Here is a 288,358-nt window from a genome sequence, read left to right on the forward strand (position 1 = left end):
AAAGTGACATGATTTGGTAAATGATTGGATATGAGGGGTGAAGGACAGGGCAGAATCAAGGATAAACCCAAGGCACCGGGCCTGGGAAGATGGGGTGATGGTAGAATTGTTAACCATTATAGATACCCCGGGAACAATGTGGGCGTTGGATGGGGGAAAGAAAACTAGTTCAGTCTTAGAGAGTGTTAATTTAAGGTTATCACTGGGCGCATGCATGTTCAGTAGCCAGACAGATCTTCAGTGGAAATATTGTGCTTTATTTTTATCAAATGCAGAAAAAACAGTATTTGCAAAAGTGCAATACAGACTTTTACCAGCAGGGGTCATCCATAACCCTGCAAGCACACTCCTGGCGCTCTATAACTGCCTCTTACAAAGGTTTAACACAGACTCCCAAAAGAAACCAGTCTGCAGCTTTTATAGCCTCCAAACTGCTCTATGCTGCCCCCGGTGGTCAGCATCTACTCTATAAATATTCATTCAGGGAGGCTACCCTCCCCTTTAGGAAGTGGCTTCTCTGAGAGCTCCAGGTAAGTGCTTTATTCAACTTTACTTTATACAAGCAATTGCAATGTTCTGTATAGAAACAAAGTAGTTTTATGTACACACTTTTCTATACATTTGTGCAAACATAGCTTTCTATAAGCAGTTGTTTCAGCACCATTTAAAACCTACTTCCAGCACAGCTGAGGCACATGCTTCAAACAAAGTAGGCCTCAGTTAGTTACCCAAAGCTAATGCTGTTGCACAGTTTGCACTTTTCACACATATATACCACATATATATACAGATTATACACATAGCTATTTACACAAATAATAAATGAATGAATTACTGAATTACTGAATTAATTACTGGCCAGTAGAATTAACATTTAAAGACAATTGAAAATTTTTAGCTAAATTCACTCCTTCACAAAGGTAATGTTGGGACATCCAAGTGGAGATAGCGGACAGGCAGGAAGACACGCCAGTTAGAAGCTCTGGGTTGAGATCAGGAGAGGAAAGATAGATGTGAGTATCGTCAGCATAGAGGTGGTACTGACAGCCAAAAGAACTGATTATTTTGCCAAGTGAGGATGTCCATCCCGTTCAACCATAATGGAGTCGGGAAGGAATTTTTTCACCTCTGTGGCAAATTAGAGAGGCTTCAGATGGGGTTTTTGCCTTCCTCTGGATCAACTAGTAGTTAGGCAGGTTATATATAGGCATTATGGTTGAACGTGATGGACGTATGTCTTTTTTCAACCTAACTTACTATACTGGTATTAAAGAATTAGAATTGTAGATGACAGATGGAGGACAGAAGCTTGAAGAATTGTGACCATTCTCTGAAATCCAGAGCAGATAAAAGCTTTCTGATGTGTACCCTTGCATGGGGAAGGTTGCTGAATATATAGGGGCTACATGCAGGACATTACCATCATGTGCTAATCCAGCTAGAAATTTGAGAAAGGCAGATTTTAAATATTAGGGAATAACCAGTATCTGTAGTTTAGCCCAAGAAAGCAGATTTTTTGTGTAGACAGTGAAAGAGGTGCCTACTGTGCATGCTTGCTGCCTCTGCGCCAACGGAAATCAATCAGGCACAGTAGGCAGGTATGGTGTTCTGGGATCTGTATAGAGTCTTTGATGAAAAAAGTAATACTTAATCTTGAAAAAAAATATATCATTATAAAAATGTTAGATGAGGACTGAAAGTAGCAGACGCTATTATATGATATGTAAGTTTAAAAAAATATTATGTAGAAAAATATAATTGAGCCTCATTCTTCCACATGTCCGAATGGCACAGTTGATACCTGACTTCTGGCCTAAGCAAGGTTAACTGCCAGCTCAAGGACATGCTTAAGAGTCAGACATTGAATGGCTTTATTAGTCATGTCACACAGGTACACATGAATCGCATGCAATGAGGAATGGTACAGTGAAGAGTATTAAAAAGGGCTGCTTGTTGGCTGGAAAAATCAAGATTAATTAGCATTCCCCTTTAGGTGGCCATTAACTGGCAGATTTAAGCTGCTGATTCTAGTCCCTTAGACCGATTTGGCAGCTTATCTGTATATATATATATATTGCACCCTTGCCCTTGTACATTGAGCCCCCATTTTGTCACCTGTCTGTTTCCTCAGTCAGGTGGTCTCTTAGGAAAAAAAGTTGGGGGTAATATGGGTTCCATCAGCCAATTAAAGGACCGCACTAGCATGTATGTATGAGACAGGGGGGCGGTCCTTCCCTTTAGGATTATCCAATGGCAGATACTGCAAGAAAAGCACGTACTTGGGCAAATTGCTTATTCGGAAGAAGCCTTGTCTTACTTACATACATACTTACGGTTTTATACACTGAACATTACAGGTCTCTAGTATTCCCTTTAATACAGTAAAATCTCATTGGCTGGAATGTTCTTGGCACTGCCATGTCATGTGACTTCTCTGGCCCTTCCCTCATCGCTGTTGCTCCCAACAGGCCATCCCGGCGCATGTCTAGGAAGCATCGGCAGAAGCTCCTTGTGAAAATGCCCGCCACGCAAGAAACTAAAGGGGTACGTGTGGCATTCGGTTAATGAGCCCCAGTGACTAGCCATATTCCTTCCTGCTGACAGATCTCGATCGTGCAGGTTTGATTTTTCCGTGGGATTGGGGACCGCATCGGCTCGTTTATGCAGCCCCCAGACAGTCTGTGCCTGTACCCCCCGTTCTAATTCAATTGACCAACCTACCCTGATGTTGCCCACCTGTAAATGGGGATATTGGGTTATGATCCATTTCCGTGGCGACCTCGTACCCTGTATGTCCACCTTAAGACTTTTCTGCCACCAGGAGGCGCCAGCGTCCCAATTGCAATCTGAACAAATCTACAAAGCACTTATATTGAGGCCCATAACACCATGTCTCCCCTTTAACTGGGTTCTATGGGAAAAGGCCCTTGGGCTGGTAACCTGAGGGTGCCTGGCACTTATTCCTTCTCATTCATTCCCTCCTTCTGTCTCTTGCAGGTCCAGCACTAAAGGCACACGTATCCCAGTATTCCGGGGCCAACCCAGAAGCAGCCATGGCAGCAACACCCCGTTCAGACCAAAAGCTCCACTGACCCTGCCCTCGACTCCGACTGTACTGAAGTATGTCTGCTTTAGTTTCATGATCGCTTGGGGCCAGAACTCTTGGCATAGCCACACGTGCCCCTGATTGGCTAGGGGAATAGATATACGTTGGGGGTAATTGCATCTATGTGCCAGTTCTGTTTCTGTATGGGCCAAGCCATATCCCAGCTGTGCCTTTAGCTCAGCACTGCTCCTGCCTCCATGGTTCTTCCTCTAACTTAACCACAGAGCTGTACAGCGCCAGAGCCTGATCTGTTCCCAGTGTCTGGGAGTTGGTGCTTATTCCCATAAGTCATACGGGTTTCTTTTCAGGAGAAAGAACATGATGGTGAAGTCTAAAAGCTCTGAAGAACAAGAGCTTGAGAGAATGCAAGAACTTCAGAAGGAAATGCTGGAGAATCTAAAGAAAAAATGGCAGTTTTCATGGAGGCCTCTTGCCTCTTCCTCCTGGTGCTTCCAGGTTTCCTCTTCCAAAAGGCTCTTGTGAGTCTCCATCTCTGCCAAGCAATTCTGAAACTCCTGGCGCTCCTTGGCCCGTTTCTCTGTGGCCAGTTCAAAGCCTTCCGTAACTATGGAACCAGAAAGGCTCGCTGAGTTTAGCAACAAGGGACCCTGGCAGCCAGAGTATGGGCAAGCACTCATTGGGCACAGCGGGAACCCCCATACCGATCACAGTGCCAGGACTGCTCCCAATAAATTACAGGAGTAATGGCTATTTAGCCACATGGCACAGCACCAATCACACTGCTCCCCAATGGAGCCCTATTCATTGCACAGGGGGACATACTTCCCATTAAGAAGCTATACTCTTACAGTACTGCTGCCTTGAGAAGCCAGGGGGGCCAGACCAAGAATCTCAAGTCTGATTATAACCGGTCAGTGAATTCCCCTCCCCCAGGCACAGACCCCTCACCTGTGAGGCACCAGGATTCCTTCTTGGGAAGGAAGGGTTCTTGGTGGACAACAGTGTTGGGCCTTGCCTTGAACACGCCCATTTCTTTCTCCTGCTTATGTCCCTCTTTGACCTGACCAATGGAAAGAGTCAGGAGGGCGATGGCACCCCACAACCCCAAGTCCTACCCAGATGAATAAAGGGCAATTGTACTCACCTGCTGCTGCCAGTGCTGCAACCTGGGCGTCTCTCGTTTGTCAATCTCCAGCGCAAAGGGCTCCTGCCGGGTTGGCATCTTTACCCTCTTCTCTGGCAGAGAGACATGCCCAAACTCTGGCAGCGGCCGAGCCTTGAACTTGGGGACCTCAAGGGAAAGATCCAGATTTGAGCTTTGCAAATAAAAGTACCCAGGCTGGGTGATGCCCATTATTGCCCTGTGCCTCACTGCCCCCCAAACAGCTGTACCCATGCCCCCCCATTATTGCCCTGTGCCCGGTACCCACACCCTCCATTCCTGCCCTAGCCTGGCACCAGCTGTACCCATGCCCCCATTACTACCCTGTGCCCAGTACCCACAACGCTCAGCTGTACCCATGCCCCCCCATTACTGCCCTGAGCTCAGCAGACCCCACCCTTATACCTCGCTCAGCTCCTCTTTGCGAAGTTCCTCCAATCGCTTCTCTTTTCGCAGAAGCCTCTTTGTCCTGCTCATAGAAGGAAAATGGACAGACTTTAAAGGCCCCCATACACGGGCCGATAATAGCTGCCGATATTCGTCCCTTGGACCGACTCGGCAGCTTATCTCCCCGTGTAGGGGCAGAAACGAGCAGACTGGCCGACCGATATTTGGCCTGAAATTGGGCAGATATCGATCGGCCAGGTTAAAAGATTCAGTCGGTTCGGGGGCCGCATCGGCTCGTTGATGCGGTCCCAGAACCGACTGATACATTGCCGCCTATATAATCCGGATTTCTTTTTTTTTTAACTTCGAGCTCCCCGATATCACCGACCCGTAGGTGGGGATATCGGAGGAAGATCCGCTCGCTTGGCGATCTTGCAAAATGAGCGGATCTTACCGTGTATGGGGACCTTAACTTGTCTTTGTACAAGTTTTGGCCTGAAAGGGATGCCGTAGTGAGGCATTGGTGTGGCTTTAATAACTGGCATCTCCTCTTCCTGCCAGGAACAGAAATGCACAAAGTCAGTACAGACACCAGGCTTTCCGTCTCCCCCCCCCCATACCCACAGATGCCAGTCCCAGCAATAGCACCCCCAGTACAGAGCTGTAGGCTCCCCTAATAGTGGCCAATGGGGCCCAGTGTCCCGGCTCCTCACCTTCTCTTCCTGCGCTGGAAGGCGCACTCTGTTCTTCAGAGCAAAAGCAGGAGAATGAGGCACCATCACTGGGAGAAGTGGGGTCTTTGGGTTTCTTAGTTTGGGTCGGACCATCTTCACTGGGGTGGGGCCTATGAGGGAAGGACAACAGTCAGTATGTACGTTATACAGGGATTACTACAATACCCACACCCTTGATGTGCCACATACCCTCCAGCTCCCTCTGGCGGCTGCGCAGGTGGTACCGTGCTGGAGTTTTCTTAGAGAAGGAAATAACCTGCTCGGCGGTGCAGACATACTCCGAAGCCTCCTCGTGCTTGCGCTTGTCTGTTCCTCAGATCAGTCAGCTGAGGAAGGGGCTGGTGAGTGGCTGTACATGCACCATGGAGGGGTAACCAGGGGGTGAGGGTGCCTGTTGCCCGTTTATGCCCTGGATCATACAGTCTATTGCACAAACCATATCCAGTACATAATGGCGGGTATGCAGGGGTGTGTCTGGGCAATGAGGGGGCAGAGTATGTCAATTCTAAATATTGGATGCCTATATTGGAGGGGGTCTGTTTTTAGGTCTCCCTGTATGTAAATATGTAAGCTTTATATTTTAAAAAATAAATAATATGTAATAAACTCTAAGTTGTCATTTGTCTAATTGATTCTGGCTCCTCCCATCAGCCAATAGGGCATGTAGCCAGGGGGCTTGTGTGTCCCACTGCAGCAGGAAACTCAGCCATTTGCACCACTGTGGTCTTGGGCCGATGGGCGGAGTTGCACCCAGTAAGTCGGTGCAGCGTGGGGTTCTACTTTGGCTCTATTTGCGTAATGGTCTTCTAACGGCCAATGGGATTAGTGCTATGTGCCTGGTAGCTCTAATTGCCTCAGTGGAACATTGCAATGCCCTGACTCATTCATTGGCTGTAAGCATCACGCACACTCTCTTAAAGGAGCCGCTCTTTGCCAACTGCCCATTGGAAATAGGGGCCCCATGGGGCAGTTCTTAAGATGAAATATCCCCTTACTGCAAGTGCCCCCAGATCATGTAATTGCTGGAGTATATATCTGTATCAGTATGAGACACCCCCATACCCTGCACCCAAATAGAACAATCATCAGTTCACAAAACGTTGCACCATTTCTCTTTAGGCCGGTCACTTTAGCCGAGCAGCCTATGGCTTCCTTTATATCTGTTCCCCTCTCCAATCAACTTTTTAAAAACTTTTTATATTTTTTCATTAGTTCAGTAACTGTTGGTCCATAAATACTTGTCACATGGTATGTGGGGGTAACCGGAAAGGAAAAACAGTAGAACAAAATGGCGCTCTAACCCACTTTGGGTGCTTACATATTGCTGAAGGAGGAGATATTAAAGCCATTGAGTGACCCCATATTGTACCCTATGATAGCCCGAGGTGAGGGGGCCCTACCCATAGACTTGTGCCCGAGAGAGATGCTCTCTGGTTAGTACCCAGGTGCCCCATATCTCCAGATAGAATTCTATCTTGTTATCCAGTTGGTATTTGAGGACTTTGTTGCCAATCAACGTTTTAATGAAAGTAGTTGTTCTTCAGAGCCCCATAACCCGCCGGCACAGCTCTTGCTGTAAATAGGGGCCAGAATTGATGCCTGTTTTCCCCCCACAGAATGAATGACCCCGCTAACTGAACCCCAAAACACTTTCTCCAGATTCACAAACAGAAATCCGCCTAAATTCCGACTCAACCACCACTTTTCTGTTTTTGGTGAAAGAAAGACAGTTTACAGACACTTTTGTGAATTTGTCGTTTAAACGACATTTATACAACGTTTTGACGACATTTTTCCCGACATTTTTCCTCGACATTTTCAAAATGGAGTAAAGCTCAGTGTAACTCTGTCAGACCAATTCTAAGCTCTTCTATTTTGTTTGGTTTCCCCCAGTCTCCATCTCACAGCTCTGGTAGGAGCCCCATTGTGGGATCAGTAACATATTAATGGGGATTAGCAGCCTATTGTTAGGGGGCAAGTTTCTGTCTCACCCTAGAACAATAGGGGCAAAAAGCCTCATTAACATTTTATAAACAAGTAAACCACTGATTAAAAAAAGTTGAATTTATATCTTATATATAAAAAGTTTTTACCTCACATTTGCATGATTATGGGAGTTTCAGCTTAATCAATGAGGCAATAATAACATTTTGTGTGAATATATTGTATACATTTTTATTTAAAGGAAAAGTAAAGCCTCCCAGGCAAATGTTTAGTTTTAGCAGCAGTGCCTCCTCTTTAATCACTTCACTGACATTTGCCCCAACTTATCTGTGCCCCCATAGCATGCCCAGAACTACAGAGCTGCCTGACAGCATTGGCCCCCACCTGTTCCCAGCCGCCATCTTGGTGGCACATACACACTGGCCCCCAAACTGGGATATTGGGGTGCAGGGCTGGACTGGCCCAACAGGGCGCTGGATAGATACCCAGTGGGCCCTAGTCCTGTTGGGCCCCTATTCAGTGGCCATGTTGGTGTGGGGCCGGATTGCTGCTGCCCAGTTATGAGTAGGGGCTAGAGAAGACGGTATTTAGACCCTTAAATCTTGTTACAAAAGGGGAATTACACAGACATATAGAAACCATTAGAAAGCCCAGCTTGGCCTGAAATAAATGCTGTATAGTTTCCCTGGGCAAACTGAAATTACCCCTCAGGAAATGCCCCAAAGTGAAATGGCAAAGCCTGCGGGTAAAAGGCTCCTGTCGCTGTGGGACTGGGTTTGATGGCACAGACAGATTTACTAACAGCTAAAGGCAAATTCATTAAAAAAATGTCGGGAAAATGACAAAATCTGAAAACTGTCTGTTTAAAAGACATTCACAAAAATGGAGATTCACTTTTGTGAATTCCCCGCTAGGTGGCGCTGCACAGGAGTAGCCGGACACACAGCAGAGCAATAGTCCCAGCACTACTAGACTTTCTCCACAAGAGGCCCCGCCTATGCTCCCAGCGTCATGCCGATCGTTGCATAGGAGGCGGGGTGGTGGAGACGTCATTTGGAGGCGGGGCTGTGACGCCAGCGCGGGGGATTGTGGGAAGGGGGCAGGCTCAGTGGGGGTTGCTGCATTGCAGCCTTCATTTGGTAGCGAATATATTAACAATGGCGACTTCCAACCCCAGTAACAGCGGCAGCAGCGGTACCAGTGCGGGCCTCGGGCTCCAAGGGCAGTCTCAGCAACACAGCACCGTCAACAGCATGCAGGGTAAGCGGCCCCCCAGCCCCAGCCCTCTGTATCTCTCATTGTCTCCCAGCACCCCCAGCCTGTCTCCCACTGTCACCCAGCACCCCCAGCCTGTCTCCCACTGTCACCCAGCACCCCCAGCCTGTCTCCCACTGTCACCCAGCACCCCCAGCCTGTCTCCCACTGTCACCCAGCACCCCCAGCCTGTCCTCTCCTCTGTCTCCCACTGTCACCCAGCACCCCCAGCCTGTCTCCCACTGTCTCCCACTGTCACCCAGCACCCCAGCCTGTCTCCCACTGTCACCCACTGTCTCCCAGCACCCCCAGCCTGTCTCCCACTGTCTCCCACTGTCACCCAGCACCCCCAGCCTGTCTCCCACTGTCAACGGCCCAGGCTGGGGGTGCTTCGAAGAACCAGTGGGTACGGATTGGAGACAGGCAGCAACCACCCCATTGCCTGTGGCGTCCCAGCTGTCAGCCGGTGCTTGGGTGCGACGTTGGGTTGCAGTGGAGGCCTGGGGGTGCTTGAGGTGGCGTGGTCAGTGGGAGACAGGCTGGCAAGGCGTGTGGCTCCTCGGGGAAAGCCAGCATGGGCTGACAAGTTCGGGAGACCCAGAGCGCTCTGTCTGCGTGCTCGCGTGACAGTGGAGACAGGCCCTACGTGGGCTGGGGGTGCTCGGCGTGGTGACAGTTTGGGAGAGCAGTGGCTGCACACGACACTGTCACCACGCACCCAGCCCTGTCTCCACTGTCACCACTGGGGCAGCACATCCTCAGCGTGTCTCGCCTGTCACCCACTCTCCGGCACCCCAGCTGTCTCCAATGCCCACTGTTTCCCACTGTCACCCAGCACCCGCCGCCTGTCTCCACTGTCACCCACTGTCACCCCAAGCACCCCCAGACCTGATCTCCCAACTGTCCACCCACTGTGGCGCCGTCAGCTAGAGCGGCGCGCAGAGACCTCGTCATTGCTCTCGACTCGTGTACTCCCCACTGATGCACGGGAGACAGCTGGTGCTGGGTTGCAGTGGGCGACAGGCCTCGGGGGTGCTGGGTTGAAGTGGGCAGACCAGTGGGGAGACCCAGCAACCACCCAAGACCTGTGCTCGCACTGTCCACCCAGCACCCCCAGCCTGTCTCCCACTGTCCCGGCACTGTCACCCCACGCACCCCAGCCGGGTGCGCGTCTAGCCTGGGTTGGACCACGTCTGGTGTCTACCCACTGTCACCGCAGCACGAGCCCCCAGCCCTGTCTTCGCGCGACTGTCTGACACTGTCTCGGTCGCAGCGTCACCCAGCACCTGGCAGCACAAATAGAAGAAGATACAGAGGACTAGAGCTTTAGGGCCGCCCTTATCCCTGCATGCTGGTTATGACGCAGTGCGTTTTGCGAGAACCTGCACCTTGGCAGAAACACGAAGGCCACGCAAACTGTGACCGACCTGCTGACCAGCCATGTATACTGGGGTTGAAGTCCGACCAATTGTTAATAATATTCAACTACCAAAAATGAAAGCGCTGACATATGCAGAAACGCACCCACTGAGACCAAGCACCACACTTCCCACAATCCCACCGCGCTGGGCGTCACAGCCCCCGCCTCCAATGAACGAATCGCTCCACACCCCGCCTCCTATGCAACGAATCGGCATAGAACGTTTGGGAGCATAGGCGGGGCCTCTTGTGGAAGAGCTCTCAGTTAAGTGCTGGGACTAATTGCTCCCTGCTGTGTTGTCCGGCTAAGCTCCTGAGCACGCCAACCTAGCGGGGAATTCACAAAAGTGAAATCATCCATTTATTGTGAATGTTTTTAAACAGACAGTTTCAGAATTTTGATCATTTTCCGACCCATTTATTATAATGAATTTGAGCCCTTTAAGCTGGTTAGTAAAGTTGTCTGTGCCATCATAACACCGAGTCCACATAGCGACAGGACCTTTTTACCCGCAGGGTTTAGCCAATTTCACTTTTCGGGGGCATTTCCTGAGGGGTAAATTTCAGTTTCCCAGGGAATACTAATACAGCATTTATTTCAGGCCAAGACTGGCTTTTCTAATGGGTTTCTATAATGTTGTGTATTCCACCCTCCTGTAACAAGATATTAAGGGTCTAAATACGTCTATCTCTAGTCCCCACTACCACAATAACTGGGCAGCAGCAATCACGGCCCACACACCTAACATAGGCCCACTTGAAACCTCCAAGGCCTGTGCTCGCACTGTCCCCAACTACCCACATAGTCATACCGGGCAGCACCCGACAGCCTGCGCCTCGGTTGTCTCTTACTGTCTCCCACTGATCACCGCAGCAGAACCTGTGGGCCAGTCCAGCGCAGCATCAGCTGCACCCTCATCACTCTGATCCCTCCCACTGATCATGTTCCGGGGCCCAGCTAGTGATACTGGCTCTCGCGCACCTCTATCACTCGCCACTAGATGTCGCGGCTGGGAATCCCACGCGATGCGACCCGCCGACCTCAGACCTCCCTACTCTCGCGGTTCTCGCACCAGCCCCTCTCGTAGTATGCCCTGGGAATCATCGCTCTCATCAGCGGCTCTACCCACCAGCGGGACCATTTAAATATGCCCATTGCCTGCGCCTCGCAATACCTGCATGTGCACTGCCTCGACTGTACAATCATATCGAGCAGGCACCTGCGCTCAGGCCTGATAACCTAACTAAACATTTCGCGCCCTTGGAGTGCTACTTTACTCTTTTACCTTTGTACACATCACAAAATGTAGTACACAGCAATTATCTCAACCTCCACACCACATAGATCTCTTGTACTTCATTGCTCATTGATTAAGCTTGAACTCGCCTAATCATCGCAAATGTAGGTAAAAACTCATCTTGTTTATATACTACACAGCATACTGACCCAACAGCTCTCGATCATCTTTTTCCTCTTAATCTCCAGCGCACTGGTCTCACCAAGTCATCCCAGCCTGATCTACCCACTAGCTCTCCCTACTGTCTATTTCTCTCAGCATTCACTCACGACATAGTCGCTGTCTACCTCGACGTCGTCCGAGCTTTCTTGCAGCCTACTCCCTAGCGCTGTCTCTCCACTTGTCACTAGCGTGACAGACTGCGAGTACATCCCAAGCACCTAACTCGCCACGCCTGTACTACCAACTGTATGGTCCTGACATCTAGATCACCCATTAAAATGTTACTGATCGCAACAATGGGGCTCCCAGCACGTCAATCGCCAGCCCAGTGTCATGGCCCCTACTGTCGACGGTGGAGACTGGGCACTGTAATCACCCCACAAACAGACAAGAAAGACAGAAGCCCCTTCCAGCACACTTTTGGTCTCCCAGGCTGTCCTGACACAGGCAGGTTCTATTTCTGAGCATCTGTAGCCTCCTAGACTCCACCCAATTTTTTTGAAATGTCGAGGGAAACACAATGCGAACCGTGTGGATACACCAACATGTCGCCTTTCCAAACTGTACCACCACCGCTTTGTAATAATGATTGCCGTACCTTAACACCGGACCAGAACTCTGTTCACTCCACTACCATAAATGTCTGTTAACCTAGTCCTTCTCTTTCAAACCACAGAGCACCCCAGAAAAGTGCGTGCGGCCAGTCTGACTGTTCCCGGTAATCTTGCCACGGTCACTCCACTGTCTCATCTTCTGGTTCCTGTGCATCTAGCAGCACCCAGCACTGTCTCCCAACTGTCTCCCACAAGTCACACGTTTCATGCAACCTGCCCAGCGGCTGCGCTCTCCCTAGTTATCTCGTGCTCGCCACTGTCTTAATGTTCCCCCAGCACCCGCCAGTCCTTGTCTCGGCCACTGTCTGCGCCACTGTCTCCCACGGTCTCGCGCACTGTCTCACACTGTCAACAACCAGGCCATGTCTATATCACCCAGCACCCAGCCAGCTGTTCAATTCCCATGTTCTCCCACCAGTAAGCACGGCTGTGCCGGCCGGGGTCAGCTATCCCCAGACTCGTGGGCCTTCTCCTCCTTGTCTCCCACTGATAGCGAAACCCAACTACAGCTACCCCACTCCTGCCGCTCTCCATCTTGAATCTACAACACTGTCACCTGCACAGCATCTCGCCCAGCTGTCCTCGCACTGTCTCCCCAAGCCACACCCACCTGCCCCTCTCCGGTACTGTCTCGCACCACACCCCAGGCCTGTCTCCCACTTGTCTCCCCAATACCACACAATGACGGACCCCATGCGCCTGCAATCCATCACCGTATCATGTCTCGGGCCAATTTCCTGATCTGAGATCATCTTACGCCATCCGGCCACCAGCCCCTGGGTACTGCTGATACCTACCGCTCAGAGAGGCATCTCAGTCATCTCGGCTCACCAAGTCTCATGGTAGGGGCGCGTGTCTCCCCTCCCACTGTCAACCCTGACAGGCCAGCAGCCCCCAGCCTGTCTCCCAATTGTCACTCATACTGCAACCCCCAGCCTGTCTGCCGCACTGTCGAGCTCACACAAGCACCCCCAAGCCTAGTCCTCTTCCTCTGTCTACCCACTTGTCCAGCCCAGCACCCCCAGCGCTGTCCTCGTCACGCACTGTCCACCGCAGCACACCAGCCTGTCCTCCTCCTGCTGGGTTCTCCCACTGTCCCAGCCCAGCTACCTACACCTCAGCCTGTCACCTCTCTCCTCTCCCTTCTTTGTCCTCCCCACATGGCTCCACATACAGCACCATGGCCCAGCCTGTCCTCTATCCTCTGTCCTCACCACTGTCACCACACAGCACCCCCAGCCTGTCCACCTCATCCATGCTGTTGCTCGCGGCACTTGTCAGCAGCGTACACAGCACCCCAGCCGTCCTCTTGGCCTCCTGTCGGGGTCCACTGTCATCCGCACGCACCCTCCAAGACCATGTCAGTCCCACTGCTCACCCACTTTTGGTTCTAACTGCAGCACTGCTCATCCAGCCCTCGCCCCTTCTCTGTCCCCTGGGTTACCCCCACATACCATGCTTTTCGTGACAACTCGCCACTGTTCACCTATTATGGACAGACAGTTTCTAGCACCGCCCAGCCCTGTCTCCACCACTAACATGTCACTGACAGCCACCAATAAATCCCGAGTAACCATGTCCTTCTCACTCAGTTGTTTAAAAAAAGTGTGTACATTGGAGAGAGATTTATAAAGGGAGGCATAGGGCTCTACGGCCTAAAGTGACCGGCCCTAAGAGAAAATGGGCAACCTTTTGTGAACTGAATTCCCGATTTGTCTACGCTCTATTTGGGGTGCAGGGTTGGGTGTCTCATACTGATAACAGAGTATATACCTCCAGCAATTACATGATTCTGGGGGCCCACTTGCAAGTAAGGGGGATATTTCATTCTTAAAGATGCCCCATCTGGGGCCCCTATTCCTAATGGCCAGTTGGCAAAAGAGACGGCTCCTTTAAGAGAGTGTGCGTGACTGCTTACAGCCAATGAATGGTCAGGGCATTGCAATGTTCCACAGCACCCTGAGGAACACACACACCAGCCACTAGTCCTCAATCACTTCTCATGTGTCCTGCCCCATCACCTGAGTGCCACCCAGATTAAGCCCACCGCTCAGACATCTGCTCCTCCATCTCTGCTGTCCTGCGCTCACTATTAGAAGACCATTACCGCAAATGAGCCCAAGTAGAGATCACCACCGCTGCACCGGACTTACCTGGGTGCACCTACCGGCCCATCGGCAAGACACACAGTGGCTGCAAATGGCTGAGTTTCCTGCTGCGTGGGACACACAGCCCCCGGCTACATGCCCTTTGGCTGATGGAGGAGCAGAATCAATTAGACAAATGACAACTTACAGAGTTTTAATTACATATTTATTTTTAAATAAATATAAAGCTTACATATTACATAACGGAGACCTAAAAACAAACCCCTTCCAATTATAGGCATCGCCAATATTTAGAATTGACAATACTCCGCCCCTCATTGACAAGTACACGCCCCTGCATACCCGCCAATTATGTACTGATATGGTTTGTGCATAGACACTATGGCACCAACAGCTCTGGTATACCCCCTGGTGCTCCACAATAGAGCTCAGCGCAACAAGGCCAACCCCCAGCTCGCTCTCTCACTCCCTCTCTTCCGAGCTTATGTCACCCAGCACCCCTACGCCTGCGCTCTATGTGTCATCGTGTGTCCTACGCCCCACTCATCCGATAGCCCCAGTTCCCACCCCAGCAGCCTCGTTGACTCCTCGAATCCTGGTATGCCCGAACTGTCACCCTAGACCAACGCAAGCGCACCACGAGCAGCATGGCACTCCCCGAGAGCCTTATCGCTTTCATCCTCTGTCTCACCCCCCACTTGTCACCCGAGCTGTTACAGTCACCTTCTGGTACCTTCTCGCCTCTACCCACATAAACTGCGCTCCACGCCGGTACTACCACCCGCACCCTCAGCCTGTTCGCTCACCTCTGTCGTCCACCACTGCCAGCCTCAGGCAAACCGGAGCTGGGAGGGGTAAGGCCTGTCCTCGGCTCCTCCACATGTCTCCTCCACACGGGTGTCACCTCTAGGCGAGCGCTACTCCTGCGTTCAACGTACTCCTCTGTCATCATGTTACCGTACACTACTTGCATCTCGAGCACCCTCCAGGCCTTGTTCCTCCTCCTCTGTCTCCACTCGCTCACCTCACTAGCAGGCCCCAGCACCTGCTCCTCTCCTCTGGTACTCCCACTGATGTACTGGTCAGGATACCCAAATCTAAAACACCCAAAGACCCCACTTCTCCCAGTGGATGGGCCTCATTCTCCCTGCTTTTGCTCTGAAGAACAGAGTGCGCCATTCCAGCGCAGAAAGAGACAGGTGAGACGGCACCGAGCGCAGACCCCAGCCGCCTCTCGGCTCTGTACTCACCCACGTCACCGGGCCCCCATCAACACCCTCGCGACCGACCTGACCCTTCCCTCTGTTCTCCCGACTGTCGACCGCAGCACGGCCACGCAGCCTGCCCTCCTCCTCTGTCCTCCCACTGATCACCCAGCTCTGTACTGGGGGCAGTCACCCCAGGCTAGTCTTCTCTCTTCTCTCTGGTTCCACTGTCAGGGACTGCGCATTCCAGCGATCGCGGACGCACAGGCTGTCCGTGCGGGTGCCTCGTGTGGCCGCCGCACGTGTGTCACCAGACGGAACGCAGCCCACCCTGCGCGAGCTCTGGTCCTCTCGTTCATGTCTCTCCGGACCTGTCTCACCTTGTGCATTTCCTGTCAAGCAACCCCCAGCCTGTCTCTCCATCTGTCTTCCGCGCGATGTCAACGCGAAGAGGAGAATACGCACCCCGCAGCTGTCCTCTCTCCCTCTTTGTCTCCCACTGGACACCGCCACAGCACACACCACACCTGTTCCTCGCCTCGCTCTGTCTCCCACTGTCACCTCAGTCACTACGGCCCCCAGTCTGCTCTCTCTCTCACGCGCCGTAAAATCTTCTGTACCACACTGTCACCCAGCAGCCCGCGCGCAAGCCTGTCCAGCTTCATAGGTCCATAACACGGTAAAGGATCCGGCTCATCTCTGTTCTCCCGACTGTCACCCCAGCACACACCCATGCTGTGGATTTCCTCTCAACATCGTCACTAAGAACCCTCCTTTCTAAAGCATCTTTCCTCTTTCCAAAATCCACTCCATCCATAGAAATAGCCGCATGTTGTGCCATCTTTTCCAATTAGCTGCTGTATTCTCACCCCACCCCCCGTGAATTACGGGATAGCCCTGCCGAGTAGACCGAATCCACTCTTCTCGCACGTGGGCCGACTGTGTCCCACGCACTCGAAGTTTAAAAAACAAAAAACACACACAACAATCCACAGCTGTAGGCTCCTTACCACTGACCAGCCCGGCAATTAATCGTACCTAAAGCAGTGCCTAGTTCTCACGTGGATATCCCCGTAGCGAGCATTGAGAGCGAGTAAGTCCCGATTGGGTGCTCCTCGAACTCGAATCCAGAAGTTCTTTAACGCCTCTGGTTGTCACGACTCGCCATAGTCGTTCGGCAATTTCAGGCCAGTTATCTGTCGGCCCCAATCCAGGGTCCTGCCTCGTTCTCTGCCGGAGCGCCGCCACCTATTACAAGACACCAGGAAGCCGTACTTACACCCTGACTCCGACTGGCTCGCTATTTCGTGTTGCATCCGCGCATCTAATCGGCAGCTATTTCGGCCCGTGCACGGGGGCCTTAAAGTCTAGTCCCATTTTCCTTCCTACCGACAGGAACAAAGACGGCTGCCGCGAAACAGGAAGCGATCTGAGGACCTTCGGGCCAAAGAAGGCAGCTGAGGCGAGGGTTATACACGGTCACTTCAGGCCAGTAAATGGGGGCAATGCTAACACTAGGCGTTGCCTGGTACTGCGGCACCACCGCGTACTGCGGGCCATGATACCAGCCAGAGCCTAGGGAGGAAGAGGGTGTGGGTCGGAAGGGCAATAAGGGCGCAATGGTCAGCCTGTGTTGGGGGGCAGTGACGGCCTAAAAGCGCGCAATAATGGGCCATCCACCAGCCTGGGTACTTTTACCCTTTCTACTCAACTCTGGATTTTCCCCCGCTCCCATTCAACTCGCTTCGCAGAGTTGGCGCAGTCTCTCCGCAGAGACTAAAGGCCAACCCGGCGGAGGCCTCTTAATGCGCTGCCCACTACAGCGGTCTCTATCCAGAGATACCCGTATAATTCTGATGTCCCTAGTACAATTATGACACAGCTGCAGGTGGTCTCGCATTGCTCCCATTGCGTGTGCATAGGCGACCGATCGGTGTGCAGATCCACTGCCTTGTCTTGGCACCATTCACTGTTTACTTCCCAGTCGGTTTCCAATATATATGGATTACTTTGTTTAGGTGTTTTATTTCTTTTCTGGTTCGTCTGCATACCAGTCTCTTGTCCCCAGGCTAACCCCTCTTATTGTCCGGATAGCTTATGAAAGAGGTGTAGTTGGAACCTCAAGTGAATATGGGTTCTCCGCAGTGATGGCCTCTTCAGCGGTAGCCTGTGGTGGGTTCTCCAGTATCCCTTTAATCCCTTGGCCTGTGTGGGTAGTCTCGCCAGTAAGCTACACATTAATCTTCTGCTTCGGCCGGTAGTGGGTTCTCACCAGCGGTCCCTATCCCCTTGGCCGTGTGGGTTCGATCCCCAGTCCTCCCCTCAGATACATTGCGCTGTGCCTGTGCGTTTCAGCTGCAATCCCTGAATTCCCTTGGCCTGCCTCGAGTTTCTCGTCTGCCAGGTGCATGTGAATCTGCACTACCTAGTTTTCTTACTCCTATGGCGCTAGTGTGTTGTGTTACAATCCTAGGCTCTCCTGCGCTGATTCCTCTGTCGCGCCTCGTTGTGTCGGGCTTCCTACCAGGCCTCACCCTGGATACCTGTCCAGGTAATGGGCCCTGTGTAGAGGTTATCTTTCCCACCGTTTTTGCTCACACTTCAAAGTCTCCTCTTTGCCTGATGTGGGTATCTCTCGGTCCTATGCCCTTGACTCCCTATTGGCCTGATGTGGGTTTCTCCCGAGTCCTCCCGTTTTTTGGCCGTGTGTGGCGTTTCCTCCCAGTTCCCCATTATCACTTTGGCCTGTGTGGGTTTCCAGTATAGCTTTTATCACACCTAGGTCGCCTTGCCTGATGTGGGTTCCTCACAGTTCTTCGCCACTTTATCGACTTTGAGCTCTGTGATTGTGTTTTCCAGGTGTTCAATCATATGCTTTCTCCCTCTCAGTGAGCCCTGTGCTTGGGGTTCGCATGCAGGCGCCCAGCTTGGCTTCCCTTAGGTCCCTTCCGTGCCCTGATGATCGCTGCGTTCATGCCAGCCTGGCTCCCGTCTACTCTCTTTTGGCCGCGGTGTTTTTCCGGTTACTAGTTACGGGAAGCTTTTGACACTCGGCCAGCTACCGAATGAGGAAACCGGGCCATTATGCACGCGTTGGCACTGTAGATAGGGAGTTCTTCCAGATACCCAGTGGCTTTCCACATAGAATTGTCGACGCATTCGGCCCTGTTGCCACTGAGAAGTGCAGGCCCCAGTTCCTCCTTCGGTGGATAACCGATTGGGGCATGATCGTGGGAAGCAGATCTCAGCCTACGGAGGAAGAGCGAGCAATGGCTCCATGGGTCACTCTCCATTTGGCCGTAGTGAAATGGGTGTCTCAGTAGTCTTCCTCCTTATCTTTCTCTTCTCTACATTTGACTCCGTCCGTGGGTCTAGTCATTTTCATGTTTGCCTCTACCCTAATCCCTATGTTTGCCTTGTTGTGTGTTGCGTTCTCTTCTCCAGAATACGCTCTTCGCCTTCTTTCAGAGTCTTCTCTAGATGGCCCTTTGCTAGAGTGTGTCATGTTCTCTTCTCCCAAAAGGAAATCGCTGTATGGAACTTCCACGGAATAACGGTCCACCAATCTCGCCTTGGCCTACGACTGGGTACTATCGATTCATGGCGCTCTGGCAACTGGTCTCAGCTCCTGTGAGTGGCTTTAAGTCTACTGATCCCATGGCGACTGAATTCCATGGGGAGGGGCCGCTCTCTCAGGGACCGAGATGGTGCTGAGTCCCTACCTCTTCCTTATGACCCTAGTGTGCGCACCGTTGCCTCCGAGATTGCTCCCCGTTATGGTCCCCCTTGGTGTGATTTTGGTTTCCACAGGAAGAACTTCTCTTTGGGAAACTTGCTGGGTAGATGACTTATTAGATTGTCCAGTCTCACACTTTTAATGTGGTATTGTTTATTTATGAGCCCATGGTACATAGAGAGTATAGCCGACACCTTTGCATGGGCGCCAGACATCGTGATATAGGCTACGGCTTGGGGCCTACATGCTCAGGATTTCGGCAGGCCCTCCAGAGAACGGAGTCATGTTAACGATAACTAGGCAGAGGAATCTTTATTCGGCACGTTCATTCGGGGAGAAAACAGGGATGCCGTTCGGTATACTGGTCTTGCAACGTGCGGCTGGCTTTTACGCGGTTCTGGCTAGGTCGACTTGTACGTATTATCTAAGGTCGGCGAAACCGAGGTATTGCTGATGGTGCTCAGCTGGTCATGGGAGTTCTTTGGCCTGAGTCGCTCGCGGGCCAGAAGCCCCGTATGTGTACGTGTATATGAAGAACGCCTTGCGGAGGAGGAGAAACGTAACAAATTAGACTCAGAGATGGAATATGGCGAGAGAGAACATGAGATAAGTATGAGATATAGTAGCTATGTCTTCGTCATTTGACAGAGCCACGTCTAGGGGACAGTTTGGGAGCCGAGCCCAGAAGGGTGCCTTAGTTACTCCTCGCACTATCTTGGATATACTGTACCAGTTGTATTTAAAAGACATAAGTTGAGGTGTGTTTATGGCCTCGCTTCACATATATATAATCTAATTTAGGGTCTATATTATGTATAAAACGAATCTATGTTCCTATGTCACGATTCTTTAGGGCATACATTTGCGAAACTTGCTTTGTATCGCTCTTCTGCTATGGCACCTGCTTCCTTATATCAGATGATTATGGTTGAAACGTTCAGTATACGACTCGCTATTATCTGGTAAGCAGAGTCCTGCCCTGTCTATAGGATGGATTACTGGACTAGTCTGTATATGACGACATTTACTGTCACCAGCTGGCATTCCATGATTCACTCATGGCTGTGAGTGGCCCCAATACTTGTGAGAGCAGTAGGTCTTAGCGTCCTCTGCCCACTGCTTTAATGGCTTAAGATTCTAGCTAATCTGTATAACAGAGCAATCTGTCACAGTGAGTTCTACAGATGGCGCTAATCTGATCCCCCATAATCGTAAGCAGCAGTGGTGCGCGCTTAGCTTAATGGCTGCACGAGTTCTAGACTATCTGTCTATGATCTGCACAGTTCAGTTACATACGAATGCTCGTCCATCAGTGGCCGACAGCACCCTCCATTCCACTCTGGAATCCATCACAAATCCTGTACAGCAGCTTTGAGCTCATGCCGGACTGCTTTCATGGCTGACAAGGAATTCTTATTGGCTATTCCTGTGGGATCCAAGCAGAGCGATAATCATTAGTTAGTCTAACAACTGGTCTGGCATCTAAACACACCGAAGATCCTCTGTCATCATGCATACCGCGCCCCACCCTTAGGTTTCCTTTGGTTAAGCAGCCGGAGTTCGTGCGCGCGGGCCTCTTAATGGCTGAGTTATTTTCCTAAGCGAACTATGCTGTAGCATTCATGACCAGAGCATATCAATTGCTTCATCCTAGAGCTGAGCACAGAGTCCACTGCCGAGGTGCGACTAGTATTGCGCCCCTGATCAATCAGCGTGAATTTGAGGGAGAAGGCCACAGAGGAAAGTTCACATTGACATGGCATTCCAAAGCAAAGAATTCCAGTCCAATCGCAGAATTTGACAATTTGGTATTTAAAGGGAATCACTAGATGAGCCCTGCTTAATTGTATCAGTGTATGAACGGGTAAGTATGTAGTGTGACAGTTAGAGGATACCAAGTGCGCTTTCTTCCGAAATAAGCCAATTATTCTGTTGAGCTCCACAATACGCAGGACCTTTGCTCATTTGCCACTTGTCTTGCGCACAGGTGAGCTAAAAGCTCTTAAGAGGAGGGGAATACCGGCCCCCTAAGTCTCATCACAACATCTTGCTAGTAGCGGTCCTTTAATCCGGACCTCGGGCCCCACTGGCGAACCCACTCCATTTACCCGATCTTATTTATTGTTCACATAGTGCAAGACATCCCTTGCCTAGACTTGGTATGGGGCGAAAAAGAAACAGTGTTATCCAAAAAATGGGGTGGAGGCATTATGGATATTAAAGATCATGAAGGTTAAACACCACTGTGGTGTCATAATATATAAACAATTTTCATCATATAACAGCAGGATAAGCTCTATGCACAAGAAATCCTGAGGATAGGAGGACAGCGGAACATGCAGCACTTGATTATGACGACTCTGCAACATCCTTAAGCCCATATATAGGTCGCAGACCTTGATAGGGAATAGCCTTCATTTCCTATTAAAAGATTCCTTTTCACCAGTCGCGCCAGCAGCTACTGAGAACTTGGCTATGGCTATTCCCGGTTATTTATTAATGCACCCTTTACCCCCTGCTACCAAGACCTTAAGGTCAGCCCATGTTATTACACAACTCATTGTGAGAGGCATGGGAGTTTAAAGATTTCCACTTATAGTTAGTGGTTACGTGACCCTGTTATGCTTAATTAAAAGACTTACAAGGAAAGGATGGTTTTCATGTTGTTGTGCTGGGCAATCTCTATAGGGCCATGTCGGCTGGTGTAGGTCGAGGTTCCAAGAGTGCATCCTAGCGCTATTAAGGACACCAAGATTTCTAGTGATTGTGTCTCAGCAGTCGAGTATTGAAGTGAGCACGCTATATCGTAAGTAGCTTTGGCCATTGTAGTTTTCTCAGTATATCTCAGGAAGTGTTATACTCAGACAATTACTTACCCCTCCCCCCATGCTTCTGGTTTAATAATTAAAATGATAATATTACTTGTCCTCTATTAGTTTAATCAATGCTATGCTTATGTTTGTAGACGACATTGGTTTTATGTCTTTTGGTGATTGACTGATTTGTGTCGTTTATTTTTTGTCTTTCAGCCTTCACCAATAACCTCTTTGTGAGAATTAGCACTACAGTAAGCATGACTGATTTAATTCCATTAGTTATGCGCTGGCATTGTATCCTAAGATATTCTTCCTTCTTCTCGGCTACGTGGATGTATCAGCACACTTTCAGTTCTCCACTCAGGCACATCCCAGGCGCCATGTCCTTGTCGTTTCACTGAGTGGAGGGGGATGTATATACCTATGCTGCCCAAATTGCTCCAAATAACGCACGGCGGGTACGGTTAATGTTCTGGGCTTCTGTACCAGCCCAGGGCCCCCACAGGCCTTTAGCAGGGAAGATCTGTGCCCATGGAGATACCGCCAGCACATGCTCTGGCCCCTGGCACTTACCTGCACTTAGGGACCCACTTAAAATATACTGTATATATAAAACACACAATACAAAGCTGAGTAGAAATTCATTTATATTCTCTTTACATGGCCGCATAGAAACAAATGCAGTCTGCATCAGAATGTAATAATTAGCCCTGTAGTATCAGCTTCTATGACAGATTTAACATCACATCTATTGTTATCGCAATCAGATATTTCTCCTATATCCCAGTCTCGTGTTCTACTCACAGCATGCAGCCGGCAAGAGCCCCATCTGCATGCATTGTGCATGTAGTCCACTCACCTTATAGTTATTTCAATCTGCCTTCTATACACTACCGAATGGTCCTCTAACCAATCACCTCAGGTATGGTGAATTTAGCGCCATCTGTGGGAATGGGTAATTTGCTGCCTTTGCATGAACGCCCCTATAAATAGTTTACGGGTCTTGAACTGCAGCCTACCCTTTGGCGCCTGTGCTATCGGTAAGGCGACACTATAGGATAACCATACACGCAATTCCATGTAAATTGCTCTTTATCAGGCCTGTACGTCTTTGCGCCTTTTAAGCATCATTGGTCGCTATAGTATGACACGCTTGGGTACTATGGCGTAAACAATATGCCTACCTAATGACCTGCACAAGAGGACTCACACATCTTCAGACTCTTTCCTAATAATTTGCAGTCTGGAATTGCAGTGATTCTGAGACTCTCATAGGCATCAGCACGTTTGCTCATTTTCATTTTCTAGCCAAATCAGGCATGTAGCTTGTTATGTCGCACAGAATTGCTTTTAAGAGTTTGTACAGCAACCGACCGTTATTAAACGTCAAGCCATGTGATCATGCTCAACGTACTGCACATTGCTAATGATCGCTCTTTATCTAGCTATTTGTGAGGCAGCTGGGGCCCCGTCGTAACTCAGTGGTTACGTTTTGATGCCATCACGGAAAGTCGAGAGAAGGATCCCCATTCTTGGGTTAGGCTTCTTTGTTCACCATTTAGCCGGGACTAGAAGTTGGCAGCAACAATACCTCCTTCCTCAGCGCGGTCACTTCCATTTTATGGTTGAAACGGTCCACACTTTGGACACTCCATCTGAGCACTTATCTTCCGGAGGCAAAATAACTAATGGTTGACAACAGTACTGGTTTAGGATAGGTCCTCACGGACAGGCACAAGCTCTCTAATGCTGGTACGATTAGGTCACTGAGACCTCAATCTTCTAGGGGCCTGCTCTCCTGGATCTAAACCCAGGAAGGCTTCTAACTGGGCGTCTCTTCCTGCCTGGCCGCTATCTCCACTGGTGTCCGGCTGAGCGCACTTTAAGCGTTCAGAGTGGCAGGATTGTTGATAATGTGAGGGCAGAGACAAATTTTTCCAAGAGTATCGGGCGGTCTCTTTTAAATATGTTTTTTCACAACATTGGTCTAACCTGGCGCCTAGTCAGTCTCACACATGGCTAAGGGTGCAGTGGGAGAAGTGAGGATCATTTAATTTTTATTAGCCCTTCACAATAGTCCGGTCAAAATAATTTAATGATTGGACCGGCCCTTAAATCCTGTTCGGTTAAACCGCGGGTTCCGACCTTATCACCAGATCACCTTATCACTCTTATGGAGGCAGCCATATGCAATAAAATAAATACATACGGCAGAGCAATGGCTTGGGATTTATGTCAAAAATCACTTTTAAATGCGTTGGGTGCATTTGTGCCGGAATGCAGTAAATTTGGAATTTCTTTTGGTGAGGGCAATGCTGCATTCTGGGTAAAAAAAACTGGTAAATTGTATCCAAAAGGGGCAGAATGATGGGCATGGATCCGCTCTATTGGTACAGTTTTAGTGGCCCTAAAGGGGGTGGTACATTGTTTTTATTCAGGAATCCTTACCGTATAACAGCGGGGCTGCAGTTTATATTCCGTCGTTTGCCAGCATTTTAATTATTAACTTGGGAAGGAGCCTTTAATTAAAAGTCCGATGTTAATTCCTTTTTATGAGCCTCCCGGCGGAGTAAGACTGAGTCGCTGCCTCACTAGTCATTTGCTCGGATAAAAACCACCATTGTTTTCCATTCTCGTTAGCTGGTAATAAAAGCAAGGAAAAGATTGGGTTATGGGGTGTGATTGGCCGAGAAGCCGTCCCCCCATCATCCCTTCCCTATGTTTGATTTGTTAATCCGCTCTGAATTACTGCATGTTACATTGCGTGGGTTTTGGTGCATAGGTTTGTTTGTTCCCCTCTAGGTTGCCTTCTGCCCCTCTCCTAGTTAACTCTGGCACCGGCACCTCCACACAGCAGTGCTGTCATTGGGAATGAGCCTTTCAGATAAAGGGTAACTGATCCATCAGCGGTGGCTTGTACCTCTATAGATCCCTGCAATAACGTACTGTTCCCCCACAGCTCCCTGCATTCTTATACATATAACCAAGAGGCAAAGCATGCTGGGAGATGTAGTCCGCCAACAGCTGGAGCCCCAAAGTTGAAATCAATTATCCATTTTAAGGTGTTTTTAATACTTTGAATCGCTTTGTGTCATATGGAGGCCACAAACTAAATTTGGGTCAACAAAAGCTGCCTACTTATTGCCCCCACACAGTGTCAGCAGTTTATTGGCCAGTGTATGGTGCCCACCGATTGGCCTACCTGGCCAAAAATTGACTAGATATCTATTAGTCAGATTTGAAAATCTTGCCGGCATATTAATGCGTTTCTTGGCCGACAGGACTGTACAGACCGGTCGTTGGCCTATTGTGTTAGTATTGTGTTGGTAGCCAAACAAACTTGTTACTACAGCCCCCAGCAGCCCAGGGACAGCCATAATCTCATCTTGCCTCCGACTATGCAAAGGCAGGCCTTTCAAACAATGGAAACATAGGCAAGACTGAATATGCAACCGTATATCGTACCGTATCGGCTTCAGCTGCCTGTTTGTCTGAAAGGCTTATTGATGTTTACAGCACTGCTGCCTGGGCATGCCATTGACGGACTTAGCCAAGAGAGCAGAATAGATTGAATCAGTAGAAACTACTGGGCTACAGAATTGTTAAGGCCAACTTATTATTAACTTTGTATTAAATAGAATCAGCCTGTTGCTTCCCTCTGCAGAATAATGTGGGGGTCCCCCTGTGCTGGGAGTAGGCCCCCCCCCTGTATGTAGGCCCAGGTGCACGGCCGGGGTTCCAGCGCTTATTTATAGCAGCCGGCAGAAAATAGTCTGTAGGAAGTGGCACGGAACGGCCTCTGGAAATATGCGGAAGGCAAAGCTTCCACCTGCTGCAGCCCACGGACCTCGATTTAGCACTGGCATACGCGACTGTTGCACTGAAACTGATCCAGCGGGATTAGAACTACAACTCCCAGCAGGGTTTTCCTCTTAACATTGTCTTTTATAGCAATTTTTAGCTTTCTGCACTAAAGCTTAATCTGACTTATTCATATCTCTGTGCAGACCATGAGCAGTGCTGCTCCTGCTGAATTGTGCTTAGTACAGGGGAATCCCTATGTGCTATAGTTTTATGGTATCTCTCTGTACAGGCTATGGGCAAACTTAGGGGGCTGTTCCTGCTGAATTGTGCTTAGTACAGGGGAATCCCTATGTGCCATAGTTTTATGGGATCTTTCTGTACAGGCTATGGGCAAACTTAGGGGGCTGTTCCTGCTGAATTGTGCTTAGTACAGGGGAATCCCTATGTGCCATAGTTTTATGGTATCTCTCTGTACAGGCTATGGGCAAACTTAGGGGGCTGTTCCTGCTGAATTGTGCTTAGTACAGGGGAATCCCTATGCTGCCATAGTTTTATGGTATCTCTCTGTACAGGCTATGAGCAAACTTAGGGGGCTGTTCCTGCTGAATTGTGCTTAGTACAGGGGAATCCCTATGTGCCATAGTTTTATGGTATCTCTCTGTACAGGCTATGAGCAAACTTAGGGGGCTGTTCCTGCTGAATTGTGCTTAGTACAGGGGAATCCCTATGTGCCATAGTTTTATGGTATATCTCTGTACAGGCTATGAGCAAACTTAGGGGGCTGTTCCTGCTGAATTGTGCTTAGTACAGGGGAATCCCTATGTGCCATAGTTTTATGGTATCTCTCTGTACAGGCTATGGGCAAACTTAGGGGGCTGTTCCTGCTGAATTGTGCTTAGTACAGGGGAATCCCTATGCTGCCATAGTTTTATGGTATCTCTCTGTACAGGCTATGAGCAAACTTAGGGGGCTGTTCCTGCTGAATTGTGCATAGTACAGGGGAATCCCTATGTGCCATAGTTTTATGGTATCTCTCTGTACAGGCTATGGGCAAACTTAGGGGGCTGTTCCTGCTGAATTGTGCATAGTACAGGGGAATCCCTATGTGCCATAGTTTTATGGTATCTCTCTGTACAGGCTATGGGCAAACTTAGGGGGCTGTTCCTGCTGAATTGTGCTTAGTACAGTGAAATACTTATGTGTTAAATGAACAGTAACACCAAAAAATGAAAGTGTTTTAAAGTAATTGAAATATAACGTACTTTTGCCCTGCACTGGTAAAACTCGGGTGTTTGCTACAGTAACACTACTATAATTTATATAATAAGCTGCTGTGTAGCCCCGGGGGCAGCCATTCAAGCTGGAAAAAAGGAGTAAAGGCACAGGTTACATAGCAGATAACAGATAAGACACCATTGTATGCTACAGAGTTTATCTGTTAGCTGCTATATAACCTGTGCCTTTTCTTCTTTTGAGTGGCTGCCCCCATGGCTACACACCAGGGTTTATATAAACACAATTTTTACCAGTGCAGGGCAGCAGTACATTATAATTTCATTTCTTTAAAATATATACATTTTTTGGTGTTACTGTTCCTTTAATGTGGTAGTGTGTACCCTAGATATGTCTCCTTTGCCACAGTGTGTATAGTGTGTGTATATATATATATATATATATATAACATAAGTACAAGAGAAGGCCTGGCTATATCCTCATACTAATGCACTTTATCTTGTTGTCCCTATTAAATCATTAATGTACAATAATTAATAAATAATGTATTTTCCCTTAATCATCTGGCTGCATGCAGAAGAAGCTATGGGGGGGGGTCACGCTGGTTCCCTCTTCCTTTGATACCCCCGTTGCTTTATGGGGGGGCTCAGAAGCCAGGCAGTCCCAGCCCTGAGAGCAGATAAGTCATAGATACATGGGGTAGGGGCACGGTGCCCGGTGTATTTACCAGCCCAGGAGTGAGTCACCCTGTAAATGAGTGACTCGTGTGACTGCCCAGCGAGACTGTGCCCTGTGGCCTCACCGTATTGGTGGTGCAGAGCCTGGGCGCTGGCCTGGGCACTGACCCCTCCGCTTGGGGCACCAACGTGCAGTGCCTGAGTTTGGGGCAGGCGGATTCCTGGCATTCTTCATTCCTGGAGATGTCGGCACATGAACGCTGCCTCCTTGTAAATAGCTCCGGGCAGTCGCCTTTATTTCCCCATTGTTGTGTTGCTGCTGGAGACTGGCAAATAGGATTCTTGCTGTAGCACGTGATATAGAGTGCCGTTATTGGCCGTATTCCCTGCCTGTACGGGGTTAAGTACCCCTGTGTGATCTGGTGTTGCGTTTATTAAATCTTCACTGTATATTTATTAACATTGTATGCAGGGGTATAAATAACTGACAGTCTGCAGGTACGAGTGGAAATGGATTCTGCAAATAAAGGGACAAAATATTCCTGCAAATTTCAGAATTGTTTTGACAACTTGAACCGACTGTGAGCTAAATTAGGGGGCTGTTCCTGCTGAATTGTGCTTAGTACAGGGGAATCCCTATGTGCCATAGTTTTATGGTATCTCTCTGTACAGGCTATGAGCAAACTTAGGGGGCTGTTCCTGCTGAATTGTGCTTAGTACAGGGGAATCCCTATGTGCCATAGTTTTATGGTATCTCTCTGTACAGGCTATGGGCAAACTGAGGGGGCTGTTCCTGCTGAATTGTGCTTAGTACAGGGGAATCCCTATGTGCCATAGTTTTATGGTATCTCTCTGTACAGGCTATGAGCAAACTTAGGGGGCTGTTCCTGCTGAATTGTGCTTAGTACAGAGGAATCCCTATGTGCCATAGTTTTATGGTATCTCTCTGTACAGGCTATGGGCAAACTTAGGGGGCTGTTCCTGCTGAATTGTGCTTAGTACAGGGGAATCCCTATGTGCCATAGTTTTATGGTATCTCTCTGTAAGGCTATGAGCAAACTTAGGGGGCTGTTCCTGCTGAATTGTGCTTAGTACAGGGGAATCCCTATGTGCCATAGTTTTATGGTATTTCTCTGTACAGGCTATGAGCAAACTTAGGGGGCTGTTCCTGCTGAATTGTGCTTAGTACAGAGGAATCCCTATGTGCCATAGTTTTATGGTATCTCTCTGTACAGGCTATGGGCAAACTTAGGGGGCTGTTCCTGCTGAATTGTGCTTAGTACAGGGGAAATCCCTATGTGCCATAGTTTTATGGTATCTCTCTGTACAGGGCTATGAGCAACTTAGGGGGCTGTTCCTGCTGAATTGTGGCTTAAGTACAGGGGAATCCCTATGTGCCATAGTTTTATGTTATCTCTCTGTACAGGCTATGGCAAACTTAGGGGCTGTTCCTGGCTGGAATGTGCTTAGTACAGGGGAATTCCCTATGCTGCCATATTTTATGTTATCTCTCTGTACAGGCTATGGGCAAACTTAGGGGGCTGTTCCTGCTGAATTGTGCTTAGTACAGGGGAATCCCTATGTGCCATAGTTTTATGGTATCTCTCTGTACAGGCTATGAGCAAACTTAGGGGGCTGTTCCTGCTGAATTGTGCTTAGTACAGGGGAATCCCTATGTGCCATAGTTTTATGGTATCTCTCTGTACAGACCATAAACAAACAGCCGTTGCACCTTGGCATTACCCTGGATTGCTAGGCCACTCCCCCTACTGACTTATTGTAATAAGATTATGAAACAATAGGAGACCTATGGGAAGTGGTGAGGGGGTTGTTGCCAGGCTGATACACAGTCAGTATGGGGTTTCCTACATGAGTCTTGGCTAAACCATTCCCTGCAGGCTAGTGCATCTGTAAAACATGTTGTGATATTTTGAATGTGGGATTATAAGGGCCATTAACAGTAGCCAATGAAAATGCCTTACAAGCATGTATATATTATGGCCAGTCCATCTGCTCTGTTTAAAACGTGGTGCCGTTTTTAGAAAGTGGGATGCGGCTCATGAATATATGCAGTGTGGGGCTCCATTTTGGGTGTGGCTCATGAATATATGCAGTGTGGGGCTCCATTGTAGGTATGGAAGTGGGTGTGGCTTCAGAGAAAAGATAAAAGCACAGTTGATAGCAAACCCATTGTAAAGGTGGCCACACACGTGGCGATCTGACGCACGAAACATCGTCAGATCCGCCACTCACCGTTCAGGGCTGAAATGGCAGATAAGGAGGTAGAAACAATAGGATTTCTACCTCCTTCTGACGGCAGATTTTGGTCAGGCGCTTTCTATGGCGCCCGATCAAAATTTTCTAACCTGGCCGATCAGCGAGTCGACCGATATCAGCAGCCTCCTGCGATATCGGTTGACTCGCCGACATGCCATACACGCACCGAATAACGTACGAAACGAGGTTTAATACAATATTATCGGTGTGTGTATGGCCAGCTTTACAGTAACCAGGACTTGTGCTTCAAATGAAATCTGTATACAAGTACAGTATAGGGGTAAATAGTCCAATGAGCCATTTCCATTTTTGGTTTAAGTTGTCCTTTAATGTACTTTTCTGTAAAACTAATTAACATCCCCCCTTTTTTCTAATCCAGGTAAACGTAAAGCACTGAAGTTGAATTTTGCCAACCCGGCCTTCAAATCGACAGCAAAATTCACCCTGAACCCCACTATTCCAAGTACCCACATGTGAGTATTTGCGCGGGGGGTTTCACCCCCGTATGGACAGGCTGATCGTCTCTCTAAGCATGGCTGCCCCCCTGCACGGTCACTGGCTGTTATTAAAGGATAAGTGCTTAAAGCTGTAAGGAGCTTCTCCCCCAGAGTGGGAATAAGCTCAAGAGCACAGGGGGCGGGTTAGTGATAGGAGTTACAAGCTGATTATCCAGAGATTATTGTCACTTTATTCTTACACTGTGAGCTGGAGTTTAACTGAGAACTAAACCTTAGGACCCTCCAAAGGCCTCTTACCCTACTCCTAAACTGCCCCCCCAAGTCTCAATACTGTACCTCTGTACCTGACCAAAACATGTCTGGTCAACCGGTGCCATGTTGTGCCTCTGTGGATCCTCTTCCCTGCAAGGGCACCATAGGAGCAGGCTCAGCTGAGTCTGATCAGCACATCAGGCCTCCACTTTACATGCTCAGGGTTGTAAAAATGGCTTCTTTATCCTCTTTCCCTCTACTTCATAGTCAACCATGAGGCCTGGGCAGCTGTGCTGGTCATGATTGGCTGGTGATAATAGCTTTACATCGGTGCCCCCCTATCCACAGCTCAGCGTATATGGGAGGGGAAGGGAGCCTGATCATTCTCCAGCACCTACTGGGAAGGGGTGTGGGGCAGAAGTGGGAATGTGTTTGGGGGATGATGTAGAAAAACCCCCCAATGGGGAAAGTGGCCTTAAGAACACTTTGCCTTTTGGGAAACACTGGTCTGGCTACCATTGGACAGTTGCAGAAGAGACGCATTATAATTGGATGGTAAGCCAACCTACACGTTAGTAAGTTAGGAATAAGTGCAATGGCCATATATCTTTAGTTCTTCCTTTTGGGAGAGGCTCTTCTATTAGAGTACATTTATTGTTTTTGTCTTTATTCCATGGCTACGTTCTGTAGCTTTCTGGGAATGTTATGCACTCTTCCAGCTATCACTGAACCAGTGTGGTTTAAGAACAAATGCCACCCAGCGATAGGTCCTGACTAGGAGACAAGCTAATCATACACTGACTGACTTGTTTCTCACTTAAGTTACATTTTTTTGTACATGTGTTGCTGTATGCCTACCATGGAGTTTGTATTGTGTTCCAAAGGCCAAATAGGAATGACATTCTAGCTGCAGTAATTCTGTGAATGTTACAACATGCTGCTTCATACAGCAGTAACGGGTATTTTACCACCATAGCTTGGGTGCTTTTCATCATTCTTCTATCATTAGACTGGTGGGGACCTTTTTGAGGGAGGTTAATCAGTGTGGTCCTATCTCTTGTTTTTTTGAACCCCAACTGAGTTTCTTCCAATGCCACTGGACTGGGAAGAAGATTTATTCATGATTGGAAGAAGTTCAACATCTTCTAGACCTTCCAAGGTCCACATGTGGGATACCAGAGTAGCCTCTCCATTCCAAGAGTCTGACATCTACTATGAAGGCTTAATATATGATTTGTCACCAGATCTTGTAGATAAAAAAAAACGTTTTGCCTAGAACACCAGCCAGCAGTTTAGCCACCACCCAAGCCCCATTTCCAGCAACTAAAATATTGGTGAAGAATGAAACTGCTATACAGTTTGTGATCTGCTGCAGCAAGGCTAAAGGCCAAGAAAGCTCATCTTCTAGGATTGTGTCTGTGAAGAGTAACGTTGTAGATGTCCCGCATGTGGTCTAATGATCTAAGATAACTTTGTTGGCCAGCTTACTTAAGACCTTTGTGCCCCAGATAGTCTGCCAACCTGGACTAGGTGTTGCCATATAAACAGAGCTCAATGAGACAGCAGGAAATTGCAAGGATCTGGGTTTACTTACTGTTTGTTGGATCCTGGTTCCACAGCAACGTACCAAGTGGCTTGGTTCACAGAAGACCATGAGGGGTCGGATCATGGACACCAAAGCAAAACTAGTAGGAAGTTCTCTGAATTGGGGAATCCAATGCAGAATGTGTGTATTTAACCAAACCGTTCCATTTAACCTCATTTTCACCATCATTTACTGCATTTTTAAAATATCATAACTGTTCTGATGTTGATGGGACTGACCCACGTTAATCCAAATGTTCTAAGTCCCTGTAACTTCTATTGAACCATTTCATTATAGTACTGATTTTTTTTTTTTTTATTCCTCTATTTAATCCTCTCCCTTTGTCTCTCTTGATTATTTGTCTTCCAAGGATGCACAAACTGGACGCTATCAGAAATCTTGAGACGACGTACCCAAAACAGGATTTGCGGACATCTGGCGGGAAGGCGTTAAGCACAAATGAACAGGCAACAAAAAACCGGCTGTACGTGCCCCCCCCCCATCCCTGGGTCTGAATTGGGCGGAGGGGAGAGAAATCTAAATGAATAATGTCCATACCCTGTTGAGCACGGCCCAATACTAAGCATGTTGTAACAGTCACATAACTTATACAGTTATACAAAATGACTTTACTACTTTCCAACGTGCCAGCGAGGGCGGTTCCTCCATGCATGCTACTTCCTGCTTGGGCCGCTAGAGCCACAGGAAATGAGGAGGATACGAGATGTGGGTTGGTGCATGGACAACGGGAACAGGAGGAGAGACTAGATAATTGGTTGCTGCCGTTCAGTATCTAGTAGGGATAATTCTTAAGCAACAAGTCTTGAAAACTTTTCTGCACTCATTCATTTGGCTTCTTTAGTTTAGATAATTGGTGGGAATTTCCCGAGCAGTCACCAGATCACCATAATCCAGTTGCAATGGTTCCATCCTTCCGGCAGGTATTAAGGTGGCCTTTTACATTGGCCTGTAGATGCAGCCATCCTGACTGCTCTGGGACAGCAGCTTATTGGCCTGAGTATGGGGCTTCTGGAGACCAATCTGGCTGGTTAGACAATCCCATTGATAGAGGATGAAATGAGGTTTCACAATAAGCCCCACCTCCAGTCACTAAAAAACACCTGCCCGGGTGCGTTTCATGTGACTGGGTCATGCCGTGTTAGCTAAACCCTGCTTTACGTTCAACAGAACCATTGTGATTGGATTATGGTAGTACCATTGATGCAGAGGTTGTCCAACCTTTTCATTGGGTCTCAAGCTGTTGAGCTGCCCTGTCCTGCCCTGAAGGTGTGGCAGTGGGCTTAGCCTGGATTTATTGGGGAATGCCTTCTTACTCTCCTAGATACCCCTGAAAGTCCAGCCTGAAGTTAGGGGGAGATTTAGGGTGAATGCTTATTTGTGGCCTAGGTACCCCTGGAACTATAGCAGGGTGACTGTTACCCCAATGTTTCTATATATCTGTAACCTTGTTATGGGCTAAGGGGGCCCAGCCTGAAGGCCAGTTAGGGGGGGATTTGGGGTGAGTGCTTATTTGTGCCCTGGGTACCCCTGGAACTATAGCGGGGTGACTGTTACCCCAATGTTTCTATATATCTGTAACCTTGTTATGGGCTAAGGGGGCCCAGCCTGAAGGCCAGTTAGGGGGGGATTTGGGGTGAGTGCTTATTTGTGCCCTGGGTACCCCTGGAACTATAGCAGGGTGACTGTTACCCCCAATGTTTCTATATATCTGTAACCTTGTTATGGGCTAAGGGGGCCCAGCCTGAAGGCCAGTTAGGGGGGGATTTGGGGTGAGTGCTTATTTGTGCCCTGGGTACCCCTGGAACTATAGCAGGGTGACTGTTACCCCAATGTTTCTATATATCTGTAACCTTGTTATGGGCTAAGGGGGCCCAGCCTGAAGGCCAGTTAGGGGGGGATTTGGGGTGAGTGCTTATTTGTGCCCTGGGTACCCCTGGAACTATAGCAGGGTGACTGTTACCCCAATGTTTCTATATATCTGTAACCTTGTTATGGGCTAAGGGGACCCAGGCTGAAGGCCAGTTAGGGGGGATTTGGGGTGAGTGCTTATTTGTGCCCTGGGTACCCCTGGAACTATAGCAGGGTGACTGTTACCCCAATGTTTCTATATATCTGTAACCTTGTTATGGGCTAAGGGGGCCCAGCCTGAAGGCCAGTTAGGGGGGGGTTTGGGATGAGTGCTTATTTGTGCCCTGGGTACCCCTGGAACTATAGCGGGGTGACTGTTACCCCAATGTCTCTATATATCTGTAACCTTGTTATGGGCTAAGGGGGCCCAGCCTGAAGGCCAGTTAGGGGGGGGATTTGGGGTGAGTGCTTATTTGTGCCCTGGGTACCCCTGGAACTTTAGCAGGGTGACTGTTACCCCAATGTTTCTATATATCTGTAACCTTGTTATGGGCTAAGGGGGCCCAGCCTGAAGGCCAGTTAGGGGGGATTTGGGGTGAGTGCTTATTTGTGCCCTGGGTACCCCTGGAACTATAGCGGGGTGACTGTTACCCCAATGTCTCTATATATCTGTAACCTTGTTATGGGCTAAGGGGGCCCAGCCTGAAGGCCAGTTAGGGGGGGATTTGGGGTGAGTGCTTATTTGTGCCCTGGGTACCCCTGGAACTATAGCGGGGTGACTGTTACCCCAATGTTTCTATATATCTGTAACCTTGTTATGGGCTAAGGGGGCCCAGCCTGAAGGCCAGTTAGGGGGGATTTGGGGTGAGTGCTTATTTGTGCCCTGGGTACCCCTGGAACTATAGCGGGGTGACTGTTACCCCAATGTCTCTATATATCTGTAACCTTGTTATGGGCTAAGGACTCTGACCCAAGGGTATATGGGAGGACCAATAACTGTTGATGAGTAATCACCTGCCTTGGCCAAGTCCTTTTTTCTTCCAGTCATCTACAAAATGCTCATAAACATGTTCCTTTCAGAGTATAATGTTAATCTCTGCTCAAGGTTAATGCTGCAGAGCTTACACAGCATTTCAGATACATGCGGTGCCATATTGGAAGGGAAAAAGCAGCCATTCTGTACAAGGCTTGACATTCCGCTGATCCCGGTGCTCACAGACCTGTGATATTTAAAACCAACTCTGTTCGAGCAGTAAATTATATTAAATCTTGTTTAAATTCACAAGATATATCTACTTTGTTCCTGGCTTTGAAATTGCATTAATGGAAATCTGTTCATTGGCATTTAGATAGTTCTTCTCCTAATGCCAACGAGGCTCCTGGGAATATTGGATCTTAATGAGTTCAGCTTGTTTAATTGATGATGCCAATTAGGATTTTAATTCAGGTTGTTACATGGTAAAATTGCAGTCTGTCACCTTTATTTGTATTTATACATATGGGTAGGAGGTGCCATAGTGTTTCCCTTAGACAGTACAGTATGGGGGTACAGCTTATTGTGTGCCCAGAACATTCCTTCTCTGTATATTTGTATTTATACAGATGGGTAGGGGGTGCCATAGTGTTTCCCTTAGACAGTACAGTATGGGGGTACAGCTTATTGTGTGCCCAGAACATTCCTTCTCTGTATATTTGTATTTATACATATGGGTAGGGGGTGCCATAGTGTTTCTCTTAGACAGTACAGTATGGGGGTACAGCTTATTGTGTGCCCAGAACATTCCTTCTCTGTATATTTGTATTTATACATATGGGTAGGGGGTGCCATAGTGTTTCTCTTAGACAGTACAGTATGGGGGTACAGCTTATTGTGTGCCCAGAACATTCCTTCTCTGTATATTTGTATTTATACATATGGGTAGGGGGTGCCATAGTGTTTCCCTTAGACAGTACAGTATGGGGGTACAGCTTATTGTGTGCCCAGAACATTCCTTCTCTGTATATTTGTATTTATACATATGGGTAGGGGGTGCCATAGTGTTTCCCTTAGACAGTACAGTATGGGGGTACAGCTTATTGTGTGCCCAGAACATTCCTTCTCTGTATATTTGTATTTATACATATGGGTAGGGGGTGCCATAGTGTTTCCCTTAGACAGTACAGTATGGGGGTACAGCTTATTGTGTGCCCAGAACATTCCTTCTCTGTATATTTGTATTTATACATATGGGTAGGAGGTGCCATAGTGTTTCCCTTAGACAGTACAGTATGGGGGTACAGCTTATTGTGTGCCCAGAACATTCCTTCTCTGTATATTTGTATTTATACATATGGGTAGGGGGTGCTATAGTGTTTCCCTTAGACAGTACAGTATGGGGGTACAGCTTATTGTGTGCCCAGAACATTCCTTCTCTGTATATTTGTATTTATACATATGGGTAGGAGGCGCCATAGTGTTTCCCTTAGACAGTACAGAAACTGAATGTTGTTGCACTGACAAAGCATCGTTTGTGCTTATAGTAGGATTTATAGCCACAATTCTAACGCAGCCTTGTTTTTCCCACCAGAGAGAGACTGAGGACGCACAGTATTGAATCATCTGGAAAATTAAAGCTCTCTCCAGAACAACATTGGGACTTCACAGCAGAAGACTTAAAGGACCTGGGGGAGATTGGCCGCGGTGCTTACGGCTCTGTCAATAAAATGAGCCATACCCCTAGCGGGCAGATTATGGCTGTTAAGGTGAGTTCCTCCCTGTTTAGTGATACTTATTAGAACTCTAACTATCAGTGTACTGCCCTGGTAACTGAAGTGACTGTGTAACCCCCTCTCCCCCTGCACAGGAAGTACCTCCCCCAGATACCCAGGGAACCCACTGTACCTACTGCCCTGGGAGGGACTGACTGTGTAACCCCGCCCCTCTCCCCCCTGCACAGGAAGTACCTCCCCCAGATACCCAGGGAACCCACTGTACCTACTGCCCTGGGAGGGACTGACTGTGTAACCCCGCCCCTCTCCCCCTGCACAGGAAGTACCTCCCCCAGATACCCAGGGAACCCACTGTACCTACTGCACTGGGGGGGACTGACTGTGTAACCCCGCCCCTCTCCCCCCTGCACAGGAAGTACCTCCCCCAGATACCCAGGGAACCCACTGTACCTACTGCACTGGGAGGGACTGACTGTGTAACCCCGCCCCTCTCCCCCTGCACAGGAAGTACCTCCCCCAGATACCCAGGGAACCCACTGTACCTACTGCCCTGGGAGGGACTGACTGTGTAACCCCGCCCCTCTCCCCCTGCACAGGAAGTACCTCCCCCAGATACCCAGGGAACCCACTGTACCTACTGCACTGGGGGGACTGACTGTGTAACCCCGCCCCTCTCCCCCCTGCACAGGAAGTACCTCCCCCAGATACCCAGGGAACCCACTGTACCTACTGCCCTGGGAGGGACTGACTGTGTAACCCCGCCCCTCTCCCCCTGCACAGGAAGTACCTCCCCCAGATACCCAGGGAACCCACTGTACCTACTGCCCTGGGAGGGACTGACTGTGTAACCCTGCCCCTCTCCCCCTGCACAGGAAGCACCTCCCCCAGATACCCAGGGAACCCACTGTACCTACTGCACTGGGAGGGACTGACTGTGTATCCCCCCCTCCCCCCAGCACAGGAAGTACCTCCCCCAGATACCCAGGGAACCCACTGTACCTACTGCACTGGGAGGGACTGACTGTGTAACCCCGCCCCTCTCCCCCCTGCACAGGAAGCACCTCCCCCAGATACCCAGGAAACCCACTGTACCTACTGCACTGGGGGGGACTGACTGTGTAACCCTGCCCCTCTCCCCCCTGCACAGGAAGTACCTCCCCCAGATACCCAGGGAACCGACTGTACCTACTGCACTGGGAGGTACTGCCCCTGTAACCCCGCCCCTCTCCCACCTGAACAGGAAGTACCTCCCCCAGATACCCCGGGAACCCACTGTACCTACTGCACTGGGAGGGACTGACTGTGTAACCCCGCCCCTCTCCCCCTGCACAGGAAGTACCTCCCCCAGATACCCAGGGAACCCACTGTACCTACTGCACTGGGGGGGACTGACTGTGTAACCCTGCCCCTCTCCCCCCTGCACAGGAAGTACCTCCCCCAGATACCCAGGGAACCGACTGTACCTACTGCACTGGGAGGGACTGCCCCTGTAACCCCGCCCCTCTCCCCCCTGATACCCCAGGGAACCCACTGTAGCTACTGCACTGGTAACTCAAGTGACTGTGTAACCCCGCCCCTCTCCCCCCTGCACAGGAAGCACCTCCCCCGGATTGTCAGGGTTCTAGAGTTGGTTCCAGACATGTAGCAGAAGTGCAGGTTAATATGAGTGTCGGTTGCTGTTTTGCAGAGGATTCGCTCCACAGTGGATGAGAAAGAGCAGAAGCAGCTCCTCATGGATCTGGATGTGGTGATGAGGAGTAGCGACTGCCCGTACATAGTCCAGTTCTACGGAGCGCTATTCAGAGAGGTTGGTGCTGTGCCCCTGCCTATAATGATCCAGTTGTGGGTTCCTGACCTCTCCCTATTGGTTCTCCTAGCACTTTATCTACTTCTTTCCTCCCTGTATTGAATATCCTTTTGGCTTCTCATGAGCACTATACTTATAAAGGAGAAGTAAAGCCATTGTTAAACCATAGGGCCCCTGTACAGGCTTGACTCCCCAACTGCACCAATCAAACTCCCCGGCACGCCCCCCCCCATTTCTGACGCGTGTCGTGGGCCAATCATGACGCAGCTTTGCTTGCCTTGCAGGGTGACTGCTGGATCTGCATGGAGCTCATGGCTACCTCGTTCGACAAGTTTTACAAATATGTATATAGCTCTTTAGATGACGTTATTCCAGAGGAGATCTTAGGCAAAATCACTTTAGCGGTGAGTATCGCCCCCTGCCCAAAGGGGAGTTCTGCCATTCTTAAGTGCGCACTTTTAAGATGGAACCAAGCAGCAAAATTTTAATTCAATTCAAATTAAACAACAATTTTCTTTAATGTGTAATGTGGGTTTGTGTGTTAAAGAGACGATGATGGGTTTTTACAGGAACATGTCGGTACCACTTTAAATTAAAGTTAGCTTTCTTACCCCTCCCACACTTGTTATTTCTCTATGTGAGACATCTCTTTTCATTGGCTGTAATCTGGCCTATCAGGTCTTTGTTTTGACCCATATGGGAAGAGAATGTGGGACCCCAACACAGACCTGTGACCCGGAACTCCAGGGCCCATTAGACCTGTGGGCGGGGCTTGGTTTTTGTGTTTCCTGACTGTCTCTTTCCCTCCGTTCATGTCTCTCCTCTCTCCCTCATCCCACAGACTGTGAAAGCCTTAAATCATTTAAAAGAAAACTTGAAAATCATTCACAGAGGTGAGTGTAACTGAATCTTCAGCAACCTGGTACCAGCCCAGGCACTGATCCGACCAGCCTTTGGAACCGAACTGGCCTTAAAGGGGATGTTAATCCAAAAAATAATCACATTTTTGACTAATTAGGAAAGCGACATTCTAAGCGGTTCTGAGGCAGTGAAGGTTGCAGGAGAGACTGTGTTTTCTATAGAAAATACTTAGATCGGTGACTGTAAATGATTTATGGATGTATATTGGGAATTGGCTTTCTTTCATTAGGCATTTTATTATGGCTTACTTCCCCTTTAATCTTATTACTGGTGTGTGAAACTGCTGAAAAAAGGGGCATTTGATATTAAAATTTAGACAGTAATAGTAGTAGAAGATTTGGAATGCTAGGGATGTGCCAAATCCAAGGATTGGGGTGTAGTCTTTATGCCAGGAATTTACCCCAAAATTATACACTTCACTGATATATAAGCTGCGACCTTATTGTTGGCTTATTGGCTCTTGCTGGCCCTACCCAACTGATTGGCCTGAATTATAAGGTACATTTATAACACTCTCCTATTGGCTCAGTAGTCCCCACTGGTAGCCACACACTCCCTATGGACGAGTGACTCCCATTGGTCAGCGGTTCATACGATTACAGAGGATTTGGCATATACGGCGCATAACCTGTTGGCGTTTATTTCTCCCCTTCCTACAGACATCAAACCTTCCAATATTCTCCTGGATACAAACGGAAACATCAAACTGTGTGACTTTGGCATTAGCGGGCAGCTGGTGGATTCCATTGCCAAGACCAGAGATGCCGGCTGCAGACCTTACATGGCAGTAAGTGATTCCCTCTCTCGTGGCACAGTTCTAGGCCGGCAATATGGGGCAGCCAACTTGTCTCTATAGGGCTAGGGTAGCGCTGCCCCCCCCATTCCCCCCGAGCCCCTCCCTCTGTCTGTATTGTATTCCTCATTGGGACTGAGCTGGAAGGCAGATCGAGGCTAAATCCCATTCCGTTTCAAATGTTAACTTTGCTCATTCACTGCTGCCTTGCAGCGCTTGTGTCCTGGGTTCAATTCCAGCCCAAGAATGAATTACCTTGACTGCACTTCCCCGCGGTACCCCAGTTCCCTCCCACACCCCAAAAACATACAGGCAGGTGATTGAGAGTTTGGATGTGTTTGACTTAGATTGTAAGCTCACTGGGGCAGGGACTGATGGGAATGTGATAGGGACCTTAGATTGTAAGCTCACTGGGGCAGGGGCTGATGGGAATGTGATAGGGACCTTAGATTGTAAGCTCCACTGGGGCAGGGACTGATGGGAATGGGATAGGGACCTTAGATTGTAAGCTCACAGGGGCAGGGGCTGATGGGAATGGGATAGGGACCTTAGATTGTAAGCTCACTGGGGCAGGGACTGATGGGAATGTGATAGGGGCCTTAGATTGTAAGCTCACTGGGGCAGGGACTGATGGGAATGGGATAGGGACCTTAGATTGTAAGCTCACTGGGGCAGGGACTGATGGGAATGGGATAGGGACCTTAGATTGTAAGCTCACTGGGGCAGTGGGAATGATGTATAATCTCAGTACAGGGCTGCAGGTATGTCGGCTCTAGTGGCTCCTATTGGATACATGTTCCTAGTAGCCCTTAGGGCACTGTGTGTACACAAATGACTAAATGTAGTCATGAGTCGGATGTGGCAGTGCATATCAGTCGTTATTCCTGGCCAGGGTCCCACTATATTGGGGGGGGGGGGGAGGTGGCTAATTGCCCCATCCCGGCCCAGAGAATCGGCCCATGTGTTCCATTTCAGGCTGTGCCGCTGCCACTTTCCGAGCCAAGTTTGGGAGTCAGGTTGGGAGCGCTGGGGGCCCGGCACAGCCCCACGTCACTGGGAACACGTTGGGTCATTCCCAGCATGAGTTCAGGGGACAGGAATGCGCCACCAGGACTTCCTATCGCTGTAAAAATAACCGCTGACATCTGGCGCTCCCTGCGAGGGTTCAGTAAGGAGACGTTAACCCTTCGCTGGCACCATCCAGGCAGGGGGCAAACATGGGCAAAATGGCGTTGACCAGGCTATAGGTAATGCCTATCTTTATATCTTATAAGGCATGCTGGGAGTTGTAGTCCAACAGTGTCCAGCATCAGTGCTTTTAAATCTACACTATGACGTCATAGCAATCGCCCAATAAGCTAAAGGGGAAATGTTTTAATATACTGGGGAAGTAACCAATTGACTGTGGGGGTCGATGTTCTAAAACAGGGGCTAAATTGCACCATTGCAGATACAGAGCAGCAAATCAGAGCTTTGCTTTCATCCTCTGCTCATGGTGCCCAGTCTGGGGGGGGGGGACCAAGTCAGCATCTTCTTATCTAAAACCTTATTGGTTAATATCGGCTGCAAGGCAGGGTAATAGGGATGTCATGTAATCATCTTGACTCTGATTGGATGATCACTGCCATAGGTGGGAGAATATGAACTTCAGCCGCTTATTACAGTTTGTGGCACTGATTGGTCCATCAGCCAGGTGGCATAAACAGGCCAATAAGATGCCTAGTTGGTCTAGAGGGCTGCAATTAGCAGATTATATATCTGGCCACTAATCTATTGACCCATATTGTGATTCTGGCCATACGATTGGATCGGCCCAATTTGGCCCAGCAAGTGGGTGGCAAATCTTGGTTCTGTTAAACACTTTGAGCCAAATTATAAAGCCTCGGCAATGGGGCAATGTGATTGGTGGGAGCGGAAGGTGGCATAGTGGGAGTGGCCAGCAGCGAGCAATGTTATGTTATGGTAGAAGCCACATGGGGTTACGCAAGCGGAGACATGAGCTCAGCCTTGGGAGCGATTAGCATGGGCACCGGCCCAAGTGATGTCAGGGGCTAAATATAACCGGGCCAAGTCCCACGCTGCTCTAGCATCATACCCCCCCCCCCCCCGCTCATTATTCTCAGTGAGGAAGCCGACGTATTTTCTCAGCCCAAAGCAGCGCACAGTTTGGCTGACGACATGGTACGATCCGTTTGATAGAAGCGCTTAGTCAGGAGCTGAGCATCCCATGAATTACTGTGTCACAGCCCCCCCCCCACCTCCGCTGGAATTCTCCTTACAAGTAGCGCTGCCGGGCCCTCGGGGGCCGCCGTTCCACTGGCACAGGCTCCCGCAGCTATTTATGTCCCCTCAGCCTCACACTCTGTCTCACTGACTATGGTCAAATAGATGTTTATTTTGCCTTTAAATAGTAGGTTAGGAGCAGTTTCCCTTTGTGCTTCTGAGAGAGCGCCGCCCTGCTGGGAGTTACAGTAGCCTTACAGTAGGAGGCCAGGAGCAGTTTCCCTTTGTGCTTCTGAGAGAGCGCCGCCCTGCTGGGAGTTACAGTAGCCTTACAGTAGGAGGCCAGGAGCAGTTTCCCTTTGTGCTTCTGAGAGAGCGCCGCCCTGCTGGGAGTTACAGTAGCCTTACAGCAGGAGGCCGGGAGCAGTTTCCCTTTGTGCTTCTGAGAGAGCGCTGCCTGCTGGGAGTTACAGTAGCCTTACAGTAGGAGGCCGGGAGCAGTTTCCCTTTGTGCTTCTGAGAGAGCGCCGCCCTGCTGGGAGTTACAGTAGCCTTACAGTAAGAGGCCGGGAGCAGTTTCCCTTTGTGCTTCTGAGAGAGCGCTGCCTGCTGGGAGTTACAGTAGCCTTACAGTAGGAGGCGGGAGCAGTTTCCCTTTGTGCTTCTGAGAGCGCCGCCCTGCTGGGAGTTACAGTAGCCTTACAGTAAGAGGCCGGGAGCAGTTTCCCTTTGTGCTTCTGAGAGAGCGCTTCCTGCTGGGAGTTACAGTAGCCTTACAGTAGGAGGCCGGGAGCAGTTTCCCTTTGTGCTTCTGAGAGAGCGCCGCCCTGCTGGGAGTTACAGTAGCCTTACAGTAGGAGGCCGGGAGCAGTTTCCCTTTGTGCTTCTGAGAGAGCGCTGCCTGCTGGGAGTTACAGTAGCCTTACAGTAGGAGGCCGGGAGCAGTTTCCCTTTGTGCTTCTGAGAGAGCGCCGCCCTGCTGGTAGTTACAGTAGCCTTACAGTAGGAGGCCGGGAGCAGTTTCCCTTTGTGCTTCTGAGAGAGCGCTGCCTGCTGGGAGTTACAGTAGCCTTACAGTAGGAGGCCGGGAGCAGTTTCCCTTTGTGCTTCTGAGAGCGCCGCCCTGCTGGGAGTTACAGTAGCCTTACAGTAAGAGGCCGGGAGCAGTTTCCCTTTGTGCTTCTGAGAGAGCGCCGCCCTGCTGGGAGTTACAGTAGCCTTACAGTAAGAGGCCGGGAGCAGTTTCCCTTTGTGCTTCTGAGAGCGCCGCCCTGCTGGGAGTTACAGTAGCCTTACAGTAAGAGGCCGGGAGCAGTTTCCCTTTGTGCTTCTGAGAGAGCGCCGCCCTGCTGGGAGTTACAGTAGCCTTACAGTAGGAGGCCGGGAGCAGTTTCCCTTTGTGCTTCTGAGAGAGCGCCGCCCTGCAGGGAGTTACAGTAGCCTTACAGTAGGAGGCCGGGAGCAGTTTCCCTTTGTGCTTCTGAGAGAGCGCCGCCCTGCTGGGAGTTACAGTAGCCTTACAGTAGGAGGCCGGGAGCAGTTTCCCTTTGTGCTTCTGAGAGCGCCGCCCTGCTGGGAGTTACAGTAGCCTTACAGTAGGAGGCCGGGAGCAGTTTCCCTTTGTGCTTCTGAGAGAGCGCCGCCCTGCTGGGAGTTACAGTAGCCGTACAGTAGGAGGCCGGGAGCAGTTTCCCTTTGTGCTTCTGAGAGAGCGCCGCCCTGCTGGAAGTTACAGTAGCCTTACAGTAGGAGGCCGGGAGCAGTTTCCCTTTGTGCTTCTGAGAGAGCGCCGCCCTGCTGGGAGTTACAGTAGCCTTACAGTAGGAGGCCGGGAGAAGTTTCCCTTTGTGCTTCTGAGAGAGCGCCACCCTGCTGGGAGTTACAGTAGCCTTACAGTAGGAGGCCGGGAGAAGTTTCCCTTTGTGCTTCTGAGAGAGCGCCACCCTGCTGGGAGTTACAGTAGCCTTACAGTAGGAGGCCGGGAGCAGTTTCCCTTTGTGCTTCTGAGAGAGCGCCGCCCTGCTGGGAGTTACAGTAGCCTTACAGTAGGAGGCCGGGAGCAGTTTCCCTTTGTGCCTTCTGAGAGAGCGCCGCCCTGCTGGGAGTTACAGTAGCCTTACAGTAGGAGGCCGGGAGCAGTTTCCCTTTGTGCTTCTGAGAGAGCGCCGCCCTGCTGGGAGTTACAGTAGCCTTACAGTAGGAGGCCGGGAGCAGTTTCCCTTTGTGCTTCTGAGAGAGCGCCGCCCTGCTGGGAGTTACAGTAGCCTTACAGTAGGAGGCCGGGAGCAGTTTCCCTTTGTGCTTCTGAGAGCGCCGCCCTGCTGGGAGTTACAGTAGCCTTACAGTAAGAGGCCGGGAGAAGTTTCCCTTTGTGCTTCTGAGAGAGCGCCGCCCTGTTGGGAGTTACAGTAGCCTTACAGTAGGAGGCCGGGAGCAGTTTCCCTTTGTGCTTCTGAGAGCGCTGCCTGCTGGGAGTTTACAGTAGCCTTACAGTAGGAGGCCGGGAGCAGTTTCCCTTTGTGCTTCTGAGAGCGCTGCCTGCTGGGAGTTACAGTAGCCTTACAGTAGGAGGCCGGGAGCAGTTTCCCTTTGTGCTTCTGAGAGAGCGCCGCCCTGCTGGGAGTTACAGTAGCCTTACAGTAGGAGGCCGGGAGCAGTTTCCCTTTGTGCTTCTGAGAGAGCGCCGCCCTGCTGGGAGTTACAGTAGCCTTACAGTAGGAGGCCAGGAGCAGTTTCCCTTTGTGCTTCTGAGAGAGCGCCGCCCTGCTGGGAGTTACAGTAGCCTTACAGCAGGAGGCTGGGAGCAGTTTCCCTTTGTGCTTCTGAGAGAGCGCCGCCCTGCTGGGAGTTACAGTAGCCTTACAGCAGGAGGCTGGGAGCAGTTTCCCTTTGTGCTTCTGAGAGAGCGCCGCCCTGCTGGGAGTTACAGTAGCCTTACAGCAGGAGGCTGGGAGCAGTTTCCCTTTGTGCTTCTGAGAGAGCGCCGCCCTGCTGGGAGTTACAGTAGCCTTACAGCAGGAGGCCGGGAGCAGTTTCCCTTTGTGCTTCTGAGAGCGCCGCCCTGCTGGTAGTTACAGTAGCCTTACAGTAGGAGGCCGGGAGCAGTTTCCCTTTGTGCTTCTGAGAGAGCGCCGCCCTGCTGGAGTTACAGTAGCCTTACAGTAGGAGGCCGGGAGCAGTTTCCCTTTGTGCTTCTGAGAGCGCCGCCCTGCTGGGAGTTACAGTAGCCTTACAGTAGGAGGCCGGGAGCAGTTTCCCTTTGTGCTTCTGAGAGAGCGCCGCCCTGCTGGGAGTTACAGTAGCCTTACAGTAGGAGGCCGGGAGCAGTTTCCCTTTGTGCTTCTGAGAGCGCCGCCCTGCTGGGAGTTACAGTAGCCTTACAGTAGGAGGCCGGGAGCAGTTTCCCTTTGTGCTTCTGAGAGAGCGCTGCCTGCTGGGAGTTACAGTAGCCTTACAGTAGGAGGCCGGGAGCAGTTTCCCTTTGTGCTTCTGAGAGAGCGCCGCCCTGCTGGGAGTTACAGTAGCCTTACAGTAGGAGGCCGGGACCAGTTTCCCTTTGTGCTTCTGAGAGAGCGCCGCCCTGCTGGGAGTTACAGTAGCCTTACAGCAGGAGGCCGGGAGCAGTTTCCCTTTGTGCTTCTGAGAGCGCCGCCTGCTGGGAGTTACAGTAGCCTTACAGTAGGAGGCCGGGAGCAGTTTCCCTTTGTGCTTCTGAGAGCGCCGCCCTGCTGGTAGTTACAGTAGCCTTACAGTAGGAGGCCGGGAGCAGTTTCCCTTTGTGCTTCTGAGAGAGCGCTGCCTGCTGGGAGTTACAGTAGCCTTACAGTAGGAGGCCGGGAGCAGTTTCCCTTTGTGCTTCTGAGAGCGCCGCCCTGCTGGGAGTTACAGTAGCCTTACAGTAAGAGGCCGGGAGCAGTTTCCCTTTGTGCTTCTGAGAGAGCGCCGCCCTGCTGGGAGTTACAGTAGCCTTACAGTAAGAGGCCGGGAGCAGTTTCCCTTTGTGCTTCTGAGAGAGCGCCGCCCTGCTGGGAGTTACAGTAGCCTTACAGCAGGAGGCCGGGAGCAGTTTCCCTTTGTGCTTCTGAGAGAGCGCTGCCTGCTGGGAGTTACAGTAGCCTTACAGTAGGAGGCCGGGAGCAGTTTCCTTTTGTGCTTCTGAGAGAGCGCCGCCCTGCAGGGAGTTACAGTAGCCTTACAGTAGGAGGCCGGGAGCAGTTTCCCTTTGTGCTTCTGAGAGAGCGCCGCCCTGCTGGGAGTTACAGTAGCCTTACAGTAGGAGGCCGGGAGCAGTTTCCCTTTGTGCTTCTGAGAGCGCCGCCCTGCTGGGAGTTACAGTAGCCTTACAGTAGGAGGCCGGGAGCAGTTTCCCTTTGTGCTTCTGAGAGAGCGCCGCCCTGCTGGGAGTTACAGTAGCCTTACAGTAGGAGGCCGGGAGCAGTTTCCCTTTGTGCTTCTGAGAGCGCCGCCTGCTGGGAGTTACAGTAGCCTTACAGTAGGAGGCCGGGAGCAGTTTCCCTTTGTGCTTCTGAGAGAGCGCCGCCCTGTTGGGAGTTACAGTAGCCTTACAGCAGGAGGCCGGGAGCAGTTTCCCTTTGTGCTTCCGAGAGAGCGCTGCCTGCTGGGAGTTTACAGTAGCCTTACAGTAGGAGGCCGGGAGCAGTTTCCCTTTGTGCTTCTGAGAGCGCTGCCTGCTGGGAGTTACAGTAGCCTTACAGTAGGAGGCCGGGACCAGTTTCCCTTTGTGCTTCTGAGAGAGCGCCGCCCTGCTGGGAGTTACAGTAACCTTACAGTAGGAGGCCGGGACCAGTTTCCCTTTGTGCTTCTGAGAGAGCGCCGCCCTGCTGGGAGTTACAGTAGCCTTACAGTAGGAGGCCGGGACCAGTTTCCCTTTGTGCTTCTGAGAGAGCGCCGAACTGCTGGGAGTTACAGTAACCTTACAGTAGGAGGCCGGGAGCAGTTTCCCTTTGTGCTTCTGAGAGAGCGCCGCCCTGCTGGGGAGTTACAGTAGCCTTACAGTAGGAGGCCGGGAGCAGTTTCCCTTTGTGCTTCTGAGAGAGCGCCGCCCTGCTGGGAGTTACAGTAGCCTTACAGTAGGAGGCCGGGAGCAGTTTCCCTTTGTGCTTCTGAGAGAGCGCCGCCCTGCTGGGAGTTACAGTAGCCTTACAGTAGGAGGCCGGGAGCAGTTTCCCTTTGTGCTTCTGAGAGAGCGCCGCCCTGCTGGGAGTTACAGTAGCCTTACAGTAGGAGGCCGGGAGCAGTTTCCCTTTGTGCTTCTGAGAGCGCCGCCTGCTGGGAGTTACAGTAGCCTTACAGTAGGAGGCCGGGAGCAGTTTCCCTTTGTGCTTCTGAGAGAGCGCCGCCCTGTTGGGAGTTACAGTAGCCTTACAGTAGGAGGCCGGGACCAGTTTCCCTTTGTGCTTCTGAGAGAGCGCCGCCCTGCTGGGAGTTACAGTAGCCTTACAGTAGGAGGCCGGGACCAGTTTCCCTTTGTGCTTCTGAGAGAGCGCCGCCCTGCTGGGAGTTACAGTAGCCTTACAGTAGGAGGCCGGGACCAGTTTCCCTTTGTGCTTCTGAGAGAGCGCCGAACTGCTGGGAGTTACAGTAACCTTACAGTAGGAGGCCGGGAGCAGTTTCCCTTTGTGCTTCTGAGAGAGCGCCGCCCTGCTGGGAGTTACAGTAGCCTTACAGTAGGAGGCCGGGAGCAGTTTCCCTTTGTGCTTCTGAGAGAGCGCCGCCCTGCTGGGAGTTACAGTAGCCTTACAGTAGGAGGCCGGAGCAGTTTCCCTTTGTGCTTCTGAGAGAGCGCCGCCCTGCTGGGAGTTACAGTAGCCTTACAGTAGGAGGCCGGGAGCAGTTTCCCTTTGTGCTTCTGAGAGAGCGCCGCCCTGCTGGGAGTTACAGTAGCCTTACAGTAGGAGGCCGGGAGCAGTTTCCCTTTGTGCTTCTGAGAGCGCCGCCTGCTGGGAGTTACAGTAGCCTTACAGTAGGAGGCCGGGAGCAGTTTCCCTTTGTGCTTCTGAGAGAGCGCCGCCCTGTTGGGAGTTACAGTAGCCTTACAGCAGGAGGCCGGGAGCAGTTTCCCTTTGTGCTTCCGAGAGAGCGCTGCCTGCTGGGAGTTACAGTAGCCTTACAGTAGGAGGCCGGGAGCAGTTTCCCTTTGTGCTTCTGAGAGCGCTGCCTGCTGGGAGTTACAGTAGCCTTACAGTAGGAGGCCGGGACCAGTTTCCCTTTGTGCTTCTGAGAGAGCGCCGCCCTGCTGGGAGTTACAGTAGCCTTACAGTAGGAGGCCGGGAGCAGTTTCCCTTTGTGCTTCTGAGAGAGCGCCGAACTGCTGGGAGTTACAGTAACCTTACAGTAGGAGGCCGGGAGCAGTTTCCCTTTGTGCTTCTGAGAGAGCGCCGCCCTGCTGGGAGTTACAGTAGCCTTACAGTAGGAGGCCGGGGAGCAGTTTCCCTTTGTGCTTCTGAGAGAGCGCCGCCCTGCTGGGAGTTACAGTAGCCTTACAGTAGGAGGCCGGGAGCAGTTTCCCTTTGTGCTTCTGAGAGCGCCGCCTGCTGGGAGTTACAGTAGCCTTACAGTAGGAGGCCGGGAGCAGTTTCCCTTTGTGCTTCTGAGAGAGCGCCGCCCTGTTGGGAGTTACAGTAGCCTTACAGCAGGAGGCCGGGAGCAGTTTCCCTTTGTGCTTCCGAGAGAGCGCTGCCTGCTGGGAGTTACAGTAGCCTTACAGTAGGAGGCCGGGAGCAGTTTCCCTTTGTGCTTCTGAGAGCGCTGCCTGCTGGGAGTTACAGTAACCTTACAGTAGGAGGCCGGGAGCAGTTTCCCTTTGTGCTTCTGAGAGAGCGCCGCCCTGTTGGGAGTTACAGTAGCCTTACAGCAGGAGGCCGGGAGCAGTTTCCCTTTGTGCTTCCGAGAGAGCGCTGCCTGCTGGGAGTTACAGTAGCCTTACAGTAGGAGGCCGGGAGCAGTTTCCCTTTGTGCTTCTGAGAGCGCTGCCTGCTGGGAGTTACAGTAGCCTTACAGTAGGAGGCCGGGACCAGTTTCCCTTTGTGCTTCTGAGAGAGCGCCGCCCTGCTGGGAGTTACAGTAGCCTTACAGTAGGAGGCCGGGAGCAGTTTCCCTTTGTGCTTCTGAGAGAGCGCCGAACTGCTGGGAGTTACAGTAGCCTTACAGTAGGAGGCCGGGAGCAGTTTCCCTTTGTGCTTCTGAGAGAGCGCCGCCCTGCTGGGAGTTACAGTAGCCTTACAGTAGGAGGCCGGGAGCAGTTTCCCTTTGTGCTTCTGAGAGAGCGCCGCCCTGCTGGGAGTTACAGTAGCCTTACAGTAGGAGGCCGGGAGCAGTTTCCCTTTGTGCTTCTGAGAGAGCGCCGCCCTGCTGGGAGTTACAGTAGCCTTACAGTAGGAGGCCGGGAGCAGTTTCCCCTTTGTGCTTCTGAGAGCGCCGCCTGCTGGGAGTTACAGTAGCCTTACAGTAGGAGGCCGGGAGCAGTTTCCCTTTGTGCTTCTGAGAGAGCGCCGCCCTGTTGGGAGTTACAGTAGCCTTACAGTAGGAGGCCGGGAGCAGTTTCCCTTTGTGCTTCCGAGAGAGCGCTGCCTGCTGGGAGTTACAGTAGCCTTACAGTAGGAGGCCGGGAGCAGTTTCCCTTTGTGCTTCTGAGAGCGCTGCCTGCTGGGAGTTACAGTAGCCTTACAGTAGGAGGCCGGGACCAGTTTCCCTTTGTGCTTCTGAGAGAGCGCCGCCCTGCTGGGAGTTACAGTAGCCTTACAGTAGGAGGCCGGGAGCAGTTTCCCTTTGTGCTTCTGAGAGAGCGCCGAACTGCTGGGAGTTACAGTAACCTTACAGTAGGAGGCCGGGAGCAGTTTCCCTTTGTGCTTCTGAGAGAGCGCCGCCCTGCTGGGAGTTACAGTAGCCTTACAGTAGGAGGCCGGGAGCAGTTTCCCTTTGTGCTTCCGAGAGAGCGCTGCCTGCTGGGAGTTACAGTAGCCTTACAGTAGGAGGCCGGGAGCAGTTTCCCTTTGTGCTTCTGAGAGCGCCGCCTGCTGGGAGTTACAGTAGCCTTACAGTAGGAGGCCGGGAGCAGTTTCCCTTTGTGCTTCTGAGAGAGCGCCGCCCTGTTGGGAGTTACAGTAGCCTTACAGCAGGAGGCCGGGAGCAGTTTCCCTTTGTGCTTCCGAGAGAGCGCTGCCTGCTGGGAGTTACAGTAGCCTTACAGTAGGAGGCCGGGAGCAGTTTCCCTTTGTGCTTCTGAGAGCGCTGCCTGCTGGGAGTTACAGTAGCCTTACAGTAGGAGGCCGGGACCAGTTTCCCTTTGTGCTTCTGAGAGAGCGCCGCCCTGCTGGGAGTTACAGTAGCCTTACAGTAGGAGGCCGGGAGCAGTTTCCCTTTGTGCTTCTGAGAGAGCGCCGCCCTGCTGGGAGTTACAGTAGCCTTACAGTAGGAGGCCGGGAGCAGTTTCCCTTTGTGCTTCTGAGAGAGCGCCGCCCTGCTGGGAGTTACAGTAGCCTTACAGTAGGAGGCCGGGAGCAGTTTCCCTTTGTGCTTCTGAGAGAGCGCCGCCCTGCTGGGGATTCCAGTAGCCTTACAGTAGGAGGCCGGGAGCAGTTTCCCTTTGTGCTTCTGAGAGAGCGCCGCCCTGCTGGGGATTCCAGTAGCCTTACAGCAGGAGGCCGGGAGCGGTTTCCCTTTGTGCTTCTGAGAGCGCTGCCTGCTGGGAGTTACAGTAGCCTTACAGTAGGAGGCCAGGAGCAGCCGTGCCCATAGAGAGTATATGCAGGCTGGAAGGGCTAGGTGGCACGGTTGGCATAGCAGAGAGAGTCCGTCACGCATATTTCTGCGGCCAATTACCCCCCCCCCCCAGCTCTGCGCGCTGCACTTTAAGGAAATACGGAGCATGCGGAATGTTCTGCGGCTACTTTTTGGCTGCCGGCCAAGCCTGACTCAGTGGCGCAGCGGCCTGTGCATATTTCTGTGCCCCAACGTCACCGAGGATTGTACTACAGGATTACTCACCCCCGGGTATGGGCTGGCCTTATGTACTAACATGGGCAGAGTTGGCCACGGCCTATTAACCCATTACAGAGCTGCACCGCTGCAGGTAGAATAATGAAAGCTGCCTGCTGATTGGCTGATCCTGTGCTGTATCTGTGTGGGTCACATGGTATAACTCAATCGGCGAAGGCAAAGAAGGGTCCCTGAAATGCCTGGCCCTTTGCCCCTGGTCACATGACAGAAGTGATCTAAACCCACGAAACTGCCCCCCCACTGAGCCCCCAGGTTCAGCTGCGTTTAGAGGTTCCGGCTGCAGTTACAGGAACCCAGAACGTGGATCTAGACTAGATCAGCAGGGCCACTATCAGTTGTCACATGACCATCACCCCAGGGGACCCCGAATATTAGCCCCTTGGTCTCCTAGGCCCCCTGGCTGTTGGGCACTGCCAACCAGTAAAATGCGGCCCCACTAAAAAATAGGCCACTTGTGCCCCAGCCACGCCCCAATTATGCCCAAACTCCACCCACAATCCACTCTCAAGCTCCACCCACAAACCACTCTCAAGCTCCACCCACAATCCACTCTCAAGCTCCACCCACAATCCACTCTCAAGCTCCACCCACAATCCACTCTCAAGCTCCACCCACAATCCACTCTCAAGCTCCACCCACAATCCACTCTCAAGCTCCACCCACAATCCACTCTCAAGCTCCACCCACAAACCACTCTCTTTCCACCCACAAACCACTCTCAAGCTCCACCCACAATCCACTCTCAAGCTCCACCCACAAACCACTCTCAAGCTCCACCCACAATCCACTCTCAAGCTCCACCCACAAACCACTCTCTTTCCACCCACAATCCACTCTCAAGCTCCACCCACAATCCACTCTCAAGCTCCACCCACAATCCACTCTCAAGCTCCACCCACAATCCACTCTCAAGCTCCACCCACAATCCACTCTCAAGCTCCACCCACAATCCACTCTCAAGCTCCACCCACAATCCACTCTCAAGCTCCACCCACAATCCACTCTCAAGCTCCACCCACAAACCACTCTTTCCACCCACAAACCACTCTCAAGCTCCACCCACAAACCACTCTTTCCACCCACAAACCACTCTCAAGCTCCACCCACAAGCTCCCAAGTTTTCCCCAACTCATGACTCCAGTACCCCTTGAACCCCCTGATGGTGTTCCACCCTGGATAGCTGGATTACAGCTCCCAGCATGCCCTATAATATAAATATATAATATTATGTGTCTTGCGTTCCTATTGGCTCTGTGATTGCAATGAAATTTATTGTTTTTTTTTCCTTTTTGCAGCCAGAAAGAATAGACCCAAGTGCGTCCCGACAGGGATACGATGTCCGCTCCGACGTGTGGAGCCTCGGGATCACGCTAGTGAGTCGCTATCGCTTCTATTCCGGCCATTCAGTAACAGCAGCCAATGAGCAGCTAGCTTTCAACTGCATATAGAGCAATGGAAGCAAACTGCTGGTTGGTTGTTTCCTTAATGATTAGGGTATTTAGTTTCTGTATTCCCGCTTTGTCTCCCCAGTACGAGTTGGCCACAGGCCGCTTTCCCTACCCCAAGTGGAACAGTGTGTTTGATCAGCTGACACAGGTTGTGAAAGGGGACCCCCCGCAGCTCAGCAACTCGGAGGAGCGGGAGTTCTCCCCCAGCTTCATCAGTTTCGTTAATCAGTGGTAAGTGCTGGGAAGGGGTGGGGCTACATGCTCACCGCACTGCATTCTGGGGCAGCGCTGGGGTCCCGGGCACATTGAAACATAGGAACAACTAATAGCAAATTGATTTGAGGGGATCGCTTAGTTACGGCCCCCCCATACACGGGCCAATAGAAGCTGCCGATATGGGTCCCTCGGACCGACTCAGCAGCTTATCTGCCCGTGTAGGGGCAGCAACGAGGGGCCTGGCCGACTGATATCTGGCCTGAAATTGGGCAGCTATCGGTCGGCCAGGTTTGAAAATCCCGTCGGATCGGTCGATGCGGTCCCCGAACCGACTGCCCCATTGCCGCGTGCAGAATTCGTTCAAATTCACCTACATGCCTCCCCGATATCGCCACCCGTAGGTGGGGATATCGGGTGAAGTTGTCGCCAAGCGAGCGGATCTGCCCGTGTATGGCCAGCTTTACTGTATGACTTTAACTATGCTGCCATCTGCTGGTGAGTAAGGGGAAACATCCTCCTTGTGCAGTAATAGGGATGTCATTAATGCAGTAATGCTGCCATCTGCTGGTGAGTAAGGGGAGATATCCTCCTTGTTCAGTAATAGGGATGTCATTAATGCAGTAATGCTGCCATCTGCTGGTGAGTAAGGGGAAATATCCTCCTTGTTCAGTAATAGGGATGCCATTAATGCAGTAATGCTGCCATCTGCTGGTGAGTGGGGGGAAACATCCTCCTTGTGCAGTAATAGGGATGTCATTAATGCAGTAATGCTGCCATCTGCTGGTGAGTGGGGGGAAATATCCTCCTTGTGCAGCAATAGGGATGTCATTAATGCAGTAATGCTGCCCCCTGCTGGTGAGTAAGGGGAAATACCCTTCTTGTGTAGTAATAGGAATAGGGCAATCTATAACATACTCAAGGCTGTATGTGAAGCATTGCCCAGGTTGGTATTTAACCCTCTCTTTGGTGTCACTTACTGTTCTACTATCTCCCAGCAGCCCTTGTAGTACAGCAACTTCTGCCTCTGCTTTAACCAACTGGGTTTTTCTCCTGTACCCAATCATGTTAATCCATGTATATTTGTATCTTTCCAGCCTTACCAAGGACGAGTCAAAAAGACCAAAATACAAAGAACTTCTGGTAAGTGGCCGGTATGGCAATCTGTGGGTTCAGGCAAATGCCAGGGGGGCTGTAAGATGCCATAGACACTCACTATTTATTGGGCTGGGGGGGTGTTTGTGCCTCTGGGTACTGGGAATGCCAGGGGGGCTGTAAGGTGCCACAGACACTCACTATTTATTGGGCTGGGGGGCTGTTTGTGCCTCTGGGTACTGGGAATGCCAGGGGGGCTGTAAGGTGCCATAGACAGTCACTATTTATTGGGCTGGGGGGGGGTGTTTGTGCCTCTGGGTACTTGGAATGCCAGGGGGGCTGTAAGGTGCCACAGACACTCACTATTTATTGGGCTGGGGGGGCTGTTTGTGCCTCTGGGTACTGGCAATGCCAGGGGGGCTGTAAGGTGCCATAGACAGTCACTATTTATTGGGCTGGGGGGGGGCTGTTTGTGCCTCTGGGTACTGGGAATGCCAGGGGGGGCTGTAAGTTGCCACAGACAGTCACTATTTATTGGGCTGGGGGGGCTGTTTGTGCCTCTGGGTACTGGGAATGCCAGGGGGGGCTGTAAGGTGCCACAGACAGTCACTATTTATTGGCTGGGGGGGGGCTGTTTGTGCCTCTGGGTACTGGGAATGCCAGGGGGGGGCTGTAAGGTGCCACAGACAGTCACTATTTATTGGGCTGGGGGGGGGCTGTTTGTGCCTCTGGGAATGCCAGAGGGGCTGCTGTAAGGTACCACAGGCAGTCACTATTTATTGGGCTGGGGGGGCTGTTTGTGCCTCTGGGTACTGGGAATGCCGGGGGGGCTGTAAGGTGCCACAGACAGTCACTATTTATTGGGCTGGGGGGGGGCTGTTTGTGCCTCTGGGTACTGGGAATGCCAGGGGGGCTGTAAGGTGCCACAGACAGTCACTATTTATTGGGCTGGGGGGGCTGTTTGTGCCTCTGGGTACTGGGAATGCCAGGGGGCTGTAAGGTGCCATAGGCAGTCACTATTTATTGGGCTGGGGGGGGGGGCTGTTCGAGCACCCCACTAATAGGGTAGTTATTTTAACTCCTTAACCCCAGCCAGGGGCCCATATTAGCCGTTAGTTCCCTGCAAGGGATGATGGGAAGTGCCGTTAGTGACTTGCCTCTCTTTCCAATGGCAGAAACACCCTTTCATCCTGATGTACGAGGAGCGCACGGTGGAGGTGGCGGGGTACGTGGGTAAGATCCTGGAGCAGATGCCGGCCTCCCCCAGCTCCCCCATGTACGTCGATTGATGCCGCCGTCACGCAAATGCCTAGCGACAAGGGCTGCGAGCGAAGCCAGACGCAGAGAGATCCCACCTCTCCCCCCATTGGCTGTCGGCGACCGGCCGCCTCCCTCCCTCGCGCCACGTGCAATAAGATCGGTGTTCGTTTCATTTCCCTTCCATCGTGTCTGTGTGCTACCGTCACATGTCAATCTTGCCCCTCCCCCTTTCCACTTAAAGGAACAGCTCACCCTGCCTGGGTCAGCGGGACGCGCACCCTATTCCTAACAGGGTTTTTTCTTGGGGGGGGGGGGGGGGTATATAAAAAAAAAAACAAAGCCTAGATGCTGCATGGATCAGTAAGAGAGACCTGGCGCCATCGTACCACCCGTTACCCTGTCCCGCAGGGGGGCAAAGAATATGAATTATATAAATATATATATTTTTTATTATTTTTAAAAAATGGAAATAAAAAGTACTTTTTTTTTTTTTTTTTTTCATTTACTTTATTTTTTTTGGTTTTGTCGGGGGGGCGGGGATTCCTTCACAAAGTGCAATAGATCAAACCGATTCTCCGCCAGGCGGTCATGTGACGGATCCTGTTCTGGACGCTTTTTATTGGTCGCCCCCCCCCCCCTCTGGCATTCTGGCAGAGAACGGGTTAATGGTTGGAAAAACGATCTGTTCTGCTATTCTAGTTATTTTATGTTCTCGAGAGTGGTTGGAATTTTTTTTTTTTTAATTTGTAAGGAATCGTTAAATATAGTGAGATATCTCTTTACCAAAAAAGCAAAAAAGCAAAAAAAAAATGGAAAACAGAAAAAATGATGTTGCATTGATGAAATCTAACATTAAAATATTCAGAGATGGAATCTTGCTGATAAGAGAGTCTGTTCTTTTTATTGTTACCCCCCCCCCCCCCAACATACACACGGGGGCTGTCCCTCCTTCATATTCCACAGGGTCAGCAGCAGGGTCCCTATACACTGGCCAATCAGATCAGCCCTCTGTACAGGCTATGAGCAAACTTAGGGGGCTGTTCCTGCTGAATTGTGCTTAGTACAGGGGAATCCCTATGTGCCATAGTTTTATGGTAACTCTCTGTACAGGCTATGGGCAAACTTAGGGGGCTGTTCCTGCTGAATTGTGCTTAGTACAGGGGAATCCCTATGTGCCATAGTTTTATGGTATATCTCTGTACAGGCTATGAGCAAACTTAGGGGGCTGTTCCTGCTTAATTGTGCTTAGTACAGGGGAATCCCTATGTGCCATAGTTTTATGGTATCTCTCTGTACAGGCTATGAGCAAACTTAGGGGGCTGTTCCTGCTGAATTGTGCTTAGTACAGGGGAATCCCTATGTGCCATAGTTTTATGGTATCTCTCTGTACAGGCTATGAGCAAATTTAGGGGGCTGTTCCTGCTGAATTGTGCTTGGTACAGGGGAATCCCTATGTGCCATAGTAATAAGCAGTCTTTTCTGTAGGTTGGTAGGTAACTGGTTGCTATGGGACACCATACTAGCAAACAAATGTATTTTACCTGCCTACATTCAAACTGTGCCCTCGGGTTACTGTGAGTGTAGCTCAGCCCCAGGCCTGTAAGGGGTGTGTCGGTATAGGTGCGCCACCTAGCGGAGGGAAAGGGAAGCGCTCACACCAATAATGATAGCCCCGCCCCCCCGGGCGCTACAGTTTCGCGGGAAATGTGACCCATGGAACAGACAGGGGGGGGGGGGGGGAATGAGCCGGAAGTGTCCCCCCCCCCCCAGAGACACAACATTCATGGGCCCCAATCCCAGTGGGAATGCCGAGCCCTTAGCCCCGCCCCCAGCGGAATAAAGTGTATTGTGGGCGGAGCCACAAGGGGAACGGAACCCGCCGCCTCCCGTCTCTCTCCTGTCATACACCGCGGGGCATGCTGGGAGTTGTAGTTCCACTGCAGCTAAAGGGTCTCAGGGATCCGTGCTCCCGGGAGCCGGAGCCGCTAATGGGCTTATTACAATCATAGCTTTATGTCTCTGCCAATGGGATGTGAGCAGGCAACGGCCCCGCCCCCATATACACGCCCCGCCCCCAATATACACGGCCCGCCCCCAATATACACGCTCCGCCCCCAATATGCCAACCCCATACCCCGCCACCCACCCCAATACACACGCCCCGCCCCCCAATATACACACCCCGCCCCCCAATACACACGTCCGCCGCTACCCCCCAATATACGACCACCACCGCAACCCCCATACCCCCCCCAATACACACGCCCCCGCCCCCAATAGAAACAGTCGCTTGTCCGGGGCTCATCCTACACCGCTACAGTTGTCCCTCCACAATACTCACCCACTAGACTGCTGTCATACATGCACCCGCCTCCCGCGCCGGGGTGTGGCATAGGGAAAGGGGTGTGGCATAGGGAAAGGGGTGTGGCATAGGGAAAGGGGTGTGGCATAGGGAAAGGGGTGTGCCATAGGGAAAAGGGTGTGGCATAGGGAAAGGGGTGTGCCATAGGGAAAGGGGTGTGCCATAGGGAAAGGGGTGTGCCATAGGGAAAGGGGTGTGGCATAGGGAAAGGGGTGTGGCATAGGGAAAGGGGTGTGCCATAGGGAAAAGGGGCATGATGGCATAGGGAAAGGGGTGTGCCATAGGGAAAGGGGTGTGCCATAGGGAAAGGGGTGTGGCATAGGAGAATGGGAGAGGGAAAATATAGGGAAAGGGGTGTGGCTGATGAGAGCTGGGGGAGGGGCAGATGAGAAAAAGCAGCAGATAGGGGAGAGAGGGAAGGAGAGAGCAGGAGACAGTTGGTCAGTGTTTTATTAGACTTCACAGGGGACGGGATACAGGATGTTGGACAGCGGAGAAGGGGAGGGGACAGTGGAAGGGAGGAGGGGACAGCGGAGAAGGGAGGGGACAGCGGGGAGGGGAGGGGACAATGGGAGAGAGGAGGAGACAGCAGAGAATGGGAGGGGACAATGGGAGAGAGCAGGAGACAGCAAAGAAGGGGAGGGGACAGTAGAAGAGAGGAGGGGACAGCGGAGAAGGGGAGGGGACAATGGGAGAGAGGAGGAGACAGCAAAGAAGGGGAGGGGACATGATACCTACAGAGACCCTGGGGCAGGGGACAGCTGAGAAGAAATGAGAGGGGACAGTGGAAGGGGAGGGGACAGCGGAGAAGGGGAGGGGACTGAGAAAGGAGCGACGACGCCGGACGCCCAGACAGGTTTAAGGGGACCGCGTTGGACAAATCGGACAGAGGAGGGGACAGCGGAGTAAAGGGAGGGGACAATGGGAGAGAGGAGGAGACAGCAAAGAAGGGCCGATAGGGACACGACAGCGAGAGAGGGGAGGGGACAGTGGAAGGGGAGGGGACAATGGGAGAGAGGAGGGCGACACAGCGGAGAAGGGGATGGGACAATGGGAGAGAATGACGGAGGAGACAGCAAAGAAGGGGAGGACAGAGACAGCAGAGAACGACAAACAAGTGGGAGGACTCTAGAAGCCCCAATCCAAGGGGAGGGACAGTGGAAGGGGAGGGGACAATGGGAGAGAGGAGGGGACAGCGGAGAAGGGGAGGGGACAATGGGAGAGAGGAGGAGACAGCAAAGAAGGGGAGGGGACAGCAGAGAAGGGGAGGGGACAGCAGAGAAGGGGAGGGGACAGTGGAAGGGGAGGGGACAATGGGAGAGAGGAGGGGACAGCAGAGAAGGGGAGGGGACAGATTGGGGCTAGATTGCTAGCTTCTTGCTACACTCAGGAAAGATTAAATGTTTGGTGCAGGGAGTTCATCTCATTGGTTGTCCAAGGGCCTATCCCTTGTGGGAATGGAATGTGTGTGCATGTTGGCCATGGCTGGAGGCTCCCTGCTCCCCGGGCTGGGGGGGGTCTCCCCATGGATCTGTGGGTGGGCCTGGCAGCTGGGAACAGAAATATGGCAGCCTCCCATAGGCCTGAGCCGCGGGGCCGCTTGTGGCTTCCTAATGTCCCCGGGTAGCGTATTGATGTGGGCCCCTCTCTCCCCTCCTACTCCCTGCGCCTTCTGGCAGAGACTGCTGGGAGTTATAATCCAACTTCCCGACTGAGGTTCAGTGAAGTCTCGTTCCCATAGTTGCATTTACCCAATGTTTCTGCCCCTTCTCCCCCCCCCCACTCTGCTCCACTTACTGATTGTTTCCATAGAATCCCATTCCCTTTACTCACATTCCCTCTCCTGTTCTACTCTCTCCCCTCCGCTCCCCTTCCCCCTTCTCTCTCCCCTCCGCTCCCCTTCCCCTTCTCTCTCCCCTCCGCTCCCCTTCCCCGGCTCCCTTCTCTCTCCCCTCCGCTCCCTTCCCCCTTCTCTCTCCCCTCGGCTCCCCTTCCCGGCCCCGTCTCTCCCCTCCGCTCCCCTTCCCCTTCATCTCTCCCTACCGGTCCCCTTCCCGCTTCTCTCTCCCGCCGCTCCCCTTCCCCGGCTCCCTCTCTCCTCCCCTCCGCTCCCCTTTCCCCCTTCTCTCTCCCCTCCAGCTCCCCTTCCGCGGCTCCCTCTCTCCCCCCGCTCCCCTTCCCCGGCTCCCTTCTCTCCCCTCGCTCCCCTTCCCCTTCCCCCTTCTCTCTCCCCTCCGCTCCCCTTCCCCCCTTCTCTCTCCCTCCGCTCCCCGTCCCCGGCTCCCTTCTCTCTCCCCACATATCCGCTCCCCTTCCCTGCTCCCTTCTCTCCCCTCGCCCCCTTCCCCGGCTCCCTTCTCTCTCCCCTCCGCTCCCCTTCCCCCTTCTCTCTCCCCTCCGCTCCCCTTCCCCTGCTCCCTATCTCTCCCTCCGCTCCCCTTCCCCGGCTCCCTTCTCTCTCCCCTCCGCTCCCCTTCCCCCTTCTCTCTCCCCTCCGCGTCCCCTTCCCCTGCTACCCCTTCTCTCCCTCCCGCTCCCCTTCCCCTGACTCCCTTCTGCTCCCCTCCGTTCCCCTTCCCGGCTCCCTTCTCTCTCCCCTACCGCTCCCCTTCCCCTGCTCCCTTCTCTCGCCCTCCGCTCCCCTTCCCTGCCCTCCCTTTCTCTCCCTCCGTCCCCTTCCCCGTCTCCTTCTCTCCCCTCCGCTCCCCTTCCCCGGCTCCCTTCTCTCCCCTCCGCTCCCCTCCCCCTTCTCTCTCCCTCCTTCCCGCTCCCCCCCCTTCTCTCCCCTCCGCTCCCCTTCCCTGCTCCCTTCTCTCCCCCCGCTCCCCTTCCCTGGCTTCCTTCTCTCCCCTCCGCTCCCCTGCCCCTTCTCTCCCCTCCCCTCCGCTCCCCCTCCCCTGCCGCTCCCCTCTCCCCGGCTCCCTTCCTCTCCCTCCGCTTCCCCTTCCCCGGCTCCCCTTCTCTCCCCTCCGCTCCCCTTCCCCTGCTCCCTTCTCTCCCCTCCGCTCCCCTTCCCCGGCTCCCTTCTCTCCCCTCCGCTCCCCTTCCCCCCGCTCCCTTCTCTCTCCCTCCGCTCCCCTTCCCGGCTCCCTTCTCCTCCCCTCCGCTCCCCTGCCCCGGCCCCCTTCCCCTTCTCTCTCCCCTCCGCTCCCTTCCCCTGCTCCCTTCTCTCCCCTCGCTCCCCTTCCCCGGCTCCCTTCTCTCCCCTCCGCTCCCCTTCCCCTGCTCCCTTCTCTCTCCCTCCGCTCCCCTTCCCCGGCTCCCTCCTCTCCCCTCCCCCTCCGTCCTTCCCGGCTCCTTCTCTCCCCTCCGCTCCCCTTCCCTCTCTCTCTTCGTTCCCTCCGCCTCCCCTTCCCCCTTCTCTCCCCTCCGCTCCCCTTCCCCTGCTCCCTTCTCTCCCCTCCGCTCCCTTCCCCGGCTCCTCTCTCCCCTCCGCTCCCCTTCCCCCTTCTCTCTTCCCTCCGCTCCCCTTCCCCTCTCTCCCCTCCGCTCCCCTTCCCCCGCTCCCTTCTCTCCCCTCCGCTCCCCTTCCCCGGCTCCCTTTCTCTCCTCCGCTCCCCTTCCCCAGCTCCCTTCTCTCCCCTCCGCCTCCCCTTCCCCGGCTCCCTTCTCTCCCCTCCGCTCCCCTTCCCTGCTCCCTTCTCTCCCCTCCGCTCCCCTTCCCCGGCTCCCTTCTCTCCCCTCCGCTCCCCTTCCCCGGCTCCCTTCTCTCTCCCCTCCGCTCCCCTTCCCCGGCTCCCTTCTCTCTCCCCTCCGCCTCCCCTTCCCCTGCTCCCTTCTCTCTCCTCTGCTCCCCTTCCCCTGCTCCCTTCTCTCTCCTCTGCTCCTCTTCCCCGGGCTCCCTTCTCTCTCCCCTCTGCTCCCCTTCCCCTGCTCCCTTCTCTCTCCTCTGCTCCTCTTCCCCGGCTCCCTTCTCTCTCCCCTCTGCTCCCCTTCCCCTGCTCCCTTCTCTCTCCTCTGCTCCTCTTCCCCGGCTCCCTTCTCTCTCCCCTCCGCTCCCCTTCCCCGGCTCCCTTCTCTCTCCCCTCCGCTCCCATCCCCGGCTCGCTTCTCTCTCCCCTCTGCTCCCCTTCCCCTAACTCCCTTCTCTCTCCTCTGCTCCCCTTCCCTGGCTCCCTTCTCTCTCCCTCTGCTCCCCTTCCCCTGCTCCCTTCTCTCTCCTCTGCTCCCCTTCCCCTGCTCCCTTCTCTCTTCTCCTCTGCTCCCCTTCCCCGGCTCCCTTCTCTCTTCTCCTCTGCTCCCCTTCCCCTGCTCCCTCTCTCTCCTCTGCTCCCCTTCCCCTGCTCCCTTCTCTCTCCTCTGCTCCTCTTCCCCGGCTCCCTTCTCTCTCCCCTCTGCTCCCCTTCCCCTGCTCCCTTCTCTCTCCTCTGCTCCTCTTCCCCGGCTCCCTTCTCTCTCCCCTCTGCTCCCCTTCCCCTGCTCCCTTCTCTCTCCTCTGCTCCTCTTCCCCGGCTCCCTTCTCTCTCCCCTCCGCTCCCCTTCCCCGGCTCCCTTCTCTCTCCCCTCCGCTCCCATCCCCGGCTCGCTTCTCTCTCCCCTCTGCTCCCCTTCCCCTACTCCCTTCTCTCTCCTCTGCTCCCCTTCCCTGGCTCCCTTCTCTCTCCCCTCTGCTCCCCTTCCCCTGCTCCCTTCTCTCTCCTCTGCTCCCCTTCCCCTGCTCCCTTCTCTCTTCTCCTCTGCTCCCCTTCCCCGGCTCCCTTCTCTCTTCTCCTCTGCTCCCCTTCCCCTGCTCCCTTCTCTCTCCTCTGCTCCCCTTCCCCTGCTCCCTTCTCTCTCCTCCTCTGCTCCCCTTCCCTTGTCTGTCTGCCCAGGGTGCAGGGTTGTGGCTACAGGGCTGGGCATGGGGTAGTGCTGAATAGTGCCAGCTTGGCCAGTCTGAGCCGCTGTTATTTCAGGTGGTTGCACAATGCAGCCCCACTCAGGTCTCCAGCTGCTTCTGGGGGGTGGGGGGGGGGGGGTGTATCCTGTTCAAGGATAGAATATTTCCCTACCTGTACTCATTAGTATCTGTAACCTGCTATATACTCTGTGTACAAGAGCGTGGCCCTCGTCTGCCGTCAGTTTCACTGGTTGTCACCCCCCCCCTTTCAGGCCGCAGAGAATCAGCCCCAGCTCTGTGGCCCTATATCCCCCCCCCAATGTGCTGCTAATGATGTGTTATGTGATTCCATAAACAGGGCCGACCCAAGGCTCCTTTATCTCTGGAAAGGGTTAAGGATAAAGGTTACGGTCCCAAACACGTTGGCACGACTAGAAAGGAATTGCCCCGGGGGGGGGGGGGGGCAGTTATTTGCCAGCTGAACACATGTGCAATAATCATGTTATGCCACAGATTCATGTATGTCAGCCATATGAACGGGACCAGCACCGGGGGCTCTGTAAGGGGGGCAATATCTGTGTCTCCTTGTGTTTATATTGTCTCAGGGTATCCCAGGCTGCCATTGATATGTACCATATGTACGCGGGAACCCAGCCCCCCCCAAATAATGTGGGCCCCCCAAAACATATGAGCACTCATTATTGTCTTACCTCTCAGCAAAACCAGGAATGGAAAAGATGGACTAAATATATATAATAAAGAGAAAATCTATGTTATACAGATAGCTAGAATCTCAGCCATAAAGCAGGGCAGGACTGCTGCTTACAATGGGGGGATCAGATAGGATCTGTGCCACTGTGACAGAATGCTCTGTTATACAGATAGCTAGAATCTCAGCCATAAAGCAGGGCAGGACTGCTGCTTACAATGGGGGGGGGGATCAGATAGGATCTGTGCCACTGTGACAGAATGCTCTGTTATACAGATAGCTAGAATCTCAGCCATAAAGCAGGGCAGGACTGCTGCTTACAATGGGGGGATCAGATAGGATCTGTGCCACTGTGACAGAATGCTCTGTTATACAGATAGCTAGAATCTCAGCCATAAAGCAGGGCAGGACTGCTGCTTACCAATGGGGGGATCAGATAGGATCTGTGCCACTGTGACAGAATGCTCTGTTATACAGATTGCTAGAATCTCAGCCATAAAGCAGGGCAGGGACTGCTGCTTACAATGGGGGGATCAGATAGGATCTGTGCCACTGTGACAGAATGCTCTGTTATACAGATTGCTAGAATCTCAGCCATAAAGCAGGGCAGGACTGCTGCTTACAATGGGGGGGATCAGATAGGATCTGTGCCACTGTGACAGAATGCTCTGTAATACAGATAGCTAGAATCTCAGCCATAAAGCAGGGCAGGACTGCTGCTTACAATGGGGGGATCAGATAGGATCTGTGCCACTGTGACAGAATGTTCTGTTATACAGATAGCTAGAATCTCAGCCATAAAGCAGGGCAGGACTGCTGCTTACAATGGGGGGATCAGATAGGATCTGTGCCACTGTGACAGAATGCTCTGTTATACAGATAGCTAGAATCTCAGCCATAAAGCAGGGCAGGACTGCTGCTTACAATGGGGGGATCAGATAGGATCTGTGCCACTGTGACAGAATGCTCTGTTATACAGATAGCTAGAATCTCAGCCATAAAGCAGGGCAGGACTGCTGCTTACAATGGGGGGATCAGATAGGATCTGTGCCACTGTGACAGAATGCTCTGTTATACAGATAGCTAGAATCTCAGCCATAAAGCAGGGCAGGACTGCTGCTTACAATGGGGGGGATCAGATAGGATCTGTGCCATAAAGCAGGGCAGGAGACTTTAGCAATTCCTTTATGATATGGCTATTTATTTGTTTAATAAAGTTCATTTTTAGAACCGTCATGGATAATGAGAAAATCTGCCTCTGACCACTAGGTGGCGCACACACTTCACTTACAGCTAACTCTCTAAGTCTAACCCAATAGGGATTTATAGAGACTGAATAAATTGCCCCGGGACAGCAGGTTCTTGATCCATTTTATGGGAAAAGTCGTCTCTGATCTGAATCTGCAGGAAAACTTGTTCTTTAATGTTTAATAGGGAATGAACCTATGGAGGGAACCCAGAGGGATTTAGGGGAACCAGACAACCGCAGCCCATTGGGTGGATGGCATGGAGGTTATATAGGCATATGGTGGAAATAGAACAGGGCTGATGGGAATTTTCACAGGGCTTGTTGGGTGGCTCATTGGTCAGAGCCTTCGCCTTGTTTTGCTGAAGTCCCAAGTTCAAATCCCACCTTGGTGCTGTATGTTCTGCAGAAACCCCATCAATGGGACTGGTTTGGGGCCCAATAAAGAGTAATGACAAGGTACTGGGGCTCCTGAAACCCCTCCATTCCCTGTTCCATTCCAACCTTTATGGACTTTGCAGCCTTTATCCGGTTGGATAGAAGTTCTTTAGGTTTCCTAGTCAGTGAGTTGCTCTTAAAGATCCCCCATGATCCCTCTAGGTGGGGCTATATACTGGGGTGGGGTTGCACTGCCATATATATATACATTGATCGTGCCCAATGGTGTATCATGAACATGACGTCCTCTATCTTGGAGATATGATCATTCCAATCATCAATACAAAGACAGCAGCCACATTTTGGCTTTGGGCTCCTCCTCTTAAAGGGAATGTTTACCTTAAATGACCCGTTAGCAAGGGCTAAAACAGGTTTTGACGACCAGTTCCAAAGTGGCTAAGAAGAGGGCATTCTATAATATACTTAACGTATAGGTGAACCGCCCCTTTAACTCATGGTAGGGACTGGAAACCGGGCATATGTACCCTGCTCAACCTAAATCCGGCCACAAGGGGGCAGGATAAAGATAAAGCCTGCAGTCTCCAATGCAAATGCTGAATCTCAACGTTCAGTTCATTCTCAATGTGCAACTTTCTGGGGGGACAGTTTTTTCCCCACATGCTCTGGCCCCGCCCCTTTCTTTAGGTTCCATGCTTTTCCCTTGGTGCTATGCCAAGGTTTCCCGGCCAATCAGAACTTTGCATTAGTAATAACACTCATGATAAGGTCACGGCCCTCAGGGGTCTATAGAGCTGAGGAACAAACAGGGGCATAATGGGCAAGTTGTCCAGAGAGAGGATGTTTTTGTTTTAAAGGGATGAGGAGGCATTCTGGTGGGGGGGGGGGGGTATACTGTGGGGCAGCTGAGTGCTGTCGGTGCATCTGCCCATGGAGAGATCCCCTGCGGCTCTGGGGTTCAGCCGTGTTTCTATATTTTATATAATATTATTTGGCACAGTCTATCAGTAACGTGGGGAGGGTCCAAGCCCTGTCAGTGTAGTCACAATGTATCCTCCCTCTCCTCTGTAAGTTGGTATGGCTCAGCTGTTAGCGCTTCTGTTTATTAACTCTTTGTACTTGTGTTCGATTCCCTCCAGATCTTTTTTTCAAAATTATATTCCCTGTGTCTGTATTTGGCCCTTTCCCCCGACAGTAGAACTTACTCCTCCTAATGGAACCCATTGCCCTTAATCAACCTGACCCCTATGTGCCAGGCGTTTGCATGTCCCCCCCTGCCTGGGTTGGTTCCGTCCAAAATCCGTTTCATTGGCTCATAGTCATTAAGTGATGTGACTAATTCTCTCTATGTAATTAAAAGACGATAAGGAAGGCGATATCTTTGACGGCTTTGATGCCATATCTCGCCCCTCATTTCACTTCTTGCTCCACCTTGGAAGAAGTCTTCCCGTGGCTCAGCGACTTGTTGGTCGTCGTGTTGTCTTTGTACCTCTTATTTCTGGGTTCGATTCCACCTGTTGACCTGTTTTGGTTCTCATTGTGGGTTTTTGAAAAGTTATAATTATAGAAGAAGGGGGCGGAGTCATAAGGTTCAGTGGCTCATTGGTTAGTGCGGGCGCCTTGTAATAGTGGAGATTAGAGTTCGATTCTGCCCCAGGAGCCGTTATAAAGCTTTTTTTATGCTTGTCTGTCTCAAGGGTTCATGATAGATTATAAAATATGTCCAACAACCCACCCCAGGGGAACGAGCCTCAGATGCACCGCCCTTCAGCTAGGGGAGCCCTTCAGCTAGGGGAGCCCTTCAGCTAGGGGAGCCCTTCAGCTTTGACGCCATATCTCGCCCTTCATTTCACTTCTTGATCCATTTTGGAAGAAGTCTTCCCGTGGCTCAGTGACTTGTTGGTCGTCGTGTTGTCTTTGTACCTCTTACTTCTGGGTTCGATTCCACCTGTTGACCTGTTTTGGTTCTCATTGTGGGTTTTTGAAATGTTATAATTATAGAAGAAGGGGGCGGAGGCATAAGGTTCAGCGGCTCATTGGTTAGTGCTGGCACCTTGTAATAGTGGAGATTAGAGTTCGATTCTGCCCCAGGAGCCGTTAAAAAGTGTTTTTTTATGCTTGTCTGTCTCAAGGGTTCATGATAAATATACGAAGAGCAACAGCCAAACACAACGGCAGCATGGTGGCTCCTAGGGAAGGACTGCTGCACAGAAGCACCTGGGGCCTGCAATCAATTCCAGCCAGAGTACTGGTAGCAAGAAGCTAAGTCTGAATGCTTCATGTCCTGGTGGGTCCCAACCCCACAAACTCATACAGAGGTGGTGCATGGTGTGCAAAATGAAACGTATGACATACGTATATGTCATAGGAAACCAGCAAGAAACAAAGCCTGAATGCTACATGTCCAGGTGGGTCCTAACCCCACAAAAGCATACAGGAGGAAGACAGGCCTGCCTGTAGGAGTGGTTGAGGAGAAGCCTAAGTACTGGCAGCAAGAAACTAAGTCCAGGTGGGTCCTAACCCCACAAAAACATACAGGAGGAGAACAGGCCTACCTGTAGGAGTATGGAAGATGAGATGGATGAGAAGCCAGAGTACTGGCAGCAAGAAACTAAGTCCAGGTGGGTCCTCACCCCGGGAGCTCCTACAGATGGCTGGGCTCCCCATAGGTGGTTGAAAGACACAAGTACACTCCATGACAATCAATCTCAGGCCCCCAGTACAGGAAGGCACCACCAGGCTGTAGTTTTATTGTTTTGCCATCAAAGGAAAAAATCTTTTCTACAGAGTAGAACTTTTTACACCCCCTGTGGAACTCCCTCAGGGCAGATTCAAACTCAGGTCCTCACGCATGGAGATCAGGTGAACCTACCACTGAGCCATCTCAGACATTCACACTAGACTTGTGTTTTTCGTTAATTTATAGCGGTCAGACCAGAAGAGCTTTAGAGACACTTGTTGCCATGAAACCTCTGTTTGGGTCCCAATGAGTAGAAAGCAGTAGCCCTGTCCATCAAGCCATGGTGCCACTGGGAGCCATTATATTCTGTGTATAGCAGCACAGCTGGATTAGTTGTTCTTTGGGCCAAAGGCTGGGGCCCAAATCCTGCTCCCACTCCACTCACACCCTTCCCTCATTGTATGACACTGGGCCTCCCAGGACCTTGGAGAACACCAAGACAGGTCCAGACAGATCCAGCACGTGTTCTAGGTAGCCATTCTATGTTTAAGATATACTTTGGCCCTGGGAACAACCAACCAGATCAGCCCAATTTGAACGACCACTGGGCCATATTGGGGCACATTTGGTGACCATGCCAAACAAATAGATCTTTTCTTGAGTAGGCAACATAAGAAAATATGATGACCAATGGCAAAATGTCTTTAGTTTAGTGAGGGGTACCCTAGCTGCATGTAATGTAGGGCCGACTTCCCCTTTAACTGACCCAGAGATGTGCCTGCACCTAGTCTCCCGGACTCCCACCAACCCAGCCCAACTTGCCCTGACTTCCCATGCACCAATGATAAATAGCGTGTATATGGGCCCGGCTAATGCACGGAGCGTTCTGTGCCAACTTTGTCAGCTCCGATGCTCCTTTCTGACTCATTTGCCTGTGGGAGCTGCCAGATGTTAAACAAGAGGGAAGGAGAAACAGCAGGATTGGGGGGGGGGGAGAAGACCACCCTAAGAAGATCCCTCAACCTCAGGCTCTGGGGAGGAAAAGGAGAAAACTAGGATTTATTTACATGGGAAAATCACATCAATGTAACACTATTTAGTAGATGTGGCCTTGTTATCAGGACATGTGTCACTACTCCCTGCAACTCCCAGCATTACATGTGACTCTCACAGTACCTTACCTTTTATATATTACCCCAGGCAGGGTATTAGTGGCAGTCCAGGGCAGTACTCGTTCAGCACAGAGAGTACAAGGCTGGACACCCTGAGTAAGTGCTACAGACTGACCAGCTGGGCCTCATTGGCCTCACGTGGCTACTGAAGGGCTGAGAGCAGTCTGTGCACATATATGGCCTGGGGGGCAGCAGGGAGCCTTCCTGCAGTAGGTGCTACAGACTGTTGTACTGGGCAGGTCGGGCCTCAAACCAGAAATATCCCAGCAGCCATTCCAGTCGGGCCAGTCGGGCCTCAAACCAGAGATATCCCAGCAGCCATTCCAGTCGGGCCTCAAACCAGAGATATCCCAGCAGCCATTCCAGTCGGGCCTCAAACCAGAGATATCCCAGCAAGCCATTCCAGTCGGGCCTCAAACCAGAGATATCCCAGCAGCCATTCCAGTCGGGCCTCAAACCAGAGATATCCCAGCAGCCATTCCAGTCGGGCCTCAAACCAGAGATATCCCAGCAGCCATTCCAGTCGGGCCTCAAACCAGAGATATCCCAGCAGCCATTCCAGTTGGGCCTCAAACCAGAGATATCCCAGCAGCCATTCCAGTCTCAGCCATGTTCCGCACTGGTCCGGCCCAGATTTTGAGCCCAGCAGCTGATGGACCTTTGCACCAGGTGGATCCAGCCCGTAACAAACTCTATAGATCAGGCAATAGAGACTGCAGTTGAGGCCCCCCCCACTGTTGGGCCCAAAGACCCCAAACTACTGCCCTCCCGCTAGCTGTACAACTATTGGGAAATTACCTTTTGGAACTTGGTCCTGGCAAAACCCTGCAGCAGTCGGACACAGAACCAGCGTCTTCCCTCCAGCGACAGCCGTCACCCCCAACTACTGCCCAGTCTCCCCTACAGAAAGGGGGTTCCTGCATGTTAAAGGGCCAAGGACAGGGGCAATGCAACTGGTTAACCCACAGAGCAGTAGGTTCCCGCCGGGGCCGTGCCACCATGCCAAGGTACAGCAGAGAAGATTGCTTTACCTCCTTTGGGCATTTCTATTGTTCACCTTCAAATATGGACGGCACATTGGCTAGAACCATAGGAAGAGCAGCCATCAGGCAAGGGGAGGGGGTCTGTAGGAAACAGGTTACTGGGATGGTTAATTCAGGTTCTGTTTAACCCAATCCTCTCTTTTCAGACTTTGGAAAGAAACAGAAAGGGGGCCCAGTATTGGCCAAACTGTGGGACAAAGTGGTAAAACATGGGGGCAAAGTACCGGTGCCTGAAAGGGTTAATCTTTTTTTTGCATAATGATCTGCTATACGGGGTGGACTGGAATACAGACAGGGGAGGTTCTGAAACCAATGATGGTTCCTAAGGGGTTAATAAGGGCTGGGTTTAATTGGCTCATACAGTTTCCTGCAGGGGGGGCCGAGATTAAACCCAACAAAGTTTTATTTATAAAGATGTGGATCCTTTTTGTGCTGCGTGCCCAGACTGCCAGCTGAGTAGCCAAAACCCCCTTTGTGTAGGGTTGCCATCTCATCCCTTTAATATCGGCACATATTTAATCCACAGCCTGAATGGCTAGTTAATTAGTTGCCATGCAGGATAAGGCCGGTGTTAAAGGGGTGAGGTGGCAACCCTACCTTCTAGAGAATGGGTGGGGATCTTGTTGGCTGTTTAAAACCTTCTGCAAAAGGTCCCAAAGGCTAAACAAGTGGCTTCTAAATTGTTGAGCCTGTTCTCAAGGGTGGGGTTCGCTAAGGTCCCTTCTCAGATGCTTACTGGCCAAGGGGCCAATTTCATGAAGATGGGGCTGGTGCTCTTAAAGGTACAGTCTATAAAGACCTCAGTGCATCACCCACAAGTTACAAAGTCCCTTCTCAGTAGCCATGTTACTAAGTCCCTTCTCAGTAGCCATGTTACTAAGTCCCTACTCAGTAGCCACGTTACAAAGTCCCTACTCAGTAGCCATGTTACTAAGTCCCTTCTCAGTAGCCATGTTACTAAGTCCCTACTCAGTAGCCACGTTACTAAGTCCCTTCTCAGTAGCCATGTTACTAAGTCCCTACTCAGTAGCCACGTTACTAAGTCCCTACTCAGTAGCCAAGTTACTAAGTCCCTTCTCAGTAGCCATGTTACTAAGTCCCTACTCAGTAGCCACGTTACTAAGTCCCTTCTCAGTAGCCATGTTACTAAGTCCCTACTCAGTAGCCACGTTACTAAGTCCCTACTCAGTAGCCAAGTTACTAAGTCCCTTCTCAGATGCTTACTGGCCAAGGGGCCAATTTCATGAAGATGGGGCTGGTGCTCTTAAAGGTACAGTCTATAAAGACCTCAGTGCATCACCCACAAGTTACTAAGTCCCTTCTCAGTAGCCACGTTACTAAGTCCCTACTCAGTAGCCACGTTACTAAGTCCCTACTCAGTAGCCATGTTACTAAGTCCCTTCTCAGATGCTTACTGGCCAAGGGGCCAATTTCATGAAGATGGGGCTGGTGCTCTAAAAGGTACAGTTTATAAAGACCTCAGTGCATCACCCACAAGCCTCTATAGGCTTCTCCCCTTTGGGCTGTAGTATGGGAGGCAGCCACTTGGCCTGGGGGCAGTGTTGTCCTCATTTTTTAATAAGGTTGCGCATCCAATACTTTTCCTGAGTAGGAGCCTTTTCCCAAGAGAGAAGAACTCCCCTGTAGTAGAGAAAGAGCTTGTAGCCGCCAAATGGCCCACTGAGCACTAGGGTAAGTCCTAGCAGGGGTACAAGTTGTCGGTAACTGCCCATACACCTTTAAAATGGTTACACTCCATGAAGGACACCGACCTGAGACTGGTGAGGTAGGACGTGGCTCTCCAACCCTTTTCCTTAGGGGACAAGAAGGAAAATCAAAATGGCGGCTCCTTGTCCAGACAAGGGTTGGAGAGACTAGGAGAATGTCTGGGAAACCCAATGTTTATGAACTGACCATATAGAAGTCTATGGACCCATCAGGAGGTTGGTGGGTTGATGCCTGTGGTACATACCCTCCTGCTTCTCCTCGGTGGAGTTTGTGGCTGCTCTGCTAACTGCCCCCAATCCTATCTCCCACCCCTAGGGTGGTCCTACCTCTGTGTCTCCTTCCTACTGAGGCCCCCAGGCTCCATTCACTCTATGACTTTCTTCTTATTGGCTGGTCTATCTAATAAAGCCCTTAGTGACACATTGTACCGATAAGCTCCGCCCTTAGCTTTCTGCCACCATCTTTCTTTTAGTTGGAAATAATTAATTAGGGAGTGAGTGGAGTAAAGTCAAATCTTTGTTCATTTCTTTTTTTATTCAAAAATGGAATTTGTATTTCTCACAAAAAAGGCAAAAAACACAATTTTAGTAACTTTCAGTACAGGAATTGAAAAATAGAAATCTTTGGGGTTTTTTGCCACCCCACCCCCCCCAAAATGGCTTTTGGTGTAATTTTTTACATTTTAAAACCGCAGTTAAGAACATTCATCACATGTGGAAGATGATTAAGGCACAATCTCTTGAATTATTTGATAGTCCCTACTCAGTAGCCATGTTACTAAGTCTTCTCAGTAGCCACGTTACTAAGTCCCTTCTCAGTAGCCACATTACTAAGTCTTCTCAGTAGCCACGTTACTAAGTCTTCTCAGTAGCCACGTTACTAAGTCCCTTCTCAGTAGCCATGTTACTAAGTCTTCTCAGTAGCCACGTTACTAAGTCCCTTCTCAGTAGCCACGTTACTAAGTCTTCTCAGTAGCCACGTTACTAAGTCTTCTCAGTAGCCACGTTACTAAGTCCCTACTCAGTAGCCATGTTACTAAGTCTTCTCAGTAGCCACGTTACTAAGTCCCTTCTCAGTAGCCACGTTACTAAGTCCCTTCTCAGTAGCCACGTTACTAAGTCTTCTCAGTAGCCACGTTACTAAGTCCCTACTCAGTAGCCATGTTACTAAGTCTTCTCAGTAGCCATGTTACTAAGTCTTCTCAGTAGCCACGTTACTAAGTCCCTTCTCAGTAGCCATGTTACTAAGTCCCTTCTCAGTAGCCATGTTACTAAGTCCCTTCTCAGTAGCCATGTTACTAAGTCCCTTCTCAGTAGCCATGTTACTAAGTCCCTTCTCAGTAGCCATGTTACTAAGTCCCTTCTCAGTAGCCATGTTACTAAGTCCCTTCTCAGTAGCCACGTTACTAAGTCCCTTCTCAGTAGCCATGTTACTAAGTCTTCTCAGTAGCCATGTTACTAAGTCCCTCTCAGTAGCCATGTTACTAAGTCCCTTCTCAGTAGCCATGTTACTAAGTCCCTACTCAGTAGCCACGTTACTAAGTCCCTTCTCAGTAGCCATGTTACTTAAGTCTCTCAGTAGCCACGTTACTAAGTCCCTCTCAGTAGCCATGTTACTAAGTCCTTCTCAGTAGCCATGTTACTAAGTCCCTCTCAGTAGCCATGTTACTAAGTCCCTTCTCAGTAGCCATGTTACTAAGTCCCTTCTCAGTAGCCATGTTACTAAGTCCCTTCTCAGTAGCCACGTTACTAAGTCCCTTCTCAGTAGCCATGTTACTAAGTCCCTTCTCAGTAGCCATGTTACTAAGTCCCTTCTCAGTAGCCATGTTACTAAGTCCGTCAGTAGCCATTTACTAAGTCCTACCAGTAGCCATCTGTTACTAAGTGCCTTCTCAGTAGCCATGTTACTAAGTCCCCCTCAGTAGCCACGTTACTAAGTCCCTTCTCAGTAGCCATGTTACTAAGTCCCTCCTCAGTAGCCATGTTACTAAGTCCCTTCTCAGTAGCCACGTTACTAAGTCTCTTCTCAGTAGCCACGTTACTAAGTCTCTTCTCAGTAGCCATGTTACCAAGTCCCTACTCAGTAGCCATGTTACCAAGTCCCTACTCAGTAGCCATGTTACTAAGTCTTCTCAGTAGCCATGTTACCAAGTCTCTTCTCAGTAGCCATGTTACTAAGTCCCTACTCAGTAGCCATGTTACCAAGTCCCTTCTCAGTAGCCATGTTACCAAGTCCCTACTCAGTAGCCATGTTACCAAGTCTTCTCAGTAGCCACGTTACTAAGTCCCTTCTCAGTAGCCACGTTACTAAGTCCCTTCTCAGTAGCCATGTTACCAAGTCCCTACTCAGTAGCCATGTTACCAAGTCTTCTCAGTAGCCACGTTACTAAGTCCCTACTCAGTAGCCACGTTACCAAGTCCCTTCTCAGTAGCCACGTTACTAAGTCCCTACTCAGTAGCCACGTTACCAAGTCCCTTCTCAGTAGCCACGTTACTACTGTTTGCATGATCATTTTACAGTTATGCTGTCTTCCCCTTTAATGCATAAATAGGGTAATACATTTAGGTTTAAAAGTCACCTGACACAGACTGATAACCATCAAGGGCCACTTTGGCTCTATGTAGGGTTGCCAGTAAAATACCTGTATAACATTGACCAACATCGTTATAGTCAGTAAATCAGCCCCTTGGCCGCCCCCTTAAGCCCATGATCCACCCACAATCTAGTGGAACCTTCCATTTTGTCTTCCCCACTCTTCCTTGAGTCCCCTGTGACATCATAGCTCTGCCCCCTTTTGTAATGAACCCGCCCCTTCAATGTCACGGGCCGCCCCCTGTGTCACCGCTCTCCTTCTGGCCAGTAACATTTCTCTAGAACCCTAGCTCTATGCTTTTTGGTTTATGAAATTCCCATCAAGTCCATAGAGTCCACTTTGGCACCATGTTTTTTCATCATATGTTCCATATTGGTACTTGGTATGTTATTGGTGGGCCAGATATTTTTTTTTTGGGGGGGGGGGCAAACCCTTCTTCCATCAAAGGGAACAGTATTTCCGACACAAACTGGGAACCCCTAGCACCGTAACCGAGGGCTACTGATCAGCGGGTTGCCGTAAAGTGCTACTCTGAGTCCTGCCTGGAATGAGTTCTAAGTTTTTTTTTTCTCGTAAAAATAAAACTTTATTCATAAAAAAAAGTTACAAAAAGAGGTGACATTGTCCTATACTAGCAGTGCAGTGTGAACATTATTAGTCATTTTTGGTTTTTTTTTTATACAATTTTACAAAAATAGGTGCGCTAGCTATTCCTACCTATATACAGCATGCAGCCAATGGGCTCGGGGCAATGGCGGTGAAGCCTCGGCCGGTATCCACGGATACCATGGTTTGGTAATAAACAAAAATAACTATGTACAGTGCGTATGATACAACCGGGGGCACAACGGTTTCTTTACAATCTGTTTATATCACGGTGCAAATGATAAACGTCACCATAATAAACGTTTTTTTGGTGGGGGGCGGCTCTGTTAATTAAAAAAAGTATATTAGAGAATTTAGTGTTGTTTTTCCAGTAAAATAATTACAAAATAGTTCAATGTAGTTATTTACCCCATTAGAAAATAAACCCCAAGCATCCAGGGGTGATAGAGTACAGTACAAGTGTAGCAGGGTTCCGCCTACTGTACATACATGTTATTCTATACAGGAGGATGAGCAGATATAAACACCTATATACATACATACACGCCCATTGTCTCGGGTACCAAAGGTTCGGTGGGCAACGTTGCCATTAATATTAGGTTCAAATATTGGGGGGTGGCCATTGTTTACTGCTACAGAAATTCAGATTAAGACGAGTTTGATCCAGGGAATAAAAACATCATGAAGCTGGACTTGTCTATTTCTCCAGCCTAGAGGACAGGGTTGGACTGGTCTACTAGATCCAATGATCTCCTGGTGGGCCCAAGCCTAGGACAATTCCCATCAGCCTATGCTTATATTCATCACGGGCCTATATAAATACCTACACCATTTGCCACTATCTATATCTACTGTTTTGAAGCTGGACTTGTCTATTTCTCCATCTTAGAGGACAGGGTTGGACGGGTCTACTAGATCCGATGATCTCCTGGTGGGCCCAGGCCCCAAGCCTAGGACAATTCCCATCAGCCTATGCTTATTTTCATCATGGGCCTATATAAATACCTACACCATTTGCCACTATCTATATCTACTGTTGTTAGAATGGGCCCTTGATGTCTTTGATGGGCCCCAGGAGATCCAGTCCAACACTACTAGTGAATGAGTGAACAAAAGATTGCACATCAGTAGGTGGTCTTCTGGGCTTTACCCTACCCATTGTTTAGTCCAAGAAAGGTAGGCTGGCTTTGGACAGAGGCAGATAAGGTTTTTTTTTTACAGTGTAGTTAATAAGCCCTGAAGACCCTAATCTGAAAAAGCTCTGGGGGAGTCTTCATCTGGTAGAATTCTTTTATCTTACAGTGGCTTCTTTAATCCCTGTTATACTGACCAAGAAATAGCAAAACAAGTCTACATGAATGAGAAGATATGCCCAAATTAAACTGAAAAGTGTAATATGATGAAGGAGCTGTAATTATGCCCATAGGGTAATACAACAATTGTATTAATATAGATTCCTTATAATACAGTCTTGGCCATCCAGGTTGGCACGCATTCCTTTACAGACGATACCACACCAGATACCACAAAGGCATCAGAAAACATGAGAAGAACCTTTGGCCTTTAGTGATTGTAACTGTCGCCCAGTCAGTTGGATTGCATTTACATAAATTCATGTTTGAGGGTTCAGTTTTGCATTGAAGTCAAGCGTAAGTCTCCCGTTGAGTCCATCACCAGTGCTCTAGATGAAGATCCATGGCAGTGTTTAAATTGAGATCGGTAACATCTAGGAAGTCGGTGTTGAAGATACTTGGGCCGGTGGTACTGAGTGATCCCAAGCCAGTAGCTGAGCTTGGAGGTGTCAGATCCAGCCACTCCATGGTCTCCCAAGGGGATTCAGTGAAACTCAGATGCTGTATGGCTGTACCTTCTGCAGACGAAGGGGACATTTGTGTTTCCATAGAAGAGAGAGACGCGTCTAAGATTTCTCGAGAGGGAAGAATCTCCTCGGGCGACTTTCCTGAAAACCCACTCAAGACGCCTTCAAACTGAGGGTCCTCGTTCCCGATTTTAAGCAGTCGCAGTTCACTGGTCCTCCCCAAGGGGCTGTGGGAGTTTAATAAGACTTCAAGATGGCCATCACCGTGGCTCGAGCAGTTGTCGTAGGCAAGGTGAACGTTTGAAGTCGATGGATTTGAGTTTCCAGGAGGCACATTCAACGGATGATGCTTCTGAGCACATGGCCGGTCATCTTTGGCATTGGCGGGAATTTCTAGGGCAAAGAACAGAGGGTGTTTTTAGTGACATATTGCCAGCCTTTGCTGGCAATGAGGGGGTGGGTGTGACGGTGGGGGGGGGGGTTGGGTGGGTGTGACGGTGAGGCAATGGGGGGAGGGGGTTGGGTGGGTGTGACAGCGAGGGGGTGTGTGTGTGTGACGGCGAGGGAGGGGTGTGACGGTGAGGGGGTGGGTGGTTTGGGCACCTTTTGTAAATTTATTGGGCTCCAAACAGATACGGATTTGTCCATGGAAGGTCTCACCCTGCCATGGACAGCAACCATTGAATTCTAGTTGACCACACATGAGGAAGGACACTTGTTAGACTTCATCTTTATTTGATTTCTTACCTCCACTTTCAATCAGGACATCAAGAAGCTCATCCATCTGTTGACTTCTTGTAATTTGCTGCAAAATAAGTACATGGCATTGAGTGTTTGTGCTTCAAACTATAAGTCTACATGCACCTTACAGTAAGTCAGAGTTCCGCCATTTTGATGGAGACCCAGCCGAAGATCTTTAGTTCCAAAACGAGGGATGGCTTAGAATATTAATATCCATTGTTCTACGACAGTCCAAGGTTGCAAATCCCCTGTCTAAACCCATAAATCCTCCTCTCCGAGAGTCGGGGTCCTCACCCAATTCCCAAGATGGGCTGACCTAAGTTCTATCTATTCTTTGGGAATTGTCCATCACCACAATTAATGGAAGGTAGCACCCCCCAACAATGACAATATGACACGGGTGGTACCCTTCCATAACTCTGGTAGAAACCAACTCTCGGAACCATAAGCTGATATCCCCCCACCAAAAGTTGCATTTGGTAAATCCCATCTTAACAAGAAACCTCATTTTAGATTCCGTCTTTGGATCCCATGGTGATGGGTTGTTACCTGTCTGACTGCATCCTCATAGGTGGGCGGCTGCTTTGTAAGAGTGGAGGCTGCTTTAGTGAAATTCTGACAAGGAACTGAGAGCTTTGGACCTTTTTGGGGCGGTGGCTGTAAAACAGTCATCTGTATGGGAACACAAGGGAGATATTTGTATATTACAAAAAATATGTCGGAAAAAACGCCCCGTTGATCGTCATTGAGGGTGGGATAGGTCCACCAATCAAAGTTGAATATGGAACTGAGGTTGTGTGTTCCCTCAGATCTGGAGGAATTATCTTTTTAGTGAAAATTTAGAATTTTAAACATGTTATGCAGCTTATAATTTCCAAACTAACTCAGCTCCTATCATCACCATGGAGACATCCAAATGAGGATCTTGTCCTACTGGGAAGCCATCTTTAAATTCAAAAAATGTACAAGTTTCCACTAAGGAGATTAGGCTTTATGTATGGGTGAGGGGAACTTTAGCCTCTCTTGCCCCCCCCATCCATATACACAAGAAAATAGAGCGAGAATATGGCGGATGCATAAAGTCCTACCTTTGGGCTCTTTGGTGGAGCCGTCTCCTTGTTTCCTTTCTTCTCAGCTTCACTGTAAGGCGCCTGCAGGTTGTTTGGATTTGGGGGGAAATGAGTCGGGTTCCCGGCACCCTGCAAAAGGGAAATGGATTATTTTGGGATTTAACCTGTACAAGTTATAGTGGGGTGAATGTAACCCCAATGTTTCTATATATCTGTAACCTTGTTATGGGCTAAGGGGGCCCAGCCTGAAGGCCAGTTAGGGGGGGATTTGGGGTGAGTGCTTATTTGTGCCCTGGGTACCCCTGGAACTATAGCTGGGTGACTGTTACCCCAATGTTTCTATATATCTGTAACCTTGTTATGGCTAAGGGGGCCCAGCCTGAAGGCCAGTTAGGGGGGATTTGGGGTGAGTGCTTATTTTGTGCCCTGGGTACCCCTGGAACTATAGCGGGGTGACTGTTACCCCAAGGTTTCTATATATCTGTAACCTTGTTATGGGCTAAGGGGGCCAGCCTGGAAGGCCAGTTTAGGGGGGGGATTTGGTGTGAGTGCTTATTTGTGCCCTGGGTACCCCTGGAACTATAGCGGGGTGACTGTTACCCCAATGTTTCTATATATCTGTAACCTTGTTATGGGCTAAGGGGGCCCAGCCTGAAGGCCAGTTAGGGGGGGATTTGGGGTGAGTGCTTATTTGTGCCCTGGGTACCCCTGGAACTATAGCGGGGTGACTGTTACCCCAATGTTTCTATATATCTGTAACCTTGTTATGGGCTTAAGGGGGCCCAGCCTGAAGGCCAGTTAGGGGGGGATTTGGGTGAGTGCTTATTTGTGCCCTGGGTAACCCCTGGAACTATAAGCAGGTGACTGTTACCCCAATGTTTTCTATATATCTGTAACCTTGTTATGGGCTAAGGGGGCCCAGCCTGAAGGCCAGTTAGGGGGGGATTTGGGGGTGAGTGCTTATTTGTGCCCTGGGTACCCCTGGAACTATAGCGGGGTGACTGTTACCCCAATGTTTCTATATATCTGTAACCTTGTTAATGGGCTAAGGGGCCCAGCCTGAAGGCCAGTTAGGGGGGATTTGGGGTGAGTGCTTATTTGTGCCCTAGGTACCCCTGGAACTATAGCGGGGTGACTGTTACCCCAATGTTTCTATATATCTGTAACCTTGTTATGGGCTAAGGGGGCCCAGCCTGAAGGCCAGTTAGGGGGGATTTGGGGTGAGTGCTTATTTGTGCCCTGGGTACCCCTGGAACTATAGCGGGGTGACTGTTACCCCAATGTTTCTATATATCTGTAACCTTGTTATGGGCTAAGGGGGCCCAGCCTGAGGCCAGTTAGGGGGGGATTTGGGGTGAGTGCTTATTTGTGCCCTGGGTACCCCTGGAACTATAGGGGGGTGACTGTTACCCCAATGTTTCTATATATCTGTAACCTGTTATGGGCTAAGGGGGCCCAGCCTGAAGGCCAGTTAGGGGGGATTTGGGGTGAGTGCTTATTTGTGCCCTGGGTACCCCTGGAACTATAGCGGGGTGACTGTTACCCCAATGTTTCTATATATCTGTAACCTTGTTATGGGCTAAGGGGGCCCAGCCTGAAGGCCAGTTAGGGGGGGATTTGGGGTGAGTGCTTATTTGTGCCCTGGGTACCCCTGGAACTATAGCAGGGTGACTGTTACCCCAATGTTTCTATATATCTGTAACCTTGTTATGGGCTAAGGGGGCCCAGCCTGAAGGCCAGTTAGGGGGGGATTTTGGGGTGAGTGCTTATTTGTGCCCTGGGTACCCCTGGAACTATAGCAGGGTGACTGTTACCCCAATGTTTCTATATATCTGTAACCTTGTTATGGGCTAAGGGGCCCAGCCTGAAGGCCAGTTAGGGGGGGATTTGGGGTGAGTGCTTATTTGTGCCTGGGTACCCCTGGAACTATAGCCGGGGTGACTGTTACCCCAATGTTTCTATATATCTGTAACCTTGTTATGGGCTAAGGGGGCCCAGCCTGAAGGCCAGTTAGGGGGGATTTGGGGTGAGTGCTTATTTGTTGCCCTGGGTACCCCTGGAACTATAGCGGGGTGACTGTTACCCCAATGTTTCTATATATCTGTAACCTTGTTATGGGCTAAGGGGGCCCAGCCTGAGGCCAGTTAGGGGGGGATTTGGGTGAGTGCTTATTTGTGCCCTGGGTACCCTGGAACTATAGCGGGGTGACTGTTACCCCAATGTTTCTATATATCTGTAACCTTGTTATGGGCTAAGGGGGCCCAGCCTGAAGGCCAGTTTAGGGGGGAATTTGGGGTGAGTGCTTATTTGTGCCCTGGGTAACCCCTGGAACTATAGCAGGGTGACTGTTACCCCAATGTTTCTATATATCTGTAACCTTGTTATGGGCTAAGGGGGCCCAGCCTGAAGGCCAGTTAGGGGGGATTAGGAGACATGAATAATGATTCCCAGTTTAACGTCACGTCTCTGGGATGGGTAGAAAAGTTGGGACTCTTCAAACAACCAATAAACGGGTCTCTGTGATGCCACGCTTTTTACACAATGAAACAAACATTTAGATAAGTGAGAGAGAACAGATGGCATTCTGGCGGGCAGACTAAACAGAATAGGTGCGCTAAATAAATTGTAATGCTTCAAAACAGAATGTTCTAACGGGAAAGCGTGTGCCGTAGCCATAACAATGATGTGCCCAATGCTTCATCCATTGTGCTCTTTATTTCTAAATAAAACTCTGGCCCTTCCCTGAGGAGCTGACAGTTTACGTCTCGGAATATTTGGCATCTGACCTCGGCCAGCGCAATCAGCGGGATACACAAATCCTATGATCCTATCATTTTCTGATCTGAAGGTTAGGAATTACCAAACAAAGACAATATTGTGCTGCCTGGGGAAACAACATGGCAGCTCTCAATCAAATATGTGTTCTTTGGTTCTTTACAACAGAGGTACAGGCCTCACCTTCAAGCCTTGTAGGCAATGATATAGCCATCATTTTACACAGAGAGAATTGTGGGTAAATAAGCATGTAACCATGATTCCATATTGAAAAGGCCAGTGTGCTTTCTTACCTGAGTTGGGTGAAGGCGGTTGTTAATGTTCGGAGAGCCACTACACCTATCTCCTTGTGATTTGGGGGATACCGACAGCAGATAGTGGTTATTGGGTGATGGGGGCAGACTTATGTGCTGAGGGCTATTAGTAGTTCCAAGTGGCGAGTGCTGTGGAGAACACTGAGGACTCAAGAAAGTGGAAGACATGATGGAGTTTTGGGTTGAGGCATCCATGCAGTGATTGTTCCCCAGGCAAGAGATGGGCTGTGCCCTGCCTGCGCCCAGTTTTTCAGCTGGGTTATTTACTTGTGCTTTCAATGCCAGCTGCTTTGCGGCAAACGGGCAACTCGATACATCTTCCTGTTTGATGGGTACGCCAAAAAAGTGTTGAGATGCAAATTGTTTGTCTTGGGGGTCACCCTTACGCTTCTGAAGCTGAAGCCTTAACTCTTCCACCTGTCTCTGCTCTTGCCTCAGCTTCCAAGTCAACTCGTTGATGACTTTCTGTTTCTCTACCAACATTTTGTCCTTTTCGGCATCCATTCCTTCCAGTTCTGCTTGGTAAGTTCCACTGTTCATGCTGCTCATGAGACTTTCCTCGGCACTTAGGTGAATTGGGGACGGGTGCAGGACAAACGGTGGAGAAGACATTGGTCCATCGCTGAAGGTATCCGGTAAGGATCCATTAACAGAGAGTTCAGATGATGCAGGAGATATGGGTGGGGTGGAACTGGTGCTGCCAAACTGATAGAATCCATTGGATAACACTCCGGCTGGAGCGTGAGTTTGGTAGCTGGAAAGAGAACCGTTTGGCGTAACTGGAAAAGTCACGGTTGTAATTTCACCGTAGGTCGGAACTGTGTTACCGCCACATTCTTGGAAAGGTCGTAATCTCTCCATCAGTGAGGTCTTCGTGCCAGATACAGGTAGACCTCTTATTCTTAGTTGCTGCCTTAATTCAGAGACCTTTAAAAAAAAAAAATGGAGGGGTATTGTCAAAATGGGTCTGTCAATAACACTGAATCTCGTTCCAGTGACGATTGGCTGTAAAAGAATGCCTATCTGCTTTCATAGATATAGAGCTGTAACCTTCTTACAAGCTAAGGGGGGTCTGAATCAGAGGTTGGACCTCCTGAAAGTCAAGTCAAGAGTTGTGCTTAGATGCCCCCCATATGCACCTGTTATCAAAGTGGCGATTGTCCTATAGAATAAATTGCCTTCCCTAATACATATCTACTATGCCAAGGCCAGGGCATCAATTAGTTACAATATCATGAACCAAGAGAAAATGATCCCACTGTTAACTTACTTTTAAATCATCTAGATTTGAAGGCAACAGTCCTGGTTTCATAGAGATGTTGGCTTGTCCTGAAAATGTGGTCTTCACCGGAGACAGGGAAGGACTGTTGACAGATGAGGTGTTGGAATTCCGAGTAATCTGATCATTTTGAAGCCTAAAATGTATAAAACCAAGGTAGATTATTGACCAAAGCCATACAAACCAAAACCACTTTACTGGATGGACCTTCTAGGACGAGTTCATTGTTCTGAGCACAAAATCCCCCCAACTTGGTATTTTCTACAGTCCTGCAGCATAAATTGTGTTTCCCCATGAGATTTAGATTCTTCAGTCAATATTTTAGGGTTAACAATTAAGATTTATGCCCATAAAGTTTTGAATGGAGGGTCATGGTTAAAAACAGTTGGTAGCAGAAGAGTCATGCCAACCAGCAGGACAACCATCTAGTGGCATTGCTCCATGCTGTAACCTAAAATAAATCCAAATTAAAGACTTTCCAGCCCAAAAGACATTATATCTGCCCCACCGTGTCATTTTTGTCCAACAAAACTTATATATTAGATATATTAGACCAGAGGTCCCCTAATTATGGGCTAGGCCACCTTTGAGGGTCTAAAGCATTGAACTGGGTCAGTGTCAAGGACAATAAGGATTAAATATGAGAAGATATTTCTGAAACTGTAGCCGAATAAAGATGGTCTTGACCAAACGTTGAAGAGCAAGGTTGGTTGGACACAAAATCTCTAGACAGTCGGTCAGCCATATTTATTGACTTATGGTGGAGAAGTTGCTTTCCAAGGAATACCAAAACAGTAGACAAGTTGGATCTAATATGGCTGACCAGATTGTCTTTCTCCACCGAACATGGTGCTCTGATTGTGGTTCACCATGACCATAGATGAGGTCTTACTTGAGCTGGGAGTGGTGCATCCCGGCGTAGCTGAAATGTTGCTGCTGCTGTTGCTGGCTCAAGATCTGGAGCTGGAGAAACAACTGCTGCTGCTGGAGGAGCCTCGCGTAAGCCGAGTCCATAGGCGGCGGGGACTTCTCCGCCTTCTGGTCAGGTGGAATGTATTGATGATATTTCAGTTTTTTCACCTTTGGTTTAATGTCTTTTGGCTTTTTGTGCCTGTTCTTCACATCTGCAGGTGATTTCGACTAATAAGGAAAAAAACAGGCACTTAACCACAACCCCTAGTAACATCCAATTTATACTCGGGCCCTGGGGCCTTTCACCCTGTCCTACCTTAACTGTTGCAGTCGCAGATGGAGACAGTTGGCCCTCGGAGTGCTGAGAACAGGAGTGACTCTGGCTAGAGCTTCCATCTTGGCCATTGCTATCAACCTCTTGGGAATGGTTCTACAAAAAAAAAAACAGAAAAATTAAAATCACCTATTTCAACGCCCCCCCCCCCCCAAACCCACACAGTGAGTGAGACAATTTCCGAGTACTCTCCAGGCATGGGAGCTGGATTCCTATCAGGAAGAGCTAAACACACAGCAGAATTTAAGCTTCTGATTTATGTTCCTGCTCCGCCGGGAAGCTCAGAGCAGCTTGGAATAAACACCGGGGTATCCAATATTGCGGAAAATCGTTAGCGTGCGTCAGAGCCGTCATCGCTTTACATACATCGTCCCTGGCAAAGGCCCCCACGTCTCGATTAAAGAAAACTATGTGTCTGAAACTGTATATTTAATTCCAGGTCCAAAGAGAAACCAGCCTAGGGAAATAAATTGGGCCTGTCAGTGGCAATATATCACAGGGAGGCGCTGTACCAAGGCTACTGCACAGGGAGCCGCACATTGGGAAGGGAATAGCCAACTCTACCAAAGGAAAATTCATTAAAATGTAAGTTTTCTGTAGATGTGAAATAGCACCGCTCCGTGGGCACTCGTTGGGCACGCCAGTTGTGTTGGCTGGAGGGAGGCACAGGCTGATCAGTTTAGAGCCCAGTGCCATAACCTACACCAGATACCCACTGTGCCGAGGCAGTTTTAGCACCATAGAACCTTCAAGGGGATGTAGTTACTTATTTACTGTACAATTATACAGCAGCCTAACCATCTCTTTCTTCCTTTCCCCTTCCTTCCATCATTCTTTCTTTCCCTTACCTGTATTCCTTCTTTTCTTTTCTTTCCTACCTTCCTTACAATTTCCAAATGGCTATGTGTGCCATCTTCTCCTACTGCCTCCATCTTGCCCTAGTGTTTCCATCTTGTCCTACTGTCTCCATCTTGCCCTACTGTCTCCATTTTGCCCTACTTTCTCCATCTTGCCCTACTGTCTCCATCTTGCCCTACTGTCTCCATCTTGCCCTACTGTCTCCATCTTGCCCTACTGTCTCCATCTTGCCCTACTGTCTCCATCTTGCCCTACTGTCTCCATCTTGCCCTACTGTCTCCATCTTGCCCTACTGTCCCCATCTTGCCCTACTGTCCCCATCTTGCCCTACTGTCTCCATCTCCCCCTACTGTCTCCATCTCGCCCTACTGTCTCCATCTCGCCCTACTGTCTCCATCTCGCCCTACTTTCTCCATCTCGCCCTACTTTCTCCATCTCGCCCTACTTTCTCCATTTTGCCCTACTGTCTCCATCTTGCCCTACTGTCTCCATCTTGCCCTACTGTCTCCATCTTGCCCTACTGTCTCCATCTTGCCCTACTGTCTCCATCTTGCCCTACTGTCTCACTACTGTCCCCATCTTGCCCTACTGTCTCCATCTTGCCCTACTGTCTCCATCTTGCCCTACTGTCTCCATCTTGCCCTACTGTCTCCATCTTGCCCTACTGTCTCTATTTTGACCCACTGTCACCATCTGGCCCCACTGTTGCCATTTTAACGCAGTCTCCATCTTGCCCTACTGCACCAGCTATACTCTATTCTTTCTACAGATGACTGTTGCATTGTGGTCTATCTGGCCTATCACGGTTACAGACCCGGCTCGTATAATGGTGAAAGAGAAATGAACCAGAGAAAGAAGGAATGAGTGGAGGCAGCAGGAGAAATGACGGCACCTAAATCTATTCCCTAGTAAATCCAGTTCTTCACGGTGTAATCTCCATGAGTTCTAAAATATGACTGGGAAACCAACGAGCCAGAGGGCAGAGCTCTCCCCCATCTGGAACTGACACAGCGCCCAAGAGTTCAGCTTTGCACAGACTGAAAAATATTCCTAATATACAGCTCTGCGGCCAGACCTCACCCCCCCGGGGGCTTTTCATTTTCATAAGGCTCAGTGGTTATGAGAGTCCTGCCAGACTACTGTGAGTATCCGGATCTCTCTTAATACAAGGAAAATCAATTTCAATAACCCAAAGAAAGATAATGCTGATTATTTTACCTTTGCTAAACTGCCGTATCCCTTCAACTGTGTCTGTAACTGCACGTGGTACCGAAGCAGCTGTCACTGGCACCAATTAGTACAGTTTGGGCCTAGGGGGGACTGACCCATAAACACGTCACTGCCATTAGTACAGTTTGGGCCTAGGGGGGACCGACCCATAAACACATCACTGCCATTAGTACAGTTTGGGCCTAGGGGGGACCGACCCATAAACACGTCGGTGCCATTAGTACAGTTTGGGCCTAGGGGGACTGACCCATAAACACGTCACTGCCATTAGTACAGTTTGGGCCTAGGGGGACCGACCCATAAACACGTCACTGCCATTAGTACAGTTTGGGCCTAGGGGGGACCGACCCATAAACACGTCACTGCCATTAGTACAGGTTTGGGCCTAGGGGGGACCGCCAAAACACGTCACTGCATAGTAATTGGGCTAGGGGACCGCCCTAACACGTCACTGCCATTAGTACAGTTTGGGGCCTAGGGGGGACCGACCCCATAAACACGTCACTGCCATTAGTACAGTTTGGGCCTAGGGGGGACTGACCCATAAACACGTCACTGCCATTAGTACAGTTTGGGCCTAGGGGGGACCGACCCATAAACACGTCACTGCATTAGTACAGTTTGGGCCTAGGGGGGGACTGACCCATAAACACGTCACTGCCATTAGTACAGTTTGGGCCTAGGGGGGACTGACCCATAAACACGTCACTTGCCATTAGTACAGTTTTGGGCCTAGGGGGGACTGACCCATAAACACGTCACTGCCATTAGTACAGTTTGGGCCTAGGGGGACCGACCCATAAACACGTCACTGCCATTAGTACAGTTTGGGCCTAGGGGGGACCGACCCATAAACACGTCACTGGCCATTAGTACAGTTTGGGCCTAGGGGGGACCGACCCATAAACAGCGTCACTGCCATTAGTACAGTTTGGGCCTAGGGGGGACCGACCCATAAACACGTCACTGGCCATTAGTACAGTTTGGGCCTAGGGGGATGACCCATAAACACCTCACTGCCATTAGTACAGTTTGGCCTCGGGGGACCGACCCATAAACACGTCACTGCCATTAGTACAGTTTGGGCTAGGGGGGACTGACCCATAAACACGTCACTGCCATTAGTACAGTTTTGGGCCTAGGGGGACTGACCCATAAACGTCGGTGCCATTAGTACAGTTTGGCCTAGGGGGGACCGACCCATAAACACGTCACTGCATTAGTACAGTTTGGGCCTAGGGGGACCGACCCATAAACACGTCACTGCCATTAGTACAGTTTGGGCCTAGGGGGGACTGACCCATAAACACATCAACTGCCATTAGTACAGTTTGGGCCTAGGGGGGACTGACCCATAACACGTCGGTGCCATTAGTACAGTTTGGGCCTAGGGGGGACTGACCCATAAACACGTCACTGCCATTAGTACAGTTTGGGCCTAGGGGGGACCGACCCATAAACACGTCACTGCCATTAGTACAGTTTGGGCCTAGGGGGGACCGACCCATAAACACGTCGGTGCCATAAGTACAGTTTGGGCCTAGGGGGGACTGACCCATAAACACGTCACTGCCATTAGTACAGTTTGGGCCTAGGGGGGACTGACCCATAAACACGTCGGTGCCATTAGTACAGTTTGGGCCTAGGGGGGACTGACCCATAAACACGTCACTGCCATTAGTACAGTTTGGGCCTAGGGGGGACCGACCCATAAACACGTCGCTGCCATTAGTACAGTTTGGGCCTAGGGGGGACCGACCCATAAACACGTCACTACCATTAGTACAGTTTGGGCCTAGGGGGGACCGACCCATAAACACGTCACTGCCATTAGTATAGTTTGGGCCTAGGGGGGACCGACCCATAAACACGTCACTACCATTAGTACAGTTTGGGCCTAGGGGGGACCGACCCATAAACACGTCACTGCCATTAGTACAGTTTGGGCCTAGGGGGACCGACCCATAAACACGTCACTGCCATTAGTACAGTTTGGGCCTAGGGGGGACTGACCCATAAACACGTCACTGCCATTAGTATAGTTTGGGCCTAGGGGGGACCGACCCATAAACACCTCACTGCCATTAGTACAGTTTGGGCCTAGGGGGGACCGACCCATAAACACGTCGGTGCCATTAGTACAGTTGGGCCTAGGGGGGACTGACCCATAAACACGTCGGTGCCATTAGTACAGTTTGGGCCTAGGGGGGACTGACCCATAAACACGTCGGTGCCATTAGTACAGTTTGGGCCTAGGGGGGACTGACCCATAAACACGTCGGTGCCATTAGTACAGTTTGGGCCTAGGGGGGACTGACCCATAAACACGTCGGTGCCATTAGTACAGTTTGGGCCTAGGGGGGACTGACCCATAAACACGTCACTGCCATTAGTACAGTTTGGGCCTAGGGGGGACTGACCCATAAACACGTCGGTGCCATTAGTACAGTTTGGGCCTAGGGGGGACCGACCCATAAACACGTCACTGCCATTAGTACAGTTTGGGCCTAGGGGGGACCGACCCATAAACACGTCACTGCCATTAGTACAGTTTGGGCCTAGGGGGGACTGACCCATAAACACGTCACTGCCATTAGTACAGTTTGGGCCTAGGGGGGACTGACCCATAAACACGTCGGTGCCATTAGTACAGTTTGGGCCTAGGGGGGACCGACCCATAAACACGTCACTGCCATTAGTATAGTTTGGGCCTAGGGGGGACCGACCCATAAACACGTCACTGCCATTAGTACAGTTTGGGCCTAGGGGGGACTGACCCATAAACACCTCACTGCCATTAGTACAGTTTGGGCCTAGGGGGGACCGACCCATAAACACGTCACTGCCATTAGTACAGTTTGGGCCTAGGGGGGACTGACCCATAAACACGTCACTGCCATTAGTACAGTTTGGGCCTAGGGGGGACCGACCCATAAACACGTCACTGCCATTAGTACAGTTTGGGCCTAGGGGGGACTGACCCATAAACACGTCACTGCCATTAGTACAGTTTGGGCCTAGGGGGGACCGACCCATAAACACGTCACTGCCATTAGTACAGTTTGGGCCTAGGGGGGACTGACCCATAAACACGTCACTGCCATTAGTACAGTTTGGGCCTAGGGGGGACCGACCCATAAACACGTCACTGCCATTAGTACAGTTTGGGCCTAGGGGGGACCGACCCATAAACACGTCACTGCCATTAGTACAGTTTGGGCCTAGGGGGGACTGACCCATAAACACGTCGGTGCCATTAGTACAGTTTGGGCCTAGGGGGGACTGACCCATAAACACGTCACTGCCATTAGTACAGTTTGGGCCTAGGGGGGACCGACCCATAAACACGTCACTGCCATTAGTACAGTTTGGGCCTAGGGGGGACCGACCCATAAACACGTCACTGCCATTAGTACAGTTTGGGCCTAGGGGGGACTGACCCATAAACACGTCGGTGCCATTAGTACAGTTTGGGCCTAGGGGGGACTGACCCATAAACACGTCACTGCCATTAGTACAGTTTGGGCCTAGGGGGGGACCGACCCATAAACACGTCACTGCCATTAGTACAGTTTGGGCCTAGGGGGGACTGACCCATAAACACGTCGGTGCCATTAGTACAGTTTGGCCTAGGGGGGACTGACCCATAAACACGTCACTGCCATTAGTACAGTTTGGGCCTAGGGGGGACTGACCCATAAACACGTCGGTGCCATTAGTACAGTTTGGGCCTAGGGGGGACTGACCCATAAACACGTCGGTGCCATTAGTACAGTTTGGGCCTAGGGGGGACTGACCCATAAACACGTCGGTGCCATTAGTACAGTTTGGGCCTAGGGGGACTGACCCATAAACACGTCGGTGCCATTAGTACAGTTTGGGCCTAGGGGGGACTGACCCATAAACACGTCACTGCCATTAGTACAGTTTGGGCCTAGGGGGGACCGACCCATAAACACGTCACTGCCATTAGTACAGTTTGGGCCTAGGGGGGACCGACCCATAAACACGTCACTGCCATTAGTACAGTTTGGGCCTAGGGGGGACTGACCCATAAACACGTCGGTGCCATTAGTACAGTTTGGGCCTAGGGGGGACTGGGCTTTGGGGGGGCACGTGGTACCGCTCAGTAGAAGGAATAAAGCATACCGGGTGGGCCCTGCGGTTTTACCATCAAATTTGCGTTTGTGCCGCTGCTGATCTCGCTGTCGCGCTGGTTAGAAATCTAACGCTGGAGAAATGATTTTTCCGCCTGAGAGCCGTAACAGCTGCATGTAGGAGCGTGCGGTGCCCTCGCTGTAGCCGAGAAGCCTCCGAGACCAATTGTGCTTTATTGGCCCAGCGCAATTACACAGACCAAGCAAACAATGCCTTGGCCGCCTGCCCCAAGTACTTGGAAAATCAGGCTCCCGAGTGCCAAGTACACTGTGTAACAAAGACGCAGGAACGAAGCGCAAGTCGGCAAGCCAAGTATCTGTCACACTGGGGGTCCGCAATCATCTGCGCTACTTGTACAACATTGTACCCCAATATTCTGTATAAAGCCCAACTCTGCTCTGTTATACAGATAGCTAGAATCTCAGCCATAAAGCAGGGCAGGACTGCTGCTTACAATGGGGGGATCAGATAGGATCTGTGCCACTGTGACAGAATGCTCTGTTATACAGATAGCTAGAATCTCAGCCATAAAGCAGGGCAGGACTGCTGCTTACAATGGGGGGATCAGATAGGATCTGTGCCACTGTGACAGAATGCTCTGTTATACAGATAGCTAGAATCTCAGCCATAAAGCAGGACAGGACTGCTGCTTACAATGGGGGGATCAGATAGGATCTGTGCCACTGTGACAGAATGCTCTGTTATACAGATAGCTAGAATCTCAGCCATAAAGCAGGGCAGGACTGCTGCTTACAATGGGGGGATCAGATAGGATCTGTGCCACTGTGACAGAATGCTCTGTTATACAGATAGCTAGAATCTCAGCCATAAAGCAGGGCAGGACTGCTGCTTACAATGGGGGGATCAGATAGGATCTGTGCCACTGTGACAGAATGCTCTGTTATACAGATAGCTAGAATCTCAGCCATAAAGCAGGGCAGGACTGCTGCTTACAATGGGGGGGGGGGGGGGATCAGATAGGATCTGTGGCCACTGCGACAGAATGCTCTGTTATACAGATAGCTAGAATCTCAGCCATAAAGCAGGACAGGACTGCTGCTTACAATGGGGGGATCAGATAGGATCTGTGCCACTGTGACAGAATGCTCTGTTATACAGATAGCTAGAATCTCAGCCATAAAGCAGGGCAGGACTGCTGCTTACAATGGGGGGATCAGATAGGATCTGTGCCACTGTGACAGAATGCTCTGTTATACAGATAGCTAGAATCTCAGCCATAAAGCAGGGCAGGACTGCTGCTTACAATGGGGGGATCAGATAGGATCTGTGCCACTGTGACAGAATGCTCTGTTATACAGATAGCTAGAATCTCAGCCATAAAGCAGGGCAGGACTGCTGCTTACAATGGGGGGGGGGGGGGGGATCAGATAGGATCTGTGCCACTGCGACAGAATGCTCTGTTATACAGATAGCTAGAATCTCAGCCATAAAGCAGGGCAGGACTGCTGCTTACAATGGGGGGGATCAGATAGGATCTGTGCCACTGTGACAGAATGCTCTGTTATACAGATAGCTAGAATCTCAGCCATAAAGCAGGGCAGGACTGCTGCTTACAGTGGATAGGCCTTACAGATCTTACCTGTGTTAGACCTGAGTGAAGGGAGTTGAGGGGCTCCAAATCTTTGGTCTCCTGGAGAGATTGGTTGAGCACCTGGGGGTTCTCGCTCGGCTCCTTTGCTGGAGACAAGGCATCATTGCTGCTGTCCTCTTCAAAGGCAAAGGCATCCACAGATTTGGAGAAGTTCATCTGATTTCCTACATGAGTCAAAGAAAGAGAGAGATGTTATTACCGGTTACTGTCACCGGACAAAACACTGAGAAGATGCCTGGAAAATTCATTTCAACTCTATTTAAATGGGAAATTCCAAGATTTGGGACTGTCCCTCTAAACTGAGAAAAATAGAGGGATATTGTCAATATATATTTATATATGTAGGAAAGCCAAACGTTCAGGGCCCTGTAGCCACCTAAAAGGAGGAACTGCAGGTATGGTAGGGCAAGACAGTAGGGCAAGATGGAGACAGTAGGGCAAGATGGAGACAGTAGGGCAAGATGGAGACAGCAGGGCAAGATGGAGACAGTAGGGCAAGATGGAGACAGTAGGGCAAGAGGGAGAAAGTAGGGAAAGATGGAGACAGTAGGGCAAAATGGAGACATTAGGACAAGATGGCGATAGTTGGACAAGATGGAGACAGTAGGGCAAGATGGAGACAGTAGGACAAGATGGAGACAGTAGAGATAAGATGGGACAGTAGGGCAAGATGGAGGCAGTAGGGAAAGAGGGAGACAGTGGGGCAAGAAGGAGACAGTAGGGCAAGATGGAGACAGTAGGACAAGATGGAGGCAGTAGGGCAAGATAGAGGCAGTAGGGCAAGAAGGCAAGATGGAGGCAGTAGGGCAAGATGGAGACAGTAGGGCAAGATGGAGACAGTAGGGCAAGATGGAGACAGTAGGGCAAGGTGGAGACAGTAGGACAAGATGGAGACAGTAGAGACAGGTGGAGACAGAGACAGGTGCAGGCAGTAGGGCAAGATGGAGACAGTAGGACAAGATGGAGGCAGTAGGGAAAGAGAGAGACAGTGGGGCAAGAAGGAGACAGTGGGGCAAGATGGAGACAGTAGGACAAGATGGAGGCAGTAGGGAAAGAGAGAGACAGTGGGGCAAGAAGGAGACGGTAGAACAAGATGGAGACAGTAGGGCAAGATGGAGGCAGTAGGGCAAGATGGAGGCAGTAGGGCAAGATGGAGGCAGTAGGGCAAGATGGAGACAGTAGGACAAGGTGGAGACAGTAGGGCAAGATGGAGACAGTAGGACAAGATGGAGACAGTAGGGCAAGATGGAGACAGTAGGGCAAGATGGAGGCAGTAGGGCAAGATGGAGACAGTAGGACAAGATGGAGACAGTAGGACAAGATGGAGACAGTAGGACAAGATGGAGACAGTAGGGCAAGATGGAGACAGTAGGACAAGGTGGAGACAGTAGGACAAGGTGGAGACAGTAGAGACAGGTGCAGGCAGTAGGGCAAGATGGAGACAGTAGGGCAAGATGGAGACAGTAGGACAAGATGGAGACAGTAGGGCAAGATGGAGACAGTAGGGCAAGATGGAGACAGTAGGACAAGGTGGAGACAGTAGGACAAGGTGGAGACAGTAGAGACAGGTGCAGGAAGTAGGACAAGATGGAGACAATGGTGGAGTAGATACAATTCACACTACAGCCTTTCAGTTGTTTTGGATGTCGCGGGTTGTAGAGTTGTAGTTAAACAACAGGCACAGTCATTATTTACACAACCAGTGGACCCCAACCCAATGAAACAGAGCCCCGGGGGGGGGGGGTTAAGCACATATCCATACGCCCTGTCCCAATGAAATATTACACAGATGATGCCAGACTCCCGCTCTCCCAACTTTCCACTCATTTATTTCTTTTATGTGCTGTGACGGCAATTTCTGGAAAGTGGCTGTGACACGCGTTAAACCCAACAACTGGCGAGCGGCACGGGGGAACAGACACAAGGAAAGAGATATATTTATATATGTGTAGCCAGGAAAGTATATATTGTGGGTTTATTGTATTTACATAATTCCTCTTTTAGTTTCAGGTATAAAGGGCAAGTTACAATGATACTGTCGGCTGAAGGAAACAAGACTACTATGGGATCCCTTATCCAGAAACCCGTTATCCAGAAAGCCCGTCTCCCATAGACTCCATTTTAATCAAATAATTCAGAATTTTAAAACAGATTTACTTTTTCTCTGTAATAATAAAACAGTACCTGTACTTGATCCCAACTAAGATATAATTACCCCTTATTGGGGGCAGAACAGCCCTATTGGGTTTATTTAATGGTTAAATGATTCCCTTTTCTCTGTAATAATAAAACAGTACCTGTACTTGATCCCAACTAAGATATAATTACCCCTTATTGGGGGCAGAACAGCCCTATTGGGTTTATTTAATGGTTAAATGATTCCCTTTTCTCTGTAATAATAAAACAGTACCTGTACTTGATCCCAACTAAGATATAATTACCCCTTATTGGGGCAGAACAGCCCTATTGGGTTTATTTCATGGTTAAATGATTCCCTTTTCTCTGTAATAATAAAACAGTACCTGTACTTGATCCCAACTAAGATAAAAATAATCCTTATTGGATGTAAAACAATCCCATAGAGTTTAATTAATGTTTTATTGATTCTTTAGTAGACCTAAGTTATGGAGATCCAAATCACGGAAAGACCCCTTATCTGGAATACCCTTTGTCCCGAGCATTCTGGATAACAGGTCCTATACCTGTATAATTTATCTCTAATTGCCCTTTATCTCTGTGGATATTCGTGCTGTGCCCTTGATACCCTTCCAATCGCAAACATTTTTTTCTTTGGGTTTATATCCCCTTTACAAAAACCACAATGTGACTGTGGCCCAGTGAAGTGTCCCGGCTGAGTGGGGGGGGGGATCTTATTTCCGTCTGCGACACGTTCGGGGCACGGGGTGTTATCTGTCCCAGTACCGATATAGTCAGAATGTGACAGCGCCTCTTGACCCGCTGCCGGGACTGATTAGTTAAAGTGCCCCAGAGACTGTCACTTGGATATCACCAAGCACAAGTGGGGCAGATAAATAACCCCCCCTCCCCACCCCCGCATCTGGCTTCTATCAGCCTGTGCCTGATAACTGACTGATTAACAGTTTATAGGAGAGGACTAATGACATGGGTTGTACATGGGTCCTGGTTCCAAAGCAACTGGCCCTTCTCTTATCTAATGTTGCTAAAGGCAAACTAACCCTGAGCTTTTTATTCACGTGGAAATTCAGCATTGTGTCTAGAAAGCCATCCATGGGACGACCAATCTAGTCAGGAGAGGCCAAGCCACCAAGTGAGGGCTACCGGGGCAGGAGAATGAAACCTTAGTAGTAACTGGGCCCTCCCAAGCTGTAGAGTTGGTGGCCACCACTCAGGTCCTGCCCTTGGCAATCACACAGTTAAAGCCGAAGTGGCCCCCGGATGTATATGTGGTATCAGCAGTTGACAGAGAAGGGGACCTGAAGTGGTGCCATTTGGCAGCCAAGAGGAATTGGGGGGTCCTAAGATGTATGGTTCAGGAGGCTCTAGAGGGTGGTCCAGTTATCAAGTAAAACCATTAAAAAAAAAGGACCAATTGCAGTGTAAAGGTCTTCATCATATTATAGGGTTAACCATAGCCACTTTCTCTCTCCAAGCAATTGGAGTCTGAGGGACAGTGGCCACCATGCTGCCAAGCTGGGCCAACCCCATCAACCCAGTGCTCACCGCAGGCTCTGCCCAGTCTGGTGTTTGGAGACCTGGCAAGTTGCTCTTCATTAGGGAGAGATTACGTAAATAGCTTTAACGACGCTCTGCACTGTCTAAACATTCTGCTGCCAGAAGGGCCGCGGTTTATTGCTTTGGGCCGGTAAGAACTTTATAGCGAAGCTCAGACAGATCGGGGTTTTTTTAATGTAAAAAATGCAGAAATAAGTCCAAACATCTTGATCACTGGGCAGCCGGCACCGAGCGAATCAACGGCAGAACAGCAAATGGTTTTAATTCCCCTGTCTGGGTATTGAACCGCGAAGGGAAAGTTGCACCTCTGATGCTACAAACCCCAGGCAGTTGGGGTCACATGGGAGCAATCTTGGTGCTCATTGGGCAGACACTTCTAGTCAATCTATAGCAGAGGCAGGGCATGCTCCCTAGAGAGTATCCTTCAGCTGGCCCACTGAGGATGCTGGGAGTTGTTGATTAAGTAAATTCTTCAGGCAAGGAGACGCTCAGAACCAAGAGGAAAACATCAGGGACTAGCCAAGGAGCGGACAGGGCAGGACAAGGGGGCAGAGAAGGACGGACTGAAGTGGACAATCCCTACCTTTAATGGCCTCTTTCACAGTTGATTCAATAGGAATAATGTTCTTCTCCACCAGTTCCAGTGGACCCGGTCTAAGAGCGATTCTTTCGTTCAGGTCATCTGCGAGGCGCGCCCTTTTTAATTTGATGTGGGCCGCCTGAGCTGAGCTCTCATTGGCTGGATCTGTAAAGAGAAGCAACAGTTATCCCACCCTTCTGTCCAAGGTTGGTCCCCGCAGACTGGGGATCTTCATCCTGAAGGTTCTCCACATGCTGAACATACAAAGTGAGTGCAAGATCCAAGATACGGATCAGAAGTTCTTTCCATATCATCTTCAAACACTTAGACCCGAATGAGGCCCAGGTTTATACTCTTTCAATCAGGAGGAGTTTATGTTGGTTCTGTCATCTTCTAGGGCTAATTGTCTAACATAGGGGCTATATTTCCCTGGTGCAGTTAGCAGCCAATCAGATCCTAGCTTGCATTTTCTAACTTGTAGTAGACCAATCAGAACCAAAGGCAACATTAAGGGGCCCATTTACTAACCATTGATTTTTGTTTTTTAAAATTGAACCTAATTTTTAGCGCAAAAAGTCACAGAGAAAAAAAATGCCAAATGGAGGGGGGGACTAAGGTACAGCAGACCCCTCTGCCCACTCCGCCCCCATAGCAACCATGGGGTCTGCTGTGTATATAGTCACGCCACATTCAGGCCTTTGGGAAGCATTTTATATTGACTATTGACTATTATTGGAGCTGCTCACCCAAATTCATTTATCGGGAAGAGTTCTGATGAGGGAAATTACCTTGTAAAATCTGCATGTTGAGCAGTTCAGGCCGACTCCTAATCTTGTGCTTTAGATAGTCTTCAGCCTACACAATAAGTACAAAAGGGAAATATAGTATCACAGAAATGGAACATACATTAGGGAGTGCATTAGTATAGGGATGGGGTGCTTATGTGTAAGGTTTATTCAATAACAGCAACACAATGGATTCTGTAGAACAGCCACAGAAGGCCTATGCAATAACAGCAACACAATGGATTCCGTAGAACACCCACAGAAGGCCTATGCAATAACAGCAACACAATGGATTCCGTAGAACAGCCACAGAAGGCCTATGCAATAACAGCAACACAATGGATTCCGTAGAACAGTCACAGAAGGCCTATGCAATAACAGCAACACAATGGATTCCGTAGAACAGTCACAGAAGGCCTATGCAATAACAGCAACACAATGGATTCCGTAGAACAGCCACAGAAGGCCTATGCAATAACAGCAACACAATGGATTCTGTAGAACACCCACAGAAGGCCTATGCAATAACAGCAACACAATGGATTCCGTAGAACAGCCACAGAAGGCCTATGCAATAACAGCAACACAATGGATTCTGTAGAACAGCCACAGAAGGCCTATGCAATAACAGCAACACAATGGATTCTGTAGAACAGCCACAGAAGGCCTATGCAATAACAGCAACACAATGGATTCCGTAGAACAGTCACAGAAGGCCTATGCAATAACAGCAACACAATGGATTCCGTAGAACAGCCACAGAAGGCCTATGCAATAACAGCAACACAATGGATTCTGTAGAACAGTCACAGAAGGCCTATGCAATAACAGCAACACAATGGATTCCGTAGAACAGCCACAGAAGGCCTATGCAATAACAGCAACACAATGGATTCTGTAGAACAGTCACAGAAGGCCTATGCAATAACAGCAACAGAATGGATTCCGTAGAACAGTCACAAAAGGCCTATGCAATAACAGCAACACAATGGATTGCGTAGAACAGTCACAGAAGGCCTATGTAACAACAGCAATACAAGGAATTACACAGAAGAACCACAAATGCCGCTTCCCAAAGAGCTGACATTTTAGCGAATATTCCTTCCAGATGTAAGTAAATGTCTATTTATTAAAAGCCATTTGCTCCGTTTCTTTCCTCCCCCCCTAAAGCTATGCCTTGTGGGTTTAAGGTTTCAGAAATGATCTCATATTTTGTCATCTGATTGTAAATCCATTCGAGTAATAACATGAGAAGTAAAGGATAAGTCGCCGCTCTTTCCTGAGCGATTTCTCAAACCAGTATTTTCCCGGGCAGACGTTACCCTTTGTGCACTGCCGGCCGGTCTGTGCCGAGAGCATTATTGTTTAATGGGATTAGATATTGTCTGGCCTTGTCATTTCCTCACTGCCTGATTTATAAACCAGATCCGGTTCCAACAGGTACCTTCATTAAAGGGGTAGTACACCTTTAAATTCTTTTTTTTTAGTATGACACAGACAATGATCTTCTAAAACAAATTGCAATTGGGTTTCCCTTTTTATTATTTTTCAGTTATGTAGGTTTTTGTGCAGCAGCTGCTCCAGTTTGGAGTTTTAGCAGCTTTCTTGTTGCTAGGTTCATGTTTACCTTAGCAGCCAAGTGGTGGTTTGTTTTGAACCCAAGGCATTCATGGAACAATAGTCACCAAAATGCAATGGGCTCTAATTACAGTATATTTTGGACTCATGGAACAATGGCTAAATGACTGAAACAGGAATATTTTCTTATGTCTGGACCCCAATTATTAGAGAAGGGAGGACCAGAGCAAATTCAGAACCTCAAAGTGAGGCTTGAACATAGAACCTCAAGAACATCTGGTCTAGATGGAAGAGCTTGTAGTATCCAGAACACAAACTACTGTTTGAATTCTCACAGCATAATCTCAATATGGTTCTGCGCCCGAATCCATTCCCAAACCAGCTCCCATTGGCTCTCTCCACCCAAAAGGTCTCTTCATGCTTTGACCCAACTCTCTCTTGGGTCAGATCAACTACAGAGCATTTAACCCGGCCCAATATTGGACCGGCTTTGGTGGGGCAATTTTGAATCATATGGGTTTGGCCAGACATCTCCTTCCACACACTACCCTGTTCTTGACAAGGTCTGATGAAAATAATACTTGTGCGTTCCCTTGTTCTACCCAGTCCCTTTATGCTTCTGTGTTTTCTGATATGTCTAGTTCAACAACGATCCCTCTTTCATTTGTACAATGTGTAGTTGCAGCATTGGGCACCATCTTACAACAAACACAGCTTCTACCCTGCTGCTCTACAATGCCCCACAATACCCCTTCTTGCACCCCCTCTTAGAAAGACTCCCATTGCACTTTGCCCCGGCTCTACCTTTCTATCAAGCAACGTGTCCAAAGAGTTGGTTTTTTTTAGCCTTACGTCTTCCTAAAATCATTTTTGGAAGGTACATTGCTGATGGGAAATACAATCCCCACCAGAGTGTTTAAGAGAGAGAAAGGCGGGATACAGACCTTGTAATTTATACAGAAAAAGCGGAGAAATTCAGCCCTTACCTTGGCTCGGTCCACGTTCTTCCTCTGCTCCTGGAATGCAGCGGGGTTCTTCAGGGCTGGGGGTACAAACAGGCAGATAAAGAGGCCGATTAATACAAAACAGACGGTATTTATATTTATACACTGGCAGTAAACAACAGGATCCGCCGTCGGCTGTATCTAGAAAACACTTGTCAAAAAAGCTCATCCCCTCGCTGTAATTGAAAGACACTTAAATAACGGTGAGAGTTTTTCTTCAATCGACATAGTTGGGCAATCGCTTACGTAATGACCGCAGCAGTCTGTATACATACAGAGAGGAACATTCCTGCTCCCAACACAACGGAACAAACGTGGGGCAAGAAGCTTTCCCCATTATGCAAAGTCCGTAGTGTGGAGCCACTGCAAGATCTGGCACTTTGGGCACATTGGGCTCCCAGCGACAATTCCCCAAGTTCTTCCTTTTATCTACCAGCCGATTCCCACCATAAAACCACATTCCACCATGATGGATCTTAGGAGCAGGACCTGGATGTTAGGTTTGTTGTTGGGCCCCATTGGGCCACATACACCCCAGCCTTTCAGTGCGCAGTTCATTTTGCTGGTATTTGTGAGTTCAGATGTTGCACCCCCTTCTATACGCTCCACTGTGCATCCCAACAGTTTACACAGAAAGGCATTACACACAATATTCATGTTTGACATTGACTTTGCAGAGATTGCCCAACCTTCCCATCAGTTCCTGCCCAAGTTCACTCACAATCTAAGGTCCCAAACACATTCATATTACACATTGCATAAATATTTTTGAAGAGTGGAAGGAAACCCTATGGAGACACATGAAGAACATCCATGCCCAGGGCAGAATCAAACCCAGGACCTCAGTGACACAGGGCAGTAGTTTCTTCTGGACTTTGTTTATCAACGTAAGGCACATCAAACTTTACAAAGTGGTTACAAGGTTGGTAGAGTTGCTCCAGGTAGGATCTAAGGTCGGCATTAGCAGCTGGGTCCCTTTTCAGTCAACTTACCCTAATTTGTTTGTCAGTCACCCTAATTTGCCCCTTACTCACCAGTTCCCCTCAGTAGAAACAAAAAAAGACATATATTTTCCATGAATATACATGTTTCTTGCATGTATGTATTTACCCAGTCCCCAAAGTAAGTATCAGACTTATTACAAATATATACGCAATGTTGTGTGAGCTGGTCAGAGACAGGTGTAAATAGGAATACAATAAGGGGTTGGTTTATGTAAACAAAAAAACTGGTTCCGAGTTGCTCAAACCGCCACAAAGTCCACGGAACAGGTTAGGGCCAAGCTCCGCCCACACGTATCAGCCATCATCTTGCTTCAGGTAAGAGCAGAGCAAAAACAGTAGTAGGACAAGATGGAAACAGTGGGACAAGAGGGGGGTAGTAGTAGAAGTAGAAGATGGCGGCAATACCATTTGCTCAAGCTGAAGACCTTCAGTTCTACATAAAACTCCCAGCATCCAAAGACAAAGCCTACGGGTCCAACAGAATGACTGTATATAATACCTTAGGCCCCTGGATGGTGGAACTCCCAGCATACAAAGACAAAGCCTATAGGTCCAACAGAATGACTATATATAATACCTTAGGCCCCTGGATGGTGGAACTCCCAGCATACAAAGACAAAGCCTATAGGTCCAACAGAATGACTATATATAATACCTTAGGCCCCTGGATGGTGGAACTCCCAGCATACAAAGACAAAGCCTATAGGTCCAACAGAATGACTGTATATAATACCTTAGGCCCCTGGATGGTGGAACTCCCAGCATCCAAAGACAAAGCCTAAAGGTCCAACAGAATGACTGTATATAATACCTTAGGCCCCTGGATGGTGGAACTCCCAGCATCCAAAGACAAAGCCTATAGGTCCAACAGAATGACTGTATATAATACCTTAGGCCCCTGTTTTGGCCAGGGCTACTCCCTACCCAAGATCCCATGGACCTGATAAGACATTGACAGTGATATTGTCTATGCTGAAAGGAATCCACATAAGGTCCCCAAATCATCCGCTCAGACAAACAAAAGCCAAGTACTATTATTGGAGACCAGTTACTGATTGACCAACAGATGACAAAAGAAATTAGAGCTCGGATTACACTTTCTAGTGTGACAATTCTGTGTTGAAGACTCAAACAAAGGATTACAAGTAGAAGTGGAAGAGACTAGGAATACTGGATATTCTCACTAGCAATGAAATAGATTTTCCCTATAGGAATTTGCAAGGGCCAACAATAGTTTGGGGGGGTGTTTCTTATTTTATACGGTTTAAGCCCAACAATTTTTCAGGCAGCTTTAGCCTTAATGCCCATACAGGTATATGAAGCTTTGCCACACATGACAAAAACTGTCAGAAAAAGTGTCAAAAACTGTACATTAACAATCACCCCAAACCTTATCTTAATCATCCTTTTCACTGAAATCCACCATCCATGCTTAGAGTCCCCATCAGGAAGCCTCTCGGCTCTAGCGGCTAGCCTGTGGTGAGGGAATAGATCCAGAAGAGCGATCCAAATTCCACAATTAAACTTCAACTTCCAGGATATATGTCAGTGTTGACATCACCAAGGAGACCTACTGGAGGATTCATAGTCCTTCTTCTAAAGCAGTGCTGTCCAACTTCTGTTGTACCGAGGGCCGCAATTTTTCCGACCTACGTGGTGGAGGGCCGATAATGGAAGCCAGTTTTGACCACTCCCATTTTTGAAACCCAACACCCACTTGAAACCACACCCATGTTATCACATGACCATAGGCCATATATGGTGCCATACTCTGCCTGTGTGTGCCATACTCTGCCTGTGGTGTGTGGAATGATGCCTGTGTGTATAGCACACAGGCAGCCTACAGTGACACAATGCTGGCACGGCTCCTACAGTCTGCACAATAACTATATATTAAAAAAAAATTTTAATTGAAGTACCACCTCAGTATGCTATGTCAGTATATGTTCTTTGTAGGTGGTGCAGGGATTAAGTTGTGGGGTTTCTACTGCTCCCTGAGGGTGCTGAACAGGGGCAACAATCGTGGGTGGATACAGGCCTGGGCCTGAGGTGTGAACCTGGCAGGGGGTGAAACATTGCAGGATTAAAAGGTCCGTGAACAACACAGGGGGATTACATATTTTAAACAATACAGCCTGATTACAGCCTGAATCCTGATGGTGAGAACCATGCAGGGGGCCAGTTAATCACAGTACTGATACCATTTAAAGCTTACACAAGAGTAAACTATCAAAGCAGCCAGACAGGTGGGGGGCCACACAGAGGGGGGTCGCGGGCCGCATGCGGCCCGCGGGCCGCCAGTTGGACAGCACTGTTCTAAAGTATACGTTCCCCTTGTCTTTTGGACTCCAATAAGCGCCCAACATAGTTCATCTAAAGATACTTACGAGGCATGAGTCCTTGGTCCACCAGATGCTCACGGCTTCTCCTCTGCTGAAGACGTAACTGTAAAACTGTTGGAAGAAACATATCAGCTATCAAGCGTTCCCTCGGCTGCCCTACCGACACGTCTCCAGAGGAGAAGGATCTACTGAACGTTCCAAGATGACATGCACGGTTACAGATCTTTTCTGTAACTGGACGGTTAAAGTTGGTGTTAATGGTCTCATGTAGTTGCATGCAAACCAAGCACACGGTTATTTGGGTAAAACCAACGGTAATTACAGGTTAGAGCTAGCAGGTAAGTTATGTTCTTAATGAAACAACACAAGTGTGGGATCTACTGGAGCTGTCATTTTCCTTCTTTTCTTCAATACATTTGAGGAAAAAATAGCAAAAATAAAATGGCGCCCAAAATATTGTAGCAGGACGACACCATCAGCCCCATGATAATATCCGGCAACGAACGAGGTTTCGGTGAAACCGCCATCACAAACGGGGAGAAACATCTGCTTCTAACATAGTCTACATATCTAAGAAACCACAAAGGCCTACAGAGATAAGGAAGAAGGTTCTTCGATGACAGGAGAGCGTTGCCCAATGTTCCTATTTAAGTACCGAGCAGCATCAAAGCAACGGGCCGCAATATTTATTTCCTTTGGAAGATTACAGACTTGAGCGTCGCTGGGAGAGACGCGTGTAAGACTTCAAGGAACGTGTACAGCCCTATGAAAGAGACCGTCACTGTGTGGCTTTAGATACACGCTGCCTTTTGCAAAGGTCTTCTAAGAAGATAAAAAAAGGTTTTAACTGGAAACACATGGGGAGAGAGTGGCGACAGCTGGAAGAGCAGTGTTTTGGGTATACAAGGAATTGTAAACTATGTAAATAATTGGTTTAAGGGTGCAGGAGAAAGCACGTCAGCTTGGGGATTTGTGTACGGCGGTAATGGAAGAAATGAACTAAGCAATGCTTGTTTCATGGGGGGAGAAGTAGCGTTGAGTGCAAATCTGCACCCATAGGGAGCCAACGAATAGGGGTTTGGTGCTAAATTTGTTGTTGAGTTAGTGGTAGGGTTGCCACCCTTCTCAGTACGTTAACACCAACACGGGGGCGAGGCAATGACATAGAAGAAGTAGACCGATACCATAGGGAGGCAGGCAATGCCACTGAAGGGGCAGGCTAATGATGTAAGTGTTTGGGGATTGGCCAGAGTATGGAGTCCCACCTACAGCATTTTATCCAGGTGGCAGAATTCTGAACAGGACACCCCAAGTAAAATCAGACAGGTGGCAACCCTAGGGGGTTATGAACCTGGGTCTTCAGGCCAAGAACTTTATTCTGTTGACTCCTTAACTGGACCATGAACATAGGTGGCAACAAAGATCATCAGTTGTAGGTAGGATAAACCTGAAACAAGATGGCAGCAGCAAGAAAAAGATGATGGCTGTAGGGCAAGGAGCCATTAGTATGGCAAAAGGGCAACTGTATGGTAAGGCGGCAGCAGTAATATTGATATCCGTGTTATCCAACATGGGGCTAAGCTAAGGGCCCCCTGTATCTTCTAAACTAATACAAAATATACATTGTAGCATTGCCCTAATTAAAGTTTTTTCACCCCAGTCAGCCGCTAATCAATGTTACAATTTCTTGTCAGCCAACAAAGCCACCACAGACCCACCTGGTAGCCTAGAAATACCCCCCTGCTAGCCCGGCACGCTTTACTCCTCATCACTGTTCTGTAACCAGCTCACTTCTGGCAGGAACAATGCATTTCCATTCTACGGGGTTGTGACCGTCAGTGATAGAACAGAGCTGAGACTGTCCTTCTGCCAAAAGCAAGATGGCGGCTTGCCAGAAATCCAAGAGGGAGAGAAAAGTTTGATATGGAGTCATGTGAGGGACACTATTAACCCTCCTGCTATAACAGACAAACACATATCAGACACCATACTTCTCTACAAGCCCTGAGAAATCTATGTCCATCTGCAAATATTTTATTTTTTTCCCTTTGCTTAAACAAGAGCAGCTAACAAGGAACTGGCACAGTGAGGGTAACAAATGGGTAGCTATAGAGCCATCTGCTGGCTAAAGGTAGTAGTACAGCACCAAGGGACACTCCTCAATACCCCCCCCTAGGGAAAATCTGTTAAAGGGGGGATCCTAGTTCTTACCTGAACATAAAGATCTGTGCTATTCCTGTGTTCATGCAACAGTCCTGCCAGGAAAACCCTGCGGTGTTCATTTCTGCACCTATTTCTGTTGTGTTGGTGACACCTTCATTTGTATAAAGTCGGGCTAGCAAGTGACCAGTCTCCATCTTGCCCAACTGTCTCCATCTTGCCCAACTGTCTCCATCTTGCCCAACTGTCTCCATCTTGCCCAACTGTCTCCATCTTGCCCTACTGTCTCCATCTTGCCCTACTGTCTCCATCTTGCCCTACTGTCTCCATCATGCCCTACTGTCTCCATCATGCCCTACTGTCTCCATCTTGCCCTACTGTCTCCATCTTGCCCAACTGTCTCCATCTTGCCCTACTGTCTCCATCTTGCCCTACTGTCTCCATCTTGCCCTACTGTCTCCATCTTGCCCTACTGTCTCCATCTTGCCCTACTGTCTCCATCTTGCCCTACTGTCCTCATCTTGCCCTACTGTCTCCATCTTGCCCTACTGTCTCCATCTTATCCTACTGTCTCCATCTTGCCCTACTGTCTCCATCTTGCCCAACTGTCTCCATCTTGCCCTACTGTCTCCATCTTGCCCTACTGTCTCCATCTTGTCCTACTGTCTCCATCTTGCCCTACTGTCTCCATCTTGCCCTACTGTCTCCATCTTGCCCTACTGTCTCCATCTTGCCCTACTGTCTCCATCTTGCCCTACTGTCTCCATCTTGCCCTACTGTCTCCATATTGATCTACTGTCTCCATCTTGCCCTACTGTCTCCATCTTGATCTACTGTCCTATCTTGCACTACGGTCTCCATCTCATCCTACTGCCACCATCTTGCCCCACTATCTCCATCTTACTTTACTTTTTCCATCTCATCCTTCTGCCACCATCTTGCCCCACTGTCTCCATTTGCTCTACTGCCACCATCTTGCCCCACTACCTTGATTTGCTCTACTGTCTTTGCCCTGCCATATAACACCATCTTGGCCCAATCTCTCTGCCTTATACTACTGTCACTATCTTGCCATGTCACCTAACACTTCCTTCTATACAAGACTACAGTCATCCCAACAACAAATGAAGTTCTTCAGGGCCCAAAGCAGTCACACCTATTTGCACCCACCCCAAGAGGCAGCTCCACTAATAATGCACAAATGTAAATCCTCTGACGATTCCTCCCACCCTTGGGTGCCTAGAGAACAGCTCCCCCTATGCCTGAACCTGCCAAGCTGCGCTGCAGGAAGGCCAACGGGGCCCTGGGGAGACGCAGTATGGATATGACCTATAAGAGGGGGTCCCGGCTAGAGATGCAGAGAATTTTACTGAGCAACAGTAGACGTCTGTCTATGCGGGAAATATGCAACACTCTCGCAGATTAGCAGCAGTCAGAAGCTGCCAGGATTTTCTCTCGCCGGTCATTATGACAATTTCAAGGCAGGAGACCCCATCTTGTAACTCGGCACCTTGTTTGGATTCTTTCTGGGGCAGATAACGGTTATTTACAGCAATATATCACCCTAATCTCTGGGCCAGGGATGCGATTCTCTAAACACTATTTCTGTGTTTTCTTTTCTGTTTGTCAGGGCGACCGGGGGATAATTCTAGCTTTGATGTCAGTAATCTGGTAGCCAGGATATAAATACACCGGGGAGGCACAGTCATAGGAATAATGGCCAGCAGATCCCTCCCAAATTCTGCCCACCCGGCCTGCGGCTTTTATAAATATGTAAAAACTCAAGATTTAGTTCATCATCAATGCTTTGTCTATTCAGTTTGTTACTCATAAATGCCCGTTCCCCCCAATTTTATTATTGCTGGGTACAGCTACCGGCCAGATATGTAGACATTGGGGTAACAGTCACCCCGCTATAGTTCCAGGGGTACCCAGGGCACAAATAAGCACTCACCCCAAATCCCCCCCTAACTGGCCTTCAGGCTGGGCCCCCTTAGCCCATAACAAGGTTACAGATATATAGAAACATTGGGGTAACAGTCACCCCGCTATAGTTCCAGTGGTACCCAGGGCACAAATAAGCACTCACCCCAAATCCCCCCTAACTGGCCTTCAGGCTGGGCCCCTTAGCCCATAACAAGGTTACAGATATATAGAAACATTGGGGTAACAGTCACCCTGCTATAGTTCCAGGGTACCCAGGCACAAATAAGCACTCACCCCAAATCCCCCCCTAACTGGCCTTCAGGCTGGCCCCCTTAGCCCATAACAAGGTTACAGATATATAGAAACAGTAACAGTCACCCGCTATAGTTCCAGGGGTACCCAGGGCACAAATAAGCACTCACCCCAAATCCCCCCTAACTGGCCTTCAGGCTGGGCCCCTTAGCCCATAACAAGGTTACAGATATATAGAAACATTGGGGTAACAGTCACCCCGCTATAGTTCCAGGGGTACCCAGGGCACAAATAAGCACTCACCCCAAATCCCCCCTAACTGGCCTTCAGGCTGGGCCCCTTAGCCCATAACAAGGTTACAGATATATAGAAACATTGGGGTAACAGTCACCCTGCTATAGTTCCAGGGGTACCCAGGGCACAAATAAGCACTCACCCCAAATCCCCCCCTAACTGGCCTTCAGGCTGGGCCCCCTTAGCCCATAACAAGGTTACAGATATATAGAAACATTGGGGTAACAGTCACCCTGCTATAGTTCCAGGGGTACCCAGGGCACAAATAAGCACTCACCCCAAATCCCCCCTAACTGGCCTTCAGGCTGGGCCCCCTTAGCCCATAACAAGGTTACAGATATATAGAAACATTGGGGTAACAGTCACCCTGCTATAGTTCCAGGGGTACCCAGGGCACAAATAAGCACTCACCCCAAATCCCCCCCTAACTGGCCTTCAGGCTGGGCCCCCTTAGCCCATAACAAGGTTACAGATATATAGAAACATTGGGGTAACAGTCACCCTGCTATAGTTCCAGGGGTACCCAGGGCACAAATAAGCACTCACCCCAAATCCCCCCCTAACTGGCCTTCAGGCTGGGCCCCCTTAGCCCATAACAAGGTTACAGATATATAGAAACATTGGGGTAACAGTCACCCCGCTATAGTTCCAGGGGTACAGGGAGTTTGCAGGGAGTTGGTGGGAGTCGGTGGGTTTGCAGGGAGTCAAAACCCACCGACTCCAAATGCCTGTGTTTCTAGTTAACCCTTTCACCCCCCAGCGGTATGGCAGCCATTGCTCCCATGTGCAGATGAGACCCAGCTGCTCTGTGCATACGGCAGCCCCTCTCAGCTGCTGGGGGGGGTCACACACATCGTTCAAATGGAGACTGACCCCCCCCCCCAGACACTTCCTCTTTGCTTGCCGTTTGGCCACAAGTTGGAACATCTGGTCGGAGTGACAAGCGAGCGCACAGGAACCCTGCGAGTGACAGCTCCCGGGCAGGAAGCAGCAGGGGAGAAATAAGCCCCCCCATCTCTCAGATCCCCCCCTGGATTCACAGCTATAGTATTCCTAAAAGTACAACTCCCAGCAGCCTCTGGCCAGGAGTCCCCCCACCCCTGGAGTCGGCAGCTATAGTATTCCTACAAGTACAACTCCCAGCAGCCTCTGGCCAGGAGTCCCCCCCCCACCCCTGGAGTCGGCAGCTATAGTATTCCTACAAGTACAACTCCCAGCAGCCTCTGGCCAGGAGTCCCCCCCCACCCCTGGAGTCGGCAGCTATAGTATTCCTACAAGTACAACTCCCAGCAGCCTCTGGCCAGGAGTCCCCCCCCCCACCCCTGGAGTCACAGCTATAGTATTCCTACAAGTACAACTCCCAGCAGCCTCTGGCCAGGAGTCCCCCCCCACCCCTGGAGTCGGCAGCTATAGTATTCCTACAAGTACAACTCCCAGCAGCCTCTGGCCAGGAGTCCCCCCCCCACCCCTGGAGTCACAGCTATAGTATTCCTACAAGTACAACTCCCAGCAGCCTCTGGCCAGGAGTCCCCCCCCCCCACCCCTGGAGTCGGCAGCTATAGTATTCCTACAAGTACAACTCCCAGCAGCCTCTGGCCAGGAGTCCCCCCCCCCCTCCCCTGGAGTCGGCAGCTATAGTATTCCTACAAGTACAACTCCCAGCAGCCTCTGGCCAAAACTGATTGGGACCTCGCTGGGCGCATTTCAAGGCCAAGTTAGCCGCGCCTTTTGGCGGATTTTCTTGTTTTGCTTCAGATGCATGTGTGTGTATACAGAGAGCAGCAGTGTGTATATAACAAACCATTACTGAGCTGCCGTCGGGATATTCGTGCAACTGCCGTCACCAATGTTTAGAGAGTATTTACCAGAAACCTGAAGCCTTACGTCAGCGCTCTCTTATAGAGATGCAAAATAAAGGCCAAGTTAAACAACAGGTTGGAGGGATTTTTGGGAATAGTCGATGTAGAAAGCATTCGATTTATTTCTTATGTAGGGTGTTATATATATATATATATACACACAGGGCTGCCATTGGGTGTGAGGGGCTGCTCCATCCTACTGTCTCCATCTGTCTCGTCCTCTAATGTCTCCAACATCTTTTACTGTCTTCATCTTTGTTTTTATCTGATTCTGTTTTATCCATCTAAACTATTCACTCCATCTTTGTCTACTGTCTCCATCTCGCCCTGCTGTCTCCATCTCGCCCTGCTGTCTCCATCTCGCCCTGCTGTCTCCATCTCGCCCTGCTGTCTCCATCTCGCCCTGCTGTCTCCATCTCGCCCTGCTGTCTCCATCTCGCCCTACTGTCTCCATCTCGCCCTGCTGTCTCCATCTCGCCCTGCTGTCTCCATCTCGCCCTGCTGTCTCCATCTCGCCCTACTGTCTCCATCTCGTCCTACTGTCTCCATCTTGTCCTACTGTCTCCATCTTGCCCTACTGTCTCCATCTCGCCCTACTGTCTCCATCTCGCCCTACTGTCTCCATCTTGCCCTACTGTTTCCATCTTGGCCTACTGTCTCCATCTCGCCCTACTGTCTCCATCTTGCCCTACTGTCTCCATTTTGCCCTACTGTCTCCATCTTGCCCTACTGTCTCCATCTTGCCCTACTGTCTCCATCTTGCCCTACTGTCTCCATCTCGCCCTACTGTCTCCATCTCGCCCTACTGTCTCCATCTTGCCCTACTGTCTCCATCTTGCCCTACTGTCTCCATCTTGTCCTACTGTCTCCATCTTGCCCAAATTAATCTGTGGGACCCCACTATCTATGATGCAGGGGACATATATGCCGGCAATACAGTAACCCGGCAGGGCCACACTCCCACACACCGACCCCCCGAGCCGCTTACCAGCCGGCGGAGCTGTGGGCGTCTCTCTCCCCAGATATCATGTCTCTGCGAGGAACAGCAATTTCCTCAAACATTCAAATGTATTTCAACAACTTCCCCCCGAGCCGCTCTGCGGGTGATGAAAGTGGGTGCGTGGCGCAAGGGTGCTGGGTGTTCGGCTGCACAACGGGCGCAGGTTGCTATGGAGTAAAGGGGAGGTCGGCACGTAGAATACGGAATACGAGGTAGATAAGAGGAAATAAAACCAATAACATAAAAAGCCAAATATCCCCTTATTATTATTATTATTGGTGCTTTACTGTCTCGTAGGATAATTTGCTTATAAATAGATTTAGAGGTTTCTGACTCCATAGGCAGTTATACAATATAAACCAAATATTATCCCTGTTAGTGACTGCGAGGAGGGCGGCTCCCCACAATAAACAGGGGGGGGGGGGAAAGTTTCAGCGCAAGGTGCCCCGGGAATACAAATATACGTTGGACAAATGGACTCCGGATACGTGAGAATAAGCCTTCATTTGGGCAGAAGTGTGTCCAACAATAACAGAACAAAGCGACTCTGATATTCTGATTCATTGACAATGGGAAATTCGGGGTGGGGTAAGTATATTGGGCGCCCGGAATGCAACGGAAACTTCTAGATACATTACAGTATGGATACTAACGGAACGGCAGCGCCCAATGATTGGCCAGACACCTCGCATACACAAAGCCGACTTATTCTGATTCATAACAAATATTATGCTTAATAAACCTTTTACAATATTCAAACATAGCGAGCACCCAAACATTAGAGTGCAAGCTCTTACGAACACGGCTATAGGTGCTGCTGAGGGTGTCAGGGGTGACACAATGGCAACTGAAACATAATCTAATTATTCCAGTAAAATGATTTATCATTATTATTAGATTGTAAGCTCTTTGGGCAGGGCTCCCTTCACCTCTTGTATCGGTTACTGATTGCTTTATATGTTACTCCTTGTAGAGTGTAAGCTCTTTTGGGCAGGGCTCCCTTCACCTCTTGTATCGGTTACTGATTGCTTTATATGTTACTCCTTGTAGAGTGTAAGCTCTTTTGGGCAGGGCCCTCTTCCCCTCCTGAATCGGTTACTGATTGCTTTATATGTTACTCCTTGTAGAGTGTAAGCTCTTTTGGGCAGGGCTCCCTTCCCCTCCTGTATCGGTTACTGATTGCTTTATATGTTACTCCTTGTAGAGTGTAAGCTCTTTTGGGCAGGGCTCCCTTCCCCTCCTGTATCGGTTACTGATTGCTTTATATGTTACTCCTTGTAGAGTGTAAGCTCTTTTGGGCAGGGCTCTCTTCCCCTCCTGTATTGGTTACTGATTGCTTTATATGTTACTCCTTGTAGAGTGTAAGCTCTTTTGGGCAGGGCTCCCTTCCCCTCCTGTATCGGTTACTGATTGCTTTATATGTTACTCCTTGTAGAGTGTAAGCTCTTTTGGGCAGGGCTCTCTTCCCCTCCTGTATCGGTTACTGATTGCTTTATATGTTACTCTGTATGCCCAATGTATGAAACCCACTTATTGTACAGCGCTGCGGGGTATGTTGGCGCTTTATAAATAAATGTTAATAATAAGGTTATTAAAGGGAAGAGAAGCGGAGGTGAGGGGGGCGCCATTCCCAATCTGCTCAGACAGAGGGCAGCGTTGAGCCACAGTGAGCTCTGGTTAAACCGACAGCTCCGGCCGCCACAGCCTGGTTTCATGACATCATTAATCTTCACATGACACAAGCGGCGTGTAACGTGAGTGACAGAAACCAGCATTCCCTTATCCAACTGTCACCCTAATGCTTGTCACTTGGCTTAACCCCTTCCGCTGCTCCAAACGCGCGGATGAACAGCGAATAGGAACCCAGAACTTGTATTATTCGACAAAGTCATTATAGAAATTGTTAAATCGATCCCAGAAATAAAAGAAATCACAAAAACGTAAATATTAGAACATTTTATAAACGCAGATTGTTATCTCTACCCACATGCGGGGGTCATTCACATTCACTTAATGGTTTAGTAAAAATGACACATTAACATAAAAAAAATAGTCCGTTATTAACCCATTATCGTTCGGTCAGAACATTCCTCGTGCATTAATGTCACCCAGGCCGTTAAGGGGTTAAACTCCCAAGGTCACCTTTTTAACGACCTCTATGGGGTTCAGGCAAGTTATAGAAATCAACATCAAAACCCAAAGAATGGAACATTCCACACATTTACCCAGAATGCACCTTGGAAAACAGGATTTTTTAAAAAAAATAATCATTTTTCAAAGAATTTGATTTTTGCGGGGGCAACAACTGGGTTAGAATAGAACCCCCCAAACATCAGCCATTCATGTTTTATTTCAAACCATGATTTTAAATTCAATTTGAAATTTTTTTAAACAAAGTTCAATTTTAAAAATTTTGTAAAAATGAATAGAAAATGTTTTTTTTTTTTTTAATGGGAGGTTTAATAACAGCCAAATGCAGGCAGAGCAATAGGTCTGTACCTGCCCAGAGCCCCCACCCACCTGCGCCAGATGCTGCCCGACTTCCCCCGCCAAAAATCTCTTAATGATATTGTGGTTGGAAATGTTTCCCCCCCCCCAGGAAAATTCTCATTAAAAAGTTTACAAAGAGCCAAAAAACAAGAAAAAAAATAACCCTTTGGCGGAGGCGCAAGCATTGATAAAGTCATATATATATATAATATAAAGGGGCTCATTATCTAGTGGGACTCAGGTATCAGGTGGGGGGGATTCAGGATTTAATTTGTAAGAAAAAATTTGGTGAAAATTTAAGAGACAATTAAAAAAATAATTGGGCAGATATTAAAATCAACAAAGATGCAGATCTATAGAATCTCCGGTCCCTCCCGCGGCATGGAACGTACCGACCTCGGCTGCTGCGGAACAGCTTTGGCTAAGGGGGGGCTTATGTACACAAATGCCTCCCCTCCGGGGGTCCATCGAGATTGTATTATATTATAAAAATAAATAAAAATAAAATATTATATTATACAGGTGTGGGATCCTTTATCCGCATTACGGGAAGGCAGACTCCATTCTAATCAAATAATTCACATTTTAAACAAATATTTCCCTTCTCCGTAATAATAATACTTTGTACTTGGTCCCAACTGAGGTATAATTACCCCTTATTGGGGGCAGAACAGCCCTATTGGGTTTATTTAATGGTTAAATGATTCCCTTTTCTCTGTAATAATAAAACAGTACCTGTACTTGATCCCAACTAAGATATAATTACCCCTTATTGGGGCAGAACAGCCCTATTGGGTTTATTTAATGGTTAAATGATTCCCTTTTCTCTGTAATAATAAAACAGTACCTGTACTTGATCCCAACTAAGATATAATTACCCCTTATTGGGGCAGAACAGCCCTATTGGGTTTATTTAATGGTTAAATGATTCCCTTTTCTCTGTAATAATAAACAGTACCTGTACTTGATCCCAACTAAGATATAATTACCCCTTATTGGGGGCAGAACAGCCCTATTGGGTTTATTTAATGGTTAAATGATTCCCTTTTTCTCTGTAATAATAAAACAGTACCTGTACTTGATCCCAACTAAGATATAATTACCCCTTATTGGGGGCAGAACAGCCCTATTGGGTTTATTTCATGGTTAAATGATTCCCTTTCTCTGTAATAATAAAACAGTACCTGTACTTGATCCCAACTAAGATATAATTACCCCTTATTGGGGGCAGAACAGCCCTATTGGTTTATTTCATGGTTAAATGATTCCCTTTTCTCTGTAATAATAAAACAGTACCTGTACTTGATCCCAACTAAGATATAATTACCCCTTATTGGGGCAGAACAGCCCTATTGGGTTTATTTCATGGTTAAATGATTCCCTTTTCTCTGTAATAATAAAACAATACCTGTACTTGATCCCAACTAAGATATAATTACCCCTTATTGGGGCAGAACAGCCCTATTGGGTTTATTTAATGGTTAAATGATTCCCTTTTCTTTGTAATAATAAAACAGTACCTGTACTTGATCCCAACTAAGATATAATTACCCCTTATTGGGGGCAGAACAGCCCTATTGGGTTTATTTCATGGTTAAATGATTCCCTTTTCTCTGTAATAATAAAACAGTACCTGTACTTGATCCCAACTAAGATATAATTACCCCTTATTGGGGGCAGAATAATATTTATTGTTTAAATAGAATGGAGATCCAAATTACAGAAAGATCCCTTATCCAGAAACCGACAGGTCTGGATAATGGGTCCCATACCTGTATATTAATGTGTCTATTTGTATAAAAATGTGACATAAAGCCGCCGCTCTGTGATACAATGGGGGGGTGTGAAAAATATAAATTTCTATTATCAAAAAATGTCAAATATAAAAATTAATAAATTACAAAAATATCTAAAATCAATAATTGTAAAGATTCCTGAGTAAATATATAAACAAATAAATAAAAATGATATGAAATTATTGGACAAATATTGGCTTTAATATTGGGGGGGGGGACTTTCTCTAATTTTATATTGTAATGGAAATTTTATTTAAGAAATGTAAAAACAAGAAAGTTTAGTTTAGAAAAGAATAAAATCTGCCCCATAAATTGGGTTTGTAGAATTTCTGATCCATTTGGGAAATGATAAAAGGAGCGGTGGGTGCGCCCCCCCCCCCGCGGGTCCGGGGTTTGGGAGATTCCATTGGTCTCAGGTGGAATAATGATATATATATAGAGAGAGAGAAAGAGAGAAACGAATAGCACAGTCCTGGGTTGGGTCGGTACCTACCTGATCTGAACTTGTTCCGGATCAATATGGAGTGTTCGGAACCCAGGAGAGTCATGTTGGGGCGCAATCCGGCGGGTCGGGGTTAATGCTTTACCTCACACAGTGAATCCCGGGGTGAAACCATGAGGAAGAGCCAGAGGGGGGAGATTTGACATCCACTGGGGGGGGGGCTGTTAGTGGTGCAGCCCAGGGTGGAAGCTCCAGGCTTTGGGGCAATTTGGTCCCATACGAGTGAATCCAGCGAGGGCTGTGAGTAAATGCTGCTCTCCCAGCTGGGCTGGGGGCTAATGAACTTCCCACAGGAACCTCCCCCCCCCCCCGGACTTTACTACGAGCAGCACCCACAGCTTCTCCCCGGCTCATGTCACTGGCTACACACATCAGTTTGATATCTGATCCTCCTCATCATCGCCGAAACAGCAACCGGCCAATCACTGCGCAGCACAGAGACAGGGGGGGGAGACTGAGCTTCAGCGGGACATTGGGGTCTCTCCCTGCTCTGGGCACTGAGTCTGGGCTACTGTATGGCCTGGGGGGGCTACTGTATGGCCTGGGGGGCTACTGTATGGCCCTGGGGGGGCCTACTGTATGGCCTGGGGGGCTACTGTATGAAGTCTGGGGGCTAGTATGGCCTGGAGCTTACTGTATGCATAAAAAAGAAAAAAAAAAGACACATATATATAGCGATAATACAACATATATAACAAGAACAATATACATAAACTAACATAATATAACACTAAAGGATATGAATATGGCAAACATATATACAAGGGGAGGCTACTGTATGGACCTAGGACGAGCTTACTGTAATAGCCTGAGGGCGATTGTATGGCCTGGGAGCATATTTAATGCCTGAGGGGGCTACATTCATGAGAACAATGGCGGTATGATATGGCCTCGGGAGACTACTGATAGGCCTAAAAAACATATATAGCCTGGGGAAAACATATATACAGGGCTTACGTAATATACATAATAAATATACATAGGGGACAAAAATAAATAAACAATTAGCCTAAAGGGGCAGCCTCCCTGTATGGCTGAAAACCTAGTATACATAGAGAAACTACTTAAAAAATATAGACATAAGAAAGGATACATATAAAATAGACATAAGGGAGCATACAGTAGGCCTAGGGAGGCTACTATTGCCTGAGGGCTACTATATGGCTGGGGCTTACTTATGCCTGAAAAATGAGGGGAGCTACGTATGGTTGGGAGCTACCTCTATGTAGGGGCTCTGTATCTGGAGACATACTGATGCCCTGAGGACTAAACAGTATCGGTGGAGGGGGCTATTAAATAGGAAGACTGGAGCCTTACTTATATGAACACTGGGAAGAAGCATACATAAGTAATGGGCTGAGGGAGAGTAAACAGTATGCCTGGAGGGGCCATACTGAGGGCTAGGTACAACTGTAATCCGAGGGAGCATACAGTAATGGCTGGAGAGTACTGATATAAATAAGCACTAAGGGGGGGCATTACACGATAATGGCTGAGCGACATACCTGCTGGCATGGGGAGGCCTATGTATGGCTGAGGGGGCTACCTGTATGACTGGGCTCTACTAATGAATGGCCATGGGGGGCCAATACTGAATATGCGAAGTGGGGCATACAAGTATGGCTGGGGGGCTTAACGTATGAGACATGAGGGGACCCTACTAATGGTGGGGGCTACTTATGGGCTAGGGGGAGCTACCGTAATGTGGCGCTACATGATTTAATGAACTGGGAGGAGTACCTTTTGACGAGGGGCCTACTGATATGGCATGGGGAGCAATAACCTTAAATGGAAATGGGAGCTACCATATGGCTGGGGGGCTACGTATGACTGGAGGTACCGTATCGAGCTGGTGCTTACCTATGGACCTTGGGAGGGCTACTGTATAGCTAAGAGAGTGGTGGCTACTTATGGGCTGGGGGCTTTTATTATAGTCTCTTATAAGTTAATAAAAAGTTTACATTTATCATTAAACTGCATTTTTTAAAGAAGAAGAATCTCCTGAGAGTGTTGCCAATAATGGCTCTAACTGAACCCCCCCCCACCCTGCTAGCCCAGTAAATACCCTCTCACAGCAATCCTCACACCAATCCTGCCCAGCCCCCCCCCCCGCCCAGTCCAACCCAATGCCAACCTGTAGAACCCATGAAAGGTCACCCATGCAACCAATCAAATATCTTGTTTTCACTCTTCTACACTGCAAGCCGAACTGAAAAAAACTCCCCGTGATAGTTTCTATTGTACTGCCCAGTGCAAATTTGCCCCCAGTGTACTATACAGTAATGAGCCATGACTTCAATGTTCAAGCAAGAGACACGCGTATACGGAGTGCACTTTATTTGGTACTTTCCGCCTTCTGTTTGCTCCTCTGCCCAGGGAGTTTCAGGGTGCTGCCACCTTAGTTAAAGTTTCCCTGGCAGCCCTTCCCTGCCCAACTCAGCCCTCCTACTGCGCCAAACATACAGCCCCCCCATGCCATCATGCCCCTCCCTGCCCAACTCAGCCCCTCCCTGCGCCAACTCAGACCCCTCTCTGCGCCAAACCAGCCCCTCCCCGCCAACATCACACCCCCCTCCCCGCACGACCAACTCACCCCATCTCAGCTGCAAACTCACCCCCCATGCAGCCAACTCAGCCCCTCTCTGACAAAAACAAACAAACTCAAAGCACCCATCCCTGCGCCCAAACCAGCCCCTCCCCGCAAGCACAACTCAGCCCCTCCACCGTGCAACTCAGCCCCTCTCTGCGCCAACTCACCCCTCCCTGCGCCAACATCAGCCCCACACCTGCCGCCAACCTCAGCCCCCTCTCTGCGCCAACTCAAGACCCCCTTCCACCGCCCAATCACCCCATCTCCCAGACAACTCAGCCCACATACAAACACACATACCCAAACTACCAACACCATCCGTCCAACTCAGCCCCTCCCTGCACCTACCACACAACACACCTACCAGAAACTGCCAGCTAGAACCCAGTCAAGAAAGAGAATGGGTAGCAGTTAGTTTAGGGGACGGGTGCAGTAGCAGTTACTAGTAGTGGGGCGTGTGAGTACAGTTTGTGATTGGGCGTGCTGGTAGCAGTTAGTGATTTAGGGCCACGGTGAGGGGCATAGCAGGTTAGTATTAGGGGACGCGTGGTAGCACTGTTAGTTGATTAGGACCGGTGGTAGCAGGTTAAGTGCATTAGCGGATGGTGGTAGCAGTTATGCTTAGGGAAGGGTGGTAGCACGTTATATTAGGGGGCGTGTAGCAGGTAGTGTATTTAGGCACGGGGGGGTAGCAGGTTTCAGTATAGCGGCGGACGGGTGCCGGGTAGCGGATACGTATTAGGCACGGTGAGTAGCAGGTTAATGATTTAGGGCACGGTGGCTAGCCACATTATCATTAGGGCAACGGTGGTAGCAGGTTAGTGATTAGGGGGCGGGGTGCGTAGCAGTTATTGATTAGGACGTTGGTAGCAGGTTACAGTGATTAGGGGCAGTGCTCCGTTAGCAGGTAGTGATTAGGACGGTGGTAGGCAGGGTTAGTGTTAAGCCGGTGGTAGCAGATTGATTAGGCGTGGTAGCAGGTTATGATTAGGGGACGTGTGACAGTAGTGTTAGCGGGTGGTGCAGCAGTGTAGTATTAGGCGGTGGATACAGTTAGTATTAGGGCGGTGGTAGCAGGTTAGTGATTAGGGAAGGCCGGGGGTGTAGCAGGTTATTGATTAGGGCGGGTGAGTAGCAGGTTAGTATTAGCGGTCTGGTAGCAGGTATATTAGGCGTGGGTGCAGGTTATGATTAGGGACGGTGGTACGCAGGTTAGTATAGGCACGTGTGGGTAGCAGGTTAGTGATAGGACGTGCGTTAAGCAGTTACTATTAATGGCGCGACGTAGTTAGCAGTTAGTTGATTAGGGGGGCGGGTGGGTAGCAGGTTATGATTAGGACGTCGTGGTAGCGGGTTAGTGAATTAAGCCGGGTGGGTAGAGGTTAGTTGATTTAGGGCAGCGGTGGTAGAGTTAGTGATTGGGACGGGTGGTAGCGGTTATCATTAAGGGACGGGGTGGGTAGCCATTAGTGATTAGGCGTGGTAGCAAGTTATGATAGGGGCGGGTGAGGTAGCAGTTAATGATTAGAGCGGTCGTGTTAGAGTTAGTGATTAGGGGCGATAGAGAGAGATTAGGGGACGGCGGTAGCAGGTAGTATTTAGGGGGGCCGGAGTAGCAGGTTTAGTGATTAGGGGGACGCGAGTAGGAGGTTAGTTGATTGGGGGCGGGCGAGTAGCAGTTAGCTGATTAGGACGGACGGTAGCAGGTTAGTGATTAGGGGCGTGGTAGAGGTAGGTTCAGGGGCACGCGTGATCGTACAGGTAGTGATTAGGCCGGTAGTGTTCGTAGCGGTCAGTGATCTAGGGGGGCGGCGGATACAGGTAGCTGACTTAGACGGTGAGTAGCAGTACTGATTGGTCGCGGGTGGGACATATGACCAACCTGAGGTATATAAAGAGGGGCACGGTGGAGCAGTTAGATTAGGGTACGGTGGGAGCAGTATGAATTAGGACGTGTGGGGTAGCAGAGTTATATATAGGGGCACGGTGAAAAAAAAAAAAAGTAGACAGTTAAGTGCAGGTATACTGACAGATATTGGCACACCACTGATATCTATAGCACTCATTCCATATACATATATGGCTAATTCAGTCTTTTTAGAAAGCAAAAAAAAGACAAATTTCTCCAAAAAAAACATATCCCAACTGTTACCCAGATTTGCCATCCATTTGCCCCCCGAGTACTGGCTCCCAACATACCCTCAATACCCCAAGGGAAAAAACCAGCAGCTTTCTGCCCCAAAGGGGCAGAGCACAAAGATGACCAACAGATTACACACACATAAAAAAAACAAAATATCAAATTCATAAATGAGCTCAGCGTCGGCCTCACACAGAAGGAATGTGCCCTTTAAATTGTACCGGCGAGTGGCTAAACGTCCCCCCTACTCCTGCACCCCCAAAAGGGATCTATAATAAACTGCAATGGGTAATGGGTGGCACTGGGGGGGGGGGGGGTTATTCTATCAGAATGCAGCACCATAGCCAATGACATTGCTTGATTTATGCACTGCATTCAGCATCAGCCAATGGTGTCCTGCCTCTACAGCGCCTCCTCTGGGCAATGTGTCACTAGAAAGGTGTGTCATGTGACTTATTTTTATTAGAGTCGGAGCTGCCATACTGCTTTTCTGGCCACAGAAATAAAGGCAGAACGCTTGTTTTTCCTTGCAGAGCAATAACATTGGGAAGGATCCTCTCTCAGGACTGGGGGTGCCCTTGTACCTTCAATTTTCTAAATCTTTAACCCTTATAGCCCCCCCCGTTCTTTCCATGCCCCCCCCATAAAGACTACACATCCCCAAACATTCCTGGAGTACAAAGCTTGGGATGTGATGGCGAGGGTGTCGCGTGCCCGGGCACAACGGGCGCTATTGTTAGCAGGCAGTCGGGTGCCAGCGCTGCCATCTGATTAATACCTGCAGCTGTTTGTGGGGGATCTCAGTAATTTCAGGCGCCTATTGGCCAATAACCTGTGGGCACATTCACTCCACAAAAACAAACAAACCAGCAATGGGGAAATTACTAACCACAAGTATTTCACTGAGCCGCTCGCATCGTGATGTAACAGCTGAATGAGACTGCTCTGCTGCCCGCTGTACCCACTGTATCTGCTGTACCCACTATCTACTGTACCCACTGCACCCACTGTACCCACTGTATCTGCTGTACCCGCTGTACCCACTGTATCTGCTGTACCCACTGCACCCACTGTATCCACTGTACCCACTGTATCTGCTGTACCCACTGTATCTGCTGTACCCGCTGTACCTACTGTATCTGCTGTACCCACTGCACCCTCTGTACCCTCTGTATCCACTGTACCAACTGTACCCGCTGTACCCAGGGCCCATTGCTTCACTCCTAATCCCCACCCTGAGCGCAACTAACTGTCCTGTTGTGTGGCACTGACCCAACCCCCATTGGCACGCCCGCACTGAACCAACCCCCACTGGCACGCCCGCACTGTCCCAACCCCCACTGGCACGCCCGCACTGAACCAACCCCCACTGGCACGCCCGCACTGACCCAACCCCCACTGGCACGCCCGCACTGTCCCAAACCCCACTGGCACGCCCGCACTGACCCGACCCCCACTGGCACGCCCGCACTGACCCAACCCCCACTGGCACGCCCACACTGACCCAAACCCCACTGGCACGCCCGCACTGACCCGACCCCCACTGGCACGCCCGCACTGTCCCAACCTCCACTGGCACGCCCGCACTGACCCAACCCCCACTGGCACGCCCGCACTGACCCAACCCCCACTGGCACGCCCGCACTGACCCTGAATTGTGCTTAGTACAGGGGAATCCCTATGTGCCATAGTTTTATGGTATCTCTCTGTACAGGCTATGAGCAAACTTAGGGGGCTGTTCCTGCTGAATTGTGCTTAGTACAGGGGAATCCCTATGTGCCATAGTTTTATGGTATCTCTCTGGGCTATCTAGGGGCTGTTCCTGTGAATTGTGCTATACAGGGGAATCCCTATGTGCCAAGTTTATTGGTATCTCCTGTACAGGCTATGGGCAAACTTAGGGGGCTGTTCCTGCTGAATTGTGCTTAGTACAGGGGAATCCCTATGTGCCATAGTTATGTATCTCTCTGTTACAGGCTATGAGCAAACTTAGGGGCTGTTCCTGCTGAATTGTGCTTAGTTTACAGGGGAATCCCTATGTGCCATAGTTTTATGGTATCTCTCTGTACAGGCTATGAGCAAACTAGGGGGCTGTTCCTGCTGAATTGTGCTTAGTACAGGGAATCCCTATGTGCCATAGTTTTATGGTATCTCTCGTACAGGCTATGAGCAAACTTAGGGGGCTGTTCCTGCTGAATGCTTAGCTACGGGGAATCCCTATGTGCCATAGTTTATGGTATCTCTCTGTACAGGCTATGAGCAACTTAGGGGCTGTTCCTGCTGAATTGTGCTTAGTACAGGGGAATCCCTATGTGCCATAGTTTTATGGTATCTCTCTGTACAGGCTATGGGCAAACTTAGGGGGCTGTTCCTGCTGAATTGTGCTTAGTACAGGGGAATCCCTATGTGCCATAGTTTTATGGTATCTCTCTGTACAGGCTATGAGCAAACTTAGGGGGCTGTTCCTGCTGAATTGAATCACTTGATGGCTGCAGGTTGGGGCAGGGGAGCACAGATACAGTAAGTATAACACTATGTCAGTGACACATGAAGCTCAGGGATTGTTTATAGAAGCCCCGAGGTTCCTGCGCTGCACATAAGAGACTCTCGGAGGGGACGCGGCTGCTCCATAAGGACAGGATCTCACTTATGATTGTTGGACATTTGTCTTGTGCTTAAACCCCATTACAGAGAAATGACTGGGGGGGGCAGGAAGGGGGGGGGGGTCACAGGAGGATGAAACTGTGCAGAACGATCAGGCTTTCTGTGTCTGTGTCAGCCCGGGCTAAATCCATCCATAAATCATATGAGCAGCGAAAAAAATGAACATTTCTGATAAATTTGAGTCCAGGTCCCCAAGGGAATGCAAGATAAATAGGCGAGATTGCAGAGCATTATAAGATATTATAGATTTATATAAAATTAAGTGAAAAAAACCTGTTTGCCTTGTACCAGAATTAAAGGGAAATTCCATTTGTAAATAGTGTCATAAAAAACATAATTACAAGGAAAATGACAAATTTTCTTCTGACTCTGTCCCTTGTCCAAGTCTGGGAATAACCCGGCCGCCGCTACATTGTTTCAGGAGTCAGAGCCAGCAGTGCAGAGAATATAAGCAGCCGGCAGTGCTGTCAGTACCAAACCCAGAGAAAATGGCTGAATTGCTCTGAGAATTCTGCTAAATCCGAATTTGGCTAGTACCACAAGCTCCAAATACGTAGCAAGGGGTTGGTTCTGTCCAATAGGAAGGAAACGAGGACGGTCCGTTAGTGAATGAGCCCCACTGACTGCAGAGCAGGCACCTTGACTTTAAGTGGGGAGTCAGGTATGAAATGAGGCCCAGGGTAATGAATTGGGGGTGCATCAGGGAGAGGGGGTCGGGTATGAAATGAGGCCCAGGGTAATGAATTGGGGGTGCATCAGGGAGAGGGGGTCGGGTATGAAATGAGGCCCAGGGTAGTGAATTGGGGGTGCATCAGAGAGAGAGAGTTGGGTATGAAATGAGGCCCAGGGTAATGAATTGGGGGTGCATCAGAGAGAGAGAGTCGGGTATGAAATGAGGCCCAGGGTAATGAATTGGGGGTGCATCAGGGAGAGGGGGTCGGGTATGAAATGAGGCCCAGGTAGTGAATGGGGGTGCATCAGGGAGAGGGGTCGGGTATGAAATGAGCCAGGTAGTGAATTGGGGGTGTCAGAGAGAGAGAGTTGGTATGAATGAGCCCAGGGTAGTGAATTGGGGGTGCATCAGAGAGAGAGAGTCGGGTATTGATATGAGGCCCAGGGGTAATGATTGGGGGTGCATCAGAGAGAGAGAGCTCGGGTATGAAATGAGGCCCAGGGTAATGAATTGGGGGTGCATCAGAGAGAGAGAGTCGGGTATGAAATGAGGCCCAGGGTAATGAATTGGGGGTGCATCAGGGAGAGGGGGTCGGGTATGAAATGAGGCCCAGGGTAATGAATTGGGGGTGCATCAGAGAGAGAGAGTCGGGTATGAAATGAGGCCCAGGGTAATGAATTGGGGTGCATCAGGGAGAGGGGGTCGGGTATGAAATGAGGCCCAAGGGTATGAATTGGGGGTGCATCAGAGAGAGAGAGTTGGTTGAAATGAGGCCCCAGGGTAATGAATTGGGGTGCATCAGAGAGAGAGAGTCGGGTATGAAATGAGGCCCAGGGTAATGAATTGGGGGTGCATCAGGAGAGGGGGTCGGGTATGAAATGAGGCCCAGGTAGTGAATTGGGGGTGCATCAGGGAGAGGGGTCGGGTATGAAATGAGGCCCAGGGTAGTGAATTGGGGGTGCATCAGAGAGAGAGAGTGGTATGAAATGAGGCCCAGGGTAGTGAATTGGGGGTCATCAGAGAGGAGAGAGGTCGGGTATGAATATGAGCCCAAGGTAATGAATGGGGGCTGCATCAGAGAGAGAGAGTCGGGTATGAAATGAGGCCAGGTAATAGAATTGGGGTGCACAGAGAGAGGGCGTGGTATGAAATGAGCCCAGGGTAATGAATTGGGGGTGCATCAGAGAGAGAGAGTCGGGTATGAAATGAGGCCCAGGTAATGAATGGGGGTGCATCAGAGAGAGAGAGTCGGGTATGAAAGAGGCCCAGGGTAATGAATTGGGGGTGCATCAGAGAGAGAGAGTCGGGTATGAAATGAGGCCCAGGGTAATGAATTGGGGGTGCATCAGAGAGAGGGGTCGGGTATGAAATGAGGCCCAGGGTAAGTAATTGGGGCTGCATCAGAGAGAGGGGTCGGTATGAAATGAGGCCCAGGAGTAATTGGGGGCAATCAGAGAGAGGGGTCGGGTATGAAATGAGGCCCAGGGTAGTGAATTGGGGGTGCATCAGAGAGAGGGGGTCGGGTATGAAATGAGGCCCAGGGTAGTGAATTGGGGGTGCATCAGAGAGAGGGGGTCGGAGTTACCCCACTGTTTAGGGTAGGGGTGATAATGGCACTCGGATTCCACACAGCAGGGAGCAGTCTCGTGAAATGCGATTCTCCATTGGAAATAATGGGAACAACTGGAAATGCTGGATTTGGAGGGAGATTCCATGAATGAGAGACACTGGGGGTTACAGTGAGTGTGGGGGGGGGGGTGAGTGGCGCTGCCATGTTATCTCTTGCACAGCTCAGTCTGTTGCACTCTCACATTCTATTTATTTACTTGCGGCTTCTACTGTCCCCTCCCCGGCGCGTCTCCTTTCTCTCAACTCCTTTCTCTCCCCAACTATATATTCAGCTCTTGTGTCCCTTCCATCTTTCCACCCCATGTCTCTCTTCTCTCCCAGACAGTCTCCTTTCTCTGCCCCTCTCTGTATCTTCTCCTTTCTCTGCCCTCGACTCTTCTCTGTATCTTCTCCTTTCTCTGCCCCTCTCTGTATCTTCTCCTTTCTCTGCCCCTCTCTGTATCTTCTCCTTTCTCTGCCCCTCTCTGTATCGTCTCCTTTCTCTGCCCCTCTCTGTATCTTCTCCTTTCTCTGCCCCTCTCTGTATCTTCTCCTTTCTCTGCCCCTCTCTGTATCTTCTCCTTTCTCTGCCCCTCTCTGTATCTTCTCCTTCTTCTGCCCCTCTCTCTTCTTCCTTTCTCTGCCCTCCCCTCTCTGTATCTTCTCCTTTCTCTGCCCTCGACTCCTCTTCTGTACTTCTCCTTTCTCTGCCCCTCTCTGTTATCTTCTCCTTTCTCTGCCCCTCTCTGATCTTCTCTTTTTCTCTGCCCTCTCTGATTCTTCTCCTTTCTCTGCCCCTCTCTGTATCTTCTCCTTTACTCGCCCCTCTCTGTATTCTTCTCCTTTCTCTGCCCTCTCTGTATCTCTCCTTTCTCTGCCCTCTCTGTATCTTCTCCTTTTCTGCCCCTCTGTATCTTCCTCTTTCTCCTCTCTGTATCTTCTCCTTTCTCTGCCCCCTCTCTGTATCTTCCCCTTTCTCTGCCCCTCTCTATATCTTCTCTTTCTCTGCCCCTCTCTATATCTTCTCCTTTCTCTGCCCTCTCTGTATCTTCTCCTTTCTCTGCCCTCAACTCTTCTCTGTATCTTCTCCTTTCTCTGCCCCTCTCTGTATCTTCTCCTTTCTCTGCCCCTCTCTGTATCTTCTCCTTTCTCTGCCCCTCTCTGTATCTTCCCCTTTCTCTGCCCCTCTCTGTATCTTCTCCTTTCTCTGCCCCTCTCTGTATCTTCCCCTTTCTCTGCCCCTCTCTATATCTTCTCCTTTCTCTGCCCCTCTCTATATCTTCCCCTTTCTCTGCCCCTCTCTGTATCTTCTCCTTTCTCTGCCCTCAACTCTTCTCTGATCTTCTCCTTTCTCTTTCTGCCCCTCTCTGTATCTTCTCCTTTCTCTGCCCTCTCTTGTATCGTCTCCTTTCTCTGCACCTCTCTGTATCTTCTCCTTTCTCTGCCCCTCTCTGTTCGTCCCCTTTTCTCTGCCCCTCTCTGTATCTCTCCTTTTCTCTGCCCCTCTCTGTATCGTCTCCTTTCTCTGCCCCTCTCTGTATCTTCTCCTTTCTCTGCCCCTCTCTGTATCTTCTCCTTTCTCTGCCCCTCTCTGTATCTTCTCCTTTCTCTGCCCCTCTCTGTATCTTCTCCTTTCTCTGCCCCTCTCTGTATCGTCTCCTTCTCTGCCCCTCTCTGTATCTCGTATCTCTCTTTCTCTGCCCCTCTCTGTATCTTCTCCTTCTCTGCCCTCTCTGTATCTTCTCCTTTCTCTGCCCCTCTCTGTATCTTCTCCTTTCTCTGCCCCTCTCTGTCTCTGTATCTTCCCTTTCTCTGCCCCTCTCTGTATCTTCTCCTTTCTCTGCCCCTCTCTGTATCTTCTCCTTTCTCTGCCCCTCTCTGTATCTTCTCCTTTCTCTGCCCTCGGCTTTGCTCTGTATCTTCTCCCCTTTGCCACATCTCTTTCACCCAACCTAAGAGCCAGCTCTTCTATCCCTTCCATCTTTCCTCCCAATTTCTTTCTTTCATACCCTGTATGTCTCCTTTCTCTGCCCTCAACTCTTCTCTATTTTCTCCCCTTTTCCAGTTCCTGTCTCTCTAACTCAATATTCAGCTCTTGTATCCCTTCCATATTTCACCCCAATGCCTCTATTTCTTCCCTTCCAGTCTTGTTTCTCTCTTCCCCACCAAACCCTGCTCCTTCCCTTTGTCTCTTTCTCCCTTCCCATTCACTCTATTATCTGTCCCAAACATCTCTCTTCTCACTCACCATGACCTGCCCAGTATCCCCATTCCTAGCTCCTATCTGTTCCTCTAAGGCCAATGGAGAAATAGCAGCATCTCCCCTGAAAAACTGGCACCTGGACAAGCAGTGACACCTCCCAGAAGAAGCCATCGCTGGGGGCCACAATAAAAAGTCCCTTTAATGACAGCAGTTGTACCTATGGCTCAGTCAGTAAGGCTGTTTTCATGGAAACTCTTCTGCAGATCTCAGTTTAGTTAAATATCAGTGGCTAAAATGATGTTCTTACACAAAACATAAAGTTATAATAATTTGAGCAATCCCATGGTCAGTTTCCAGAGATTTATATCAACCACATGCAAAGACTGATCTCCAAAATATCAGGTTTTCTATAGCGGCTCATATGGCCAAGAAAAGCACTAAAGAATGTCCAAAAGTTTTAACATTAAGGTGGATACATCCATTTGTTATCTGGCATTCCTAGCAAAGAGCTTCCATATGGGGCCCAATTTGTAATTAATTAGAAGAAAATGCCTATAAGAACTTGTGTGTGGGACTCTTGGCTACCAAGTCGTTGGTCTCTCCAGACTCAAACATTTAATTTGGTTGCACTTAGGAGGTTATATTGGCTAACAAGAACTTCTGGCCAATGCCTACTCTGTTGTCCAGTCATGTTAGTGAAATTTGGCTGTCCCCCTATAATAGCAAAATGGCACACTCTGTGATGGGAATGGAACACAGGTTTCCAGTATGGAGAAATACAGAAAGATCAGCTCAGCTGCTAAGGTTTGTGGGAAATGGCTGCTCCATATGGTGCTATTGTGTGGCCATATTGAGTGAATGGCCAACAAAAGAACCACAAAGGGGACCTCTCAGCAGAATGGTCATGTTGGGATTACATTCCAGGGTTGATGGGTCTTCTGACAGCCATTTTAACCATATTTTGCACCCCTGCCAAAAATAATCCCATTCCCAAATAGCTGTCCTGGAGGAAGCCACGTGAGACAAAGCACTTTGGTGGCCCTGGTGTCGGCATGGGAGTTTTGGTTCTTGTTCTGTATAAACAAACCCACGGGATATTCAGCATTTCAGCTTTTCCAAAAAAAAAAAACAGCCCTTTTATTCATAAAAGTAGAATAATTGCCCAAGGAGATCAAGAAACTATTGTTCATTTGATGCTGGCAGAGACATCAGGTGCAGCGAGGAACTGGAATCTGCTCCGTGGATGGAATGCAGGCTGAGTTCTTGGAGGGAACATTACAGTTACATTATTTCTACATGATCAGATATGTACTCTCTATATAGTGACAGGATCCATAAAAATCCATATTTTAAGACTGCTGTGGAGTTGTTTCCTTTGCATTGCTGAGCTTCCTTATCTCCATGTTCATTGCAACGGCTGATCCCAATCACAGTCAGAGGGCAAATGGCATTTGGGCATTTTGGGTCCCGTTGCCCTCCAGCACAAAACAAAATACAACCCCTTGTTTCCTGATGGACCCACCGCGTGTGTAACAAACGAGACTCCTCTTTGAGCTTCTTATAATGATTTGGTGCAGTTGATTTAGAGATCCAATAAGGATCTGAGTTGGTTTAGAGCTGACAAAAAGTCCAGAAGGACTGGAGCTCATCTGGGCCACTTCAGAGGAACCAAGACAACCCCTTTCCACCAGGGTTCTAGACCTGATGAAACCCTTTGTTGTGGCTACTTTCACCTGAACTTTAACCCCGGCTTTAGTCATTGGGTTGTCTTTCCAGCTTGGCTGGATTATGGCACAGACCAGTGCAAACCAGGTGTAGCTCAAGTATGGTCAGCCATGTCCAGGTCACAGTCAACACAGGATCTTTAAATGGCTGACCATGCTTCCCTGGATATGGTAGTGGGTACTAGTTGGACTGAGTCCCATGGAAAGCCATGGGGTACGCCACTGCACAATCACAACAGATTCCCACAATGCTTTGCCATTGAACACCAATCTATAACCACACTGTGTCCCCTGCACTCTTGGGAACTGAGCAAGCGTAGGCTCTGCTTCCCCTTTAGTTATGAACCAAATCTGAAAGCCTTCTCTATCTGTTTTAGGAAACTGCCCAGCCCGGACTGGCAATCTATAGACTGTAAAGACCAGCACCTTAGTCAGGGTCTGGACACACGGCACTAGGTGCTCGAGAAAGTTCTGGGTAATAGATGTAAGTGGGTCTTAGGATAGGTCAAGCTAAGTTCATTATGGCTCCTTTTAAGGCTAATGATCTGCCAGTGGTCAAAACGCCCCTACCTACCTGTCCTTGGGCCACAAAACACTCCGGGCTGATTGGGTGCAGTGGCTTTAGTCCTGGAAGTCTTACAGAGGCACAGAACCTGATGAGAACATACCACCGCTATTCATTGGTTCTGTTCTTCTTCTCCTCTTCTGCCCCATGTTGCACCTTTCTCCGCTTGTCTTTGTATGGCCAATAAGTCAATCCTAATTCTCTCCTGACCGGCTTTTCCTTTACAGATATTACATTGGGTCCATTCCTTACCTTCTCGGCCCACAAAGAACCAGTCTGTACAAGAACCAACGAAGATGCTATATACATATAATTAGCACACCGAGAACATTGCACATTAGAACATTGCTCATTGCACTCTAATGAATCAGGGTAGAAAGGGGGAATATTGTGCCGCTATATACAGTCGCATATTGCAGTTGGCTAGACAGACAGCTCTGAAACATGATTGGGCGCCTAGGGAAGGAATGAAATAATGGAGTAATAGGCCGGGGGTATCTCTGGGGAGCAGAATTGGGGGAACCCGCGGTTCTCCTGGCAGCGTAGCCCAGAGGAGAGAGAGTGTCGTGGCCCCTCTGTTCCCTGTCTCCTCTGTGTTCCTACACAAGGCTCTGCCACACTTCATTCCCCCCGTAGTATAAACTGTGGTTATCGCTTCATTTGCAGCATACAAATATTTAGATAAGCAAACCGAGCTTTTGTGGCAGAACTATTTTTATTATTATAGCCGTGGTCATGTTTCCTGAAAAGCCAAGAGCGAGCCCCCCCCCCCCAGCCCTCTCCTCCTGACCTCTCCGAAAACCCAGCCAGCCTGTTTATATAGAATAGAGCCGCGGGCTGAGCCAGTCTGTGTGCCCAGGGGGCTGCCCTTCCACTCACTGTCCGACTGGGGCCCAACACAGAACCCGACACCCGGGGCCCAACTCCCAGCACCCTCTCCCACATCAACTAGATGGACACAGTGCCAATAGGCTAGTTATATAGGCTTACAGTACATATAATTAAGGGCTAATGAGAATAGCCCAACTGGGGCCCACTGGGGTTGGGTGTGTATGGGTACATAATGTTAAATATGGTACTGGCCATAAGCACAGGTCCAAAACCAGAGATTCCAAATCTAGGTACTGGTAACTCTATTTGGCAAACAATATGGCAGCTCTCACTTTCATTTCTAAATACAAATGTACAGAGAAGGAATGTTCTGGGCACACAATAAGCTGTACTGTCTAAGGGAAACACTGTGGCACCTCCTACCCATATGTATAAATACAAATATACAGAGAAGGAATGTTCTGGGCACACAATAAGCTGTACCCCCATACTGTACTGTCTAAGGGAAACACTATGGCACCTCCTACCCATATGTATAAATACAAATATACAGAGAAGGAATGTTCTGGGCACACAATAAGCTGTACCCCCATACTGTACTGTCTAAGGGAAACACTATGGCACCTCCTACCCATATGTATAAATACAAATATACAGAGAAGGAATGCTCTGGGCACACAATAAGCTGTACCCCCATACTGTACTGTCTAAGGGAAACACTATGGCACCCCATACCCATATGTATAAATACAAATATACAGAGAAGGAATGTTCTGGGCACACAATAAGCTGTACCCCCATACTGTACTGTCTAAGGGAAACACTATGGCACCCCATACCCATATGTATAAATACAAATATACAGAGAAGGAATGCTCTGGGCACACAATAAGCTGTACCCCCATACTGTACTGTCTAAGGGAAACACTATGGCACCTCCTACCCATATGTATAAATACAAATATACAGAGAAGGAATGTTCTGGGCACACAATAAGCTGTACCCCCATACTGTACTGTCTAAGGGAAACGCTATGGCACCTCCTACCCATATGTATAAATACAAATATACAGGGAAACAATATGGCAGATGCCTCAGATGATTTAGGTGATGCTCATGTATAACTGACCCCAACAGAAATTAATCTATGAACTATAAGAGCATTTTTTTGTATTAATTAATTAATTAATCTATGAACTATAATAGCATTTTTTTGTCACTAATAATTTTTGTATTACCCATCAGACCACAGACCCCCGGCCACACTCCTGCGCCCCTCATAGTTTAAAAGGTTACGGTTTAAGGCCTCATAAACCAGTCATTGCTTATATGCTTGGGATTTACTGGGGTATTACAGTAAATCTGTCTCCATGCACACTGACCAGACATCCGCTGGTTGGTTTACGTTACTGGGTCTGGGGGGGACCATTCTCCTGGTCTGCAGAATAACACGGGTCATCTGTAGGGAACACGGATGGGAAGTGTCTGTGATTTTTTAAGGACCCCCATTTCCTGAAGGTTCTTCCAGGATGTCTGTGTATATTACTGGTTGGTCTGGTCGCTGGACTGGACAGATGGATGTTAGGGATGAGTGTCTGGGGGTCTCACAGCAGATTTAAGCCCCCGGTGTTAAGATGACCATACACACAAAGCTGTTAGTGCTGGGTAAAATCATCTATTGAGTGTATTTGCCCTCATTCTAGTCACACAATTGGTGGAGCCAGATTAGACTGTCTCATTTGTTTGGCCCCCGGGGCCAACAGTCTGATCCCAAGAGGGGCCTATGGGGAGGGGAAAGCTTCAACACTTGGAATTTCATCCATGCCTGGATGTTGAGTTGGGACTAGATATCTAGGAATATCTAGTTGGGTTGGGACTAGATACCTAGGAATATCTAGTTGGGTTGGGACTAGATACCTAGGAATATCTAGTTGGGTTGGGACTAGATACCTAGGAATATCTAGTTGGGTTGGGACTAGATACCTAGGAATATCTAGTTGGGTTGTGACTGGATACCTAGGAATATCTAGTTGGGTTGGGACTAGATACCTAGGAATATCTAGTTGGGTTGGGACTAGATACCTAGGAATATCTAGTTGGGTTGGGACTAGATACCTAGGAATATCTAGTTGGGTTGGGACAAGATATCTAGGAATATCTAGTTGGGTTGGGACTGGATACCTAGGAATATCTAGTTGGGTTGGGACTAGATACCTAGGAATATCTAGTTGGGTTGGGACTAGATACCTAGGAATATCTAGTTGGGTTGGGACTAGATACCTAGGAATATCTAGTTGGGTTGGGACTAGATACCTAGGAATATCTAGTTGGGTTGGGACAAGATATCTAGGAATATCTGGTTGGGTTGGGACTAGATATCTAGGAATATCTAGTTGGGTTGGGACTAGATACCTTGGAGTATCTAGTTGGGTTGGGACTAGATACCTAGGAATATCTAGTTGGGTTGGGACTATATATCTAGGAATATCTAGTTGGGTTGGGACTAGATATCTAGGAATATCTAGTTGGGTTGGGATTAGGTATCTAGTCCCAACCCAACATCAGGTCCGGTGTAAGCAATAATGGGGGTGAACCATAATCAGCCTTCACTCAAGCAAGAAGAGACCTGACTGGGGGCAAGTACATGGTGTTTAGCCACTACTGAGTTATATTCTACAAGTACAAGAGAGGGACCACCTGCTACTTCTCAACCAGCACCCAACCCAGCCTGAAGTCCTCTTCTACTTTATGACCTGTCTCCCCTCTGATGACTTATTTATGGGTGTTGTCAGCCACCGTAGAACAGGGGTCAGCATTAATATTTACCCCTAAGGTCCTGCTTGAAGTTTGGCCTGCTAACTGCCCATACCCCCACCTGAGGTAAATGGGTAAACCAGCAAGACTAATGGGTATGTATGTTACCATAGAGAGACAGAGGGCTGTGAGATGCACATCAGGGGCACAGAAGGCTGAGAGAGAACCAACCAATAAAATCTCATTATTTGGGCCATTCCAGTGGGGCTGCATGAAAGGGCTCCTGGGAGAAGGGACCCTCAGTACCATAAAGCCAGGTTACCATCACCACACAGAGGGCTAGGAGAGGCTATCTATGAAGGAAGGAGCACCTACATAGCTTGGCCAGCAGGAGAGACCTGGACCTTCAGACTGGAAGGAGACATCTCTCTGCAGAGACCGCTGCCAGTTTAAGAGTGTGAGACCTACAGTACAGGCTTATCTACATCTGCTCAAGCCTGCAATGCCTTCTTCTGATGGACTTCTACAGGAAGTAGCACACAACTGACTTCCTAGTGTTCAATTCCCATTAATGATCACAGCCTGGGGGCAGTTATTTTAGTTCCCCCAGAAGACGCTTGTATGTAGGAACCACTCGATCTGCGGGGCCTGTTTGTTGATAAATAACCAGTGAGTTCCCTCTTTCAGGGGTAATTGCCCAGGCCGTTTCAGCTGAAACCCATGAGGTCCCGTAGGGCGGCTGTGTGACTGCGTGGGAGAATGGGCGAGTGGGAATCTCTGGGACTGGCCATTGTTATTCTTAGGAAAATTCCCACTGATTGATTCTCCCAGAGGCCTTTGCTAGATGCCTTTTCCCATATAAACACAGCTGGGGCTCCTATAGTCTGTTGGACTATAATAACCATATATCCCTTCTAGATGTTGGACAGCCAAACCAGGCAAGATCCGATTATTTGCCAACCTGCAGATCTTGTCAGTTTGCAGACCCAAAGGGGGTGTGGCTTACACAACAAGGGCGGGGTTGTGATTAATTGGGTTTAGTGAACCTGTGCCTGACCAACCATAGCCAGAAGGAGCAGGCACACGTTTATAAAGGGGAGTGGCCAGCAGGCATCCGAGGGCAATAAATAACTATGGAGGGGGCGGTACTAGACCCAATTGTGACATCATTTCTGACACCCTTCAACAATGACGGCACCAACTTACCAGCTATGAAAAGGGCAATTCAGCCCATTGTGACGTCAGCATCAAATTGTGATGTCCAACAGCTTCTGGTTTTATAGCATTACTATCAGGGTCGGACTGGGGGTGCAGGGCCCACCAGGGCTCCCATCCCTGGAGCAAGGTATGCGTCAACGGCAGGGGCGCCCGCTGTGCACCCCGAACCCCCCGCGGGGGCCCCCGCCAGACGTCCTCCCCTGAATGTGTGTTTGTGAACGCATCAGGGAAGGACATCGGCAACAAGGTAAGCGCCAACAGAGTCGGGTCTGGGCCACTGGGGCCCACTGGGCAATAACTATGGAGGGGGCAACGTCAGGCAGTACTAGACCCAATTGTGACATCACTTCTGACACCCTTCAACAATGATGGCACCAACTTACCAGCTATGAAACGGGCAATTCGATAAATAATATTACCTTATAAGCAAGAGATTATTTACAGCCCATTGTGACGTCAACATCAAATTGTGATGTCTAACAGCTTCTGGTTTTATAGCATTACAATCAGGGTCGGAATGGGGGGTGCAGGGCCCACCAGTGCTCCCACTGCAGGGGTACACGTCCCCAAACCCCCCCTCAGGGGCCCCCGCCAGACGTCCCCCCCTGAATGTGTGCTTGTGAACGCATCAGAGAAGGACATCGGCAACAAGGAAAGGGCTAACAGAGTCGGGTCTGGGCCACTGGGGCCCAATGGGTATTTTCCCGGTGTCCCGGCGGCCCAGTCCGACCCTGATTACAATCAGTATAGGATTCATATTTATAATTGCTAAGTTCCATGTGTCTTTCCGACACCAAACAACCCCTCAGCAAGGTTCCGACTGCAAGCTCTGTTGGCAAGGACTTGCATACTTCGGCACACAATGCCTAGCGCTGTGGAGTAATCGTCGGGAATGGCGGATACGTTTCGGAGGTGGATCATTGGGAAATAAAAAGTATGGGAACATTCCTCCGTCTATTCATGATTAATGTATCGGCCCTTTGTGTTCCGCGCAAACTAAATAAATTCACGCATTGTTCAAATATTTCCCCCAAAACGTTGCCCCCGAGCTACACTTGGACGTCCCAATTCGGATTTCCTTCACTTACAAGGTTGGATAATGTCGTTAAAATTCCACTCCTCACTTTCCTTATTAATCACGCTCGGAGGCTTCACGTCCTTGTAGCAGCGAGTGTGTTCTTGGCTCGGCGCGTCGGATTCTGTTCCGCAGACGTGCATCAGCCTGTCAGTCAGGGGGGGGGGCCCGCAGCTGCTTCAGGTACTGAAAAACTGTGTCTGAACGATACGACTCCCAACTCTCCAGCCTCTCCCCCATCCCTCTGATAAATAGCCACATAAAACTATGGCACATAGGGATTCCCCTGTACTAAGCACAATTCAGCAGGAACAGCCCCCTAAGTTTGCCCATAGCCTGTACAGAGAGATACCATAAAACTATGGCACATAGGGATTCCCCTGTACTAAGCACAATTCAGCAGGAACAGCCCCCTAAGTTTTCTCATAGCCTGTACAGAGATACCATAAAACTATGGCACATAGGGATTCCCCTGTACTAAGCACAATTCAGCAGGAACAGCCCCCTAAGTTTGCTCATAGCCTGTACAGAGAGATACCATAAAACTATGGCACATAGGGATTCCCCTGTACTAAGCACAATTCAGCAGGAAAAGTCTCCTAAGTTTCCTCATAGCCTGTACAGAGAGATACCATAAAACTATGGCACACAGGGAATCCCCTGTACTAAGCACAATTCAGCAGGAACAGCCCCCTAAGTTTGCTCATAGCCTGTACAGAGAGATACCATAAAACTATGGCACATAGGGATTCCCTTGTACTAAGCACAATTCAGCAGGAACAGCCCCCTAAGTTTGCTCATAGCCTGTACAGAGAGATACCATAAAACTATGGCACATAGGGATTCCCCTGTACTAAGCACAATTCAGCAGGAACAGCCCCCTAAGTTTGCCCATAGCCTGTACAGAGAGATACCATAAAACTATGGCACATAGGGATTCCCCTGTACTAAGCACAATTCAGCAGGAACAGTCTCCTAAGTTTCCTCATAGCCTGTACAGAGAGATACCATAAAACTATGGCACATAGGGATTCCCCTGTACTAAGCACAATTCAGCAGGAACAGTCTCCTAAGTTTCCTCATAGCCTGTACAGAGAGATACCATAAAACTATGGCACACAGGGAATCCCCTGTACTAAGCACAATTCAGCAGGAACAGCCCCCTAAGTTTGCTCATAGCCTGTACAGAGAGATACCATAAAACTATGGCACACAGGAAATCCCCTGTACTAAGCACAATTCAGCAGGAACAGCCCCCTAAGTTTGCTCATAGCCTGTACAGAGAGATACCATAAAACTATGGCACATAGGGATTCCCCTGTACTAAGCACAATTCAGCAGGAACAGCCCCCTAAGTTTGCTCATAGCCTGTACAGAGAGATACCATAAAACTATGGCACATAGGGATTCCCCTGTACTAAGCCCAATTCAGCAGGAACAGCCCCCTAAGTTTGCTCATAGCCTGTACAGAGAGATACCATAAAACTATGGCACATAGGGATTCCCCTGTACTAAGCACAATTCAGCAGGAACAGTCTCCTAAGTTTCCTCATAGCCTGTACAGAGAGATACCATAAAACTATGGCACATAGGGATTCCCCTGTACTAAGCACAATTCAGCAGGAACAGTCTCCTAAGTTTCCTCATAGCCTGTACAGAGAGATACCATAAAACTATGGCACATAGGGAATCCCCTGTACTAAGCACAATTCAGCAGGAACAGCCCCCTAAGTTTGCTCATAGCCTGTACAGAGAGATACCATAAAACTATGGCACACAGGGAATCCCCTGTACTAAGCACAATTCAGCAGGAACAGCCCCCTAAGTTTGCTCATAGCCTGTACAGAGAGATACCATAAAACTATGGCACATAGGGATTCCCCTGTACTAAGCCCAATTCAGCAGGAACAGCCCCCTAAGTTTGCTCATAGCCTGTACAGCAGGGCAGTAATAATAGTTTCCCTCAGTATTCCCTGTTGGCGTGTGATTTCTCACCCACTTGAGATCAATTCCAAGGAACCCTTCCAAGGAACATACAGAATATTCTGCTCCAGAGCCCAGACTAAATAAGGAATCTTCCCCGACAAGTAACGGCGCTTATGAAAAGAGCCACAGGGGTGCGAGGGGGTGACATTTGCCACCACATTGGGCACTTTGGGCCAATTCACTGGTTTAACAACTGTAAGAAGGGATTTGGGCCACAGCAAGACTCTGCCTGACGCTGGGGAAGCCACTATATCTCCTCATTAGATGAAAGACAATTAATTATAATTATTTTTAAAAATTCAGTATATTTGCTCAGTCCAACATGGATACTTCCTGTTCCCTTCCCGGGTGGGCGGGGCCATACAGAAATGTGCTCTGTAAATCACATGACCTCGTAAGTTTCACGGCCGGACACCTGAGGGGCAGTATGGGCGCGGCGCTAATACCACTGCTGATATGTAAAGCTTACGCCGATCAGACTCCTCGGAGCCTCCTTAAATATCCGCACAGAGGGGCTGCCAGGGGGATAGAGAAAAGCAAAACATGAATCAATCTATAGCAACACTGCTCGGCCCCAGGCTGACCGGCCAGATTTAGCCTGACATGACCCACTGCAAACCTGTCTGATGTTTAACCATTCAGGGGAACAGGCTGCCTTGTGGGGTGCAGATAGGGGCTCATGTACTGGGAGGGAGAGAGAGGGGGTAGGTAATGGCAGCTGGGCATGATGGCAACTACAGAGCAAGTAGGGCAAGATGGAGACAGTAGGGCAAGATGGAGACTGTTGGGCAAGATGGAGACAGTAGGGCAAGATGGAGACAGATGGACAAGATGGAGACTGTTGGGCAAGATGGAGACAGTAGGACAAGATGGAGACAGATGGACAAGATGGAGACAGTAGGGCAAGATGGAGACAGTAGGGCAAGATGGAGACTGTTGGGCAAGATGGAGACAGCAGGGCAAGATGGAGACAGATGGACAAGATGGAGACAGTAGGGCAAGATGGAGACAGTAGGGCAAGATGGAGACTGTTGGGCAAGATGGAGACAGCAGGGCAAGATGGAGACTGTTGGGCAAGATGGAGACAGTAGGGCAAGATGGAGACTGTTGGGCAAGATGGAGACAGATGGACAAGATGGAGACTGTTGGGCAAGATGGAGACAGTAGGACAAGATGGAGACAGATGGACAAGATGGAGACAGTAGGGCAAGATGGAGACAGTAGGGCAAGATGGAGACTGTTGGGCAAGATGGAGACAGTAGGGCAAGATGGAGACAGATGGACAAGATGGAGACAGTAGGGCAAGATGGAGACAGTAGGGCAAGATGGAGACTGTTGGGCAAGATGGAGACAGCAGGGCAAGATGGAGACTGTTGGGCAAGATGGAGACAGTAGGGCAAGATGGAGACTGTTGGGCAAGATGGAGACAGCAGGGCAAGATGGAGACAGCGGGGCAAGATGGAGACAGCGGGGCAAGATGGAGACAGTAGGGCAAGATGGAGACAGTAGGACAAGATGGAGACAGCAGGGCAAGATGGGGACAGTAGGGCAAGATGGAGACAGTAGGGCAAGATGGAGACAGTAGGGCAAGATGGAGACAGCAGGGTCTGATGGTGACTGTTGGGCAAGATGGAGACAGTAGGGCAAGATGGAGACAGTAGGGGAAGATGGAGACAGTAGAACAAGAGGGAGACAGTAGGGCAAGATGGAGACAGCAGGGTCTGATGGTGACTGTTGGGCAAGATGGAGACAGTAGGGCAAGATGGAGACAGCAGGGTCTGATGGTGACTGTTGGGCAAGATGGATACAGTAGAACAAGAGGGAGACAGTAGGGGAAGATGGAGACAGTAGAACAAGAGGGAGACAGTAGGGCAGGATGGAGACAGTAGAACAAGAGGGAGACAGTAGAACAAGAGGGAGACAGTAGGGCAGGATGGAGACAGTAGGGGAAGATGGAAACAGTAGAACAAGAGGGAGACAGTAGGGCAAGATGGAGACAGTAGGACAAGATGGGGACAGTAGGACAAGATGGAGAAAGTAGGGCAAGATGGAGACAGTAGGGCAAGATGGAGACAGTAGGGTAAGATGGAGACAGTAGGACAAGATGGAGACAGTAGGGCAAGATGGAGACAGTAGGGCAAGATGGTGTAAGTTTGGGCTAAGCACTACATTAATGCTGGGTTGAGCACATGCCTAATTGATACAGTCCCTACATCTCACTATTGTCACAGCATTTGGTAACATTTCTGAGGCTACCAGTGATATGTACTAAGATGCCCAACGCCCCAACAAGGCCACACTGCAGCTGAAAGAAGCCCCCGACAGTGAGACTTAGGGAGAGGGTTGGTATTTATGGATCTGGAGTTCCATCATCTTTGAAGCAAAGAAAAGCAAATAAAATGGTTCTAGTTCAGACGTCCCCTAATCTCCTCGGATCACCGGTACCCGCCCAGCCCGGGCCCCTCTGTAGCCGGAGCTTGAGAAAAGCAATGATGTTAGAAACAGAATATTTCCCTGAAAGAAGAGGATAAGCCAGAGGGATCTTTTTCATTTAAAATAATGTTTTCCCACAAGTTTTATTATTTGATTAAAATAACGGAGGAGCCGACTACTAACACAAAGTAGCTGCACCCAAATGGCTGATGGGTGGTTTCATGACTCCTGCACAACTTGGACTGGCATAGGGATTCCCCAGTACTAAGCACAATTCAGCAGAAACAGCCCCCTAAGTTTGCCCATAGCCTGTACAGAGAGATACCATAAAACTATGGCACTTTGGGATTCCCCTGTACTAAGCACAATTCAGCAGGAACAGCCCCCTAAGTTTGCTCATAGCCTGTACAGAGAGATACCATAAAACTATGGCACATATGGATTCCCCTGTACTAAGCACAATTCAGCAGGAACAGCCCCTTAAGTTTGCTCATAGCCTGTACAGAGAGATACCATAAAACTATGGCACATAGGGATTCCCCTGTACTAAGCACAATTCAGCAGGAACAGCCCCCTAAGTTTGCTCATAGCCTGTACAGAGAGATACCATAAAACTATGGCACATAGGGATTCCCCCTGTACTAAGCACAATTCAGCAGAGACAGGCCCCCTAAGTTTGCCCATAGCCTGTACAGAGAAGATACCATAAAACTATGTGGCACATAGGGATTCCCCTGTACTAAGCACAATTCAGCAGGAACAGCCCCCCTAAGTTTGCTCATAGCCTGTACAGAGAGATACCATAGAAACTGATGGCACATAGGGATATCCCCTGTACTAAGCAACAATTCAGCAAGGAGACAGCCCCCTAAGTTTGCTCATAGCCTGTATAGTAGAAGATAACCATAAAAACTATGGCACATTAGGGATGCCCTGAACTAAGCACAATTCAGCAGGATAACAGCCCCGCTACAGTTTTGCTCAAGCCTGTACAGAGAGATACCATAAAACTTATGGCACAATAGGGATTCCCCTGTACTAAGCACAATTCAGCAGGAACAGCCCCCCTAAGTTTGCCCCATAGCCTGTACAGAGAGATACCATAAAACCTACTGGCACATAGGGATTCCCCTGTACTTAAGCACAATTCCAGCAGGAAAGCAGCCCCTATAGTTTGCTCATGAGCCTGGTACAGGAGAGATACCATAAAACTATGGCACATAAGGGATTCCCCTGTACTAACCACAATTCAGCAGGAAACAGCTCCCTAAGTTTGCTCATAGCCTGTACAGAGAGATACCATAAAACTATGGCACATAGGATTCCCCTGTACTAAGCACAATTCAGCAGGAACAGCCCCCTAAGTTTGCTCATAGCCTGTACAGAGAGATACCATAAAACTATGGCACATAGGGATTCCCCTGTACTAAGCACAATTCAGCAGGAACAGCCCCCTAGGTTTGCTCATAGCCTGTATAGAGAGATACCATAAAACTATGGCACATAGGGATTCCCCTGTACTAAGCACAATTCAGCAGGAACAGCCCCCTAAGTTTGCTCATAGCCTGTACAGAGAGATCCCCGTCACATTAACCATTAAATCCCCACAATGCGCTGGGCCCACCTGCAAGCTCACAGCCTACGTGCCTGACGTAAGGGACGGATGACATTTGTTGGGGCTGATTCACAGCAGATGTGGAATAAACACATTAGGAAATATTTATCACTTGTGGCACATCGCGGATTTCCAGTCACTGTTGACAGAGTTTCTAACCCTGACACTCACACAAGAACCTTTTTCTTTCAGAGCCATTTTGCGAGCCGCGTCCCTGTAAAACCCACGCGCTGTCACAATAATATTTACCGCTACATAAATAAACCGAAATGTCGAAAATCCGAGCGCTAAACAGGAGAGAGGAGACAAAGAAAACAAATACTCGGTTAGGGAGCTTTGCTGAACGTCTCGGGGCAGAGCAAACACTTTCCGTATTGGCTGTTTATATAGCGAGATGGGCGGGGCATATCCGCGGCCCAAATATACCGCCACCCCGGGTTCCTTTCTGCAGCCTTACACTGTTGGAGGAATCCAGTAGGAACGACACAAGCACGGGGTCTACGCCGAGTCTTTAAAGGTCCCTAAAATATCCGGGGGTGGGGTATTAGGCACAAGGGGGCTGTTCCTGCTGCTGGGGTGCCTTACAGATTCCATTACCAACCCATATGTGGCCGAAAAGCCCCCTGGAGACACCAGATCAAACCACCATGGCTCCATGTAAGGCTCTTATAACAGGCCAGAAGGGCTATGGGGGCATAAAAAGAAAAACAATGGATTTGTATGCCAAGCAGAGACTGCAAGTGAAGGCCATGAACACCTTATTATCCAGATATGTCTGCCTAGATATCCGGGGCCACCTCCAAAAATCACCTGGGCCCCGGGGCCCCTGGGCAGAGGACACTACTGAAAAGTATTATGGGGTAAAAAAGGTAAAATGTACATATGGCCATGCCCATGATCTGGCCCCAGTCACTCATATTATACTGAAACCCCGCCCATTTATTGCATTTAACACTGGCCTTTAGGTTGGGGGGGCAGTGATATCACTTGGGGGTGGGGAAAAGGGAGGGCTAGGTGGGGGAATGGGTGGATGGAGTGGGAAAATGGGCGGGACATAGGATGGCCTCTATATAAGGTCAAAATCAGGAAAAGGCCACCCTTACATAGTTACCAGCAGTAAGTTTGTAATACCCACATTGGCCCTAGCTGGCGATTTACTGGCTGGGCGTCAACCCTACTACCCCTAATTACAGCCCTACTCCCAGCATCTTGGGTTGCCTTCTTTCCTTATTAATACCATGGGCATTCAGCATCATTCCAGGCAGGCAGCAACCCTACCAGTACCCCATAATAGTGGGCTTGGTGGCTACCATACCCAACCAGTTGACTACCTCTCTCTGGCAGCTGAACAGGACCATGGCTTTACCTGCATTTAGGAGCGGGGGCCATATTGGGGAGACATTATTATCTGATTGCCAGCCATTGGGGCAAGGACGTTGAAGGAACTCAAGAAGTAGAGTCCATCGTTGGCCGGGCTCACTAAGGCTTCCAGCAGGGCAACCACTTCCAATCTTTAACCACCCAACAGACTGTGTTTAAAGACAGATAATGAGACCGGGCCCCCGCCCTAAGCACTGTGACATCACCAACCACCAACATTTCCGCTTCCAGACAGCGGTCAGGCAGCCATGTTTGATTGCCTTTGGGCTCGGCGACAAGAAAGCCCAAACAGATTAGTGCCGCTACACGCAGACATTCTAATTCCAATTTAATGCTTTTAATATCAATTTCCTGACTGCGATACTTGGACCCGGCTCTGACCTCCGTTCCTGTTGGACCGAAGGCCCCGAAAAACAAGAGCGAGATGAGTTACTTTGCGCGGATTTATTTCGCCGTAATAATAAGCCATTTTGTCACGCTCAATTGCCCTGCGGTTTCAGCCTAATAAAGAACGCATGTTGTGGCAGCGTATCTGACAGGGACTAACAAACAAGACAAACTAAAGCCGCCCCAGAGATATCTGTGGTGAAAACGGCATTTTTGAGACAAAGATTTTACAGTTTCAGCCTTTAAACGGTTTCAGGGCCTCCTGGACTTTATTAAAATATGGCTGCAAAAAACGCCAGCGCTTCCTCCTTTCGACTGCAGCCAAGTCTGTTGTTACTTAGAGAAGGCTTCGTTCAATACAATGGCTTCATGAAATGTTTTTGTGCTATAAAAAGCTATTTATTTACTAAGACACGGGGTGGGGGGCGGGTTGCAACGGTCCCGGAATTCCGATTGGGCCATCATAACCCAAAATAGATTCTTCTTAAGAACAGACGGCAATGTGGGAACCCAAGACCTACTTACCCCCATATGTGATAAAAGGCACTAAGTTTGCCCGACTGAAGCAGCCAATAAGATGAGAAAAATGCTTCCAGCTCATTGGTTCCTATTGGCGCTTAGAACCATAGCCCCTTTATCAAATTTACCGCTGATACAAGGCTCCTTGAGCATAAAACGTTCAACCCAGGGGTGGTTTTATTCCAGAGAAGACTCAATGACCAATGGCAAAGTAGGCAGAGAGTTTGGTTCCTGGGCGTCTGTACCTACATAAAAGCTTGGCCTCCGTCTAGAAACCCAACTCTTTGTCTATTCTCAAACCATAAACTGTAATCAGGAAAGGCCATTTGCTACATGTTAGAACAAAGGGTCCAACTGGAAGCCAGTAGACTGCATGTAGGAAAATGTTAGGGGTTCTAGACTGCCCAATCACTCCCCATCTTCTTAATGCAATGGACAGTGGAGTTCTACAAACCTTTGGGCAACAGCACTATTTTCCCTGTATTATTTTATATATTACAATAACTCCAACTTCTTGAGTATTTAATGGAAGCTGTGAAAGATGGAGGCTATATGGGCCCTTGGGCATTAGCAAATGGCCAGCTGAACCATGTAAGTGGAAAACAATGGGCAAACAAAATGGTGCTCAACAGCCTCAAACATTGCCTTCTGATCGTCTACACACTTCCAACTTTTGGTTTTGATTAACAAAAACATTGGGCCCCATGCCTCCCCCTTCATCATGGCCCCAACCACTAGGATATTTTGGACCCCCCCCCCATTATTCTCTTGATTTTTAAAACTTATAGAGTGAATGTCGAAAATGCATATTCCATTGACTTCTACAGAAGCTGACAGAATTTGGGGGGTGGGGTGGAAATATTGGTATTTTCTAACTTTCTTCGATTGTCTCAAAAATGTAAGTTTGGAAAACTTGAGTTTGAGAATATTTGATTTTGCAAATATTTGCAATTCCCCCCCCCCTTTTTTTTCTTAAATATGTGATTTTGTTTTTATCTTAATCCCTAATATATTATGAAAAATCTCACATTATTTCATCCATTTTTAAAAATTCTACGTAAAAGCTGAAAACAGAAGCTGCCAGAATTTAGTTTTTAAATTTGTTTTTAGTATGAATTTTCCCCATTTTTGCGACGGTTAAATCTCAAAAATTCAAGTTTGAAAAATTTGAGTGTCAGAATATTCAAATTTGCGCTAATTTGTCATGATTTTCTGGAATTGTGGCAAAAACTCAAATTATATTTGAATCAATTTGCCCTCTAGTATTGGGTCAAATACAAGATCAGCCTACTTAGCAGGGAGGGAAATAATTTGGGAATTTCATTGTACAAATTCCAGGTATTTACTCTCCCTAATGATACAAACAGGGCTATTTATTATATATAGGCGTTGAACCTGAAGTTCATTAGAGAGACAATCCGAGACCAATACAGTTTCAAAACATTTTGTATTGGTTGTTTTGTTTTTGGCCATTATTTTTGCGTTCTGCTTCCAATTAAACGCTCCCAGAGCCTCCCGATGGCAACGGCGGCTGGATTTCTGCCTCGTTATTTACACAGCTAATTGATACAAACAGCACTAATTGAGTCGAAATAATGGAATTTGCATCTGGTGCAGAAAAAGAAAGGGAAACTATTTATAAACAAATGTTTGGGAGGGGAAGCGCAAAATAATCCCCTTTCGACCCTTGTTTACCATCAGAATTTCGCTTCAGGCTATTGGATATTTTTATTTGGAAATGGAAATAGCTGGGGGAGGCGGGGCTCCTATCCTGCCATGTGGGCTTCGTCGGACACAGTTTGCGTGACATTGCAAATGGCGCTGATAAGATCGTACTTTCGGGCGTTAGAAATAAGCATGTGCGGTTATTAAGCTGATAACACAGTGAGATTATCTCCAGCCCAAAAGCACATTGGCTAATGGGTCCCACCTGGATATGTTACCCCCCCACCCCACGCGAACCGAGGCCCTGGGAAAGGAAGACAAAAAACCTTTATTTGTTTATTCCATTCTACCTGCTGTGTGCTTCATCCCAGAAACATCATGGCGCCACTTTCCTCTCCCATCTGCAAACTGCAGAGAGTAAAATACGTATTAAAAAAGGTCAAAACCTCCTCTATCCAATATCTATGAAATTTCTGTTGTGGTAAACAAAGCTCCAGGCTCCCTACTATAGGCTTGCTGAACCACACAGGGCTTATTCACAAACACCAGTGCAAGAATGGACGCAAATTGAGCGAGCACTGACTTCACAACTGGAGGCCCATGGGTGGGATGTGGCTCTCCAACGGCCTCCAGTTTGATTGAAGGTTGACTTCACTCTAGGACTGTACCATTATTTCCCCTATAATAGGGGATTACTGTTGATAGGTTTTGGACTTTGATAGGTTTTGGAGGTTATCTCCAGCCCAGAAGCACATTGGTTAAGGGGTTCCACCTGGATATGTTACCCCCCACCCCAAGCAAGCGGAGGAGCGAGGTCCTGGGAAAGGAAGACAAAAAACACTATTTGTTTATTTCATTCTACCTCCTAAAAAAAAGGTAAAAACTGTCAGTTTTGGTCAAATCCTCCTCTATCCCATATCTATGAAATTTCTGTTGTGGTAAACAAAGATCCAGGCTCCCTACACTGGGAACCACACTGGGGCTCATTCACAAATATGAGTGCAAGAATGGACGCAAATTGAGTGAGCCTTGACTTCACAAAGATGTCCGTACATGCAACTGGCAACATGGATGAATTGGGCCCATGAATACTAACAAATCCTGGTACCAAAGCGAGCCAGGACCTGCCTGTGCTTCCATGGTTCCTCTAGGGCAGGGCTACCCAACTGGAGGCCTACTGGTGGGGTGTGGCTCTCCAAATTGAGCGAGCCTTGACTTCACAGAGATGTCCGTACATGCAACTGGCAACATGGATGAATTGGGCCCATGAATACTGTGATTCCATGGTTCCTCTAGGGCAGGGCTACCTAAGTGGAGGCCCACTGGTGGGATGTGGCTCTCCAATGGATTTTATGGCCTCCAGTCTGAAGACTTCACTGTAGGACTGTACCATTGTTTCCCCTAGAATAGGGGATTACTGTTTTTGGACTTGTCTGTCCATTGGCAGGTGGAGTTGCCATGTTCCCCTCGGCAGTTTCCCTGACACCAACTGCATCGGAAGCCGCACAGAGTCTTTGATCAGTTGCAGATTCTGTGATTCTCCCACAGGAATAATGAATAATAAAGTTACTGCCGAGTGACTGTGGGAAACAAATGGTTTTCTAAACACTCGTTTCCTCCAGCCGTGCAGGAGAGACCCCCCCCACTCTCATTAGCAGGCTCTGCTGCCCCACCTTGGATCCCCACCCCCCTGCATCAGTTGGTAAAACCCAAAATAGCGGTGTGAATGGGGCATTACAAGCATGTAATATCCCTCAATATCAGGGTTCTATATACCATTAGTAAAGTGCATGGGAATTTATATATATAGGTATGGGATCTCTTATCCAGAATGCTTTGGAAGTGGGGGTTAACGGATAAGGGATCTCTCCATAATGTGATTGGTTCAGTTGGTTGGTCCCATAACCCAATAAGCCTGGGATAAAAGCCTGTGTTTCCATGTGGGATTATAGGTATTCCCCGGCTAAACTGCCGGCCCATTAGTCATTAGTTAATGTGACAGTGATTGTACAATGGGACCCCCCCCCCCACCGAGGTGGGATTTACTCCTATCTCCCCCCACTTAGCATCCTAAGGATAATGCCCAGTCCTGTCTGCTTCCAGCACAGAAGCCTTAGATAAAAAGTGTCTCCCAGCAAAGAATGTAAATGAGGCAATTTGCCCCCAGATTGCTGAGCGCAGAACGGCCAAAATTAGCTTTTTAATCAGTGTGAAAGTGTAATAATCTGGTCCCTAAGGGCCCCGTCGCATTCACATACACCTTGGGGCCAGTTGGATCTGGGGCCAATGTATGTATTTGGGGTGTGGGAGGAACAGACACGGGGGACAGGGGCTTTTGGCCCTAGTGCTGCCCTGAGGTGGGCTAGGGGACCCCGTCAGAATGGGTTCTGGCCGGAATTGAACCTAGGACCACTTGTTATAGGAAGCACCTGGGTAGCACTGCTGGGTCCTAGGTTCAATTCCAGCCAAGGCACAATCTGTAAGGGGTGCGTCACATGGCTCTGTACATCGTACTCTTCTGCCATTGGACACAGACAGACTGAAATATTTTCCACCTCATATAATCAAATGCATCGGAAACCCAAAACCTGCACTTTTATGTAACCAAGTGAGGTCATTGGCCAGCGTCGCTTTTATGTAACTTGTGGTTTCAGTTCAGTAGCCCTGGTGATGTCATCATCCTGTGACCTCATTATGTCCTAAGGCAATAAACTCTCGCCAGCTGGGGTCTTAGCTTTTCTGTTTGCTCTCAAATATCTGTAGTGTGATCCCCATAGGCCCCATGTATTTCCTTTAGGGGGGCTGTTCCTGCTGAATTGAGCTTAGCACCAGGGAATCCCTATGCAGCCATAGTTTTATGGTATCTCTCTGTACAGGCTATGAGCAAACTTAGGGGGCTGTTCCTGCTGAATTGTGCTTAGTACAGGGGAATCCCTATGTGCCATAGTTTTATGGTATCTCTCTGTACAGGCTATGAGCAAACTTAGGGGGCTGTTCTCTGCTGATTGTGCTTAGTACAGGGGAATCCTATGTGCCATAGTTTTATGGTATCTCTCTGTAACAGGCTATGAGCAAACTTAGGGGGCTGTTTCCTGCTGAATTGTGCTTAAAGTACAGGGGAATCCCTATGTGCATAGTTTTTAATGGTATCTCTCTGTACAGGCTATGGAGTCAAACTTAGGGGGCTGTTCCTGTGAATTGTGCTTAGTACAGGGGAATCCCTATGTGCCATAGTTTTATGGTATCTCTCTGTACAGGCTATGAGCAAACTTAGGGGGCTGTTCCTGCTGAATTGTGCTTAGTACAGGGGAATCCCTATGTGCCATAGTTTTATGGTATATCTCTGTACAGGCTATGGGCAAACTTAGGGGCTGTTCCTGCTGAATTGTGCTTAGTACAGGGGAATCCCTATGTGCCATAGTTTTATGGTATCTCTCTGTACAGGCTATGAGCAAACTTAGGGGAATTAGGAGTTTAATTTTTTTCACTAAAATTTCAGACAAACCAGAATTTTCCATGGAATTATTTTGTTTATGTTTAACTTGCGCCAGTCCCGTATACATAGAGAGCGCAGGCCGTTCCCGCTGACCCCTTTCCCTTGGAGCTATTTTGAGGCTCATGTTTCGTTTTAGCTCGCTGTGTTGCTAAAAATGACTGTGGCACAGAATGGCTGGGGGGGGGGGGGGGGTTCAAGTTTAAAGTCAAGTTTCTTTTTAAGCGTAGAGGTGAAGATGTCTCCCTGGAACCGAGCGTTAGGGTCCCACGAGAATTCTCCTTCTCAGCCGCGCTCTAATGATGTAATGCTGGGTTTCTCCCGTCACAGCTCTATGGAATCTTTCTCCCTATATAAATACATCATATCTGTACCTCCCAACATGTGTGCCTATTTGTGCCCTGGGTACCCCTGGAACTATAGCAGGGTGACTGTTACCCCAATGTTTCTATATATCTGTAACCTTGTTATGGGCTAAGGGGGCCCAGCCTGAAGGCCAGTTAGGGGGGGATTTGGGGTGAGTGCTTATTTGTGCCCTGGGTACCCCTGGAACTATAGCAGGGTGACTGTTACCCCAATGTTTCTATATATCTGTAACCTTGTTATGGGCTAAGGGGGCCCAGCCTGAAGGCCAGTTAGGGGGGGATTTGGGGTGAGTGCTTATTTGTGCCCTGGGTACCCCTGGAACTATAGCGGGGTGACTGTTACCCCAATGTTTCTATATATCTGTAACCTTGTTATGGGCTAAGGGGGCCCAGCCTGAAGGCCAGTTAGGGGGGGATTTGGGGTGAGTGCTTATTTGTGCCCTGGGTACCCCTGGAACTATAGCGGGGTGACTGTTACCCCAATGTTTCTATATATCTGTAACCTTGTTATGGGCTAAGGGGGCCCAGCCTGAAGGCCAGTTAGGGGGGGGATTTGGGGTAAGTGCTTATTTGTGCCCTGGGTACCCCTGGAATTATAGCGGGGTGACTGTTACCCCAATGTTTCTATATATCTGTAACCTTGTTATGGGCTAAGGGGGCCCAGCCTGAAGGTCAGTTAGAGGGGGATTTGGGGTGAGTGCTTATTTGTGCCCTGGGTACCCCTGGAACTATAGCGGGGTGACTGTTACCCCAATGTTTCTATATATCTGTAACCTTGTTATGGGCTAAGGGGGCCCAGCCTGAAGGCCAGTTAGGGGGGGATTTGGGGTGAGTGCTTATTTGTGCCCTGGGTACCCCTGGAACTATAGCAGGGTGACTGTTACCCCAATGTTTCTATATATCTGTAACCTTGTTATGGGCTAAGGGGGCCCAGCCTGAAGGCCAGTTAGGGGGGGATTTGGGGTGAGTGCTTATTTGTGCCCTGGGTACCCCTGGAACTATAGCAGGGTGACTGTTACCCCAATGTTTCTATATATCTGTAACCTTGTTATGGGCTAAGGGGGCCCAGCCTGAAGGCCAGTTAGGGGGGGGATTTGGGGTGAGTGCTTATTTGTGCCCTGGGTACCCCTGGAACTATAGCGGGGTGACTGTTACCCCAATGTTTCTATATATCTGTAACCTTGTTATGGGCTAAGGGGGCCCAGCCTGAAGGCCAGTTGGGGGGGGATTTGGGGTGAGTGCTTATTTGTGCCCTGGGTACCCCTGGAACTATAGCGGGGTGACTGTTACCCCAATGTTTCTATATATCTGTAACCTTGTTATGGGCTAAGGGGGCCCAGCCTGAAGGCCAATTAGGGGGGGATTTGGGGTGCTTATTTGTGCCCTGGGTGGGGGTCTATAGCAGACAGTATATGACAGCACTGTGTTCTTGTTGTTGGGGAAATAAAGGGGAAGGAGACCTGGGAGTAGAATTCCATGCCAGTAGCCTAATTGACTGATCCTGCTGTGACATTGGACAAGATAAGCGCCAGTCACACACCTCCCCTATCAGAGCCGCCACTTGTGTAGATAAGAGATTACTCCTTCCATTTGCTGCGCTTTCCTGACAGATTTAAGTACATTTCTGCGTGTGAAAACTGCCTTTTTACTATCAGTTTGATAGGTGCCTGGGGATGGGTCGGAGGAATGGACAAAAGACATTAACTTACAATTTATAACTGAGCTGCTGGCGGGTGTGAGGGGGGGTTATAGTGGCGGACAGCGGTTCCCATGTTCCTATTGTGCCCAAATGCCATTTTTCACCCAGAAGGCAGAGATTGCACAGACAGACATTTATCTCTAACAACTGCCCTTAAAGTGTGACGGGACCACGGGAACAGGGAGACGCTCTGCAAATGCCCCTCCCCCGGGGGTTAATAGCTGCCAAGGACTCGTGGGGTATATATAAGTATATATGTTATGTTTATTATCACAGGGCCTATGCAGGTGACCCCATGATGCCACTTAATTAATAAATGGTCACAGTTTTGTTTTTTTTGTTCCCACACTACTTCCTGTTACAGTTAGAGCTGCATTACTTCCTGTCAGCTGATCTCTGAGGGAGCACACAAAATGGTGGCTCAAGGGAAAAGATGTAAAAGGGCAACACTTACTGATATATATATTCCAGGAGTGTGTTTGGACGCAAGTACATTTAATAAATGGCCTCAATAAGCTCGTGTTGCAGAGGCCTGAAGCCTGTGAGACCTGTGGGTTGGGTTCATTTGGGCCAGTACATTGTACTTCCAGTGGGTTCGGATGGGTGTCGGGCTGAACTTTGTCCCGGGCCCCACCCTGCCTATAATGGCAACTCCCCCCAATTCCTCCATCTTCTTGGGTTGGTTTTGGGTTGGCAGTAGAGTTGCCACCTGTTTTGACCAGGATGGTCCAATTTTCGGAAGGGCTGTCTGAACCAAAACTTCCTGACTGGTTTTCCAAATTAGGGAATCCAAACAGTACAATTCTTGATTGACACGACGATTGGCATGTCACACCCCCTGATATCACCCCCCCATGACATCACCACACATCCCCTGATATCACAGCTCTGCCCCATGACATCACCACACATCCTCTGATATCACAGCTCCGCCCCTATTACATCACCCCCCCCCCGATATCACAGCTCCACCCCCATGACATCACCATACACACCCCTGCCTGGAGTTTCAGAAGCTAAAAAGTGGCGACCCTAGTTGGGAGGGGGTAAACGTTACCCCCCATTACTAATTTGCACCGATTTTAGCTTAATTGTATATGTTGCTGCCTTCCTAAAAGACCCTTTGCTACCTGGGGGATAAAAAGAAATGGTGGCGCTCCCCAGCCTTGTACTCACCCCCCCGCCCCCGAATTGATACTGGTCATGGGAAGAAACTACAACTCCCATCATCCCCACAAACATATGGAACACAACTTCAATTTTAAACAGATACAGTAAATTACAGTAAACCCTAACCTCACGAAGGGAATGTGTATATTATATATATATATATAGAATTTTAAGGTGACTTTCCGGTGCTTGTGTTGCGAAAGTCTCCTTTAAGGATAACCATGAATCAAACCTCCACAAAAAAGAAAAACAAAAACACTAAAATGCCCCCCCTTGTTCCCGCACACACTATCGTTCTCCCTTATTTTTATCACCCTGACAGAAATGACTGCTGTACGGAAATCTCAAGCTTTTTCCCACAAAAGTCTTGACCCTTCGTCTGGGAATCTCTGAATTAGACCAATTACGCTCCCCACAGTGGGCAGGTCCCACCTCTGCTGCAAAGGCTCAGCCCCCTGGTACTTGTTATGGTGGGACTGGGAACCACTAACCCCTTCCCTGCCGGCGAGATAACATCAACAGGCAGAAATCTGCTTTCACTTTAAAAATCAAACCTGTTCCCAGTTGAACGTTCAAAGCCATGGCTGCTCATTCCTATTAACTATGCACTATTGCCCCCCAGGGGGATGAAGAGATTGGGGGGAAGGAATAATGTGCTGCACTCATTATTTCCTTTTGGGTTCTTTATGGAAGACAAGCGTTTTCTGATCAGGATGTGAGAGGTGTACGTAGAAAGGTTTCCCTCCAGGTACAGAATAGGAATAAGCAGCACAGGCAGTAGCTTTGGCACAACAGGGCAGGGGGCTCAATTAGAAAGCAGCAGGGACTGACCAAATGGGGAAGGGGGTGTTAAAACAAAAGGGTGGGGGCAAGCAGGCAGGGAGCCATTTTGGGGCACAATGCTCGTTAAAATGTAATAGAATCCTGCCATACTATGTCTGCAGATGTTTAAAGGGGATGTTAACCTTTAAATAAACTTTTCATAAGTTTAAAGTAGTCAGTTCACACCCAAACCCTAACCCAGACCCAACCTGTACCCCTGCCAACTTATATACCCACCACATTGCCGACATCACTGGAGGGGAAGGGGCAGGCGCAAATATATTAATGACAGCCAGAAGATGGCAAGTTGGGGTTATGGAGGGGGGGGGGGGGCAATGAGCAGGAGGCTCACACAACACTATTATAGACCTATTAAAACTTTTTAGTTGGATTTGTTTTTTATTTGTGGTTTTTACGTTTATTAGCCTTCCTATTCTGGCCTGTAACTGAACATGATGTCTGTTTGTTGGGGGTCACTGACCCTGGCAACCAAGCACATGGCCTGTAAGGCTTCACTTTTAGTATTCTTAATTGCTTGTCTATCTATTCTGGCTCCACTATACATATCCCAGTTCTGCCATTCAAAATACTGCCTGGTTCTAGCGCAAAAAAAATTTAAAAAAATATAAAAATAAAGTAAAAGTGTAAAATTGTAAATGTACAAGCCTGACAACTGCACAGCGGAAATGTAAAACCACAAAAAAACGAGGCCCCATTGTCTCATAATATGTCGGCAACATCTAATAATATATTTTGTAGGGAATTACACTTTTAATCATTCTGGGCCCCAGGGGCACTTACAGCGGGCACTAAAGGGTGGGGGTAGGAAAAAAATGGAGGAGGAGGTGGTAAGAGTGTGCAGGAAGAGAACACAAGAAAAGGGATGTAGGGAAAGGGTTGGATGGGGGCCATGATGAATGGAGTAGGAGGAGCTGGGAATGGAATGGGTGTAAAGGAAAAGGAAGGGGAGGTATTTAGACTGAAATGAATGGAGGAGTAGAAGGAGCTGGGAATGGAATGGGTGTAAAGGAAAAGGAAGGGGAGGTATTTAGACTGAGATGAATGGGGAGTAGGAGGAGCTGGGAATGGAGTGGGTGTAAAGGAAAAGGAAGGGGAGGTATTTAGACTGAAATGAATGGAGGAGTAGAAGGAGCTGGGAATGGAATGGGCGTAAAGGAAAAGGAAGGGGAGGTATTTAGACTGAGATGAATGGGGAGTAGGAGGAGCTGGGAATGGAGTGGGTGTAAAGGAAGAGGAAGCGGAGGTATTTAGACTGAGATGGAGGAGTAGGAGGAGCTGGGAATGGTGTGGGTGTAAAGGAAGAGGAATGAGAGGTATTTAGACTGAGATGAATGGAGGAGTAGGAGGAGCTGGGAATGGAATGGGCGTAAAGGAAGAGGAATGGGAGGTATTTAGACTGAGATGAATGGGGAGTAGGAGGAGCTGAGGATGGAGTGGGCGTAAAGGAAGAGGAAGCGGAGGTATTTAGACTGAGATGAATGGAGGAGTAGGAGGAGCTGGGAATGGAGTGGGTGTAAAGGAAGAGGAAGCGGAGGTATTTAGACTGAGATGAATGGAGGAGTAGGAGGAGCTGGGAATGGAATGGGTGTAAAGGAAGAGGAAGCGGAGGTATTTAGACTGAGATGAATGGAGGAGTAGGAGGAGCTGGGAATGGAGTGGGTGCAGCGCCGGATTTAAAATCCGAGCGCCCGGAGGCCACCCAACGCAGCCGCCCCCCGCGCATGCGCAACTCGCCCAGAGCACGCATGCGCAACTCACCCCCCCCAGCGCACGCATGCGCATTTTTGCGGGCGCCGATATGAACACATACGGAGCAGCGGGGAGAGGTCCCCGCTGCTCCGTATGGGAGCAGAACTTCGGTGCGGCGGGGCGGCATGCCGCCCCTAAATGTTTGCCGCCCTAGGCCCGGGCCTTTGTGGCCTCGCCACAAATCCGGGCCTGAGTGGGTGTAAAGGAAGAGGAAGGGGAGGTATTTAGACAGAGATGAATGGAGGAGTAGGAGGAGCTGGGAATGGAGTGGGTGTAAAGGAAGAGGAATGGGAGGTATTTAGACTGAGATGAATGGGGAGTAGGAGGAGCTGGGAATGGAGTGGGTGTAAAGGAAGAGGAATGGGAGGTATTTAGACTGAGATGAATGGAGGAGTAGGAGGAGCTGGGAATGGAGTGGGTGTAAAGGAAGAGGAAGGGGAGGTATTTAGACTGAGATGAATGGAGGAGTAGGAGGAGCTGGGAATGGAGTGGGTGTAAAGGAAGAGGAAGGGGAGGTATTTAGACTGAGATGAATGGAGGAGTAGGAGGAGCTGGGGATAGAGAGGGTGGAAAGGGAGAGAAAGGGGTGGTACTTATATGGAGATAAATGGGATGCAATGGACAGGAAGTTAGAAATGGACAGGAATAGGTGGGGTGTAGGCCATGATGAATGGGAAATAGGAAGAGCTGGAAAAAAACTGGGTGGAAAGGGAAAGGAAGGGGCGGTACGTCGGAAGGGACAGTGATAATTGGGGACAGGGACGTGATGGACAGGAAGTGTGAAACTATGCAATGGGACTAGAGTTGCCCCCTGGGCAGTATTTTAGGGCCGGCACCGGTATTACAAAGAGACAATGTACTTGCAGGTACATGGGGAAAATGTATCGCTAAGGGAAAACCGGTTCCAATGGGACCAAAATGGCGCTTTGTGACAAATTTTGTGCAACAACACCCATTAGCGAACCCTTTGCACCTCGCTGCTTCAACCAAGCTTTGGCCAGCAGGGTGGCGCTGTTGCATCCCTGCCACTAATGACATAAGCATACATAACCGGCTATCCCCTGACAGCAGCTAAAACTGGCACGGCAGCTTGCCCCCAGCCCCGAATGCCAAGCAAAACCATTATTTCCATTCCGGAGCTATTTATACATGGGAATCTTGACAAGAATGATTCTGTTTGTCTTATTTTTCCACGATGACGATGTTTTTCCTGATCCCAAATCCGCTCCAAGGTGCGACTGTATCAGCGCCACGCTACTATTTTCAGATCCTTGTTTAAATTTCAAATTGAGGAGAAATGAAATAGCGGCGGCTTGTTATACAGAGAATGGGTTTGTTTTACGCGGAGCATGGATACGTGGGCAGGGCCTAACCCCCCTTTCCTATGTTTTTTCTTATAAAATTTCCAAAAATCATCTTGATATGGAATTAACAAAATCTGATCTCCTACAGGTCATTGGGAATCAAGGTTTAACATCCTTAGTATAAACACCAGGGGGTCACTGAACAAAGTGAAGCCCACTGCATGGGGGTACCAAAGTGTACGGCACGTAGAGACCCCAAAATTATAATAGAGTATAAAAACTGTCACCTCAGCTACTGCAAACCCAATGCCACACTGACTGTGATAAAAACCACAAAAAGTAAGTTGATCCCAGAAAACCATATATTTTTTGTAAAGTGCACATTGCAAACTATGTCTTTCTACACCAAACTGCAATGCTTTACTAAATGTAGCAGCTTTTAGGAAAATTCTCGGACCTCTGCGTTCTACTGCTTCTTATCTCCCATATGCCATTAGGTTCCAAGATAAAACACTGTAAATATGAGTGCACTATGGCAGCTCCATAAATATGTAATACCAATGAAAACATGCATAACACATACTGTACTGTCTAAGGGAAACACTATGGCACCTCCTACCCATATGTATAAATACAAATATACAGAGAAGGAATGTTCTGGGCACACAATAAGCTGTACCCCCATACTGTACTGTCTAAGGGAAACAGTATGGCACCTCCTACCCATATGTATAAATACAAATATACAGAGAAGGAATGTTCTGGGCACACAATAAGCTGTACCCCCATACTGTACTGTCTAAGGGAAACACTATGGCACCCCCTACCCATATGTATAAATACAAATATACAGAGAAGGAATGTTCTGGGCACACAATAAGCTGTACCCCCATACTGTACTGTCTAAGGGAAACACTATGGCACCTCCTACCCATCTGTATAAATACAGATATACAGAGAAGGAATGTTCTGGGCATACAATAAGCTGTACCCCCATACTGTACTGTCTAAGGGAAACACTATGGCACCCCCTACCCATATGTATAAATACAAGTACACAATGAATTGGAACATTTCACTCTTCATAGTTCTGTAAATATTTTTTGCATCTCCTAACATCTGGCACTTTATAGCGTTGGGGAGATAACATCATTTTGCTTTTCTCTTCTTGTTTATGTTTCATTAAGTATCGGCTGTGAGTCCACTGTCTGATAATGTCATTAGTCACTGCTCTCTGTCCAATGTCTTGGCAGTGCTGTTTGCGACGTGTTCTTGAAATGACACTTCTCTCTATATCAGCTATAAAACTTGTGTATTACAGCAGTTCTGCTTCATTTTATTCTCTCAATATCATGTTCTCTGCATTAGGGGACTTACCTCCTTGTAAGGGGAAAGTGTTGGAAGGGTTACTGCCTGCCCTGCTCTCATTTCCCTACAGAAATAGGGGTTGGTAGCACTAGGTAGGTACCTAATATATAGGGGCAGAGACAGGGGAAAGTGTTGGAAGGGTTACTGCCTGCCCTGCTCTCATTTCCCTACAGAAATAGGGGTTGGTAGCACTAGGTAGGTACCTAATATATAGGGGCAGAGACAGGGGAAAGTGTTGGAAGGGTTACTGCCTGCCCTGCTCTCATTTCCCTACAGAAATAGGGGTTGGTAGCACTAGGTAGGTACCTAATATATAGGGGCAGAGACAGGGGAAAGTGTTGGAAGGGTTACTGCCTGCCCTGCTCTCATTTCCCTACAGAAATAGGGGTTGGTAGCACTAGGTAGGTACCTAATATATAGGGGCAGAGACAGGGGAAAGTGTTGGAAGGGTTACTGCCTGCCCTGCTCTCATTTCCCTACAGAAATAGGGGTTAGTAGCAGTAGATAGGTACCTAATATATAGGGGCAGAGACAGGGGAAAGTGTTGGAAGGGTTACTGCCTGCCCTGCTCTCATTTCCCTACAGAAATAGGGGTTAGTAGCAGTAGATAGGGGGCCAAATGACCACATAAGTGGAATTTTGTGAGGTCAAGACGACCCCAGTGGTTGGGACATTAATGACCTATGGAGACATATCAAGTAGCCAAGTGACCAATGAGGTACCAGGGGACAATGGGCCATTTTACCTTGAATTCTCCAGGTCCCTGTCGCACTTCCTACCTCCCTCAGCTTTAATACTTGTTTGTAAAGAATAAAAAGAAATCCCTGGGCCGCCCGTAATCCCGCCAGAATGGGTGGCATTTCATACCTACACTTGGCTGACCTCCCACTAACACCGGCAAGGGCCCTAAATTATTTTGGAAAATGAAAACACGTCACTTTTGTTTAAAGCAGCCGAGTCTGATGAATCGTACCTGCTGCTGCTTCTAAAGATGCCACATCCTGCGGCCCAACAATTAATGACCAATCAGGAGAAGGCCAGGCTGGCAAAGCGTTGGGCTGGAATAAATCGCTAACGTATAAAGGTAACCAAGGGGGGGGGGGGAAGGTTTATTTAGTCGTCCGTTTTTTAAATAGCCATTCAGCAGACACAGACCAGATATCCAGGGTGGGGGTGAGACTCACTGCTCTGCTCTGTATGTGCTGCTCTGCGTCTGCTCCGCTCCCAGATAAAGGGGCACTAGAGATCTATTAAGTACAGTTCAACTGCCACCTTCCCTGAAATACACAGCCCCCTTAACCCTTTCACTGAAGGATCCAACACTCAGTGTCAGCTTTATAGTACAAGTATGGGATCCCTTATCCGGAAACCCATTATACAGAAAGTTCCGAATTACGGAAAGGCCATCTCCCATAGAGTCCATTATAAGGAAATAATTCTAATTTTTAAAAATGATTCCTTTTTCTCTGTAATAATAAAACAGTACCTGTACTTGATCCCAACTAAGATATAATTACCCCTTATTGGGGGCAGAACAGTCCTATTGGGTTTATTTCATGGTTAAATGATTCCCTTTTCTCTGTAATAATAAAACAGTACCTGTACTTGATCCCAACTAAGATATAATTACCCCTTATTGGGGGCAGAACAGCCCTATTGGGTTTATTTAATGGTTAAATGATTCCCTTTTCTCTGTAATAATAAAACAGTACCTGTATTTGATCCCAACTAAGATATAATTACCCCTTATTGGGGGCAGAACAGCCCTATTGGGTTTATTTAATGGTTAAATGATTCCCTTTTCTCTGTAATAATAAAACAGTACCTGTACTTGATCCCAACTAAGATATAATTACCCCTTATTGGGGCAGAACAGCCCTATTGGGTTTATTTAATGGTTAAATGATTCCCTTTTCTCTGTAATAATAAAACAGTACCTGTATTTGATCCCAACTAAGATATAATTACCCCTTATTGGGGGCAGAACAGCCCTATTGGGTTTATTTAATAGTTAAATGGTTAACAGGTCCCATACCTGTTTATATCAGTGACTGCTAATATCCTTATCATTTACAGTAGGGGGTACATTATCCCTTATAATACATGAGTGATACTCAGAGTTCCCTGTATAACTCAGCCTGCAGCCTTGTGCCTTTATATGGGGGGCACAGAACCCCTCAGTGACTGCTAATATCCTTATCATTTACAGTAGGGGGTACATTATCCCTTATAATACATGAGTGATACTCAGAGTTCCCTGTATAACTCAGCCTGCAGCCTTGTGCCTTTATATGGGGGGCACAGAACCCCTCAGTGACTGCTAATATCCTTATCATTTACAGTAGGGGGTACATTATCCCTTATAATACATGAGTGATACTCAGAGTTCCCTGTATAACTCAGCCTGCAGCCTTGTGCCTTTATATGGGCACAGAACCCCTCAGTGACTGCTAATATCCATATCATTTACAGTAGGGGGTACATTATCCCTTATAATACAGAACCCCCCAGTGGAAGACCAGAGTGCTTGCTCACATTTGATCTGTACCACAGAAGCCAAAGCTTCAGGGAATGGATCTAAAGGCCCAGTAGAACCTGTGCATTACATACCCAGTGTCAGTAACGTAAGTAAGTCTGACACGAGACCTTCCAGCTGTTGCTGACCTGTAACCCCCGCAGTCAGGTGACAGGAGGGCTGCTTTTTTTGGCGGACCCTTGAGACCTATTATGACTGGGCCTCATTTCTGACATGAGATGTTATGTTAGTCATTAAGCCCCCCTATTAGTAAGCTCCCCCCCCCACGTGCATGAGATTTCTCGCCCTCATACCTCACATTGCAGCGTGACAGTCGCATTCTGAGCCCCCCAGGAATGAGGTGCCAAGTGGCGTCCCAAGGTCACACGCAGCTGCCCTCTCCCAACTCATTCCTTCTATTCCTGTCTGTCCCGGTGACAAAGGCCCACGTGCCGGGGGGGCTGTAATTCAGCAGGGTGTACGGTGGGGGCACATAGCGAGGGCGGAACCTGAAAACACGAGGAGAGAACAGAATGAATGGAAGGAATGTAAACAAAGAAAAGACAAAATAGTCGTGTCCTTCTCATGGGGTCTGTCACACGGCTCTTCTGCCCCTCTCAATCCTAGGCCATGCTAAGCATTGTGGGATATGTAGTACTGGCTGGAGGGGGGCTGATTAAAGGGGACATAGTGTGTGAAAAACAATATTTTGCCAATGAGTTTTTTATGTCTAAATATAAAAGGAATGGGCTTTAAATTGTAGTGTTCCGGCTGCCTCCCTTCCCAGGCTGTGCAGGGGTGGTGGAGGCACTGTAGGATAGGAACCAATCAGCAGCCAGGCTGACCTGATAGGGAACTGAAGCCTGTCTGTGCTTCTGTGACTGCAGCGCTGGGATTGGCCAGGGGCGGAGCAATGATGTTAAAGGGGCAGGACCTGAAGTCAGTGGGCCACATTTAAGGGTAAATAGTTTGAGGGCAGGTTAGAAAGAGAGAGAATAGGGAGAGTGGATAGGAGGCGGACTGGGGGCGGAGCACAAGGTATTACGACTACATTGCCGGTAAATTTGTAATACCAGCCCTGATTGGTATATTATTGGCTAGGCCAGTGAAATACCGGCCCGGTGGCAACCTTATTCAGCACCTATGGGAGGCCTCCATTGTCAGAACTGAAGCATGGTCATATGGATAGCAACCAGCTTGGAGCCAACCAGCTTGGAGAACAATGGAGTTTGATGTTAAAGTGAAAGTGCAAGGGAAACCAGTAGCGCAGCCTTGTAGGGAAACGATTGGTTAAAACTGGAAGTTAAGGCCTCGCCCGCCCTACACATGGGGGTTCTACAGCCACACAATAGATTTTTTCAGCCATTTATTCACAGGCAAAAATTGTACTGATGGGAAAACATTTTTCTGAAATTTTTGCCAAATTTTTGTAAATCCGCATTTGGGTATTGTCACTTTATGAGAAGTTCCTGTTGCTGTTTGTGGGGTGCCCAGGCAATATGGCGGCTGTGTTTGTAGGAAAGGGCTGATTGCGGATGTCCAACCTGACACAGCGCAGACGCCCTGACTTCCGCGCCTCGCAGGGGCCAGAGCCGCAACTGGATCCCAACCACTTCTCCCCTCCCGCAAGCAGACTCAGTGTGTCTCAGAAATGGATGGTCTGTCCGGGGGAATGAAAAGCCGATGCGCAGTGTCCAATCTGGGACACTGGGCGCCAGGAATATGAAACTTAAGGCTGCGGGTATTATTGTTAAAAAAACAATACCAATAAAGCAAGAATACGGCACCGAGCAGCCCAGTTCTTTGAAATAAACAAGGAGAAATTGGCTTTTAATTGCAAAATCTCTGCAATTCCCCCACCCCTTTCCTTCATTTTTAAAAAAAATAGCGGGCTAGGAGGCCAAATGGTAGCGGCCTGGGGGGGGGGGAGTGGGACTGTTTGCACCGGGCCCCCTTAGAAGATTTTCTTTGCCAGGGGACCAAGTTACCCCATTGGCCCCATAGATGTAACCAGTAGCTGTTAGAGCAGGGCGCCATGATGGTGCCAGGCCTCTCCGGAAGTCTCTATAGATAAGTTAATGGGTTATTTCTGACTGGGTGAAGCTTTGGCATTAGCACAGGTAGGTGAAGATGCTGATACCCCTGAGAGTGGGGGCAAAAGGGTCTCAGACTGTAGCATGGGAAGCCTGGGTTGGGGTACAGGGAGTGACGATCCCCCCAGTGTTGCAGACCCCTCAAGTCAACCTTCTAGGACTGTTTAGAATTCACCATATTTACACCTCTGGGGGGGGGAAGCAAAAACTACACAGATTCGGTCCCCTGGAGGTTGAAATGTGTGGTTGTGGGCTCGGTGTTGGACTGGGGTGTCAGGGGCCCACCGGGACTGAAGCATAGGGCCCCCCCAACCCAGTCGCAAGGTCCTGCTTCTCCCACTCCGTATACTGCACCCTCCTCCACGATCAGTGGGAGTTCCAGTGCACCCAGTTCTTGACTGGGAGGACACCAGTGCATATAAGTCCCAGCAGGGGGAGCCGGCTGGGGCCACAAGGTCCACTGGGTTTTTTTCTGGTGTCCCGCCAGCCCAGTCTGACCCTGTGTGGGCTACATCCATACATTGTGTTGTCCATGTTATATATATATACACAGCAGACCCTGTGGTTGTTAGGGGGGGCCCTGACCGTGGGGACTGCTGTACCTTAGTCTCCCCTCCCTGGCCCCTCTCCTACCTTAACTATAGCGATGCAGTCAGGGCCGGGGGGTGCGGTGCTATTGGGGCTGGGAGAGGAAGGACTGGTTGCGCCGGGACCTCCCAAAAGATTTTTCTGCAGGGGGGCCCAGCACAAGCAAATGACACCACTGCATGTAATAGTAACATTAGGGGCTAATAAGAGTTGATACCCCCCTGAAGCTTTTATTAGTGCCCCAGATGGGAAGGCATTGCTTATTCATAGCACAAGTACCAGTTTGTCCCATTACCCTATTCGCTTTCCCCCATTATTCCCCTCTGTATGGAACCAGCGCTGTGCCCCTAGCAGGTTCCTGGGGGGACGCTGGGAGCCCCCCCTGCCAGCGATGGCCTTACTCTCTCATTTACACAAGGCTAATTACAGCAGATTGGTCTCTTCCAGATAAGGGAGGAAATGAGTGACAGGGAGCAGAGCGGCGGGAGAGATAATCCGGCCAGATGTTGCACTCACTTTCTCTGGGGGCAGTTACCCACGTGGGGCTCCCAGGCACAGACGGGACTCATCAGCCAGGAACATCAGCTGCCTAGTCTGCAAGGCTTACGCTCATATGTACAACAGATGTGCCTCTATTGGGAGCAGCGCTACATAAACCAGATTCATAGGAAACACAACTAAAAATAGTAGCGCCTTTCCCTTTAAGATACTCGTTATATCCACGTCGGTACTGGGATAGTAACAGTGGGACGGCCCGTTCCCTTACCTGCCCCACTGAGTCATTACAGGGTTAAGGGGCTTGTATCTAGGGTATCAGTAACATTGTAACGGCATGTATGAACAGCTCTAAAGTGGGTGGGGCTAGGACCAACCTGTAGCCAATCACATCATTAGCAACATTCAAACCATTCATTGCCAGTATTCAAAGGGCAATTATTCATTTGGCAATGTTTTGTTCCCCTTGCAGTGGTTGTTATATTCTAGGTAAAGGGCAAGTAAACCCAATGCTCCTAGTATTATGTTAAATCATCCATACCTGTTATAAATGTATTAAAAAATCTTTGCTGTCAATCATATATTGCCTGCCCCGTCTCTGTGGCTCAAGCAAAGAGGCGGGGCAAAAAATTACTTTCACTTTCCATTCAACACTTCCTAGATGTTATTGTACTTCTCACATTACTTGTCTCTCCTCACTGCCTATAACTGTGTATCCCGTGCATGGGCATCAGGTGCCACACTGTGAAGCATAAACAAGATTTTGGGATGATGCAAAGCTTGTATTAATAGCAGTTTTTTTCAAAATGGCAGCTGCCCGCTTGGTGCAATGTGTAATTCCAGGACTGAGGGAAACAAGAATTATTTAATTTAAACAGTGTATGTAAAGTTTATTTTGCTCAGCTAACACAATAGAAAAGGATTTGGAATTATTTCTTAAGGTGACAGTTCCCCTTTAACAAGTGTTGGTAAATACGACTCAAGATGATTTGAGATGATCTTTTTAAAGGGAATTTTAATTGTCCTGCCGTCCTGGGTTGGGTGGGGAGAGACCTATGGAGTGATGAGGCCCAGGGTGCAGGGAAGGGTAGGTTCCATGAAGTGCAGCTTCATTAGAAATCAAGCCTTCAGTTGGCAGTTGGGGAGAGTATCAAACATAGTCATTTAGAAGTTGGGCCAGATTATTTCATGGAAGAAATTCCAGTGGAGAAAGTTTGAGGAGTGATGCTCCTCATTCAGATTTGGCAAGAATACAGTTGCTATCGGCATCAGATGAAAAACTGCTGGGGTCTACAGGAAAGATGGCCAACTGCTGGGGTCTACAGGAAAGATGGCCAACTGCTGGGCTCTACAGGAAAGATGGCCAACTGCTGGGCTCTACAGGAAAGATGGCCAACTGCTGGGGTCTACAGGAAAGATGGCCAACTGCTGGGGTCTACAGGAAAGATGGCCAACTGCTGGGGTCTACAGGAAAGATGGCCAACTGCTGGGCTCTACAGGAAAGATGGCCAACTGCTGGGCTCTACAGGAAAGATGGCCAACTGCTGGGGTCTACAGGAAAGATGGCCAACTGCTGGGGTCTACAGGAAAGATGGCCAACTGCTGGGGTCTACAGGAAAAATGGCCAACGTTAGACATCTGGTCTTCAAGACGTACCGTGCAATGTTCCATGGTCCATTCTAGGAGAAACCTTAGATGCCCAACTGTTGGGAATAAGGATCCCTAGGGGGCACAGGGCAGCGGGGGATGGGCTCAGTCTGAAGACCAGTTTGGGTAGGATTTAGGAAGACTACCTGAAAGCCCAGCTAGGGTGAGATTAGGGGTGAATATGTATTTATTGTCCTAAATATTCCTGAATCTATGGCTAAATGACAGATTCCCTAAAACTGTACTTATTTCATGAGCGAAGGAATGGACCTTCAATGGGGGGACCTGGCCAAAGGTTAGACATTCAAGTGGGGCTTGAATTGAGTATTTGAAAACCGCTGCTTCATGCTCCAGGCCAGCAAGAAGCAACTTTGATACACCAACCAATCCTAGCTTAGATTCTCATATTAAAGGGGAACTCCACCCAAACACAACTTAAGCGTTTTAAAAAGAAAACATAATTTGAAGCAACATTGCCATATATATCCAGCCTGCATCCTCCCAATCCCACAATCCCCTGCACACGTGCTGCCAATAAGGAACGGAACATCCCAGTGCAATGCGTTGTGGGTTATGTAGTTCCTGCATGCTGTGTGTAAGCTCTGGGGAAGTTGTTGCAATGTGTAACATCAGTGTTTTAGTCCCTTCTCCCCTGCCAGGATTTCAAATGGTGCAGAAGGAGAAGAACTGTTTTGCAGCTGGATTTCAGCATATAAAAATGGGATTTATTTATTCTTTTTGAAGGAACAGATGACAGTGACAGGTATATTAGGGGTTTCTGGGTTGTGTGGGGCTATTTAACAAATGCTGGTTCAGAAGCCAGAGTTCCCCTTTAACACATGCAGCCATGTTGTCTCACCATGTCCGGGCACCATTTTTGGGGTGTTAGGTCCTGCCTCTAGATGGTGCTAGAGTGCAAAGACTTGCTGGCAAAACACACCTTGCACCTTCTGGTGGTGAATTTTGGTACTTTTTTCTTTCTGGGACAAGCAGTTAGAGACATAACACGACAACGCGGCAAAGGCTCCATCTGTAGTATGTGCCCAGCCATGAGGAACACTTGCCCAGGAATCTCTTCCCAGAGGCTTTTTTCACTTGAACTATGGAGAAAACCCTGTATTATGGGTAAACAAAAATGGCGGCTTGATGGTTGCGCACTACATTGGCATTCATTGATTCCCTATTAACCTCCTTAAGCTGGAATTAGCCCCATATTCAAGCCCCCACCATAGCGTAGGAGATCGTGATTCTCTTGTATATTTCAGGATAACTCAAGTCTTTCCAAACGTTCCATTTCCAAGGCTCCGATCTTTCCAACCACTCGATCCAATCGACTCCCAACATAAAGCTGTCAAAGCCCCCGAGCCCCTACAGCCTCCCCGGAGCCAGAACCTCCAGTTCTGCGATTGTGCAACCCATCTTGCTGTCTCTCGTCCAAGCCCTGCGAGAAGGTCGCCCAAACCGTCCGGCCCAGAGAGTTTCGCCACATTGCGATAAAACACGAACCATCAAATTAGATTTTTTTTGCAGGGAATCAAAGGCAAAAGCGAGAGAAATATAACGGTCACTTCCGCGCGCGGCTGCCAAAAATGCCAAACATTTAAATGAAAAGGGCAGACGCCGGGGCTTCTCAGTAATTCTATTTAAATCCCCGGCAGCGGGGGGGGGGGGGGGAAGGAGCGGTGTTGCAAGGCCGCGGCCCACCTTATAGCTTGGCAGGGAGCTGGGGGGCTTCTTCCCCGGGGGTCACACCATCCAGATCAGATTTGTGAGGAGACAGCGCAATCTGGGATGTGCAATTATGTTTGTGTCTATTGTGGCTCACACCTTCCCAGTGTAAACACAATGTTCCATACTGACTGCATGACCAATGGAACATTTGGGGGGGACCTGTACCCCTACGGCACCATTGGTTCTGACTAAAGCTTCCATGATGTTTTTCTATTGGCACATACTGGGTGCCACAGGGCAGGACTGGGCTACTTTGTGCCTAAAGGTGCAGTCAGACCCTAAAGCACATACAGACCCGGACTGGCAATCTGTGGGTTCAGGCAAATGCCAGGGGGACTGCTGTAAGGTGCCATAGTCACTATTTATTGGGCTGGGGGGGCTGTTTGTGCCTCTGGGTACTGGGAATGCCAGGGGGGCTGTAAGGTGCCACAGACAGTCACTAGTTATTGGGCTGGGGGGGCTATTTGTGCCTCTGGGTACTGGGAATGCCGGGGGGGCTGTAAGGTGCCACAGACAGTCACTATTTATTGGGCTGGGGGGCTGTTTGTGCCTCTGGGTACTGGGAATGCCAGGGGGGCTGTTAGGTGCCACAGACAGTCACTATTTATTGGGCTGGGGGGGCTGTTTGTGCCTCTGGGTACTGGGAATGCCAGGGGGCTGTAAGGTGCCACAGACAGTCACTATTTATTGGGCTGGGGGGGCTGTTTGTGCCTCTGGGTACTGGAATGCCAGGGGGGCTGTAAGGTGCCACAGACAGTCACTATTTATTGGGCTGGGGGGCTGTTTGTGCCTCTGGGTACTGGAATGCCGGGGGGGCTGTAAGGTGCCATAGACAGTCACTATTTATTGGGCTGGGGGGGGCTGTTTGTGCCTCTGGGTACTGGGAATGCCAGGGGGGCTGTAAGGTGCCATAGTCACTATTTATTGGGCTGGGGGGGGCTGTTTGTGCCTCTGGGTACTGGGAATGCAAGGGGGGCTGTAAGGTGCCACAGACAGTCACTATTTATTGGGCTGGGGGGGGCTTGTTTGTGCCTCTGGGTACTGGGTATGCCAGGGGGGCTGTAAGGTGCCCATAGTCACTATTTATTGGGCTGGGGGGGCTGTTTGTGCTCTGGGTACTGGGAATGCCAGGGGGGCTGTAAGGTGCCACAGACAGTCACTATTTATTGGGCTGGGGGGGCTGTTTGTGCCTCTGGGTACTGGAATACCAGGGGGGCTGTAAGGTGCCACCACAGTCACTATTTATTGGGCTGGGGGGGCTGTTTGTGCCTCTGGGTACTGGGAATGCCAGGGGGCTGTAAGGTGCCACAGACAGTCACTATTTATTGCTGGGGGGGCTGTTTGTGCCTCGGGTACTGGGAATGCCAGGGGGGCTGTAAGGTGCCACAGACAGTCACTATTTATTGGGCTGGGGGGGCTGTTTGTGCCTCTGGTACTGGGAATGCCAGGGGGCTGCCACAGACAGTCACTATTTATTGGGCTGGGGGGCTGTTTGTGCCTCTGGGTACTGGGAATGCCAGGGGGGCTGTAAGGTGCCACAGACAGTCACTATTTATTTGGCCGGTGGGGGGCTGCTTGGGCCTCTGTGTAAATGAAACACTAGGGCCTGTTTTGTACCCCAGTCCAGGCCCGGACACAAAGTCCAAATGCCTTTTGCTGTCTAAAGTGGCCAAACCTTCTTTACCCCATTTGAGTGCAATTTCATGCAGGAATGCCCATGCTGCCAGCTGGGGGGGTCAATTTGGGGCACAGCAACGCAGTCCACTAAAAACAGTCTGAACACAAAAGTGAAGTAAATGCCCCCCTGATATAATCTCCAATAATCAAACATGAAGGCGCACGTTGCCCATGAAAGCCAAGGTGGTGCCCAGCGCCTTTATCTGCCGGAATCTCCGGGACAGAGTCGGTGCCGGGTTATTTCCAGACATTAATACTGCTGCCCAAGCGTTCCGAGGCTCTCGGGGTAACAGCCTCGTATATATATATATTTTATCTGCAGAACAAGATCGTAATGAGATTCCAGAGGAATGTTCTCTCTGGACCCAACTGGCAGCCGCGAGGCGGCCTCGTATTTTCCGTCGATAATATCTGCAGAAATACAAATTGCTGCCAGCGCCGTCATTAGCACAAACGACTCGCTCTGATTGAACGGCGACTAATTGGCTGCAGGGTTTCGCTGGCACCGGGAAGCGCACATCAGAGAGATTTAATAAGAGTCAGCAACTGAAGCGAAGGATTGTCGTGGCGTGGTCGTATGGTTCAGCAGCCGCGGATTCACCGGGAACGACTGGTCGTGGCAGAAGGTGCAAGATGCGCATTTACCCCCTATGTAATAAAAGGCATTAAGTGTGGCCAGTAGCAGTAACCCATAGCAACCAATGAGATGTACATTCACCTGTTATTGGGTAGTGGGGGAGGTAACAGGTATGAGGTATGGAGGCAATAGGACAAGATGGAGACAGTAGGGCAAGATGAAGACAGTAGGGCAAGATGGAGACAGTAGGGCAAGATGGAGACAGTAGGACAAGATGGAGACAGTAGGGCAAGATGGAGACAGTAGGGCAATATGGGGACAGTAGGGCAAGATGGGGACAGTAGGGCAAGATGGGGACAGTAGGGCAAGATGGAGACAGTAGGGCAAGATGGAGACAGTAGGGCAATATGGGGACAGTAGGGCAAGATGGGGGCAGTAGGGCAAGATGGGGGCAGAAGGGCAAGATGGGGGCAGAAGGGCAAGATGTGGGCAGTAGGGCAAGATGGGGGCAGAAGGGCAAGATGTGGGCAGTAGGGGCAAGATGGGGGCAGTAGGGCAAGATGGGGACAGTAGGGCAAGATGGGGACAGTAGGGGCAAGATGGAGACAGTAGGGCAGGAATGGAGACAGTAGGGCAGGATGGAGACATAGGGCAGGAATGGGGTAGGTAGGCAAGATTGGAGAACAGTTTAAGGACAAGATGGAGACAGTATGGGCAAAATAGGAAGACAGTAGGACAAGATGGGAGGACCAGTTAGGGCAAGATGGGTTTAGTAGGATTAAGATTTGGAGTACAGTAGGGCAAGATGTAGACAGTAGGGCAAGCATGGGGCGTATATAGGACAAAGATGGAGACAGTCTAGGCAAGATGGAGACAGTAGGACAAGATGGAGACAGTAGGGCAAGATGGAGGCAGTAGGGCAAAGATGGAGGCAGTAGGGCAAGATGGAGGCAGTAGGGCAAGATGGAGACAGCAGGATGAGATGGTGATAGTAGGACAAGGTCATGACTATAGGGCATGATGGGGACAGTAGGGCAAGATGTAGACAGTAGAGCAAGATGGAGACAGTAGGACAAGATGGAGACAGTAGGGCAAGATGGAGACAGTAGGACAAGATGGAGACAGTGGGCCAAGATGGGGACAGTAGGGCAAGATGTAGACAGTAGAGCAAGATGGAGACAGTAGGACAAGATGGAGACAGTAGGGCAAGATGGAGACAGCAGGACAAGATGGAGACAGCAAGACAAGATGGAGACAGCAAGACAAGATGGAGACAGCAGGACAAGATGGAGACAGCAGGACAAGATGGAGACAGTAGGGCAAGATGGAGACAGTAGGGCAAGTGGAAGACAGCAGGACAAGATGGAGACAGTAGGGCAAGATGGAGACAGCAGGACAAGATGGAGACAGTAGGGCAAGATGGAGACAGTAGGGCAAGATGGAGACAGCAGGACAAGATGGAGACAGTAGGGCAAGATGGAGACAGTAACCCTGTTGTTAAGTACAAATCCCAGAACCCCACAATAGACAATAATGTAAATATTCCCCCTATGCCTGTTACACAATTGGAAGCGCATGAAGAGAGGGAAGCCAATATAGCAGCCAATAGCTAGAGACAGTAAGTTACAATGGTCCCCTCGTCACAGCCCAGTAACCAATCAGATGTCTGCTTTCATTAGACGTTTTGTCTTCACCATCTGAAACTCTATGATACAGGGAGAGACTAAACAGTGGCGCAAGTGGGTGTCAGATTGTCCAGAGAAAAAAACAAGCATTTCCTTAGAAATATAATATTATTCCTTTTATCTATGGACACATTTAATGTTTATCCTTTTCTTTCCTGTAACTATGGAACTTTATCATCTTTTTAAGGAAAACACAAAGAATTTCACAAAACCTCGGCATTGAGTCACGTCGGTTCTTTCTACTGAATTACGGTTCAATTTCATGAAATTTACTGTATTGTGTGCGTTTGTGAGACGGGGAGGGATACAGGGAGCGCCCTCTAGTTGTTGTGCCTATATACTATATATGGGCCTATTATACGCTGTAATCAGCCGTATGGGGAAAAGGCCAAATCAAAGCTTCCAAAAGGGGCGGGGTTTGGGTGGGGCGTCGCTGGACATAACTGGGTGGGGTCTAAGCCAACTGGAAGTATCATAGCCAACTGGTAACCGTTGACCGCTGTTACCCCACCCACCCACTTCCTATTTGGTCTACTCGGTACCACCCCCGGTCTCCCCCTCAAATTGGTCTGCCACTTTCACTACTTGCTACCCACCTGCCCTGCCAATAGCACCCACCCCAGCTGTGTGCACCCAAGCCATGTGCTTTTTCTACCTACCCTATTGGCTACAGTCTGTAAACGAGCAGCTAAAGGATCTCTCTGAATACACCTACCAATAGGTCATCACCCATAAAGGGGTGGGGCTAAGAGTGTGCGTTCTACTCAGCCAGTAAGACAGGGTGATTTGCTCATGCAGTATCCAAGTCTGCCAGCCAACCAGTCAGTTTTTCTACCTAAAAAAATGACCTTTGAATAATTTATTTGCTTGTGTTGTAGAAAATATATTTTGTACAAAACCCTGCTGGGAATAAAGCACAGGCACAAACCTACATTGGGTGTCACTGTCGCTTTCTTTGAAAAAGATATGTTTCTTCTGCCCAACCCAATAAAACCCATCTATCAATCTAGCTATCATCTATCCTTTATCTATCAATCTATTTATGCTTTATTTATCTATCTTTACTATCTAACTATGCTCTATGTATCTATTCATCTATCCTTTATCAATCTCTCTCTTATCTATCTAATTAAGTAATCTTAATAGTAGGGCAAGATGGAGGCAGTAGGGCAAGATGGAGACAGTAGGGCAAGATGGAGACAGTAGGGCAAGATGGAGACAGTAGGGCAAGATGGAGACAGTAGGGCAAGATGGGGGTAGTAGGACAAGATGGAGACAGTAGGGCAAGATGGAGACAGTAGGGCAAGATGGGGGTAGTAGGACAAGATGGAGACAGTAGGGCAAGATGGGGACAGTAGGGCAAGATGGAGATAGTAGGGCAAGAGGGACACAGTAGGGCAAGATGGGGACAGTAGGGCAAGATGGGGACAGTAGGGCAAGATGGAGGCAGTAGGGCAAGATGGAGACAGTAGGGCAAGATGGAGACAGTAGGGCAAGATGGAGGCAGTAAGGCAAGATGGAGACAGTAGGGCAAGATGGAGACAGTAGGGCAAGATGGAGACAGTAGGGCAAGATGGAGACAGTAGGGCAAGATGGAGGCAGTAGGGCAAGATGGAGGCAGTAGGGCAAGAGGGACACAGTAGGGCAAGAGGGACACAGTAGGGCAAGATGGGGACAGTAGGGCAAGATGGAGGCAGTAGGGCAAGATGGAGACAGTAGGGCAAGATGGAGGCAGTAGGGCAAGATGGAGACAGTAGGGCAAGATGGAGACAGTAGGACAAGATGGAGACAGTAGGACAAGATGGAGACAGTAGGGCAAGATGGAGACAGTAGGACAAGATAGGAGACAGTAGGACAAGATGGAGACAGTAAGGGCAAGATGGAGGCAGTAGGGCAAGATGGAGAGCAGTAGGGCAAGATGGAGACAGTAGGAGCAAGATGGAGACAGTAGGGCAAGATGGAGACAGTAGGGCAAGATGGAGACAGTAGGGCAAGATGGCAGTAGGGCAAGATGGAGGCAGTAGGGCAAGATGGAGACAGTAGGGCAAGATGGAGACAGTAGGGATGGAGACAGTAGGGCAAGATGGAGACAGTAGGGCAAGATGGAGACAGTAGGGCAAGATGGAGACAGTAGGGCAAGATGGAGGCAGTAGGGCAAGAGGGACACAGTAGGGCAAGAGGGACACAGTAGGGCAAGATGGAGTCACTTCTATCTATCTATCTATCTAAACTTTATATATCAATCTTACTTTATTTATCTATAGTTTATCAATCTATGTTTTATGTATTTATTCATCTATCCTTTATCTATCAATCTATCTATGCTTTATTTATCTAATCATTTATATATCACCTATCTATCTATCTATCTATCTATCTCTAACTGAGTAGCTTTTATGTTGCTGTCTCAGTAGAATCTTCCCGTCCGACTGCCCCGCTACAGATGAATTGTGGCGCATAACATGTCAGGATCGGGCAGATAAAACACAGAGTTGGATTCAGATAAACTGAGCGTCAGGAGAGCCGATGTTCACGAGCCTAATCTGCAGGGCTGGAAAGGAGACACGAGGCTTTGAAGTGATTAAACACGGTCCAAACGTTCCGGCGCCCCGCTGAGAGAGGAATGATCGCCCTCCATCAGCAGGTCATAGACTGGGAATTATCTGATGGAAAACGAGGACACAAAGAAACCTAAAGAACATTCAGATGGACTGGCCGATTGGGCCAAGGAAGGGACACAAGGCAGGTTGCCCTGATGTACAGGAAGGTCAGTGCTTGGATCCAGTCCGGCACTGAACCCATAGGTACTGTGGCCCAGCTACAGAGTTCTATGGCCCAAGTTCTATGGCCCAGGTACAGAGTTCTATGGCCCAGTTACAGAGTTCTATGGCCCAAGTTCTACGGCCCAGCTACAGAGTTCTACGGCCCAGTTACAGAGTTCTATGGCCCAGTCACAGAGTTCTACGGCCCAGTTACAGTGTTTTGTGTCCCAGCTACAGAGTTCTATGGCCCAAGATCTACGGCCCAGCTACAGAGTTCTACAGCCCAGTTACAGAGTTCTACAGCCCAGTTACAGAGTTCTACAGCCCAGCTACAGAGTTCTATGGCCCAGCTACAGAGTTCTATGGCCCAGCTACAGAGTTCTATGGCCCAGTCACAGAGTTCTACGGCCCAGTTACAGTGTTTTGTGTCCCAGCTACAGAGTTCTATGGCCCAAGATCTACGGCCCAGCTACAGAGTTCTACAGCCCAGTTACAGAGTTCTACAGCCCAGTTACAGAGTTCTACAGCCCAGTTACAGAGTTCTACCGCCCAGCTACAGAGTTCTACGGCCCAGCTACAGAGTTCTATGGCCCAGCTACAGAGTTCTATGGCCCAGCTACAGAGTTCTATGGCCCAGCTACAGTTCTACAGCCCAGCTACAGAGTTCTATGGCCCAGCTACAGAGTTCTCCAGCCCAGCTACAGAGTTCTCCAGCCCAGCTACAGAGTTCTCCAGCCCAGCTACAGAGTTCTATGGCCCAAGTTCTGCGGCCCAGCTACAGAGTTCTATGGCCCAGCTACAGAGTTCTATGGCCCAGCTACAGAGTTCTACGGCCCAGTTACAGAGTTCTACAGCCCAGCTACAGAGTTCTACGGCCCAGCTACAGACATCTACGGCCCAGCTACAGAGTTCTACGGCCCAGCTACAGAGTTCTACGGCCCAGGTACAGAGTTCTATGGCCCAGGTACAGAGTTCTATGGCCCAAGTTTAAGGCCCAGCTACAGAGTTCTACGGCCCAGTTACAGAGTTCTACGGCCCAGTTACAGAGTTCTACGGCCCAGCTACAGAGTTCTACGGCCCAGCTACAGAGTTCTACAGCCCAGTTACAGAGTTCTACAGCCCAGCTACAGAGTTCTATGGCCCAGCTACAGAGTTCTATGGCCCAGCTACAGTTCTACAGCCCAGCTACAGAGTTCTATGGCCCAGCTACAGAGTTCTATGGCCCAGCTACAGAGTTCTACGGCCCAGCTACAGAGTTCTACGGCCCAGGTACAGAGTTCTATGGCCCAGGTACAGAGTTCTATGGCCCAAGTTCTACGGCCCAGCTACAGAGTTCTACGGCCCAGTTACAGAGTTCTACGGCCCAGTTACAGAGTTCTACGGCCCAGCTACAGAGTTCTATGGCCCAATGGTGGCATCTTGCCCTAACACCACCCTCTTGTCCTACCATTGTCATTTTTCCCTACAACACCTAAAGTTTTGGCCTTTGGTGGCCATGAATCTACGGGCAATCATGTCATCAAGCTACATCTCCCACCACACCCTAGAAGTTATATACTGGAATGAGTTGCTACACAGTGAAAGAGTTACACGTTTACTGACCAAACCAATAGTGACCATTAGGGCTAGTGACTTGGACTGACTTGGAATCTGTTGAAAATGATTAAAGTCGGAGCAGCTTTGAGGTAGGTTGCCCTTTACACCACCGGGAAGATGCTGTTCTACACTGACACAATGTCTTTGAATTGTTCAACTGGATTCCTGAGTCCCTCTCCTCCTGCCCCACCTCCCGGTGCCTACAAATACCTCAGGCTCAGAATATTCTCTGGATTTAATGCACACCAGACCTAAAGGATAAAACATCCCAAGCACGGGTTCTTGCCTCGCCGCCGCATTGTTTTCATGGTTCAGGGTGTGGCGGACAGAGTGGATTTTGGAAACTCATAAGTCTTATTTTGAAATACATCAAAAGGAGGAGTGAATCAAATAGATTTGCTCCATCTGCCAGTTTTACTCAATGCCAACGTAGCGCTGTGTTGCACTGGGAGACATAACAGCTTTTCAGCAACAACCTGGAATAAACATTCAACTTACATAAAATTATGGTTTTTTTATCATTTTTCTATGAATTGATATTTATCCTAGTAAACAGCAAAGGTTTTGCTCCACCCACCTTACGGAAAGAGGCCCCCCTTGGTATTAGATGTTATATTACAATATCAAAGATAAAGAACGAAGAGTTCTGTTGGTTAAGGCAACCAGTGTTCCAGTTCCCAGAATCCCTTTTTACCATTTGCACTTAGGAGAGCGTATTCAGGTACAGACTTTCCTGATTGGTAGAATGAAGAGAAGAGCAGGTCCAAGTCAATGTAATGGTCATTGTTGCCAAAACATTGAATGATGTTCAAAGAACTGGCCCACAGGCAGAATGGAGCCGGGTATGTACTGGTTCAAGGTACAAAGACAACTAGAACAAAGGCAGCGGATCTGTAACTCCCCTTAACTGCCCCATAGATTACAAATTGTGAAAATGGTTTGCCCTCAGCTTTCCTTCACGAGCTCGGGCGTATCTACCTTTGTGCACCAAATGGAAAAATAAGTCATGAAAAAAAAGTACAAAAAGTAAATGTTACCAGTTGACACTGCATTATATCAGAGGTCCCCAAAATGTGGGCTAGGAGTTGTGTCTCAGCAACAGCAACTTGGGTTATAAAAGATTGAAGTGTTACTGGTTGAATCTAGCCATCTTGCCCTGCTGTCTCCATCTTGCCCTACTGTCTCCATCTTGCTTTACAGTCACTATCTTGCCCTGCTGTCTCCTTCTTGCTTTACAGTCACTATCTTGCCCTGCTGTCTCCATCTTGCCCTACTGTCTTCATCTTGCTTTACAGTCACTATCTTGCCCTGCTGTCTCCATCTTGCCCTGCTGTCTCCATCTTGCCCTGCTGTCTCCATCTTGCCCTGCTGTCTCCATCTTGCCCTACTGTCTCCATCTTGCCCTACTGCTTTCATATCACCATATTGTCACCATATTGCCCCAATGTTTTCCTTTTGCTCTACTGTCTCCATCTTGTCCTACTCTTTACATTGTGCCCTACAGTCATCATTTTGCCCAACTGCCTTCATATTGCTCTATAGTCGCCATCTTGTCCTACTGTCTCCATCTTGCCCTGCTGTCTCCATCTTGCCCTACTGTCTCCATCTTGCCCTGCTGTCTCCATCTTGCCCTACTGTCTCCATCTTGCCCTGCTGTCTCCATCTTGCCCCTGCTGTCTCCATCTTTGCCCCTACTGTCTCCATCTTGCCCTACTGTCTCCATCTTGCCCTACTGTCTCCATCTTGTCCTACTGTCTCCATCTTGATCTACTGTCTCCATCTTGCCCTACTGTCTCCATCTTCCCTACTGTCTCCATCTTGTCCTACTGTCTCCATCTTGCACTACTGTCTCCATCTTGTCCTACTGTCTCCATCTTGTCCTACTGTCTCCATCTTGCACTACTGTCTCCATCTTGTCCTACTGTCTCCATCTTGTCCTACTGTCTCCATCTTGCCCTACTGTCTCCATCTTCCCTACTGTCTCCATCTTGTCCTACTGTCTCCATCTTGATCTACAGTCTCCATCTTGTCCTACTGTCTCCATCTTGATCTACTGTCTCCATCTTGTCCTACTGTCTCCATCTTGATCTACTGTCTCCATCTTGCCCTACTGTCTCCATCTTCCCTACTGTCTCCATCTTGCTCTACAGTCGCCATCTTGCTCTACAGTCGCCATCTTTCTATACAGTCGCCTTCTTGCCCTACTGTTTCCATTGTGACCTACAGTTGTCTTTTGGCCTTGCTGTCTTCATCTTGCCCTACTGTCTCTATCATGCCCTACAATCACTATCTTGCACAACATGGGGCAGGGACCCCCATCCTCTTGTGTCCTTGACTCTTAACTTATTGCAACTGTAACTGTATCTTGTATTTATTTATTTGTATTTATTGTTGTATTTTGTATTTTTCTATTATTATCTTACTAACCCCCTGTTTGTATTAATCTATTCTACAGTACAGCGCTGGGTACATAAGTAGCACTTTATAAATAAAGATATACATACATACATACATACAACAGTCACCATTTTGCTTTGTAGTCACCATCTTGCCCTGCTGTTGCCATCATGTATTACTGTTGGCATCTTGCCCTACTGTCCTTTGCATCTAAATTTACTGTCACCATCTTGTTCTACTGATCTTGCCCTGCTCCAACTTTTTCCATGGCCTCTAGAACAGCTGCTGCCCTCCCACCCTTCCTACCCCGAGCGGATACCCCATGGGGGCCATACCATGTACAGAACTCATGTGTATTTGTGCCTAATTCCCACCCCTCAGAGGCAGCGCTGCCATCAGGAGAGACTGGAAGCTGCTGTTAATGCCTGAAAGCCCTTCTGTTGGGCCCAGCAGGGAGAGTGCAGGCCGGCACTAGAACAAAGGCATTAGCAGCAATAACAATAATGGTTACTGTGATATTAGGGGATCTGAGAGGATTTATTCAGGCTCCTGCCAAGTGACTGACAGGCATTTATCATACCTACCTCGATGTTTGGATTCAGAGCATTCAGGGCAAGTTCTCATCTCTTTGGCAACGGAGAGCAAGAAATCAAGAGCTCTGCTCAGACGAAAGCGCGGCCAAAGAAATGTCTCCCCGCCGGCCTCTGGCACTGTCCGACCCCCCCGGCCCACAAGGGGCACCGAGCAGAACTCATAGGAACAGCTGCATGTCATTAGCAATAAGGCAGAGACGCACCGAAAGGAAATGAAAAAAAACAGCGGCGCAAGGAAAGAAACGAATCCGAGAAGAAAAAAGGACTGTGTGTGAGGCCTCTCGACTCTTTTACTTCTCAGGATTAGGGTAACTGGGTCAGTGTGTGTTACCTGCCGGGGTACTTTCAGGTGCACCTACCATGCTGGGCCAAGCCAATCGGGTGCCCTAGGCGACCTGGTCAGCTTGGCCTACCCCAACCAGCTACCCGCCCCCCTCCCCGTGTGTGAATGAACACGGCGCGCACACAGGGCAGCGTGGTTGGCAGGGCTGCTGCAGTGGGGGAAAAGGGCCTGGAACTGGAGGTAAGTACCTGATTTGCACCCCCCCATCGTTACGCCCTAGGCAGGTGCCTTTTTTGCCTACCCCTAGTTCCAGCCCGGCTGGGCTCCTACCAAGCATCAGCTCTAGGTAGGAAAAATGGGCAAGATGGCAATTAGGGCAAAATGGAAACAGTAGGGCAAGATGGAACATGAAGGAAAGATTTAGACAAAAGAAAAAGATGGCTACTGTAGGGCAAGATGGAGACAGTAGGGCAAGATGAAGACAGTAGGGCAAGATGGAGACAGTAGGGCAAGATGGAGACAGTAGGGCAAGATGGAGACAGTAGGGCAAGATGGAAACCGTAAGGCGAGATGGAAACAGTAGGGCAAGATGGAGACAGTAGGGCAAGATGGAAACAGTAGGGCAAGATGGAGACAGTAGGGCAAGATGGAGACAGTAGGGCAAGATGGAGACAGTAGGGCAAGATGGGGACAGTAGGGCAAGATGGAGACAGTAGGGCAAGATGGAGACAGTAGGACAAGATGGAGACAGGAGGGCAAGATGGAGACAGTAGGACAAGATGGAGACAGTAGGGCAAGATGGAGACAGTAGGGCAAGATGGAGACAGTAGGACAAGATGGGGACAGTAGGGCAAGATGGAGACAGTAGGACAAGATGGAGACAGTAGGGCAAGATGAAGACAGTAGGGCAAGATGGAGACAGTAGGGCAAGAGGGAGACAGTAGGGCAAGATGGAAACAGTAGGGCAAGAGGGAGACAGTAGGACAAGATGGAGACAGTAGCAATAAACCAATATAAATGGCAAGACAGATCTTTTTTGCAAAATTTCACGCCTTTTACATATTTCCTTTTGGTTTATTGTGATTTATAACCATCTCCCTGATGGCAAGATTTGGCTGCCATATTAATATTTCCCAGGAGGAAACCGGTAGCAGGAGCGGAACGTGAGCTCCTGGGGACAGACCCTCAAATCAAACTGCCGTACGGAGAAATGAAAATGAAAAAGGAAAGTAGGAATAAGCCGAACATCTGGAGAGGCACGGTCTGCTCCTAAACTGGAACATCTGGCCCCGCTGGTAGCAATGAGCATTAATGTGGTTGTGAAATACCTACAGGTGGCTAAATAGGCCTCCCTTCTGCCCCACTTATCCCATGGCTGGGGTACAGATATTCCGCTCCTTGCCTTAGCTTCAGTCTTAACCCCCACACTGTATAGGGAAACACTATGGCACCTCCTACCCATATGTATAAATACAAATATACAGAGAAGGAATGTTCTGGGCACACAATAAGCTGCACCCCCATACTGTACTGTCTAAGGGAAACACTATGGCACCCCCTACCCATATGTATAAATACAAATATACAGAGAAGGAATGTTCTGGGCACACAATAAGCTGTACCCCCATACTGTACTGTCTAAGGGAAACACTATGGCACCCCCTACCTATATGTATAAATACAAATATACAGAGAAGGAATGTTCTGGGCACACAATAAGCTGTACCCCCATACTGTACTGTCTAAGGGAAACACTATGGCACCCCCTACCTATATGTATAAATACAAATATACAGAGAGGGAATGTTCTGGGCACACAATAAGCTGTACCCCCATACTGTACTGTCTAAGGGAAACACTATGGCACCCCCTACCTATATGTATAAATACAAATATACAGAGAAGGAATGTTCTGGGCACACAATAAGCTGTACCCCCATACTGTACTGTCTAAGGGAAACACTATGGCACCCCCTACCCATATGTATAAATACAAATATACAGAGAAGGAATGTTCTGGGCACACAATAAGCTGTACCCCCATACTGTACTGTATAAGGGAAACACTATGGCACCTCCTACCCATATGTATAAATACAAATATACAGAGAAGGAATGTTCTGGGCACACAATAAGCTGTACCCCCATACTGTACTGTATAAGGGAAACACTATGGCACCTCCTACCTATATGTATAATGGCCACTTGCCCACTCGCTCTGGACAAAAGGCTTCAATCTACTTTTCATAAAGCAGACACCGCTAAGTAGCACGGATCAGGCAGTTTGGGGCTGGGAGTATTAGGATGTTCCATCAGTGTAAATAAGCGCCTCTTATTAAGCTCTAGGCCCATAATCCTCCTGTTTACTATCTGAAGCGCCGATAAGCATTACGAGTGCGTCGCTTGGTCTGTGTGTTGGGACCTTTATCTCTTTCTCGGAAGGAAACAGTATGAATCCAGTGGAACTATCCGTACACCCTGCTCAGTCCCACCAGCCAACCAGAAAGCAGCTTCTTACTGAGGCGCTATTATAAGCTTATTATATTCCCACTTCCGCTACAAGGCATCCGGCCCTTCCTTGAAACCATCTAATGTGTCTCTGTAGAAATCCAACACCTTCTCATGTCTCAGAATAATACCTCCTAGGGGGCCACTTACATATACCCCTGGGGCAAGTGCAGAGAGCAGTGAGGCCAGGCTCATGGGGCAGGTGCCAAGGGCAGGATTCCATGGGACAATACGCCCCCCCTTGATACCCCCTAACTTGCCTATCTGATGCCCACGTGCCTCCCTCTGCCCGCCCCTCATGAATACAGTGCTGCCAAATACAGGTAGTGCTGTATCCATGGGGCAATTATTATGCCAAGTGCAGGGCAGGGTGCAAGTGTGTGGTTTGTGCCCGGCGCTTGGTAATGGACCCCATTTTGCCCTTCTAGAAGATACCAGAGAGTTTATTGTATGGTTGTTACTCTATATGTACACACAGTTACCATTTACCCCCATTGGGGTAATAGTTTGAGTCCTGCAGCAGGTTGGGTAACTGTAGGATTTTCAGTTGCAGGTATAGATGCAGGTTGGCGGGTCACAGGTCTTATCTATATTTCTTATATTATAATATTATCTATATCTTTTTGACCCCGCCCACTTCTGATGATGTCACTTCCGGTTCGCAGAAACAGCACTTCCTGTGTAATGATAGTCAGCCAGCCACGGATCGGGTTGTGGATAAGGCAGTTGCAATGGGGGCAAAGCGAGTAAAAACGTGGGTTCCGTGCAGGACTCTAGTGATAGCACCCACGGCCAACGCAGCACCCTAAATTACCTTGGGAACCGCCCCGGGTATAATATCATTTGTGTGATTTGCCGGGATTCCTATGTTTAACCCCTGGTGGCAGGGTATTATTAGGCATTTCTTGCCCCCCCCCAAGCGCCTCTTCTCCGGTGTAACCAAACTTTACTCCTCCCATTACAGAAATGTTTCCAGTTAGCACCGCCCCCACTTTGTTTGTTAACATAAACGTTTCCCTCGTTAGTCTCGTTAGATATTTCTCCCCCCCGGGAGATTGGAACTGGCCGGGCATGCTCATCCCTGCGAGGGGTTGTCCGACGCGGCTTTGCTGCACCTTCGCTATTTCTAATTAAATTCCTCGGAATACAATGGGAATACAATGGGGCATTTATGTCGGGGGGGGGAATGTGCTAATTTTTTATTTTGTCTGAAGGAGAATATTGGCAGTGGGATAAAGAGGAAAGTGTTTCCCATGCCCGGCTGTGGGGGGCACGGAGGGGGAGATCCACGCAGACAACCTGTTCTTATTTAATAGACTTCCTTTTAAAGGGGAAGTAAAGCTGGAAAAGTTTAATAATTGCTGCAACTGGCATCAATAAAATTACATTGTATTATTTCAATTCCATCTCAATTCCCCACCTCATGTCCAGAGTTGGGGGCTGCCCTAACCTACTCTCCAGCTTGGGGTCATTTATAAACACTGGGCAAATTTGCACCTGGGCAGTAACCCATGGCAACTAATCAGAATTCTGCTTTCATTGTTAAACCTACAGCTGGCTGGAGTAATGTAACCATCATTGGTTGCTATGGGTTACTGCCCAGGGGCTAATCTGCCCAGTCTGCAGGATTTGGCTGGGGGGGGGGCATTACTGCTACTTGGACTTTACAAGGGAACCAAATACAGGTATAGGACCCATTATCCAGAATGCTCAGGACCAAGGGTATTACGGATAAGGGGTCTTTCCGTAATTTGGATCTCCATACCGTAAGTCTACTAAAAAATCAATAAAACGTTAATTAACCCCGATAGGGCTGTTCTGCCCCCAATAAGGGGTAATTATATCTTAGTTGGGATCAAGTACAGGTACTGTTTTATTATTACAGAGAAAAGGGAATCATTTAACCATTAAATAAACCCAATAGGGCTGTTCTGCCCCCAATAAGGGGTAATTATATCTTAGTTGGGATCAAGTACAGGTACTGTTTTATTATTACAGAGAAAAGGGAATCATTTAACCATGAAATAAACCCAATAGGGCTGTTCTGCCCCCAATAAGGGGTAATTATATCTTAGTTGGGATCAATTCAATTTCTACAGAGAAAAAAGAAATCAGTTTTAACATTCTTAATTATTTGATTAAAATGGAGATGGGCTTTCCATAATTCGGAGCTTTCTGGATAATGGGTTTCCACATAAGGGATCCCATACCTGTATCTGGGTGGTGAGTTTAAGCCCAGGGTCGCTCCCCGGTTCCTGCCGAGTGCTTTGTATTTATTGAGTTCTTGCCCCCCCAACGCCCAGCTCATTCCCAATGCTCCTAAACCAGACGCACTCTCACTGCATTTCTGACAACGCTGCGACCGCAAGTCTCCTCCGCCCCTCGGCACAGCCAGCCGTATCCCCAGCACGTGTGCCGCATACAGAACATGTGATTTAGTGCGAAGCGACTGGAACGTGTCTCTGCTGGATCAGAACCAGCACTTACAGCCCACAAACAGAACATTAATGTTATTTGTCAACAGAAATCTGCTGCAAATTAGGGGATTTATGTGGAATGGATTAACTCTTGCTAATAGTTCTCCGCAGAGACATAATTATCCTGTTATATAGCCTGTTTCTAAATAAGGCATTTACTATATGCCCAGAACATTCCTTCTCTGTATATTTGTATTTATACATATGGGTAGGAGGTGCCATAGTGTTTCCCTTAGACAGTACAGTATGGGGGTACAGCTTATTGTGTGCCCAGAACATTCCTTCTCTGTATATTTGTATTTATACATATGGGTAGGAGGTGCCATAGTGTTTCCCTTAGACAGTACAGTATGGGGGTACAGCTTATTGTGTGCCCAGAACATTCCTTCTCTGTATATTTGTATTTATACATATGGGTAGGAGGTGCCATAGTGTTTCCCTTAGACAGTACAGTATGGGGGTACGCTTATTGTGTGCCCAGAACATTCCTTCTCTGTATATTTGTATTTATACATATGGGTAGGGGGTGCCATAGTGTTTCCCTTAGACAATACGTATGGGGGTACAGCTTATTGTGTGGCCCAGAACATTCCCTCTCTGTATATTTGTATTTATACATATGGGGTAGGAGGTGCCATAGTGTTTCCCTTAGACAGTACAGTATGGGGGTACAGCTTATTGTGTGCCCAGAACATTCCTCTCTGTATATTTGTATTTATACATATGGGTAGGGGGTGCCATAGTGGTTTCCCTTAGACAGTACAGTATGGGGGTACAGCTTATTGTGTGCCCAGAACATTCCTTCTCTGTATATTTGTATTTATACATATGGGTAGGAGGTGCCATAGTGTTTCCCTTAGACAGTACAGTATGGGGGTACAGCTTATTGTGTGCCCAGAACATTCCCTCTCTGTATATTTGTATTTATACATATGGGTAGGGGGTGCCATAGTGTTTCCCTTAGACAGTACAGTTTGGGGGTACAGCTTATTGTGTGCCCAAAACATTCCTTTGGATGCATTGGACAAAGAATAACACAGAAGAAATATATCAGTATTTGTGCAATTCTCGGTAGGAGACAGTGTTACAGAGAGTTCTAAAATCAAAGGGAACTCTCATTCGGTCTCGTCTCCTTCTCCTTTTCCCACACCAACTTCCTTCTCCAGTTCTATTCAGAGTCACATTCTCTCTAAGTTCCTTATTGCAGCTAATTCAGTTACTGCTGCCTCAGGTCTCCTGGCAAAATAGTAACTAAATGCCAATCAGCATCCAAAAAACAACTGTCGCTCTCTCACGAAACTTGTTTCCTGTAATAGTAACAGCCCCCTAAGTTTGCCCATAGCCTGTACAGAGAGATACCATAAAACTATGGCACATAGGGATTCCCCTGTACTAAGCACAATTCAGCAGGAACAGCCCCCTAAGTTTGCTCATAGCCTGTACAGAGAGATACCATAAAACTATGGCACATAGGGATTCCCCTGTACTAAGCACAATTCAGCAGGAACAGCCCCCTAAGTTTGCCATAGCCTGTACAGAGAGATACCATAAAACTATGGCACATAGGGATTCCCCTGTACTAAGCACAATTCAGCAGGAACAGCCCCCTAAGTTTGCCCATAGCCTGTACAGAGAGATACCATAAAACTATGGCACATAGGGATTCCCCTGTACTAAGCACAATTCAGCAGGAACAGCCCCCTAAGTTTGCCCATAGCCTGTACAGAGAGATACCATAAAACTATGGCACATAGGGATTCCCCTGTACTAAGCACAATTCAGCAGGAACAGCCCCCTAAGTTTGCCCATAGCCTGTACAGAGAGATACCATAAAACTATGGCACATAGGGATTCCCTGTACTAAGCACAATTCAGCAGGAACAGCCCCCTAAGTTTGCCCATAGCCTGTACAGAGAGATACCATAAAACTATGGCACATAGGGATTCCCCGGTACTAAGCACAATTCAGCAGGAACAGCCCCCTAAGTTTGCTCATAGCCTGTACAGAGAGATACCATAAAACTATGGCACATAGGGATTCCCCTGTACTAAGCACAATTCAGCAGGAACAGCCCCCTAAGTTTGCCCATAGCCTGTACAGAGAGATACCATAAAACTATGGCACATAGGGATTCCCCGGTACTAAGCACAATTCAGCAGGAACAGCCCCCTAAGTTTGCTCATAGCCTGTACAGAGAGATACCATAAAACTATGGCACATAGGGATTCCCCTTGTACTAAGCACAATTCAGCAGGAACAGCCCCCTAAGTTTGCCCATAGCCTGTACAGAGAGATACCATAAAACTATGGCACATAGGGATTCCCCGGTACTAAGCACAATTCAGCAGGAACAGCCCCCTAAGTTTGCTCATAGCCTGTACAGAGAGATACCATAAAACTATGGCACATAGGGATTCCCCTGTACTAAGCACAATTCAGCAGGAACAGCCCCCTAAGTTTGCCCCATAGCCTGTACAGAGAGATACCATAAAACTATGGCACATAGGGATTCCCCTGTACTAAGCACAATTCAGCAGGAACAGCCCCCTAAGTTTGTCCATAGCCTGTACAGAGAGATACCATAAAACTATGGCACATAGGGATTCCCCTGTACTAAGCACAATTCAGCAGGAACAGCCCCCTAAGTTTGCCCATAGCCTGTACAGAGAGATACCATAAAACTATGGCACATAGGGATTCCCCTGTACTAAGCACAATTCAGCAGGAACAGCCCCCTAAGTTTGCCCATAGCCTGTACAGAGAGATACCATAAAACTATGGCACATAGCGATTCCCCTGTACTAAGCACAATTCAGCAGGAACAGCCCCCTAAGTTTGCCCATAGCCTGTACAGAGAGATACCATAAAACTATGGCACATAGCGATTCCCCTGTACTAAGCATAATTCAGCAGGAACAGCCGTTCCTGTGGGTAAATATTCCGATTGTACCAACTGCAGCAGACAGATAGGGTGGTCTCGCTCTCCCCCCCGCTCAAGCCAAACAGTAGTAGAACATTTCCAAGTGCATGGAGTTCAGCCCCTTACAGTTGGCAGCAGCGGAACAATACTCCCTCGGAACGTTCCCAAATCCCCCTGAAATGTTAGTAAATGTGTCAGTAAAGGAGACAAATAGAGGAAAGTGCCACGGGAGCGCGGTGACATGACAAGCACCCGCTGGGTTCCATAGAGGGACTGGGTCGGCCCAGTTGTGTCTCACAGACAAGTGCGGGGAGATGAAAGCTCCGGCTGAACTTGGCTCAGCTCCCTTCTCTTTCATCTCATTAACCGTGAATTGCCTGGGAGTTGCAGGATTCCTGTAACCCATTAGTGCATAAACTCCTTAATCAGCTCCACACGTTGCCCTAAAACCCCCCCCCCCGGCCCCCTGGGCCAAATTCGTGGCCCCCTCTCTGCCATGCTTGCAATCTCCTCTGCAGGCCGAGGGGCATTGGCCTAACTATAGGGGTATCAGAGGCTTGACTGGGGTCCCCTGTCCCCAACCCCCCCGGGGGTTTATAGGGGCCCAGACATCCGTAGTCACCCCCAGACAAGGAGTCCCCCCCCCCATTGTTACATCACTGCGCAGAACGTACATTATATATAGGGAATGCCATTTTAGTGCCAATCGCTGCTATTTTAGTTATAGGCTTATATGGCACCGATTGGGGCATCAGAAACCCACCCCATGGCAGTCTGTGCCTTAAGCAGCGTGTAGTTCAACTACACCCACCACCGACAGCTTTCTGAACTACCGCCCAGTGTTGCCCAAACCTTCTCCTGGCATTGGCCAATTAACTGCTTTTTTACATGTTTAAGGACCAGCCTCTTACCAATGATACCACATATAGAGGTCTATGGAGGCCAGGCCCCGCTGGTGGGCTCCCAGTTGCACAGGCCCAATACCGAGCATCAGGAATACAGTATCTAACCCCCGTTCCCTCTGTACTTAATCTACATTCTACTCATTAGCGCTGAGCATCAAGTTGCAACCCAGATGGGATAAAGAGAAGGCCCAAACCTCCAAAAATGGTGCCCAAAGCTCTAGTGATGGAGGTGAAGTTGGTATCACTCCAATACTTACACCCCTTGTGGGAGTTCTAGGCTGCTGCCCAAAGAATCGTCCCTGCCTTGTACTCAACATAGGATCCATTTGTACAAGTGGCCCTTTATCATTCATATCATGACTTGGGAGGCACAGAGCCTTATGCCCAAGGCACTGGGAACTCATCCTACTTAGAGCCAGAGACTCATTAGAACTCACCCCCTTTCTTTTATACACCATGGGGCAAGTTGCATTAGGAACGGTGCTAAAAGGGGTGTAGTTCTAGGCGCCTCATGAAAGATCTAGGTCTTATGAAACAAGTTCATACAGCAGAGTTGGCCACTTCATTAATCTGATCAGTTATTGGCCTTTGTGCTAACTGGCATTGTAACTAACTGCTAACTTGAAATGCAAAGCGTGTAAATGTAGATGCATTCTGCTTCCATGAACAACTGGTAATTATTTGGGGCGAATATCACTGGAGCGTTGATGGAAACCTGTTAGGGCCACTTTACTCGTAGAGTCATTGCAAGGTTTGCCCAAATTCCTCTAATACAAAGTTACATAGGAATGACCTGGGCCCTGCGGGAGGAAGGTATTTACCCATTGGTTCCAGGGTAGAATGGGAGGTCCTTTTCCTTAACTGATAAAAGGGGAGGGATTTCCATGTTCCAGGCACTAGGAGCTCCACCTGAGGGGCTGGAAGTAGGGCCAAGGGTCCGGAGGCGGAACTAGGCCTCACTACTGGACTAAGCTGGGGTACCAGGACCCTATAAATGTGGATTGAGCCCAACCCAGGGGTGCAAAACGGATTCTTACAGGTTCTGAGAGTTTCTGAGCCCCCAATTCAGGGGAAGGGACCTCAAACATCATTAGAGCGCCTCTAACCCCCCCTCTCTACTATTCTACCCCAGGGGAACATTCGCCAAAAGGCGGTGGTGCCATCATGGAGGACATGAGACAACGCACAAATGACATCACAATGGAAGCCAGTCCTCCAATCCCAATGAGCCCCTGTGTAAATACCGTAGATCCCCTTGCAAGATGCTGGACGCCATTTTCCCCTCTGGTTCCCTGGAAATGTTTGGCGTTGACCCGCGTTTGTCGTTTCGCCGCACAATCCCAGACTTTCCTGCAATAACAAAGCCGCTCGTTTATTATGCAGATTGGGATCAAAGCTAAACCTCCAACGAGGCTTTGGTTATTTTTATTTGGAATCGGAATACAAGCTTCCCATAAGTGCCAGGCCTGAGAATTGATTGGCCGTCTTGGCGCTCCCTTAAATAGGTCTGGGAGATGTCCCGTGGTGGAGAGGTCCCGGCACCTCGTGTATTTGGAAAATTCCGCCTGAAGAACAAATGACGTTATAACAAGTCAGTGACCAAGGGGCGAGAGTGGCCCGATGAGCGGAACAAAGGAACCGGCCACCGGAGACCAACGCCGACCCACTTTCCTGGCCAGTTTCGGAGCCAAGGAACACGCCATCGTCTTCTTGGAAAATATTCCCCGTCACTCCATTAAATTCTATAGCACTTGTTCTCTGCAAGTTGCCTTGGTGACTATAAACACCGACTGGATACTGGGGAAAATAAAGTCCCTCCGTTGGTGTCCATAGCCATAGACAGCGCCGCGTCCCCTGTGGGGGGGGGGGGGAGAAGATGGTGGAACCCTGGAACTACCGCCAATTCCAGGCACTAATTCCCTACTGGTTATCAGTGGGCAGAATGGAACTGGGGGTGGGCACACAAGGCTTATGCCTCGGACGCATTGGCATAAGCCAATGGCATAAGTGGGGGCACAAGTGGGGCGTACTTAGGTCATGGGTGCGGTGGGTACCCACAAAGAGGCCTAAACTTGCCCTCACACATAGGTCCTTGGCCGACCTGCTCATCTTTACTGCCCGGTATTGCCCAAACCCTTTGGTGGTTGGGGTTACAAATACAGGGGTGTAGGAGTTTCAGGCATTTTGTGTAAATAAATGGCTCTGTGTAGGTTACCCCTAGAGCAGAGCATTTGCCCTTATCCCCCATAGTTACAGGTCCCCCTTGGGGTGATATATGTTGATAGAAGCACAAAGCACATGTTATACTGAGTAACTATTGCAATCCTCTGGCTATTGGTTAAACTACAACTCCCAGCACCACCGGGTGCGACTCAGACCCCCCCACCCTCCCCTTAATGGGTTAAATGCAAAGAATGGATGTTTATTATGGTTACGGAGGAAAGGGGGAGGGAATGACAAAGCAGCGGAGAAAAGCGTATCCTAAATATAAATAAAGGGAGAAATAGGAAGCGAGTCCAGCTGACTGGTGTGGGCTATGTATAGCCTGGCTGCTTGGCTTCCATCCACCACTTTTGTCAGGGTGTATTGTTATAGTCGCTGCTAGATGGACGCTGCAATCAAAATAGGATTTATTCTGCTGTGGCTGGCATGTTGTTACATAGGGTGGGGGGCATGTTGGCTCTGGGGCCCGCTGCTGGCCATGGAAAGGGCTATTGTATAATGAAGTGTGTCCTCCTTGCACCATTTGGCACCTAGTTTCCTGGTCACCAAAGGAGTCCCAGCCTGTGCCACGTCTCCCTCAGTATTGCAAAGGGATTATGTGATGCTCTGGGGTCTTGGGTTGGATTGGGCAACCGTGTTCTGGGCCCCATCATTTTATTGGTGTCACATGGTACAACTGAATTAGTGAAGGCAAAATACCCTGAGATATGACTTGTTACAAGCCTCATCCCCATTATTCTCAAAAACATTCCTTGGGCTCTAGCCAGGGCCGTAACTAAGGGTACAGGAAGGTGTGACTGCCTCCCATGATGCCTGCTGGGGATACCGTAGCACCATCTAAACAGCCTTTTAGGAGGGTGGGTACAAAGGTGGGCATGGGTATGTGTAGGGGGGGTCAAGGTACAAACTTTGTGCCCAGGTCCATAAAGCTATAGTGACACTATTCATGAAAATTAATTCTAAACAACATGGAGACACGGTTTTGGTCTTGACCCATAAGCCCCTGGTGTAAGAATTATAGAGAGTATTGCCCATGGACTCTTAGACAATACAAGGTGGTAAAAACAAGGATTGGTTTTACCCAACAAATCACGCTTTATGGCTCCGACCCACCCAACAGAAGACTGGAGCCTTGAAGAACCCAACCCATCTCCATGCCATGGAACGTGGCACACATTACGTTTGACGGTGACGCACTAGGTAATTCGGAAGCTCTTACCAGCATTTTCGTGCTGCAAGAATGTAAAGGGCTGAAGCTGGTTTCACTCAACGATCTCCAGAGTGAAGGAATTTGTCCCATTCCAACACAAGGAAACCGGGCAAAAACAAGTCCATCTGCTTTGTATACAAGGCCTTTTATGGAAGCGGAGATGCGGTTTCTCCTTTCCCTTTTGTGTTGCCGTGTATACGTTACGTACAGAAATGTGTTCATTGTCTTTGGGGGCCATCCACCTGCGAGCTTACGGGGTCACAGACGCTCCTAGTAAATCACAGCACAAATGTGCGTGTGTATTGTATCATGTGTAGACACTTTGCTCCCGAAGGCTCGTTCCCTGCCGGCCAACATGTAAACTGTGATAATCCCCCCAGCCCTCGATAATGGGATTTTATGGAATGTAACGTTTTCAACCTGTCACTGCGCTAAGGTCGACAGATGAGCCGAAACGTAAACCAGAGAGGCAAGGAAAAGGGACAACTTGAAGCTTCTTCTTGTTTATCAGATGCCTACAGAGATAACGTGGCAGACGGGAGGCCCAACACACTACTACATGGGGGGGACAATGGGAGATTTCATATGTCCTACAAACAGCTGTCTCTGTTGTAACACTGGCTGGGCGCACACAGGTCTGGTTGGGCAGTACAGCGAATATGTGTGGCCAAAATGAGCCAAATATCTATCAAAAATCAGCCAAATATCTAAGGGGCAGATTAGAAATTCCAGTGGTCTCAATATGTGGTCCATATGGGGCAAACAATTAGAACAGCCTGATGTTGCCCAACACAGGGGTAGTCAAATGGGGCAATGATCCATTTGTTTGGATGGTGAAAGTACCCTAGAGGGCAGCTAGCTATAGTTTTATCCTTCCATGGAGCAGGAGATCTTTGCCACCACCAGTCTTCATCTACTCCCTTGTGGGACTGTAGAACTTTCTATGGCAGCACCAAGAACCTACAGACTAATGAAATAACGAAGGACAAAAAGAGATGAGGAAAGGTAGTAGATCAAGGGCTCAGGGCAGACGGCAAGGGTTAATAACAAGGAAAAACCAGCAGAAGAACAAGAATGGGCCTGAGCAGGGTCTGACAAAACTGAAGCCATCTTGGACATGGGCCAGCTGACGGGAAACACAATTAAAGTGGATGAAGGTGGCAATAGATGATTGAGCCAATGAAAAGACTTCAGCTAAAAATGCCGGACCTTGTGCCAACGCCATTGCATGTGCCCCACAAGACCCCAAAACACACCAGCTGGTAGGCATGTCAGAGGAGGAGAGGATACGCTGGACTGGCGGGGAGTTTAGCCTGATTGCTACCTTGAAATGGGGGTCATCAACCCTAGCAACTATAAAATAAAGAACCAGTGGTGTTATTGATATTTTCTTTTCCCTGATCTTACATTTTGACATCTGCGAGACTTTTCCACAACGACATTATTTAACCGAAACATTATTTCTCCGAGAACCAGCGAAGGGCTGACGCTGGGCGTCTGTCCTGGAAGGAGAAGGCTTACAGCCATGTGTTGTCTATGAAGTAGGATCAGCCATGTTAGTATTAGCCCAACTACTGTATATATTTGGGTCAACAAAAACCACATGTGCGACACCCATCCTGCTAATTCCGCGGCTTTAATTCTTTGAGCAGCCGCATACGTGGATTAGACGCAAGGCGGTTTTTACACGCTGGACCAACTACAAATAATATTGTTTTGGAAAGAAATCTCTCACCCAACCAAACTCCTTCTTTGCTATAGGTCAGTGATGCCCAACCAGTGGCTCGTGAGCAACATGTTGCTCCCCAACCCCTTGGATGTTGCTCTCAGTGCCCCCAAACCAGGTAGTTATTTTTGAATTCCTGACTTGGGGGCAAGTTTTGGTTGAATAAAAACAAGATTTCCTGCCAAATAAAGCCCCTGTAAGCTGATAGGGTGCATAGAGGCCCCTAATAGCCAATCACAGCCCTTATTTGGCTCCTCCATGAACTTTTATGGTGCTTATGTTGCTCCCCAAGTCTTTTTACATTTGACTGTGGCTCCCGAGTAAGAAAGGTTGGGGACCCCTGCTATAGAGATTGATGTTGGCCAATTAAACGTGGCCTGGTGGGAACGCGGCACACATAGAGGCTTGCGTCGTTTTTTTTATGTAGTAAAAGTCTTTTAAACATCTACTCAGTAGAGAAGTCAACCATTGGTGGAGCCTCAACTCCATGACCTACCAATTACCCTAAAATGCCACTCGCTTGTTGACAATTAGATGTGGTTTAGCGTGCAGCCCCCCTGCCGCAGAGGATTAGGAAATGTGCTCGTATATATAATCCCTGCGTGTAGTTAGCCAAACGTGATAAGCGATGGAAAATGTCTTGCGCGCCCTATCTCTGGATCCTGCACTGCTGTTCTCTCGCAAGTCACTCACAGCTCTAAAAATATCTTTTATATCATAGAATTCTTGGAATTCTCACAGCGCCTACATCCTGGTCTAAGTGCCATTAGAACGAGCCTGATTAAATGGCGAGGTTCAAGGCCACACAACTGTTCATTGGAGATTATCGGTCAGCTGACCCCGCTGCACTGCTCCCCAAGGTTCTTTTTATTTTGATCAATGGTAATTAAGAGGGTATAACCGACACCTCCCACCTCCGTCCAAGACGAATGCTACGTAACACGGACTGGTCAGAATAGGTTTCTTTATAGAATTATAAATAAATATGCAATCATTGATAAACTTTAAATAGAGGAACATTTCACAGCATTGTCACATTGTCAACATTAACAGCAAATGCCCCAATGAGAACAATCCCAAAGAATAGCCAAACCAATGGTTGTTACCTGCTTCCAGAACAGCCCAACCCCTGAAGGTCACAGCTGTCCCCTCATGTCCCAACAACAGCCAGCCCATCATGATCAAGAGTTCCAACAATAGCCAGCCCGTTATGGTTAAGAGTTCCAACAACAGCCAGCCCATCATGATCAAGAGTTCCAACAACAGCCAGCCCATCATGATCAAGAGTTCCAACAACAGCCAGCCCATCATGATCAAGAGTTCCAACAACAGCCAGCCCATCATGATCAAGAGTTCCAACAACAGCCAGCCCATTATGGTTAAGAGTTCCAACAACAGCCAGCCCATCATGATCAAGAGTTCCAACAACAGCCAGCCCATTATGGTTAAGAGTTCCAACAACAGCCAGCCCATTATGGTTAAGAGTTCCAACAACAGCCAGCCCATTATGGTTAAGAGTTCCAACAACAGCCAGCCCATCATGATCAAGAGTTCCAACAACAGCCAGCCCATTATGGTTAAGAGTTCCAACAACAGCCAGCCCATTATGGTTAAGAGTTCCAAAGCCAGCCATTGTAGAGTTCCAACAACAGCCAGCCCATCATGATCAAGAGTTCCAACAACAGCCAGCCCATTATGGTTAAGAGTTCCAACAACAGCCAGCCCATCATGATCAAGAGTTCCAACAACAGCCAGCCCATTATGGTTAAGAGTTCCAACAACAGCCAGCCCATCATGATCAAGAGTTCCAACAACAGCCAGCCCATTATGGTTAAGAGATCCAACAACAGCCAGCCCATCATGATCAAGAGTTCCAACAACAGTCAGCCCATTATGGTTAAGAGTTCCAACAACAGCCAGCCCATCGGATCAAGAGTTCCAACAACAGCCAGCCCATTATGGTTAAGAGTTCCAACAACAGCCAGCCCATTATGGTTAAGAGTTCCAACAACAGCCAGCCCATCATGATCAAGAGTTCCAACAACAGCCAGCCCATTATGGTTAAGAGTTCCAACAACAGCCAGCCCATTATGGTTAAGAGTTCCAACAACAGCCAGCCCATCATGATCAAGAGTTCCAACAACAGCCAGCCCATTATGGTTAAGAGTTCCAACAACAGCCAGCCCATTATGGTTAAGAGTTCCAACAACAGCCAGCCCATCATGATCAAGAGTTCCAACAACAGCCAGCCCATTATGGTTAAGAGTTCCAACAACAGCCAGCCCATCATGATCAAGAGTTCCAACAACAGTCAGCTCATCATGGTCAAGTGTTCCAACAACAGCCAACCCACAATGATCATTTGTCCCAACAACAGCCAATCCACAATGATCATTTGTCCCAACAACAGCCAACCCACCATGATCATTTGTTCCAACAACAGCCAGCCCACCATGATCATGTGTGCCAAAACCAGCCAAAACCACATTGTCAAACCAACAACGGCAAAAAAAAATAAGAAAATGAATTGTCCAAATTTCCTCAAACAGTTCCAATCTCTTCCAATCCGTTTCCCACAATATAAAGTTCCAAACATTGTCCCTATACAGGCAGAGAGCAGTGAGGTTCTATGGCCACGCCTACCTTAGCAAAACATATGCCTAGGCCAATACAATCCCAAACTAGTCGACTAGTAGATCATGCAACAGCTTACAATGCTGATTGGGATTTTATGGCTCGGAGTAGGGTTGCCAGTATGGATAGGAACACAACGTTCTTTGGGGAGTTTTACACAGAGAGGCGCTTCACACTCTCGAGGTCTTTAATACTGTAAACTGATTCTAAGAGTATTTATAACAACCATTTCTAACAGGGAACTTCATGTTAAACACAATAAAAAAAGTATTTCTGCTCACCCAGGAAGGCAGATCTAGTAGTTCTAAAATAAAAATATCTATCTAGTAATAGTTTATTTTATATAGTGACTGTGCCAGCCCAGAGGTACAGCAGCCCTATGGCAATAATGATCCAGATCTTCAATGTTGTCACCAGCAGATCCCCATTTGGGATCTTGTTAGGCCATCATGTGTGTCAGGGGCACTGCACGTGCTCAGTGGGCTGCTGGGGAGGAGCTAAGCGTAAGGGGCGTGGGAAATCATATTCGTCTCTAAAGCCGATTGCACTGGTTTCTATGCTTCCATGTCTAGAGCATGTGATGGGAATCAGCCAAAGAGATGATGAGAAGCTACTGGGGGCAACTTCAGGGGCCCAGATTTAGCCTGTGGGACCCTTGGGTTGGTACAGAAGCCCAGAACATCATGCGTAACATGTCTAAGAACCCCAAATTCCCAGTCATGATGCTTATTGGCACCTCACATACACAAACCCATCAGGAGACCTAACCCCATTTGTATAACAATTTTCTACTCCCGACAAGCAACGCGCAACTGCGAGAATCTTTTTTTTTTTTTAAGCGAAAGGAGATTTTGCAAGAAGACAAATGATGTGACAATGACTCATACGTCTCCTACACTACGGAGCTTTTTGATAGGCTGGGAAGCCGTTGGCCGGCGTAGGTATAGCAAAAGATCTGCATCATCGTACGAAGGAGCCGCGTCACGAGAAACGGGCGTTAGTGCGGAATATACAGTATTTGGCTCAGGCAGCCACACAGCGGCCCCCATGGAGTGAGCGAGACGAGCCATTAAACAAACAGTCACTGACAGAGGCTGTTATCGAAACGCCATTGTTTTCTTTGCTCCCTTCCATAGAAGCAGTTTACTAAACTGGCGTGGTTGGATATCCATTAATGTACAAACAGCACAACCAAGGGATGTTCGACGATCATGGGGGGTAAACCAGTCTGGACTGGCATTTCATAGACACAGAAACCCAAACAGGACCCCCACAGGTCCGATAAATACTCGCTGCCTCTCAGGTATTTGCCTTTGGTTGCCACCTTTCCCGGCTCCTTACTCTAGACAGGGAGTGGGCAATGATGTCACAGGGGTGGGGACGGGGTGGGCAGTGATGCCAAAGGGCAGGGAAGGAAGGGTTATGATGTGGCAATTGGCGATTGGCCGGTTGTTGCATCAATCTGAGAAAGTACCTGCCCATTTCCTTATTTGGAAAACCGGGCAGGCAGTTTTGACCTGGACAGTCCTTCTGAAAACTGGGCTGTTTTGACCCAGACAGGACAGGCGGCAACCATATATTTGCCAGAATAAACAGAACTATGAGTCCAGGCCTGGGGGGGGGGGGGCAGGTATATAAACTAACCAACAAGAAGCTCTGCGCTGTGTGTTGAGTAGTTAATAAGACCAGGGGTATTTGAATTAAAGGGAATACCATAATGTAAACCAAAGAATATACTTTACTCTAGGGGTGTCCAACTGGAGGCTCATTGGCCAGACGTGGCCTCCGGCTGCCTATGGCCTCGATTAACTGCCAATATTACATCATTTTGATGTAATACAGCCTACACAACAAGATGTAGTTGTTAACTAACTGACCCACAATATGGGAATAACTGAACAACAGTGACGCACAGGTCAGAAAAACTCAACCCATGAATGACCCGCACCCACCTGAGCTCAACCAAACCCTACAGTGATATCACCATGGGGTGGGGAGGGCCATAGCACTGACATCACTAAGCAGGATAGGGACGCAGGTGATATAGATTGGTGCAAAGGCACTGGACCCACCACCCAACTGACCCAGCAGACCCCTCTGGTGACCTGAGCCTTCATTGCCTGCAGGTTTCAGGTGACCCTGCACATTACTATAGGACAGAAAAGTACTATGTGACTAGCATATCCCAAGCTGATGAGAAAGCCTCAGACTACATTGATGGAGGTACTACTGTCCCATTAGAATATGCACTCCTCAATGTATTTGACTTCTAGGCATTATCATGAGAGCGGTAGAGAAAGCATCGGAGATACCGGAGGAACACTTGTGTCTACAGTAAGACCCTTGGCTGAGGTATATAGAATCCCCATAGGGGAGTCGTATATATTTTTTGGTACCTAAATGAACCAACCAAATAGCAGATCTTTGAATGCCAACATGGAAGATGCTCGCATCATTTGTTATGACAAGCTGCTATGAGCCCCACGTCTAGTTAAACAATACAATGATATTCTTCCCCAAAAATGCCATCTGACTCCCATCCAAGGCCTGTAAATAATGGATTTTAATGTCCCAGTGATGAGAGAGCCTCGTTAACAGACAGCACGCTACGGCCGGCGCACTCCCCGCGGTTCTGGAAGAAAATAAAAGCTTGATAAATTAGCCCGAGCAATGCAAATATTTAAACAAAACATGACAGTCTTTTTTATACGGATTTATGATTATTAAAAATTTGCGAAATCTAAGGGTTTGCCAGAAAAATTTCACTCCGAGGTCACGGACCACCAGGAAAGGAGCGTGCCTCATAATACGTCCTTCCAGGCTGTCTTCTATATAAACTCTCGGCTACTAAGGAAAAGGTCCTTCATGTTTAGGTCAAGATTCTTTGTAAGCTTGCCTCAAAAGGACACCCCCCCCCCCCGTGGGGGCCATTAAACACTTTGGAGTACTCATCTCAAGCTGGCTTGTACATGATCCATATTGTGTTCAGGCTGTTGGATTTATTTACAAAGATAAAACATCTTTTTTTGGAGCCCCCAGAACGTGTCTTACATCAAGCTCCTCCGCCAACACATAAATTCAAAGATTATCCAAAGCGTAGGTCTGTCTTTGTTTATAAGCAGTAAATTTGTAAAGTCGTATTCCAGTAGCCCATAGCCTTTCATTAACACTTGAATCGGATCCGTTATTAGACTAATAAATCTGTTTTTCTTCTCTCGCTAGGGACTCGTTAGTAGATCCGGCACATTGATGAAGGAAATCCGTATATCTCATGGCTGGGATTGAATGATGCAGGAACAATATGTTGTTTCCAAAGATGTCCGTGGACATTTTCTTTGCTTGGCAAGGTCATCAGACTCGCAGATGTTTGCTTGAGATGGCCACCCAAGTAGTGGCCCTAACTGTCAGATCATGCTCATCCAATTCCTGGACCTACAAGTCAATGAGAGGCTCACATGGGTGGCCCTTGTATCAGAAGAGGACAACACATGGCCCTATCCCAAACCAATAGTCTATCGTTCCCGATTGTTTCTGTTGTATATAGTAGCTAACAAGTAGCCAAGTTGCCACTCATTATTAGTCCATACATTGCCATCTTAGCATTCTTAGGTAGGACATGGTTTAAGGTCTGAGGGCAAACAAGAAAAAAAAATAGTAGAGAAGGGGTAAAAATCAGAAAAGATAGTAAAAGAGAATAAAAGGAATGAGAAAGAGAGATTCAAGGTGACAACGTAAAGTGGTGAAGAGTTTGGAATAGAAGAAACAATGAGATTGGTGGTGGTTTAGAAAGAAAGGGGGAAAGTCTTATCCCAGTAGCCCATAGCCTTTCATTAACGCTTGAATCGGATCCCTTATTAGACTAATAAATCTGTTCTTCTTCTCTCGCTTTGGACTCATTAGTAGATCCAGCACATTGATGAAGGAAATCCATATTTCTCATGGCTGGGATTGAATGATGCAGGAACAATATGTTGTTTCCAAAGATGTCCGTGGACGTTTTCTTTGCTTGGCAAGGTCATCAGACTCGTAGATGTTTGCTTGAGATGGCCACCCAAGTAGTGGCCCTAACTGTCAGATCATGCTCATCCAATTCCTGGACCTACAAGTCAATGAGAGGCTCACATGGGTGGCCCTTGTATCAGAAGAGGACAACACATGGCCCTATCCCAAACCAATAGTCCATCGTTCCCAATTGGGAAGGCGATTGTTTCTGTCGTATATAGTAGCTAACAAGCAGCCAAGTTGCCACTCAATATTAGTCCAAACATTGCCATCTTAACTTGCTTGGGTAGGACATGGTTTAATGCAGGGGTAGGGAACCTATGGCTCGGGAGCCAGATGTGGCTCTTTTGATGGCTGCGTCTGGCTCGCTGCCAAATCTTTAATAAAAAATATATAGCGGGGGGTGTGGCCAGCGCTCGGTGGATAGAAGACGTATTCTAAGGCTTAAAACACGTCTTGTATCCACCGAGCACAGGCCATGCCCCCATAGTAACATAGTAAGTTAGGTTAAAAAAAGACGTACGTCCATCACGTTCAACCATAATGCCTATATATAACCTGCCTGCCTTGGAACACGTCTTCTATCCGCCGAGCGCAGGCCACGCCCTCCTCCGCATCGCATCCGCCATCCTTGGTACCCGCCCTACCTTGCCCCACAGCATTCGCGGCCAATCATATTGTATGGCTCTCACGGAATTACATTTTAAAATATGTGGTGTTTATGGCTCTCTCAGCCAAAAAGGTTCCCGACCCCTGGTTTAATGTCTGGGGGCAAACAAGAGAGAAGGGGTAAAAATCAGAAAAGGTAGTAAAAGAGAATAGAAGGACTGAGAAACACATGGATGCAAGGTGGGTGGGTAGAGGCCAGTCCTGTTCTTATCATCGGCGATAGGGCATTTCACATAAGAGTTAAGGGTCAAAGGGAAGACAAAGACAATTGCCATTTGGCTTTCTATAGAACGTCTGTACATCTCCCATACGTACAAACATATCTGTGCAAAAGTGAGCTATATTCCACTTAGGTGACTCCCACTATATAGGCCAAAGGGCTCACTGAATGGCCTCCCCTGTGTAATCCGTCATCTAAAGGCAAAAGCTGATCAACAGGGTTAAAATAAATCTCTGCTACTTCCCTCGAAAGTATCTTCTTGCCTTCAAGTGAGATGCTCGCTCCTTCATAGAAACAATGTTTATTTTCCTCCGTCTGTGCCGAATTAGCGTTGGTCTGTTTGACTAATGACTGCCAACAAGATTGCTCTACAAACAATGATATACAAGAACAGAGGCTTTAGATAATGTTTAGGAACTGTGTATGTTCCACATGTTTAGCTTATTCCTTCTCTCCACGGGGAGTCTGTCAGAAGCCCAACTCTTACAATAACACAAATCCTAAAAAACTAAGTGGATTTATATAAAAAAAAGAGTCGAGGCCAGATTCTTTATGTTACGTCCCCCCAAAAAGACCGACCGATTGCCTTTTATGTGTCTATATGATATGTGTTATCAGACACACTGTAATGAGTGATATTCCTTGACCAACCATACGTGTACGGCATGTAGAGTTTAGGAACAAGTTACATCTCATGTAAGAGCCCATAGGAAATTCTCCCCATTGTTTATTTGGTGATATAGCATGCCAAGCACCTCAAAACTTTTTTGGGTCAGGACTAAATTGTTCATAAACTGCTCTTCCCCCCCATTAGAATGCTCCACCACTTCAGAAGAGCCTGAGATTTCTTCATAGGCTTTCACCAGAGCTCTTTATGCTCAGCTGTAGGTCTAATTGAAGGCATCACTAGCGGATTCCAAGTGGTCTAGCATTGAAAGCAATGAGGCACAAGCTTGACAAATGCTCTATATATGATGATAATGAGCAGCTTATGGTGCAGAAAGGTGGGTAAGAGTGGTTTGCAAGGCACAATACACCATGTTTCCTTCTTGCCTTCATGGAAATGAAGTATCATGGAAGTGTCTTCAGTTATCCCATCCACTGAAACTCTTTCCTCCTTCCCATTAGACGCTCTCAAAACCTCCAGGCTCAAACCATCGCTTAAAATGCCCATTTTCATTCATGCCCTCAGGAACTTGACCACCTTCCTACACCCCTTACAAAACACACACTACTTGTTTTCCATCTTTTACTATGCACTTACCATTACTATGATAACCTACAGAACCTCTACAACCATTTTGTCTATGGGAATTTTCATTCATCCGGGTCATGATCCCCCAGGGAATTCCCTACTACTCTAATAGTCTATTTGCTTAAGACACTACTAGATACTGTTGACCATTTTGGTAACTGGAAGTTCTCCAAGGTGTCTTTTCTCATTTAGGATGGGTGTTTCATACCCTTCTGCTGGAAATTGTGTAAGGTATCTTGTGTAAGGTATCTTTCGTTTGTTGTAATGTTGGGAATGATGGAAGGTCTTCCAATCTTAGATGTTAAAGGTACCACCCCATCCTTACCATCAGAACCCAAGTACGTTGTAGTTGATATTTACCTGTAAGCTTAGAATCCCACAACAATGAACGTTTCAAGTCTTAACAACTACATAAAAGGTTACAATAAAGGACGTCATTAGATGGAGGGTGACTACGAGCAAGAATTGTCAAGTTGAATGGATATTTCCATTGGGAACTGTTGCGTTGCCAGTAGGGATGCACCACATCCACTATTTCAGGATCTGGCCGAACCCCCCCAAATCCTTTGTGAAAGATTCTGCCGAATCTTTATTTGCACATGCAGTTTGGGGTGACGAAGCGCCAAGGAAAACCATGTGTTTCGTGTTTATGAGACAAAAATTCACATGATTACAAGGGTTCAGATTAGGTTCTGCCAAATCCAAATGATGATGAAAAAGGCCGAACCCGGAACCAAATCCTAGAGTCAGTGCATCCCTAGCTCCCAGCATGGTGCTCGTTAGAGTCTGTTATTTGACACATCAGTATCCCGGAACAGGCTGTTCTCCTGTCTGTGTGTCTGTACATCTTGGATTGTTCTGGAACCCTTAATTCCCAACTGATCCCTCCTTTAATGAAGAAATCCCTAAACATAAAACTGACCTTTTCTTAAAATAAATTCGGTTCACTGAACGCAAAGAAAAGATCAACAATGTCGTAGTTAAACCAGAGCCACATTAGGGCTAATAAAAAGAATAAGAGGTACATAATATAAGTTACAGTCACTCATCATTGGGTTCATTTCAATTGGTCTCATTTTTGAGTCAACCTACTGGAAAAGTCCAAGTTCTAAGGGTAACGTCAAAGTTAAAAAGTTCAAGTTAAACGTTATCACCTCCTAATCCATCACGGTGTCGGAGTGAGTTGGGAGGGTTTCGGAGCTGTAGAGGAGTACACAACCCGTCCTTGCAATTAACAGAAGTTTTTGGCCGGAACGTTGGGGTGGAAACTCGAATTTTCCAATAGGGGTGGGTAGCAGGTTAGTGATTAGGGGCACGAGTGGGTAGCAGGTTAGTGATTAGGGGCACGAGTGGGTAGCAGGTTAGTGATTAGGGGCACGAGTGGGTAGCAGGTTAGTGATTAAGGGGACGGGTGGGTAGCAGGTTAGTGATTAGGGTGACGGGTGGGTAGCAGGTTAGTGATTAGGGGGACGGGTGGGTAGCAGGTTAGTGATTAGGGGGACGGGTGGGTAGCAGGTTAGTGATTAGGGGGACGGGTGGGTAGCAGGTTAGTGATTAGGGGGGCGGGTGGGTAGCAGGTTAGTGATTAGGGGGACGGGTGGGTAGCAGGTTAGTGATTAGGGGGACGGGTGGGTAGCAGGTTAGTGATTAGGGGCACGGGTGGGTAGCAGGTTAGTGATTAGGGGGACCAGTGGGTAGCAGGTTAGTGATTAGGGGGACGGGTGGGTAGCAGGTTAGTGATTAGGGGCACGGGTGGGTAGCAGGTTAGTGATTAGGGGGACGGGTGGGTAGCAGGTTAGGTGGGTTCCTGACAGACTGGCACCCCCACTGATTTTAGCTCTCATTCCATTACATTTGGGGCTAAAAGCCGTTCTATTGGAATATTCGAGTTTGCTCCCTTGGGCTACGGGTTTGGGGCTTTGGGCAACCAGACCAAATTCCGATGATTGTCTTTATATGGCAAAGGACCTGGGGTATGCACACCCGGGCCAATGGGCATTTAGGTACTTGTTTGAATTGTACTTTTGGGTTTAAATTAAATTCTATTCTTTATTAATCGCCTATTGTATCATTGGGACAGCTTATTGTCTTACCGCTTTTTGTATCTGGGTTGGTTTTTATTGGAACGTTGGGGGGGGACTCACTTTAGCAGCTATTGTGGTGAAGCCCACTGATCTACTTGATTCCATGTATTGACGTAAGGTGCCCAAGCCAAGGAGCTCTTGTCCCACCGCCCGCTCCAACTCGCCAATATGTTTAGGTTCCGCTGCGTATATATAAATACATTCCATTGGCTCATACCATTCTGTATGATGCTATTCTTTCTCGGAAAACGAATAATTCTTCTTATCACCGAATAAACGTACAAACAAAAGCTCTGGAGACCAACAGACAAGCTTTGCCTTGGGTGGTACAGCGCTACGCTATCAAGTTCCGGAGGGGACGCCTCCCCTATAAGAAGCCATTGGAAAGAAACCGTATGCAGATGTAGCAATATTAGCATTTTTTACAGTCTTCACATGTTTAACCCCAAATGTTTGTGTTCCGGTTGTGTGTGTGTGTGTGTTGGGGAATGTTTCTGATAAACCCGTCTCAGTGTTTTGTTTCTGCTGTTGTGCCCGATGTTTAGAGTAGAACGTCTGGAGAAATTCTTCACCTTGGGAGTCGGAGCTGTGTATGGAGAATAGGAGCAGAGACACACACACATATACACACACACACACACATATGGGTGCCTACCCAGCATGCAACAGAAGTTAGTGGCCAATGAATGGACTGGCAGTGGCCAACAATGGATGGACAAGCCTGGGGCCCACTGGGATTTTTCCTGGTGTCCTGGTCAGACCCTTATGGGCTTATTCATCAGTTTTCCAGTTTGTGAGTTTGAGCTTTTGAACCATAATTCGAATTCAAGGTTTTTAGTGCAAAAAAATAGGAAAAAGAAGAAAATCAAATTGGAACGTTGATAAATCGCCCCCTTAAGGTCCCCATACACGATTGTAGCTGCCCATACCGACCCCTTGGACAGATTCGGCAGCTTATCGGCCCATGTAGGGGCAGAAACGAGGGGCCTGCCCAACCGATATATGGCCTGAAATTTGCCAGATATCGATTGGGTAGGTTAAAAGATGTAGTCGGATCAGGGACCGCATCGGCTCGTTGATGTGGTTCCCCTAACTGACTGCCCCATTGCTCCCGTTATAATTTGATCGTTTCGCCCCAGGGCCAAACGATCGAATTAGCCTACATTTTCCCGGTGTCGCCCACCCGTAGGTGGGGATATCAGGAGAAGATCTGCTCGCTTGGCGACCTAGCCAAGAGTTTGGATCTTAACGTGTATGGGGACCTTTAGACCATGGCCAATCCTAAAGCCGTACTCTGCACTGGTACAGAAATAACTTGCTATTCTTTTCTGCCTTTGATATTTCTTATCCAGCAGAGGCACCCTAATGTAAACACTTTGATAGATCGGAGGCCATAGTCAAAGGGGCCAAGGTCAGGGCCAATCAGAGCAGTCAGTACTTCAGGCAAATTAAGGATGAAAATGAAGAAACAGGCCAAGAGTGTAATTGGCTGCCAGTAACCAATGACGGGGCTGACATTCACTTGGGACATTGGAAAAGAAAATCAAAAAGAGAAAGGTCCATGGTTCAATTCCCAGCAGTGACTTTGCCCAAATGGCAAATAAAAAGCACCGGGACACGCACATCACGTGACCACAACTGAACTCTCTATTAGACGCGTTTTATTCCGTCAGTATTATCCTCGTGGTGTTACGAGCCCTCGACTTCTGGATCCTATTTCCTTGTATTGTCTTTTATGGGGTGTGAAGTGTGCCGTCCAGTTCCAGCTTGTGTCTGAGTCTGCCCCGGGGTATTACACTAACGGATTTAATCAAGGGTTTATTCTCCAACGCGGCAGCTAGAGAGAGAAATAAAAATATTTCCCATAACATTATGCATTCCCGTCCGGCCCCAGAGACTCCGTCCCCAGCTCAGGATCTGATTAGGGCCGGCCAGCTCGTTAGCGAGTAATGAGGCAGAGAAGCATAGAAACTGCACATAATACACACGGGGCAATGTTTACTGATATCAAATTGGGAATTTGCTTCCTGCGTCATCTGTTTGGCAAGTAGCCTCCCACTGTGTCCCTCGCCAACTGGAAACTGATCTAATCATCATTAAGGGGAGTCTCACAAATCACCTGCTGTAACGATCAACAAGGGAAGGGCCTGAGCCCCAAGGGTTCAACTGGTGGCACCCCAAGAAAAGTCATTGTGATTGGACATATCTAAGCCATTGGCAACAAGTACCCCTGGAACTATAGCAGGGTGACTGTTACCCCAATGTTTCTATATATCTGTAACCTTGTTATGGGCTAAGGGGGCCCAGCCTGAAGGCCAGTTAGGGGGGGATTTGGGGTGAGTGCTTATTTGTGCCCTGGGTACCCCTGGAACTATAGCAGGGTGACTGTTACCCCAATGTTTCTATATATCTGTAACCTTGTTATGGGCTAAGGGGGCCCAGCCTGAAGGCCAGTTAGGGGGGGATTTGGGGTGAGTGCTTATTTGTGCCCTGGGTACCCCTGGAACTATAGCGGGGTGACTGTTACCCCAATGTTTCTATATATCTGTAACCTTGTTATGGGCTAAGGGGGCCCAGCCTGAAGGCCAGTTAGGGGGGATTTGGGGTGAGTGCTTATTTGTGCCCTGGGTACCCCTGGAACTATAGCAGGGTGACTGTTACCCCAATGTTTCTATATATCTGTAACCTTGTTATGAGTTAAGGGGGGCCTAAAACCCCTGGCCTGCAGGATGTTCTACTGGCTCTGGATATGGCTGTCAGTTCATATAAAGCAGCAATGATACAACAGAAAGCATATTTTGCCCAGCGTTACACATAACCACCCATCACTGTTGCTCTCACCTTCCTAACTGCAGTCTCCCATAGACTCCATTTTCATTAAATGATTCAAGTTTTTAAAAATGATTCCCTTTTCTCTGTAATAATAAAACAGTACCTGTACTTGATCCCAACTAAGATATAATTACCCCTTATTGGGGGCAGAACAGCCCTATTGGGTTTATTTAATGGTTAAATGATTCCCTTTTCTCTGTAATAATAAAACAGTACCTGTACTTGATCCCAACTAAGATATAATTACCCCTTATTGGGGCAGAACAGCCCTATTGGGTTTATTTAATGGTTAAATGATTCCCTTTTCTCTGTAATAATAAAACAGTACCTGTACTTGATCCCAACTAAGATATAATTACCCCTTATTGGGGGCAGAACAGCCCTATTGGGTTTATTTAATGGTTAAATGCTTTCTTAGTAGACTTAAGGTATGAAGATCCAAATTACAGAAAGATCCCTTCTCTGGAAAACCCTGGTCCCAAGTATTCTGGAAAATTGGTCCCATACCTGTAGTTCACTTTAGGTTTTCTATTAACCCCCTAAACTCACAATCTTACTGATGGCAGAGTTGGGGTAACTGAACTACAAGATCGCTGTAACAGAAAATGTTACCTAATTAAATTATACACTTAAAAAAGAAAAAAAGTTACAAGAGACCAACTGCAAACTTTCAGTGTTGTCAGCTCACTCCTTTGAAACCTCACACTGGTGCTTAATTAATTAATTAGTGCTTGATTGACAGCCAGGCAGCCGGGGGTTTCTGGTTCTAAAGGGGGGAGATTTAACCTCTCAGTGCCCGCATACTTCCACTTAAAACCCAGAGAATGCCAACAGCACCCTTTAATAACAGATAGGCCAAGGTGCAGAGATCCTGTAACAGGGGTGGTTACTGGTACCCCCAATGCCCAACCCAGTGCTGCCATATATAACACTGCATTATGGGAAACATAACAATATTGACTCACCAAACCTCCACAATGCGCATCAAGCTCAGATTGCCCGCCGTCTGCCCAACTGCTGTTTGCCTGTAACTACGGTAGTCTGCAGGGGTCAAACTTTCTCTCAAAGGCACTTTAGGAAGGGTGACCACTTAAGGCTTCCATGGTTACTGCTATTGCTGGGGGGCTATTGGTCAGACAGAACAAGGGCTCTGATTGGAGCGCTGCCAAATGTAAAACCCCCATGCTGCATGCTTTATTAGCAGTTCAAGTGAGGAGGCAACTTTTCCATTTTTCTTGTTGCTATGGGTTGCTAAGGGACGCTTTCCTCCTTCAGTCCCTATAATAACAATACAACATTTTATTGGACATATTATTTATAAGGGCAGCCTAGCAAAGCCACATTATTAAAGCTTTTTCATTTTTCTATAAACAGCCTCCATTATTTTAATCGCTTGTAGAATATACACTAATTGGCAGCCACTGCACATTCCTCTGTATCATAATTACCCTTGTAATGAGCTACATTGCTAAAATATGTCCCATACGTTCCATCAATGCACTCATTGTTTGGTTTTTACTTATGTAGATGCTGGGAGTTACGTCTGAGTATCACTCATGTATTATAAGGGATAATGTACCCCCTACTGTAAATGATAAGGATATTAGCAGTCACTGAGGGGTTCTGTGCCCATATAAAGGCACAAGGCTGCAGGCTGAGTTATACAGGGAACTCTGAGTATCACTCATGTATTATAAGGGATAATGTACCCCCTACTGTAAATGATAAGGATATTAGCAGTCACTGAGGGGTTCTGTGCCCCCCATATAAAGGCACAAGGCTGCAGGCTGAGTTATACAGGGAACTCTGAGTATCACTCATGTATTATAAGGGATAATGTACCCCCTACTGTAAATGATAAGGATATTAGCAGTCACTGAGGGGTTCTGTGCCCCCCATATAAAGGCACAAGGCTGCAGGCTGAGTTATACAGGGAACTCTGAGTATCACTCATGTATTATAAGGGATAATGTACCCCCTACTGTAAATGATAAGGATATTAGCAGTCACTGAGGGGTTCTGTGCCCCCCATATAAAGGCACAAGGCTGCAGGCTGAGTTATACAGGGAACTCTGAGTATCACTCATGTATTATAAGGGATAATGTACCCCCTACTGTAACTTATAAGGATATTAGGAGAATAATAAATAGGAGAGGTACTGACAAAGGTTGAGTGAAGGGGAGGAAGGGAAAGGGTAGGGGTGGGCTTTGCCATGGGCACCCTTGCACATTGGCGAGGTTCTGGCTTGGACCTTCCAGCAATTCCAAGTTCCCCTAAGTCAGGATCCCCAACCTTTCTTACTCGGGAGCCACAGTCAGATGGAAAAAGACTTGGGGAGCAACACAAACACCATAAAAGTTCATGGAGGAGCCAAATAAGGGCTGAGATTGGCTATTAGGGGCCTCTATGCACCCTATCAGCTTACAGGGGGCTTTATTTGGTAGGAAATCTTGTTTTTATTCAACCAAAACTTGCCCCCAAGTCAGGAATTCAAAAATAACTCCCTGGTTTGGGGGCACTGAGAGCAACATCCAAGGGGTTGGGGAGCAACATGTTTCCCCCGAGCCACTGGTTGGGGATCACTGGGCTAAGGGGACACTAAAGTCGAGTTTGACACTGCGGAACTACAGAGGGAACAGGGAGATATGGTTTCCTGGGGTATTTATTCATATTCTTATGGCTGCCTGTCCCATTCTGTAGCATGAGAAATCAGGGAATAAATCCAACATCACAAAAAGAAAATGTAGAAGACCATTCCGATAAATACAGAATAAGCAGAGCGCAAAATCCCAGTCAGTCGCGGGATAAATAAGTGAATATGAAAAAATGGGGAATTTTTCCGAAAAAAAAATATGTAAAAACCGTTCCCTAAAACCCCGAGCTCTGCTCTGTATCAGCCATCAGGCGCACGTGCTGGGGAAGGAATACGGGGGGCGCAGGCACGAGTAAAGGCCGCTGTTTATCCATTCCTTCATTCACTGTAAAGGATGTTGTAAACGGAGGATCTGCGCGAGCCTTAGGCGAGGTTTGGGAGCCAGCCATCTTATAATAAACAGTGACATGGCTACATTCAAATATTTACCTTATGCACTGAAGTGACTTATAATGAGGGGGGAGGCATCAGGTGCGGCACATTAAATAAATATTCCCTCTACGGGGGCAGGAAAAGCCCCCCCCCCCAACCTGTATCTGAGGCTCTGGGGGGGAAAGCTGGAAAATACAATTACAAATAATAATGAATGAGAAAATATATTAATACACATTTGTGCACTTGTTATGGAGGAAGGATTTCCTTGCGCACAGTTGGCTTCCTATTCAGAAGAATATATATAAATAAATAGCCACCCTAGGCACCGGACCCAACTACACCCCTAGGTTTTGGAAGTGATGTTCCATCCGCCGGCTGTTGCCCCAGTAACTCTCACCGCCCCCCAGTTCCGCTGCCGGATTGGGCCAGGAAGCATTGGGCAGGTGGGAAGGGTTTTTATTTTTTAAATATCAATTATATAGGCTGGGGCACATTTATCCACCCAAAGGGCCACCCTTCTAAGGCTACCGCCCTAGGCACAGCCCCTTTGCATCGCTGTAGCCTTAGTGGGGTGTAGCCTTAGGGCAGGGGTCCCCAACCTTTCTTAGTCGGGAGCCACAGTCAAATGTAAAAAGACTTGGGGAGCAACACAAGCACCATAAAGGTTCATGGAGGAGCCAAATAAGGGCTGTGATTGGCTATTAGGCAGCCTCTATGCACCCTATCAGCTTACAGGGGCTTTATTTGGTAGGAAATCTTGGTTTTATTCAACCAAAACTTGCCCCCAAGTCAGGAATTCAAAAATAACTCCCTGGTTTGGGGGCACTGAGAGCAACATCCAAGGGGTTGGGGAGCAACATGTTGCCCCTGAGCCACTGGTTGGGAATCACTGCTTTAGGGGCTGTGCCTAGGGCGGTAGCCTTAGTGGGGTGTAGCCTTAGGGGCTGTGCCTGGGGCAGTTGCCTTAGTGGGGTGTAGCCTTAGGGGCTGTGCCTAAAGTGGTAGCATAAGGGGAGTGGCCCTTTGGTGCCTAAATGTAGATTCGGCCTTGTGTATATAGTCCCCCTGGTGGGCCACATTGAGGGTAGGAAGCCAGTGCAGTTGCACCCCCTAAACCCCAGAGAGTTTTTATTTGAATCCTATGGGGCCCCTAACCAACAAGTAGCCAATATGAGTATCACTTAATAATGAGGAGGAGATTTGTACCCATAGCAACCAATCAGGGATTTCTATTAATTACTTTATCTGACGTAAACTCATAATGGCCAATTGCTGATTGGCTGCCAGTATGATTAGCTGAATATTAATAAGAGTATTCCCCCAATGTAGGCGCCGTGGGTATAACGCTCTGCAACCTACACCATCTCAGTTGGGTTCCTCCCCTTCCCCTACCTTACTGTAAACAACCCCCCCCGAGGGGAATAGGTAAATGTATAAAGACTTTCTATAAAGCGGGAGACGGGACACAGCTGTGAATGCGCCACGACCAGGGTGACGTCTCCCAGTTCCTTTTTACGAGCAGAGATTGTATCAGCGGTGAGTGCGGCAGGTCATAAACGTGACTCGGGGCCAAAACGCTAAACAGCCATAATCTTCTCCCTGCCAGTGGCGCCCATAGAGACACTGATTGTACCCCCCTCTGGGTCTGCGAGGGGTCAGCCAAGCTAATATTTGACTTTCATTGGATTGTGTTGGATTCCCGTGGCCCTTTGATTACGTTTATCATCTGAAAAGCGAAACAGCGTCGCCATAAAAAGCAGCAGGTTAAATAAACCTGATTTAAACCCAATGAAAGAAAAAAAAAATATTAAATAGATTCAGTCATCTAATAATTACCCTCTTTTTACCCCAGTTAACATATCCCAGGGGCACTTGTTTGCTTCCTAACATACTGTATGTTCATAAAATGCTGCCATATCTACACTAGTGATGAGCAGGTTGACCTGAGACCCACAGATTAGGTAGGTTTGGGCCAATAAGATAAGTTCTTCTTGCATTGGGTGCAAGTGTCCCTATTGCCCCAGGGGACCTTGGAGCTTGCACCAAGTCCAGGATGAAGGTATCTCCAGGGTTTGCCAGCTGTGCACCATCAGAAGAGGCAGGATGGACACCACTAATGCTTGGGTTGACATTTTGCCCTCTCCCAACCCATCATCCATCACTCACGTCACCAGAGGGACCAGGATGGGGCCGGCACAAGTGTATTAATTAAACGTGACGGTGTTGGTTTCGCCGGGGCAGTTCATTGGAGAGGCCTGAAGAGGATTAAGTAGCGGTGCAGTTGGGAGGATCCTGACCCACAACCAGGGCCGGTCTTATAAACAGTGGGGCCCCATTGGGACCATTTTGGCGGAGTCCCTACACAAGGTGTTGCCAGTAGGCACAGGGTTCCAAGGCTGGGTGGGCAAATAGTCTCTCCCCCTCCTTGTGACTGATGGTGTAACCCCGCCTTTTCCTCTCTCTTTCTATTGTTCCATTAGCCCCCCACAATTCATGGCACAATGTGGCCCCCAAGCACCAAAGCATACTATATACAGTGTGATTATTGGCCCCCCCAACAGGGTCGGACTGGGCCACCAGGACACCGGGAAAAATCCGGCGGCCCAGACCCGAGCCTTGCCGGCGCTCACCCTGCCCAAATGTTCCTCCCCTGGCGTGTTAAATTTACGCGCTCGGGGGAGATGTTGGGTGGGGGACCCTGCAAGAGGGGGTTAGGGGGCCCTGCAAGGGGGGGGTTAGGTGGGGCCCTGCGAGGGGTGGTTAGGGGGGCCCTGTGAGGGGGGGTTAGGTGGGGCCCTGCGAGGGGGGGTTAGGGGGGCCCTGTGAGGGGGGGTTAGGGGGGCCCTGTGAGGGGGGGTTAGGGGGGGCCCTGTGAGGGGGGGTTAGGGGGGGCCCTGTGACGGGGGGTTAGGGGGGGCCCTGCGAGGGGGGGTAAGGGGGGCCCTGTGAGGTGGGGTTAGGGGGGCCCTGCGAGGGGGGGTTCAGCTGCGTGGGCACCTGCACGGCCCCTGGGGCAGGAACCCCGGTGGGCACTTCATCCCCCAGTCTGACCCTGCCCCCCAAGCACACTACATACAGTGACAGTTACCCTGGGGTGGCAGTATGAATGCAATGCCCACTTCATGTTTAATGTCCCCGAATACATAGCAGCATTATGGGGCAATTGTTGTTGGGGGCAGGCTGGGCAGCCAATAGGTCTAAAACCAGCCCTGCCCACACCCATTCACAACTACCACTCTCTACAAGCAAGATGGCATCTCTCGGCTTTATAACAGGGCCATGGAAAAATGCAACCGGCAGAGGTAAATATTTCCACACTCCCTTTGTACCAGCCAAAGAGCAAATTAAGCAACTTAAAAAAAGAATGTTTTAGATTTCCCATAAAATTGTCAGGGAGATCAGTCACCTGTTCTGCACATAAACACGGCGTCTCCGCTAAACAAGGTTTAACAATAAAAGGGACACGGCATAATAACCCCACTCCAAACAACGCTCGCAGGGAGTAATCCAATAAGGTACCGCTGCACGGCGGGTACAAACCAATGACGTTCTCGGTTGCAGTAAACAGTCTGGAATGTCCTAAAAATAACAGAACCGCTCTGTAATGTGTGTGTGTGGAACCGGGGCCTGCGGAACCTTTAGAGTAAAACACAAAGAGGGAAACAAGAAATATGTGTTTTAGGGATTCCTTGAGAGACTCTGCCTCTCGGTGAGATGAAGAAGTGATGAAGAAGGTCCATATTGTGGTTCTTAGACTTATAAACCAGTGAATATAAACGTTCTTCTTTAACGGGACCCAAATAAAGTCTGAGATGATGCCTCAAATCCCAAGCAGGGTGATATATTGCTTTACTGCCCCCCTAGGCAGGACCACCCCCTGCTCACAACCTGCCCCACTAGGATTGGAACAAGGCAACTACACAGGGTGGGAGATATCTCCTATGCAGTTTGGCTTCCTTGTTTCCTTACTAACTATATACATTGACCCCATGGCAACTTGCCGTCCTAGGCCCAGGCCTTTGTCACTTTGACCACAGATCTAGGTCTGGACCCAAATTTAGTACAAGTAAATCTGACCGTATTAAAGAGAACTAAGAGGACCCATTCGAAACAGTATCTGCAACCAGGTCCCAACTCACAGCTCTAATGATCTTAATGTAGCAAAACCCTGAAGATGAAACTTCCTTTCTTCTAATCTCAAGGATCCCTAGTGTCCTCTTGAAGGATCTACTGGGGTATAAAGGAGATTACTGCGTGGTTCCCTAATATATTTATATATACTGATCTTATTTCTCCTTAAGCACCTCTTCTGCATTGTAGACAATCCCAGCTTGGCCAACCTATTGTCTTTGGACTTCTTGTTCTACGGTTGCCCTTTTGATTACTAGAGGTCAAAACAGGTTCTAGATGGGCATTCAGGTTCTAGATGGGGATTGGATAGTTATTGGAAGTTCTTTTTTTTGGGATTGGATAGTTCTCTGTAGGGGAGAATATTACCCTTTTCATCTGTGAATCTACATGCCGATCTTTCTGGTTGTTGCTATCACAACTGAGGGTGGTTCCCAGCATGCACTTCTTCTCAAAGAGGGCCCAGCATGAATATTGGTTCAGGAAACAGGTAGAAAACCATACTGACATTCACCAGCTCTGGGAACCCCCCCACCCAGCCATCTGGTTTTACTTTTCCACATTATTACATATGAACGGAGTTGGCCCGTTGGCCGGCTGGGTCTGGTCTCCTGAAATAAAAAGCTTAGCACCTCATTCGGCGTTACTGTGCGGTATAGGGTAGAACATGAAGATCTTAGCGCTTTGAGCTAGTAGCTCTACGGCAATATAAGTGATTTAAAGGTCAAGTGCTGTGAAAGTACAAGGTTCTAATCGTTTAACGAGAGTATGGAAATGCAGACACAAATGTGTTTCCGATTACCTCTGTTTAAGTAGAGGCAGCGGCTTTGTGTTGCGCTTTACACTTTCTGGATAATGTTTACAAGCTGGGGGCAAAGACGATGCCTAGAGAATACAGAACATGCAAAAATAACATTCTCACACCAAATAATAAATGTGGCATAAATGTGCATATCTGCCTATCTGTATAGTGCACGGATATTGGATGTCTCCCTAGGAAAAGGTTCTACAGGGATCGCTATCTCCCAGCTTCATCCTATGCACTGACCTGTGGGGCCTGGCCACCTCCCAGAACCAGCTTTATCTAATGCCTCAACCTATAAAACCTTATCACCTCCTCATCTGATACCTTGACCTGTGGGGCCTGGCCACCTCCCAGAACCAGCTTTATCTAATGCCTCAACCTATAAAACCTTATCACCTCCTCATCTGATACCTTGACCTGTGGGGCCTGGCCACCTCCCAGAACCAGCTTTATCTAATGCCTCAACCTATAAAACCTTATCACCTCCTCATCTGATACCTTGACCTGCGGGGCCTGGCCACCTCCCAGAACCAGTTTAATCTTATGCCTTTACCTGTTGGAGCAGGTCGACTTCCAGAATCATCTTTATCTAATGCCTCGACCTATAAGAGCTTGTCACCTCCTTATCTGATACCTTGACCCGTGGGGCCTGGCCACCTCCCAGAACCAGCTTTATCTAATGCCTCGACCTATAAGAGGTTGTCACCTCCTCATTTGATGCCTTGACCTTTGGGGCCTGGCCAACTACCAGAACCAGTTTAATCTTATGCCTTTACCTGTGGGGCCTGGCCACCTCCCAGAACCAGCTTTATCTAATGCCTCGACCTATAAGAGCTTGTCACCTCCTTATCTTATACCTTTACCTGTGGGAGCTGGTAAACTTCCAGAACCAGCTCTATCTAATGCCTCGACCTATAAGAGCTTGTCACCTCCTCATCTGATACCTTGATCTGTAAGGGCCGGGTCACTCCCACAACCAGTTTCATCTTAGGCCATGACCTATAGGCCTTGACCTGGTCAGCTCCCATTTTCATCTTACGCCTAGACCTGTGGTGGATGGCCAACTCCTAGACCCAGATTTATCTTAAGCCTCAACCCGTGGAAGCTTGTAACCCCCAGACTCAGCTTCATGTTATGCCTAGACCTGTGGTGGATGGCAAACTCCCAGACCCCTATACATTTTGTGCCTCAACCTATGACACCTGGTCCTAGCTTCATCTTATGCCTTGACCTGTGGGAGCTGGTCACCTCCTAGCATTATTTTATACCTTGATCTGTGGCAGATGCCCACACCTTAGACTCAGCTTCATTTTATACATAGACCTGTAGGACCTGGTCACCCCCAAGCTTCATCTTATATCAAATGTACAGTGGAAGCCAACCCACAGATTTGTCCTAAAGATGTCGGCTGATGGGAGTCAACATCATCTTGTTTAATAGACTTTCATAAGTCCTCTTCACAAAAGCTCAGCAGTAGGCTCAAAAAGTCTTGCCACCTACATTCCCCAATAACGTTCTAACTTTTATGAACCTGCCCTCTAGCACCCTATATAATGTCTTAGGGTGTTTGCTGTTGGGTGTCAAAAGTCTGTAAGAATAGAATGTTTAATACATAGACATACATTTTCCATATTTTGCTTTATGAGCCATCTGGTCTTCAATCCTAGACCCATTATGTTGATGTTTAAATCAGAAAGTACTCGTGGAATTCTCTGTAACCAACCGTAGAACAGGACCAGGGCCCTCGTATCGAGAAAATCTGTTTAGCAAAAGAGCCCAGAAAATCATTATATTAAATAAACCTTCAATGCGATTTGTTTGTGATTAGCACGAGCCATCTGTCCCCGTTCCAAACACAACGATTGGAGCAACATTGGCATTAAACAGCACGCATTTTTTCACATGTGATTCAGGGTCTGTTCATCCAAAAATTGTTAAGATGATTTCCTTCAAAATGTGCCCATTCCAAGACGAGACGGAGTGAAACCAGAGCAGAGAGGGCCGATCCGCGCGGGATAATCCAGCCGGGGTACGAGCCGTGGGCTAATTGGATTTGACGCTGTGGTTCGTGAGATGAAAGTCACTTTCCACTCCGTATGTCCACAGAAATCACAACTGACAGCGTCGGCTAAGTGTTATTAAATTAACTCAGATTAGATGCATTTAGGAAGAGTTTTATTGGGCTTTAGAATTTCTCTCTGTCTTTAGAATTCCTGCTCTTAACCCCTTGAGAGTTTCAGTTGCGCATAATGTGAAATGGTGCGGTGCATTTACATGTAGCCGAGATATCCTTGTTTCTATTAGGCTGGGGGTTTAAGACCAAGTCTGCCACCTACTGCCTGAGGGCACCACCTATGGGACTCACTGGGAGGAACCCAAAAGGCTGGGGTGCACTGTTTTGTGCTGTCTCCCCCATTAGTTGAGTCATTCTTGAATTTTTAGGTTGGGGGCCACAAGCCATATCCTGGCTGACGTCAGGACAGGGCTAGTTGTGATAGGTTGCTTTTGCCCATTATGGTGCAGCCCAAACAAAACTCTTTGGTAGCAGAGCCTGGCTATTCAGTCTTGCTCTAGCCATATGGTCAAGGTTGCCGACTGTGAGATTAGATTCTCCTTGATGGGCCCAAAACAGTGGCTGGATGGCCCCACTCTGGACGGCACTTATGTTGACAATTTAGGCGAGTGCTGATCTACAAAGGTAGTTTAAGACCAAGTCTGCCACCTACTGCCAGAGGGCACGACCCATGGTACTCGATGGGAGGACCCCAGGGTGCACTGTTTTGTGCTGTCACCCCCATTAGCTGAGTAATTCTTGTATTTTTAGGCTGGGGGCCACATACCCTATCCTGGCTGAAGTCAAGACAGGGCTAGTTGTGATAGGTTGCTTTTGAACATTATGGTGCAGCCCAATCAAAACTCTTCGATAGCAGAGCCCGGCTATTGAGTCTTGCTCTAGCCATATGGTGAAGGTTGCCAACTGTGAGATTAGATTCCCTTTGATGGCCCCACTCTGGATAGCACTTGTGTTGACATTTTGGGTGAGTGCAAATCTACAAAGGTAGTTTAAGACTAAGTCTGCCACCTACTGCCTGAGGGCACCACCTATGGGACTCACCAGGAGGACCCCAGGGTGCACTGTTTGGTGCTGTCTATCCCATTATCAGAATGCATGGCAGGGGGTGGGCTGGTGGAAATATTGCACCCTGCCCCTAAGTATATTTGCCCCATCTTTTAGCCCAGGGATAAGCATGGTGAGGTTCCTAGCTCTCAGGTATGATGATGATAATAAATTAAAAAGAAAAAAATAAAGTAAATTGCAAAAGTGCTCAGCAGAGCAATTCAACAAGAAGTTGTCCAAGTGGTGTTCCTCCCAGTTGGGTGGCACTGGAATGGAGTTATTAGCCGGGCAAACAGAATCCGATGGCAGTCACACCAACAACGCTAGTAAAAATGCTAGCCGCTATGAATCATTGTGGGAAAGTGTCCCAGTGTTTTGCATTGCAATTCCCATCAAACAATAGTTCAGCTCTAATCCCACGTCACTCTAGAACATCAAGTATTTACACATGTCATAAATGTTCCGGAATTTGGTTTTATACACATTCAGTAATTTGTGTAAATGTTTTGTTAGGAGAGAGAACCAAGGCTGCATTTACAGTAAAACAGATCCTTTCTGGGGCTAAGGGTGGTTCTGTAGCCTCTGGGGCAACGTGGGCAACTGGCTGGCTGGTGGGGGCAGCCCATTAATGATAAATGGATCCCCACCATGTTTCATGGCCATATTAGCAGGATGGTTCTGCTGAAATAATATAAGTTAGTGCAGTATCAGTCAAGACACACTGAGGTCCAAAAGAACCTGATAGGGCTGCTCATGTTCCACAGGACTCTAATCTCGCCATACTAATGCCACGTTCCCCTACAGTCTCCATCTTTTCCAACGGCCACTGTCCCTTCACAAAGGAGATAGTGCACTTTATGTTTTTGTATTGGTACTATATGTAAATAGATAATCTTGGGTGACTTATGAGCATTTATACCTACCCAATGAGTTATTATGTGAGTACCCGTGGTTTTCTTTGAAGGCTATTAACTCTTGGTGCTGTTGCACTTACTACACAATGAAGGGGTAGGAGCCCTTTGGGATCGTGGCTAAGCTTCATTCCTGCTGTGTATTGGGGCCCCACTGACTGCAGGACATAGGCCAGTTGCCTTTTGCTGAACCACCCCCAAAGACCCACTAAGTGTGCCCAATCAAAACTCTTTGGTAGCAGAGCCTGGCTATTGAGTCTTGCTCTAGCCATATGGTCAAAGTTGCCGACTGTGAGATTGGATTCTCCTTGATGGGCCCAAAACAGTGGCTGGATGGATGTTAGGTGAGTGCTGATCTACAAATGTACTTTAAGACCAAGTCTGCCACCTACTGCCAGAGGGCACCACCTATGGGACTCGCCAGGAGGACCTCAGAAGGCTGGGATGCACTGGTTTGTGCTGTCTATCCCATTAACATGAGTCATTCTTGTGTCTCTTCCATTTTGCCGATTCCATGCACACTAGGGTGGCAATTTGTGGCTGGATGGCCCCACTCTGGATGGCACTTATGTTGACAATTTAGGCGAGTGCTGATCTACAAAGGTAGTTTAAGACCAAGTCTGGCACCTACTGCCTGAGGGCACCACCTATGGGACTCGCCAGAAAACTGTCTACCCATTAGTCATTCTTGTGTCTCTTCCATTTTGCCAATTCCATGGACACTAGGGTGGCAATTTACCAACATACAAACATTGTCCCCAGTTTCTTGGGGTGGAATGGAAGGAAATAGTGCTGGTAGGGTATCTGTACATTTGTGGGACCCCCATCCCTATCAGAGCACAGCACTGCACCAAAGCCGCCTTAGTGGCTCGCTTGGCAAGCCGGCCCCGCGCTATCTTTATGAGTCATACAGTTTAGTCTAGAATGGCGGCTGTGTTGTATAACACCATCACAAACGCTCGCGTCGCACACTCGGGCAGCATCTCCAGCTTGGCTTTTGCCTGCGGCAGGGAACATGGGGAAGGATGCTTAACATCAAACAATGAGTTGTGCGGCCCCGGCAGGCTCAGGGGATGCTGTCACCCACCAGAGTATATTTAGTGTAGATGAAAGCTTGCCAACAATTACGGCTAGAAGCCTTATCCAAATATTTCCTTCCTACGGGCCGGCCATATGCTGAGGGCTATGGAGCTACAATTTAAAGAAAATATATATATACTTTAACGTTAACTGCACGAGTGCTGGATGGAAGTTGTGAAATCGCCACCCAATGCAAGAAAGTTCAAGAAAATCCATGATACCCTATAGAATCAGGGCAGGTTGGACTGACATAGCATAGAATTCCCATCAGCCCAGTCTTATTTCCACCTATTGGGACTATATATAAGCCAATAGGGTTTTACCTATGACCCATTTTACTGGCATTAGAAATCATGTTCATGTGTTCCATTCTTATACAGGTATTGGACCCCAATAAGGGGTAATTATATCTTAGTTGGGATCAAGTACAGGTACTGTTTTATTATTACAGAGAAAAGGGAATTATTTAACCATGAAATAAACCCAATAGGGCTGTTCTGCCCCAATAAGGGGTAATTATATCTTAGTTGGGATCAAGTACAGGTACTGTTTTATTATTACAGAGAAAAGGGAATCATTTAACCATGAAATAAACCCAATAGGGCTGTTCTGCCCCCAATAAGGGGTAATTATATCTTAGTTGGGATCAAGTACAGGTACTGTTTTATTATTACAGAGAAAAGGGAATCATTTAACCATGAAATAAACCCAATAGGGCTGTTCTGCCCCAATAAGGGGTAATTATATCTTAGTTGGGATCAAGTACAGGTACTGTTTTATTATTACAGAGAAAAGGGAATCATTTAACCATTAAATAAACCCAATAGGGCTGTTCTGCCCCCAATAAGGGGTAATTATATCTTAGTTGGGATCAAGTACAGGTACTGTTTTATTATTACAGAGAAAAGGGAATCATTTAACCATGAAATAAACCCAATAGGGCTGTTCTGCCCCAATAAGGGGTAATTATATCTTAGTTGGGATCAAGTACAGGTACTGTTTTATTATTACAGAGAAAAGGGAATCATTTAACCATTAAATAAACCCAATAGGGCTGTTCTGCCCCCAATAAGGGGTAATTATATCTTAGTTGGGATCAAGTACAGGTACTGTTTTATTATTACAGAGAAAAGGGAATCATTTAACCATTAAATAAACCCAATAGGGCTGTTCTGCCCCAATAAGGGGTAATTATATCTTAGTTGGGATCAAGTACAGGTACTGTTTTATTATTACAGAGTTAAGAATTAGAATTATTTGCTTATAATGGAGTCTATGGGAGATGGCCTTTCCGTAATTTTGAACTTTCTGGATAACGGGTTTCCGGATAAGGTATCCCATACCTGTATAGTATATACAATATGAATACGGTTTAATAAAAATAAAGTGCCAAATCTGCACAAACACAACTAAATGGGATAGGCTGTACCTATTTATGGTGCCTTGGACTTTGAGGGTTTCATTTGGTCACGGTGGTGGTTTCAATGGACGAGATTCAACTTCAGATGCAATTCAATTCAGAAAAACGTATCCCATGGACGATCATGTGAAAACTCTTCTGAAGTCTATGGGAAAAAAACTGGAACTGAATTTGGAGAAAAGTTTTTTCTACTCAAATTGAATCTCGCAAGTGATAAACCATGAGAAATTTGGTCCAAAGTAAGAAAAATCTAAAGGTTTATTGTACACAGGGGCCGATTTTACATAATTTCTTTTTAGATTGAGAGTGAAACTCAATCACAATTCTTTTTCTTCGATCACTGGTTTATTTATAAAAGAACTTTGTTTTTGGGTGGACGTAGCCCTTACGGAACTCAGAATAGCCGGGTATTTATATACCGATGCATTGGGAATGAAGGGCTGGGTTGAGTTACTCGGGGCTTGAGATGGGACAGGCAAGATGGATTGATCCGTTCCTTTCTGCCGTTGGAATCTGAGTTCCATTGCTCTGGGCCGGGGGTGATGGAAACTGAAAATTGTTCCGAAACAGAATGGAAAGGATTGTTGCGATACATAAAAACGCTGTGACAATTGAGTTTAAACTATGAGCAAAGATGTTTTGTTTAAGTCGATCCGGCAATCTGTAGAGGTCATCTTGCTCCAGACTGTCTGACTTCCAATGGATTACTTTCTTTTTTCTTTAAACTCTCCTTGTTTTGACAAGAACTCCCCATAACGGTATACACCGAGTCAGGAATTCACTTGTTGCTTTTCTGTTTTGAAGAAGAGCCCATTAACATTTTGCTATACTCACTGTAGTACCGCATTTTGGATATTCAGTAGTGAGCCCACATGTACACAAAGGGTTAACAGATATCTTTCCTTTCCATCACATGACATCTGAGGTGTAATTCTGGACAATAGAGATCCTGCCATAAAACTACACAACAACCCTTACAGCTATGGTCCAGTTCATATCAAAGAGTTCCTAAGGAGAAGAGACCCTACTGAATCAACAGGAATGCCTGCAGCATTGGGCTCAATGGGATTTGCTCTGCAGTGCAACCTATCTTGATCTACCTCTCTTAGCTGACTCACATCGACCTGGTTGGCCGGGACTGTCATTTGGGTGTGTCTTGGGAAAAGGGTAGTATGGGTTATGGTTGGTTGAATGGTCTTCATCATGTATATAAATAGCATTTGTAAATACTTTATTAGTTAGGCACTTTCCTCTCCCGTCCATTGCACCTTTACTCTCCCTTTCTTCCTCCCTCTATTTCAGTTATTTTTCCCTCCTTCTTTCATACTTTTTATTTCTTTTGTAAATAAATATATCACTTGTTTAATAAACCAGGCTGTCTCAGTTCAGAATACAGCAGGTCCAACATTCACAATCTCCGGCCACAAATATAGTGAAAAGTGTTTCATTTGCTCCTGCTGCAAAGATGGCTTCCGTGATACTAACCAGCCCCCCCAGTGACACTCATTTCATTTCAGAGAACCACGGAACAGAGGAAAGTGATTTCAGACAAGTCATACTAGTGAGTACATTGGGCAAGGTTTCCATTTCCCATGGAGTCTTTACATTCATCTATGTGTCTACATATGTGCAACAAATTGATTATTGGCATGAAAGACAGGTAATTCAGCTGATAGAGGGTATGGAAGTTCTCGGTCATGAAGAAAGCCTGGCCCAGTTGAGTTTGCTTCACTGTAAGTACAGGAAATATAATCCTCAATACAAATTCATGTAAAAATTCCCAGAGTGCTCTTCTGAGCAGCTTCTTCAATTATCATTGTCTCTATTTCAAGCAGGGTCATCTGCTGTTCAGTTTGGCTGAATTTGGCTTTATTAAGAAATACGTCGTCAACGTACCTACACCTTTCCATTGGTGGTGTTGAGGTACACGGTTGTTGTATATCGTTGCTTGCCAGGAATGCATTCTCTATAAGGACCTAGCAATATTTCAGATCTGTAAAGAAGATCATTAAGGGTTTCACACACACAGTGGCTTGTAAATATGTCCATATTGGCCAAGAGTTCCAAGTACATACAAGGGGGCGGTCTACTGTCAGGTATTCCATTGTAAACCAACAATGTATTTTAGACTCTTCTCTGCTTTCCTTAAATATTTGGGCCGGCCAATATTTTGGGCAGATTCAAGATTGGGTTTGATGCTTTTTAACCAGTGAGGAAATACCTAATGCATAGTACCCTGCTGATCGATGGACTGGTCTGATCTTGGACTCAGAAGACAGGTAAGATTTCTCATGTTCCCCATCTAAACGTTAGAGAGAATTGGAGTAAAAAAGTTGACATTGGTGGATATTTGTCTTCTTTCAAACTCACATACAACGCAATTATATATAATGCACAGTATGAGCAGCAATGACTACTATGACCTGGTCAACCCTGAGTTCTCTACTGTTGGCCAACTTTTTCGGGAAAAACATGGAATGCCGACTTGGCTTCATGAATAACTAAGTCAACATTTCTCGTACGAAGCATGAAAGGCCGGGTATGTTTTACAAATCCATAATTGGTAGGTAAAATGTTCTTATATCAAAGAAAGCTGTTTTTTTAATCGAATCTGTGGTGATTAGAGTGTTTATGCTGTCGTTTTTCTGTTCTAAAGAAAGACTATCATCTGAAGGTATCTAATCGCCGGGACATGATACAAAGAACAGCTCAACTTCTCCTCCACCCATTTATCTCTTGTTTTCTTGCCTGCAATGGAGATTCCAATCTCAAATGCTTCAAAATCTGATTCGAGGAAAACACAATCCAGGCCGCCAATTACTTACGTCTTATTTTTTTTAATCTCCTTCGACCGGAGAGTCCACAAACTGTAGAGTTAACTTTTTTGTTTTTCCCACTGTGTTTTATATACTCATATTAAAGCCTTGTTCGAGATTAGCTGTACTGGCAGCGAATGGTTTATCGTGGAATTGGCATCATAAAATACGAAGAGGATGCTGTTTTGGAATTACGGAATAACAAGCGATCGTCCAAACGTGCCCGGATGAAAGGGAACGAATGAAACAAGAAGGACATGAATTACGACCTCTATTTTATGGATCCTACTTTCGCGTAACCATTTCCAAAGTCAGTTATCTGTCAAACATGTTTAGGAGATAGCATGACATTTTAGCTTGAGATGAGCTCCTTAGTATGAGCGGAACTATGAGGAGAAGCCAACTTTCTAAGAAAGATCTTGGTGGCCCAATGATTCCTTCTCACCAACTTGCTTCCATTCAAGGCAATGAATTCCTAAATGCTACGAGGACGAGTGAGAAAAACGATAAATAGTTGCATTAAACGTATCTGTATTGTTCCTTGGTTGTTCCCTAACTGCCACATAGGCAAATAATCAAAAACGTTCAATACTCCATTACCTTAATACGCTTAAATATTTTGGATCTTCACAGATTACAGAGATGGGATCAACACACCTAAGGTGCCACAATTTTGTTGGTATCTTTCTCTATAGTCTATGGGTAAATTTAGTGGGCAGTTCCTGCTGAATTGGTCTTGAGTCCTCCTCAGGACTGGACTGGGCTTAGAACAGGAGGGTAACTAATGGGCTTCTGTTGCTGAAATCTGCAAAGTGTAGGCCAAATGATTCTTCTGTATGAACTTCAAGATCTCATCTTGTTCGGTACCTGCTTGCTGGTTCCTTTATTAGCAGTTTGCCATAGCCTAGGTAGTGCCTACTTTTTAAGGGAATTACAACATTGCAGGCGGTCTATGGGAGATGACAAGAAAGGTTGTGGACAGATAGTCTTAGAAGAACTCTCAGTAAAGCATACTTAATGGGCTTCTTGAAGTAAGTGAGGTCTACAGTCATGTGACCAACCCAACATTGTTTATTCGTCATCTATCACTATCTCCTCCAGATGCAGTTACATTTATATATTATTTCTGTATTTTTCTTGACATCTGGACTGTCTTTATTCATTCTCAACTTTATTTGCATGGAACTGCTTCTATGTCTACTTGGAGTCAACCAAGTTCTCCACCAAGTTGGCTTCACCTGTCCGTGATCAGAAGTCAGAACCTTGTACCAGGCCCAGGGCCACTTAACCAAACCAACCAAAATCCAAGCTGATCCTCCCAAGCCACTATCCCTATGTCTAAACCCCCCCTGTCCCTAACCCCCCAAAAGAACTCATCCTCCCAATCTCCATCTCCTCCACAACCATTAAAACCTCCTACGAACCTATACTACCCCTTCTCCCATCTACTTTTATTCATTTTTGGGACATTCCTCTCAAAGCATTTGAGTATTTTTTCTTAGCGGGGAGAAATATATGAATTTTGAGTATGAGTTTTAGGTGAATTCTGAGTTGTTTCATCTACTCAACATCTTCAGATGATGATTGATCTTCTTGCCCTTCTTAGAAGTTTCCAAGCCATTTCCATATTTTATCTCATATAACCTGTACAACAAAAACTGCCAACGGAGCAGCAACCAAACGTGGTTGGAAATGTACATCCAGAACAAACATGTGGCCTTGGAGAGATCTCCTCGTTAGAATTCATTTACAAAGTCCTTGTTTGGCCACGTTGTTGAAACCATTATCTCAGCTTTGTTGGCTTAAGGGAATGTGTCTGCTTGTTATTTCCTTTATCATTTGAATTTACTACCAGGGTACGTTGTTTGTTTCTGTTAATCCAGCCAATGACTCAGTGGATTTAGCCCTTATTAGCAGCTAATATACACAGGTTCACCAAATATAAGATAATGATGTTATTTATGGAGTACGAACTGTTCAGCCCCGTGTCCCATTCAGCAGTAGACAGGCAGCCATATTTGTTTCTCTGGAACGAGGCTTTGAATGCATTTTTGTTGTTGGTGTTTACCCCTCACTGTGCTGAATGTGTAAATAAATTTCTATAAAAATGCTTGTTTGCTTCCCTCTTGCCTTTTTTATTTTAGTTCATATTGGCCTTTGTGCTAAGATTAAAGGAATATCTAGGACAGCTTCTTAGTTTGATACAAGGTTACAGATATATAGAAACATTGGGGTAACAGTCACCCTGCTATAGTTCCAGGGGTACCCAGGGCACAAATAAGCACTCACCCCAAATCCCCCCCTAACTGGCCTTCAGGCTGGGCCCCCTTAGCCCATAACAAGGTTACAGATATATAGAAACATTGGGGTAACAGTCACCCCGCTATAGTTCCAGGGGTACCCAGGGCACAAATAAGCACTCACCCCAAATCCCCCCCTAACTGGCCTTCAGGCTGGGCCCCCTTAGCCCATAACAAGGTTACAGATATATAGAAACATTGGGGTAACAGTCACCCCGCTATAGTTCCAGGGGTACCCAGGGCACAAATAAGCACTCACCCCAAATCCCCCCCTAACTGGCCTTCAGGCTGGGCCCCCTTAGCCCATAACAAGGTTACAGATATATAGAAACATTGGGGTAACAGTCACCCTGCTATAGTTCCAGGGGTACCCAGGGCACAAATAAGCACTCACCCCAAATCCCCCCCTAACTGGCCTTCAGGCTGGGCCCCCTTAGCCCATAACAAGGTTACAGATATATAGAAACATTGGGGTAACAGTCACCCTGCTATAGTTCCAGGGGTACCCAGGGCACAAATAAGCACTTACCCCAAATCCCCCCCTAACTGGCCTTCAGGCTGGGCCCCCTTAGCCCATAACAAGGTTACAGATATATAGAAACATTGGGGTAACAGTCACCCTGCTATAGTTCCAGGGGTACCCAGGGCACAAATAAGCACTCACCCCAAATCCCCCCTAACTGGCCTTCAGGCTGGGCCCCCTTAGCCCATAACAAGGTTACAGATATATAGAAACATTGGGGTAACAGTCATCCTGCTATAGTTCCAGGGGTACCCAGGGCACAAATAATCACTCACCCCAAATCCCCCCCTAACTGGCCTTCAGGCTGGGCCCCCTTAGCCCATAACAAGGTTACAGAAGCAGTTTCAGTATAACAATAGGAGCAGAGGACCCTTCCCTGGAACAACCTCGCTGCGCTGATATTAAAACAAACAGACGTAGCAGTAAAATACACACGAGGGCACAGAGTGCGGTGCTGGCGAGGGGTTTACATGCCGATGGGCAGGTTTGTGCCGCTGAGAGACAAGGGGAGCGGGTGTGAATGCCAGAGTAAGACAAGTGTGTATCCTCCGGGGCCAAACACTCCCATGGAAAGAAGAAGTCATTCCCTATAATGCGCCAGAGCATTCCTAACAGGGGGGGGGCAAATGTGGGACAAGTGGTGGAACTGTTTCACAAAAAGATGGCCGGGCAATATCTCGTCAACGAGGACGTGAGGGCATCTCTGCATTTGTTCCACAGCGCCCCAAGGCCAGCAGTCTCCCACTTTTGCTCTTTACTTATAACTAAAGTAGTGATGTGCGGGTCGGGCCGACAGGCACAGAAGTTCCTCATGGGCGGGTTCAGGCTGAGCTCTTTCTGCCGCCAACAGCGCCCACAGGAGCGGCAGTTTATATACGCGCGCCTGCTTTGCCCCCCCCGTGACATCAGACATGGGCGGGTCAGGCACGGGTATATAAATAGCCACAGGGTTGGGAGAGGGTGGGTTAGGGTCGGGCGGGTTGGGAGAGAGCGGGTTAGGGTCGGGCGCGGGTTGGGAGAGGGTGGGTTAGGGTCGGGCGGGTTAGGGTCGGGCGCGGGTTGGGAGAGGGCGGGTTAGGGCTGGGTGCGGGTTGGGAGAGGGCGGGTTAGGGTCGGGCGGGTTGGGAGAGGGCGGGTTAGGGCTGGGTGCGGGTTGGGAGAGGGCGGGTTAGGGCCGGGCGGGTTGGGAGAGGGCGGGTTTGGGTCGGGCGGGTTGGGAGAGGGAGGGTTAGGGTTGGGCACGGGTTGGGAGAGGGCGGGTTAGGGTCGGGCGGGTTGGGAGAGGGAGGGTTAGGGTTGGGTGCGGGTTGGGAGAGGGCGGGTTAGGGTCGGGCGGGTTGGGAGAGGGCGGGTTAGGGTCGGGCGGGTTGGGAGAGGGCGGGTTAGGGTCGGATTGAATTTTTGTCGACCCGCACGTCACTAAACTAATGCTTTTTTACCTTTGATCTAGCTTTTTGTATGTTATAGAATGGCTTACTCTAAGCAACTTCTCATTTAGTCTTCATTACTTTTTTTAATTATTTCCCTTCCTCTTCTGACTCTTTCCAGCTTTCAAATGGGGGTCACTGACCCCGGCAGCCAAAATACCATTGCTCTGTGAGGCTCCAGTTTTATTGTTATTGTTACTTTTTACTATTTACCTTTTATTACTAGCCCTTCCCCTATTCATATTCCTGTCTCTCATTCAAATCAAAGCCTGGTTGCTAGGGTAATTTGGACCCTAGCAACCAGACAGCTGCTGAATTTCTAAACTGGAGAGCTGCTACATAAGAAGCTAAATAATTCAAAAACTATAAATAATTAAAAAAACGTAGACCAACTGCAAATTATTGGCCCACAATATTACTCATTTCAATAGAGCTGGGGCCCCCAACCTTTTTTTTTACCCATGAGCCACAGTCAAATGTAAAAAGAGTTTGGGGAACAACACAAACATGGGGGAGCCAAATAAGGGCTGTGATTGGCTATTGGGTAGCCTCTGTGGGGACTGGCAGCCTATAGGAGGCAATACAGCTGGTTTTTATGCAGCCAAAACTTGCCTTTCAATTAAAAAATAAGCTCCTGTTTTGCGGTCACTGGGCAGAGTCAGACTGGGGGGTGCAGGGCTACCACCCCAGGGGCCCCACACCTTCCAAGGGACCCCCACCGTGGCCCCCACTGCCAGCCCAACCTCCTCCCGAGTACTTTATTCCTACCTTAGGCGCATAGGGAGACAGGGCCGGATTTGTGGGCGGGCCTAGCGCAGGAAAGATGGGGGATGAGGGTGGCTGGGGGAGGGGTGTGAGTGGAATGGGGGTGCAAGTGGCAGGGGGGCCTAGGGGTGGCAAATATATAAATATGGCCCTATTGGGAGAGGGAGATGTGTGGCTGAGGGAGCGCCGGTGGGGATCAGGTCTGGGCCGGGGCCCGCTGGGTTTCTCCTCGGTGCCAAGGGGACGGTGAGCAATGGAAACGGCAGAGTTGGGGTTAAAATCTCTTTATAAGAAACCCAGCCCTGAATACGAATGTGCCCCATGCCGCGAGAGATAAAGCGCACTTAGACATATCAGGAGACAGGTCATTAAACGGGCGCTTGCCAGGAACCCACTCCTAGAACATAATGTTTACGCCGTCGCCGGGGATTCTGGGCAGAGACATGCAAATGAGATCACTCAGCGCCATTGGGTTTAGGTTCCGCGCGATTTAAACTCGGGGGGCGCCGTTAAGCAGACGCATGCTGGGCCTATGGGCCACTCACTGAAGAGCGTTGCTAGGGAGCAAACACGGGGAGATGTATATTGGGCAATCCGTGCCATTTTGGGTTCCTCGACGGGCAAAATCTGGCAGCTGCTCCGCGGCCCTGTCATTGGGCGATCTTGTTATATGGAGGATGTGCAGTGAGACGGGCCAGTGTTCTGTATATAGAGCAGACAGAAGCCGAGAGCAGCTTTATATATATATATATATACTAACACTTTATATATATACTTTATATCATGGTGCCCTGGGCAATGCCTAGTCTGGGGGTGCCAGGAGGGGGCGCTGCTTCTGTGACTGTGCATAGACCCCTGGGCCTGGGGGGGCAGAAAGGAAATTAGCTATTGGTTTGGCTCCTTGGGGTGAAGGCACACGGGGCAATTAGTTGGTGCAACTTTAGGCATGGGTGGTTGCCATATAAATGCCCCTTGCAGTTGCCCCAGGCACCCCGGTCAGCCATCTCGCCCCTGCAACCTACCCCCTACCCCCTGTCTATCCGGTCCGATCTTGGAATCCAGTAGGATCCCTGTCAGTTTAACCACCAAAAGGTTCCTGGGCCCCAAAAGGGTGTCGCTGGTGCTGGATTGGTGGAAGAGAAAGACCTTTCTTCCAATTGGCTACTCCCAGCAGTGATGAGCAAATCCGTTTCATTTCATAAAACTGCTGGAAAATGTGCAAAACGCATTGAAGTCAATAGGCAACTTTTTTTATACGTGTGACATTAAAGTCAATGGCATTTTTTTTGTGTTGACTTTTTTTTGTCTTGGCGACTTTTTTGGTCAATGGGCGTCTTTCTCACTCCAAATGCATTGAAGTCAATGGCCGTTTTTTCTTACTTAACTTTTTTTGTTTTGTATTTTTGTTTTATTCACCCATCGCTCGTTCCTAGCTCTCAGGCCGTTATACGGTATAACGGTTTTGTTGGAAAATCGAGTGAGTGAGCCCCTATTCTCAGATTTACATCAATGTAATTTATCATGAGAGTAAAGGTGGCCATACACGGGGCAATTCTAGCTGCCAATATCGGTCCCTTAAGGTGCCCATACACGGGCCGATTGGAGCTGCCGATATCGGTCCCTTAGACAGATTGAGCATCCTATCGGCCCGTGTAGGGGCAGGAACGACATGCCTGCCCGACCCATATCTGGCCTGAAATCGACCAGATATTGATCGGGCAGGTTAAAAAATGTAGTCGAATCGGGGACCTCATCTGCTCGTTTATACGGTTCCTGAACCGACTACGCCTATTACCGGCATTTTAATTTGATCGCTTAACCCAGGGACAAACAACTGAATTAGCCTGAATTCACCCGATATCGCCCACCCGTAGGTGGGGATATCGGGAGAAGATCCACTCACTTGGCGACCTTGCCCGTAGGTGGGGATATCGAGAGAAGATCTGCTCACTTGGCGACCTTGCCCGTAGGTGGGGATATTGGGAGAAGATCCGCTCGCTTTGCAACCTTGCCCGTAGGTGGGGATATTGGGAGAAGATCCACTCGCTTGGCGACCTCGCCCGTAGGTGGGGATATCGGGAGAAGATCCGCTCGCTTGGCGACCTCGCCTGTACGTAAGGATATCGGGAGAAGATCCACTCACTTGGCGACCTTGCCCGTAGGTAGGGATATTGGGAGAAGATCCGCTCGCTTTGCAACCTTGCCCGTAGGTGGGGATATTGGGAGAAGATCCACTCGCTTGGCGACCTCGCCCGTAGGTGGGGATATCGGGAGAAGATCCGCTCGCTTGGCGACCTCGCCCGTAGGTGGGGATATCGGGAGAAGATCCGCTCGCTTGGCGACCTCGCCCGTAGGTGGGAATAACGGGAGAAGATCCGCTCGCTTGGCAACCTTGCCCGTAGGTGGGGATATCGGGAGAAGATCCGCTCGCTTGGCAACCTTGCCCGTAGGTGGGGATATCGGGAGAAGATCCGCTCGGTTGGCAACCTCCACTGACTGAATCGGGGAACAAAGTGCGTTGTATATCCACGTATGAAACTGTCGTCCAATGGCGCGGCTTTCCCCGGATTTGACAAGGCGTTAATTCAAATCAGCGATATCTCCTGTACGATCTCCGTTTGGCTCTTTGGGGATGGAAAATCTCCATCCATCATCTCCAGGGGCAATCACTATGTAAAAGCGACTGCAGCCCAAGTGCCTGGCCTTATCCCCTGGGGTCGCTGTTACACGGCTGGAGGGGTCAGTGACCCCGTAGATCAGTACTGAGTAGCTAAGCGCATACCTACTGAGCGGCGCTGTATGATGCAAACAGAAATTCCATCTGCGGAAATGTCAGTTATCGGCGTTTCTGGCAATGGGAAGAGCCATCTAGGGATTCTCGTGTTTCTATATTTATTCACACCGGGAATAAAGAAAAAATAAATACTAGGTTTAAATATGATATCATGATTGCAGCCTGCTGGCCGTGCCGGGGCCTATACAGCAGATTTATGGCCTAATTATCTGTAGGAACGTGTTTGGGGCTAAAGTAAAAGTGTACGATAAGGAGAAAGCAAGAGCTGAAATCATTCTTTACTCTCACTATTAATATAGAATCGCTGCTCTGTCCAATATAGCGGCACGTGGGGCTGATCCATAATTATATGGGGGGCTGTAAAATCACCCAATACCTGCAGGCTGAGTTATACAGGGAACTCTGAGTATCACTCATGTATTATAAGGGATAATGTACCCCCTACTGTAAATGATAAGGATATTAGCAGTCACTGAGGGGTTCTGTGCCCATATAAAGGCACAAGGCTGCAGGCTGAGTTATACAGGGAACTCTGAGTATCACTCATGTATTATAAGGGATAATGTACCCCCTACTGTAAATGATAAGGATATTAGCAGTCACTGAGGGGTTCTGTGCCCCCCATATAAAGGCACAAGGCTGAAGGCTGAGTTATACAGGGAACTCTGAGTATCACTCATGTATTATAAGGGATAATGTACCCCCTACTGTAAACGATAAGGATGTCAATGATATTAACAAGTCAGTTAGGAGTTCAAATGCGCCTCTTATATCTTTAAGACTGTAAGGGACAGGCATTATTTCTACAAACATTTCACAAGCAGTGATTTTGATATATTTAATATTATTTAGCCATTGGGAGATATGTGGGTGCTGTGAATACACAACTGCTAATTCTCTCCTTTCTATTGGCAGGAAGGCAGGCAGGCTTAATTTAGCCGAGAGACATCACTGCGGGGGGAGAGATAACACGAGAGCGCTACGGACGGACAGTATGTTCCTCGCTGCAGAACTCGGCCCATTCCTTATCACTGAGATTTAATTCCATTAACTGAATGTCCCAACAGCACGAGGCCTCGTCTCTCAGCGAGTAAATTACGTTTAATTCCCCCCCAGTCGCTCTATAATTAGAGTTTTACCAACACGGCCGGGTCCAAAGGCTGACACGGAAGTACAACGACAATAAAACAAATGAGCAGAACTAGAAAATAAATATCACTGACTAAGAGCAAAACTATTAGATGATCTGCCTTTGGCTTATGGGCTGGAATGTGCCCGGTGGATGCAGCGCTGCTAATTACACATGCCTTTAATTAACTAGAACAATGAGCGGAATCACATGCAGAAGTGGGAGAAACATTCTTGGCTCATTACTCAGACTGTTCCGCCTTCACTTCTATTGTTCTGAACTTTGGGCCGGACCCAATCCCGGTGCCATGGGGAGCAACGGCCGGTGTCAAGCCCAGAACCAGGGACCGTACAACTCCAGCCACAGATATGGGCTCCATCATGCTGGGAGTACACTGTGGGATTCACTCATTGATGTCATTGCTAAATCAGAGGACAATCCGATTGATTGACCACATCCAACAATCAAAATCAACAATCAAAACAGGAGCCGAGTGTAGGAAACACATTGACAAAGGATTGTATCAACGAGCTATGCAGTCTGGACGGGTGATTTTTGGACAGATAGACTGCTGAGAAGGCTTCATACAGGGGCCAAGGTGGAGACAGTAGGGCAAGATGGAGACTGTAGGGCAAGATGGAGACAGTAGGGTAAGATGGAGACAGTAGGATAAGATGGAGACAGTAGGACAAGATGGAGACAGTAGGATAAGATGGAGACCGTAGGGCAAGATGGAGACAGTAGGGCAAGATGGAGACAGTAGGGGAAGATGGAGACAGTAGGGTAAGATGGAAACAGTAGGGCAAGATGGAGAAAGTAGAGTGAGATGAAGACAGTAGGGCAAGATGGAAACAGTAGGGCAAGATGGAGACAGTAGGGCAAGATGGAGACAGTAGGGCAAGATGGAAACAGTAGGGCAAGATGGAGACTGTAGGGGAAGATGGAAACAGTAGGGCAAGATGGAGACAGTAGGGGAAGATGGAGACAGTAGGGTAAGATGGAAACAGTAGGGCAAGATGGAAACAGTAGGGCAAGATGGAGACAGTAGGGGAAGATGGAGACAGTAGGGCAAGATGGAGACAGTAGGGGAAGATGGAGACAGTAGGGCAAGATGGAGAAAGTAGAGTGAGATGAAGACAGTAGGGCAAGATGGAAACAGTAGGCCAAGATGGAGACAGTAGGGCAAGATGGAGACAGTAGGGCAAGATGGAGACAGTAGGACAAGATGGAGACAGTAGGGCAAGATGGAGACAGTAGGACAAGATGGAGACAGTAGGACAAGATGAAGACAGTAGGGCAGGATGGAGACAGTAGGACAAGATGGAGACAGTAGGACAAGATGAAGACAGTAGGGCAAGATGGAGACAGTAGGACAAGATGGAGACAGTAGGGTGAGATGGGAACAGTAGGGCAAGATGGAGACAGTAGGGCAAGATGGAGACAGTAGGGCAATATGGAGACAGTAGGCCAAGATGGAGACAGTAGGGCAAGATGGAGACAGTAGGGCAAGATGGAGACAGTAGGACAAGATGAAGACAGTAGGGCAAGATGGAGACAGTAGGACAAGATGGAGACAGTAGGGTTAGATGGAGACAGTAGGGCAAGATGGAGACAGTAGGGCAATATGGAGACAGTAGGGCAAGATGGAGACAGTAGGGCAAGATGGAGACAGTAGGGCAAGATGGAGACAGTAGGGTTATATGGAAACAGGAGGGCAAGATGGGGACATTGGGGTCAGTTACTCTCTATCCTACACGTTTGGGAGCCGTATTATAACAAAATGATTTTGTGGGGTCAGTGGAGATCTTGAAAAGTCTGGGAGCCAAAAAATGTTATTGGAAGGGAACCTGTAATTCAACTGCTCTGCCTTAGAGAATACTGCAATGTATCAAAGTAAGGGCGCTTTTGCAGCATTGTCATAAATACAGCGGGTGCCACCATCAGCAGCCGGGAACATAAGGGATCTGTTTTCATCAAACTTAATCCCTAAACCAGAACCTTCTAGAGAAATAACTGGAAAATTGCACTTGATGTGGGTTGGCACTGGTTGCCCATCCCTGCCGTATATTTTCCTGTCTTATTATTATTTATCACCCCCCCCCCCCCCCAGGGAATGGTTTAACTCAGACATTACTGGGATTACTGGTTGTGACAAGTGTTAAGGTGAACCTGGATCTGTGCACTTTGTCACAAAGAGTGTTTTTTTCCTTGCAGAAAGTTCTCTGTTAGTGGAAAAAGTAGAGCTGCGTTTGGTTAAACAGTTGCGACTACAGACAAAGAACAGACAGCGAGACCGTTAGCTGGAAGAATTCTGTTTTCCCTTCAATTCTACTTAAACAATGAGCTAAAACGGCCCATTCAGTAACTACTTCTGAGCAAAACGGGATGATGTTTATCAAGTGTTACACGAGTAGAGCTGCCTATAGGGGGTCATAATAACTGTAAAAGCTCCCTGTGTACTGGGGCCATGGCTGTACTGGGAAGAGTGGGACATAGCAGGTATATTATAATAAGATGGAGACAGTAGGGCAAGATGGAGACTGTAGGGCAAGATGGAGACAGTAGGGCAAGATGGAGACAGTAGGACAAGATGGAGACAGTAGGGCAAGATGGAGACAGTAGGACAAGATGGAGACAGTAGGACAAGATGGAGACAGTAGGGCAAGATGGAGACAGTAGGACAAGATGGAGACAGTAGGACAAGATGGAGACAGTAGGGCAAGATGGAGACAGAAGGACAAGATGGAGACAGTAGGACAAGATGGAGGCAGTAAGGCAAGATGGAGACAATAGGGCAAGATGGAGACAGTAGGACAAGATGGAGACAGTAGGACAAGATGGAGACAGTAGGACAAGATGGAGACAGTAGGGAAAGATGGAGACAGTAGGACAAGATGGAGACAGTAGGGCAAGATGGCGACTGTAGGACAAGATGGAGACAGTAGGGCAAGATGGAGACAGTAGGGCGAGATGGAGACAGTAGGATGAGATGGAGACAGTAGGGCAAGATGGAGACAGTAGGACAAGATGGAGACAGTAGGACAAGATGGAGGCAGTAAGGCAAGATGGAGACAATAGGGCAAGATGGAGACAGTAGGGCAAGATGGAGACGGTAGGGCAAGATGGAGACAGTAGGGCAAGATGGAGACGGTAGGGCAAGATGGAGACAGTAGGGCAAGATGGAGACGGTAGGGCAAGATGGAGACAGTAGGGCAAGATGGAGACAGTAGGAGAAAATAGTTTTAGTCAGAACAAAATGAGGCAGAAGGACACTATGGAGACCCCAGGACAAGTTAGTGACCATAGTTCAAGACGGTGACAGCAGGGGATGGAGATGATAGGGAATGGTGACTTAAGGGTGAAATGGAGACAGCAGGGGCAGGATAAAGACATTAGGACAAGAGTGTGGACATGTAGAGAGACCTATAGACCCCAGGACAAGACTGACAGTATCTCAAGGTGCCTACAGCAGAAACTAATGGAGAGATGGAGACGGCAGGATGAGGCAGTGACAGGAGAAGATGGTGATACTGATTGAAGGGTGACATGGATACAGTAATATGGCAGTAATATGGCACCCGCTGAGCAATACATAAATGGGACAGCAGGTGAAGCCAGTGGGGGACTGTTTAGTTTAGTGAGTGCGGGGGGGATGGACATAAAGGCAAGATGGAGATAGAAAGGCAAATGGCAGAGCATTGAGGAAACAGGACAAGAGGCTGGAACTGGTTTTACACAACGATGCCCAACATACAGCACTCGGCCAAAGGTTCCTCCAGTAAGGAAATCTCCCTTTATACAGTTAATGGGGCAACCCCAAGTCTGTTCCCCCCCCCCAGCCCCCCAGCCCCGCGAGTAACCCTTCTGGATACGTCTCCCTAGAGCAGCTACATAACTACATTCATAAATACAGTGTATCCGGCTGAGCCCTGCTCCATCCATTCATATTCTAGACAAGGATAAACTGGTTCCTTCCCCAGTTAAAGCCATAAAACACAGTTAGACCAGTGTATGTTAAGGTAATGGGATTTTCCATAAAACATAAGAGTAAACTCCCCCCCCCCCTTCCCGGCAGATTACGGCATTCGAGCTCTGTGTGGTACGTTACTGTCAGTATCGAATGTAAACTCTGCCTCCCGTCAGGCACGATTATTGTGGGGCCAGCGAACTAACCCAGTTTCACTTGGGGTCGGAAAGAGTAGAATAAATAGAAAATGGGCAAAAAATAAAAAAAACTGTACTAAGTACAATTAAGCAGGAACAGCCCCCTAAGTTTGCTCATAGCCTGTACAGAGAGATACCATAAAACTATGGCACATAGGGATTCCCCTGTACTAAGCACAATTCAGCAGGAACAGCCCCACTAAGTTTGCTCATAGTTTGTACAGAGAGATACCATAAAACTATGGCACATAGGGATTCCCCTGTACTAAGCACAATTCAGCAGGAACAGACCCCTAAGTTTGCTCATAGCCTGTACAGAGAGATACCATAAAACTATGGCACATAGGGATTCCCCTGTACTAAGCACAATTCAGCAGGAACAGCCCCCTAAGTTTGCTCATAGCCTGTACAGAGAGATACCATAAAACTATGGCACATAGGGATTCCCCTGTACTAAGCACAATTCAGCAGGAACAGCCCCCTAAGTTTGCCCATAGCCTGTACAGAGAGATACCATAAAGCTATGGCACATAGGGATTCCCCTGTACTAAGCACAATTCAGCAGGAACAGCCCCCTAAGTTTGCTCATAGCCTGTACAGAGAGATACCATAAAACTATGGCACATAGGGATTCCCCCGTACTAAGCACAATTCAGCAGGAACAGACCCCTATGTTTGCTCATAGCCTGTACAGAGAGATACCATAAAACTATGGCACATAGGGATTCCCCTGTACTAAGCACAATTCAGCAGGAACAGCCCCCTAAGTTTGCCCATAGCCTGTACAGAGAGATACCATAAAGCTATGGCACATAGGGATTCCCCTGTACTAAGCACAATTCAGCAGGAACAGCCCCCTAAGTTTGCCCATAGCCTGTACAGAGAGATACCATAAAGCTATGGCACATAGGGATTCCCCTGTACTAAGCACAATTCAGCAGGAACAGCCCCCTAAGTTTGCCCATAGCCTGTACAGAGAGATCCCATAAAACTATGGCACATAGGGATTCCCCTGTACTAAGCACAATTTAGCAGGAACAGCCTTTTTCTCCCACCCTGTTCAGCCCTTGACTATAACCCTACCAGTAATCCAGACCCAGTTTGAGAGTATGAAATGGCACCATCCGCACAGGGATTTTACACCCCATGCAAGCTAAATGGATTCATTGTCTTTATCTGCCATCAAGCTTGAAACGTCAGTTATAAGATACAGTTATTAAAAAGCAATAAAAAAATTCCAGCTTCCCATCTGTGTTGCAGGATTACAATGAGCCCAACTGGAACAGCCACTAATTAAAATACAAAATCCTGGGATGCTTATTGCCCATAAAAGTCTAAATTATTAGGCAATGCTGTAATATATAACAGTACTGAATCCTGCTGGTGCTGCAGATTCTGTGGTTCCGAATTTGTCTTTAATACAAGCCATGCTGTGGGCCTACAGACAAAGCCACAATGGGGCAGGAAGGTCCAGGTTCTGCGGGGAGGGTTAATTTGGCTGCACCAGGGGCTGAATGACTGCTCAGCTCCCACAGGAACTGTCTGTTAGTGCAATCTGGCCCCACAGGTGTTTTTAGGGTTCCTCTAGGGCACTGTCCTGAGCCCTTCATATAGTGGCACCTCCATGGGAAGCTGTAGGTAATAGAAGTTGGGAAAACATGGACTAAGGCAAGGTCAGTGAAGAAAGATGAAGACAGTAGGGCAAGATAAGGGAACCAAACAAGATGGCTACACTTGGTCATAACAGAGATGAGGGGAGACAGTAGGGCAAGATGGAGACAGTAGGGCAGGCAAGATGGAGACAGTAGGGCAAGATGGAGACACTAGGACAAGATGGAGACAATAGGAAAAGATGGAGACAGTAGGGCAAGATGGAGACACTAGGACAAGATGGAGACAGTAGGGCAAGATGGAGACAATAAGGCAAGATGGAGACAGTAGTGCAAGATGGAGACAGTAGAGCAAGATGGGGACAGTAGGACAAGATGGAGACAATAGGACAAGATGGTGACAGTAGGGCAAGATGGAGACACTAGGACAAGATGGGGACAGTAGGACAAGATGGAGACAATAGGACAAGATGGAGACAGTAGGGCAAGATGGAGACAGTAGGGCAAGATGGAGACAGTAGGGCAAGATGGTGACAGTAGGGCAAGATGGTGAAAGTAGGGCAAGATGGAGACAGTAGGGCAGGATGGAGAGAGTAGGGCAAGATGGAGACAGTAGGACAAGATGGGGACAGTAGGGCAAGATGGGGACAGTAGGGCAAGATGGAGACAGTAGGACAAGATGGAGACAGTAGGGCAAGATGGAGACAGTAGGGAAAGATGGAGACAGTAGGGCAAGATGGAGACAGTAGGACAAGATGGAGACAGTAGGGAAAGATGGAGACAGTAGGGCAATATGGGGACAGTAGGACAAGATGGAGACAGTAGGGCAAGATGGAGACAGTAGGACAAGATGGAGACAGTAGGGCAAGATGGAGACAGTAGGGCAAGATGGGGACAGTAGGACAAGATGGAGACAGTAGGACAAGATGGAGACAGTAGGGCAAGATGGAGACAGTAGGGAAAGATGGAGACATTAGGACAAGATAGAGACAGTAGGGAAAGATGGAGACAGTAGGGCAAGATGGAGACAGTAGAACAAGATAGAGACAGTAGAGAAATATGGAGACATTAGGGCAAGATGGAGACAGTAGGGCAAGATGGAGACAGTAGGACAAGATGGAGACAGTAGAGAAAGATGGAGACAGTAAGACAAGATGGAGACAGTAGGACAAGATGGAGACAGTAGAGAAAGATGGAGACAGTAGGACAAGATGGAGACAGTAGGACAAGATGGAGACAGTAGGACAAGATGGAGACAGTAGGACAAGATGGAGACATAAGAGAATGATGGAGACAGTAAGACAAGATGGAGACAGTAGGACAAGATGGCGACAGTAGGGCAACATAGAGACATTAGAGAAAGATAGAGACAGTAGAGAAAGATGGAGACAATAGGACAAGATGGAGACAGTAGGGCAACATAGAGATAGTAGAGAAAGATAGAGACAGTAGAGAAAGATGGAGACAGATGATAGTAGGACAAAAAGTCAGATGTTTAACAATGATTAATAATAATATTTATTATTGTTGTTATTTTGTTCCATCAGTAGATGTGGGGGTGCAGCTAACTGTGTCCATAAAACAATTCTCTGTATATTTTACACATATGAGTGGGAGGTGCCATAAACATTCCATTAGACAGTACATTATTAGGTTTTAATTTATTTGTTGCCCAACTCTTTCCCTCTGTGCGTTTCCCTGTGGGTGAGAGCTGCCATATTGTTTCCCCTAGAGACTACATTTATATAATGCACATACGGGCACCATTTCCCCTCCCATATCCCTGGCACAATGGAGCTCTAATGGGGGGAAGTGACACTAATCCACAGGCGCACGGAGGACCCATTTTCCGTTTTATTCCGACAATTATTTACAGTAGGATCTCGCGGCTGTCAGCCCCAGTGAATGGAGACAATTTTGGGAATGAAATGTCGCTGACGTCAAACACTCTACTAAACCCCGAATGTTACTCATCAAGCCGGTTAAGTCAACAGTTTCCCTACAGCTCCTAAATGTGCCATAAAATTTCAGGTACTTCAACACGGAGTCATTTGTTTTCGGCAGGGTAGCGGCTATTCCAGGCGCAACGCTAAAAATACCCTCCTGGGGAACATCACGGGGAAGGGTCTTGTTTATCTCTCCCATAAAGGATTCTCGGCACTTCTCCTTTCAAAAGGAGTCGGAAAAACTTGCCGAAGAACATCGCTCCTTCTGTGTTTTTGCTTTCATCGCGCGGCTGATTCATCGCCCCCTAAACCGGCTCAGCCGAGAACTAAGTCACAGGAGGAGGAATAACCATGAAGACATCACACAGAAAGGATAGAGGGACGGGGAGAGGTTGGGTTTCCTGCTCTGAAGAGCAAATTGAGATGTTTGGCCGCTCATACAATGGAATAGTTGGGTAATTAGGATGAGTAGTTAGGGCCTATCAAACCATTGGTTGCAAGTCATGTAAAAAAGTTTTTATTTGCCCAAGTACATACAAAAAACAAGAGCTCTAGTGATGGGCGAATTCACGGAGAAACGGATGAAAAAATTTGCAGCGGAAAAATTCACCACACGTCCAAAAATTGTCACCGGTGTCAAAAGAATAGCCACGCAACAAAAGAATAGCCGCGGGCGACAAAAGAATAGCCACGTGACAAAATAATAGCCGCGGGCTACAAAAGAATAGTCGCGGGCGACAATTTTTTTTTGCCGCGTGACATTTTCGCTGTGGCCGACAAAATAATAGCCGCGCGACAAAAGGATAGCCGTGGGCGACAAAAGAATAGCCACGTGACAAAATAATAGCCACAGGTGACAAAAGAATAGCCACGTGACAAAATAATAGCCGCGGGCTACAAAAGAATAGTCGCGGGCGACAATTTTTTTTTGCCGCGTGACATTTTCGCTGTGGCCGACAAAATAATAGCCGCGCGACAAAAGGATAGCCGTGGGCGACAAAAGAATAGCCACGTGACAAAATAATAGCCACAGGTGACAAAAGAATAGCCACGTGACAAAATAATAGCCGCGGGCTACAAAAGAATAGTCGCGGGCGACAATTTTTTTTTGCCGCGTGACATTTTCGCGAGGTTTTGGTGAGGTTCTTCCAGTATTTGCACCTGATACCCATTTGGGTAAGTTAACAGAGAGTTGAGCTCCCCAGTACTGCTATTGCTATATCAAACCATTAGTGACTGTTGGTGCACCACCCAAGACAGTCTGGATGGACGATCATCCCATTGGACTTTAGTTGGTGTTTTCTACGTCCAATCTAATTTGAGCTTGGCACCAGTACATCCAAACCGCCTCCTCTGACTCATCCACAAATGCCCCTTTTGACTAGTTTCATGGCTCTCTGTGTATTGGCTGATTGCTCACTAGGGGCACTATTCCTAATGTAGATGGCCCATTTTGACAATATCCAATGGACAAACTTTGGTTCAACTAGACGGAAGCCATCCCATGTACGGGCACCTTATGAAACCCATCAGAAAAAGGCAATTGATTACTAGTTCTTGACTAGTTTTGCCCATCGTTATGTCTATGGCACGCTTAGGAGGCTGTCTTCGTGAAACCATCCAATAGGATGACTGTCTTCATGGGCAGAAAAGCCAATCGGCAGATGAAGTCCATGGGCAACGTCTGACCTGGCAGGTCCAACAGCCTTCAGCTACGTCCGTTAAGAACATGGTAGACGTTCCCACTCCCCCAGCAGAGGTGGCACTAATGATATATACAGTCATTCACTAGCGGCACTGACCATTGGACCTAGGCTTGCCAGTACCACTGATCCATTTGTTATTATACAGTATCCTCATGCCAGACAACTTGTACCCATGCCCCATTCTTACCCAGGGACCTGGCACAGTCAGTGCCATTATAACGTTTTTATACAAGTATAAAGTTGCTCGTAACAATGCGCTATTGTGTTACCTGATTAAAGAGAGTCGTTTGCATCCATTTAACATGACTCAATATTGGAAATATGTTTTAAGACAATTACTATAATTTATATTCTGATTACTTTTTGGATTAGAGAAGGATTTTTCCCTCAGTCAACCTGGCACTTTCTATGTGTTATTTGCATTAAATAAAAATGAGCAGAAATCACAGACAAAGGAAAGAGGTCACGAAACAACTAATGGTCCTTATAAATGGGGTACCCAGGGCACAAATAAGCACTCACCCCAAATCCCCCCCAAACTGGCCTTCAGGCTGGGCCCCCTTAGCCCATAACAAGGTTACAGATATATAGAAACATTGGGGTAACAGTCACCCTGCTATAGTTCCAGGGGTACCCAGGGCACAAATAAGCACTCACCCCAAATCCCCCCCTAACTGGCCTTCAGGCTGGGCCTCCTTAGCCCATAACAAGGTTACAGATATATAGAAACATTGGGGTAACAGTCACCCCGCTATAGTTCCAGGGGTACCCAGGGCACAAATAAGCACTCACCCCAAATCCCCCCCTAACTGGCCTTCAGGCTGGGCCCCCTTAGCCCATAACAAGGTTACAGATATATAGAAACATTGGGGTAACAGTCACCCTGCTATAGTTCCAGGGGTACCCAGGGCACAAATAAGCACTCACCCCCAAATCCCCCCCTAACTGGCCTTCAGGCTGGGCCCCCTTAGCCCATAACAAGGTTACAGATATATAGAAACATTGGGGTAACAGTCACCCTGCTATAGTTCAGGGGTACCCAGGGCACAAATAAGCACTCACCCCAAATCCCCCCCTAACTGGCCTTCAGGCTGGGCCCCCTTAGCCCATAACAAGGTTACAGATATATAGAAACATTGGGGTAACAGTCACCCTGCTATAGTTCCAGGGGTACCCAGGGCACAAATAAGCACTCACCCCAAATCCCCCCCTAACTGGCCTTCAGGCTGGGCCCCCTTAGCCCATAACAAGGTTACAGATATATAGAAACATTGGGGTAACAGTCACCCCGCTATAGTTCCAGGGGTACCCAGGGCACAAATAAGCACTCACCCCAAATCCCCCCTAACTGGCCTTCAGGCTGGGCCCCCTTAGCCCATAACAAGGTTACAGATATATAGAAACATTGGGGTAACAGTCACCCCGCTATAGTTCCAGGGGTACCCAGGGCACAAATAAGCACTCACCCCAAATCCCCCCTAACTGGCCTTCAGGCTGGGCCCCCTTAGCCCATAACAAGGTTACAGATATATAGAAACATTGGGGTAACAGTCACCCTGCTATAGTTCCAGGGGTACCCAGGGCACAAATAAGCACTCACCCCAAATCCCCCCCTAACTGGCCTTCAGGCTGGGCCCCCTTAGCCCATAACAAGGTTACAGATATATAGAAACATTGGGGTAACAGTCACCCCGCTATAGTTCCAGGGGTACCCAGGGCACAAATACGCACGTATCCCGGCAGTTGAAGAGTTAATCAAGTCGCCATAACACAGATGAAGGTGAAATAAAATTGATGTGTTTAAGTTCTGAGTAGTTTAAAGTATAAATGAGAAGGGGGGAAGCGATTTATATAAAAATGTCACCTTTGGGCAAACAAACTGATTCAGTGAGACAGACCGTGCAGCAGAAGCCGCAACGACGTTTATTTTCCTTCAAACCTGCAAAGTGCTTTCGCTCGCGCGGCACGGCGCTGTGTAAACTGTTTATGTGAGGGAGAGATCCCAATACACTCACCGCAATGATCCCATTCATACAAGCGAGCAGGATTAGCACTGGGGGGGGGGGGGGAGATGCACCCCTTCACTGCCAGGCAGTGTCTGTCATTCTCTCTCATCTGCACTGCGGGTTGTGACTGCTGAACAGTACAGCAGCTCAGAACAGAACCCGCTACAATGTTTCAACAGTCACAACCTTGGTGGGGATCCCTTGGGGGGGGGGTACGGACCCTGCACCCCCCAGCCCGACCCTGACAATATGGCAGCTCACCCCCATACACATACAAATCAGATCTACTCATTTTAACCCATTAAAACTACTAAAGGCCATTTCCATTGAGTGACAGTAGAAAGGAGAGGGGGTAATAGTAGAATGCCGGGGGCAGGGGGCAGAGGCCAGGGGAGCAGTGAGACCCCCCAGCGAGGCAGCTCAGGCATTAGACAGATCCGCCCGCTGCACCGAGGGTGCTGATTCCCTGACATTAGGCAGCTCCATATCCCAAATTCTGGCCCGAGGTCAGCGAGCGGCGACGTGGCCCAGTTCCAACGAGGAGTGTGTCGGAATGTGACTGATAGGCACACAGGGGGCAAGTGGCCAATCTCCGCCACACAGTGGGGGCAACACACTGACTCGAATTACTGCTCTACTTCAACTGCTCCGTGTTAACGGGATGTTTGGGTTACACAGAGACAGACTTATGTCTCATTTACACCCGCAAGTGGGGGGCACCGAGAAGCACAGGGGGTACAGGGACCTGTAGGTGCAGCAGGTAAATCCGTGGTCCTTAGGGGGCAAGGGGGTTGCACTAGGGCATGGGGCACTTGTAACAAACCCATTGAAAACATTCATTTAAAGGAGAAGCTATATTCCAATTCCAATATCTGAGGGAATGTCCGTGGAGCTAACAGTTGTCTCTTTGTCCTCTGTAAGAATGGGGCAAATTGAAATAGCAAAGCAAGATGGCATCAGTAGGGAGAGATGGTGACAGCAGGGCAAGAAGGTGACAGCAGTGCAAGATGGGGACAGTAGGGCAAGATGGAGACTGTAGGGCAAGATGGAGACAGTAGGGCAAGATGGAGACAGTAGGGCAAGATGGAGACAGTAGGGCAAGATGGAGACAGTAGGGCAAGATGGAGACAGTAGGGCAAGATGGAGACAGTAGGGCAAGATGGAGACAGTAGGGCAAGATGGAGACAGTAGGGCAAGATGGAGACAGTAGGGCAAGATGGAGACAGTAGGGCAAGATGGAGACAGTAGGGCAAGATGGGACAGTAGGGCAAGATGGAGACAGTAGGGCAGATGGAGACAGATAGGAGCAAGAGGATGGTGACAGCAGGGCAAGATGAGGACAGTAGGGCAAGATGGAGACAGTAGGGCAAGATGAGGACAGTAGGGTAAGATGGAGACAGTAGGCAAGATGGAGACTGTAGGGCAAGATGGAGACAGAAGGCCAAGATGGAGAGAGTAGAGCAAGATGGAGAGAGTAGGGCAAGATGGAGACAGTAGGGCAAGATGGAGACAGTAGGACAAGATAGAGACAGTAGGACAAGATGGAGACAGTAGGGCAAGATGAAGACAGTAGGACAAGATGGAGACAGTAGGGCAAGATGGAGACAGTAGGGCAAGATGGAGACAGTAGAGCAAGATGGAGACAGTAGGGCAAGATGGAGACAGTAGGGCAAGATGGAGACAGTATGGCAAGATGGAGACAGTAGGGCAAGATGGAGACAGTACAGTAAAATGGAGGAGGGCAAAATGTAGACAGTAACAGGGTAAAGTGATGATGGCAATTTCCCTGTATATCAGTGTTGCCCAACCTGCAGCTACAACTAACCACTCCCACTGGCAGCCAGAGGCCAACTAAGTCCAAACCCCACCTTATCTTTCCAGCAAGCCCCCATAAAACACAGTTCTGGAAATACAGCCAACAGTCCCCTAACCCTTTTAGCCTTCATTTTGGGATCCCAAACCAAGTCGGCAGTTCTGCTTCAGTACAGAACCAGGCAGCAGTGAAAGGGTCTAACATGTACATCAGGCAGGAGAATGCATCCGGTTCTATAGCTTGGCCAAACCTACACAGACATATCTCCCCGCGTTGGCTCCGACTCAATGTCAGCTTGTAGTGTGTACATTTCTCCCTTATCATTCCCCTTATACAAGTAAGCACCGCTCGGTATGCCAGCCCCGTGCATAAACACAACTGAACCTTCTATGTCTTACAGCTCCGCATGGAAACAGCTCTGCAAGAGAGCTTCTCTTTGGGCCCCTTTGCACTGCAACATTTGGTCAGGTTACTCGAGGTGCACCAAGAGCTGCAGATACCACCTACTTGGGCTACTTTTTCTTATGTCCAATGGCAAATATGGGTATAAAGTTGCACAGTTGCAACTAGAAAGATGCTGCCCATCAGTGGCTGAAATGTCTGGAAAGAGTGCCCAGGGAAAGGTGGGTCCTGGATGGACTTTTCTTCATGGTCCTCAAGTCACTAAACGTCAATCATTGATAGTTGACCCTTAGGAACCAGATATCATGGGAAATAGAGATTCTCCAAATCCCAGTAGTTTCTGCTGTATTCAACTTTGGCCAAATCCTTAACCCAACTGAATTCAATCCTTTCCAGTTGGGTAACGTTGGCTATGAACAACCAAACACAATAATTTGTTGAGGGATGTTGGAAATGTTTGATTTTACTCAAGTTTTATTATGGTTTGGATTTGGTTGGAGGTGAATCTAAACCATATTGAGCCATACGACCCCCTAATTCTAGGAACGGTGTCACTCCCAGCGGAACATTTAAATAGCCGGAATAATAGTTGGGTAACTCCTCACTCTTTTTACCAGTCTATGTTTCCAAACTGGTGAACAAGTTTACATTCCTCCTACGTGGGCTGAGATACAACTGGCTGTAAGTCAGCGTGGAAGTCTGAACCGGAATTCCACAAGAATTCTGTTAAACTTTGTGTCTTCGTATTTATTTTATTTTTGTTTGTTTTTGTTTTCCGATCACATCAATTACATCCCTACAGAGAAATGTGAAACTCACCCCCCCCGAAAGGAAAAAAAAATACACGGGTTCCCATCAGCATGGCAGGAATGAAAAACATGATTGGGCCTAGAGAATGTTCCATAATACGTGTGTTGTAGGTCAATTCCACATCATGAAAAATTCTTCCTGATACCTCGAAATGTCAATGTAGACCTGCTTCTTCTCACAGCTGTAAGATCATAGAAATTGTTTGTATAAGTTAGGGTTCCTGAAATAGTCATATAAGTATCCAAAATTCTAGCACTACTGCCATGGCTTTTTAATTCATGGGACCATAATGTCTCGTGTAGAATCCAAGCCAATTCTATAAGCACTAACTATTCTCTGTGTGAAGGCTGACCTCAAGGCCAAGGTTCAATGATCTTGGTCTTCTGTGTTGGCGCACATAATCTTGTCTGTCTCGGACAACAAGGAAGTTAACCCTCCATTATGTCCTCTTGATCTTCCAAATTGAACCCTCTAGCTCCCAGCCTTGCCTCTGCCTTTGACTGGGTTCTATCAACCTTAATACAATAACTGCAATGAAAAGTGATTGTGATATAGATTCTTTATTATGTCCTCTTGATCTCAGCTCAGCTTTAAGCCTACCGATGCTATTCCAGTCTTGATCGTCTAGCTTGAACCTTCTAACTCTCAGGCCTACTGATGCTACTCCAGTCTTGATCGGCTAGCTTGAACCTTTTAACTCTCAGGCCTACTGATGTTACTCCAGTCTTGACCTTCTAGCTTGAACCTTCTAGCTCTTAGTCCTACTGATGCTACTCCAGTCTTGACCTTCTAGCTTGAAACCTCTAGATCTCAGGCTTCCTGATGCTGCTCCAGTTTTGATCTTCTCGCTTGAAACTTTTAGCTCTCAGGCCTACTGATGTTACACCAGTCTTGATTTTCTAGCTCTCAGGCCTACTGATGCTTCTCCAGTCTTAATCTTCTAGCTAGAACCTTCTAGCTCTCAGGCCTACTGATGCTACTCCAGTTCTGATATTCCAATTTGAACCTACTAGCCAATAGGCCTACTTATGCTAAAATACCATATTTGTGGTAAATCACCATTTTAGGATAAGGAAGATATTTCTTTCATTCATGAGGTTAAACTGCCAGTTGGTGTTCTTGGAGTATTTTGCATTTTCCTCAGTAATGGAGAACTCAAGGGAACTCAAAAAATGTCTCATGTGGTCAAAAATCAGATTAACAGTGGTTGTGTTTACTCAGGCTGAAAAGCCAGGGTGGGGCTGTAATTAGTCAATACCTGTGCAAATGGAGAAGGGCTAGGAGGGGAGCTCTCTGTGTCTTTGGAATTAGGGGGAGAACCTGGTGTAGCTGAGAGAGCTCAGGAGAAAATAAAACAAAAGTATGTGACTGCATTAACTGAATTTAATAAATAAAACAATGTGTGTAAATCAGCTCTTGATAGACCCCCTTCATACCAAGGGGGAAAACTGAACGGGGAGTCCTTCATCGTTCCTGCTGCTGAATTACTAGAGTGGGCATGCTGGGAGTTGTAGGCACAGAGGTAGGACCATCTAAATGAACACAATTGCAATAAATGACAGTCTCCCCCCCCCCCCCCCCCCCGGTGCTACCATGATTCAATAAGAAGCAGCACAACATGATGACTCCAGTAAAGTCTAAATGAAATAAGCTGTTTCAGCCCCACTCATTGCTGCAAGCCGTAGGGTCTGCATGGAGCTCGCAAAGGGCCCACTCTTGTACCCCCCCCCCCGCCAACACTTGGCACGAGCCAAAGCGAGGAAGCGGAAAAAACGTCTAACAATAGAAAGGATGGAACATTTTATCCATGGTTCTATTTACAAGCCAGAAAATCAACCGTGCAGTCGTAAGTCGTGTGGCTGGCAAACTTTCTTACAAACAATTCACTGAGAGCTCTGTATCTAAACCAGACAAAACCGCAGCGCTCGCTGGAGCGCTCCCAGCTCTGCATTTAATCCTTCAGTTTAAAGCTGCAGTCGCTTCTAATTCCGCCACCGGCCAACGCCGGTGACACTCTCTAAGGCTGATGATTTCGTTCCTCGGGGCAAAGGGTTTTCGGTTGAGTTTTTCTCAGTCTTTGCGTGAACGTTAATCGACAACTAACTGGTTCCAGATCAGGGCAGGTTTGGTGAAGACATTTTAATGGGTTTTCTTGGGGTTCTACAACCACAGACTGTTTAACTTGCCTTTTCCCTACAACGTGTGGTCAAAGGAGAAGTTAATCTTCTTTTAAAAGAACTGGACTGAAGCACAGGCCCCCCTCTCCAATTGCCCTAGCAGCATCTCCAAAATGTGCTTCAACTCCTCCGTCCCTTGGCCCAAAATGCAGAGTGGCGGAGTTTATTGGCCATCATTCTGTCAAAACTTCCACCAAGGCCAACCATGTACGCTGAAAGCCAATCTGGTCCTGGCTTCCAAAATATGTCCACTCCTGGTCGGCAATTGCACCACTGGAAGCTCTGACACAATGTGGTGCAGCCAAACATGGCAGACACCAACCCCACTATGCATTTGGCAAAGAGCACAAGTGGAGCATTTTGAAAGCACGATGGAGCAGTTAAGGAGGGTGGTCCTCTTCTTTATAATAAGCTTTACATTTCCTTTAGGAAGGGATGACACTCTCTAAGGTTGATGGTTTTATTCCTCGGGGCAAAGGGTTTTCGGTTGAATTTTTCTCAGTCTTTGCGTGAATGTTAATGGACAACTAACCGGTTCCAGATCAGGGCAGGTTTGGTGAAGACATTTTAATGGGTTTTCTTGGGGCTCTCCAACCACAGACTGTTTCCCTAAAACCTTTGGTCAAAGGAGAAGTTTGTCTTCTTTTAAAAGAACTGGACTGGAGCACAGGCCCCCCTCTCCAATTGCCCTAGCAGACTCTCCAAAATGTGCTTCAACTCCTCCGTCCCTTGGCCCAAAATGCAAAGTGGCGGAGTTTGTTGGCCATCATTCTGTCAAATCTTCCAACAAGGCCAACCATGTACACTGAAAGCCAATCTGGTCCTGGCTTCCAAAATATGTCCACTCCTGGTCAGCATTGCACCATTGGAAGCTCTGACACAATGTGGGGAAGCCAAACATGGCGGACACCAACCCCACTATGCATTTGGCAAAGAGCACAAGGGGAGCATTTTGAAAACACGATGGAGCAGTTAAAAAGGGTGGGTGGTCCTCTTCTTTATAACAAGCTTTACATTTCCTTTATGAACGAAAAGATCAACTTGATTGGCCAGGTTACCAAATAAATGGCTCTGAACCAAGGTCGGCTCTGTTTTCCCGAAACATTTCACACCTCGGCATTGCATTTACACTAAAACAAGCCGTCAGAACGAGAAGAGCAATTGGAAGTCTCCAACATCAACATTAAACCGTCTGCTCTCCTGGCTCTTCAGACTCCTGCCATCATTTCCAATGTTAGTCATTCCTGAAGTTGGACAGGGTCACGAGACAATTTGCCTGAAATTTTTCCAAAACACCACTATTTCAGTGACTCACTCTCGTAATGCTTTATTTCATGAAATCCGAGAGGGAAAGCAGAAGAACCAACTGGCAACAATGAATATCTGCTTATGGGGAACAGGGTTCAGAGTCTGTAGATGAATATTTTTACCCCATTCTCTCATGGATCCAGCTATGCAAAGCCTATAAAGCCAGCTTCAGGAAACTGCACTGCCCAGATGTATAATTGTAAATGCATTTATAATCAGCAGCTCCATAGCTGTGGTCTCAAACCGCCATTTACTTACTGAGTAAACCAACCACTGGGTTAGAAATGATAATCCCATCTGTGGTTAGCCTGTGTAGCCTTCAGCCAGCTCAGGCCAATACTCCCAACCCAAGCCATGCACTGTGATCTCCAGGCGTTAACTCAGGAGGAACTGATCCGATTGTGCTTTTAGTGTAAAGCAGCACTCTATATACAGATGCGCCTATCTGCATCACAGACAGGAATACAGGACATTAAATTGATCATCCAAGGATCATGAACATCATTGGATCCATTATGATGGCATCAAGAGTAAAGAACACCAGGATTAATAAAGGGCTTGCTCATGCATTCAGCTTACGCAATCATAAAAAGAGAACCCCATGTGAGTTAAGGAACTCACTCAAGGGTTTCAGGCAAAAATACCCTATTAGATGAGGTTTTTTTCCTGAGTGGGCTTTCTTAAATTTTTGCCCATTTTTAGGTTTGAGCAATCATAAATTTACCTCAAGAGTGAAGGACATCAGTGAGTCTGGTATCACGGACAAGAGTGAAGGACATCAGTGAATCGATTATCAAGGATAGGAGTGAAGGACATCAGTGAATCCGATATCACGGATAAGAGTGAAAGACATCAGTGAATCCGGTATCAAGGACAAGTGTGAAGGACATCAGTGAATGTGGTGTCAAGGACAAGAGTGAAGGACATCAGTGAATGTGGTGTCAAGGACAAGAGTGAAGGACATCAGTGAATCGCTTATTGAGAACAAAAGTGAAGGACATAGGTGAATTTGGTATCAAGGGTGAAGGACATCGGCAAATACATTATCAAGGACAAGAGTGAGGGACATCAGGGAGTCCATTATTGAGGACAAAAGTGAAGAACATTGGTGAATCCGGTATCAAGGACAAGAGTGAAGGACATCAGGGAATCTGGTATCAAGGACAAGAGTGAAGGACATCACTGAATCCAGTATCAAGGACAAGAGTGAAGGACATCAGGGAATCCGGTATCAAGGATAAGAGTGAAGGACATCAGGGAATCTGGTATCACGAACAAGAGTGAAGGACATCAGGGAATCCAGTATCACGAACAAGAGTGAAGGACATCAGGGAATCCAGTATCAAGGACAAGAGTGAAGGACATCAGGGAATCCAGTATCAAGGACAAGAGTGAAGGACATCAGGGAATCCGGTATCGCGGACAAGAGTGAAGGACATCAGGGAATCCGGTATCAAGGACAAGAGTGAAGGACATCAGGGAATCCGGTATCAAGGACAAGAGTGAAGGACATCAGGGAATCCGGTATCAAGGACAAGAGTGAAGGACATCAGGGAATCCCGTATCAAGGACAAGAGTGAAGGACATCAGGGAATCCCGTATCAAGGACAAGAGTGAAGGACATCAGGGAATCCCGTATCAAGGACAAGAGTGAAGGACATCAGGGAATCCCGTATCAAGGTCCCCAGCCAATGTGATATAAATAAGTTTCACACTCTACCAAACATTTTATTAAGGGCACGAGTCATGGGCCCCAGTGCGAGGTTCCCCCATATACCCTGATGTTCCTCTAAGGGACTTGGCCCAACAAGCGGATGTTTCTCGGTAAGACCCCCGCAGTACAGTTGCCTCTCTCCAAACCCGACTTTTACTTCCACTGGCTCAGATTTGTGTTCCTTTTTAGCAAAACAACCACATCACAAAAGAAACCCCAAGTTCTTGCCTCATCCCAGCTTTCCAGCCCCATCACGTGCTCACATAATTCTGTACAAATGTACACTTTCACCCCCCCCCCCCCCGGCACCATTTCCACTCGGTGCCAAAGCATTGTGGCCGGCTGTAGGAGAGGATGTGCTGTATTCCTGTCTCCCAGAGAGAGAAGAGCAATCGGTACGCATTAATATGCCATTCATCATAACCAGCAACTATTGAAACTATGCAAAATGAACTTTCTGCCCCCACCAGCTGAGCAAACAAAACCAATGTGGTGTCAAGCAAGTGAGCGTTATTTATTAGCTCCGATGCGCGCAGCCACGGGAAACCACGGGCAAAGGCACAAGTTTCCTAAAATCAATTTGTATCTAAACAGAGAAGGTCCCTCTCCTATTAATGGACCTCTACTGTCCTAAGTTGGCCACACACGCTTATTAATGGACCTCTAATGCCAAAGTTGGCCATACACGCCTATTAATGGACCTCTAATGTCCAAAGTTGGCCATACACGCCTATTAATGGACCTCTAATGCCAAAGTTGGCCATACATGCCTATTAATGGACCTCTAATGTCCAAAGTTGGCCACACACGCCTATTAATGGACCTCTAATGTCCAAATTTGGCCATACACGCTTATTAATGGACCTCTAATGCCAAAGTTGGCCATACACGCCTATTAATGAACCTCTAATGCCAAAGTTGGCCATACACGCCTATTAATGGACCTCTAATGTCCAAAGTTGGCCATAACGCCTATTAATGGACCTCTAATGTCCAAAGTTGGCCATACACGCTTATTAATGGACCTCTAATGTCCAAAATTGGCCATACACGCCTATTAATGGACCTCTAATGTCCAAAGTTGACCAAACACACTAAGATCCGCTTACTTGGCGATGTTGCAAAGTGAGCGGATCTTCTCCCAATATCCCCACCTACGGGTGGGCGATATTGGGCTAATTCGGTCGTTTGGCCCTGGGACCAAATGATCGAATTAGAACAACTGGTATAGGCGCAGTTGGCCACACACGCCTATTAATGGACCTCTAATGTCCTAAGTTGGCCACACACGCCTGTTAATGGACCTCTAATGTCCAAAGTTGACCATACACGCCTATTAATGGACCTCTAATGCCAAAGTTGGCCATACATGCCTATTAATGGACCTCTAATGTCCAAAGTTGGCCACACACGCTTATTAATGGACCTCTAATGCCAAAGTTGGCCATACACGCCTATTAATGGACCTCTAATGTCCAAAGTTGGCCATACACGCCTATTAATGGACCTCTAATGCCAAAGTTGGCCATACACGCCTATTAATGGACCTCTAATGCCAAAGTTGGCCATACACGCCTATTAATGGACCTCTAATGTCCAAAGTTGGCCATACACGCCTATTAATGGACCTCTAATGCCAAAGTTGGCCATACACGCCTATTAATGGACCTCTAATGTCCAAAGCTGGCCATACACGCCTATTAATGGACCTCTAACGTCCAAAGTTGGCCATACACGCCTATTAATGGACCTCTAATGTCCAAAGTTGGCCATACACGCCTATTAATGGACCTCTAACGTCCAAAGTTGGCCATACATGCCTATTAATGGACCTCTAACATCCAAAGTTGGCCATACACGCCTATTAATGGACCTCTAATGTCCAAAGCTGGCCATACAAGCCTATTAATGGACCTCTAACGTCCAAAGCTGGCCATACACGCCTATTAATGGACCTCTAACGTCCAAAGTTGGCCATACACGCCTATTAATGGACCTCTAATGTCCAAAGTTGGCCATACACGCCTATTAATGGACCTCTAATGTCCAAAGTTGGCCACACACGCCTATTAATGGACCTCTAATGTCCAAAGTTGGCCACACAAGCCTATTAATCGACCTCTAATGTCCAAAGTTGGCCATACACGCTTATTAATGGACCTCTAACGTCCAAAGCTGGCCATACACGCCTATTAATGGACCTCTAATGTCCAAAGTTGTCCATACACGCCTATTAATGGACCTCTAATGCCAAAGTTGGCCATACACGCCTATTAATGGACCTCTAATGTCCAAAGCTGGCCATACACGCCTATTAATGGACCTCTAATGTCCAAAGTTGGCCACACACGCCTATTAATGGACCTCTAATGTCCAAAGTTGGCCATACACGCTTATTAATGGACCTCTAATGCCAAAGTTGGCCATACATGCCTATTAATGGACCTCTAATGTCCAAAGTTGGCCATACACGCCTATTAATGGACCTCTAACGTCCAAAGTTGACCATACACACTAAGATCCGCTCACTTGGCGATGTCGCAAAGCGAGCGGATCTTCTCCCGATATCCCCACCTACGGGTGGGCGATATCGGGCTAATTTGGTCGTTTGGCCCTGGGGCCAAATGATCAAATTAGAACAACTGGTATAGGCGCAGTCGGTTCGGGGACTGCATCAACGAGCCGATGGGGTCCCCGATCCGACTAAATTTTTAAACCTGGCCGATTGATATATGGCCGATTTCAGGCCAGATATCGGTCAGGCAGGCCCATCGTTAGTGCCCATACACGGGCCGATAAGCTGCTGAGTCGGTCTAAGGGCCCGATATCGGCAGCTAGAATTGGCCCGTGTATGGCCACCTTTAGGCTACCGTGCCAATGCTTATTTAATAGGCAAGGCTCTGCCACTAGAACGACGGGTATAGGCGCAGTCGGTTTGGGGACCTCATCCGACCGATCCGACTAAATGTTTAAACCTGCCCGACTGATTTGACACATCCAAAAACTTCCGAATCTCGTCTGGATCCTGAGCCGAATCCCGGATCCGGTGTATCCCTACGCTGAAAGTGCCGGCACTTTATTACAACTCATTTATTTGATGTTTCTAATCCACAGAAGAGGAGCCGTGAAGCCTCAAAGGCCGCTGCCCCCCGTGTGTTTAAATGAAGTGGGTCCTGCTCAAGGTCTGCCGAGGGAGGTTTACTTAAGAGAATAATCCCGCTTGGCATTAATGGGTCGGGCTCTCCGATAAACAAGTGGAAATGCGGTAGCGTTTGTTTGGCGCAGCGTCTATTTATTTTGGAGTCTGAACTTTGTCACAAGGTCCCCCCCCCCCAGGTCTGTATAAACACCTCTCCCCTCTGTATATTCCTCTCACTGTCAGATGCGCAGTGGAAACCGGGTTTCCACTTCTGGAACGTCTCAACGGAATCGGAGGCTTCTTACATGTCCCAGTGATCAGTGGGGTCTGTGCGCCCATCTCTGCTACTGACAGGGGGGACTGAGCACCGGGCCGTTCCTGCTGAACCGCCTGTAACACAACAGGACACGCACTTTAACCTATTGTTACCTACAGAAATGCATGATTCCTGGGAGCAAACTTAGGGGGCTGTTCCTGCTGAATTGTGCTTAGTACAGGGGAATCCCTATGTGCCATAGTTTTATGGTATCTCTCTGTACAGGCTATGAGCAAACTTAGGGGCTGTTCCTGCTGAATTGTGCTTAGTACAGGGGAATCCCTATGTGCCATAGTTTTATGGTATCTCTCTGTACAGGCTATGAGCAAACTTAGGGGGCTGTTCCTGCTGAATTGTGCTTAGTACAGGGGAATCCCTATGTGCCATTGTTTTATGGTATCTCTCTGTACAGGCTATGAGCAAACTTAGGGGGCTGTTCCTGCTGAATTGTGCTTAGTACAGGGGAATCCCTATGTGCCATAGTTTTATGGTATCTCTCTGTACAGGCTATAAGCAAACTTAGGGGGCTGTTCCTGCTGAATTGTGCTTAGTACAGGGGAATCCCTATGTGCCATAGTTTTATGGTATCTCTCTGTATAGGCTATGAGCAAACTTAGGGGGCTGTTCCTGCTGAATTGTGCTTAGTACAGGGGAATCCCTATGTGCCATAGTTTTACAGTATGGAAATAATTCTCTGGGAGCCTCTGAGAGTAACATCTGGGATATCAGTAACCTGAAAGCACTTGCCCCCACAATACAATTATATACAGATGCTATAAACTCACAGAAATTCTTTCCACATGTCTCTATGGAACAGATGTTGTAGTTTCTGTGCCGTAATCGCCGCTATTTCAGAAATGAGAGATGATTACGCTCTATACCTGCACAGTAAATATATATACATTTTTATTCCCCATTGAAAATAATATATTATATTAAATGTTAATCTTCTGTCCTGGGAGGGGAGGCACCAAGCCCTGCCTTCCTATATATGTATGGTATGGGATCCGTTATACAGTAGCCCATTATCCAGAAAGCTCCGAATATCAGAAAGCCTGCCTCCCATAGACTCAATTTTAATCAAATAATTCAGATTTTAAAAATTGATTCCCTTTTCTCTGTAATAATAAAACAGTACCTGTACTTGATCCCAACTAAGATATAATTACCCCTTATTGGGGGCAGAACAGCCCTATTGGGTTTATTTAATGGTTAAATGATTCCCTTTTCTCTGTAATAATAAAACAGTACCTGTACTTGATCCCAACTAAGATATAATTACCCCTTATTGGGGGCAGAACAGCCCTATTGGGTTTATTTAATGGTTAAATGATTCCCTTTTCTCTGTAATAATAAAACAGTACCTGTACTTGATCCCAACTAAGATATAATTACCCCTTATTGGGGCAGAACAGCCCTATTGGGTTTATTTAATGGTTAAATGATTCCCTTTTCTCTGTAATAATAAAACAGTACCTGTACTTGATCCCAACTAAGATATAATTACCCCTTATTGGGGGCAGAACAGCCCTATTGGGTTTATTTAATGGTTAAATGATTCCCTTTTCTCTGTAATAATAAAACAGTACCTGTACTTGATCCCAACTAAGATATAATTACCCCTTATTGGGGCAGAACAGCCCTATTGGGTTTATTTCATGGTTTAAAGGATTCCCTTTTCTCTGTAATAATAAAACAGTACCTGTACTTGATCCCAACTAAGATATAATTACCCCTTATTGGGGGCAGAACAGCCCTATTGGGTTTATTTAATGGTTAAATGATTCCCTTTTCTCTGTAATAATAAAACAGTACCTGTACTTGATCCCAACTAAGATATAATTACCCCTTATTGGGGGCAGAACAGCCCTATTGGGTTTATTTAATGGTTAAATTATTCCCTTTTCTCTGTAATAATAAAACAGTACCTGTACTTGATCCCAACTAAGATATAATTACCCCTTATTGGGGCAGAACAGCCCTATCCAGAATAACCTTGGCCCCAAGCATTCTGAATAGCGAGTATTTGGCCCCCAGTAATAACACTGACACCAAGTAACATTTTTAGTGACAGGGCAGTAAAACTGATTTTCCCTCTGAAGGAGAAGCAACTTCATTCACACAAACCCAGTGAGAATATGGAATGAATGGACACCGGGAAGCTGCTTTCATTAGGCAAAAACATGGTCTGTTCAAAACCTGTGTCTCTGGGAAGGGAAACCCCCATTTTATTGTTTTGTTCTAGCAACAATACCCTGGGTGACCAGCAGGTGGAGCAGCTTCTACTAAGGCTGAGAGTGATAGATGGTTTACACTGCTGCTGTTTTGCTCAGCCAGGAAAAGCCAATGTCATATAAAATGCTTTCTAAAACCATTTATTCCCACTCAAACCTACCTACACCCCACCCCCTCCTCTGCACCCCAGAGCACTGGTCAGAGCAGGGGCAAGATGGAGACAGTAGGGCAAGATGGAGACAGTAGAGCAAGATGGGGACAGTAGGGCAAGATGGAGACAGTAGGACAAGATGGAGACAGTAGGACCAGATGAAGACAGTAGGACAAGATGGAGGCAGTGGAACAAGATGGAGACAGTAGGACAAGATGGAGACAGTAGAGCAAGATGGGGACAGTAGGACAAGATGGAGACAGTAGAGCAAGATGGAGACAGTAGAGCAAGATGGGGACAGTAGGACAAGATGGAGACAGTAGAGCAAGATGGAGACAGTAGAGCAAGATGGGGACAGTAGGGCAAGATGGAGACAGTAGGACAAGATGGAGACAGTAGGACCAGATGAAGACAGTAGGACAGGATGGAGGCAGTGGAACAAGATGGAGACAGTAGGACAAGATGGAGGCAGTGGAACAAGATGGAGGCAGTAGGGCAAGATGGAGGCACTAGGGCAAGATGGGGACCGTAGGGCAAGATGGAGACAGTAGTACAAGATGGAGGCAGTAGGACAAGATGGAGGCAGTAGTACAAGATGGAGACAGTAGGACAAGATGGAGACAGTAGTACAAGATGGAGGCAGTAGGGCAAGATGGAGGCACTAGGGCAAGGTAAAATCAGCAGAATTAGAAGGTGACAGGCAAGATGGAGAGAAAAGGGCAAAACTGTGCCAATGTGGAAGATGGAGACAATAGACCAGGATGGAGACAGTAGGGCAAGATGCCATAATATAGAGGGATAAGGAAAGATATACAGTGCAGCTTTAAAAAAAGGGAAAGTTCTGCAGACCCTGTAATTCCAGACAGTAACTAATCAGTGACCCTGCAGGCAATTGGCTGTGGGTGGTCGGCACGGGACCCCTCCAGAGGAATAACGAGTTATCTCCAGACGCCCGAGGAGTGAGTTTTCAAGTTCCGCTGGCTGCACTCTGTACTGCATGAACCTGGGCCCCGTGTTCTGTGTCTGAGATACGGAACTTTGGGATGGAAATGGCATGTCTGTGTGCGGGGCAGGCTAACCTGGAACAGCAAGAAGGATGGCCGAGTCCGATTAAATGCTCCATCTTCTTCTACATTAAGTAATCAATATAACATATGGGTAGGGGGTGCCATAGTGTTTCCCTTAGACAGTACAGTATGGGGGTACAGCTTATTGTGTGCCCAGAACATTCCTTCTCTGTATATTTGTATTTATACATATGGGTAGGAGGTGCCATAGTGTTTCCCTTAGACAGTACAGTATGGGGGTACAGCTTATTGTGTGCCCAGAACATTCCTTCTCTGTATATTTGTATTTATACATATGGGTAGGGGGTGCCATAGTGTTTCCCTTAGACAGTACAGTATGGGGGTACAGCTTATTGTGTGCCCAGAACATTCCTTCTCTGTATATTTGTATTTATACATATGGGTAGGAGGTGCCATAGTGTTTCCCTTAGACAGTACAGTATGGGGGTACAGCTTATTGTGTGCCCAGAACATTCCTTCTCTGTATATTTGTATTTATACATATGGGTAGGAGGTGCCATAGTGTTTCCCTAGACAGTACAGTATGGGGGTACAGCTTATTGTGTGCCCAGAACATTCCTTCTCTGTATATTTGTATTTATACATATGGGTAGGGGGTGCCATAGTGTTTCCCTTAGACAGTACAGTATGGGGGTACAGCTTATTGTGTGCCCAGAACATTCCTTCTCTGTATATTTGTATTTATACATATGGGTAGGAGGTGCCATAGTGTTTCCCTTAGACAGTACAGTATGGGGGTACAGCTTATTGTGTGCCCAGAACATTCCTTCTCTGTATATTTGTATTTATACATATGGGTAGGGGGTGCCATAGTGTTTCCCTTAGACAGTACAGTATGGGGGTACAGCTTATTGTGTGCCCAGAACATTCCTTCTCTGTATATTTGTATTTATACATATGGGTAGGGGGTGCCATAGTGTTTCCCTTAGACAGTACAGTATGGGGGTACAGCTTATTGTGTGCCCAGAAACATTCCTTCTCTGTATATTTGTATTTATACATATGGGTAGGAGGTGCCATAGTGTTTCCCTTAGACAGTACAGTATGGGGGTACAGCTTATTGTGTGCCCAGAACATTCCTTCTCTGTATATTTGTATTTATACATATGGGTAGGAGGTGCCATAGTGTTTCCCTTAGACAGTACAGTATGGGGGTACAGCTTATTGTGTGCCCAGAACATTCCTTCTCTGTATATTTGTATTTATACATATGGGTAGGGGGTGCCATAGTGTTTCCCTTAGACAGTACAGTATGGGGGTACAGCTTATTGTGTGCCCAGAACATTCCTTCTCTGTATATTTGTATTTATACATATGGGTAGGAGGTGCCATAGTGTTTCCCTTAGACAGTACAGTATGGGGGTACAGCTTATTGTGTGCCCAGAACATTCCTTCTCTGTATATTTGTATTTATACATATGGGTAGGAGGTGCCATAGTGTTTCCCTTAGACAGTACAGTATGGGGGTACAGCTTATTGTGTGCCCAGAACATTCCTTCTCTGTATATTTGTATTTATACATATGGGTAGGAGGTGCCATAGTGTTTCCCTTAGACAGTACAGTATGGGGGTACAGCTTATTGTGTGCCCAGAACATTCCTTCTCTGTATATTTGTATTTATACATATGGGTAGGGGTGCCATAGTGTTTCCCTTAGACAGTACAGTATGGGGGTACAGCTTATTGTGTGCCCAGAACATTCCTTCTCTGTATATTTGTATTTATACATATGGGTAGGAGGTGCATAGTGTTTCCCTTAGACAGCTACAGTATGGGGGTACAGCTTATTGTGTGCCCAGAACATTCCTTCTCTGTATATTTGTATTTATACATATGGGTAGGAGGTGCCATAGTGTTTCCCTTAGACAGTACAGTATGGGGGTACAGCTTATTGTGTGCCCAGAACATTCCTTCTCTGTATATTTGTATTTATACATATGGGTAGGGGTGGCCATAGTGTTTCCCTTAGACAGTACAGTATGGGGGTACAGCTTATTGTGTGCCCAGAACATTCCTCCTCTGTATATTTGTATTTATACATATGGGTAGGAGGTGCCATAGTGTTTCCCTTAGACAGTACAGTATGGGGATACAGCTTATTGTGTGCCCAGAACATTCCTTCTCTGTATATTTGTATTTATACATATGGGTAGGAGGTGCCATAGTGTTTCCCTTAGATAGTACAGTATGGGGGTACAGCTTATTGTGTGCCCAGAACATTCCTTCTCTGTATATTTGTATTTATACATATGGGTAGGAGGTGCCATAGTGTTTCCCTTAGATAGTACAGTATGGGGGTACAGTAGTGAGACCCCGGTGCAGTCCCTACTATTGACTGACTGATTTCATTCAATCCCCAAATGCAGCCGTCGGACTCCTTGGATCAGAAGGAATTGAGCTCGGCCCGTGGCCCCGCGAGTGACTGATGGAACGTACGGAGATTTTCTCTCCCCGCCTTGGAAGGGTTTTGAGACTTTCCAGGTCATTTGTTCTGTGCTTCGCTGGATATTTTCCGCTGAACACTAAGCAGGCTCTGGAGATTCTCTAATTCCTGATTCTGGCTCGTACGTTGCGCCGTTAGGGAAACCATCATAGGCGCTCGCTGACTGGACGAGGTGAAAAAGTTATCATATTAGCATGCGGGAGGCTCCTCCAATCAAAGGCTTTTCCTCTATTCAGTGGGGTAATAAAGAGGCGGAACAGCCATTTTCCCAAACTGGTGCCCCCTCCTCTTTGTAGCGAATCAGTGTTAGATCTGGGGGGGGGGTCTGAGATAGAGATTGTGGGTCACAAGGGTGGGGGTGATGGGGATTATGGGTCATTGGTCTCATCCCGCTAGTCCCACTGCTCAACATTGTGTGGTTTCGCTTCCATACAGATTGCACCGGAAAAAGAAAAATCCTCATCCAATGGAGAGGCGGTAGCTGGTTCAAGTCAGCCAATCACAATGCTTACAGCTGTGGCGATATAAGCTGCTATTAACTAAAAGTTGTGCCTGTCTCTGGCTTACAGATAAGGAAGAGTTTATTCCCCAAGGATTCTTCATATTCACACCCGTTAAACAAAGAGGGGACACTTGGCCTTTAAAGCTCTGTCCCACAGGACCCATTACAAGACCAGTAAGACAAGGGAAATATATATATGTTTAAAGAGCAGAATCCCAGCCTACGGTCCCTCTCCATTTATATTTAGCCAATGAGTAATGTCTCATGTTTGTCTCAAGCTGATGATTGGAGCCCTTATCAGCGCTATTAATCCCCCCATCAGATTTCCCTTCTACATCCTCCAATCTCCTCGGCTTTTGTAAACAGTTCCAGAATCGTTTGTACAGAAATGTTATTTCAGAGCGATAATTGGCTTATCCTCGTCCAATCAGTGTATCTGTAACTGACCTTAACCTCTGCGGTGCCCCGGGGGGGCGAGGAACGCCTCAGCTCATTTGGTTGTTATATAAAACTGCATTATCAAATACTTACAGATACACAAACCCACTTTTTGTTGTCTTTACTTACCCTTTAATAGGGGCAGATTTAATCCTTGGAGCCCTCGGAAACCCCAGAAACATGGCGGGTTTGGGAAACGGGATATTAAAGAGATTAAAGCTAGAACCTCAGCCATAAATCTGGCAGCCAACCAATGGCAGGCTAGTAGCCACAGTATTTGGTTGTATATTGAGGTTTGGACTTGGATTATCAACCTCACCAACCCAAATGGATCTTTGCCTGATTTGGCCAACCACACACCAGGCTAAATAGGGCTGATCCAATCAATGGGCTCCAAGTCAGCACTGAAGGTGTAGGCCAACTTGGGGTTTTCTTACCTGACAGATAGCCCCCTACACAGGTCAATAAGCTGCCAACAATAGGCAGTTTATATTGGCTTTTGTATGGCCAACTTTACTCTAGATACAGGGGCCGGTTTGCCCATCACCCAATCGGATTAGCCCGGTGAGCCTGTTCAATAGCCAATGGTAGGTGCTGAGGGAGTGGCTTTACCTGTGACTTCTGATGCATATTGGAAACATACTGGTTGCTTGGTTGGAAATGTTTCCATCTTGCCCAACCCTTGGGTTAAGGGCCCAAAGCTGGGTATTATTATTAGCCAACTGGTCAACTGTTGCCCAAAAAGGCTGGCTAATGTATCTGAGCTGCTTGTACCTGGGGCCTTGAGACCCTCAGCCTCAGGAAGTGCTGTGTAAATGTACGAGGATTCTGGGTGCCGGGATCTACCCCCCAAAATACAGTAATATTTCTATCTGCCGATTTGATCGCAATGGTGGCCTGATGTGTTTGACTCCCAAAATCCCAGTCTACTGAGATAAATGTCACAATTCAGCCAATAAATATTTGGCACCCGTGTAGCTGGTGAGTCAGTGTCTGGCCGAGTCGCACAACCTCTCGGGCACATGGCGGATTCCTTATGGCAGCGGCGGGTGTAATAACCAGCCAGACGGAGGGTCCTATCTCATATATAGCGCTTGTTCCAGGGACATCACTACTGTTGTGTGTGGGAAAGTCAAAATGTGTACAGTGAGAGTCAGGGAGGTCACGGGACTCCCAGAAGTACTTTTCTATCTGTCCCAGTTGGCCATTTGTGGGACTCGCTTTGCCCCCTGCTTTCACAATAGGGTTGGGCTCCGGAGGCCCCTGCATGACGCATTATAGGAACGTCGTTGGCAGGAACTTTTTCTGTAGGAATGTACATTGTGCAAGAGTGAGTTTGCCCTCTTCCAACATGGCCGCTGTCTGGTTTCCTGGAAAGTCATTTTGATCAATGATGTGAGTCCCTGCCCGATGGTCTAGACTTAGGAGAGTTTTTAAGCTTTGGTTGGTCTAGATCTGCAAAGGTTCTACTTCCCAATGTCGCTATAGGTGGCCATACATTGTAAGATCCACTTGTTTAGGCAAGGTTGCCAAGCGAGTGGATCTTCTCCCAATATGCCCATCTATGGGTGGGCGATACCAGGCTAAACCGCGGGCATATTTTGTGCTGGATTAAGGACCGCATCAACAAGCTAATGCAGTTTCCAATCTGATGAACCTGCCCGATCAAGATCTGACCAATTTTAGGCCAGATGTCGGTTGGGGAGGCCCGTCAGTGGGGCCCATACGCGGGCAGTTAACGTGTGAATTGGTCTAATGGACCAATATTGGCATCTGAAATATCCCTGTGTGTGGGCACCACCGACGGTCCTCCCCGCAGAAGGGGAAATCGCCCTGTGTATGGGCACCACCGACGGTCGTCCCCGCAGAAGGGGAAATCGCCCTTTGTATGGGCACCACCGACGGTCCTCCCCGCAGAAGGGGAAATCGCCCTGTGTATGGGCACCACCGACGGTGTCCCGCAGAAGGGGAAATCGCCGTGTATGGGCACCACCGACGGTCCTCCCCGCAGAAGGGGAAATCGCCCTGTGTATGGGCACCCCCGAGTCCCCCCAGAGGGGAAATCGCCTTGTTGGGCACCACGACGTCCTCCCACAGAAGGGGAAATCGCCTGTGTATGGGCACCACCGACGGTCCTCCCCGCAGAAGGGGAAATCGCCCTGTGTATGGGCACCACCGACAGTCCTCCCCGCAGAAGGGGAAATCGCCCTGTGTATGGGCACCACCGACAGTCCTCCCCGCAGAAGGGGAAATCGCCCTGTGTATGGGCACCACCGACAGTCCTCCCCACAGAAGGGGAAATCGCCCTGTGTATGGGCACCAACCGACAGTCCTCCCCCAGAAGGGGAAATCGCCCTGTGTATGGGCACCACCGACAGTCCTCCCCGCAGAAGGGGAAATCGCCCTGTGTATGGGCACCACCGACAGTCCTCACCCGCAGAAGGGGAAATCGCCCTGTGTATGGGACACCACGACGTCCTCCCGCAGAAGGGGGAAATCGCCCTGTGTATGGGCACACCGAACAGTCCTCCCCGCAGAAGGGGAAATCGCCCTGTGTATGGGCACCACCGACAGTCCTCCCGCAGAAGGGGAAATCGCCCTGTGTATGGGCACCACCGACGGTCCTCCCCACAGAAGGGAAATCGCCTGTGTATGGCACCACCGACGGTCCTCCCCGCAGAAGGGGAAATCGCCCTGTGTATGGGCACCACGACGGTCGTCCCCGCAGAAGGGGAAATCGCCCTGTGTATGGGCACCACCGACGGTCGTCCCCACAGAAGGAAAATCGCCCTGTGTATGGGCACACCGACGGTCCTCCACGCAGAAGGGGAAATCGCCCTGTGTATGGGCACCACCGACGGTCGTCCCTGCAGAAGGGGAAATCGCCCTTTGTATGGGCACCACCGACGGTCCTCCCCGCAGAAGGGGAAATCGCCCTGTGTATGGGCACCACCGACGGTCCTCCCCGCAGAAGGGGAAATCGCCCTGTGTATGGGCACCACCGACGGTCCTCCCCGCAGAAGGGGAAATCGCCCTGTGTATGGGCACCACCGACGGTCGTCCCCGCAGAAGGGGAAATCGCCCTTTGTATGGGCACCACCGACGGTCCTCCACGCAGAAGGGGAAATCGCCCTGTGTATGGGCACCACCGACAGTCCTCCCCGCAGAAGGGGAAATCGCCCTGTGTATGGGCACCACCGACGGTCCTCCCCGCAGAAGGGGAAATCGCCCTGTGTATGGGCACCACCGACGGTCCTCCCCACAGAAGGGGAAATCGCCCTGTGTATGGGCACCACCGACGGTCGTCCCCGCAGAAGGGGAAATCGCCCTGTGTATGGGCACCACCGACGGTCCTCCACGCAGAAGGGGAAATCGCCCTGTGTATGGGCACCACCGACGGTCCTCCCTGCAGAAGGGGAAATCGCCCTGTGCATGGGCACCACCGGCGGTCCTCCCCGCAGAAGGGGAAATCACCCTGTGTATGGGGGCACCACTGATGGTCCTCCCCACCATAACAAAGAAACCCCACTAATATACTGTAAGTAATTTTACTGATTTCTTTAGATACCAAACACTGCACAATCTACTGAAACCTCCACTGAAGAGGAGGCACCGTTCTACTACCCCTTCAGCCAATAAGGATCATTTCTATTACAAGCAGTTAACAAGATATATCTGGCCTACAAGTACCAGAAGCGCAGTGCCCCAGACAGGCACCCTGGGAATCTTCATGAGTTTGACCTTCCTAGATATTCTGTCTACTTCAGGCTGGTAACCCAACTACTACTCAGCTCTTAGGGTCTCCTACTGTTTACATTCCTTGGGTGACATCTCTCTCCCTTTCTATTTGTAGCATGTCTCATCAACTCTTCATGTCAACTTTCTCCAGTAGGACTCAGCTGTTGACTTTTGCTTCTCGGAAGATGGATTGCGGGTCATGACCTGCCCTTTCCTTCAGATTTCCTCTACTTTTTCCCTTTTTCCTGCATTATTCTCAAACTCTGGAGAGTTCTCGCTGACAACCAGACTTGGGATATTTCAACACGATATTCCTGCCGCACACATTATTGTAGTCTTGTGCTCTACTATTTCAGAATATATATCAGTCTTTAAATGGTCAATGCCAGGAATCATGAACAACAAGGTGCATTCAACTGGAAATGTTGTATAGTGTCCTCCACCCCTGATAATCTTTGGACATCTGAAGCCAAGCTGGAGAATTAGTTGGACCCTCCAGTTGATATAAGGCCCTACTGGATCAAATGCACACAAATAAGCACTCACCCCACACCCCCCCCCTAACTGGCCTTCAGACTGGGCCCCCTTAGCCCATAACAAGGTTACAGATATATAGAAACATTGGGGTAACAGTCACCCCGCTATAGTTCCAGGGGTACCCAGGGCACAAATAAGCACTCACCCCAAATCTCCTCCTAACTGGCCTTCAGGCTGGGCCCCCTTAGCCCATAACAAGGTTACAGATATATAGAAAACATTGGGTAACAGTCACCCTGCCTATAGTTCCAGGGGTACCCAGGCACAAATAAGCACTCACCCAAATCCCCCCCTAACTGGCCTTCAGGGCTGCGGCCCCCTTAGCCCATAAACAAGGTTACAGATATATAGAAACATTGGGTAACAGTCACCCCGCTATAGTTCCAGGGGTACCCAGGGCACAAATAAGCACTCACCCCAAATCCCCTCCTAACTGGCCTTCAGGCTGGGCCCCCTTAGCCCATAACAAGGTTACAGATATATAGAAACATTGGGGTAACAGTCACCCTGCTATAGTTCCAGGGGTACCCAGGGCACAAATAAGCACTCACCCCAAATCCCCCCCTAACTGGCCTTCAGGCTGGGCCCCCTTAGCCCATAACAAGGTTACAGATATATAGAAACATTGGGGGGTAACAGTCACCCTGCTATAGTTCCAGGGGTACCCAGGGCACAAATAAGCACTCACCCCAAATCCCCCCCTAACTGGCCTTCAGGCTGGGCCCCCTTAGCCCATAACAAGGTTACAGATATATAGAAACATTGGGGTAACAGTCACCCTGCTATAGTTCCAGGGGTACCCAGGGCACAAATAAGCACTCACCCCAAATCCCCCCCTAACTGGCCTTCAGGCTGGGCCCCCTTAGCCCATAACAAGGTTACAGATATACTGTATAGAAACATTGGGGTAACAGTCACCCCGCTATAGTTCCAGGGGTTCCCAGGGTACCAGATATACACTGGACGCTCTATATGAGTTGCACAGTGACTGTGAGTCTATAGGGTGAGTGAATAGAAATCCGCAGGATGAGTCTGCCCTCTAGCACCAGACGTGGGACACACACCGGGCAGCAGTGCTACACATACAATGCAGGAAACCACATTATCTCGGGTCTGGAGTCGGCTGACTGAGCCCCGTTGAGGCCGTGTGTAGCCCTATCTTGCAATAACAAGGATGCAGTTAAATATAGCTCCATATTTGCTCTATGCCCCTCACTAATGCCGCGTTGGATCCACTTATTTCTGTTTTATTGCTGCTCCTGTTGGTTTGTTGGAGCGACAAATCCAGACGAATGTTTGTGAATTACCTTCGGGGGGAAAGGTTGAGAACAGGAGGTAACGGCTCTATAGAGGCCCCCTTATCGCGGAACAGGCTGTAGATAGAGACACATTCCGGGGATTGTTCATTGCTTTGGATTCCAAAATGCGACCTTCCCTGTGTGCAAGAATTCTAAGCAGGCGAGTCTAGGCCTCTGTGTGTGGCTGTCTGTGTCGGCGAGTGGGGGGGAAACACCATAATAGAATTATAAGTGGGCAACTCTCCTACAGTTTTGGGCTGCTAGGTACGTGCCTTGAGCGGGGACCCCCAACTTTCTATATCTGTGAGCCACGTTCCAATGGAAAAAGAGTTAGAAAGCATGAAAAATGTACCTGTTCTGCCAAATAAGGGCTGGGATTGGTTAGTGAGTAGCCCCTATGGGGACTGGCAGCCTACAGGAGGCGCTGTTTGGCAGTACAGATGGTTCTACAAGCCAGGAATTCAAATAGGCACCTTGTTTGAGGCCACTAGGAGCAACATTCAAGGGGTGGGTGGAGGCTTCTGATTGGGGATTGTAGGCCTAGAGTGGCCTAGAGTGGTGGTCCCCAACCAATGTTGCTCATCAGCCCCTTGAATGTTGCTCAAAGAAGGCCAGTGGCCTCAAAGAAGGTGCTTATTTTTTAATTCCTGTCTTGGACAACCAGCTGTAGACAAAGCCTCCTATAGGCTGCCAGTCCACATAGGGGCTACTAAATAACCACAACCTTTATTCGGCACCCCCAGGTACATTTTCCATGCTTGTGTTGCCCCTCGACTCTTTTTACATTTGCATGGGCCTACAGGTAAAAAAGGTTGGGGATCATTGGCCTAGAGTAGTGATTTGTAGCAACATGTTGCTTCTAGGGGCCTCAAAGTAGGTGGCCATTTTTGAATCTCTGGATTGGGGCAAGTTTTAGGAGCCCAGAGCACAGTTTTACTGCAAGCAGAACCTTCTGCAGGCCCGCAGTCCACATGGGGCTACCAAATAGCCAATCACAGCCCTTAATTGGCATCCCCAAAGAACATTTTTTATGGTTGTGTGGCTCACCAACACTTTTTACATCTGACTGAGGCTCGCGAGTAAAAAATGTTGGGGATCATTGGCCTAGAGGCTGGGTGTAGTCTTTCTCAAAAGTTCTAGTTATGTAGGGTAGGAATGCTGGGAAGGTAATTTTTCATTCCGTTAAGGGGCCACCATGGACCTCTTGGAGAGATGCCAACCCTGATACATTCTGATGTGGGTGATCTTGACCATGCCCACTCTCCACCCCCAGCCACACCCCTGGTCCATTTGCAAATTACAGAGGGTGATGTGGCTGCTACTATAGGTGCCCAAGGGTTAAATCAGGGTGACACCTGTAAAATTCAGGTGAGTTGACATGTCCCATAGGGACCTTTATCTGGGTTTGGGGCTTCTTCTCTGCCAATACCTTGGGTTTCTCTGGCAGCTTCTCCTGAACTTTCCGAGGTGCTTTGCCCTTTCCCCCCAGTTTTGGGATTGGAGCTTTGGCTTCAGATAGGCAATGCCCAAAAACAATATGGCTGCGAACACTAAGACTAATGAGTCAAGTATCCAACTCTATACTGTCCTTCTGACCCTGGTTCTGATACAGCCCAACCCACAGCAGAACCATCTCCCTAAGGTTTTTCTTTATGTTTGCTAGGAACAACGACAGAACCATAGTCTTCCATGTGAAACGGGGAAACCCTGGAAGCCCCTCATTGGCAGTGACGAGGGATCTCACATCTGGACCCCCCCGGAGAGATGTCCCACATCATAAGAGGCTTTAAATATAATGTTTTCCTTTTTTTGTACCAGATTAGACAGAAATGGGGGAGGAAGAAAGCAAAACACAGATTGTGATCGAGAGTGAATGGTAATGGCTTTGTGAGGGATCGTAGGAGTTTGTTCTTGTTAACCCCTTAAAGCCTGGGATCTGCAAACGGGTGCAGATAATCCTGAACTACAGATCTCCAAACCCAAAGGATGCGGCCAATTGGAACTGATCAGGAGGTACAGGATGGGGGTACCTGCTTTCCAGGATAGGTATAAATCATAGATTATCAGAGTGGCGCCCTCTGTCTGCACCTTCCTATTGCAACACTATATTTACTGTAACCCAACTGCCCCACCCATGTCCCAGTGCCCTGCGGCCCCTAGTAGCCATGTGTTACGGGTCTCTCTCTCTCAATACGGGCTCTTATAGTTTATTTGGAGAAAGGGTTAGCACTCTCATCTTACACCGACTGGTGTATCTCTCATTAACTGGGGCACCAGTGGTTCTCAAACCAGCCACCAGTGTGATGGTCCTATAGGTCAAGTCCATCATAGGCATGAACTCCCTGTATTAAAGCTCACTGTTACCCCAATGTTTCTATATATTTGTAGCCTTGTTATGGGCTAAGGGGGCCCAGCCTGAAGGCCAGTTAGGGGGGGATTTGGGGTGAGTGCTTATTTGTGCCCTGGGTACCCCTGGAACTATAGCGGGGTGACTGTTACCCCAATGTTTCTATATATTTGTAGCCTTGTTATGGGCTAAGGGGGCCCAGCCTGAAGGCCAGTTAGGGGGGGATTTGGGGTGAGTGCTTATTTGTGCCCTGGGTACCCCTGGAACTATAGCAGGGTGATTGTTACCCCAATGTTTCTATATATCTGTAACCTTGTATGGGCTAAGGGGGCCCAGCCTGAAGGCCAGTTAGGGGGGGATTTGGGGTGAGTGCTTATTTGTGCCCTGGGTACCCCTGGAACTATAGCGGGGGTGACTGTTACCCCAATGTTTCTATATATCTGTAACCTTGTTTAATGGGCTAAGGGGGCCCAGCCTGAAGGCCAGTTAGGGGGGGATTTGGGGTGAGTGCTTATTTGTGCCCTGGGTACCCCTGGAACTATAGCGGGGTGACTGTTACCCCAATGTTTCTATATATCTGTAACCTTGTTATGGGCTAAGGGGGCCCAGCCTGAAGGCCAGTTAGGGGGGGATTTGGGGTGAGTGCTTATTTGTGCCCTGGGTACCCCTGGAACTATAACGGGGTGACTGTTACCCCAATGTTTCTATATATCTGTAACCTTGCTATGAGCTAGGGGTGAATCTGAAGCAGGTTCCTTCGCGCACAGTCAACTAATTTGTTGTTTGTGTCCCTTTAAAATCTTTTAATGCAATTTTTACAGATCTAATAAAACAGTTCAGACGTTGTGTACAATTGATCTTGAAACTAAATCTCTTGCATCAAAAGCCTGTCAGTATTTGCTTTGAAATGAACAGTTTCCAAAGAAAAAAAAAAAAATCCAAATATCACATCTGAGTTTTGATGTGCCAGCTCGGAACGGGGCCACAGAGCGGTGTCAACAAAGATTAGAATGGATTCCTATTGAGCGTGTCATTGTTCAAGCAAGATCTTAAATTAGGCATGGCCGATAAAGCGGGAACAAATCTCTGATTAACGAAAAGTCATTAAAGAAGTAGAGTCCAGTTCATATAAAGGTGCGTATTAATTGGAATAAAAAGGGAAAAATGGTCAGGGAACTCTGAGTATCACTCATGTATTATAAGGGATAATGTACCCCCTACTGTAAATGATAAGGATATTAGCAGTCACTGAGGGGTTCTGTGCCCCCCATATAAAGGCACAAGGCTGCAGGCTGAGTTATACAGGGAACTCTGAGTATCACTCATGTATTATAAGGGATAATGTACCCCCTACTGTAAATGATAAGGATATTAGCAGTCACTGAGGGGTTCTGTGTCCCCCATATAAAGGCACAAGGCTGCAGGCTGAGTTATACAGGGAACTCTGAGTATCACTCATGTATTATAAGGGATAATGTACCCCCTACTGTAAATGATAAGGATATTAGCAGTCACTGAGGGGTTCTGTGCCCCCATATAAAGGCACAAGGCTGCAGGCTGAGTTATACAGGGAACTCTGAGTATCACTCATGTATTATAAGGGATAATGTACCCCCTACTGTAAATGATAAGGATATTAGCAGTCACTGAGGGGTTCTGTGCCCCCCATATAAAGGCACAAGGCTGCAGGCTGAGTTATACAGGGAACTCTGAGTATCACTCATGTATTATAAGGGATAATGTACCCCCTACTGAAAATGATAAGGATATTAGCAGTCACTGAGGGGTTCTGTGCCCCCCATATAAAGGCACAAGGCTGCAGGCTGAGTTATACAGGGAACTCTGAGTATCACTCATGTATTATAAGGGATAATGTACCCCCTACTGTAAATGATAAGGATATTAGCAGTCACTGAGGGGTTCTGTGCCCCCCATATAAAGGCACAAGGCTGCAGGCTGAGTTTATACAGGGAACTCTGAGTATCACTCATGTATTATAAGGGATAATGTACCCCCTACTGTAAATGATAAGGATATTAGCAGTCACTGAGGGGTTCTGTGCCCCCCATATAAGGCACAAGGCTGCAGGCTGAGTTATACAGGGAACTCTGAGTATCACTCATGTATTATAAGGGATAATGTACCCCCTACTGTAAATGATAAGGATATTAGCAGTCACTGAGGGGTTCTGTGCCCCCCATATAAAGGCACAAGGCTGCAGGCTGAGTTATACAGGGAACTCTGAGTATCACTCATGTATTATAAGGGATAATGTACCCCCTACTGTAAATGATAAGGATATTAGCAGTCAAAAACATCAGCATTTATATAAAACATATTAATATTGCTCATAGTACGTACTGTAAGTGCATCCTATAAGCATAAAAAATGACTATATAGCGATATATTTCTCACTAGATGTTTTCCCATCACAGTCCAATTCACTAAAATAATTAGTTTTCCAGTAAAGTGAATTTGGGTGCAGAGGTTCCCCGGCTGAGCCTACATCCCAGTGATTGGAATCCCGATGGTTTGGCCGGGACTTAGCTAGATATGTATCTGACCTCTCGTTGTGAGACTCTCCGGGTTCTGCTCACAGTCATGGAATACTTTCTCTTTATGTCTCCTCGGCTTCTCGATACAATCCAGAGACGGGGAGGCTCAGTCCTGCACATTCTCAGCCCCTAGCAGGGTCCACACACCCACCTGTCACTTACACGTGGGGTTTTTTTTTTATCACTTGCGGAGGAACGTTCCTAGTCCCACGGGCCAACAAGGTGGCCACCCGTAATCAGAATTGTTCAACCTGTCACATTCCATGATCTTGCGGGGAATGAATGAACCAAATAGGAGCCAATAGACTTGGAGATGGAAGGAGCTGGAACACTTGTGAAGCCAAACATGCTCCTGGGCTCGATAACATCACAAACATGGCTGCTAATGCGCTTGCAATGGACACAGGTTCATGAGTTTAACCCCCTCATCACGTCGAAGACCCTCTGTGAAATATGAATGAGAAGGAAAGGCCCAAGTTGGGACAGACCTGGAACCATTTCCAGTTTTCCATTGCGGGTTGTGTTAGCACCTTCTTTCCAGACACTCAAGATGCCTTATTTTTGGCACAGTTCTTCCCCTAAATATTGGCACTCGTTCCTTCTCTTCTCAGTAATTCTTCTTAGTGATTCAAAGGTCAGGACAGAATGTGTCTGGATATAGACTTGACTTTGAGTCGGCCTTTCCTTCTCCTGAGTCCCAGCAGGACTCAACCATCAGGTCTGCTCTGAGAGGTTTCAGGATTCCCAGGAACCGTCCGGCCGAGGCCGAGGCGTAGGCTTCCCAGTCGGCCATGAATATAATGGATGATACATATTTCACATTGTATTCCTATCAGAGTTCCTGCCTGCAGAGCTACCATGAGTATCCCATGTACAGGCACAGGAGCCAAATATCCAGCAAATATCCTCATTCATCTTCAGTAGCCCATTTGCTCAGTTATGTGGCAATGTGTGTGTTGTTCTTCGGGACCTTTCAATAATGTGGGGTATATTAAACTGCAATTCGACATAGAATTTTCTCAGCAGGAACAGCCACAGCTCAAAGCACTTTCATTAAGCCAGTTAAAAAAAACGAGAAGGAAAGGTATAACCAATGGTGTAATAATAGAGGGAAAAACCTCATGGTTACCCACCAGGGTAGGGGGCACTTAGAAGAAGCGGGGTGATCTGCAATGGGAGCTAATTCACAGTACATCCAAATATTTGCATGTGTTGCAGGTCACTCACCATTCCAAAAAGTCATGCAAGCCTCAAAAACTCAGAGCGTTCGTGTCTTAATAAATCTGCCCCATAGTGTTCATGGTGCTGTCCCATAGTGCTAATGTATATGTAAACTGTCACCCTGAATATACTTCCCTCTGAAAAGTTAGCCAGTGCCATTTTTGATTCTTCTATTGTCACTTCCCCCAGGTGCCGGGGCAGTAATACCTTGTGTCAACCAAGGACATTGATGTCCCGCTCAACAGGACACTGACCAAGAACCTTGATATCCCACTCAACAGGACATCGACCAAGGACATTGATTTCTCACTCAACAGGACAGTGACCAAGGACATTTGTGTCCCACTCAACAGGCCATAAACCAAGGATCTTGATGTCCCCACTCAACAGAACATCGACCAAGGACTATGATGTCCCACTCAACAGGACATCGACCAAGGACATTGATTTCTCACTCAACAGGACAGTGACCAAGGACATTGATGTCTCACTCAACTGGACACCGAACAAGGACACTGATGTCTCACTCAGCAGGACATTGACCAAGGACCTTGATGCCCCACTCAACAGGACATTGACCAAGGATCTTGATGTTCCTACTCAACAGAACATTGACCAAGGACTTTGATGTCCCACTCAACAGGACATAGACCAAGGACATTGTTTTCTCACTCAACAGGACAGTGACCAAGGACATTGATGTCCCACTCAACAGGCCATCGACCAAGGATCTTGATGTCCCCACTCAACAGAACATTGACCAAGGACACTGATGTCCCGCTCAAAAGGACAGTGACCAAGGACATTGATGTCTCACTCAGCAGGACAGTGACCAAGGACCTTGATGTCCCACTCAACAGAACATCAACCAAGGACCTTGATGTACCACTCAAAAGGACAGTGACCAATGGCATTGATGTCCCGCTCAACAGAACACAAACCAAGGACACTGATGTCCCACGCAGCAGGACATCGACCAAGGCTGAGATTAACTGTAGAAATGTGGAAGGATTACTGACCAGGACCGATCCAAGACCCAGTGTCCACTGATACTTGTGCGAGTCTGGTAATTCCTATAAATTCTGCCACACAAAGCAGGAGCCGGTGCCCTAACAGTTAAAAGAAATGTTGGACTCGGGGTCAGGAACATATAAACAGTACAACCTAAATAGCACAGAACAGATGAGTTTTCCAAATGCTGTTTAATCTGGAAGTGAGCAAAATGATATCATGCGTGTACCAATGGCCGCCTCATTTTCCCACAATCAGTGTATCGCTGCCCTCATCGGCCGCTGATTAATGGCCTTCTGCTTCTCCACCACCGACATGTGTTTTTCTATCAGAATAATCTGATTTCCTCTTTAAAGCATTTTGGGTCAGGAGTTCAGGGATTTGTAACAACTACCAGTGTGTTGTTTATTTCCATGCCTGGTTCTATATCCTCGGAGAGGGGAACAGCACGTAAAGGGGATATAAACCCAAAAATAAAACAATGAAAGAAAATGAAATTCTTAGCTTAGGGATGTCGCCAAGTAAGCCATGTTTATCCCATAGTATTTAGCCAGTAGCATGATCATTGGAATGGTTTGTAGTCTGGAAAACACATATGGGGTTGAGACCATTGTATCATCATTAGGTTGGTGTCGAACCCGGTGACCCATTGTGTTATTATTAGATGGAAGCGTTGCCAGTAGAAACACTTTTTGATCATTGTTTAATGCTTAATAATATCACACAATATTGGCTACTTCTAAATCCTAGGGCACCTCCTAAAATGCAAACCTTGCACTATATATTTCTAAATAGAGTTATAGAGGCTTTATAGGACTTTATAGTATAAATATTTATTGAAGGTGCCCACATACCTTGACCGGTGCTTCTGCTTTACACCCAACCTGGTCAATATTTACTCAAGGGTCCTTTAGATGTTGACTGAAAAGGGTGAAATCAGCCAAGGGACACAATAGGCTTTGGTAAGACATCCATGGCCAATGGCACTAGATGGGGCCCTCATGGAGTTAATCATTGGCCTCAAGACTAACCATTAAGATCTCTCCAATTTCGGTGGCCATATTGTTTCTCATATGACTAGTGGTAAACTCATGGTGCCACCATTAGTTCGGTACTGAGCCCACTTTATCTTCATTAGCCAAAAAAGCCATGTTTATCCCATAGTATTTAGCCAGTAGCACAATCATCGGAATGGTTTCTAGCCTGGAAAACACATGATTAGACAGAATGGGGTTGAGACTATTGTATCATCATTGGGTTGGTGTTGAACCCAGTGACCCATTGTGTTATTATAAGATGGAAGTGTTGCCAGTAGTAACACTTTTCGATCATTGTTTAATGCTTAATAATATCACACAATAGGAAATAATAAAAATAGAACCCACACCAGGATGCCATGTAGGACATATATATGAAATAAACCCGGCTCCGGTGGGGGGGCCCGCCTACACTTTGTGCAATTGCACCAGTAAATAAATGTGTTTTCTTTTCTATTTATCTGGGCAATTTCCTCTTCTGGCAGGACATGCAGTTCTACGTTTCCAACAAGAACATAAAGTATTTCATAAATTCCATGTCCTGGGAAAGGATGAATCAAATATAGCGAAGGAAAACCTCACCGTGACTTATCAGGAAGCCGACTAACAGATTGGTGTCTTTAATTTCCCACCATGACAAATCCATCTATTTTTGAGCTTGTAGAGGAAAAAGAGATCCAGTTATCTGTTGTGCATCGTCATGTCCCCCTTATTATTGTCTTCTTATCATTACGGCAGGGAGAGTTAGAGAGGGACCTGCCACTGTAACTTTTATAGAAAAGGAAATAAACATGTCACACAGAGTTTGGTCCATCAATTCCTTTAGCTGTAGGCCACTTTGGTTCATCAATGCTCTCAGCTATAGGCCACGATGGTCCATCAATTCTCTTAGCTGTAGGCCACGATGGTCCATCAATTCTCTTAGCTGTAGGCCACGATGGTCCATCAATCCTCTTAGCTGTAGGCCACGATGGTCCATCAATTCTCTTAGCTGTAGGCCACTTTGGTCCTTCAATACTCTTAGCTGGAGGGCACTTTGGTCCATCAATTCTCTTAGCTGTAGGCCACTTTGGTCCATCAGTTCTCTTAGCTGTAGGCCACTTTGGCCCATCAGTACTCTTAGCTGTAGGCCACATTGGTCCATCAATTCTCTTAGCTTTAGCTACTTTGGTCCATCAGTACTCTTAGCTGTAGGCCACTTTAGTTCATCAATACTCTTAGCTGTAGGCCACATTGGTCCATCAATTCTCTTAGCTGTAGGCCACTTTGGTCCATCAATACTCTTAGCTCTAGGCCACGATGGTCCATCAATTCTCTTAGCTGTAGGCCACTTTGGTCCATCAATTCTCTTAGCTGTAGGCCACTTTGGTCCATCAATACTCTTAGCTCTAGGCCACGTTGGTCCATCAATTCTCTTAGCTGTAGCTACTTTGGTCCATCAGTACTCTTAGCTGTAAGCCACTTTGGTTCATCAATACTCTTAGCTGTAGGCCACTTTGGTCCATCAATACTCTTAGCTGTAGGCCACTTTGGTCCATCAATTCTCTTAGCTCTAGGCCACTTTGGTCCATCAATTCTCTTAGCTGTAGGCCACATTGGTTCATCAATTCTCTTAGCTCTAGGCCACTTTGGTCCATCAATTCTCTTAGTTGTAGGCCACATTGGTCCATCAATTCTCTTAGCTCTAGGCCACTTTGGTCCATCAATTCTCTTAGCTGTAGGCCACATTGGTCCATCAATTCTGTTAGCTGTAGCTACTTTGGTCCATCAGTACTCTTAGCTGTAGGCCACTTTGGTTCATCAATACTCTTAGCTTTAGGCCACTTTGGTCCATCAATACTCTTAGCTGTAGGTCACTTTGGTCCATCAATACTCTTAGCAGTAGGCCACATTGGTCCATCAGTACTCTTAGCTGTAGGCCACTTTGGTTCATCAATACTCTTAGCTGTAGGCCACTTTGGTTCATCAATACTCTTAGCCGTAGGTCACTTTGGTCCTTCAATTACAGCCTGTGGCCACTGACAGTTTCTTGGCATGGGTCCCATTTGTTCTAGTCACCCAGCTCATCAGATCTGATCATTTATTTAAACGTCAATATAAATATTTATTTTTATAAAAACCTTAGTTTGAGAAAATGTATAATAACATTAGCAAGAGAAAACATTGCCGAAAATCAGCTGAGATTGTATCAGTCCCCAGATGCCTGTTCTTGAGTATTTATAGACCTGACATTAAATGATTAATACAACTCATACAACTCACAGAGCTTGAATGGACCAATGGAAAGATAGTGGCTTTATTAAATGTCCTATGGACACTTTATCTTCAGGTTGGAGAAGGTTCCACAACACAAGTAAGGACCAACCTGACCATAGCTGGGCAAGGCAGGGGGCAGATAAAATTATAACAGTTCCTAAATTGTTGATTCCAAGCTGCCCGTGCCGACCCGTTCCCGTACAGATTAGTGCAAGGGGACTTGTTCCAAAGGAATTATTTGCTCAATCTGAGCTCCTACTACTGCTTTGTATAACCACGTGCCTATTGATTAATGGGCCTCACCAAGCAGGATAGTGATTTTATAGGATGAAATGTTTATCGGGACTTCACAGGACACTTTCCAGAGATGCTTCAGATGAAGCAGCATTGGAAAGTTTTTTCCAATCTCTGATCATTTTAACCTTTAGAGATCTTGGCGTTGGTTAATGAGCCGGGCTCTCGATTTTTTCCAACGTGGCACCGAGGCAACGCTAATTAATCTCTGAATAAAATGTACATCTGATTTGCATGACCATTTAAGCTCTTCTGTTGTTCCTTGAGGTGGAGCCATTTTCTTCGGAACCAGGAGGCAACTCTCCCAGATACACAATGGCACAACATTAGGGATTTGGGGCTTGGGCAGCTTTGGGAAAGAGCGGAGAAGACATTAGCCTCACAGGCAAATACCCATAAGTTCCATCTTTAATACAAGTTAAAACAGTACGAATGTCATAAAAATACACTTAATACATTTATTATAACTGTAGGTACTGGGAATTGTAAATAAGGGCACCATTTTGTCCTACTGTTTAAGTGTCTTCATCTCATCCTGTTGTCTCTATCTTTTCCTAATGTCTCTATTATAACTTATCTTAACTCCATCTTGAAATGCCTTACTCTCTCCATTTTGCCTGACTGTTTCCATCATAACTCACTCCATCTTTAGATGCCTTACTGTTTTCATTTTGCTCTACTGTATTGGTCTTTCCCTACTGTCACCATCATACCTCCCACCATCCTAAGATGCCTTATTGTCTCCACCTTGCCCTACTGTCTTTATTTTACCCTACCACCTCCATCGTCTCCTTCTGTCACCATATGGCCCTATCGTCTCCTCCTTGCCCTGCTATCTCTATCATCACCTACTGTTTCAATCTTCACCTACTGTTTCCACCTTGTCCCTACTGTCCCCATCTTGCCCTACTGTCTCCATCTTGCCCTACTGTCTCCATCTTGCCTTACTGTCTCCATCTTGCCCTACTGTCCCCATCTTGCCCTACTGTCTCCATCTTGCCCTACTGTCTCCATCTTGCCCTACTGTCTCCATCTTGCCCAACTGTCTCCATCTTGCCCTACTGTCTCTATCATCACCTACTGTTTCCATCTTGCCCTACTGTCTCCATCTTCACATACTGTTTCCATTTTACCCTACAGCCTCCATCTTCACATACTTTTTCCATCTTGTCCTCCTGTCTCTATCATCACCTACTGTCTCCATCTTGCCCTACTGTCTCCATCTTCACTTTGTTTCCATCTTGCTCTCCTGTCTCTATCATCAACTGCTGTTTCTAACTTGCCCTATTGTCTCCATCTTCACTTTCTGTTTCCATCTTGTCCTACTGTCTCCATATTGCCCTACTGTCTCCATCTTCCCTTTGTTTCCATCTTGCCCTACTCTCTCCATCTTGCCCTACTGTCTCCATCTTGCCCTACTGTGTCCATCTTGTCCTACTGTCTCCATCTTGCCCTACTGTCTCCATCTTGCCCTACTGTCTCCATCTTCACTTTGTTTCCATCTTGCCCTACTGTCTCCATCTTGCCCTACTGTCACCATCTTCCCTTTGTTTCCATCTTGCCCTACTGTCACCATCTTCACTTTGTTTCCATCTTGCCCTACTGTCTCCATCTTCACTTTGTTTCCATCTTGCCCTACTGTCTCCATCTTCACTTTGTTTCCATCTTGCCCTACTGTCTCCATCTTCACTTTGTTTCCATCTTGCCCTACTGTCTCCATCTTGCCCTACTGTCTCCATCTTCACTTTGTTTCCATCTTGCCCTACTGTCTCCATCTTTACTTTGTTTCCATCTTGCCCTACTGTCTCTATCATCGACTGCTGTTTCTATCTTGCTCTACAGTCTCCATCTTCACTTGATGTTGCCATTGACAGCTCTGACAGTCTCGCCCCTACAAGAATGGAGAGCTAAAGTGATACAGAAATATCTCCCATAAGAAGGAGTTAAGTCGTGCTGGGAGCCACTGTATGATCTCCCAGTTGTTCTGCAGAGACCTCAGTAGACATCAGGCTGCAAATTGTCACACGTCAGCACTCGGAAACACTGACCACTCTGCAATCTGAAGTATGTGGAACATTCCTACAGGAACCATTCATGCCTCGATCGGCTCGGGAAGAACACCGATGCACAGTACCACTGACCTAAAAACAATGTGCTCGCTTGTTACAGATAATTTAGTAACATTAGGATTCAAAGAGCAAGTAAAGCCAAAATATTAGACAACCCTCCAGTGAATAACATCCCTCCGAGGCTCATACGCTAATGCTTTGACAGGGGCTCATTGGAATAAGAGATAAAAAAGATTAAAGATTAATGATTGTTCTACTAAGCCACATTCTATTCTACCATTGCCACGAGGGCACCAGGCGCATTAATAGATGGGGAATGATTTGTTTGCAGGATATAAGGATATTCAAATAAACGTCACCCATAAAGCTTAGCAGAGCCCCTCGGTGCACTCGGCCCTTTTGATGGCCCGTGCCAAATTTGCTTTTAAAAGTCCTTTTGCAAATATATTTGAGTTAATCCCTCGGGCTCTAATGGAGAGACTCTAGGAAAGGAATAAAAACAGCAATCGATTGTTCAGTATTTATAAACTGAGCTTTGGGCACAATAATTCCAGGTAGCGCGTTCCTTCCATTCCCAGCTGGCAGCGCTCCTGTGTTCCTGGGTATTCAGAAAGGAAAGAATGACCCCATCGGGGAATGATGTGTATATAGTAGGGCTTTATGCACTGTATTCAATGCCCACCTCGGGGTAATGGGGCCTCTTGGTGGGCAAACGAGTGGATCTTCTCCCGATGTGCCCCCATAAGGTGGGCAATTATTGAGCTAATTCGGTCGATTGGCCCTAAAAACCAAATGAAACTGGAAGGCATTAACCGTATCAATGAGCCTCTGCGGCCCCCGACGGAAAATCAAACCTGCCTGATCTCAGTTGGATATGGGATCAGGTATGGGATCCAAATTACGGAAAGCCCGTCTCCCATAGACTCCATTTTAATAAAATAATTCAGAATTTTAAAACTGATTTTCTTTTTCTCTGTAATAATAAAACAGTACCTGTACTTGATCCCAACTAAGATATAATTACCCCTTATTGGGGCAGAACAGCCCTATTGGGTTTATTTCATGGTTAAATGATTCCCTTTTCTCTGTAATAATAAAACAGTACCTGTACTTGATCCCAACTAAGATATAATTACCCCTTATTGGGGCAGAACAGCCCTATTGGGTTTATTTAATGGTTAAATGATTCCCTTTTCTCTGTAATAATAAAACAGTACCTGTACTTGATCCCAACTAAGATATAATTACCCCTTATTGGGGCAGAACAGCCCTATTGGGTTTATTTCATGGTTAAATGATTCCCTTTTCTCTGTAATAATAAAACAGTACCTGTACTTGATCCCAACTAAGATATAATTACCCCTTATTGGGGGCAGAACAGCCCTATTGGGTTTATTTAATGGTTAAATGATTCCCTTTTCTCTGTAATAATAAAACAGTACCTGTACTTGATCCCAACTAAGATATAATTACCCCTTATTGGGGGCAGAACAGCCCTATTGGGTTTATTTAATGGTTAAATGATTCCCTTTTCTCTGTAATAATAAAACAGTACCTGTACTTGATCCCAACTAAGATATAATTACCCCTTATTGGGGGCAGAACAGCCCTATTGGGTTTATTTAATGGTTAAATGATTCCCTTTTCTCTGTAATAATAAAACAGTACCTGTACTTGATCCCAACTAAGATATAATTACCCCTTATTGGGGCAGAACAGCCCTATTGGGTTTACTGATTTTTTAGTAGACTTAACGTATGGAGATCCAAATTATGGAAAGACCCCTTATCCGGAATACCCTTGGTCCCGAGCATTCTGGATAACAGGTCCTATGCCTGTATTGAGATCAGGAAGGAAAGGCAAAGCAAACAACACCACATTATATTAAAGCTGAATTTTAGAATTACGTATGAATTTATATTTTTTTAATTGAGAGAATGAGCCCCAGGAATGCGGGGGGGGGGATAATACGTCTCTTCCTGTCGCACAGACTCGCTGCTATCCCCCCCCCCCCCCTCGCTGTCCCGAAATCCAGAACATTTAGAGCAAATTCCCTGCTCCATTTAGGGAAGAAACCTGCAATTCAACCTTTTGTTTTGAAGCAAATGACACGCTTGTAAAAGCCCCGGTGATTCATTGGGCGGCCAATAAAGGGCCAATCTGTTTCAGGGTGACATCTCCGGATCACGTAAGGCCTCCGGGTATAAACATTCGCCCATACGGCGGGACTCGTCCTCTTCTGCTCGAAAATGTTCCCCGCGTCTGTCTGAAATCTCTTGTAAAATATTTCAGCAAATGTGTCAAAAATTTTCACCAGAGAGAGAGAGAGACATGGCTTCAGAGAGAGAGAGAGAGAGAGAGAGAAAGACGTGGCTTCAGAGAGAGAGAGAGAGAAAGAGAGAGAGACGGACGGACGTGGCTTGAGAGATAGAGAGAGACAGACGTGGCTTCAAAGGGAGAGAGACACAGACGTGACTCCGGAGAGATAGTACCAATGGCAGCACAATACATAACTGACTGTCATAGACTGCAAGAGACAGGACTTTCCCCTATCCCCATATACTGACCCCCTAACCCCACCCCTTAACCCCCCCCCCATTCCCATATAATGACCCCCTAACCCAACCCATTACACCCTGTACCTGCTTTGGCAATGCTAAATGTATTTGGTCCTGCCAATAAAGCTCATTTGATTTGATTTGAGAGAGAGAGAGAGAGACAGATGTGGATTCAGAGAGAGAAAGAGAGAGAGACAGACAGATGTGGCTTCGGAGAGAGAGAGAGAGACAGACTTGGCTTCAGAGAAAGAGAGAGACAGACGTGGCTTCAGAGAGAGAGAGACAGATGGCTTCAGAGAGAGAGAGACACAGCCGTGGCTTCAGAGAGAGAGACGAGAGAGAGAGACAGACGTGGCTTCAGAGAGAGAGAGAGAGACAGATGTGGCTTCAGAGAGAGAGAGACACAGCCGTGGCTTCAGAGAGAGAGACGAGAGAGAGAGACAGACGTGGCTTCAGAGAGAGAGAGAGACAGACGTGGCTTCAGAGAGAGAGAGACAGACGTGGCTTCAGAGAGAGAGACAGAGAGAGACAGACGTGGCTTCAGAGAGAGAGAGAGACAGAGAGACAGATGTGGCTTCAGAGAGAGAGAGAGACAGACGTGGCTTCAGAGAGAGAGAGACACACACACACGAGGCTTCAGAGAGAGAGAGAGAGACAGAGAGACAGATGTGGCTTCAGAGAGAGAGAGAGACAGACGTGGCTTCAGAGAGAGAGAGACACACACACACGAGGCTTCAGAGAGAGAGACAGAGAGACAGACGTGGCTTCAGAGAGAGAGAGAGAGACAGAGAGACAGATGTGGCTTCAGAGAGAGAGAGAGACACGTGGCTTCAGAGAGAGAGAGACACACACACACGAGGCTTCAGAGAGAGAGAGAGAGACAGAGAGACAGATGTGGCTTCAGAGAGAGAGAGAGACAGACGTGGCTTCAGAGAGAGAGAGACACACACACGAGGCTTCAGAGAGAGAGAGAGAGACAGAGAGACAGACGTGGCTTCAGAGAGAGAGAGAGAGACAGAGAGACAGACGTGGCTTCAGAGAGAGAGAGACACACACACACGAGGCTTCAGAGAGAGAGAGAGAGAGACAGAGAGACAGAGAGAGAGACAGACGTGGCTTCAGAGAGAGAGAGACACACACACACGAGGCTTCAGAGAGAGAGAGAGAGACAGAGAGACAGATGTGGCTTCAGAGAGAGAGAAAGACAGAGAGAGAGAGACACACACACGAGGCTTCAGAGAGAGAGAGAGACAGAGAGACAGATGTGGCTTCAGAGAGAGAGAAAGACAGAGAGAGAGAGAGACAGACGTGACTTCAGAGAGAGCGCTCCGGCCGCTGTTTATTATTGCACAGTGAGTCCGTGACATGTGGAGGCTGCCAGTCCCGGAATAACAGTTACAGTTTGGCTCAAACAGCAGCTTAGTGTGTCCTGCTAACGAGAGACGCCACTTATCCCTTCTCATTAAACACCAGGAAAAATAGTTCCAAAAACGAGGGTTTAACCCCATTGGCCCCTTACTATTTTACTTGCCCGAGATATTACTGGGACCGGGGCAGGCTGAGACATGTTCTGAGACAGTTTGCAGTTGGTCTTCATCTTTTATTATTTGTAGTTTTTTCCTAGTTGTTTCATTTTCAGTTTGGCAGCTCTGAGTTTCAACGGTTATTTGGGTTGCTAGGGTCCAAGATACCTTAGCAACCCTGGGGTGGTTTGGATGAGAGACCGGTATATGACTAGGGGAGGGGCTGGATAGAAAGGAAAATTACAAAAGGCGACGATAACAGTAAAACTGGACCCTCACAGAGCAATAGGGTTTGGCTGCCGGGGTCAGTGACCCCCATTTGAAAGCTGCAAAGAGTCAGAGGAAGAAGGGAAATAGATCAAAAACTATAAGAAATAAATAATGAAGACCAATTGAAAAGTTGCTTAGTATAAAATACTAAAAGTTAAAGTAAAGGTGAACCAACCCGTTTAAGCCCCCAGCAATTTCAGATGGGGTCCCCATGGGGCCACACTCCCTAAATGAAAGATAGTATTGTTGTTGGATAAGGTCCCCATACACGGGCCAATAGTAGCTGCCGATATGGGTCCCTTAGACAGATTCGGCAGCTAATCGGCCCGTGTAGGGGCACTACCGACGGGTCTGCCTGACTGATATGTGGCCTGAAATCGGGCAGATCTCGATCGGGCAGGTTAGAAAATCTAGTCGGATTGGGGACCGTATCGGCTCGTTGATATGGTACCCGGACCGATGTTGCCTATACCCATAGTTATAATTTGATTGTTTGGCCCCAGGGCCAAACAACCGAATTACCCTGGATTCTCCCGATATCACCCACCCGTAGGTGGGGGATATTGGGAGAAGATCCGCTCGCTTGGCGACATCACCAAGCAAGCAGATCTGCCAGTGTATGGGGACCTTAAGGCCATAGAGAAATGAGGCGGTAGGTAAGATAATATGTTCTAAAACAGGGGTCCCCAAACTTCTAACCCAAAGGGCCGGATCAAGGGCCCCTCAGACTGTTGGGGGGCCGGACTGCCATCACCAGCAATCCCCCCCCCCCCGGCGGCGGCCGCCTCCCACATTCTCTTCCTCTTTACCGCTCCTCCACCCCCCCCGGCATGTCCTACCAGTAGCAGTTCCCCTGGTCCGTCCTTCTCAGCTCCCCTGTGCCGCTCCCCGCTGAGTCCTCTCTCTACACTACCAGGTGGGAGGAGGCAGCGGGGGCCGGGTAAATTGCTCTGGGGGCCGGATCTGGCCCGCGGGCCGTAGTGTGGGGACCGCTGTTCTAAAATCTAAACCAAGAGGACTGTGGGGCAATTTCACGATGGCGGAATGGGGGCATTAAGGAAAGATGGAGACAGAAAGATCATGGCAGCAGTGCCGGATTGGGACACTTGGGCAAAAAGCTGATATTCTAACTTTATTACCCCTGTGGCCCAACCAGTCGTGGGCGGTTGCCAGTGCCGTATATCTGAACCCTTATACCATGGATCTGCCCCCCCCAGGGGTAAGAGAGGGGCCAAGTGTCCCAGCCTGTGAATGGGCTCTAGGGAACGACAATGAAGTAATGGGATCCCAGGAAGCAAATCTGCAAATTATTTGTCATCGGCAAAAGAAACATCGTCCTGGGAAAATGCACAGATAAATATGAAAGTGAGCGATAATGGGAGGGGGCGGGGTTATCTGCCCGAATCGGGCACATCAAAGGGCAACGGCTTCACTCAACTCTGCCTTTGTAGCACCAACGAGAAGCGATAAAATCACCAAAACTGATAATATTGGGCCGTGATTATTATTTGTACAGATGTGAGATCTGGGCCTCAGATACCTGCGGGTTTATTCTGAAGTGTCAGAACCCCCCCTAGGCCCAAACTGTACTAATGGCAGTGACGTGTTTATGGGTCGGTCCCCCCTAGGCCCAAACTGTACTAATGGCAGTGATGTGTTTATGGGTCGGTCCCCCCTAGGCCCAAACTGTACTAATGGCAGTGACGTGTTTATGGGTCAGTCCCCCCTAGGCCCAAACTGTACTAATGGCACCGACGTGTTTATGGGTCAGTCCCCCCTAGCCCAAACTGTACTAATGGCACCGACGTGTTTATGGGTCGTCCCCCCTAGGCCCAAACTGTACTAATGGCAGTGACGTGTTTATGGGTCGGTCCCCCTAGGCCCAAACTGTACTAATGGCAGTGACGTGTTTATGGGTCAGTCCCCCCCTAGGCCCAAACTGTACTAATGGCACCGACGTGTTTATGGGTCAGTCCCCCCTAGCCCAAACTGTACTAATGGCACCGACGTGTTTATGGGTCAGTCCCCCCTAGGCCCAAACTGTACTAATGGCACCGACGTGTTTATGGGTCAGTCCCCCCTAGGCCCAAACTGTACTAATGGCAGTGATTGTTTATGGGTCGGTCCCCCTTTAGGCCCAAACTGTACTAATGGCAGTGACGTGTTTATGGGTCAGTCCCCCTAGGCCCAAACTGTACTAATGGCACTGACGTGTTTATGGGTCGGTCCCCCCTAGGCCCAAACTGTACTAATGGCAGTGATGTGTTTATGGGTCGGTCCCCCTAGGCCCAAACTGTACTAATGGCAGTGACGTGTTTATGGGTCAGTCCCCCCTAGGCCCAAACTGTACTAATGGCAGTGACGTGTTTTATGGGTCGTACCCCCCTAGGCCCAAACTGTACTAATGGCAGTGACGTGTTATGGGTCAGTCCCCCCTAGGCCCAAACTGTACTAATGGCAGTGACGTGTTTATGGGTCGGTCCCCCTAGGCCCAAACTGTACTAATGGCAGTGACGTGTTTATGGGTCGGTCCCCCCTAGGCCCAAACTGTACTAATGGCAGTGACGTGTTTATGGGTCGGTCCCCCCTAGGCCCAAACTGTACTAATGGCACCGACGTGTTATGGGTCAGTCCCCCCTAGGCCCAAACTGTACTAATGGCACCGACGTGTTTATGGGTCAGTCCCCCCTAGGCCCAAACTGTACTAATGGCAGTGACGTGTTTTATGGGTCGGTCCCCATAGGAACCCAAACATGTAAACTAATAGGCACCGAACGTAAGTTTTAAATGAGAGTCAGGTCCCCCTAGGCCCAAACTGTAACTAATAGAGCAAGTGAGTGTTTATGATGGTCAAGTTCCACCTCCCTAAGGCCCAAACTTGTAACTAAATAGGACAAGTGAAATGTGTAATATTGAGAAAGTCAGGTACCCCCCATAGGCCCAAACAATGTACTAATAAGGCAAAGTGACGATGGTTATATGGTCAAGTCCCCCATAAGGCCCAAACATGTACTAATGGCAAGATAGACGATGTATTAATGGAGTCAGAGATCCCAACCCTAGGACCCAAACAATGTATAAAAATGGCAGTGAACACGTGATTTATGGGTCAAGTCACCCACCTAAGGCCCAAACTTAACTAATGGCACCAAGACGTGTTATATGATCAGGTCACCCACACATAAGGCCCAAACATGTACTAAAATGGCAAAGTTGAGCGTGTATATGGGTCAGTCCCCCATAGGACCCAAAACAATGAAACTAATAGCCAAAAAACAAAGTGACGATGTTTATGGGTACAGTCCACCCCATAGGCCAACAAACAATTAATACTAAATGGCAACCGACGTAAATGTTATGGGTACATCCCCCATAAGGCCCAAACTGACTAATGGCTAGTGATGTGTTTATGGGAATCAGGTCCCCTTAGAAAGCCCCAAACAAAATGTAACTAATTGGCAACCAGAACGATGTTTATGGGTCAGTTCCCCTTAAGCACCAAACTAGTACTAAAATGGCCATAAGATGACGTAGTTTAATGGAAGTACAAGCCCCTAAGGCCCAAAACTGTAACTAAATGGCAACCGACTGTTTATGGGTCAGTCCCCCCTGCCACAAAACAATGTACATAAAATAGGCAGTTGCATGTGTTTATGGAAGTCGGTAAACACCCCCTAAGGCCCAAACATATAGTAAACTAAAATGGCAACCGACGTGTTTAATACGGAGTCAGTCCCCTAAGGCACCAAAACATGTATAATGGCAAATGTAGATAGTTGGTATTTATGGGATCGGTACCACCACCTAAGAGCCCA

The 288,358-nt window shown here is 48.1% G+C and overlaps 2 protein-coding genes and 2 long non-coding RNA genes across 7 annotated transcripts; 3 read left to right on the forward strand and 1 right to left on the reverse strand.

Annotated features, from left to right (window-relative positions):
• The first annotated feature begins 489 nt into the window (after positions 1 to 489).
• On the forward strand, positions 490 to 5,957 carry LOC100495016. Its single transcript, XR_097417.5, has 4 exons — positions 490 to 530; positions 2,469 to 2,544; positions 2,998 to 3,120; positions 3,415 to 5,957. It is a non-coding gene; the product is annotated as an uncharacterized LOC100495016 (long non-coding RNA).
• A 2,570-nt stretch (positions 5,958 to 8,527) lies between these two features.
• Positions 8,528 to 56,338, forward strand: map2k4 (mitogen-activated protein kinase kinase 4). Its single transcript, NM_001113685.1, has 12 exons — positions 8,528 to 8,554; positions 30,277 to 30,370; positions 32,563 to 32,676; positions 36,629 to 36,803; positions 38,458 to 38,577; positions 38,862 to 38,981; positions 39,419 to 39,470; positions 40,158 to 40,285; positions 52,828 to 52,905; positions 53,063 to 53,211; positions 54,291 to 54,336; positions 55,464 to 56,338. The coding sequence occupies exons 1-12, from the start codon at positions 8,548 to 8,550 to the stop codon at positions 55,575 to 55,577; spliced, it is 1,197 nt and encodes a 398-aa protein (NP_001107157.1). The 5' UTR covers positions 8,528 to 8,547; the 3' UTR covers positions 55,578 to 56,338.
• Positions 56,339 to 69,326: 12,988 nt separating this feature from the next.
• Positions 69,327 to 94,115, forward strand: LOC105945265. Its single transcript, XR_001168859.3, has 3 exons — positions 69,327 to 69,939; positions 85,774 to 86,145; positions 94,009 to 94,115. It is a non-coding gene; the product is annotated as an uncharacterized LOC105945265 (long non-coding RNA).
• myocd (myocardin) lies at positions 74,856 to 206,674 on the reverse strand. Of its 4 annotated transcripts, none has more exons than XM_004918412.4 (14): positions 206,582 to 206,674; positions 160,141 to 160,335; positions 99,648 to 99,703; positions 97,087 to 97,153; positions 96,302 to 96,463; positions 91,993 to 92,168; positions 84,129 to 84,242; positions 83,793 to 84,040; positions 82,892 to 83,036; positions 81,601 to 82,548; positions 78,551 to 78,661; positions 78,012 to 78,134; positions 77,469 to 77,526; positions 74,856 to 77,114 (listed from the first exon to the last, which is right to left on the reverse strand). In XM_004918412.4, the coding sequence occupies exons 4-14, from the start codon at positions 97,100 to 97,102 to the stop codon at positions 76,573 to 76,575; spliced, it is 2,643 nt and encodes an 880-aa protein (XP_004918469.1). In that variant the 5' UTR covers positions 97,103 to 97,153; positions 99,648 to 99,703; positions 160,141 to 160,335; positions 206,582 to 206,674; the 3' UTR covers positions 74,856 to 76,572. The 4 variants fall into 4 exon arrangements, with proteins under 4 accessions (XP_004918469.1, XP_012808241.1, XP_004918468.1 ...); XM_012952787.3 differs by lacking the exons at positions 160,141 to 160,335; positions 206,582 to 206,674 and adding exons at positions 103,057 to 103,122; positions 115,282 to 115,621; XM_004918411.4 differs by lacking the exons at positions 160,141 to 160,335; positions 206,582 to 206,674 and adding an exon at positions 115,282 to 115,620.
• Positions 206,675 to 288,358: the final 81,684 nt, after the last annotated feature.

Source organism: Xenopus tropicalis, chromosome 10 (genome assembly GCF_000004195.4).
Source record: "Xenopus tropicalis strain Nigerian chromosome 10, UCB_Xtro_10.0, whole genome shotgun sequence".
NCBI lineage: Eukaryota > Metazoa > Chordata > Amphibia > Anura > Pipidae > Xenopus > Xenopus tropicalis.

What these genes read in the sequence shown, in the direction of transcription:
- map2k4 (NM_001113685.1), top strand. An exon ending in GGCAGATTATGGCTGTTAAG is followed by an intron (nt 36,804 to 38,457) that starts GTGAGTTCCTCC and finishes GCTGTTTTGCAG; the next exon opens with AGGATTCGCTCCACAGTGGA. An exon ending in TAGGCAAAATCACTTTAGCG is followed by an intron (nt 38,982 to 39,418) that starts GTGAGTATCGCC and finishes CTCATCCCACAG; the next exon opens with ACTGTGAAAGCCTTAAATCA.
- myocd (XM_012952787.3), bottom strand. Translation starts at nt 115,336, where the DNA reads ATGACTCTCCTGGGTTCCGAACACTCCATATTGATCCGGAACAAGTTC. An exon ending in ATGCACCACTCCCAGCTCAA is followed by an intron (nt 83,037 to 83,792) that starts GTAAGACCTCAT and finishes TATACATTTTAG; the next exon opens with GCTTCAAAATGATCAGATTA. An exon ending in ATGAGGATGCAGTCAGACAG is followed by an intron (nt 77,527 to 78,011) that starts GTAACAACCCAT and finishes CTTATTTTGCAG; the next exon opens with CAAATTACAAGAAGTCAACA.